The sequence below is a fragment of the Cinclus cinclus genome, chromosome 1, assembly GCF_963662255.1.
Source record: "Cinclus cinclus chromosome 1, bCinCin1.1, whole genome shotgun sequence".
Taxonomy (NCBI): domain Eukaryota; kingdom Metazoa; phylum Chordata; class Aves; order Passeriformes; family Cinclidae; genus Cinclus; species Cinclus cinclus.
Window position 1 is genome coordinate 43,837,102 of NC_085046.1, and position 288,358 is coordinate 44,125,459.

Consider the following 288,358-nt stretch of genomic DNA (forward strand, 5'->3'; position numbering starts at 1 on the left):
GATGAGAAGCAGAAGTACACTGAGACAGCTGAAAAGACGAGGTAGGGTCTAGCCCAGTGAGATATGAAAGGTCTGATCCACAAAAGGTGGCTTTGGGACAGCACCTGCTCTGCAGCCTGAGTGCACGGTGAGGAGTAACAGAGTTGATCCACTGTTTTATGCCTGTGCAGATGCCATTGAACTCCACTCTGGAACAGGAGTAGCGCACAAATGAGCTGCCAGGCTGAGATGTGCACTGCAAACAGGGTTTTATTCAGGGAGAGCTACTGAATGATGGCCACAAGTTAATTGAGGGAGAGCATGAGAGTCCTTCTCAGCCATCAAAGTCATAGAGGGCATTAAACTGGTTGGGTTAAATGTCTATAATTGTATGGAGAGAAATGAGCAATTGACAGTCAAGCAGGAAGCTCTGGACACAGTTTATTGAGTACCAGGAATGTTTCTCTGGTCCTCTTAGGGCCATACACATAATTCCTGCTCCCTTAATTTAGCAGCATGTCTCCTCACTCCCACAAACATCACGAGCATGTCTCTCCCTGGATACACAGCATCCCTTCCTTGGGTCCAGCCAGCTCCAGTGGCATTTCCTTTCTCTTCTCACAGCTGGCTCCTGATCAGATCCACTATGTGTATATGCACCCAGGGCAAGGAGTGTTTTTGCTCACAATCGCTGTGCAGATGGTGCCCAGTTGCTCTGTTTAAACACTGTGGGGAATACATGAGCACAGCCACCAGCTTTACCACAGCTGGTGCTGAGAAATCAAAGCCTTGTCTTGCGTGTTTGAGTGGGTAAAGAAGAATTTGGCACTCCCTGCAATCCTTGTCTCTCTTACTCTGTCTCATGGCAAAGCTACATCTGCTCCTTGTAGACTATTTCCTCTTCTGAGAAACTGCTTCATGATTTGGGGGGATCTGGGAGGAAGCAGTCCCTGCCCCTTCTGCTTTATTGCCCACTCATTTCACCCTAGCATGCAGAGATGGACAATGTGAGAACAAAGGCATTCAAGGGAATGGGAAGCTCCTGGATATGCCTCCTGGATACTTTATTAGGACATCTTACTACCTTCATCAAACCAAGGAGTGAAAAAGAACGCAGGGGTTTGCAATGCTTATCAGGGAAACTCTGAATTTAACTCAACCCATCCAGCCTGGTTGCATTCCATCCTACAACTGGGAAGTGTGGTTCTGCTGGGCTGATGTCAGGAGGGTGTGGTGCTAGCACCCCCATGATTAATTAATCATCGTTAATGTAATAACAGAACCTACAATTTAGGCATGCAAAGCCTGGGCTATAAAATCCCCCAGCTCTTTAGTACAGCTCAGCCTGTGCTTGCCTCTTTTGCTCTCTTGGAGGAAGGCTGCACGCTGCAGTCTGGCTGCAGAAGGCTAAGCTCCATATACCAGGGTTGGCAGGTTGTGATAGTTCTGAGTAGCTTCCCCTGAGTGGAAACAGCCTAAGGTGGCTGGGGAGGACAGATGGGGCTGAGTGGCTGCAGGACTCTGGCTTATGCAGGTATATGTATCCTGGTGTGGGCTGACCTGTCTCACGCCTGCCTCAGGATCAATGGTGTAAGACAAGAATCTAACCTGGAGACAAGCATCATTCATATCTTTGCTTGCTCTTGTCTTTGTAGAGACCAGAAAAATCCCCAAATGAGAATGTATCCAATATTGACATTAAAGCGTGCTCTGTAGCTATATAATTCTGTTGCTTCCAGAGTATTTCTTTTCTTTCCTTCTCCACATGAATTTAACATTAACTCCTTTATTTTCTCCTGCCTTGTGTCTCCTGGCTACCGTTCCAAATTGTGGTTAGCTTTAAGCACTTGCTTGGACATCCTTGACACTGAGCAAGGCTTCTCTCTTCTATCTTAACACTCCTTTTTCCTATGCCAGCAAGGTTATATACTTTCTCACATTGTCAAGTATACGATCCTCTGATCTCCTCAGCAAACATTTCTTATTGCCATCAAGACTAATGGTGCCAACAAGATGAGTTTTTTTACATTTAATTTTAGTAATCTCCCTGTTTCTCCATTCAAAGCTGCAAGCTGCCAAGCTGTGATTGGGGGTTAAAAAATGCCCTTAGTTTTATAGGCTGGCCCAGAATAACTGGGTTTGCTGAGGCTGTTCCTGTAAAAGCAAAACAACCTTCAGTGCAGAAATTAATCTGGGCTCACTGTGTAAACAGCTGTATGATGAACCTTGACTTGGAAACTTCCCCTGTGTCTCTTCTCCCTCTGGTACAATTGATTCTGCAAATGCAATGGATTCCTGTTCAGGAATTAAAACCTGAGCATCCTGATGCTGTGACATGGCTACTTGCTGGATGCAGCAGGCCTATGCTGGCCTCGGGAGAGCTCAGCCTCGAAGGAGATCAGGCTTTCTTCCTGTGGCTGAAGGAACCCAGTAACACAAGCATTCATCAGTGGCAAAGAGTGAGGTAAAATCTTGTCAATGAGTCATACTGAAAATCAATATTTCCTCTTCAGTTTAAATCATAAGGAAGATGGATGTCCAGGGTATGCTGATCTGAGCATAATCCATGCTGACACACTCCCTGCATTCCATGGGAATACATGGTGGCCTAATCCTGAGAGTATGCAAGTGGACTTCAGTGTTGGCACATTCACCTCTGTACTGGCACTCTAGGTTAAAGGACACCTCTCAGGCCCAAAGATTAACCAGGGACAGCGTGATTGGGTCCTTTGGAAGGACAACATGTAGCAGATGAAATTAAGGCTATGTTAAGGAAAATGGGGAACCTGAATGTGCCAGAACTGTGATCAGGCTGTTATTCGTTCTCCCAATAAGCTGACTGAAGTTCAAGTTGCTGGATTAAAAAAATAACTTTTTGAAGGTATTTTTTGACCAGATGCATTCTTTGAGCTATCTCTCTATGTGGCTGCCCAAGGAGAGAAACACATGAATGAGAGGGAACAGAATGGCAAAGTCATTTGAGCATAGCCTCTATGCAGACTGGCTTCTCTTGAGTAAGGAATATCCAGCCTCAGAGAATTTTGGCTATTCTTATCACTACAATGTTTAAAATGGCAATTGTCTCACCTTTTCCCATTCACGTGTTCCATTTTTCTCAACAAAATGAAAACTTCAAACAGCAATTCAGTCTTATCACTTGAATGAGGTTCAAGTGATGCATAAATAATGGATTTGTGATTTATTCTTATGCTATCACATGACTATTCAAGCTGAAATCCCTACAGAGAGAAGGTATTCTAAGAAGAAATAGCATAAACATGGCCATACCATTGAAGATCTTGTCCTTGTCCATGGACTACAGAGGAATGTGTGAGAGAACCACAGAGAATGAGCTCCAGGGGCATCAGGCTTTCTCTGCTGTAGTGCAAACACAAAGGTCAGATTTTAATACAATAGGTCTTGACATTTTCCATAGGAAAGATTCTTTTTAAGACCAGTAGAGGCAGAAATCAGGCCAAAGACATGAAGGTTTTTTTATGAAGATTTATGAAAGGGGAAAAAAGTCTAATTTATCTCCATAATTAGAGTGCAAAATAGTTGTCTGGGCTACTGCTGGGTTCTTTGCTGGTGCCCTTTATTATTTCATTCAATAAAAAGCTAACAAATAGTAAGTACATACTATATTTTCCTGGCTGGGGAAAAGAAAAAAGACAATTTCACTGGAGAAGCCAAGTTTTAATAGTCAGTAGCTCAAAAATGCACGGGAATTTTTTGCAAGGTAAAAAGAAAATATTTGCATATATTAAACACTTGCTGCAACTCAAAAAAAGTCAATCTTCTGAAAAATGTATAAAGTGTAGTGTCCCGGAAGACCATAAGGAATCTGAAATAATAAAACATAATAATAAGCAAAATAGTAAATGTAGTCACATAACAGATTTTGGAAGGTGACTGAGGTTATCACTTTCATCCATGATAGATTTGGTGCAGCATGGACAGAGAGGGGTAGATTAACCTGCACAATCAGACTCTACAAAACAAGGAACAGCATTTAGTAGATGGACCACCAAAGTAATCATACACAAAATAGTGAGGTTGTCTGAGACTCACCTTGCTGGTGCCACTGTTTCAAATGTAGTTGCTCTGATACAGATTGAGATATCACTCTCCTCGCACAGTCTATTCTCATTTCTTTGTACAAACTGATGTGATTGTCATTTGCAATGTTGAGTGTATTCTTTCCTTCCCTTGGTGTCTATAATATGTGCTACAAAGTGCCTGAATCTGATTGCATTTACTTTAAAATGCAAATCATATCCAGCATTAAGAAAAATTTGAAGCAAACAGCATGATTTTATAGCAGAATACAGGTGACTGTGTGGCTCTCAAGATTGGCTCCATAGGTAAGCAATATCTTTGGGAAGCTCTGTCCTGTGCCAAGGCCATAAAAAGGGAGCTTCAGAGGAAAAATCACCTTTGATTTCCATCCCAGCGCCTCAGAGGACCTCTTATATCCTACCCCAGGTCATTACAGACCTGGAAGGAAAGAATGAGATGTTGTGCAACATGGTAATACCAGGGCTACATTGGGCTTCAGAGCTGCATTGCAGCATCCTGATGTTGGAATTTCTATAACAAGGCCAGAATATTGTTCACTGTTTAGGATTGAGCCTCTTAGTCAAAAGGAGATCCTGTGATTCTGGAGTGGAATGCCAGTGAGGAATCAGACTTTCGTCCAAAACAATGGTATGACCTCTCCAAAAAGGATGTGTGACTCCTGTAAAATGAGAATTTGTTACTACTGAGAGCTCTTGGAAATGTTTTTAGGGATTTTTTTTCTTCCTATACATCTTAACAATTTTGTCTTTCCTGAGTTCAGCTTTTGATTGATGAACTGGTGTCAACCAGAACCTCAGTTGATTCACTATTGCTTTTTTCTTTGCATTGCTGAAACCAACCTCTCACATAACTTTTACTTGAAATCAATTTAAGTAGCCCCATATAGGAGTAGTAGTCCTGCAAAGTAAGACATAAATTATGTCATGACACATTCACACAAGGGAAGTTGGAAAGGTGTGAGTTTATTTTCTGTCTACAGGAATCACTGACTGTATTCTCTCACTACTTATTGTTACAGTACCATCTCTCATAACATATCAGGCACAGTGTAAGCAGAGATGGGAAAATTGGAGATTATGTGATTTTTATTTCTTCATCTAGTGACTTTTAAGAGACACTGACGGAGTCTGGAAAGACCAAACATGTATGTGTATCCTTACATGAGGACTCTCTTGGTTAAGATGCCATATTAGCTACAACCTATTGGGAAAAGATTTTAAAACAACTTTTAGCAGATTTCCTGAAATCTTCAGAACTTTCTTTATCAGAATGGTGGGATCTTTGGTCTAAAGTTAGTTAATGCTCCAGTGAAGATTAAGAGAATGGATTCCCCCATTAACAACAGAGCACAGTCCACCAATGTACTTACTTTGTACTTCATTTATACTTTCAGTTTTGCCTTTCCCTGAGTTCCTGAGATTTGTGATATCAGCTTCTATGAGTGTGTGCATTTGGTTCCCTATAATTTTCTCAATATTTAGGAATGAATGTTGAGGTCCTAGTGCTGACCACCAAAGCTGGTGCTCATGTCCTGCTCCTGAACTGCACTTGGTCAACAGACTGAAGGAATTTTATTATTCATGTAGCTGGTAAAATCCTGTCTTTTTCTGTCTTCCTATCAAGAATTCATCCTTATCCTCCCCATTTTCTGTTCAGAGAACCTCACCCTGCAGATAAAGCTGTGGCTGGGGCCTACAAAGATCCTGAATTTTCTCTGCTTATCCCTTTGCATTACCCTTCACTTCTCCACTGGCAAAATATCCCCTACCACCAATTAAATAACTTTGACAATGTCTTTGATAATAGAATGACTTTAAATCATTTGGTACTTCATATGAAGATGTTTTAAATTGTTTATGCATGTAGTAGAGGTAAGATTAAGTTGCATGAAAGGGCAATATAGCTGCAAGTGAAACAAATGAACCTCAGATATAAAAGCTACAGTCTTACAGCAGCACTGGCTTGATAATTTATTTTCTATTCTTTTTGAGGATTTGTTTTGTTTTTTTTTTCCAAAGGGTTACAGCTTGTGGTAGAGCTATTTGCATCAAGTACATCAACAGGGTATTAAAAGTGTAACTGAAACTATTCCTGTTAATGTCATTTAATATAAACCATCAAATAGTTTAGAAGTAATGAAGTCACATAGTGCTCATGGTGTATGCTGGGTCACTACTAATAGTTGCTGTGGAAACCTTATTCTCTCTTCTACCACAGCAGTACATAATTGTAGCAGGTTTGTTTTTTCAAGGATTACATTCCAGACCATTTCAGAGAAAAAGAAATATTAATGCCCTTCACCAAAGGTAGTTTCATTTAAAGGAGAGCAAATGTCTCACTTTTCTGTCACAGGTGTGGTAATAGGAGTGAGGCTGCATTTCAGATGACACCTCAGGACCACTCCAGCTTTGCTGTTCAAACACAAGGTGATAAAGCTACAGAACCAGGAGCGCTTGAAACAAAATGGGCTGAAATTTCCAGCAAGAGGTAGGGGCCATCTGCTCTTCCAGAAATCAAGCCATCAAGCAGTGATGACTGTAACAGCTTAATTGCCCATTGATGGAGGCCTGTTCTAAATGGGTTTGCATACAGGGAGGATTCAAACAATGCCAACTTGTTACAGGGAATGTAGTAGCACATGTGCAGCAGCTGTTACTAATCAACACATGGAAAACTCACCTGCCCAAAAAGGCTGTAGATGGCCATGCTCTTCCTAGGTGTATTTAAAGAAAAACATTGGTCTGAAATGTTATATTTATAGTCAGGGACTAATGCTTGCCCACTTGGGCCACCATCCTGTTACCCTTCCCAAGTCCTGCTGTGAGGACCACAGGCATCTTTCCTGACACAGAGAGGCTTGTCAGCAAAGAGCCAGTGCATTGGAATAATTTCTCATAAGAATAACCAAAGAAAACAACTGAAGGCTTTCAAAGTGAATGTCAAAGCGTTTTTCTAATCAAAAAGGTTGTTGGGTTAAGGTTTGGCTGCAGAGCATTCTGTTCCTGGCATTGCAGATGACCTGGGCCCAATAAGACTAGCTATTCTCTGTGCTAGATGCTATTTCAGTAAAAAATTATCTGTAAATGTTTTCATTACTTTGTTAATCATTCACAGATATCTTATATATGCTATTTACTCATCTGTCTTCATTACCCCATTGCCTAAAGTGAAGATGCCACCTAGGAGAGCAACAATAATTGGCTCTCATAGGAAAATTAACAGTTCGAGCTCTGCAATTAAAGACTGGTCTCTCCCCTTATATACTTAATTAATAGGTATGAGTATTCTAGGTTTTAAAATTCTAGTGACTGTATTTTTATATATTCACTGAGAACTTGCATAAGGAAATGAAGCTCAGTGAATAAATATTTGTCTGGAGTGACATACCCTATTGGTCTGAGAGCTGAGTTTCAGAGCTGAGCAGAGAAAGAGGACATATGTCATCTGGGCCTGGGTCTGCTGGAGGGCTGGTGTATGTCAGTTTGCATACTGGAAAGGTGGTTCTCATAGGAATTATAAAAATGAGAAATTTCTGAAGTCTAGCTGTTGTTAATTTGGGCAGAGTGGAAGGAGTTAAGGAATAAGTCTTGCAGTGCTGATGCTGGTCTTGCAGAAGAAGAGTACATCTGTGCAGTGCCTGCAGCCCTCTGCAAGGACAATGCAAGGTGAAGTGACATGGTCCTGCCAGACATGATGCCTTTAAAACAAGATGGAAAAGTAAAATGGCTGATCTGAGGTTCCAAGGCAGATATAGAAAAAAAATACTTGTGAGTATTTGGGACAATCCCTGGAGGATTTGATTTGAATAAAACCACACAGTCATTTCTGCAGCTTGTGACAGATATAATCCTTCTCCAGTATATCCCATGCTCTTTTGTGGGTAAATTAAATGAGAAGAATTTTACTCTGTGTGTGAGAAAACACCAAGTAGAAAACTGATTATAGAAAATCCAGAGAGAGGGATTAAAGCATTCATGGGGTAAGCTCTTTGAAACAAGCACAATGTATTTTCTATGCTCTTGTACAGAACAAGCCCAAAGGGTACTGAGCATAATCAAGGCATGTGAGAGGTTGTGCAAGAATATGTCAAGCAGTAACATGACTAGATGTGCCAGCATCTGACACATCAACTTTCACAGTACTTTGACTCAGTCCTCTTCTGGAATTAGGTGCTGGTAGGCAACTTTAAATTGCTTCAACTGTTGCTGCTATGCATTTGTCATTAATCTTTGGGCTTGGGAACAGAGAAACTACCTTTCTGAAAGAGTCATCATGGAAATAGCTTTTGCTTGGTAATTTTTATTTTAATGTCCATCTCTGCTAGATGTATAATGGAGAAAAGATTCTCAGAATATCTGTTACTACTGCTCCTGGGTAAACCTTACCAGTCAGTGTATCTAACTAACATGGCCTCAGAAACATTAATGAACCAACCAGCCTGTGTCATTAGCAAAGAGCTCACCTCACTGTCACCAGGTATTTTTGCTGTTCATAACATACATTTTCCCTCAGCCATGTGCTACTGATCCTGAACAGATTAATATCACAGGAGAAGGGACTTTAATGTAAGATGGCTACATAAAAGCTTTGTAAATGAGGAAGAAATTGTACCTATTTCCACCCAATTGTCCAATGGGAAGGAGAAAAAAGTGAGCAAACTTTTTTCTCTTTGAAAAGGTGAATTTTTTCTTTGACTCAGAAATGGTTAAATCCTATATCCCCAAACAATTGTTTGGAAAATTCTGCTGATCTGGTTCCATTGACCTCATTTCTATGCAGAAATTACTGTCAGGATTAGGGTTTCTTCGAAAAAAAAAATAATTCTGAAAACTACCTTTTTCAGGATGTACTAAAATATAAGACGTTAATATATTTTAATTTTGACTAATCTTCCTTAAAGGAATTCACTGGTTTTGTACTGCCTAGGATTTTTAAGGCTCTTTTCATGAGGATTTGTTACATTATTACTGTGGTTTTGTTTGTAAAATATAAACACAGAATTATATAATGCATACTCTATGCATCTGAGGATAGATTTTCTGTATAGAGTTATTATAAGGGACAGAAATGCATTTAAAACTATCACCTTCATTTATTAGCTTTAGCCAAAGGCAGTTGGGTTGATGACAACTTAGATTTTAATAATTTCAAATAATGAAACACATCAAATTATTTGAATAAGGAAAGCATTTAATAGGTCTTTTTTGTGAAAAACAACCTTCTAGAGTGTATTCTTGTAGTCTGGCTCTAGGTATCAGAGGTGTTCAGTAAAATAAAAATTTCCTGATGGTGCTACAGAATTGAAGCGGTGAACCCAAAAAAGAGCTGCAGGCATAATAGTTTTAGATGAGTTTGTTTTAAATGCAAAATTTCACAGTCATCTTTTGATTCTGGTACAAAGAAATCAAATGAAGCTGAAAGAAAATACCACTAAACACAAGAGATCAAGAGCTAAACCAACACTCTCTCCTGTTTGTTCAGTGCTTGAATCTATGAAGTTGAATCTGGCTTAATATGAGCATTTTCCTATTTAGTTGGAGACTTGTATGTTTTTTCTTATTCCTCTCCTGGGCACCACAGAACTTTTTCTCTTTTTTTTTTTTTTTTCTTTTTTTTTTTTTCTTTTTTTTTTTTTTTTTTTTAATTTATGAAGAAGAGAGCAGAGCTGAGCCATACTAAAGATTCTACCACATCCTCAGTGCCACTGCCCAGGACGTAAATGCAGCTCTAAAGAAAAGCATCATCGGACCACATCCCTCCTGCTGCTTGCTTGTCCTCAGATTGATGACTAAGAAGGAGTTATTGCATGAAAAGTGGGGCAAAGTGGAAAAAAAGTATTATATAAAAGATAAACAAAAAAACACTTCCTGAGGATGAAGGACTTGTTCGATGTGTTTCAGCCACTGCCAAAAAAAAAAAAGAAATCTGTTATTTGGGGAAATTGAAGAAGTCACCAAACCTTTTTAAGACTTTTCTTTTTACTTGTGGAAATGTAGGAGTTTAATTTTGTCCTCGCCCATACCCGTTTGGTGGCAGTCATGAGGGAAGAGCACTGAAAGGGTCTTCATTTCTTTGCGTGCAGCTTCTTCTTCAGACACCTTCAAGCTTGCATTTATGCACCCTGAAAAAATGAGGAAATCTACAGTAACATCAATACAGCAGCATCATGTTCTCTTCTGCAACTTATTCACATTCTGATTATTCCCATTCTTTCCAATAATCATGGAAATAATAATGTATCATATGTTTTTTTCTCTACCATCTCTCCTACTAATTTATGTTCCTTTTGTTGCCTTTTCATTGACCACAAAACCACCACAAAACCACAACAAAACCAAAACCCCCCACCTTTCTGTTCCCCCACTGATAATAGATCGTTTTTCTGCATTAGTTACAGTTTGTCTGCAATTGTTTTCATCCCAGTTGTAAGAATTTAGTAAGTTTGTGTCTTTTCAATGTGTTAGCTCGCCTAAATTCTGCTGCTGCCAGGTAAATACCAAAACTTCCTCAAGCCATCTCCTTTGCTAGTGTAGCTATAGAACCCTAATCCTGTCTTATCTCAGCTTTCCTTTTTCTCTTTCCACACTTAGCATTTATCAGAGCTCCTCCATACACCGTGAAGCTTGTGGGGCAGGGAGCATGGCTGGTAAAATCTCCAAAGGAAAGTTATGGCAAAGTGTAATATCAAATATTATGCCCTACACAGTAAGTACTGTTAAAATGTGCCCATTCTTTCCAGTTCTTTCTCTTCTTGCTCATTTTCTTACGGCCATGAATAACTGAACTATTTTGACTTATTTATCACAATACTCCATGATTTGCATAGACACTTTGGAAAACTATTTATGTTTATGAAGTTCTTTAAGACCCTAAGATAAAAGGCTACAATGACTTGCAAGTTATTACCATCAAATTATTGTTAACTACACTTTGCGAGAATACTCTGAGGTTTTAAGGGATCAGTTGAAAGCAAGAGAAATTTTATTACTTATCACTGTCTTCATTTGCTGCTCTGAGATACCAGTAAGCTGGAATAAATTCATAATTGGCCCCTGGGGCTAGCACAGCAGCTGGTGGCTTTTCAGCAGGTACTGTCAACATGTGCGTCTCCAATTTCCCTCATAAAATCCCTACTTTTATCAAGAAGGTTGGGACACTCAGAAAGCAAACTTCACAAAATCCTCCTGGAGTGGTCTGTGATTGTCAATGAATAATCCAGCATGACTACACATTGGCTAACATCATATATCTGCATCCCCCTGTGTGTTCTCTGAGGGAATACCAAACCAGCAAATATCTTATTTTCCCAAAATACAATTTATTTGAAGGTTCTGCAACAATTGTATGCTGTACAAAAGATGGCCAAAACTCCTGATCATATAAGCTGTGCTCCAAAAATCTTCCTATGGCAAGCAGCCCCATTCCATGGATGCTGAGGGCAGAGGGAAGTTCTTTGTAGAGTGGGACCTCCTATCCAGAACTGCTGCAGTCAGGCTAAGGCAGGATCCCACAGGTCCTGGCAGCAGCCTGCCCCGACCTCATTACACCAGTGCAGCCAGCTGGTTACACGGGCTTGGGGACAGCCTGAAGAGTCACCTGTTGGCCACTGCAGCCTTGTAGCCACAAGTTATGGCATCACCGGATTTAGTGCTGAGCATTCCAAGCAATACCAGCCTGCTTATTTCAGTCTTCATTTGGATGACTTTTCTGTATGGAAAAAGGCTGTATTGTGACAAGAGAAACTTACCTCCAAAAAACCACATTATTTTCTTGTCCTGCACCCCATTATTAACAGATCTGCCTCTCATTTTTTTACAAGATTTTTCCCATGCTGCTGCCTAATCAGCACCATATGGTTGCTGTTACTACAGATGACTTTCCTGGGTCTGACTTCTTTTTTGCTTCTCTCCAAGCTGAGGTTTTTATCACTGAAAGGTTTCATGGTCTTTAGTTTATACTAACTGCTGTGAATATACAGAAAACTGGGAATTTCAGAGCTATAGGATGTGACACAGCATGCAGTTTTCTTTCCCTGATGACTGCTCACTCCTGCCAGTATCCCTTGCACCTCTCTGTGCCCTGCTCCTCTCTGCAACTGTCAGGCACTGGGTGGGAATGTGCTTGGGCATGTGTTCTCTTGGGGTAAAATTTCCCATGCCACCACTAAGGACTTGTCTTTGGCTGGATAGTTTCTTTTCCATAGACTTCTGTTTATTCCACTTGCTTTTTTAGATACTTATTTTAATTAGTCGATGGCTGTGTCTCATGTGATTCCAGGGAAAGTGTAGCATATCTCAGTTTATCTGTCCCTTATGATTTGGCCTATAGGGGTGAAAAAGAGATTTTATGCATTTTGTGGGGTTTTTTTTTGTTTTGTTTTATTTTGTTGTGCTTTTTTTGTTTGTTTGTTTGTTTCTGTACTGTGAATGGCATCCATCAAAAATATTTGCTACAGATGCAAAGAGAAATTGATTTCTCTGCAAGTGAGACACCAAAACCTGTAGATGAGGACAAATAGGGCATCCAACAAGTAGGGTGGGGATACAGTCAAATAGAGAAGTCCAGCACAATATCCACAAGGTGATTACAGTATTTCTTCACTTCTGCAGTTCCCTTTTCTCTCTTTTAGTGGCGCTCTGTCAGTTGTTAATGGCTGTCTTAGCTGTGCCACAAATTAATACCTTCCCCGTGGAGTACTGTTGCAGTAAAAACATGTAAACGTAAACATGTAAAAATATACTGATCTACATGTAAACATGTAAAGACATATTGATTACTGTACAGGTGTGGAATGAAAGAGTCTCAAGTCCAACACTTTATCTCCAGTGGAGAAGAATGTGAAATATTACCTTAAAAGGAAAAAACTCTATGTACCTAATTGCAGAATGTTGAGGCAAGGGCAAGACATTACTCTTGAACTCAATTTTACCTTAGTAGCTTGAGTGCGAGGAGAAAGATCTCAGTTTTATCTGTTTGACCTCATGGTTGTATAATCACAAGTATTATAGAATTACTGGTATTGACTTTAAAACATTATTCTTTCAGTGTTTCAGCTGGAAGATTGGAGAGGGGTTTCTATCCAAATGTTTTTTTTTTAATTATTAAAAGTGCTCAAGTGTGCTATCAATTACTCTTCTAATACAGGCAATGTATGGCCTGTTGTTAAGTCAATCCCTGATTTGTTGCCAAGTCATGTTGCTTTTCAAAAAATGTTACTGCTGAAAATGACTGTTTCTTTTTCTTGTTTTTATTTAAAGAAGAAGTTTCTTCTGTTTGGGAAACACTGAGACATGCATTTACCTATAGATGCGTTTGAGAAATACAAAATGATGTTTGGTGCAGAGTAGTTCCTAAAGTTGTTTTTGTTTGTTTGTTTTTTGCATACACATTTAAAATGAATGTGATGTCTGCCTCACAGAGTAGCATCCATTTTACCAACACAGGCAAACGTAGGTTAGCATAGAAGAAAACGTTTCCTAAACCGGTTTTTTTGTAATACCATGAAATCTATGTAAACAAAAATACTCTCCCAGAAAATATTTTCTTTGAAAACCTGCCAAAATTTATTGAATTCATCTGTCTTGACAGAGCACTTCAGCTGAGATCAAATAAATCCATACTTTGCAGTGAACAGCTGCAGCTATTTAAAAATGAAGTTAAGTAAGCATGGGGAAAAAAAAGAACAACAAAAACGGGAGCAAAAAATGATACCAAGGGAAAAGTAATTAGCCTGATACAATACAATCTGCAGTGATTCAGGACATTAAAAAGCGCTTCCACGTTACAGCGGTGACTCACAGATGAGCTGAACGACTGACCAGGCCGCACCTTCCTTGTGACTGCCCGGTGCGCCACATCCATACGGATGGAATTCTCGCCCGTTCGCAACAACCGGCCTCTCTTTCCCTTTCCTAGACACCCGCCACGGGCAGCCCGCACCACGGCAGGGCCCAGACAGGGGCTGCCCGGCAGCACCTGTGCCTCTCCCTGCCTCGCCAGGAGGGGGCCAGCTGGGTCTGAGGTGGCGGACGGGCCGCAGGTGATACCCCTGACCGGCAGGTGTGACAGCGGCGGGCGGCACCGGGGCACACGCCAGGGTGGCGGGAGCCCGGTTCTTGGCTGTCGGGGATGCAGCTTTAGGGACGGATGCCGGGGAAACGCGGAGGTGCGCGCAACTCCCGCCCCTGCCGGGTGCACCGCCCCCTTCCCGGCCCCTTCCCGGCGATTGGCGGCAGCGCCCGGGCAGGTGCTGGTGCGCGGCGGGAGCTGCGGGCGCCGGCACCGCGGTAGCACTTGGTGGCGCGTCCGGCGGGGCGGGGAGGGCTGAAGGCGGCGGCGACAGCGACAGTAGCAGCAGCGGCAGCAGCGGCGGCAGCAGCAGCAGCAGAAGAAGAAGAAGACAGCAGCTCTCGCCTTGCGCCGGCTGGTGCGGAGCGGGACCCGGGCACCTGTGCCCAGCGGCTCCGCGCAGGTGGTGGCCGGGGCCCGGCGCGGGGCGGCCGCAGAGCCCGCCGTGCATGAGCGACGGGGCGCAGCCGCCGGCGGAGGGTCTGCCCGTGCCCCAGCCCGAGGTACTTCCCGCCCGCCTGCCATTGTGGTGCAGCCCTCGCACTTGGCCGGGGGTGAGTACGGCCGGGCCGCGCCGCGCCGGGCCGGGCTGGGCTGGGCTGGGCTGGATTGCCGCGGCAGCGCGGGGCCGGCCGGCGCCCTGGGACGGCCTGCGGCGGGGCCGAGGTGCGGGGCCGGCCGGGGGGGGGCCCTGCCGCTGGGGAGGGGTCGGGCGGGGCCGGGTGTCGGGAGCGCTGGTGGCCGAGGGGCCGCCGCCCTCCGCGGCGTTCGGGGACTCGTCCGCGACAGCGCGGCGTTAGGCTGCGCTTTAATTAGTGGACAGATATCTGAGCAGCTTCGTGGTGTTCTGCGTGGCTGTTCGAGCGCTGTCACTGCAGTGCATCATCATCATCAATACCGTTGGAGTGTTTTACTCTTGATCAACTTCCCCGGGAGCCCGGGGAGGGTTTCAGCGTGGCGCTGCCGCTGTCCCCGTTTCATGGGAGCATCCCGCCACGCGGCGCTTGTAATTTATGCCTCAGACAGAAGCAGCGTGCGTTTTCCTCGTATCAAGGTCAGTTTATCGTAACTGCTGAGGAAAATACCATATGGCCCAGACTGACTTTTCTTAGGGAATCCAATTAAATAGGAGCCTGTGTTGTGCTGGGATTTGTGTTACGTTTCAGGCAAGTGTAACAGAATTAGATTGCAAAATGCCTTATAGCGTGTGTGTCCCTCCTCAAGCGTGCTTGCGGGGACATTAACTGTAACTAGCAATCTGTTTTGACAAATTATGCTTTTTGTCTCGTACCTTACCATTTGACTATTTCCTGCATTTTTGAAAATGTGGGTAGCTGCCTTGCTATGGAGCCAGGAGTTCTTTAGAATAGGCACAGCGATGAGTTTAGCAATAAAGGCTTTTACTCATTCCTCTTGTAAGCCTTTTCTGGAAGGCTAGAGAGAGAGAATAGAGGGGTAGTTAGTCTAGTTCTCCTATTACTAGACATCTTTCTGATTTGGGTGGACCTGTCATCAAACTGGACAGGTTTTTTAGTGCCTTTTTTATGGTGATAGCTGCTCTCCATAAACTGCATTGAGACGACTGACTAAGCCCCTGCTGTTAACCATCAGACAGTAGTGTTTGCTGCTTAATTCTACCTTTAGAAAGTGAACAGAGCTGTGTAAAAAGAAGAAGATAATGTATCTTGTACTGATGCCTTATGCCCAAGCATCTAAAAAGGTACTTGGCTCTTGTGTGGCCTTTCTGGGGAGTTTGTCAGGTAACTTAGTACAATGCAGTTGAAAAATCGGGGAGTAGCATTTTCAATACCCATGAGACATTAATTGCCAGTGGTGAGAATGCACACAAGTCAATTCCACCATGGTAGCCCTCACAGGGGTAAGACATACTTAGAGCACTACACCCTGTGAAAGGATTTGCCTCTTGGATCTGCAGCCTATTCAAATGACACAGTATTGTCCTTTCAGGCAGGGTAATGATATTTTTGTCTTTATCTGAATCAGTGCTGTCTGGATCTAGAAAACTGAGTTAGGACTTTTATTTATTTTCCTGAGTTGGTTTCTTGCTTCCATGCTAACCTGATGAATACATCTGAGTGCATTAGATAGAGGCACCTGAGTGTATGAACACAGTAGAAATTCACCTTTCTTACTTCATACTTGCAGTAAACAGAACACTTGAATGGCTTGTATTTAAATAAAGAAAAAAAAAAGCCCTGAAGTATGCATGGGTGATGATGAAGGAAGGCTGTACCAAGTGTACGATTGTTCATAAATAGCCAATTGGTATGAAAATACGACTCCTTTGTATTGCTGCCAGCCTTAACGTGCCCTATTGTTATAAGACTGGAAACTGTGGTTTGGCAGTGTAAACCACCTTAACTTGCCCTTGGAAAGCTGGGCAAGTTGAAAGAGACTAGCTGAATGTAATTCCATGAAAGCCACAGGGACAGCTTTTCTCATTGAGAAAACCCGTTGAATTGTTTGAGCGGATTAATGCTGCCTTCCTGTGGAATGCTTTACTCACCTTCCTTTTGGATTCAGGTAGGTTATTTTTTCAGATAGATCCTGAGAGATAATAATGGCTTCTGGCTTACCTGTGAACCACTGACAGCCAGAGAATAGAACAGCTCCAAGTTTCTTATACTCAGAGATTTATAGCAGCTTACTTTCAAAAGAAGCTTTTGGGGCTTAAAGGATGAGGAAGATGGCTGCTATATTTTGGTAAAGCACAAAAGCACACCACACTATTCCTCAATTTACTAAAGAAACTTCACCTTTATGATAAAACCAGGCAATTTTACAGATGGGCTAAATACAGTGTAATTTGATAAGATTTCAAGCAGTGATCGAGTTTTGAGCATCTCTTTGTGAGATTGGTCAAAGATGCCTGTATCCAAAATTTGGTGAATTTACAGAAATCCAAGAGGAAAACCTCCCATAAGTGTCTGATACACCAGTAAGTTCCATCACTTATATGGTAGGCTAGTGATGTGTTTGCTATTTAACTTTCAGTTAAAACATGTTATCTTCTTTTATTTTTTATTTTTTAAAATCTTGTAGAAAAATGCCACGCTGTATTGTTTTACAACTTTGTTTACTGTAAATAAGCATTATGCTTGGCACTCTGTGTCCTGATGATAGATAAATAAAGCACACTGTATTGGAAAGCAGTTTAATGATTCACCTTAGAAGCTTTATCATAGATGAAGAGGGTATAAAAACTGCAGTGGCTTGACTGATCAAAAGCTAGTATCAGCATATTGTAATAATGAGAGATTTTTAGATCCTATCTTAGATCTTCGGGGAGTAGTAACACAATAAATTTCCAGGCCAATGTCCATTAAATTTCACCAGCACACATGTATGTATATACACATTTACACTTTTTTTAGAATGTGTTCTATTAGTCAAATGTGTAATCTAGCAAGTTTTTACTGACCAGTTAGCCCCAGAACTGGGTAAAATAAACTTTTTACTTTTTACTACCTTTTTGCTTCATTTACCTTTTGATTCATTGATCATAAAAGGAAAAACTAGTATTGATATTTGGTATTGAGATTATTTGACTTATTGCTGTCTACTGGTTGTTTTAAGACCTAAAGCAATACCACAGGAAATGAAATACACATTCTTCTAGGCAAAGTATACCTCCAAATAAAACATTACCCACTGGGGTGGAGCTGATTACTGTGGAGATTAATCTTGATGAGACACTTTCAATGACATTGTCCCCATTGGCTCATAGTAATCAATTAAGTAGTTTTCTTGTGTTTTGCTGGTGCTGACTGGCAGGCAGACAACTCTATCCTGTCCTCTTGCTAAATACCCAAGCTCAAGTTCTGTTCTCTGTAACAGAAAGAGCAAGAAGCTCTTTCTGGGCTCTTCCTTGCAAAACTTGCTGCTTACTGATGAAGAAGAATAAATGGGGCAGCCATAGTTCCTGGATTAAGTCTGTTTAGAGGGTGCTGAGGTAATTTTCGGTAGAAAGTGAAATGTAGTATCTTCTTGTGATAGCAATCTGAAGCATAGTCTCATTGAAAGGCTATTAAAGTTCATGGCATTCCCACTGTCTTTAATGAGTCTTGAAGCCAGGCAACAGCCTTAAATCTTTGGATTTTTTTAATAGCAAAGCAATCCCTTCCCCAGCACCCTCCACCTGTCTCATGCAGAATAATAGGTGGTTATGCTGTTGTAAACCAACTTTCTGTTCTTGGAGGAAGACAGTACATAATCTGTTGTTTTCTTTCTCGAGAGCAAAATATGTTTATAACTAGTGGAATAAGCTTTCTGTTCTGCTCTTGTGATGAGTTTTATCTCTTCTGAAACTAATACAAGAGCTTCTTTGCTTACTAGGCATTACTTGTGGGACAGATGATGTTTTTAATGGGGTTTTCTTCTGGCCATTTTGATCTGTATAAACAGGATTTTGTGTCCCAGGGCAGTCCAAAAAGAAAAGTGTTGGTTTGTGCCCTCAAGATTAATTGTTACAGTGTGGATGTGTAGTGTACGATTGAAGTGTGGTTGACAGGGATGCAACTAGAACTGACCTGAAATATATCAAATTTCAGAGATGTATTCTCTGTTTTTCTAACCATTGTTAATCTTGCAAGAAATCGATTCCTTTTTTTTGCCATTACAAGAACTGATCCTTTTGCCCCTCAGACATCATCCCCAGGGGTGCTTAGTGTACCTTTCTGGAAGTTATCTCAGTGCTTGCATCTAGCTGTCATAAGTGCTTTGATACTTGCTTGTCAGACCGTGACGTGGATTTAAGTTAAATCACAGTGTGTGATTTGGAGCACCATCAGGTTTCAAAAAGAGCTCTGGGGGGGGGGATTCAAAAAAGTGATGTTGTTTTTCGCTATATCAGCTGGTCTTGATGTAAAAGTCAGTGAGAAAATTGTCCATGTGTTGATCACTGCAAGCACAGAAACCGTGAATTGAGTCCCAAATGAGAAGAAAGCAGTTCACCTCTAGAGGAGGGTAAGTGATTATTCCATCTCTCACTTCTATTCTAGTATTTAGTGATGAGCTTTCATATTCCTGCTACAAGGTAGTATCACAGGTCAAAAAGAGGCAAATAATTGGAAATACTGTGGACTTGGGTTCTACACATGGTTAAGTGAAGAGCTGTAGTTAGTTCATACAGGTGGTGGGTTAACTTGATTATTCTGGTCAAATAATAAGTTCAGTGCAACTCAAAAAATGTATGTACTAGCTGGATGATTTCCTGAACCTGTAAGAAGATGAACTGGTTCTGTAGTTTAAACTAAAGGAGCTGTGACACTGCTCCAGTTTGGACCCAAATATCAGTGACTCAGCAGTCAAAACCTGACGCTAAAGTTGGCTTTTGAACTCCAGAATGTGACTAACCATGTATTATGCTTGAATATAAACATTCTTTATTTGTATAAACTTATGATCCAGAACTTCAGATTTGTGTTTATTGGTCTAGGCTCAGGTTATCTCCATGTTGTGCAGTGTCAATATAAAAAAGTCAACTGAACACTGGTCCTAAGCAGAGCCACTTCTGAGCATAGTGTGGAGTAGGTCCCAGTGTCAACAAATGAATCCATTAACTCCCTCACCTGACAGATTAACCCAGCTCCTTTGGTTTTTAGAGGCTTTCTACAGCACTGGCTCTATTTTACTCTTGTTTCATGCCACTTGACAAATGGTTATCTAAACAAACCAAAGACAACCTGCTACTGAAACCCTTTTTATAGTGCGCAGGGCATACGTTGTGTCAGCCAACTACAGCTCATCACAAAGTCTGAGTGAAATGGGACATGTGGCTTTATACATGTCACTTCATTGTTGTATAAATCTTATGATTTTTGCTTCTTCAAGGATAAATCAGGGTTAGAAGCATTTTGCAGGTGTCACAGTGAATGTGGAAGGCACAGTATTAGGAATTATTTTAGCTTTTTATTTTGTTAATTTACTTGCTAATATGTAAAATTCAGTAATTTGCAGTGGGGTTCCCTGTCAGTGGTTTGAATTGACAGTGATTTACTGTATTAAATTTGTTTTCACATTTGGCAGCACTAGAGAATACTGCCTCATTGTGGCAGCTGCTGTTGGAAGCATTTTCTTACCTCCAAAAATAGAACTTTTGTCCTTCTTCTAGTCCTGCAGGAAGATTCTCTTAGTGAAAGTTTAGTTCTTGGATAAATCTTTATTATATGTTCATGGGTGGTATTTCATTAGAGGGATGAGGGACATCAATTAGTGCAACAGATATTGTACGAAAAGAAATGCATTTTACTATGTAGGATATTGTAAGTATGTCTGTGGTATGTTTGCATATTGGTTAGATTTTATGTTATGGATGTTTTGGTAGCAGTCAAGCAATCCACGCTTAATTGTTTACTTTTGTAGTTTGCATGGATTAATCACAATATTGCTTTCAAGTTATGATGAGTTTCTTAATTTATCAAAACTCCTTTGCCTGTGTGATTGAAATGCAGAATTCAATGCAGATGCAAAATCTGTAGTGCTTCCAGAGCTGTTTGACTTTTCATAAAAGCTTCACCTTTTCACTCAGTGTTTGTTTGTTTGGTTTTTTTTTTCCATATTAAAGATGTTAATAACTCAGATGAGAAGCCTTATCACCACTTAATTCAGTAGTGATGCTTTGGCATTTTGAAGTTGAGAAACTTACCTTAGTGGACCTATTTTCTTGGTTAGATTATTGAATGTTTCCTGTAGGAGGCTCCTCTCTAGTTAAAAAGTACAAAAACTAAACCCCAAGGTATAATTTCTAACAAATAGTGACTACTGCAGTACTGGGGAAGGCATTTAACTTTGATACACATACTTGTCATGTGCCACTCCACAGTTTGTACAGTAGGGGACCTTCCGTATCATTCAGTTGCTTCAGGTCATACAGGAAAACAGGATGTTGGCATCCTAGAGCATGGGGCACAGGATTGCATCTGGGTTGTTTTTGAGTATTCTTGGTGAGGGAGACACCACCACTCATCTGGGCAACCTGTTCTATCGTGTGGTCACCTGCATGAAGAAACTCTTCCTCATGTTCAGGTGGAATTTTCTGTGCATCAGTTTTTTCCCTTTGCCTATTGTACTATTGCTTGGTACCATCGAGAGGAGCCTCGAAACATCCTCTTGGACCCCTCTACCCCTTCAGATATTTACAGGCATTGATGAGGGCTTCTCTCAGTTGTCCTCCACAAGGAGGGAGATAAATAATTGAGCCTTCCCAGACTTAATATGGCATTGATCCTGAGTTTTTCTGAGTGGGAGTACTAGGCTGATATTTATGTGTACTTGCACCGGTAAAGTAAGTGCTCACTTCTCTGCCTGCCTCTTAGAATGAGAGAGAAACACAGCAATTCTTTGAATGAACCAAGAAGTATTCACTGTTTCTTTCATCTCCCTTCAATCCCTATGGCTCATTTGAGGGCCTTTGATTGTGAAATACTAGGACTACAGGTGTCTGAGGAGAAGGTTGTGGCATGTGTAATGCAGCACAGGTGGGTGAATTTTTGCATCCTCACCCTTGAGCTCATACTGAAGGGAGAGGTAAGAGTACAAATGAGCTTTTTGTTTAGTATTCTCTTCATGCTGGCTCAAACTTAGCAAGTACAGTGTGAAGCCTGATTTTCCAGATGTGTTCTGGTCTGTGTTTTGATGCAAAGGTGGAAGAGGCGTAACTCAGCTCAGTGGCTGCTGCTCTCTGTGTTCAGGGAGTTTGAGCACTTAGAATTAAGCTCTGAGCTCCACTTTGCAGGTCAGGCATTCTAAAGGAAGCCCCTGCAGTCTTGCTTACAGATGTGCAAGTTGTTGATTGTCTTGGACTCTTTGGGATCAGTTGCATTCCCTACGTGCACATCCTGGCTTTCTTGCTGGCCTGTGATGATTTACTCTAGAGTTGGTTGGCAGTCCATTACAGTAATGAGCTGAATTTCACGCTTTAGATTGAAGGCACATGGAGAAGAGGCAAATCATCCAAGATACAATTGTGTGTCAGCACATAACTGCTCCAATTTTGTCTTTTTCTCCAAGCTGTTGTCTTTTTTTCTGGAAGAGTGATAGTCAGTCTCACACAGTCAGAATACTGTCAGACCCATCATCTTTATGTACTCTTCTATAAGATGGTTGCTACTAAACAGAGAAAATAGAGCTGAATATGATTTGCCTAAATTCAGCATAAACAATGGAAGAAGAAACTGAAGTAAAATGAGAATATACACTAATCGGAAATCTACTTGCATATGAAATATGTGAAATCAGTATATGCCAGATAACCTATGGTCTCTAGCAGCTGCAGGGACAAATTTTTGATAAGACTTTAGTTCAGTTTTCCCAGTGAGAAGGTTATTCTGGTCCATCAATTTAGCTTTTGTATCACATTTTGAATTCCCAGTGGGATTTGTATTTGTGTATAAGTTGTAGGCCTGATACATAAGTATAAAATGGTTATCAGTTGTTATACAAATTCCCTTTTTTAAAGACTTTTTTTTGAACCATCAGAGGTAGATGACAGAAATTAGGTCCTATAGTGCAATCTTTAGTATTTTCGAAATTTTTTTTCTCTTTAAATAAAATAGGTTTTGTTTTTTGTTTTTTTTTTAGAAACACTTTTTTATGCTGTGTTCTGCCTTTAGGAGAGTGCTATCCTTAGATGAGAAATGCCATTCTTTCTTGAATGGAATGTGATTTCATTAAGGTTTTTATTTCTGTGTTGTGGTTTAACCCCACAGCGCTGTACCAGCTACTAAGAAGAAAATGAACTCTATAATCTTCCAGCTGTCACCAGGACATTCTGTTATTTAATTTTCAGTACTTAAAATTACATAAAATATAGAAGCAAGAAGAGTGTGAAACTCCTGTTTATTTCCTAACTAACCTAAAATTTAAAACCATGCAGTACTAACCTTTGACCTGTAAGGTTTACAGTTTCACCAATTATGGTATGTTCCAGCAATCTTTTAGACAAATGCACATACAATGATTGTAATGATTTGCATTAATAAGGAACATTTCTCCCTGAAGGAACTGAATAAACTGAATGAGCTTCATGTTTTAAAACCTGTGGCTTTAGCTTTTTTTAAAAAAAACCTGCGTACACTCCCCAGTGAAACAAATGTAACTTTTCTCAGCAGCTTGTCAGGTATTTGCTTTGCTGCTTGCAAATCTCATAAAATTAGTCCAAGGCTGAAAGCAAAATATTTTTATTTTTCTTTTGCTGTGGTTTATAGACTGGGAAATATGTGCAGTAAAACTCAGTTAAAATAAGTGTGGGTGCAAAGAATAGCATCCTCTTTGAGATCTTTATCTTGCATCTCATTTAAAATGTGATACACCAGATACAAGTCCCATGTTAAAGTCAGGCGGGTTGTATTTAATATTTCAATCAAAGAGGTGGCCTTTTAGTTCTAATGAGTATATTTTCCCCTTTCTTGAGACGCTTGTTCATTTTGAGTATAAAGAGAATACTCAGTGTTTTTTACCCAAGCTTCTAGACATTCTTGGAGTTTAAAAAAGATTAACAAATTCATGGCCAATGCTAGTTATGCCTCATTTCAGACTTGATGATGTGCTAGCTGTAGCAGAAATTACTTTGGACAGTGATGGTTTTTACATGCTGGGTTGTGGCTAAAGTCTGTTTTGTTCAAGTGTGTTGACATAACTCAAAGCACTATTCAGACCTTATTTTTGCCATTTTATATTTGTCAAATGAAGTGTATGACATGTAATTGATATGTTAAATGTGACATTTGCATTAAAAAATTATCACAATGACCTTATGCGGGCAATGTAGCAACTTTTCTTTGGACAATTCAGTAAACAGAACTTTTTAAAATACAAGGGGTGGTTAAGGAACTCTGTTGATGACAAAGTGCTTGTTTTCCTCTTTGTCTTAGAAAGGTGACTATCTTGTGTGATTTTAAAGGGAAAAATGTTCACCAGTATGATTATACAAGTAATTTCTTGTGGCACTGAAAGAATTCTGGAAAGAATGACAAGAAAGATTGGGCAGTATTATTTGGGTCCTGACAGACTGATGAAGGAAGGAAAAATGAGATTGTTGGTGACAGAATCAAAGATATAATGACTAGTAGGTTTCTTCTTCTTGATTTTCTACCTGGAAGTTATATAAGCGGTAGAGTAGCAGAACAGGTTAAGAGTTTGATGACTCTAAAACTGAGACTATGTGGGGGAAAGGTATTGCATATGAAATATTTCAGTTGCAAATAACTGAATTGAAGGAGTTTGTTGTCTTGGTTGCTCAGATACTACATTTCATCAATGTACATCAACAGCATTTTAGAGCAAAACATACATTGTGCTGTGGAAACTGGTGAAATCTTGATTAAAAATGTGCTCATAAACAAAAAGAATGATAGGATATTCTTATTTGGAGCTCTGTTTGAGATACCCACTGTATGTACCTCCCAAGTCATCTCTTCTTCAGGCTGAGCAGCCCTAGTGCTCCCAGCATCACTGCCTATGGAAGATGCTCCAGTCCCTTAACCATCATTGTGGCCATAAGTATCTTTCTTGTTCTGGGGAAGCCCAAACTGGAGGCAGGACTCCAGATGCAGCCTAATTAGTGCCGATTGCTTTGATAAGCATAAAACTAAGAAGTCTGTGTTGTACAATATTCAGTGTGACCACTTGCATAATTAACTTTATAATGTTCTTTGTCAAGCAGAGAATCTGTCTTAAACATTAGTTGGCACTTAGCCCAAAAAATTTATTTCTTCCCCACCCTCCCAGTAATGCTAATCATCTGCTGAGACTCCAAGTCCAAACAGCTTAGCTGTCATATGGGTGAGTAGGAAATGCGCTACTTGACCTTGTTTCTTGTGTTGATGCCCTTGTCTGTGTTAAGATCATGCACTGCTTGTGGTTCTTGAAAAACATTTAATTTGCTTGTTTTTCTTTTTGCTGGGGTTTGGTTTTGTTTTTAAGGTTAAACTCGAGAAATGTTCTCAATGTAGAAGTTTTAATTAGATTTTTAAATAAACTGTAAGAAGTGTTAAGATTAGAGTATTACTCAAACAATACCCAATCCTGTCTTGTAAGCCTAGGCTTTCTTGTTACAGTGTTTTAATTTGTTGAGCAAAAGTTTTCTAGGGTGTGATACTATTCCTTGTAAGGTCTGTGAGATCTTAGATTTTGTATTCAGTTTGAAATTTACCAGAGAAGTACTCAAGAAAGCAATCATCTGAAGAGCCTCATGCAAGTTATTTTAATTGAAGCCAGAAGTTATTTTAGTCTGAGAAGCTATTTTGTGTGTTTTAAGCTAGTTTTAAGTGTAACTTGTTACATTTCCTCTAGAGGATTTACCATTGTGTATTTCCAAACTGTATAATCCGGATCTACTACAGAAAGGACATTTGAGAATTGTTTATAAATATTTATAAACTGATGTGATACTCAGAGATCAGAGGTGATTCAGTAATGTGATGAAAAAATATTTCCTGGGAAAACACATGGGGTTCCTTAGAGGTTAAAGTAATATTGGAATGCAAAGACTAAGAATACCATAGAGAACTAAACCACATGAAAGTCAAAAGTTAAAGTTGCTTGTGATTTTGAAGCGTATATACTTGAAATTAAGTCTTTGCCAACCCCAGACAAACAGAGTGGTGGGGCTGCCCACTTATTCCCAAATTTAGGGGTAAATTTCCCCCTTCTAATACACGGTCACAAATCATCACCAGCAGCTGAATCAAAGGGATGTTTTTTACTGATGGACCAGTTTGCATGTGTGAAAAATCATTACTGATTTTTACACCATTTCTAAATGGATTTTGATGAAGACCCAAAGGGAGAATTTATTATGAAAATGTTAACTGCAGTTGTTAACTTGATGCTCAAGATGCTAGGAGATCAAATGAAATTCCAGTTAGCTTCATCATCTTGTGTCTCAGAAGATTGTAATCCTAGCATGAAGGTGTCTCTACTGGCTCCAGGAATTGCTTAAAAAAGTTTTATTTTCTTTTACTGTGTATTGTATATTTTCCCCTTAAGTATATGTGTGTGAAGAAAGTTACTTGGAAAAGTCCTGCTTACTTCCCCATGTATGTGGCCTTCCTGTAGTGAAGCCCCTCCATGCTTTTAGAAACTCAGAGGCACCTTTGCACTCGAGTGCTTTGTGCAGGAAGAGCTGAGCAGGTATTCCAAAGCCTGAAGGGAAGGATGTGTCCCAGGGTACTTTGTGCTCTGTCTTTGAGCTGCAACTTATATGTTACCTCAGCAAACCCTTCTTCACATTTTCTTTTCGTTGCCAGCACTCAGTGAGGTGTGAGGTTTTGGTATACAGACTGTAGATGAAAGGACAGAAGGAAATCTTAATATTTGCTGAAAATTTAGAGAAGATTTATGCACCTGTGTGGCATTGAAGAAAAGTCTTGCCAGTTGTTCCTCTCTGTGTTTTAGCCAATCTTTAATTTTAACATATATTCTCAGTCTTGCAGGTGAGATTAATAAAGACTGCATACAGTCCTTTGTTTCTTTGGAACTTTTCTCCCACACAAATCAGGGTGGTTTTTCTTAGAAGTACATTTTTATAACCTTTATTAAATACTTATTGTCATCTTCCTTAGTAGATTCACAGTCAAGCCAGAATGTTGTGACTTTTTTTCAGCTGTGTGGTAAACATGTGTCTTGTAGGAGGGATCTTGTCATCTTGATTTCACCTAAGCTTGTATACCATCTCTTGGTTTTGGTGAAGTATTGTTTTCTTGAACACGGAGTTTATTCTACACTTCATAGATAGCTGAACCAAAACAGAAAAAATAAGCAGTGCTGTCCTGTGCTTTTCTTGTTTAAAGAATAGTAATCGGATGGTTGTAGTGAGGTAAATATTGTATTTAAAAAACCCTACCAAAATAACAAAAAAACCCAAGCAAAACCCAATCAACCACATCCCACGTAATTATCTGAGTAGCAAATGAAAAGTTTAGAAAATGAAGCTGATTTTTTTCCCCCATGCTTCTACTTGCAGTAGCACTTGGAGCACTTAATTGTATGTCGTAGCAGTTTTCCTTAGAGGTGTTTGTTTGTTTTTTTTGTTTTGTTTTGTTTTTTTGTTTTTGTTTTTTTTTAACCCAGAACCAACTTAGAGGCTTTACATAGCCTCATTCACTTACCACTCACCATGGATGAAGAGGCAATAATAGTTGCCTCTTCTATGCAGTGTAGGAACTATAGTGTGTTCATGGTTATTATATACATTGCTGGGAGCTGTTAACAGAGATGCAAAAACCATCTCATGCTTCTGAAACTGTAACACAGTGTAGAGATGGACACCTCTGTGATTGCCCAAATAATTGCATCAATCAGGTGGCACAAGTTAATACTGAGAGCTGAATTTACTAGACTCCAATTAAATGAGTAAAAGTCATGAGAAAATAAATTAGAACAAATTTCATTAGTGAAACCTAATGGACCAAGCTGTAGTTCAAACTTTATAGTACCTTCAAATCGCACATAATATTAACTACTACTTTTTTTCCTCCAAATATGGGAAATAATGATATAGTGGTGACAGCTAAATCTTTCCAGTCACTTCAGGAAATGCATTTAAAATTTATATGCTTACTTTTTAAAATGGTTCTTTAAAATAATTCCTGATTTTCTAGTTGATGGTATAAAACATTTTTGAGTATTACAGCAGAGTATGTTCTCTGTTCATACACAGTGGCAGAGCTTGCACTGCAAAATCTTAAGAAATGTCTAAACCTGATTTGACCTGTCTTAGTTAAATGTATTCCTTTTTGAAAGCAACAGCGGTCTGTCCTCAACATCTCTTATTATCTCAAATAATTTATCTTTTTCATTTAAGTGAGGGGTGATTGCTTTCAGTGCATGGAACCTGCAGAATAGTTCTGAAATGAATCCTTCCAGTTGTACGAGGGAAATTTAGATTGTATTTTAGGAGCAATTCCTTCACTGAAAGAGTTGTCAAGTATTAAAACAGATTGCCCAGGGTAGTGGTTGAGTTGCCATTTCTGGAGGTATTTAAAAGATATGCAGGTGTGGCACTTAGGGACATGGTTGAGTGATGGACTCGACCGTGCTGGGTTAATGGTTGGTCTCAGTGTAAAAGGTTTTTTCCAGCCAAAAAGATTCTACTGTTTCCTTTTCTGATGTTTATGGCAGCAACTTTCTTTTTGTGTCGGTGATCTCCACAAAGTTGTGAAAACTGAGTGCTTTCAATTTATATTTCTCTTTTATTTTCTGTTTCTGATTTCAGATACACCTTATAGTTTTTCATATCCAGAGCCCAGTGTATAATGGGTAGAAAACTGGACCTTTCTGGCTTGACTGATGAAGAAGCAGAGCATGTGCTCCAGGTGGTTCAGCGAGATTTCAGCCTTCGTAAGAAAGAAGAGGAAAGGCTTAGGTAAGGATAAAAACAGGATTTGAAATATTGGTCAATTTAATTATTACAAACTGACTTTGGAAGAAACCACAGAACACTTTTTTTTTTTTTTGTGGCGTTCTATGCAATAATAATCATTCCTGTCACAGAGGCAAGAAATAGTCAAAACCCTCCACCTGAATTCAATTACTGAGTAGTAGTAGTAGTAATTAACTTTTGCATTTAGTCTGTCCTAGATTAAACCACAGCAATGGTCTCTAAATCACCTGTGTGTATCTCCTGGGTAGAGCGTAAGAAGTGTTTGACGTAGTAAAGTGGAAGTTTATATAAAGAGAGTTTCTTCTTGCTCTAGTCAGTTCCCTTTTTTTTTATTCAGAAACTTTATCTACATGCAAACATCTGAAAGTGAAGAAGTTCAACCCACCTCTTTCTCCCAGAACAGTCAATGGGATATATTATCCATTGTATTGAGATAACGCTGCTTTCAGTAGTCTGTGATTGCAAGCAGAAATAATCCAGAAGAAAACAGATGGAACTTGTTGGCAAAGTAGCTGAGGAAGTTTGGTGTGTGACAAGGGGACTACAGATAGAGACCTGAATTGGTAGATGCAATATTTTTCTTTCTAGTTTCAACAATATTTCCTTGGATTATTATGCCAGACTTTTTTAATACCCTCTTTGAACACAATATTATTTATTATCCAGAATGCTCTGAAGTCTCTTTCTATGGCTGGAAAATGCACATTCTCTTAATGTGCTACTCATTTCTTTGTTTAGTTTGAATTTCCTGGCCAATGGACCAAAAATGTCATAGTTTGGGTTTGCCAATTTTAATATATTTACTTTTTGTTGTGGAATAGAATTAGAAGCAAAAGCAAAGCAGGCTTAAAACTTAAAAGGGGATAAAGAAAAATTTTATTAACAACACAAAGAAAATAATGAAAAATTCAGAACAGATCTTCAGACCACTCCCTTCTACCCCTTTTCACATGTTAACAAAATACAGAGACACTTGAGTCAATTCCTTACTTAAATAATCTTTTTCAGTTCACTTTAGGGAGAAGAGTTTCTTCTTGTTCAGCTATAGGGATCTTTTTCAAGGGCGGAAATAACCAGTTCTCTCCTGACTTCACTTTTTTCACAAATAGCAGTCAACTGGGAATCTGCAATCGTGAAACTCCTCCCACCTTCACAGCCTTCCCAGAGTTGTGCTTGTGGGCCATGTCAAACTCATGGGGTATTACTTTTAAGGATGAGCTGCTCAAAGGCAAGAGTTCTCTTCAGCTCTCTTCTCTCTGTTCATACTTCATTCCCAGGAACAGAAATCCCATTTTTCCCTCGGGGCAAAGGATCTTCCAAACGCTTCATACCTCACCCCACTCCCCCATGTCTTTTTCCATGGTTTAAAAGAATTTTTTTTTAGTGTAGTACAGTCCACCCCTATAACTTAGAAAAAGATTTTTCAGCCAACCTTCATGGCGTCTCCTCATTCTCCTTCCATCTAAAAACAGCTTTTTCTTCATTGACTTTGGTGTATCCTTTCTGTTCTTTTTCTTCTCACCCAAGGAAGCATGGAGAGCCTGTAAGTCTTATCTGAGCATTGGAAGAGTTAAAATTTCACGCATAAGTTGCAGGGGCTGGAGCTGTGTCAGGATCTCAGGACGCGCTGGGGGAGGAACGGACGAAAACTGCAAAGTCCATGCAGAGGAGAAATGGGTGCCAAGGCTGTGTGTCCATGGCTTTCCTCCAGTGCTGACTGCACCCAGCTCCAGCCGCAGCCCGGGGGTTCTCCCTCTGCCCTGCCCAGCACACAAAGCCCTGGGGGCTCTCCCGAACCGGGCCCGGCTGCCTCCCCCCAGGGCCGTGAGGGCGGCCGGGCGGGCTCGGCCACCCCAGGGCTGCTCCGAGCCGGGGCAGGGCAGGGTCCCCCGAGCCACGGCCACACCAGGGGAGGGTGAGGATCTTAGCAATGGGCTTTTTCTTCTTTTGGGTTATCGGGGCTCCTGGTTGGAAACGGGGCCCAGCAGCCTCCAGAGCCCACCCCTGCCTGGTCCAGGCTGCATTGGATGGGGGCCCGGGCCAGGTCGGTGTTACCTTGTGAGAGGATGGAAATGCAAGAGAGCTTTCCTCCTGTTTACTTGCTTCAAATGTGATTCACAGAGCGAACCGACTTTTCCAATTGGTTTCTCAGGCTGTCAGCAATTAAACCAGCCTCCGATTGGTCCCATCAATTCACAGAGGAAGTTCTCATGAAGGAAAACTTCTTAGTATGCCCTCCCGCCAGGTGTCTTCAATGCATAACCAGCACATCATCATGCTTCTTTTTCATTTATTATCAAACTGAAGTCAACAGAGCAGGAAGACAACAGAAATCTACAGAAAACTGGGCATATATACTATGTGCAATTGAAAGTGGGAGGAATTCTGTCTCACTCGGAACATTAGGAGCAAGAAACGGGCCTTACAACATAGGCCTAACTCAGTTTTAGCATGCTGTGCAAGCTCCTTCTTGGGTTGGAGGTGCAAGCCTGCTGCAGGGAGAAAAACTGCATGAAGATGGCACACAACATTTTTTTATTTTTGACTGTTTATTGTACCATGGCTTGTTCTGATTACTTTGGTAATTTTTCATAGCACAGCCAAAAGATTCTAGAAGCAGCTTAAGGAAGAGTGAGTGTGGGAGCTCTCCCTGGCATTTTGTACTGTGTCTAGTTGTATCTTACTGAAAGCTAGGAAGTGCTGGTACATCTTGCCTGTTCTATACAATAGATCCACAGTGGGAGGAGGAGGGGGAGGGATGAAGGGCATGCATGCAGAAAATTGACTGGAAAGCCTGGATAGATAAAATTTTGGTGTTTGTGTTTTTCCATTTTGCTACTGAAGTTTTTCATGACACCTAATTTTCACGACACTTAATTTCACAAGTAGAAAACTGGTGTGAGAAGACAGCTAAAACACTGGAAATGTAGGAGAAACACGTGGATGCAATTCCGCTTATATGTGAATATGTATATTTCAGGTATATATAACTTTTTTATTCTTGCAAAGTTATGCCTTTCACAAGTATTTAAGTATGTTAAAGTGCTGCAAATAATGAGCTGTTCTGACAAAGGAAAAGTTCTGAAATTCAGCTGATAGTTAAGATATGAATTTAAGTAATTTTAATGACACTAAAAATTGCCAGTGCAGTTCAAAGCTTACTTCTGACTTAAGAGCTATGACTTTTTTTTTTTTCTTTTTTTAAACCACGCTACTCTGGTTGGTTTTGGTTGCTTGGTTTGCGGTGTATCTTTTTGTCTTAGTATGTGATTGAAAATATATAAGAAAATTATGTGATCTTGCTATAGATTAGATTTTTCAAGCTGTACAAAATAAGATTAGAACTGCTTTGATGTTCTTGGCTATATTGAGTTTGTATTTAGAATGCTATCAACTGGCAAAGTTTACCATGCAGTTTCACTTTAGAAGTGAAACTCAGGCTTTGTAATCTTTTCTAAGATAAAAGAGCTGGCATATATATATTATATGTTAGACTTTTAGAATTTATTTTAACAAATTCAAAACCAAGCTATATCTGAAGGTACGGTTTTGCATTTCTTTTTTAATGTTTTTATTCTTGTAATTCATTTGAGGAAGCAGCATTAGACTTTAAATGGAATTGTTGAAGCATTTGCATGTGATACTTTCTTAAAACAGGGATTCTGTATAATTCTTCATATCATAGATAGTTTTATTTTTAGATGCTTTTTCCCACCAAGATTTAAGTAGCTCTTTCACATATCTCTCTCTGTACTATTCCCATTGGTAACAATTATTTCTAAAGATCAAGAAATACTTAAGAAGAATACTTAAGAATATGATAGGTTTCCACTGTATCAGGAGAGTAATGAAAGCTAAAAAACTATGAGTGGTTGATAACTTCAATTTTGCTTTTCTAGTGGCAGCTGAACAGTTAACTAGCATACTACAAGACTAAAGCTTTACTTCTAATAAATGTTTCTAAGGTAGTAAAGTAGAATGACAAATTTTTAGACTTAACATTCTAGTGTTTTTTATAATATTGCTGTTTTTACATGTTAATTTATTTTTCCATATTCTCTAAACAAAATTTCATAATGTATGGAGTAAAGCCATATTGGTGATCTGCATTTTCTGCTGCAAAGCTGTTTTGAATTTCTCTGCAGTGAGGATTTTTTGCAGTGGTTCTCTAATTTAGGTCTTTCTCAGAACTTTATCTCCTGCTGTTATCAGACAGATTGATCTTGTACATTTTTGAATAAAAATTAGTTGGCTACAACTAGTAAGATAACAATAAGATAAGCATGTATACATGTTTAGTGAGTAGAGCGATTGGTTTGTTATGCCTTACTGCTTCATATCATTTTAATTTCATTTTTTGCTATGGCTTTCAACCTGATATGTGAATAATAATATTTTCTGTTCTTTGTCATTTGTTCACCCATTATCTTTTTTTTTTTTATCATTTTGGTTTTTGGCAGAAGTGTTATGTTTTTATTTGCCCCGATGTCGCTGTAGTCACTCAGAGTCATTGTGACTAAAATTAAAACACAGACTTGCAAATGGATGGGCTGAGTTTACTGTGAATCAGTTGAAGTAGACAAATGAGGCAGATCTGGCATAACTAGGAAGGTGATTAGTTTGAGTTTTTTGGTTTGTATGCTCAGGACGACCTTATGTACACCCCTTTTGCCGCTGAAGCTCTACAGGTTGTCTCTGGGCTCCTGGGACACTAAGAATCATAGATGGCTTTTTGAGAAAGTTGACTGGACATGCTAATGATTTGTTTCCTCCTATACAGATTTCTTAATCTTGAATTTCAGACAGCATTCAGTTTTGAAATGTCAGCAGTGGAGAAGATTGGATTGTGTTGGGGGTTAAACATCTAATATTTTGCTGTGCATAACATCTTTGTCATATCTACAGTTTGGGAGGAACTGTTTCATCTTTTTTTTTTTTAATATTTACTTTTTTAAAAGAAATGACAGAGGAGATATGGTAAGAGCTTCCAAGCCCAAAATCTTGTTTATGAGGTAGGCCTTTATACATAAACAGATGTGTAGAAATGTTTGTTGTCTTTTATTTGTTGCCTGCTTATTCAGTTTTCAAGCCTGTCTAAATATGCCTCTGTTTATTTTCATCCACTGTGGGCAAAATCATGTCCCCCTTTGGTTTTGTTTTTACAGTTACTACTGAATTTTTAAACATGTGTATCCATGTGTATGTGTATCCATTTATTTTAGGTCAGGAATGCTGAGAAGTCAAGGTGTTTTAAATAAGAGAAATTAAAATGTCCCAGAAAACAATTGATGGATCATCTTATGGTGGTAGATATATATTTTATATCTATCTATATATAGATAGATATATATAGATAGATATTTATATTTTATATGTATCTGTATATCTGTATATCATTATATTTTAGCCATGTGGACAGGTTGAAAAATGTCTGTTCTGATTCTGAACTTAACATTCAGAGTGAGTGCAAAGGGAGGAATGTTAGAAGGGCAGAAGGATTCAGGCATAGAAAGGGCTGATCAGCTGTAAACAGAGCAGATGCTTTCCCTGTCAGCAGCTACTTTACCTTTAGGAGGCTGTGGTTGGAGTGACTTAAGCTGTTTTTTCTGTAATCATTGTCTGTGAAGGGTTTCCATCACCATAGTGAATGCTAGATCAGCCATTTTCATGTTGGTATTTTAGTGGCAAAACTTGCACTGGACAGGGATGAAAAATGCTTCTTTGCAGGCAGCGTGGTTCTCTTTTGTTTAAACCACTGCTGTTAAATCGCCTAAAAAATGTACTTACAAAGAAAGAGTACTGTCCTTCTGGTGCCACGGATATGTGATCGTAACACTTCAACAACTTAATATACTTACATGGGGTTTGCTGGAGCAGCACAAGGGAAGTGTTGAGAACTCACTATTGCCCACAGGCAGAAACATCACCATGGTTTGCTTGACGTTGTGTCTTTTCATAACTGGGTTGCTGAATATCAGCTTTGCTACCTTTATTTATACAGTCACATTTTCAGTAGTAGTAAAGCCAAATGCAGTGATTTGTGATCAATTTTCCAGAAGTTTTTTATTTGCAGAAAAAGATGAGATGTCTGTGTTCACAGGAGGGCCTTCTCTACTCTGGTTGTTCTAATTACTTTTTTAGCCAAAGAATGAGTGAGAGATTAGACCAGAGCCTTGGGTAGAAGATTATGAAATGGTTTAAATTGCTTTTGCCTACTTTCTTCTTTTTGCTCATTTTGCAGTATATGCTATTGTAGCATGAGCTTCTGAAGAAACAAATTCTCATACCTGACAAAACCCAGAAACCAGTTTTACACTTTCTTGTCAAACTACAGTAGATTTCAGTGTTTTTACAGTACATGACATGGGTCTTGTAGTGGATAAAATATTGAACTCCTTCCAAAGCTTGTTAATCAAAACATTGTCAGTGTGAGTCATAGCAAGCTGGCAAAATACCAGGACAGACGTTTGGGTAGCTATCTGTTGATTTTACTTATCAGTTCTTGTTCCTCCTTCCTGTGGTAGGCTTGTACCAGATACCTTAAGCCAAACAAAAACCAAGCAAAAAACCCCTCCTGTCTGTTTTCCCTCTTTTCCTTGCCTCCAAGCAAAGCTGTTTTCCTAGTGAGGAATGAACAGGAGATTAGTCTCATTGTGTCAAGCTTCAGAGTTCCAGCAGATGAACTTGTTGATCAATACCTTAATTGCCTGAAGTGATTTCATAAGGTCAGCCTTCCTGTTCTTCACTCTGATGAACAGTATGGGAGAAGCCCATTACTCTGACTTTTAAATTTTTTTTTTATTTGAGCAAGTAGTCACTGTTCTGCTTCCTGGGTTGTCCTGACAGACATGTTCTCTCCCTGTGATAAAAGGTCTTAAAGCAGTTTATACTCTGAGAGAGTTGCTCTTTGTGATTCCCATGTTAAAACAGCTGCGCACTTCTCCAGTGCAAGGTTCTGCTGAGCTGTCATGAGTTTAGCACTCATGTGTCTAAAATTATTTTTGGGTGCAAGGAATGATTCATCACAATCATAGCTGCATCTAAATACATATTTTGCTAGTACTTTCACTTATAAAACAAGATTAAAACATATAGGGCACTACAGCTCTTTCCTGGAAGTAAGGATCTATTAACAAGATTAAGAGCAAGACTTTTTTTTTTTTTTTTCCCTCCCTATGGTTTATCACCAATTTTGTTACATAATGTTCCAAAATGCAAACCTGTTTTCTAGCTCGCACATCCTGGCAGGATTAAGAGTTGTCAGTAACTGCATCTGTGTACTAGATGCTTTACACTGTTACTAGGTTGCCCTCTCTCAACATCTGTGTTTAATATTTTAGCAGCTATCCCTTAGCTGCATTCTCAGGTCAGGATAAGTCGCTTATCAAAAAACAGCTACTTGGATGAATTCTGCATGAAATTCATAGCTAATGGCTGCTTTTGCTGCAGTCAGTAAGGGTGCACTTTAAAATGCATTAACAAACTGTTACTTGCAGCTAATTTCAGGAAATATTGATCCAAGTGTGCTGCTTGGAAAGAGGTATCTCAGCAATGATGCAAGGTCTTACCTTGTGCAGTGAAGCAGCATTTTGAGTCCTTTCTGTGGTTTGGTCAAAACTCCGTTCTTTGACACCATAGGGTGCAAAGGTGATGAGTGTGTAGGTTCTTCTTACTCTGACATTGGTCCCAGCCTCACCTGTAAGTGCTGAAAGTGATTGCAGCTGACAAGACAATAGAATCTAGTTTATGCTTTACAAGAGAAAAACCAGGGCACTGGAAAGAATCTGGCCTTTGAAGCAAAGAACTTTCATCGTTTCAAGTTACGGATTTTGGCCCAATTTTTTTTCTGCCTAATGGAGGAAAAATTCCAGGGTACTTCCAAAGAGCAGCTTATGTTTAGTTGCCTCTGAAACTGGTTCTGTGCATCTTGCTTGTGCATGCTTGTGACTGTCATGGGAACCCACCATGATGTTTCTTGCTATCTGCATGGCATACAGATGCTGTGGGAGAAGCACAGATGGAGCTTCTCGACAAGTTCTTTCTGCCAAGTATTTGAATATAGGCAATGCCAGATGTGAGTTTTGGTTTTTTCATTGTGTATTTACAAATGAAGTTTCAACTGAGAGGAAATGCTGGTGAACCAAGCATCATCTCTCATGTTTATTCATGCTTAGGGAAAGGTGCAGAAAAAGTGTCTAATTTTAGGGAATATTAGTAAAACTTGTATAGAAAATGTCTCCAGCTCACATTTTTAATATTGGACAGGCCATAGGAGGTATAGCTGAAGTACATCCAACATTGAATGTGCCAAGCTTGCATAAACTGTGGCTAAGTATTTAAAGGAAGCAGCATAATGTTGCAGAGATGTTTTAAAACTTATTGTAGGCTTTTTTTGGTGTAATTTGGTCTTCACTGTGGGTTATGACTAATAGAATGATTGGCTACAATTTAGCTAAAAGGAGTGAGTGTTCCTAGTGATAATGAATAGCTATAATGTAAAATCAATATTTAATCTCCACTGTCTTGTGTATGAAGAGTCTGAGCTGTTAAACGTGACTTGTAGTAGTAATCTTCTCTTACCTGACTGGCCCTGCAGTGTCCTGTCTTTACAGTTTCATTTACCTTAAGTGCTGGTTTCTCTGTTTGCATGTTTTAGCAGTACAGTTGTGTCCTGGTTTGAAAGACAGGTGTTTGCTAAGAAAGGCAGAAGCCTCCCTTTGGACTGAAAAATGTGATCCCTCCTCCCTACAAATTATGACAATTTTGGAATTAAAGGAGCTCTCAGGGAAAGATATGGGGATAGGAATAACAGTTCTTTACTAATATATCTAACAAGGCAAACAAAAAATCCCCAACAGTTATGATATTACCCACAAAGAGAACAGTAACTCAGTCCCAGTGTTTTTTGGCTGCAGGCACCTTTTCCCTGAGCTGCAGTTCCCGGTGCTGGGGGCGGGCAGGTCCCGCAGAGCTGCAGGAGGGCTGGGGGTGATGGCAGCGCTGTCCCAGGGGGAGAGAGAGATGGAGAGAGAGCCCTCCGCTCACGGTGTCAGTCCCAGTGCTCAGCAGAGTGCTGGATGATGGCAGGTTACAGCAAGAAGGCAGCAGGGCAGGATCCAACAGCAGTGAGGATGGCTCCCGACGCTGTAATGGCAGGAATGCGGCTGAGGCAGCGATCGTCCTTCTCGTCCGATCTCTGCGGGGGAAAATGGGGCCGAACCAGAGCCTTCCGCTTCCTCTTCTGGATGTTTGGATATCGAGGGGTTTCCCTCTTCTCACCCCTTCCCCTTTGCTACCAGGGCCTAATCAACAGGTATCTTAGCATGACAATGGGGAAAATTCCACAGAGGGAAAAGGGAAAGAACCAACCCCAACAACAAATTGGTAGTACTTTCAAGTTATCGCAGAACATGTAAATAAACATAAGAAGAATGGCTGCATAATGTATTTTATTCAGGATTTATTTTTCATATTAGGGTTTAGAGAACAAGGATAGCCTGAGTGTGTTTCCGTATAATATTTAGTAACTTGTATGTAGTGCTAAGTGTTACTGTTTTGGAAAAGGTGTTGTATTTAGAATGTGGGCTGGGTTTTGGTTTTGGGGTTTATTTATGATAGAAGGGAATGATTTTACTGTAAGTTTCTATCACAATTTGCCATTGGCCAGCCCTTGTCTGCACTAATCTGGATGGATCTGACTGAAGCTGCAGGCCTTCCCATCTTCATTATACTCACCTTTAGTTCTCAAGAAAATAAAAAATGCTGCTCATCATTATAAAGTTACCTTACTATCAGTCTGAGCTATGACTTTTCATTTAGATGTGAAATTTGACTTGTAATAATTTTTTTCAGAAATATGCATTATGTAATTGTTAATGTATACTTTTAAGAAACACTGATGTCTGTGAAAGGAAGACTTCTGCTTCTGCCTACAAAGTAGTATCCATTCTTAAGTAGTATTGTAATATTTCAGAAACTGGATATTTAAGGAAATTAATATTGACTTAGATTTGCTGATGTTTTTATTTCAAGTATTGTTGGTGGATTAAAGGATAGTCTTTGCTTAGCTTACTTCAAGCATTTCCATGCTCTGTGTTCTTCACAGATGAAATTTCTCTAGTCATTTTTTTTGTGGCCAGTTTCTGTGTCCCCAGCTGGGAGTAAAACCAAGAACAGCTGTAAAAAACAGCATAGGAAGACAACAGAGTGAAAAAAGACTGCTGTGAAGTCGATTTGCCCTTGCAGCTGAGCAACTGACTATGGAGCCGTATCCCATTGTCCATACTTTTTGTTATAAAAAGGTGCATTTTGAAGACTTCCTAATACTTCCTTTCTTAAGAGAACCCAAAGCATCTTGGAATCCTTATAGCAAATATATGTTCTGTGTGTGGAAGGAGCACTCTGGGGAGGCAAGGCTGCTGTATTCAAGCAAACTGGGTGTTTTGTTCACTGTGCTGAAGCTTAAGGGAGTATGTTGTGAGATCCACCTCAGCCTATTGAATCAGCAGAGGTGAAGGTTAATAAATTGCTTTGGTGAGTTTGTATTCACTAACACCTCCTCCTGCAGGTTCTTCAGTACTCTTGTCTTGTGCAGCTTCCTACTCAAGAGGAATAAGGTGTGCTAAAGGGGACATGGTTCTTAAAAATCTGTCCTGAGTCTAGGAGCCTATCTCAGGACGTCCATGGAAAGACAGCTACTTTATAAATCACTTGTGCCAGGTTCTTCACTATTATACCTCATTCCAAAGTGAACAGTTACAAACTAGAATCTGCTTGCTTTCCAGAAATGTCACCATGTGTCGGTTAAGGGGAAGTAAATTTTTAGTGTTTATAATCATGTTCTGTGTTTATGGTGAGTTCCAAGGACTACCGGTAAACTTCTGTGAGGAGTGGAACTGACTGAGTTAAGGTGTTTGTTAGAGGTCACTGATCTCTGTTTCAAAAATGTCAAAATTTTCAGCATGAAGTTTTCTAAATGAAATTGGTGAACATTTTCAGCTAAAGGAAAGAGGTATATGCATTTGTGGGAGAATGCCACAGATGTCAAAACACTTTGTCAACACTTCCAACATGTAGCTTCAGAAATATTTTTGGAGATGCTTTTTAATTGTAACACATTGAACACTTGTTGGTTCATATTTGAAATACAATTGATTTACCTTTTTACTCCTGTGAAAATAATAATAAAAAAGGAGTAGTAGAAATTAATAAGTCAAGTTTTGCATTTCTAATATTTTAGACATACCAAAATTGTCAGTTGTATCTTAGCTGAGGGTATTACACAACTTAATATACCACAAAGTTTTGCAGGGATGGGTGGTGCCTAAGTATACAATCCTACCCTATCATAAATGCAAGACAATTATAATTTACCCTTGAGGGGTACAGTAAGGAGCTTCATGTTTGCCTAAGGGAAGGAACTAACATATGGGCAATTACTGCAGTCATACTTTTTGCTGTAATTTAACTTGGAGTAAGTTGTTAATCTACTGTTGCATTTATTTACAGTTGGTATATATTTGGCTCTGTGCCTGAGGCAAGAGCAAGTCTTTGAACTGCCCACCAGAGCTGTTTTTGATTGGAATGAATTATAACTGCTCTATATATTTACTTATGCATCTTTTCCTTTATTGCTGTAATAATTTGGTTCTCCTTCTAATTATGACTTAAAGTTCTCCTGAAAGCAGTTGAACTCAAATATACTTTTTAAGCTTCTTCTTCTATGGTACTTTCTTTACCCATTCTGCTATCCTAACTCCATATAGGAAAATAATAAATATTTCTATGAAGCTGGTTTACAACAGAATTAGTATGCTAGTGCATCACAGTAAGTCTTCATTAATGCTGTTCTTCAGTGCATTGGGAAGATGCAGACCTAATGCTGGTTTATGGCAAATTACATGTGGTTCTTGGTATAGTTTGGATTACAGTTTGGCTAGTAATTATTGGAGGATATAGACTGCAAATGATGTGGTCTTTTTACAGCACTTTTAGCCTGAAAGGATATTCTAAATTTATTTTGATTTTGTGAAGCATATTGGAAATGGAATGAGGCACAGAAGTCAGTGTTTGCATCTCAATCAAAAGAAGTCTAAATCAGGAAGCAGTTAAAAGAGATGCCTGATGGAGGTGGCAGGGATTTAATAATGTTTTTTCTGCTGCACAGAAACACTTTGAGATTTAACAAAAGAATCTTTAATATCTCTCTTGGCTACTGTGTAGCATTTGTCAGTGAGGGTGGCTGTTTAGGTGCTGGTGGCATCTCTCTCCTTTATCCCTCTTCAGTTTTCACCAGTGCATGATGGACTTTATGATTTTTCTCAGCATTGCACTAGGAGGGAGGGTACCATTTTATTGTGGTAGAAGATCTTTCATTAAAGGGCAGAAGCTCATTAGTGCTGCCAGTGTGGTTCTGTATTTTTTATAGTTCTTGAACCTGCAGAAAGTGATGAGTTATTTGCTTCTGTTTTGATTTTGTGGGGTTTTTTTTCTCCTTTACTTTCCTATTTAAGGATAAAAATAAACTTGTGTTCTTTTAGTAGGAATATTGAACATATGATGAATTTTAAAGGCTTTGTGGAACTGCATATAGGCTGTCAGTTATCCTGGAGATAATCCTGTGGTAATCCTTCCACTACATTGGTCTCATGAAAGAATGAACCTGTCTTTTCAATTGGTGTTCCTTCAGTTGATAGCAAGATGTCACCTGTGACTCTGTCTTTTGAAAACTTCATTTTATTGGATTGTGGACTAATGTGAAAATAGTCACTTGTATGGCAGGTAAGGAATATCTCTTGTTAGATAGGGGACTATATTCTAAATAATGTCACTAGTAAAAACATCTATTCCTTGCCATAAAATATTGCTTGCAGTTTCTATATACCTCATAAATATTGCCTTTGTTATTTCACTTTATATTATTACAGGTAGACAAATTTAGTGCAGAATAGGGGAATGTGAATTTGTGTTTAATGGATAGCTAATTGGTTACCTAGATAAAAAGTAATTTTATTGTAAATTAATTAAAATTACTGTGTATTTATTTTGCTTTCATATTTCATGCACCATGGTTCTTGAGAACAATTCTTCAGTGCTAACATGAAAACTAGTTAACTAGTGTGATCAGTGTGCTGACAGATTTGTTCTATGGTAAGTGGTGAATCTGTGTAAAATTGAGTTTCTTTAAGTTCAAAAAGGAGCTCTTAAACACTTGATATATCAGTTCAGGACTGGTAAATTTTCTGTGTCTCAGCAGGCAAAGTATACAGTAGCCTGAGCATTGTTTTCCCTTCTGCCACCCAGACATTTCGATTTTTTTCCCACGAGTTTAATGTTCTATTATTATTATAAAATACTAGTAATATTGACTATATACTAGTTTTCTACTAGTATGGTATATTAAAAAAATGCTAATCAGTACAACCACACTAGCAAAGTGTGCTATCAGATTGCCAGAGCAGGTGAGAAATTAGAGGAAGACAGCTTCTGAAATCAGAGGTTTATAATAAATCAAACATCTACATCCATGTTTGCTGTTAACACAGGCTAGATTTGCAGCTCTCCAAAGATGCAAACTTGCAATTTGAAAAACTAGCTTAGAACTTAGGAAGTAGCCCACTTTCAGAAAGGCTAGACAGAGACTGAGTTAACATTCATGTGTTTGGAATAGTCTTAAGCACGGATTCTTTTGGATGGTGCTTCTGTCAGCAAACTGTAAATGAGGGTTTTCCTGACTTAGATTACATCAGCTCTCTGCAGGTACCTGCTTGAAGGTGTTTTTAGTGTTTTATAGTGGGTCTCAGGAGGAATAGCCTTTAAATTCTTTACATCTGCCAAATTTTAGTTTAGTTCCAGGCTGGTATTCTTATCTTTTTGTATTCTGAATAAAAGTGAGGACAGAACACAAATATTAGTAACACAAGAGGGAATGTTTTTTCTTTCTAATCAAACAAGATATTATTCTAGGCCTTAGTAGAGTCTGTGATCACCAGAAAGTATTTTTCTGGTCGACAGTTCTCTCAAACTTCATTTGTCTTTAGTCAACTGAGGAGGCAGTACCAGGCACTCTAATGCAAATAATTTCTGCCTTCAGGTAATGTAAAAAGGTGCAGCATCCCATTAATCAACTTAGGACTCTGTTTCATAAAAGGAAGGACAGTAACTCCACCATCACAGAAATTTACTTCGTGCACTTTTCAAGAGTACTCTGCTTTGACCTGCATCTATCTGGCTAAGGTGATAGCTTTGGCACTTTTTATGATAATATAGACTGTTTTTCAAAATTTTCCCCGGTCTCATGTTTACAGTAGCTGAGTTAAGTAAGGTAGGTTTCAGATGCATATCAGCAATGACTCCTGCTAGGAATAGCAAGTGAGGCTGCTGAGATTCAGCAGTTAAGTGGTCTCCTGGGCTATTGAACAGGAAATTGGTGAAAACAGGACTCCACATTAAAATGTTCTCTTAAACAAACAGTCCTGGCCATACAACATCTACTTTGAATGAATTACAGCAGATGATAATGTTGCAAGAGGAGAATGTGATGTCATCACTTTGAGCAGAAATAATGATCATAATATATTTTCTTGGTAATGCAGGTATTTCTCCTTTATCATCAATTATTGACATTAGCATTAATTACAATTAATGTGATGAGTAAATTAGTAGTACATAATTGTAGTGTATATGAACAGGCAAGAATTGTAAAAATTGCTATGATGATTTTTTTCATTCAGTGGAAAAGTCTTCAAACAGTGGTGTTTGCTGCAGGATAGTAATCTCAGAAATTTGCAGAACATTTCAGTCATGTGTTTGAAGTCTCCACATTTAACTTGCTTAATATGGTGACGTTTTCCTTTGATTAGTTCGCTTCAGCATTTTACACTTTGTAATGATGATTTGGGTTTTACAAGATAAGGGATATTAGGAAAGAGACAGAAGAAGAAAGAATATCTTTGAAGTCACTGCTATCTGGTGAAATCTGATGTTCCCTTTCTCTTGATTTGGCTGCCTCCATTGTGGTTTATGGGTTCATCTCAGTTGGCTTTGCATGGATAAAATACTCTTCAGAACTATGGATTTCTTCACTCAAACAAATATTTCGGTTTTAGATTACATCCTCCATGCTATTTGCTGTTAAGTCAAGATCTAGTCTTTTTCTTTCTGAATAATAAAAATCAAGCCCTGAGGTAACTACAACTCCAAGGTAGGTATGTATCTAAGTCTCTACATTTTGTAGTTGCCTAATGTAGCAAAACTTGAGACCAAAACAGTTTACTGTGTAGATGCTAATGGATATTAGGTTTCATGAAGCAGTCAGAAACTGTGTGGCAGAAATAAATAAAAACACTGTATCTTTTTATATGCTGCACATCTTGAAAAAACAAACATTCTCCATAGATATCTGTGGTGAGGAAAAAGTCACTGTGTGTATCAGTGCTGATTAGATCTATTTATTGATACATATTATATGGGTCATCTCTCTTTTTGAGCTCCTCATTGGTTTCCAAGTATTCTGCTGCTTTGCAAAGCTTTAAATTGTGCTGTGTGTTCATTTTTACCTACGTGGCTTGTGAGCTACTATTTATTACCTCCTGCTGATCACACATTTATGTGCTTCCTAGAAGACCATTTTGGTTTGCTTCAATAGATAAGCAAATGTTGACAAGATTGCACATATTGCCATAGTTTTAGAGTTTGAGGTAGAAAATATATTTCCATGGCCATAATAAACCACACAGTGGTATTTATTGCAGAACCTTTGAGTTATATAATTACTCTCTCTTTTATCAGTGTCAGAAAAGGCAATGAAAATACTATATTTAAATGAAGCTCATGCATATTCCTGATGATGGATTGGATAAAAGTGGCTGTTGTTTCCTGGCAGGAGTAATTTGACAGGGTGTCCATTTTCTTCACACATTATGTGAAATCTGGTGAAATTACCTAGGAATCTGACTGGAAGGGGAGCATCATAAAGAAGGAAGTTGTGCAATGAGCAGCTGCCATTAAAAGCAGAAAATCCTGTTTCCTATGTACCAGAAGCCATATGCCATTGGCATTGGCATTGCAGTGATCCTGGCTGTTGGTTTAAAGCACTGGGGGTGTAGGAACTTTCTTCTTGTGTTGGGAAAGTCTCAACTGGCACTAGGATTTTGTCATTCTATCCTTAGTATCCTACCTCTTCCTTGGCTCATGAAGCATGTGGTAAGGGGAAAAAATTGCACTCCTCTTACTGAAGTGAGTGTCTGTGTGTGTATACACAGAGGATTTGGGATGTGGTCTGGAAACTCTTCTATGTGATGCCAGCATGGACTCACAAATCTGTCCTTCCTTGGGGAAGAGAGGAAGGCTTCACAGTGTTTGTGCAAATTGGCTGACTGTGATTTAGCAAGGTGCATCAAAGTGTAATCGTGTTTGACTTAATGGAACCCTTTAACGTACACCTAGTTCAAAAAACTTGAATGTAAAAATTCTTATTTGAAGTTCCATATTCACTGTTTCTTGGTATTCTTTTATCAAACACATTCTCTATCCCCTTGATACTAACTGCAAACTTGACTGCTGCTGCAAAAGTTGAGCTGAGTTCATTCAGTCTGATTCATTGCTGTTCTTTTAAAATCCCTGCAGCACTGGTGAGATGCAAGTATTGTTTGTGCAGCCTTTTCATCACCAGTAGGGTTGCATTACTGTGAGTAATTAGGGTTTTTTTGTAAAATATTGCACAAGAAGTAATAAAGCCATCTGTGTTTTCAATTTCGTAATGTTATGTCTTCCGGGCTTCTGAGGAATAAGAAGTTATATACTGATTTTGGTCAAACAAGTATGAATACTCACTGGGAGACAATCTGCAGTATAAAAAAATAAGACAGTTGTGTTTCAACTCAAATTAATATTTCTGGAACCATTATCTCACAAATCCACTCCTGAGTAACACTTCAAGAGTTAAAGTTTTAGACATATTCAGCTTTTTAAGACCTGTTATTTACAGTTGTCCTAATATTTTTAGTTTCTATGGGTTATATGCAAACCATTTCTGTGTCTGTTAGCTAAAATGAATAGCCTATCATATGAAAGGCTTTAGCTTTCATTACAGACCTGAATCTTCAATAGTTAGAGAACTGGGATTGTCTCTTTCATCTATCCTTTTGCAATTGTGAATTGTAAATTTGCAGCATCACTTCATTGTTAATTGTGAAGAACTAAATTGTCACATGAAAGACAATTTTAGTTGACTGCAAACATGCATAATGTGGATTATATTCATATTTGCCCTACTTCAGCTGGTTTCCATTAGCATTGGTAGATAATCTGTCATTAACTTTTGTAGCTAAAAGTGAATTGGTTATTAAAATGGTTAACTGTGAAGTAGGTTTTTAAGGTCTTTGCCTACTAATGTTTGTCTTATGCAAGAAACAACATCCATATAACATTGCAAATTGTAGTATAAATACTTCAATTTTTTTTTTTAAATTTTTATTTTTAAATTTCTGAACTCGTCACAATTATTTAGTAAGACTCTTCCAGGTGATACAACTGCATTTTCCCCTGTTTCATATTTTGGGAAAATGTAGTGTTTGTGCCTTCAGACTACTCTACATTTTTGCTAACGAATTAGATTTGTTTGTTATTTAGTTACTGAACACAACAGTGCAGTGTAGGCATTGTGTTGGAATCTGGCACTGATGCAGTTTTTCAACGTTCTGTGTAGCTGTTTTTGCTGTTAGATGTATCTATAGGGGTAGTTACCTATCTAGGGGATAATACTGTAAAAAACTTCATTGCTCATCTGAAGGGAATTTTAGATGGCTGAAGCCTGTATCTTCACCAGCAAATGACTGTTTAAAGAAGTTTATCTGCTCATAAAAAATAAATGGCTCCAAAGTCAGTAGATAGTGGCTAAAATACTGCCACTGCTTTGAAATGGGACAGGCGTTCACTTGAGTGTTCTTGAAGCCTTGCCCTAGGCCAGTTTTCCATGTTGACAGAAAGAGGAGAGGGGCTAATTTTCTGGGTCAAGAGACTTCCAGGGACAAATCAAAGCTCTGTTCACTCACTTGCATCTTCCTGTACTTCTTTCCAGCTGGTCTGGTATCATTTCATTAACTCTGAAATGAAGAGAGTGGAAGATTGTAGACTATTTAGGTAAATGATTCCCAATAACAAAGAGGTAGAAGAGCCTGCTTGTCTCTCCTCTGTCTCTACTTACTGGTAGGAGAACACTTGCAGGAGAGGGGCCTTTCTTGCATTAACTGCTACTTTCTCTGCCCTCCTTCAAAAGCTTTTCTTTTTCCCTACAGATCAGTGCATCCCTCTACAACCCCTACAAATCCTTTTGTTTCCTGGGAGGTGTGACTCATAATTGTTAAGCCCATCAGCACGGTTTTGTTCATGCCCCTTGCAAAAGGAATAAATACCTGTTTTGGGGAGTAAAGCAGAGATCAGTGCAGCAGGACTGAATCCTACTAAGTGCACTATAGTCTCAGGGGTGAAAAGGGGCATATTCCCTGATAAATCCCTGCAGGGCCTATTAGCTCCCAGGCAGTACAAACAGGACTAAATTGTTTCTGGAGTCAAACAGATTTGTTGTGTGCCTTACTATGCTCCAGCGTAGATGCAGTTCTAGAATAAAATCTGTGCCTACAAGCAAGAGCCTTGCAAAAGAGAAGCCACTGCTTTTGTGTAAATGGTGTTTCACTGTAACTGTGTGTAAGGGAGAAGATAAATCACCTCAGTATTGTCAACCCAGGTATTAAAAATACAATTAAAAATACAACCCACCTTCCAGTAAATACTTTTTCAAAGTTTTCTGGTTAAAGAAGGCAAGAGTTCCTAATTTTTCTTTTTACATCCTAAGGGTAGCATTTCCTACTCTGTGTAGGAAAACAAAACCTAAAACATATTCTGTTCCTGGGCAAAAAGAACTTTGCCTTTTAGGAGTTTTTCTGTCATCTTTCAGAAACACTTGGGGAGAATAAAAAAATACAATGTCAGTTTCTCATTTGTATGTGCCTCATCTCGTTCACCAAGAACTTGAAATGTGTTGCAGTGTTAAATAATCTATTCCTGACCTAAGAAAAGTGAGCTTGGCTCTTCTGAATGTAAACATTAAAACATGGCTATGTTTTTAAAAATGTTTATTATTGTAAGCGGTATATGCAGACTTACATTGCTTGCTTTCACATAAGTAGCTGGATGGCAGCTCATTTAAGTTGCTCATTCAGCTGGAAGAATGGACCTTTACAGTGTATCAGTGAAGTCTTTCAGTTTGGTGAACTCACCAGAACTGAAGTTGTGCAGTGATAATTGGTTCCAATATATTATCTGCCAAGTGTGTTAGGGTCACCTTTTTTTGAAATGTGAGTCATGCATCTCTGGCAGGGATAAATGCCGGATCTTTGAGAGTTATTTAAGTTCTATAAAATCTCCTGTAATCAACTTGATAGTACTTGAGGGACCATAGATGACAGAGGCATGGGTCAGAGGGAGTTCAGAAAGGTTTCTTTGTTTTGGGGAAATAAGATTAATCTGAGTTGAGTGTGCTCTTTGTTTTTCCCTCATCCCTTTGAACTGATTTTTAAATCAGACTTCTGATAGAGCCTTTTATAGTAAAAGTATTCTGGGACAGTTTTGTAGTTAGTGGAATAAAGTATTTCTCAAGACAAATGCAACCTTCACACCTCTGGCATATTAGTGCAATCGCTCTTATCTCCATGAAATGTTTCTGATTGCTGTTGCAGCAGCACTGCTTTGACCTCATCTTTCTCAGCTAATCTCACTGCAAGGTTCTTTTTAAAAAATGACACATTGATGCTGTATGTCTAATTCTTACCTGTTTCTGGTTAATTTGTGTGTACTGCCAGCCTCTCTCCCTTGCAGGCTTGCAGCTTTTCTTTCCTGGGCATTTGGACATGAGTCAAGAAACAGAAGAGGGTTGAGCTTGTCCAAGGAGCAAGGAGTGTTTCTCTCACTGTAGCTGAAGGGCAGCTCTAGTACAGAGTAAATAGTGTTTGAAGTTCATCTGAAATTAACTCTGCTATTAGCTGCTATGCTTATTACACCAATTCAGAATTGGTCTCAACTTTGCTCTGCCTCAGAGGAATGCAGGGCAAAGGAGCTAGTTTGCTTTGTGGATCTTTGATTCTGCTCTGAAACTGGCAGCCCTGTCTGGTCCTGAACCGTGCTGCTTATTGGAGGTCTCCAGTCTGGCTACTGACCCTTCATATACAGGAATTTGAAACTGGGCAGGATTGATCTAGATAGAGGAGAAGCTGATAGCCAGTTTAAGCCCCCTGGGAAATAAACCTGATCCTCATCTACTAGACTTGCAAGCTTAGCTGAGCACATACTCGACCTGAGGAAACCAACAATGTTCTGTGGGTACAAAGACTGTAGCTGGGTAGAGACCTTTACTTAGCAAGGGATTAGCTGGGTTCAGTGACCTGGGCTCCTGCCTCAGTTGTCCTGAGAGTGTGTTGGGGTTTTCTTTATCTTCTTGAATTTGAGTTAGGATTTTGGCATTTCTTGAAATAAGCTTATGTATCTGATTTAACAGGGTTTTGTTCTTGCTTTTTGTAGTATTAATAACAACCAAGGTTTAATCTCAAGGACACAAGCTCCATGGAACCATGCACCCATGGAGATTTGTCAGCTTTAATCCTGTATGTGACCTTCTCAGTAGAGCATAAGAGGACTATTGTTGCTGTCTTGGCTTGTACTCTTTACACATTGTAGCAATGGGTCCAGTGATTTAAACTTGAGTTTTTTCTTTTATTCATTAAAGAATTCTGTCAATAAGCTATCAACTCTATTTTTATTTTAATGAAGTAATATATAAACAACTATTTTTTGTTTGCATCACTACCCCCCAAATTAAGGACAAAATAATGTTGGAACAGGGGATACTTGGCAAAAAGAGAGTTTGTTAGGCCACAATAGTTTCTTTGAGGGAATGGGCGAAGGAGGACAAATAAGTTTTCCTGTGTCAGGCTGCAGTAGAGGTAGCAAAGCAAGTCAGATTTATCTTGTTGCATACAGATTTATCCCTCTGTGTGTAACTGACACACCAACATCAGTGCTAACAGCTAGAAGAGTTGGGACAAAAAAGTTGAAGTAGTATTCATATAAAGATGCAAATATTTTTTTGTGGGGTTTTGGCAGAGAGTGGGGTAGTTGTAAGACCAGCTTTGACCTGTATATCATTTTATGATGTCTGTTTTTCTTCTCACTTTAGTTTCATTCTGTTTTGCTGTTATGACTTTTTACTCATCTCATTAAAGAATTTGTGTATTTAATACTACTTTTTCACTTTTAGCCTTTCCTTCATCTTGTCTTCATACTGTCTTGTTTTCTAAATGTTAGAAATGCTAAATGATACTTAGAATCTTGTCCTCTACACTGTGTCACAGAAAATGTCTGAGATTCTAAGAGGCTGTCTCTTTTGGGGAGCATTTTATGCATAGATATTTCTGATCTGAATGAGACTTTAATCAGACTTTTCACAGGTGGAGTTGATGATTTGAACCAACTTTGTTACCTATTAATTTTGATGTTAATTTCAAAAATGGACTGGTGTGTGCCTGTAAAGAAAATACCTTCAAGCTTCATGTTATTTATGCTTCTGTTTAATATGTTATTATTTTTTCATCATGTTACTAAGAATTTAAATTAGTTGCTGGCACATACTGACAACTTCATTCTCAATTGGTTTTCAGCATTTTTTGCTCCAAAGTATTGATAAAATATTAACATTTTCAAAGGTGCCTTATCTTCCGTGTTTGCCAAACTCAGTCCTTAGCTAGTAGTGTTGAAGTGCAATGTTCTCTGGGCCAGGCATATCATGCTTAACTGATGCCTGTGAACCTCAAGCATGCACATCCTGCTTTGAGAAAAGATATATTCCAAGTGACAGGTTGTCTATATGTCATTTCTTTAAAGTCTGCTTGGGACAGGTTCACTACAAAGCTGCTGACCTCGACATGAATATATCTATAAAACTTCATTTTAGAATACAGAGTTGGAATAGCAGCTGTTGTTGAAAAATAGATGGACTTGAGATTTTGATTTTCTTCATAGTATTCCACTAAATTCCAAACCTTTTATTTTTAAAGTTTAGGAAACACTTTAAATTGTGGCAAAAACTGTCAAAAATAATTTATCGTTCTTGGTAAACTGAAGTGTGTGCTATAGTAATTCACAACAGGCATAGTTGCAGCAGTTGATTTGATGGACATTTAACCTTCTACCCATCCAGGAGAAGTATTACCTGACCTTTTTTAAATTTCAGCCTCAGTAAAGGAAGGCCACAGGAATAATGGATGCGGTTTTTCTGTGTTTCCTCAACAATTTGTTGTCAGATTGTGAAGCCTCTTATGAAGATGCAACAGCCCAATTTGTGCTATGTTCCCAGTGCAGCTGCTTTGAGTGAAGCTGCCATCCACCTCTGCACTGGCTGGGCTTAATTTCCTATTTGTCTAAAATTACAGCATCCCTGATCTCTTGCTTAAGTGATAGGAGTACCCAGGTGAAGGTCATTTGAGTACAGTGTCCTGCAGAATCCCTCTTCCCTTGTGTGCTGGACTAGCTGTGGCAATAATGCCTGTAGTACTCCCAGCACATCAGGTGTGCCTAAGGGTGACTGTAGAAGAATGTTGCCTTCTTTTTTTTTTTTTTTTTTTTTTTGGCCTTTTTTTATATGTGGTAGTTAATGGCTGTTTTTCTGAGTGAAGTGTAAGGAAGCAGACCTGTTGAGTAAAACTGTGCCCTTTTTTTCCCCCTCTTAGAAGGTAGTAATTTGGTAGTGAGTAACTATTCTTTGGTCTGTTTGATGCTGGTGTGTATTTTTCATAAAGGCTAGATTTGTTTTAATAAAGATAATTATCTTCAGATAACATAGAAAAAAATACTCATGTATTTGGTTGAGGTTCTTTGTGTTCCTGGGGCACTGGTCATGAACAATAGCTCTGATATTGTAGGTTTTTTTCTTAGTGTTAAATTAAATGGTCTAGATTTCTTTCTAATTTTATGTTTTTAACTAGACCCCTTCCATAATTAAAAATCTCTTCCATAATTAAAAATGTCTTTTGTCCTTCCTCTTTCTGTACATTGGAACACATCCAGAAAGTTAAATGCAGGCAACTTGAAGTAGCTACCAAGCTTGAGAGGCCCAAGTTTCTTTCTCAACTCCTTTTGGGACACATTTAGTTCAGGATCAATTGATCTTTTTAAACTAAGGAGTGTTGGGAGCACTTCCCTTATAAGCAAAGCTGATATCTTGGTGATAGTAAATATATATATATATTTATATATATATATGTATATAATGCTGGCCTATAGCAGTTTTATCAGCCTTCTGTTACCAGTGGCTTCTGACTATAGCATGGGAAATAAGGAGAGCTTCATACAAGAAATATGTTATTGAAGAGTCAAAAATACCCAGAAGGTCATCAAGACTGCATATCAGTTGGAGATTTCAGGAGTATCTTGAAGCTCTAGCATGAGATAGTATAATTAAGAGCTGGCTCCTAATGTAGATTTAATTCATGATACATTCTGTGTGAATTTAAAGTATTTCCAGACCCTTGTTTAATTGTGTGAGCATGACATCCTGTGGTGCTACTTTTATAGTAGAGTTCTCATTTGTTTTTAATTGGAAGTAAAGATGAATTTCAATGTCTGGAAGAATTTTATCATAATTTATTCCATGTATTAGGCTCAGTAAATGAAGTCAGGGATGCTTCTGAGTCCTGTCTCATTAAGAGACTTTCAGAGAAGTACTAAGTGTCTCTAGCTCTGTTTCTCTGTCTGAGGGCTGAAAGAATGCAGTGCCTGCACAGCAGATGAGGTGTATGACCCCACCTCAGCAAGGCGATGGCTGCTGTTATGTTACCTGTTTCAGGAAGGATGTAAAATCATAGGAGTTGCATCTAGTCTGTGGTTTTAGAAATGTTTGTTGTTTTTTTTTTTTTTCCCCAAAGTCTTGGGCATTATAATCAGAGGGCACTTGTAGAATAGCCTATCCCCTGCTTTGACTTGGATTATAGAGCCAGTGGGTTTGAGCCTAAGCAAGATGTTTTGGGTAGTCAAACCAAATGAATGATTCATTTCATGTGAGGCCTAGAACTGCTGTGGGGCTGTTCCTAAAGTTTTGATTGACTGCCTTGGGGCATCAGGGAACATGTTTTCATATATTTATTTCCAGATTTTTATTCCATCAATGATTAATAATTGATGGCTTTAAATTTCCAGTAGGGAAAAGCCAGTGATATTTAAACTGACATGCTGAAGATGGGTATTTCCGTTCAGATGCACTTTAACATGAAAATTGGTGCATTGGAATTATTGTATTAGGTGATGAATTAGAGTAGTCTATTAAAGCTTTGTCTTTGTACTGTGCTTGTCCAGCTCAGGGTCTCATTTTGGAAACAATGTGGTTCTTGCCTGGCCTTTAATCTTTGATGGATGTCTCTTCTTGTTCTCTATTTCTGCCATGGGTAGCATTTGTCCTGTGAGAATTTCAAGCTTGATTGATATTGCTTTATTAATTAACCTTGCCAGAGGCTTATTCAACCCTGTGATTTATATTTAATATCAAAGCATAGTAAGAAATTGGAAATTTTTTGCCTTATTAGTGCTGAAAGTAATTATCAAATGTAATTTCACCCATCTTAATTAAAGTATTGATCCAGTAGTAATACTTAGAATTTTGCCAATCCATATATATTGAGACATCTTCTAAAGAGTGCTTCATTAATGAGACCTACAGCTCAGCATTCAGTAAGATTATTGAGGTTTGAACACCATGTGAAATATAGAATGCAGTTTATTCTGAAAATGATAAATTGCCATGCTTCTTTCTTTCTTAGTTGATGTTCAAAAATTCATAGCATGGTTGGAAGGGATCTCTGGAAGTCCTCTTGTCCAAAACCCCTGCTGAGGATGGACTACTAAGTTTCCCAGGGCCATGTTCAGGTGTCTCTTAAATTTCTTCAAGAAAAACTCCGCAACTTCCTTGGACAACCTGTGCCAGTGCTCTCTTTATCATGGGGGTGATTGCTGTTTCATGATGTTCAGGAGTAACTTCCTGTGTTTCATTTTGTACCCATCATCTTTGATCTTGTCACTGGGAACCACTGAAAAAAGCCTAGCTCTGTCTTCTGTGTGCCCTTCTTTCAAGTATTTATGAAAAACTGATGAGATGCCCCACTGGGCTTTCTCTTTTCCAGGCTTAACAGAACCAGTTCTCCTTATAGGAGAGGTGCCATAGTCCCTAAATAGTCTTAGTGGGCCTTTGCTGTACTCCTCAGGATGTCCATCTCTCACTTGTACTGGAAGCCCAGAACTGTCTGTTTCTTATGGATATCATAAACAGCCCATTAGTTTCAAGGTTTGATGTCCACTTTTTTTTTTTCCATCAGGAGAGGGTAAAAGCAGCCAGTTCCATTAGTTTTCAGAGGGATGTCTCATATTTTGCATCTCTGGAAAGTCAGTCCCACTGACAAGATGCAGCTCTTGTTTGGGTCTGCAGGCAGGCTTACTTTTCAGGAGCCATGGTATTGGCAGGTGGTCTTTGAGGGATGATGCAACTTATGGAGTAAGTTATCACATTATGTATGAAAATGGCTGAGGAAGAAGGAGAGGTAACAGACCTCAATTTACCCCTTTTCCCTTTTACTAAGGACTTAATTTCAAAGAAAAATGTATTGTAAAGACAAAAGTCAAAATTTATGAAGTCCATGTCATAAAGTGCCTCAAGTGGAAAACTTGCTAATATCTCTGAGAACACAAGTCAGAGTAAAGCTCCTATCAAACTAAGCTGCTTAGTGCTTCTAAACTAGAACCTTCTTGTCTGCACAATTGCTTGGGGCTAGTTGTGCTGTAGAGAGCTATGAGTGTGGTTTTTATCTGGGTGAATGCTTATTGATTTTGACTTTTATTTCTAAGGATAGGTGTGCAAGAGGTCTTGTACTGGTTCATTTTGCTTTGGTATGCTGTATAGTGTTACATGAGGATTAAATCAAGGTGCAACTCGTAGGCCTTCTGTGAGCTGTTCACAGAAGCAGGACTCAGTAAGTTTGGCTTTCTGTGCTACTCTGAATGTTTCAGTAGTGATACATCCTTATTACCTTCAATTTGTGTTTTGTTCTCTACTTTTTAAAAATATTTTCTTTAAAAAGGATCAATAATAAAAAGATGGCTATAAAAGATTCCTGCAACTGCATTTTGTAAAGTGTAGGAAGAGATACACTCATGTCCTTTCCATAAAAGCTTGATCAGTAGTTCTTATAAATCCATCTGCTCCTGATCACTTCCAATGTAATGTCCTGACCCTCTGCATATGACACACATTCCTTTTCACAGCAGCCAATTGTGAAAAATGTTTACAATTCACAACATTAATATAAGTTGGATTTAGGCCTAATTAATTGCTGTTAATTATTAGATGTTTATTTATATGTTACTTTAACATTGGCAAGTCAGTTTTTACTGGCTTTTTTTTCATTTATTGACCCCCAGCTTTTTAGCTCAAGAATCTTTCTCCAACTGCATGTAATAAATATTCTCAAAATACAAATGGTCACTTACGTGATGTTGACTTGCAACAAGTCACCCTGGAATACTCATTCATGGTTCCTGGAAGACCTACTGCAAAAGCATTTCTTTCTTACTGAAAGAAAATGAAAACATATTTCTCAGGGTTGGGTTGGGTTGATTTGTTTCTTGTTGGTTTGGTTGTTTCTTGCTAACCAGCTGTGTTTCTGTATTGCAGTTACTGGTTATTTGGACCTCAGTGATTTATATTTCCTTGGCAGAAAAGAATTTATGTTCCACTGTGTGTCAGAAGAACTGTCTTTTAGGAGCTCAGTCTTTTATGATCTAAAAGAACTATTTATGCCAATAGGGTTTATGTGGCAAGACTGAGCCCTAGAGATCACTGGAGAAGTAGCATTAAGAAGGGTGAACAAGCCAGCTTTCAAATGTTATATTTGCATAAAAAATGAAAAATTAAGTAATAGCAGTATGTATGGGGTTACAGACCTTTAGTAAATAAGTAAACTTCTAGAGTGAAGAAAATCTAACATGTTTTATCTATTTAGCTAAACAACACCAAGCCTACGCATGTTTGGCATGTGTGGGGGTTTTTTCCACTCAATGACTCCAATTCTGTAATAATTTAAGAGTCATAGAGTGGTTTGGGTTGGAAAGCACCTTAAAGATCATCTAGATCCAAGCCCCCTGCCTTGGGTAGGGACATCTTTCACCAAATGGGGTTGCTCAAAGCCCCCATCCAACCTGACATCCAAGGATGGGGTATCCACAGCTTCTCTGGACAACCTGTTCCAGTGCCTCACCACCCTCACAGTAAAGAACTTCCTGAGATCTCTGTTGGTTTATTCCTCCCTTGTCCTGTCACTCCACGCCTGTATAAAAAATCCCCCTCCATTTCTCTTTTAGCCCCTTTAGGTACTGGGGAGTGCTTCAAGGTCTCCCTGAAGCCTTCTGTCCTCCAGGCTGAACTCAGCCTCTCTTTGTAGTAGAGGTTCTCCAGCCCTCTAATCATCTTTGTGGTGCTTCTTTGGACTAGCTCTCATCTAGCAGTACCCCCAAGTCCTTTTCAGCAGGGCTGCTCTTGATTCATGCTTTGCCCACCCTATATTTGAGCTTGGGATTGTCCTGACCATATGCAGGACCTTGAACTTCACGTTGAAAAAGTTTATTCTGTTATTTAGAGGTGATGACTTAGCAGACTTAGCTGTAGAGGTGGACAGCATGAAAATCTTTGGGGGCTGGGGGGGAAATAAAAGACGAAAGGTTTGAAATTTTCAGTATTTAAAGTTTTTTAATTTTTTTTGGACTAGATCTTGTGTCTTGCCTCAGACTGAGGAGCAATGGCTGTGAATATAGAAGCCTTTTATTCTTTGCAGAGCAATTTCTACAGCGGAGGTAGTGGCACTGCTGTACCCTTGTTTTACTTTTGTGTAGTGTTTTAAGTTACAGAAAGGATTTTAATTTATAAAAAGTAATAAAAGAAACAGCTAAAAGTGAAGGTGCTTGGAGTAAGGATGAATTATGTTGCAAGGTGGAGGTTCAAGTAAATGTCTCCCAATTAAGGGTAAAGTCAAAAAAGAAAAAAAAAAGGCATCAGAAAGCTGAACAAAAGATCTGTTGAAAATAAAAATGCTTCTTTCAAAAAGTGAAGGCAGTAGCCACTGGAGAAAATGGAAAATATGTAAACTCTGACACTTTAAAGACAAAATAACAAAAAAAAACCCTAAATTTCTAAGTGTGTAACAGCTCTTAATGCATAATAAGCAAGAAACAAGTTTGCCAGGAGTCAGAGAAGCTAATAATTTTTAAGATGAAAAGGAGGCAGTACAAATGGATAATGTGATTGCAGCACAGTTAATTGAAATATCTTTTTCATTGCAGTTCAATGAAAAAATAACTTTAGTCTGAAAAACTCAGGAGTATTTGCCCCATTGAAATATTAGACAGGAAATTGCAATATGTTCGCTCTTTTTCATTATGGAGAAAGATTCTTGTGAATCAAAAGCAACCATGAAAGCTTCCATGGAAGACTTTGTGGTTTCAGTATTTAAATGCAGATGGGATTAGACTTTGGTAGGTACCAAGCACTTACATGGTGAAGAAGAAAGAAAAACTTAAAAACGTTAACCTTTAATAAATCAGCTGTTGCCATTGAAGAAGGACTTGTATCTTAGGAATTGGTTCAGTACTCAGTGCACTGGACTATATAGAAAGAATCTAAAAGGATGTTGACAATAGACTAGTAAGGAGTAGAGAACAAATCAGAAAACTTGACTAGTTCAAATGCATTAATTTCTACCACATCCCCTTTTCAATATTATGCACTTCCCTAATGTTATAGTTATCTGTAAAATATGGCAGCAGTAGTAAATGAATAGCAGAGGTTGTCATGCTTGATTTGATCAAAACTATGGAATATTTTCTGTCTGAGGACTAAAACTTCTCAGAAAGAAACCGTGCTGTATGAGGATAGTTTAAATAGGTTTTCAAAACCCTGAGTGTGGTGAAGAGTGTATATATAGACTTTGTTTTCATTATTTTGCATTGGTTGTGTGAATTATAGTACATGGTTGAATAAGGAGGAAACAGTTTATTTAAAAAGAGCAAATGAATGCCAATGACTCTTCCTTTAAAAACTTTAATCTTTTTGTACTGGTAGTGTGGCCAAGATTGTCTACGGAAAAAAAAAAAAAGATTATTAGATCTGTAGAAAGAGTTAATATCCTTCATTACACCAAAAGTCACAGTCACTAAAATCAGACTAGTCTGAAAGAAGTCTTCTGTATCCAAAACATGTGTCATTCTTCTTCACCTCCCCTGCTGCACCCTGCTGCATTAGCTTCTCAAATAACCAAGTTGTGGATTAAAAGGATTAAATAAACATGTAAATTATTTTTAAACTGCATAGTTTAAACAAAGGAAAAACATTTATTTAGAACACAGATTTTCTTGCATCTGTACCTGGCTCTTCTAATGATTCCTTGTCTCTCCATGATATGTGAGCGTTGCAGATTGATGTGTTTGTGTCAAAGGCTCAATTGTTCTACTCATTTTTAATCTTTCTGGCAGCAGTTGTGCCAGTAATGCGTTTTACTGTAATCTTATTTTTACTTTTTAAGTTTGACAAAGATTTAAACTGATTATCCCCATTTCCAAATATGTGGCCTAGTTGTTGATAAAGCCTGCATGTTCTTAACATGCCCAATTTTGAAAAGCTGTACAACTTTGTACAGCGTGTACCAAATTATTAGATCCATATTTATGGCTAGCTGTAGTCTCGCAAAGGTCAGATGTCTTTTGTCAGGTATTTTTCTTGAGAAAAGCCAGTCTGTTCTGAAAGACAATCTAGTTGACATGCCTGTTAAATGGAGTCCCTTTAAATGGAGTCCCTTTAGAAAGGGAATTAAAGGAGACCTACTAGTAACAGGGACATATGTGAATCATCTAGTCTTTATACTAGATATAAAAACTGTAACTTTGTCAAATGGCAGAAGGATCTACAGTCTTTAATGTTCATGAACACCTTGTGCTTAATCCTTTTTTTTCTTGTCCCTAAGACTGAGCTAACTTTTATTTTCATTCTGCACTTCCTGAAACCTTCAATATATGGCCTGCAATCTTTCAGATTTTCAAGTCTGGAAATGATAGCATTCTCCACTGATAACTCTTTGAAAAGTATAAATGTAGCAGTGATATTTTAAGAATAATTAAAGTGGTCTTGTTTAATTAATCACTGATTTGAACAGGTAGCCTTCCAGCATGTCAAATTATTTTCATTAAACATGAGTACTGCTAAAAAAATTGCAAATGTATTTTACTTTTCCTTTTGAAAGTTAAAATCTGACATATTTACTTCCTGAGGGAAAAAATGGACCATTTTAATACTCTTGTTCATCAAGATATAAAGATGAGCAGTACATCTTGCTCATCCTAGTGTTTTGATGGCCTGTCAGATTTCAATTCACTTAATTATTTTCTACTTTTTCTGCTTGTATACATATGTTTGTTCTAGTTGTTTCTGCTATTTTGTTGGTCTTTTAGACTCCCAATGTTTTGGTTCCTTCCTCCCTTACTTTTTTCAGCTTTTTGACTTGTAATTACATGTGGCTTTCCTGGTTTTGAATTGTACTGTTCTTCTGATTTACAAGAACAGCTTCTGGCTTCTGAAATGTCATGCTTAAGCCTTTCCTTCCTCCAATTGTTGCTTACCTCACTGAGAAATAAAGAAAATCTCAACTAGGAAGTTGCTTGACCCTTTCACGCACTTGCAGATCATCATAGTTACCCATACTTGTCAGGTTGGAAAATTGCACACCATTAATTCTTAATTCCCAGAATACTTATAAAGTTATATGGCACTGACAATAGTATTTTTCTGTTTGGAAAAATGCATAGAACATAGAAGCAAATTTTTAGCTTGAGAGAAGAAATTTAAGGATTTAACTTGCTCTCTCCTTGTCCCTTAATTCTCCCTCAAGTGGGACAAACACCTCTGTGAGATGAGCACTGTAATGCTGGATGTGGACAACTACCAAGCAGACATAGTGTACCCAGAATCCTCATTTTCCTAGTGCACCATCTACAACTCACCTCACTGTTTAGTTACAAACATGCCTTAATCTAATAGAAGCCTTTATATCCTGTTAAATGTCAGGAGGAAGTTGTACTTTTACATGCCCAATCTCCAGATGAGCTCCTGTTACATGATCTTAGGGGGCAGATGGCCTGAGATGCTCTGTGGATGTAGTCATATAAACAGAAAAATGCTGTGACCAAGGTCAATATGGTTTCTAGCAGTCGCTATAAAGTAATGGCTCATTTACAAAAGCCAGGCTTATTTCAACCAAAACTTTCAATTGAGACATAAACTTTTAGTGTCTTGCTTAGTTTTGTTTGTATTTACTTTTATTTCACTGTATCTGGCTCTTACTTGGAGAGCTGAGTGTACAGTGAGACTGTTTAAAAATTCCCTGTGGTTATTACAGCTTTGAACAAATTTTTAGAGTAGGGACAGGATTAAAGTTGTTTGCAAAAATGGGGTTTTCTTTCCAGTTCCCACTGTGGGTGCATTTATTTCTTTCAGTAGTTGGTGCATTCTGGATGTCTGGGTTATGTGTGTGTACCTGTGTTACATCTCAGACACCAGGGACTGGACTGGATTCACATTTTACTGTGACAAACCCATGGAAAAGGCAGTGAGCTTGTAACATGTGAAGTGTGAGTAAGAAATGCTCTGTGCCTTTTAAATAGTGCAGAAGTTATTCTTATGAAGATATGGAAAGGGAGAGGTTGCAGCTAGCAATGGTACAGGGGGAGAAACTGGATACGTGTGTGGAGAGGGCATTCCTGTGAGCAAAGCATAAGCCTGCTGACCTGTTGGCAGCTAGAGATAGCCTGGGAGCAGTCTTGCTGGATTTTCTTGCAGAAAACTTCGTTCTGTATTGCTTCTCCTTGGTGGTTCTCTTTTGTGGCAGTAGTAACTCTTAACTAGGAGCTCCAGAGGCAGCATTTGGTTCAAAAATCTTTCTGGACATAGGGAACCATGTGTGCCACCACTCTCACAAAGTGTAATGCTAGACATCCCTATTCTAACAGTACAGCTGACAGGAAAGAGCCCTCCCCAAAGAAGAGAGAGAAGCAGTTGGTATCAGCTGGTTACCTGCACAATATTATGATCGCTTCCTGGTTATCATTTTCTTCCCCATCTTTGGGGGTCCCCCTTTGCTTTCCTGTTCTATATTCTTCTAGGAAACCACTGGAAGGGTCAGACCCCCAGTGGACCCCAACTGAAACTAGAAGTTGTATTAAGTACAAGTCAGCATCAGCATCCTCAATAAAGAGCCACTTGGATTCTGTATTTATAGGTTCTATTGATTTTTTTCTTCCAAAATAGACTCGCAGATGTTGCCATGTGGTACTTCAAAAAGACAAGAAGTAATCAGTGTACTATATTTAAACATTGCAATTATAAATAGACAAAACTGGTGTCTTTAAATGATTCATTCAATATAAATAATGGAGCAACTTTGCCTTAGTTTTTCTAAAGGAGAAGAAACAAAGTGGACTAATGCTTGACTCAAATTTTAGTTTGAAAAGACACTGTCACTAGTGAGGGAACACATTTACTCTTAATTATCCTTTATCTCAGGATCAAGATAGTTTAGCTAGACCTGGTTCATGACTTCTGATCAGTTTTAGCTGTAATTCCATAAAGCTTCAATAATTTTATGTATGTCACAAATCACTGGATATTAGTGTAGGTATGAGAGTAAAGGGCAACATTCTCTCCTGTCTCCCTGTCTCAGGAGTTTAAATGAATTTAAATAGAATAAAAAAATGAAAAGGTATTTAACACTTTTCATGTGTTTCAGTGATGCAAGGTTTGTTTGTTAGATAAATGTTTGAGTACTGAGGCCTCCGTCTATTCTTAGATGAAGTAACCAGTCAGTGACTGGGGAAAAAGAAATCTATGTAGCTTCTTTTTTTCTAAGAAGAAAGAAACCCAACAAAAGAATACAGTTAAATACAGAACTGATTTTTTTTGTTGTTGTTGTCATAATGACGCCTACTTGTTTCTGTATCATATAATTTAAAATTTGGGGTTAAAATGTTTCAGACATACTAACTAGTACTACTATAGGAAAGGGAGGGAAATTAGAGGCCTCATCTAGGTGAAGGGAGGCAGCTGGTGCTGTTGGAGTGCAGTCCTTGTTCTCTTAGGGCACCCTTCATGACAAAGGCGTGGAAGGGAAGGGCAAAGGCAAGAAAGCATTCATATCTGCAGCCAGTGCTGAGGGCAAGTGGGAAGCATGTTCCCTCCTTGACTCTGCCTGGCAAAACTTGTTGAGTTTGTGTCATCACAGGGCTGCTTAAGGCACTGGCTTCAGCATTGCCTTGAGTTGCTGACTTGCAGCAGTGTTGTGCAGAGGAAATCATGCAGGTTACCAAGATTATACTTCTTTAAGCAGAGGGCATAGAGAGGGTAGGGTTTAGTGAGGAATGAGAAATCTCTTTCAGGATTTAGCTGGTGCTGGTAGCTATGAGTCTTCTTCTTTACACTTCAGGGAGAAAAGATTCTATGACCTTCCTTTTATGTGTCACCGTAAATGCTCTCTCATGAGGTCAAGATTATCCCCAAGATCACTGAAGTATATAGGTAATGAACTTACCTCTGTTAACCAGTATTCTCCACATACTCATGGCTTCTCTTGCAACTCTTAAAAATTTATGTATATTTCCAGTCAAACAACTCTCACGCAGGTCAGGTGGTTTAGGTCTGATGTGTTTGGTTCCAGTACCCTGCTGAACTGGCCCAGCAATTAATGCACAATCTTCATCTGGTGACAGTATTTGGAGAGTGAGGTGGTGCTCTCATAGATGATAGCAAATCATCTTTGGTTCTGAGGAGATGGCATAAGTTAGAGGAGTTGAAATGATGGGAATGAAAGATAATTGCACAGAGAGGATAAGCACAAAGTGTGAAGGTGTTTTAGGCGTGTGCCCTGCAGGTTGCAAAGTATCTAGGAGTACTGTGATAACAAAATATAGACATGAATGGTAGAATAAACAATAAAAATTCCTTTTAAATTAGAGTACTTTTTTGTAAATTGTTTTAATGCTGCAGTGTGAAAAATGTTTACAAAAACAAGTAGAAAAGGAAGCTATTTCTATAGTAATTGTGGAAATTCAGAAATGGAAGAATGGGTGCTAGAATTTGCTTGGCAAATTTTTGACTGGTTTTCATTTGTTTGAAAAGTTAACAGGAAATATTTCTCCTAGGTTTACAGTAGCTAAATCATTAAGGATTTTTACTTTCTGAATGTAAATTACTTGTTTTTGTCAATGTCCTGATATTTTCCATGGTCATTGTGAAAATAAAATCTGTTTTGTTTCTTATTACTTCCTTAGCTGAGCCAGTGAATTTGGACTGCTGTTGACTCAATCTATTTTGTTCCAGCTTGTTTCTTGTTGGTGCTTTTTTGTATTGCACTTTACAGTGTGTACTGTAATGAACATTTTTTTTTATCAAGTTTGCATTTTCTACTGCATTTAGGGTCAAATGAGGCTGTGCAACGAGGCAATGTTCATTCAACAATGTCTCATTCCTAAAAGATTCCCCCATTTTGCTTTCATTTACTTTAGCTCTTTCTGCACTATTATATGCAGTTAAAAATAGCATCAAAACCATCTCCTTTAAAATCACACAAGAGTGCAGAGAAACTTCTCTGTGAACAGTGAGAGCTTGCTCTGTGTCCTCTCCACCCCCATGTGTTTTCCTATGGCTCCCAGGCAAGGAGCAGTACTGGTGGGAGCTCTCCTGGTGCTGTTGAGGTGCTGGGGTGTTCCTGCTGCCAGGCCTGTTACTGATTGCCAAGTCAGCACTGGGAATAGCTTAGCTTTCACTTTAGGCTAAACAAAACTGCTGTCCTCTCTGGTGCAGTCTAACGCTTCTGGTCACTTAATAAACTGTTAAGCAATCTTGACTTTACCTCTTAGTTAAAAAAATCTTAAAACCTGCTAACAGTCTCAACCCATGTAAAAAATATTGCTCTGAGAGAAACAGCTTGCAGTAATCTACTGAACACAGGTAGATTCAGATTTTTTTGTCCTAGATAAGAGTATTCAAATGCTCTTAGACACAACTAGTCTTGGGATTATGCTGCATCTGTTAAGGAGTGCTTCTTCAGTGCAGAGATTCCTTCAAGTTTCTTTCCATTTCATAAGTTTGTCCTTCATACCCTGTGTCTTGCCATTGATTCTGTTGGCAAAAAATTGTTGGTCTCTAAATGTTCTCTAGTTTTACTAAGATGATGATGTTTTCTACATTTTAAAATTGATTAGAAATAGACTAGTTTCTGTATTTCACCCATAGTATACAAATTTAATATGTGTGGGCATAATTAATAGGTCTAGTATATAATGTTTTTTGAACTAAAAGCAATAGCATTCTATTTCCATAGTTGCTCCTTAGACACAACAGAAGCAGTATAGTTTTTCTCTGTATTTATATGGAGAAGTGTATGATCTTGTACTACAAAGTAATGGATCATTTTTGACTGTTCCATTAAGGAGAGTAAAGGAAATTAATTAAACATGGTCTTAAATCAATCTGTTTATTCTTCAGTCCCATTTAGCTGAAAGGCTACTGTTAAAATTTTCTGTTGAAAGTAACTTTTATTAAATTTCAGTGTGTGACTATCAGGAAAAATACTTTCACTCTGAGGGGCACAGGTTGCCCAGGGATGTGTTTTGAATTTGCAAGCCACTGTAGTAAAAGCAAAGCAGAAATGGTAGGCAGCTAAATGGTGTAATACTCTAGATAAGTATAATGGAAAAGAACAAAATAAAGAAGTAGCATCCTATTGTAGTACTCTGCCATGTACTGTGGTAGTATAAAGGACAGTAACACAAAGGTATGTATACTTATGCTTAATTATGCAAAACATTTTATAATTAGGAACACTGCCTCATTAAAACTAATTGCAAAATATAGAAGTTTAGAATTCCATATACATTTGTCATAGGAATGAAACTACTGACAAATAATTAAATTGTCAGTAATAAAGCCATACAGTTAAAAAAAAACCCAAAAACCTCACTGTAATTGGGCAGGACTGTACTTTGTGACAATCAGTAAATTATGAGGAATTTTTGTTCTTTAATCACTTCAACTGAGAAAGACAGGATGCATATATCATCTGTGTTGCTGAGAGCAATAGATATCACAGAAATATGTTCAGCAGAGGAAGAGAAAAACTGAAAGGTACACTATGTGCCTTACATTTTATTGTAATGACTTTACAGACCCCTTCCTCAATAATTGTTTTCAACAGACTTTGCCATTTACAATAGTGTTCCTATGTTTAAAGAACTAAGTAATTATAATACATCGATGACAAGGATATAAATCCTTTTGGCTGAAGATTCCAAGTACACATTTATATGAGTAAGTGGCAATGACAAAGTAGTTGCCCTCTGCTGAGCAGTCTGTCTTACAGGGAATTGTTGGTCCTAGCCTCAAGCTCTGTGGAAACCTGCCCATGTAACACATGGCATGGGAATGATCAAACTTGCCAGAGGGTAAGAATTAAATGGGCATCTGGACACTTATTTATTCTCTGACTCCTACAAAGTATGTTTATTTTTGAAAATATATGGTCAGAACAGCAGTCGAACTCAGATTGCCTTTGAGTATTTTCTTTGCCTTGACTCTTTCTGAATTTGAGACATGATATGAACACAAGCTCCAAGATGTGTACATACTTCTTTAATGTAATGCAAGCATGGATTTGTTTAGTGAGATATGTTTTGGGAGAATTAACTTTTCATGTGTTTTACTTCAACTAAGTTTCTCCAGTAATGTCAACTGCAAAGCTGTCCTCTTATTATTAATAAATAAAATGTCTTGTTCATTAATGTTTATAAATTTTAAAAAAGAACAGTTATGTGGATGAAAGATGAGGTTTTTTCCCTTTTAAATATTAATGAAGAGGTTTTTTGCTTTTGCCAACCCTTTCTTATAACTGTAATTCTGTGGCCAAAATGTATTCTTGTAAATGCCTCTTACACATTTTATAATCTGATAAAAATGTCCGTTGACATGGTTGCGCTGGAAAAATTTGGGGTTAAAACTGGTTTCTAATGCTACAACTAAAATCTTTCAAAAAGAGACAAAGATTTTTAATGTTAAACTTTTTGTGACTTTCGCTTGTATTTCAAATGTTTTTGGGGTTTATTTTGTTTGTTGATTCTGTTGTTTTGCTTTGGGGGTTATTAGTCAATTTTTTTATAGTCAACTAGAAAGATTAACTAGAAAGATGTGAAGCTCCTAATACATTTTGGGTTATGTGCTTTTCTCCCTTTATTATAGGCTAACACTGTTGTCATATGGGCATTACTTGTACAAAGGTTCTCAAGCCTTCAGTTGAGAAGTCAAAGAATTATTGTGGAATCTTTTAACTGTTTCATAATTTGGTAGGTTTAGGGGTAATAATTGTGTTCATTCTTTTGCTTCCTAATTCTTCCTACACCTCACTTTTACAAACAGTTTCAGCTATCCCTCAGCTTTGTCTAGTTACCAAAGGAAACATACTTTTTAAACTCTTCTCCTACCCCAATAGCTTTTAGTTATAGTACTGAATATGTTTACTCTAAAAGTCTACTGTATTTTAAGAGTACAGTAAAATACGGATAATAGAATTTAAATAGCAGAACTACAGGGCTACTACTCAGAGTGATTTCCCCCCTCCCTGAACTAATTAAAATATCTCTTTGCCATCACAGTATTCTTCAAAACCAGAGCAGTCTTTGTTTTGAAATCTTGACAAAGTGGAGAACATCTGTCTTAATTTTCTTTTCCTAAGTGGCTGTTTCAGCACTTGCTTTGGAGGATTTCTCCTTTTCAAGTGCTGGTTTCATCTTTTCTTGTGCATCCTACAAGATCTGTTTCTTGTTCTGTGATGCTGTATATCTAATTGTAGGACCGTTGTCTTGTTACTGGCAATGTTGATCCATCTGTATGCTGGGCCTTTTTCCTTTTTGGATCAAACTCAGCCTTCACCCCATCTGAAAAAATCCAAAGCCTTTGTGGGACTCCAGCTACCTATGTGCAGCTAAAATGGGGCTCCTAAACTTTGCTTGAACTGTCTTCTGCTACCTTTTTCATTGCCACAGATGAACTCATCAGCCAGCCCATCACTTTGAACCTATAATCTGCTGGTACTTGTATGTCCTGGCCTCCAGGTTGTACCAAAAGAGCACACAGTATCGCTAGTTGAGTTGCCAAATTTAATCTTTCTTTTCTGTCTACTTTCAGAACTGTAGGCCATGCCATAATTTCTTACATCATGATTTCATCTCCATGCCTGTTGCCTCACGTGCCTAAAGCATTCAGCAGCTCTCTAGACCTGTCACTTCCTTGTGCACTTTGCTTTTTTTAGAGTTGCCCACATCAGATTCCTTGACCCTTATTTTCAACATCTTCAGCAATAGTACCTTATGTGATTAGTTTAAGGTTGATCCCTCTTATAACTCTGCAAGTTATTCCAGACTCTGTTGCTTAAAATTTCACTGTCCTGTATCAAATGTGCTTCTTTCATTCCAATGCAGCCTGGCCTACTGCTCTGAATCAGAAGTGTTGTGTGTTTCGATTTGCTTATGTTTCTAAAAGGACTTCAAATTTGCAAAACTTTTTCTTTGTTTTTGGCATTTGATGTCCAAAGTGTTAATCCTCTTATTTTGGCCATCTCCAGATGAAGTTTGCCTTGCCTTGTCTTGTTTTGTTTTTCCTTCCAATGTCTGGTCATATGTCTGGAGAGCATGTGGCAGACAGCTGAGGAATCACCTTTCTTCTCAAGGCCAGCTTGAGAGGTGCAGCTATGACTTGTCCAGTTCAGGATTGTGTTGATAGCCAGACTTATCAGTAGTGAATGCTTTGGTTTCACTGGACTATTATGAATTTATCCCTTCACTCCCAATGGGTGTCTGACTCCTGATCTCAAATAGGAATTTCCTGTTACAGGTTTCCTGTGATAAGCATAGGTCAAGATGCTGATGGTTTCTGTATTCTCTGTGTACTCTGTTCTGTCTTCTGTGCTTACTGATATAAGTCTAGAGGGCTGGTTCTTTTCATACATGGAGCTTGTCATCTGTGCTGTGGGTATGTTTTTGACTCGAACTGAATGTCTGTTTCATGACTGCTATAGTTTGGTGATTATGGCACTTACAGACCGATAAAACACTATTATCACATTGCAGTAACTGTCAGTGCAATATTATTTACATTCCTTTAAAACCTTACTATTACATTATTTTAAAAGTCAGTATATTTTTTCAGTGATTATATCCTTCCTTATAAACTGTAAATTTAGTATTCCTTTCACAGAAGCAAATGTAAAAGTGCTGGTTGGTTTTGAGGACAATCCCCCTGTGCTGTTTCTTCCTTTTTTCTTTTTTCTCTTCTGTGAGCAGCAGTTACCAGTATACTGTTGTATTGCAAATTTGAATTCACGAATGTCAGAGAGGACAGTGTATTTCAAACTCTTTGAAATTAATATAGATACCAGTATTTTAAATAATGTTGCTGATTCCAGAGGTGTTAGCAGTTATTTTGGGTTTTATCCATGCACAGTGAAAAAAAATATTTTCATCTGACTTTATGATTATTCCTGCATGAAAAAAATAACACCCCATGGCCAAATTTATATTATAAAAGACACTGAAAGCAGGGATGTACATGCTATTTTGCTGATTAAATGCATGGCAATTTTGTTGGAATTGGAGAAAAGATTAAGGGCACAAAGTTAGGCAGAAATTAAGAGTATGGAGATTGACTTTGCTTGTTGGCAACAGTGTTCCAAAATGCTGAAAGCGATGACTAGAAATTAAGTGTGTAAGGGGTTAATCTTCTAAGGAAAAGGCATGTTAAAATAAAGTAGTTAAGTGGAAATAGTTTATTTGATGAGAATACTCTGTATTGTGCACAAAAGCACAATATCCAAATGGATATGCTTTAGTATGTGGTATTTTCAAGGGAGATTTTTCAGTGATGCTCATTTGGGAATGGTATGAGGAAGAAAGATAAAATAGCTGAGACTGACAATTGTGGTCTGCTGAATTTTTATTATTTGATTTGTCAAAGCGGAGCCTAGAGTTTCCAAAATGTGCCTGTTTTAAGTCTGCTGCTGTATCTCAGTGGAATCCTTCTAGTTAAATATGATTGTTTCATTGCATTAATTAGAGTATTTTGCAATCTACAAAGACAAAATGAACCAAAATACAAATTTCCAAATATAGCTATTCCAATGAATATTAAAGACTAGTCTGTCAATTTGATTTCACCTTTTATTTGGCTTTTCAGTATGTAATTAAATGTTTTATATTTATTTTCTCACACCTGTAACATGCTGTTGCCATAAGTTGTGCTTCATTTGTCCTGATTAAAGTAGTGATATCTTTTGCTATGGCAAAGAGAACAGTGAACAAGTTGGAAAATATGTGTCTAAAGAAATTTGTTCTTTCACCCATCTGCAAACACAATTATTAAGTTAACTGAAGGAAATGTTATTATAGCAATTCACAAACTATTGTGAAAGAATCTTTAGTGCTGAGCCCAGTCATCCTAGAAGTCATGTGTATTTTGAAATCTGGACATATTCTAAAATATTCAAAATACCACCTTTAAGATATTCTGAATTAGACTGTCTAGGAATGTTATCTGAAGTCAGTCAACTGTATCTGGTGTCACTTTGGAATATTGAATGCTAGACCTCTGAAATGAAAAGATATGCACTGAAGTTATACGATGGGACTTTTGATAAACAGGCAAAAAAATCTTCTGCCCAGTGTAAGGAATGCGCTCCTACTAGTTTGCAATGTCTCTGATTTAAAGTATAATGAAATGTAAGTAATAAGCTTTTTATGTCACCACATCAAAACTGGGGTTACTTTTCAAATGTAAATACAATTTTCACTTTTACTGTATGAAGCAATCCCAAGGGGTCATGTTGACATTTTCAGAGGCAGAAAATGTGACAAGATTTATCAACAGTTTATTTCATGATTTATCAACAAGATTTATTTCACAGTTTACCTCTAGTTGAAACATTGTTTGTTGAACAGTTTAGTTTGCATAACTGCTCATTCATTTTCCTCACTATACACACAGTCCTAATGCTTGGATGCTCAACTAATTTTTGAAGTGAGGTGAAGGCTTTACTTGGGTGGTTAAGTATGAGAGACAGAAAAGAATACTACTCAGGTGTACATGTCAGCATACAGCTGGTGTGTCCTTAAATCTGTGAGTGATGATGGATGCCTTCTTTATCTCTTAAAAGACAGGAGAGGCAGCTGCTGTATTTATTCCACAATACCATTTTCTTTACCACAAAAATTACAAACTTTCAGGATGTACCTGAGGAAAAAAAGAAATTTTGATGAGATATGCATGAATGTGAAGTTTTATTCTGAAGAATGATGTATTTTAAAGCAAAGGACCTGTTAATAAGGAATAACCATGCTTATTTCATGAAACAGTTTGAAAGATGGGGTCTAGAAGATCTTATTTGGGTCTGTATGCTGTGGCTACCACAGCAGGTATGAAAGGAGTTCATGTGAAAACATTTCCACTTTTAAATGGGGAAATGTTATTGCCAAGAGACAGTCTCCTTTGAACCCTGATTGGTTTTGTTTGTTATGTTCTGCACTCTCAACCCAATCTGCTTACTTCTACTTTATTTCTTCCCCTGACTACAATTTCAGCCTTTTAAAAACATGCCAAATACATATTTTGAGCATTTAATTTTAAGAAAGATGAAGAGACATAGAAGGGACCTTTGGAAATCAGCATTTATTTCTAGGCTTAATAATTTTTATTAGGTAGATATTCAGATATATATTTATTTCTAGATCTCAGATCATTGTGGTTGCTGCTGCTGACTGTATTTGCTTGGTGTCTGTATTGCTGAAAATTAAACCTTACCCTGGTCTAATAAGCTTAGCTGAAATCTTACCTGTGTAAAGCAGGGTGATTTCAGCTGTTTTTCAGGTTGTTAGTGTGTCAATGCTTTGTGGCTTTGCTGTAGTATTGAAAACATTGTTCCTTTGTATTCAGCTTTTGCTATTCTTCTGGGACTGCTCCACCGCTGTCTTCATCCTGTGTTTGCACACTTGATTCTCTCTCTGTAAGTCTTCAGCCTTGGATTTGTCTCTTACTGAATTTCACTGAGGTTTCTCTTCAGCCAGTTTACCAACAATCTCGATTATTTTGAGTTTCTTCTGACTTTGTCATTTGGAAAAATAATCTTTTTCAACCTCATTAATTAAAAGTGAACAGCTGGCAGTGCCACTTAATCTCTTTCTGTTTTAAGGGGTGCATTGAAACCTTCCCTTTGTCTACAGTTGGCCAATCCATTCAGCATCTATATTTCTTATTGTCAAGACTGTGCAGCATGGATTAGTTCAACTTTATTTTTAATGTTTTTTTATAAATACCATCTAAATGTTTGTAAAGTTTTGTGAAGTTTTCATTAAGAGGTAAATGAGAAGCTTTTTTTGAAGGTCACTAGAAAGCTCAGAGTTCTTGCTGTAATAAAGTTTCATAAAACAGCTTTTTCTCTCAGATGCAGTTAATGGAAATTGCATAAGGGAAGCTGATTAGGTTAGATTTTGCTACAGGTTGATTGCACTTAAATAGGACATAGTAAAAGAATTAAACTGTTGCCATGATTTCTTTGTTCTGTTAGAAGTTGGGTTGCCTGCTACTGAAGTGTATTATTTATAAAACTTACTGACTAATCTACATCACCCCATTCACTCAAATGGATACAATGCTGAATTATTTAGTGAGGTAATATGGGAGACCCTCTCAACTAAAGCAATTTTGCTTCCATTTTTGTCATGCTCATGAGAACTCCTCAGTCCCTACATAAGCCTTATGTAGGTTTGCAGCAGTGGTCTCACAGAAAAGATGGAAAATCCTGTGACCAGAGATGAGGTGGAGTTCACACAGAAAACTGATGTCTGACCTTGGGGAAATCAATTTGTCCCACAACCTTTGGAGATTCTTGAGTTCCTTCCATTGATTTCCTTGAGTTGAATGTTGATGTGCCTTCAAAGGACCAAGCGTGAACCTGTGTTTTGAGTAGTTGAAGTTGCGTAGTTGAAGGCTGTGCTCAACTACTGTGCTCAAGGTGTGGGGCTCCCTGCCATTGCAGGCAGTGATTATTAGTGAGCACATCACCCTGTTTATCTGAGTGAAATCTGACCCCTGGATCATATGGGCTATGTAGTACCCTAACACCAAAGTAAGGACAAAGATGCTAACTGGTACCCAGGTGCCAAGGTCTTCTGGCTTGTTAAAAGAGATGCTGGGTTTGACTGTACCTTAGAGTTTGGTGCTTAAATTTTCTCATCAAGTTCTAGCCACTGATTTTCTTTGACTTGTATGTTTTTTGCTAAATACTGAGGTATAGCCAATGTACCTGCATGTTCTCTTCAAAATGTTTTTTCTGGGCGGAATAGTCAGATCTGTGTAATAGTAGGTTGCTTTCAGTACTACCCTGGAAAACCTTCCTTCCCTTTGTCAGTCTTCATTATGTTCATATTCCTTCCTTTTCCCATTGAGTTTTGTTGACCTCCATCATGTAAAGAATGAATGTGTGTGGATTGTGTCCTTGCATATTTTATGAAATGTGCATTTGATGCAAAGTATTTCACATTTTTTGGGAGGTCCTGCAGAGACAGCTTTCTTCTGAAACTACATTTGACTTCTGCTCTGAATTTGATCTCTATGTATTCCACTGTGAAAAATGTTGAAGACTGGGATGATTTCTTTGTAGTCTGTTGAACTCAGGTTTAGAAAATAAAGTTTTGCCTTTCTTTTTTTTTGAGATGTTTGTGTCTTGAATGGATCTTGTAGTTACTATTGGCTTTATCCAACCCCATGAAGTTGCTTTTGAAACAGGTGATTTCTTTCTATATCACCATTCTGCTAATTAGTGTGCTGGGATTACGACTATAGGAAAACACAGCAGCAGTGAACACAGATAATTTTGTTTCTGCAGCTTTTATTTGATAATGTTTTAGTTAATTATAATTTGGGGAAAGATAGCTTGCCTGCAAGCAAAATTCACTTGTCTGCATTACTTAATTAACAGTAATGATATCAGAATCTCTATATAATTAAATTATGCAACCATGTTTGTGTGTAAATCATTCTTTACAACTGACATTTTAACACTGATAGTATCAGGAAATAAGAGTGGTTTTCTGTATTTTCAGCAGCCTTCTTACTAGACTAAGGAACCTATTTCCCCCTCTTGCTGAAGGTGATAGGTGTTTGGCTAGATACCACTGTGGGTTTTAAGAAAGCTGTTGGAATCAATGTAATTCCCCAGTCTAGAAATGATGTGGTGCTGTTTTCGAATGTCAAGAGCTGGCTGCATGCTATTTTTTCAGGGACTTAGCCTCTTTCTATGGCAAGCAGCTGCTTCCCTGTCTACATTAAGTTTTCCTGTTTACTTTCAAAGCTTTGTAGTCTTTGATAACTAATAGAGTTGTCTATGTATCTCTTTCACTTTAGTGTGTATTTAATCTTCAATTGCATTAGCATCTGCATTCTTTAGTCTTTAGTCTGAGCAGCCTTTCATGCATCCCTGTGACTTTAGAATAGCCAATAGGTAAAATTGGGGGTGCAGCTCAGAAGACAAGTGTTGACTTGTCAGGTCTTGCAGAGGAGCTTTCCATAGGGCAGGTCACTACCTCTGGTGTCCAGGCCTTAGTTCAAGCTCTCAGTTTGCCTTTCCTCTGCATAATCATCCTGAAACAACAATTTCCAAGGTTCTATTTTCCACACTGTGGAACAGAATGCAAAATATGTGGCTGAGAGATGTGTTATGATAGTGATGGTGCTGTTCTTTGGACTTCAGAAGTATAAATAGTAAATTCTTTCAGTAACTGGTTGAAACAGGCCAGAAAGTACATTTTTTTCTACCTCATTAAATGTATGTGTGCACTGAGAAGTCACAGCACATCATTTGCAGAAGTAGCCTGTTTTGTCTGTCTCTGTTTCAGATCTATTTTAATGTACTGCTTTTGTTTCAAGGTCCTGAATAGTACTGCTTGTTTGTGAAACTGTGCATATTGTGTATCTTAAATTTCTAGTGTATCTAAATTTGTAGCCTCCTTATAAAAGTGTCATAAATAAGCATCCTTTAGAGACCAGGCACATTATGGATGTAAAAGCAGAAAGAGCCAAGCTTAGAATATAAAAATTTGTGATATAATGCTCGATGCTTTTATACTAAAGAAAGAAACCATAAAAAACCCACTGTAAAAACTAACTTTCCTTTGGATTTTTGATGCATAATATTTCTCCCATTATATTATCATATAATTTTTTTAACATAGCTTTCTTGATAGTGGAGTAATTGCTATTTTGCAAATTAATATTTAATGTTTTGATTTGTTCTGTGTTCCGGATTTATTTGTTAACTGTGAAACATAAAAGGGAACATAGTGGAATAAAGATTATTAAAGCTGGAAGAATTTCAGAATTGTTTCATTTTAGAACTGTGTTTAGCTGCAGATCTCTTTTTTATTTTTTTTCTTCTTTCTTTTCCTTTCTCTAAGATTAAGATGAGTAGCTGATCTTAATTTCAGACTTCTATAAGTCTGGAATGTCAGCATTGTCTGGGTCAACCCACATGTAAATGTCCAAAGTCGTCATAGTAACATTGATTTACTGGGAGAAGAATCAAAATTTTGAAGTTTTTGGAAAGGAAAATGTTATCAGGGATTTAATTTAATTGAGATCAGTTGTTACAGTGGTAATTAAAAAAAAAAAGGAGTTAGCTATCACTCTGCTGTACAGCAGCTTTTTCTGACATGCCTTGGAACCACATTGGATGGGTTATGTCCCATGAGCTTGATATAGAGGAGGAACAAGGAAATGCAAGACTTAAGGTAGGGTGGATCCACTGGGAATAAAGAGGAATGAATATTTCTTATTGTTTTGCCACATGTCCTGGTATATAGGTATATTCAGTGGGAATATGTATGTTGCATCCCCCATCTCTTCAGAGGTGTGTTGTACAGGAGAAAAAGTGAGCAAGCTAAAGAATAGGGTAAAGACAAAATGGACAGAATTTCCTAAAACAAAAAGGCATCAGGAAGTTTGGCTTTTGTAAAGGTGGTTTTGTTTCTTAAGGTTGAAAATACTTTAGATTGAAGTGCAGTGGTGAGCTCCCTGGGTGGGAGGATGGTTCAGACCTGTGGATGGTGACATCCTCCATCCTTCCTCAGCATCCTTCCTGTGAGCTATGGAGGAGGGAGTGAGCCAGGTACATTTTTGCTAAGGTCCATGTGCAGTTCTTTTCACCTTATTTCTTGTCCTCTTCTTTCTGCTCTGTGCACCTCTGTGTGATTTAGGGTGATGCAGACATGGAGCAAGCATGGAATTACTGTGGGACAGCTTTATATGTTCCTCCTCTCCTTCCCAATATTTACTCCTAAGATTCCTGTTACAGGAAAGTAGCTTTTAATTATTCCTGGGCACATAGTGTACTCGGAGCTATCTAGCATTGATATACATTATTCAGACTCTGTATAATGGCAAGCAACCAGCAATGTATGTAATCATAAGATCAAAGAGACTTGGAAAACAGCAGAAAAGAGGCTGTTTCCTCATTAAATTCAGAGATAAGGACACAGGCAGAAGTTGAAATAAATTTTTTTTCATTAGGGAAGAAAATTAATGCCTGCAGAGGATCCCAACTGTTTGCCTAATACTGCCAGGCTTTAAAGTGCTTGCAGGACTTGTGTTCTGTGCACCTGTTTCCCTCATAATGCGCCTTCCTTGGGGAAGATAATCTCTGTGAGAATGGGACAGCGTGACCCAGAAACAAGGCAGCTCTGGTCTTGGGAGAACATTGTGAGCCCTGTGACCAAGTGGTGGTGTGAGTCTTGGTAAGTTAATTCTCTTTGTTTCTCAGTGCTTTGCCTAAGCAGGCAAGACCAGTTACCAGCACAGTTATAAGTTTCTTACTGTATGTGGAGTGCCTCGTACAGGATGTTCCTCAGTGTAAAAGGACTCAGCACCAGAGAGAGCACACGCTGTGAGCTATGCAAAACACAATTTCAAACAGACTCACCTGGACAGATTGTAGTGTGACACAGTTTTGTGAATAAAAATCAACACTTTCTTATGTTTTTAATACTTTAAACTTCGATTTCATAATTTGTATCCTTTGACTAGATCCCCAAATGACAAAAGGTCATGGTGGATAACTGTAGTGGAGGGAAGCAATGGGATAATGTGCTGGTTAACTAAACAAATGTTGTAAAGAATGTGCAGTATTTTCCATGATTAAAGATTCTAATTCTGTTCTCCTAAGTAAATTTTTCAGATGTGTGTTTTTTGATTACCCAAGAGAATGGAATTGCAGTTAAGCCATATTAAAAAATACATGTTATGTACCTGATAGGCCAGCACTGTTGAATATACATAATTATATTTCCAGGTTTTTTTCCCCTGAGCTTGTAATGTCAATAACTTTTGAATTGGATGTTTCCTACTGAAAGAAACAAAACCTTTCTTAATGGCAAGTGTGGAAATAAATCTGCAGTCCTGAAACAGGCTTTTTTAACAGCTGAATTCATTCTTGTGTAATCTAGGATGTGTACATTACCTTGACTTTGTTTTTCCCTTTTCTGGGACAGCCGGCACTATTGATGGATATTTTGGAAATATGCGAAGGGGTTTTTCCCAAGTTAAGCAGATTTTATGTTACTTTAGGAAAACAGTTTAAAATAAATCACATGCAGAAATTTGGACCCAGTCATGTGCAAAAGTCCTTATTTGCTGCTTGCATTGACTATGTGGAAGTGTTGCATCCTCCAAATAAGCTCTCTCTCCACAGTTTTTAAAATTATCACAGCTCAGAGCTATGTTTTCATTCCATGCTGTGTTGTCCAAAAGCAACAAAAAAGGCGAGATCTAATCATAATCTAAACTTGAGTTTAGATTAATATAAGCATGATAACTTATTATTGAACATAATGGGAGGTCTCATTTTCTCTAAAAAGTAAATATTTTAAAATATACAGCATCCCAAATTCAGATGATCATATTTGCCTTATTAAGATGACATTTGCATGAAGTTCAACACACTTTCAGTAGTTTTCAAGCAGACTAATGACAGTGATAAGGTTTCACAGTTTTTGTGGGGCATAAAGTACTGAGTATCTAATATCGTAACTGGTATGCTAACTCCATGATCTTTTTTCCACTTCATTGGTTAGCAAAGGAGGTTAATAATTTAAGCTGCTAATTTCTATTATTCATGATGCAAAGGATGGGAGATTTCCATGAAAAATCAAAGCCGTTTTATATGTAGGTGCCAGTAAGTTGTGTTCCATCTTCAAGTGTTGAGCATTCCTCCTGGTTTATGTGTTGGTACATAGTGCACTCAAGAGGCTGAAGACCCTCAAGTGTTCAGTGAGGAAGCAAAACACCTTATTTTGGTTTCACAAAGCTCTACTGCTAAGGAAGTCAATGCAGAATCAACCTTTACATATTGATAGAACATGGTGGAGCAAAAAGGATATAAATCCTCACTAAACACAACAAAAGATCAGGAAAATTAAAATGTTACTGTCTTTACTATTTATATTTTAGAGAATTTTGCTCTCTTGCATTTGATCAAAAATAGTTTAATTTCTATGTTAAAATTTGTTCCATCTGGGTATGTGTTTGCTTTAAGGTAGTTTTAGGTTCTGTCTTGCCTCTGGTGTATTTTTTTCATCTGCATGAGATGTGACTGAGTGGGGTGTGCCTTACTCAGGAAAGTTACAGTCTGTTTTACTGTGGCCGTGGAGAACCCAAGAAATGTTTATTTATTTCCTTAATAGCCCCATTTCAAAGATGGAGACTGAGGTTAATAAGGTGATGTAGTTGAAGCCCAGGTGTATTCAGGAATGACTTCCTGAAGACGAATCTGTGATCTCCTCAACACTGTAAAAAGGAGCAGCTCCTGTGCAAGAGAGGGTCTCTTGTACGCATGTGGAAGGAGCTAACATCAGAAAAGCTGATCTAGACACACTCTGGGAGCAGGGCTAAATATCCTGCACTGAGGCAACTCAGCCTCCCTGCCCTTGTAGGTATTGCCCTGAACAGTGCCCCAGCTGGGGCCCTTTTTTGGGTCTTGCCCATTCTGGTTCTTTAAACTGGTTGCCATCTTACTTGATAATGGAGAAAAATTCTTGCCCTCATAAAAGATGATTAAATGCCTTCTACCTCTCCAAGAGACACTCCAGTATATAAATTTAAAGGGATTGTCACAAAGGTCTTGCATTTTGTTATCAAGTCAGATAAATTTCCATATCTTCATCAAGGTAGCTTAAGATTTTCGAACTCACTGAATGTGTGATTATATAAATAGAATATTTTTAAAGGTCCTTTCAATAAGGAATAGCTGAAGTTTATTTCCATAGGAGATTTCTATTTCTTGCCCAAATGTTGCCAATTTTTTACTCGTTTGCATGGAAGTGGAAAAACTCTGTTTTTCAGTCCTAAATAGCCAGACCACAAGGGTTTCAACCTATTCCGATTAAAAGAGGATACCTTTAATAGAAGTACCTTTTCTTCTTTTTTCCCCCAGAAAAAAATGATGCCAGTGTATGCTTGTGAGATATTCAATGAAAGAACACTGCAAAACTATGTCTTGGAGATTAATGAAAGCCCTAAGGCTTATTTCTATATGTTAAAATTAAAGCAGAATTTCTTGAAAATTTATTATTCTGTCTTGGTGATCGTGAGGAGACTATCCACAAAGTGGCTGTTGAAAATAAAATGAGACTTCATTTTTTCTCTCCAAACAATATGAAATGAAAGAAGCTTGGCGCTCACAGGAAGTGCTTTATATAATGAAATTTGAGAGATTGTTTGTTCCTGTATGGCAACAACAACATCCACATATTCGGGGTTCATGAAACTGTGTGTTTGTCTCATAAGGGCAAGAGCAGAGTGATCCTGTAAAGGGTTGCAAGGTCATTAGCAAGTTTAAGAGCTGCTAAAGTAATGTGTAATTTCAGAAGTAATTTTGTATATTTCTGTATCTGGATGTTATGAGTGATCTCTGCACTTGTGAGTGATTTGCTATAGCTTACACTATTTTAAAGATAATGAGAATGTCTGAATGCTCATCAAATAGGGCCATGCTGATTTTTTCTTGTGTGCGGGGGTGTTTTTTCCTTACTGGCAGTCTTACTGTGATTACTTAATAGATACTGTATTGTCAGTGATGGTGTGGAGCCTAGATTTACCACCTTGAGCTATGTACTTGTGGCATGTGGAAACAATATAAGGTTCTTCTAAAGCAACTTAAAAAAGGCCAACCAAACAACAAAAATCCCCACAATAAGTTCTAATCTCTTTTGTTATTTAAATAGCAGTGTTTTACTCTATTATATGGCATGGTATTTATTCTGTTGTATTTACATCAGTTTTCCTTTTGTAGAGAGGTAATGTGTGTAGAAATCTATCAAGTGAAAAAAATGCAGTTAATTATAATTACTGTTCTGTTTGACTCTGTTGGCAGAACAGTCTGTGTCCACAGGGTATCACATGTCCCCTCCATACAAAGTAGAACTATATGTATTGTGTAATCCTGTTCACTCTCATTGTGAACCAGGTGACTGCTGAGTGGATTCTGTGGGTTTATCTCACTCCATTCTCTTAACAGGCTGTATCAAAAGATGTATTTGATATACCTGGCCTGAAATGGTGAACATCATGTACCATGGAATTCTGGAATAAAACACAAATTTGAGTGTTTTGCAACTTACATTGAAGTTTTTATCACTTTAGGTTTCTGATAAGATTTATTTTTCCCCCAGGTTTTTCTCTTTACACAGGGTAGCTGGAATTTTATAGGTACTTGTATGTACATTCAACATATCATGCCAGTGTATGCTGCAGATTGTTTCTTTCATCAGTTTAGATGAAAGTAGAAGAGGAGTATCTTGAAATAAGAGAGATCTGGTATAGCGCTCTCATGGTGTTCACTTAAAATAGTCTAAATTTCATATAGATATTTATTTTTGGAAGCTGTACAATACAAGTAAACTCCCCTATATTGGAAAACTAGAAAACTGAATGCTGGGAAAACCTGCTAGTTACCCTACTCTGCCCTACATATATATATATATATGTACACACACACACACATAAAAAATTGAAATACTTAGCTTCAGAATTGAAGATAAATGAAGTGGGGAAATAATTTCTCTGTAACCTTTCAACATTTTTGGCTTACTTTTAACTACAACTCGTTGGAACACACCTCAAGTATTTCACTAAGTTTAGATTAGAATGAAAATGAATGAAAAAAAAATTCCCATAGTTGTGAGCTACCACATCATATTCTCATTCTTAATTAGTCCTTTCAAGTTCTCTAACTCTCCAGAGAAATTTTAGTTTATCCTGCTGAGTATTTGTAAAATTAATTTGGCCTTTATGGCTTGACCTTTTTTATTGGAATTCATTTAACCAAAGCTGTCATGGGTAATTATAGGTGCAGACTTGTAAGAAACAAAGGAAAACCTTTTCATCTTTGCCACTTTATTGTTGAATGTTTTACCTCTATCAAAAATTAAAGATACATGGGTTTGATTGACATTGTGTAGTAATTTGCTGTATGACCAGACTCAGGCAGCATTAAGACTATTAAAGCAAATTTCATCCAAACTCTGGAGATGAGAGAATGTGGGGAACAAGAATTTTAAAGAATCACAGACAGGCAGTCTTCATCCATCCAAAGGTTAAAACCTAATTCCATTTCTGTGTGATACAAGAAATTTAATGAGACTTGTGCTCTTTTGTGCAGTGTCAGACTAGGATGAAAGTAAGGATACTTCTTGGGAAGTTTCAGTGCAAGAAAAATAAGAGTAACCTGAACTCAATCAGCTACTTAAGGAAACATCTTCTAAAGTGAAGTGTAAAAAGATTGCAACTTCCTGTTGTAGATTTCCTCTATTTCTGATGCTATGCCATTCTCTATTTTAATTATGTTAAATAAGAATTTTCTGTTGCTTTATTGAGATGTTGAATGAATGAAGTAATGTAGGGTGGATGCATCTTGACTGCTGCTTTTGATTAGTTAGAATACTGCAGTTGTTCCTGAAAAACAGGATCAATTTTGGTAAATAGGAACTCCAGGCTTTGGAGAGATCTTGAGTTAATTTTCCTGACTATTTAAGATTGAAAATATCTGTGAGGACTCCATCTCTTTAAGATTGATACCATATCATTGACTTAGATTGCATTGTTTCAGTGTTATCTTATATATAACTAGCATTCATTTATACTGCAAATTTCAGTGACTGATGGGTGATCTTACTCACTTCATTAACCTGATTTCTATTTATAGGAAAGCTTTTGCATATTAAGTAGAGTACTTTTTGACCTCTTGTACAATTCTATGTCTTATGGTTTCAGCCTGGGTGAAATTGCTCCAGAGTAGTCCTATATATGTGATTTACTCAGGAACTGTTTATACTGTGTGCTTAAAAGATGATCAAATGAGTGAGTCAGTGAGGTGCATAGTACAAAATGTAAAGCACTATCTTTAGAATACATAAAAATAGGATAAAGGCTAATTTCATGGTTGGTATGGTAGAATAGCAGAAGTGATGAATTTTAGTTGAAGAAAGATTTGTTGGATTTCAAAAAAGTTTCTGTAGTTCATTTTGTAAAAAGTATGACATTAATTTTTAATAGACAGTCTCATGTCCGTGCCTGTATTCCTTTGTAAAGATTAGTCTTGTTAAGCTGATGAATGTGCATAATGTGTACACTTGAGTCAAAGAGGTTAAATTGTTCTAATTCCAACCTTACTGAATGTTTATCATGTGCTAACTAGCCCTAGCCCTTGAACAGACAATAAAGAAGTATATTAAATCTATTGTTAATTTTCCTTTCCATCGTGGCCTTTAGAACGTGGAGTAGGGGAGAAAGAGAAGATGGCATTGTAAAGTTTGTGTTTTGTTGACCTGATTGTTACACTTAGAGCAGATCCTTTCTCCAGTATTTTAACTTAATTCACTGTGTCTCCTGTGGCCTATCATGCAAACTACTAGCATACCCAGTTTCTTAGGTACAAAGCTTGTTTTAGCAGATGCTTAGTAAGGTGTGAAAGGCAGTGGCATGAACTCCTGAGAAAAGGATGAATGATCCCTAACTGTCACATGAGAAGGAAGGTCAAAGTGTATTGAATTAGAAAACATGAGCATGTGTGTTCTTCCCATGTCCTCAGTTGACTATTTCTGATGTGTGGTGAAAGTGGTAGGAGTACTTTCAGTAGGTGTACAACTCCTACAGTGTTAGCCTGAATTCTTATTGATCAGCAGCTCTGCAACACAGAGAAACCTCAATTAGACAGGTGAAATAAATGCAGTGTGCACTGAAGAATGAGTCTGAAATACCTCAGAGATCCTGCAGCCTAGCACAGTCAGGCTGACATGTACTGCGCAGATCAAATACATAAAAAGTTCTTGGAATAAGAGGGGAGATAAACAGCTGGTGTTCAGTTATGTTTAAATTGAAGTGAGGGCTCATATTGAGAAACACTGTTAAACATGGAAGGTAGTGAGATCTTGTAGAGCTTGCCTGCAAAAACTGCAAAATCTCCATTTCTAGCAGTGTTTTGGAATAAGGAAATATTCACTAGGAGCTATATAGATGTAAGTGAATCAGCCTTGGGGGGAGAAGTATGAACTAAATATTCTCATGAAGACATTTCCCTGCCCAGTTTGCCCTAATTCACCTTGTATAACCTACGGTGACTGGCTGCCCGACACACACGTCCTCAAAAAGCATAAATTTTTCTGTCTCATTGTGTCAGCTGAAATACCAAGACAGACATCTCAGCTGCCTTGATCTTTACTCAAAGCACTTATAGTCAGCTTCCCTTTAGTAGAGCAAAAGAGAGGAGGTAGGACACTGAGAAAATTAGTATTTAAAAGTTGTTTGAAATTGCATGCTTTGAATTTCAGGTAAAAATAATCTTTTAATTAAAAAAAAAAAAGTTGGGGGGGGAGGTGGGGGGAATACAGGTGAATACAAACTGCCCAAATACTGTATGACTATATTACTTGGGGAGAAAAGTGTCTAATTTTGACCTACATGTTTTTTATAACTAATATCCTTTTGTCCATCAGCCACAGGAGCTTAGAGTTTGGTTTAATGAAATACAAAGATATACGGATACTCAATGAAACATTTAATTTAGTCTCTTTTGTTTCACATTATCTTTTCAGTCTTACTACATCTGCAGCAACCAAGGCTGCAAGTAACTGCAGCCAAATCTCCCAGTAGTAAAATGTCTTGATACTGAAAATTACCTGGATGAAGTTTTAAGGTATCCAGCATCAAAAGAGGGGCAGTGTTTTCTCACCTAGCCACTGTGAGAAACAGAACCATGCCCTGATCTTTTCTTTAATCTGTGAAGTACAAGTGGTATTTCACTGTGTTGTGAAATAAGATATAAAAAGATATAAGATATAAACTGTGGTCATGTCACAATATAACTTTGCAATATCAGTGATCACTAGGCACAGACTCTGTTAGTAATGTGTGGGACTGTTCTTTCCCAGGCAATTAGTCCTTCTAGTCCATGCCAAGAGGAAATGATAGCTGTTGACAACTGGCTGTCTGCATGAACTTACAGCACTGCATCCCCCAAGTATCTACACTGTTTCACAGTATAGACTTAGTTTGACATTTCAGTATTGTTCCAAAATTAGTGCTTTATATTAAAGAAAAAAAACAACATTCTCTAATGGCCCAAATCCCCATCATGCCCACTTGTTAGAATTTAATTTCTTTAATATGTTCTAATGTATCCCCATTGCATATGTAAGGAATTGGGGAAAGCGTGCGTTTGTTTGTTTGTTTGTTTGTTTGTTTTAATCAGGAGTGATACTTCTGTTGAGGAAACCTAGAAAAGCTCAACCCTCATGGTCTAATGGACTTTATTTAGATACTGGGTTAGCCTGTACTCTGACCCTTCCTAGGGCAGCATGTCTAGAGGCAGCTGGGCTGGTCTTTTTCTCGGGAAGAAAAAGGCATGACTTTGACTCTGCTGTGAACTTCTTTTTTCCCTCTGGAATGTAATAAACTCAAGATTTTTAGTTGACGAGACATATGGAGCTATTAGGACTTGGCATCTGAACAGCTACTTTTTACAGTACAGCAAAGCTTTCATTCTTTCTTTTATTAGTAAAGTGCCAATAACAAACTAAGTTTTTTATGCACATTGTTCTTGGTGCTGAGTATGTTTCCTTTTCCCATCATGTTTTTTGTCTTCTATTTCTACATTTTTGAGAATGTTGGAATGATGCAGCTGATCATGAGAGCATGATCATCTATGGGAACAAAAGTCTTTAATGAAAGTAAATATGAAATCAGAATGTGATAGCTTGTTCTTTCCGATTAATAAATTCTGTCATAAAACCAATCTAAATTCGGTGTTAAGGTACCTATACTGGGTTGCTTTGTTGTACTGAGCAAAAGAGGACATTACAAAAAAGAGACAAAATAACATGAATTTTTAAGGTATGTTTTGTGAATCTGTCTGTGTGTTTCACTGAGTTTTAGACACAGTGTTTGCCAGGATTTTATAGTATTTCACATTTTATTCATCTAAAGAAATACAGAATTTACCTATCCTTAAGAAAGAGCACCATGAGGATTGACCTAATTTCCTCAAATTGAGATGCATGAAAACATAAGACAGCGAATATTAGTTTTAATTGCAACAAATATTTTTATTACAGTGATGCTAAGTCTTTGCCTGGGATTGCATTAATCACAGGGTTCAAAGGGCTATAAGAGGCAGGTTGTGTGAACTTTCTTTCTGGACACTGATACATCATGGCCCTGGATCTTAAGTACTTTCTAACTGTACTTTTTGAAAGGAGGACAATCCATTTGTTTACTCTGGTACAGAAAAGGTGATAGTTCATGGCTCAGGGCACATATGAAGGAAACTTGATCACACATGCAGTGCCTTGGGGATGTCTTCTGTGGAAGTCTTGGTCCCAAAAGCAAATGTCTAAAACCTGTTCTTCTTCCTTAGAGCCACGTTGTTAAATTGTTGGGGGTTTTTTTGCTGCTGGATTTGCAGTGCTTTTATTTTGCAGTGGTCTGTAAATATTAAGTGGCTTAAGTGAATGAATAACTGTAGCTTTTCTGTCATATTGAATGTGGAAATCAAAACAAGATGGAATCAGGAAAACTGCGGTTTCACTTCTGTCATATGAGCTCAGGTACAGCTGCCCAATGCTATAGCTAACTCCCGTATCTCAGCAAAGATATTGTATAGAATTTAGTGTCTGTTCACCAGTGTATTTATGAGCACTGCTTTTGGGGGAGTGTCTGTGGTGACCTGCATGTGTGGATGGTACTGGCTACTCTGTTAAAGTCAGCTTGAACTCCTCAGTGATGAACTCTTCACGCTGATGAACTTGAAGCAAGGTGTGCAGCTTCCACCTATCAACATAGTTCCCAAGTGTCTCCGTGTCCCTGAGAGAGATTAGATAATAGTGGGTAAGGGGAGGCTGCCATGGCAAGGCATAACTTAAGGCATAACAGTCCTTTTGGATGCCTGACATGAAGTCTGGCTTCAGACAACCATGTTTTCATTGGTGGGAAACGGGGAAGAATTGTAACTTCCTTGAAATGGATACATTTCCACTTAATATCCTAAAAAATAACAATAAAGATGTTATACAAGACATTTAGTATAAATTCTTCCCCATAGGAGAAGTTTTCATATTTACTGAATAAGTCTGTTTTTATGAAAAATGACAGTCTTAAACTTGCAGTTTCTGTTTTTGAAAGTTTTGACAGCAGTGTGCTGCATGTAACTGCACTTATTTGTCTGGCCAGCATCCCATGCAAAGGGCAAGACGGTTTTGCTGCTTTCTCGTAAGAGTTAGGTTTTGTTAGTGTATGCATCCTTCTAAACTGTGCTGCTACTGAAATATACTGCTATCAAGTCCTGCTACTCAGCCAAAGCTTGTAGTGCCATCTACTTGATACACTGACAGATCCTAAATTTAGGAGCTAAAGCAGGCTCCAGTCAGTGTGAGACAGAGAAGAATTGCTGGGATTAGGATCTTGCTGTGTTCATTGCTGGTTTGCATTCTGGGCTGTAAGCCTTGCATTTGATGGCTTCACATTTGGCAGGTGACATTTTTAGGAGCAGTTAACATCAGGGTGAAGAAGTGTGCCTTGCAATACAGCCTGGGGCTCTGGGGGAAGGTGGCAAGACTGTGTGAAAGAGCGTCTGTGTGCTGCTACTCTGACTTCTACTCTGTGCAGCTCTCTAACATTGTTACTCCACTGTGATCCTGTACAAGCAAATGAAACAGGATTATTTTCAAATTCCCAACACAACTTTTTCCTGTACTAAATGTATTACAGTCAGTTGACATAACTCTTCATACCAGTTGGTTCACATGAGCAGACGTTAACAAAGATTAAGCAAAAAGAAAACCACAATAACTCCACAAATACTTTTCCTTTCTGCATGAAATGTATTTTATCCATCCTAAGTCACAGTAGTTTCAAACATCTAGCTGTGGTTACAAATCTAGTGGTATTATCCCACTCAAAGATCATGAGTGTTGCCAGGACACTGCAATTGGGCAGTCTCATGATGTTTCCCAAACCGACATGGACAGACAATTTGTGCTCTGCTTTCTCCACAAGAGAGTTATAACAAAGTTTTTTGAAAGGTGCTTAAAGCCTGCTGATTGGGGTAGGAGTTGTGGTTAGACTATACTGGCTTAATTTGGAGCATAAGAAAACTGACTGTCCTATAGACCATGTAAGTAGTATCAGGGTTAATTTTGTGTATGCTAAGTTACTGGTTATTTAAAACAGGCAACTTTTAAAATAAGTTAAATAAACTTACTTTCATCTTTGAAGAGTTATGTGACTTATAAATTGTAGCTTGGACCTCAAAGATCACAAATTGTGCTTTTCTAAGTACTGTATTGCTGTGGTTGAATGTTTTTGTGATTCATGAAAGGTAAGGAAGCACAGTCTTTCTTTCTTCTTTATTGATAATTGATTTGTTTATGAAGGAGAATCTTACTCAAAAAAAGCTGACCAATGCATCAAAACAGCTGAGCTACTCTGAGACTGTAGGAAATGAACATATAAGTTTTGTCCCTTGGTTTAGTAGGGGTTGGTACAGCATTGCTCCTCATGTCAATACAGAAGATCCAAGCTTGAGCTGGCTGTCATCTCCTGTTGCTAGATACACTCTGTCTCAGACACAGGAATCTTGCATGTTCAAAAATAAGAAAAAAATCCACAACGTGTTGTACCAGGCTTTTATTTGGTCTGTGTAGTGCTTTAGTGTTTTTCAGAGAAGTTCTCACTGGGAGGCAGACAGTGGTGGTGAAAGTCGGCTATTTATGCAAGACAGCAAGACCTGCTGGGGAGCATCTTTCCCTTCCCTTCTTGTGCACTGTGTCAGTAGCTGAATGGGAGGGTCTGTGTCTCACTGGGTTTCTTATGCTTTTTCTGACTGGAATGGGGACCTTCACTTGCTAAAGGACATCTGAAGAACTTCAGAGTGGGAGTTTACGTGACTGGTTCTCTTACTCTGATGTTTTTCAGACATAGCGTTCCATTGCAAAGGGGAAAGGCACGATAAGAAATCTCTTGTAATTGCCACAGCCTGGAAATGTAGATTTTGGAAATGCTTTCTCTGCTTCAGGGACAGTAGGTGGAGCTGTTTATTACACACTTGAAACCTGCTTCTTCAAAAAAATAAGAAGCTCAGAAATGTCGTTGAGAAAGAATTTTTATTTGTACTGATGGAGTGATGTATCTCAGTGCTAGTTTGATCACCTTAGAGATATGAGATGCTAGTTCTTTAATGATCTGTCAATTTAGAAAGAAAAGTAAAGTGGTGTTTAAAAATAATGCAGCTTCTTGAATGCTGTTTTATCTGTTGAGTCTTTCTTCTGCTATTAATGCAATTTTCCATATTGATCAAATGGAGCAGTTTTATCCTGCTGTGCTGCACTTGGCTCTTCCAGTTTTGTCTTCTTTTTGTAAGATTACACAGATGTTTGTTGTTAAAATGCTTGTATTTTTAATATGATTCATTTTACGTTGGTTATGTCACAGTGGTCGAGTTGATAATTGTTGGGGGCTGGTTCTTTCCCATTTCCCTCTGTGGAATTTTCCCCATTGTCATGCTAAGATACCTGTTGACTGGGCCCTGGTGACAAGGGGGAGGGGGAGAGAAGAGGTCAGCCCCGCGAGATTCAAACATCCAGAAGAGGAAGCGGAAGGCTCTGGCTCAGCCCATTTCCCCCGCGGAGTTCGGACGAGAAGGACGATCGCCGCCTCAGTCCCATCCCTGCCATGCCAGCACCGGGAGCCATCCTCACTGCTGTCGGACCCTGCCCTGCTGCCTTCTTGCTGTAACCTGCCACCATCCAGCACTCTGCTGAGCACTGGGACCGACACCGTGAGCGGAGGGCTCTCTCTCCATCTCTCTCTCCCCCTGGGACAGCGCTGCCATCACCCCCAGCCCTCCTGCAGCTCTGCGGGACCCGCCCGCCCCCAGCACTGGGAACTGCAGCTCAGGGAAAAGGTGCCTGCAGCCAGAAAGGACTGGGACTGAGTTACTGTTCTGTTTGTGGGTAATTTCATAGCTGTTGTTGTTCTTGTTTGTCTTGTTAGATATATTAGTAAAGAACTGTTATTCCTACCCCCATATCTTTGCCTGAGAGCTCCCTTAATTTCAAAATCATAATAATTGGAAGGATCACCTTCTTTTCAGTCCAAAGGGAAGCTTCTGCTTTCCTGAGCAAACACCTGTCTTTCAAACCAGGACAATAATTTACTTTTTTGTTTTCCTCTTTTCTTTACCATTATAAAAGATTTTTTAAACATAGTCCTTTGGAGGACCAGTATTCTTCTCCATATTTCCATTTTACAAAAGAGATGTAAGTTGATTTTTCCTGCACTGAACAGAGATCCAGCACAAGTATCAGCAAAAATGACCTTTGAATACTTTCATTTGCATACAGGGGCTCAGTTTGATTTACATAAGATGGAAGAGAGTAGGCTCAGAAAGGATGGGCCTGTTTTTATTTTTCCCTTGCTTCTCAGCACTTTGAATGAGAATCAGGTAGATCCAAAGAGATAATCCTTTTACTAAGGGTGGTCCAGGAGTTTTCTTTGAGAACTCACATCACTTGCAAAGGTCTCTGACTCCTCTCTTTGTTGAGCTGCTGTGCTCCCAGATGGGCTGTTCGAGTTGTTCTACAAGAGCTTTCTCAATCCCTTGGGTGGTGAAATGAAAATGTTTGGTTTAAGGAAAGCTGACAGTGTAACTGAATTTACATTGATAGATTTATGTTACATATTTGCAAAGCTTAAAGAGCAAAGTTACTGAACCAAGCCATATAATACTTTCTAGTGGTACTCTTGAGTTTTCTTTTGCTAATGAAACCAATAAAATCGTAATTGCAGTTTCTTGTCCCAATCTGTACTTAATAATAACCTTTGAGAGAAATGAACTTCTTTCATATAATAGCCTTCTTTCCAGTGTTGGCAGGTGAGAAAATTAAAGTAAGCATATAATTTAATTTTCTGCAGCAGGTAATGTAGCAGAACATTATGGTACACAATCAAGAGCACCAGCAAAGTGTTAATTGCAGTCTTTATTTTTGTGGTGTTGCACTGGACATCAGTTAATAGGGTTTATTGGTGAAATAATCATGTTTACTGGAGAAATAATAAAAAATTAACAGCAGTATGTAATTTGAAGAACCCCTGGGTTCTCTTGCTTAGGTAACTGTATACTCAGTAAAACTATTCTTGGAAATCAGGGGGATCTGCTTTTACAGTATTACATAAGTACCAGCTGAAGTCAGGAATCTGAAACTTAAAAAAAAAATAGCAGCAAGAGCAGCTCAGCATCTCATTTTAAACCCAAATTACCTAATGACTTCCACAGTGAATTTCTTGGTAATGAAAAAATAGCACAGCATCATTTATTATTGCTATTATTCATCTTATCATCAGCTCTGGAAGACTTCAAGATGTTCCATGAATACAGGATTGTATCTTATTCCAGAAATTTGAAAGCTCTTGCGTAGGTGATGGTGTCTTTCTGTAAGCCAGTGATAGTATATTACTCATTTCTGAAATACTTCTGGCATTTTCATGGAATGTGATTATTTTCGTTTAAAAAAAAAAAAAAAAGGATTTCCTGCAGGCATATCCCCTTTGATTTTGAAAATCTGAGCAAAACATTTGGCTACATTTGTGGCAGTTCATACTTTATGAGGAAAACAAATTGAGCTGCTTTATGGAGAAAGCTCTGGAAAATGTGGTTGGAACCAAACCAATTAAGTCATGTTTGCTGAAATTGCAGAAAAGCTGGAATGATGCTTTGGAGGTGTAAGTTATCCCATTTCTATTGAATCAGATGACAGTAAGGATGCTCTTAGTGTTAACTATTTTTCTGGTCATCAAAATGGGGGAAGAGAAATAGCAGTTTATTACTGGGACTTGAAAGGAAAATGAAGATTCTTTGTGGAATGACTAGCAATTCAGTTTTGATTACTTCCTTTGGTTTTCTGTAACATGGGTGACTGAACTTGCCAGTGAATTAGTACAGGTAAAGTGCTTTTTAAGGATGGGGAAGTAATTAAGAGAAAAAACAAACAAACATACGAAAACCAACCCAACAACAAAAAAACCCCAGAATTTTATGTAGAAATATCAAGGGAAAGTTTTCTTCAGAGCTTCTGAGTGACTTTGCAATCTGAAGAGGATGAAAAAGGAGCACTACAGGAAGATAAAGTCAGTTAATGATTGCAAAAGCAAGTTTCTGCATTGGATTTTAAATTTTTTTTTTGTATTTGAAGAGTTCTCACATCAGGCTCTCACTGTGTGAGGGCTGCCTTAATTGGAAGTGTCAACAGTAAATTTTAGAATAAATCAGTAAGGAGAAATTAGTCTCCAGAACTAGATAGCAATTGTTCACATGTTCTACAGGAACTCAAAAATGAAATGGTTGAACTGTGGTATGAAAATTGTCTCCTAAATTGTTCTTGTTACCTGGAAAATTAATGTATTTGATATGTGATGCTGGTTTCTAAAAGGGGATGCAGCAATGGGTAAGCTGCACACCAGGAAGGCTGACTTCTATACACAAAGAATGATGAAGTTGGTAAAGAAAATAGTCATATTCAAACCAGGAGTACTGAGGAGGAATCCACCTACTTTTGGAGGTAGTCACTCCTTGCAGATCAAGCAGAGGGACTTGAAGGGTCTGGCAAACGTGAATTATCATGATCAAGTTGATGTACTGCACTTGGATTTAAGAGGTTTTCAGTGAGTTCACTCAGTGGAAGCTCTTGAGGAAAAGAAGCTGTTGAGCAGTAAGAGGGAATGTATTTCATGGATTGAATACTGATTTTTAAAAATTGGCCCATTGAAAAATAGGACTAAATGATCACTTTTCTTAGTGTTAGACTATTACTGTATTTCCTTTAAAAACTGTGTAAGAATAAATAATGACATTAGCAAATTCACTGAGAAAAGTTGGACATAGGCGTCTGATCTTTAGTGACTTAACAGCAAAGCAGTATGTGAGACTGTTGCTATGTTCCATTTTTTTACACACGTTTATACATATCTGTACAAACACGCTGGTGTTTCCATATGTAGTATGTTTTCTTAATTTTAAGAAAGGCAACAAACATACCTACCAAAATTAAGGCCTTCTCTTAAATATTAAATATCTTAAAATATCCAAAATATCTTAAATATTTTGGCAGGGAGAACACAATCCATCATAGAAAAAGTTTAAGATCATCTTAATGTGCACTGCTTGAAAAATTTGGGCCCAGTTTGTGATTTATGTTGTTACATTTGGGGAGGCGATTTCAACCATTTGGGAAGACTATAAAAGCATTTTTATTCTGCTTCTTTATTCAAATGTTGATAGCCATTTTTGCTTACTGAAGGTTGAAAAGATTTGTGACTGAGTCACAAATAGATATGTCAAAAATTATTTATTTAGGCCTACACAGAGCCAGAAAATGAAACTACTGTAGCTTAAAGTAAGTTCTAAAAATGGTTTTGATTGTATTTTCTTCTATAGAAGCTTAAATGTGCATGGGAAAAATATATCTCTTGTGTTTGAGAAAGATAAAATTTTCTTAGGCATGCCTGAATAATTTGAATAAAAGAATATATGATGAGGTAGTTCATGGTTCAGAAGATAACCTTGCCACCATTTGTAGCAAAACATTTTGGTGTGGTTTGGAGTTCAGCTAATTTTCTGCAGGCTGCAGTGTTTCATATATGTTTTGGTTATTCTGAACAGCATTTAAATGCCATTGTTTTGTTAACATAATGAAACACATTTTTAGCTGTTTGTTATGATACACCTTAATTAATTATATGAGAAATTATAATAGATTTGGAATCATCCTATCTTACATTTAAATTAAAGTATGTTTTCAATTTTTAATGCCATTATCTCTAGCAACAAAGAATAAATTAAAGTGCATCCATTATGTATATCTCTTACAGCACTTTTCACTTGCAGGTGTGGTGGTGCCCTAAAAGAAGTTGGGTAAATGTTGTTATCTCCATTTAGCAAATGAAGCAAGAGGATTGTATTGTTAAGGAATTGTGTGCAGTTTCAATTAATCCATTAGTGATTTTCGATACATTTAAAAAAACCATATGTCCTGATTTGAAAGACAGGTGTTTGCTAAGGGAAGCAGAAGCTTCCCTTTGGACTGAAAAAAACCCGTGATTCTTCCGATTATTATAATTTTGGAATTAAGAGAGCTCTCAGGCAAAGATATGGGGGTAGGAATAACAGTTCTTTACTAGTGTATCTAACACGACAAACAAGAACAACAACAGCTATGAAATTACCCACAAACAGAAGAGTAACTCAGTCCCAGTCCTTTCTGGCTGCAGGCACCTTTTCCCTGAGCTGCAGTTCCCGGTACTGGGGGCGGGCGGGTCCCGCAGAGCTGCAGGAGGGCTGGGGGTGGTGGCAGCGCTGTCCCAGGGGGAGAGAGAGATGGAGAGAGCCCTCCGCTCACGGTGTGGGTCCTGGTGCTCAGCAGAATGCTGGATGGTGGTAGTTCACAGCGAGAAGACAGCCGGGCAGGGTCTGATGGTGGTTTCCCGACGCTGGGATGGGACAGAGAGGCAGGAGGCGGCGATCGTCCTTCTCGTCCGAACTCCGCGGGGGAAATGGGCCGAGGCCCAGCCTTCTGCTTCCTCTTCTGGCTGTTTGAATCTCGCGGGGCTTCCCCTCTTCCCTCCCGTCCCCTCCCCCTTGTCACCAGGGCCCAGTCAACAGGTATCTTAGCATGACAATGGGGAAAATTCCACAGAGGGAAAAAGGGAGAGAACTAACCCTCAACATTATCCACCCCGAATTTTCCCCTACCATCATGCCAAATCAAATTAAAATCTTCAAATTATAGACATCCATACAGTTACAGATATAGGCACAGTATTGTAGGTAGTTCACCCTAAAACAAGGTCTCCTTGGGATATGCATCGGGTCTTTCCATCCCTTTGCATCACCCACCAGGTACAACCTGGCCCTTGAGCAAAAACCACCCCACGAATTGGATTGTCTTTGCTGGAGGCAGGGTTCACCCAAACAGTTTTTCCTAGCATACCTCTCATATGCACCACTGGAACCTTGTCCCCATCTGGTGTTCTCAAGGGCTCAGACTGGGCAGGGCCTGCTCGATTAGTGGAACCTTGGGTGTTCACTAACCATGTGGCCTTTGGTAGATTAATTTCCCAGTTCTTGAAAGTCCCCCCACCCAGTGCCTTCAAGGTGGTTTTAAGCAGCCCATTGCACCGTTCCACTTTCCCAGCAGCTGGTGCGTGATAAGGAATGTAGTACACCCACTTGATGCCGTGTTCTCTGGCCCAGGTGTTTATGAGGCTGTTCTTGAAATGAGTCCCATTGTCTGACTCAATTCTCTCAGGGGTACCATGTCTCCAAAGGACTTGTTTTTCCAGGCCCAGGATGGTGTTGTGGGCAGTGGCATGAGGCACAGGGTAGGTCTCCAACCATCCAGTGGTGGCTTCTACCATGGTCAGCACGTAGCGCTTGCCTTGGCGTGTCTGAGGCAGTGTGATGTAGTCAATCTGCCAGGCCTCCCCATACTTATATTTGGACCACCGCCCCCCATACCAGAGGGGCTTCACTCGCTTGGCTTGCTTGATGGCAGCACACGTCTCACAGTCATGGATAACCTGGGAAATACTGTCTATGGTGAGATCCACCCCTCGGTCTCGTGCCCACTTATAGGTAGCATCTCTGCCTTGGTGACCTGAGGCATTGTGGGCCCATCGAGCCAGGAACAACTCTCCCTTGTGTTGCCAGTCTAAGTCTATCTGTGACACCTCTATCCTTGCAGCCTGATCTACTTGCTCATTGTGTTGGTGCTCCTCATTAGCCCGACTCTTGGGGACATGGGCATCTACATGACGGACCTATACGGGTAGCTTCTCTACCCGACTGGCAATGTCTTTCCACTCATCAGCAGCCCAGATTGGTTTTCCCCTACGTTGCCAGTTAGCTTTTTTCCATCTTTCCAGCCAGCCCCACAGAGCATTGGCTACCATCCATGAATCAGTGTAAAGGTAAAGCTTTGGCCACTTCTCTCTTTCAGCAATGTCCAGGGCCAGCTGAACGGCTTTGAGTTCAGCAAGTTGACTTGATCCACCTTCTCCTTCAGTAGCTTGTGCAACCTGTCGTGTGGGGCTCCATACGGCTGCTTTCCACTTCCGGTTCATCCCCACGATGCGACAGGAACCGTCAGTGAAAAGAGCGTAGCGAGTTTCATCTGCTGGTAGTTGGTTGTATGGCGGGGCTTCATCAGCCCAGGTCACTTGTTCTTGCTCCTCTTCATCGGCAAGACCAAAATTTTCACCTTCTGGCTAGTTTGTAATTATTTCCAAAATCCCAGGGCGATTTGGGTTTCCGATACGGGCGTGCTGTGTGATGAGGGCAATCCACTTGCTCCATGTGGCATCGGTGGCGTGGTGGGTAGAGGGGACCTTCCCTTTAAACATCCACCCCAGCACTGGTAGTCGGGGTGCCAGGAGGAGCTGTGCTTCTGTGCCAATCACTTCTGAGGCAGCTTGAACTCCTTCATAAGCAGCCAAGATCTCCTTCTCTGTTGGGGTGTAGTTGGCTTCAGACCCTCTGTAACTTCGGCTCCAGAATCCCAGAGGTCGGCCTCGGGTCTCACCAGGTACCTTCTGCCAAAGGCTCCAGGACAAGCCCTTGTTCCCGGCTGCAGAGTAGAGCACATTCTTCACCTCTGGTACCGTCCTGACTGGGCCGAGGGCTACTGCATGAGCGATCTCCTGCTTGATCTGGGCAAAGGCTTGCTGCTGCTCAGGGCCTCAGTGGAATTCGTTCTTCTTCCGGGTGACCAGGTAGAGAGGGCTCACGATCTGGCTGTACTCAGGAATGTGCATTCTCCAAAAGCCTATGGCACCTAGGAAAGCTTGTGTTTCCTTCTTGTTGGTTGGTGGAGACATCGCGGTGATCTTATTGATGACCTCAGTGGGGATTTGGCGCCGCCCGTCTTGCCACTTTACTCCCAGGAACTGGATCTCTCGGGCAGAACCTTTGACTTTGCTCCTCTTGATGGCAAAACCGGCTCCCAGCAGAATCTGGATGATCTTTTCTCCTTTGTCAAATACTTCCATTGCCATGTTCCCCCACACAATGATGTCATCAATGTATTGCAGATGTTCTGGAGCTTCACCCTTTTCCAGTGCAGCCTGGATCAGTCCATGGCAGATGGTGGGGCTGTGTTTCCACCCGTGGGGCAGTCGGTTCCAGGTGTACTGCACGCCCCTCCAGGTGAAAGCAAACTGAGGCCTGCACTCTGCTGCCAGAGGAATGGAGAAAAATGCATTGGCAATGTCAGTGGTGGTGTACCACTTTGCTGCCTTGGACTCCAGCTCGTACTGGAGTTCCAGCATGTCCGGCACGGCAGCGCTCAGCGGTGGAGTCACTTCATTCAATGCACGATAGTCCACAGTCAATCTCCATTCTCCGTCAGACTTGCGCACAGGCCAGATGGGGCTGTTGAAGGGTGAGTGGGTTCTGCTGACCACCCCTTGGCCCTCCAGCTCACGGATCATCTTGTGGATGGGGATCACGCCATCTCGATTTGTCCTGTACTGCCTGTGGTGCACTGTTGAGGTGGCAATTGGCACTTGCTGCTCCTTCACTTTCAGGAGTCCCACTACAGATGGGTTCTCTGACAGTCCAAGCAAGGTGTTCAATTAATGTTTTCTGCCTCTACAGCAGCTATTCCAAAAACCCACCTGAGTCCCTTTGGGTCTTTGTAATAGCCATTCCTGAGGAAGTCTATGCCTAGAATACACGGTGCCTCTGGGCTAGTCACAATTGGATGCTTCTGCCACTCCTTCCCAGTCAGGCTCACCTCAGCCTCCAGCAAAGTCAATTCCTGTGATCCCCCTGTCATCCCAGCAATAGAAACAGGCTCCTCCCCCACATGTTCTGATGGTATTAGGGTGACCTGTGAACCAGTATCAACTAATGCCCTATGTTTTTGTGGCTCTGATGTGCCAGGCCATCAGATCCACACCGTCCAAAAGACCCGGTTTTCCCGTGCCTCTCCCTGGCTAGAGGCAGGGCCCCTCTAGCACTGGTTATTATTTCCTTCCTGGGCATACATGTTGGAGGTTCCCTCAAGGGGATCTGACAAATCATCCTCCCTTTTATAATACCCTGCATCTTGGTTATGGGAAGTTGAGGCTACCTTCACTTTAGTGGAGCTCTTTTGGTTAGTGTTTCCCTCCCTGAGTTGACGCACCCGCGCTGCCAGGGCAGAAGTGGGTTTCCCATCCCACCTCCTCATGTCTTCCCCATGGTCACGCAGAAAGAACCACAGGTCAGCTCGTGGGGTGTATCCTCTCTCCCTAGCTGGGGGACGTTGGGCTCTAACTCTGGGATCTGTGACTCGCACTGGTGCTGCATTGACCTTCCTCATCTCCTCCCTCACTCCTCTTATCTCCTCCTTGAACTCCTCTCTGAGTTCCCTAATCACGGCAGAGACCTGAGCCTGCATTGGGCCATTCATTATACTCTCAAAATTTCTGAGCTTATTGGCAACAGAACCCACTGTCTCGTGGTTGGTGTCAGCATTAATGGCTGCAATGAATGTGGTGTATTGAGATGGCCCCAGGTGTGCCAGATTCCACAACATCTGCTCTGTGCACTTGACCTTGTCGGGGTCATTGTCATGTTGTCCACCCCTCCCAAAGAGTACTTCCAGTATTGCTACTTCTCTCAGCTGTTGGATCCCCTCCTCAGCGGTCTTCCAGCGCATTCTATGGTGGTGCTCCTGCATTCTCTCTCTATGGACAAACATCTCTCTTACACTCATTAAAAGCCGCTCCCAGAGGGAAAGGGGGCCTGGTTCCCTTACGAATATGTGATCCACACCTGAGTCCTGGGTTAGGGGTCCCAAATTCCTTGCCTCAGTACCATCCAGCTGCACACCTGTACCCATAAGGTCCCAGACCCGCAGTAACCATGTTGTAAAAGCCTCACGGCCCCTTCGCACAACATCTTTACGCAGATTATGGAGACTCTCGTATGACAGGGACTCTGTGGCGATCTCAACCTCTGGCTCCCCTGCTGGTTGTGAGGGCCCTGCTTTCTGATCATTATTATCCAGGTGCTTTGTTTTCGCCTTAGACTTTCTAGTTTCCACGGGGGCAACTGCTGCTGGCTGTGAGTGCCCTTGCAGTTCAGCTGGAGCCTGGAGAGATGTAACATTTGTGGGTTCCACTGCTGCACCATCAGGTTCTCCCTCTTTAAGGCAGAGGGAGAGTTTCTCAAGAGTTGGGGAAAGGTACTCCTTCAGCATTTGGCCCATCTCCTTCACTAGAAACCCCACCCACTCTGGATGGTTCCTTTCTGAGGTGAGCTCTGGGGCAGAATCAGGCTCAGGGGCAACATCCTTAACCTCTGGGGCAGAATCCTTAGTCTCTGTGGCAGGGGCAGGGTCAGGCTCTGGGGCAGAGTCCTTAGTCTCTGGGGCAGAGCCAGGCTCTGGGGCAGGGCCAGGCTCTGGGGCAGGATCCCTATTCCTTGGGGGACGTATCAGGGTTGTCATCCAAGTCAATCTCCCCTCATCTCGGAATGTTAAATAGAACAGGTTTACAAGGCCTATTAGCAATGTCAGCCACTGTATGATATCATTACTGTTTAGAAGAGATTTGAACCCCTCAAAAGCTGGTGGAGCAGACCCAAAAAACTGTGTAAGGGGTTGGGACAAAATTTTCCCTGGTGTCATATCCTCACAGTATGTACCATTATTAAAGTAACCCCAAAAACATACAGTTAGAGTGTGATAGCTCCGAATCCATGTGCCCACCTTCCAGAGGAAGTTAAAAATCCATGAATTTCTCACGTTATCAGCCCACAAAAGGAACTGGATAATAGTTACAGCAGCCTGAGTTATAGGACCCATGTTCAAGTAAGGGATTGCAAATGGGAGAGATAAAGCTGTGGCCAGATGGAGCCCAAAGCACGGTAAGCTGGACAACATGATGCCACCTAACACAAAACTGAGGTAACTCAAGAACTGTTATTCCTTTTTCACCCTTTTCTCTCAATGCCCTCGGGCCCCATGTTGGGCGCCAAAATCTGTCCTGATTTGAAATACAGGTGTTTGCTCAGGAAAGCAGAAGCTTCCCTTTGGACTGAAAAGAAAACGTGATTCTTCCGATTATTATAATTTTGGAATTAAGAGAGCTCTCAGGCAAAGATATGGGGGTAGGAATAACAGTTCTTTACTAGTATATTTAACAAGACAAACAAGAACAACAACAGCTATGAAATTACCCACAAACAGAACAGTAACTCAGTCCCAGTGTTTTTTGGCTGCAGGCACCTTTTCCCTGAGCTGCAGTTCCCGGTGCTGGGGGCGGGCGGGTCCCGCAGAGCTGCAGGAGGGCTGGGGGTGATGGCAGCGCTGTCCCACGGGGAGAGAGAGCTGGAGAGAGCCCTCCACTCACGGTGTCGGTCCCGGTGATCAGTAGAGTGCTGGATGGTGGTAGTTCACAGCGAGAAGACAGCCGGGCAGGGTCTGATGGTGGTTTCCCGACGCTGGGATGGGACACCGGCGGCGATCGTCCTTCTTGTCCGAACTCCACGGGGGAAATGGGCCGAGACCCAGCCTTACGCTTCCTCTTCTGGCTGTTTGAATCTCGCGGGGCTTCCCCTCTTCCCTCCCGTCCCCTCCCCCTTGTCACCAGGGCCCAGTCAACAGGTATCTTAGCATGACAATGGGGAAAATTCCACAGAGGGAAAAAGGGAGAGAACTAACCCTCAACACCATAACCATAACATTTATAGTTTATATCAAACTTCAAGTGTCAGAGTTAAATTTTAGTCTTGAGCTTTTTTTTGCTATTTGCTCTGCCTAACATAGTATTAATTGTTTTGATTTCCAGAAAAAGTTTGGGGGAAAAGATTTTGCATTAAAACAAAAATGAAGAAAAGGTCATGATGTTATCAGGAGGTTAGAAATAAAGAAGTGTTATGGACTAGAAACTGCAACTAAAATAAGGAGTAGGAACAAACTTAATTTTCAGCTTTGGTTAGAGGCATGTGGGGCTTCATATTAAAGGGCTTTTATTCATTAACTTATTAAACAATGATTTAGAAATGAATGATAAAGTGTTCAGAAGCAACAGAAGGATTTCAGTTAGGGAAGTCAAAGGTGTCTCCAAGGATGTAGGAAACATTTTATTTCAAGCTCTGACTAGATTGGGTTTTTTGTGGTTTTGTTTTTTAATTTTTCCCCCTCTTCTTTTTTTTATTTTTTTGCCTTTTTGACCAATGTTGGGCAATGCCACCGGATAGAGGAACTTAGCCAGATGTGCTGTACTGAGTTCAAAAACTCATGGGAAATGGGTAGGAAGATGCCTCATCAAAACCCGTACCTGTGCAAGGTAGGCACTGGAGGGTGTAAAATTTACAATGGATGTGGTGGTGCTGCTGCTCTTATAATTCCACCGGCTCTTATAATTTCACCGGTGCCTTCTTGCCTAAAATAGTCATTGCTTCTGATCAGGATAGAAGCTAATAGATAATAATGAGAACTTTCATTAGCAGCTTTCTTGCCAAAGGAAACATGAGAGTTTGCCTTACAGAAGGGACCAGAAAGGACACAATGAAAGTACAGGAGATACTACATGGTATAGAGATAAGTATTCTTGTTCCTTTTGATAACACATATACCATCATCAACTTTATACTACATAAATCCAATTAATTTTGCATGGTTAGGCCAGGGAATTTATTTTTCAAATAATACTGAGGTTCAGATTTAACATGATTTTTGAACAATCTGACAAGCAACAAAATTTCATGTTGCAAGTCCTCGATACGATAGCAACTTTCATCCTTTGAAAAATAAGGCTATTTCTACTGAGAGGAGCAGGGAGGGAAGATAAAACACTTCTAACCCTAATTTTGTTCCAAAAATTCCTGCCCATGCCAAGTGTTACATGGACCGTAGTCCATCATGGAATTTACTTGCCAAGCCTAAAGTCAGTCACTGACAACTGTTAGTCACTAAACTAAAATATGGAGGGGAGGGGAAAAAGAAGAAACAAAGTATATTCTACAGGAAGGAAGCATATTCTGGGAAGAATAGACAGGGAAGGTTCCCTGATCAAAGGGAGGGAGGTTTGCATAAGCTTCAAAGTCTGTTACAGACAGCCCAGGATGCAGCCTTGATAAACTATTGTAATGCTGATTGCAGGTTTTGATTATGTGCATTTCAAACGAAAAAAAAATGGGTGAAATTTAATTCTGAATGAAGAAGCTGTTGAGATAAATTACTAGCTGTTGTTTAAACAATTAATTGAAAATATGTTTTAAATATTCAACTTTATGAGGTTATAAAGTCCCCCAAGCTTGATGTGTGTAAAAAATCCAAATTCTGAGAGCAGAAGGGAGAAAATGATATTGCTACTAAGTAACAGCAGCAAGAGCACAGTGTACAACAAGTATGCTATACATCACCTGCTTTAGACAAATGGGTTTGGGCTGGCACAGAAAAAGCATGGTTTATGCAGGAGCATATATATGTATACATATATATATATGTACACACACAGTAAATTTCAGTGCTAGGGTACCTGATATCTTTGCAATATGCCAATGAATTCTTTGGTCTCTGTCAGACAATTAACAATACCAGGTGCTCTAGAGTCAATATAAAGGAATGCACTCAGTGCTCTAATTCTCAGAAGACTGAATCAAAGCCTTAAGAGAAGCAGATGATTTTTAATTGACTCAAGTTGAGAATGTTGCTGGAAAAGATCACTGGAAATCTAAAAAGAAGATTAAATTAACAATATTGGAGAATCTGAAACTAATTTTTTTCTAAAAGACACACAAGATAGATTTTCACTTCTGCTGAAGCTAAAGGTAGCATAATCAGGTTTAAAAGTTGTGTTGGTGGAAAAAGTAACAGAGGCAGTATGTGTTTAGCAGTATTTGAGTAAATAAGCATTTTGCTTATGAATGGTGAAATTTCCAAAGGACAGTACAGTAATGATACTTTCATAGTTCCTTTTCTTTTTGGCAACGTTTGGAAATGTGAAATGCAGTGGGAATTGTTACTGCACTTAAGCCTAGTGTTAGATGAAGTAAATGTTGCTGGCCGCACATCTCCACAGTGACATTGATGCTCTCAGAGATGCATCAGTTGCCATGACTTCCTTTCTGGATGTGCCAGCACAAAGCCTCTTATGAGAATAGGTGTGTGTGTGTGTGTGTGTGTAGTTACTACTTGTAAGTATTATGGGATGGATTGCTGCATTAGCAGAAGGTAGAAAAGCAGGAGGAGCAGAGGCGAAGAGTGAAATTGTTCCTCTGTGCAGTGTTACAGCGTATGTACTGTTAGCTGATGACCTCCAAATACACGGACTGTTAAAGGGAAGAAGTAAAAGAAACTATAAAATAAATGTTAAGAATAAATTTTTGGTGCTCTAGGAAGACAATCCTAAGAAAAATGTTGAATCCTAAACAGTGTATTTTAATATGAGCACATGTCCAAGCTGGAGAAAGATATCCCCCTGTGTGGAAGAGGAATATTTTCACTGACTTGAAGGGAACTTACATAGTTTGAATTACTGACTTATATGATTGCCCTTAAGGATCCACTGTCAGTGGCTTGGTAAAATAGTACAGATCCAGATAATTGGCACTTGGATGCCAGAGACATCTTAGAAATGCCCAGCCTGCTAATTAAAATTAATGTCATTGCTCTTAACATTTTTTTTCCTTCCAAGTAGAAGATTCTGTTATGCTTGCTGTATATGATATAGTATGTAATATTAAGATACTGAAGCAGGTGAATTTTGTGTCATTCGTATTAGGTCACATACATTCATACCAAAGTGTTGTGGGTTGTGCTAAATGACTTTTATTATGTTCTTATTTTATTGAAGGTCCAAGCCCCTGTCCATCTCAGGTGTGAGAATCAGGGTTCTAATTAAATTTAGATGCCATGTTTTTATTTTTATTAGGTTGTTTTGAATTTGGGGCTTTTTTTAGTAGTGCTAACCAGGAAGTCAAAATGAGTCACTTGTAATTTGTTGAATAGAACATTAGACCTCCTTAGATTAAATATTTGCATGCTCTCAAAGAGTTTGTTTGGGATTTTGGTTATTATAATTCCATAAACGCAAATGTAACAGGCATATAATACATATTTTAAAATGTTTCTCCAATTTATGTAGCTTACTTTTTCCTTACTGCATCTCTGTTTCTTTGATCTTTTGCAAACTTGCCTTTATGTTTTCCTGATTAAATAATAAATCTGGGAATTTATACCCTCTTGTAAACAAATAGTTTATTATCAAGAAGGGTTTTGAAGAAGTTAGAGTCACTGAAGGTTTTTGAGAAGATTATTGGACAAATTTCTCAGCTACACAGAGTAGAGGGAATTTATATAATTTACTTTAGCAAAGCATTTTATTTTACTTGGGTATTTGTAGTATAAGATAAAAAAGAGTGTTAATATTGCGAGACAGTATGTTGAACATAACCCATTTGAATAGAGTTTGACAAGAGCTGATGTTGTACTAATTAGCAATAGAGAATAAAAACTCTGTTTGATCAATGTCTTTGTATCTTTAAATTTTGAGATATGGAAAGAGAGAAGAAGAGAGGAAGATACTTGATTTTTGAGAAAGGCTAATCCTTCCCTGAAAAACAAGCTCTGATAAAACACTTGTCATTCTACATCCCATAACTGAGGAACCAAAAATCTGATCTTTAACATTCTGCTTGAGTTATTTGCAGTACATGAATGGTATGATATAATAGTCACATAAATCTATACAGACAGGCTGAAAACATTCAGAATGCAATTTTGAAAAACATGTCCTGTACACAGAGTGCAGATGACCAAATCTAATAATGATATAGGGTCTTTTTATTGCTTTGCATTGCTTGGTTCGTGCTCTGGGGTTTAGCTGGGCACTGTACAGCCAAAAATCTCCGAAACTGCTGCTAGCTTTCAATGTATCACTATAATTATTTACTTATTGAATGTTATTTGAGTTTAGTCTGTTCATTTTCTAGCTATTGAATGTAACTGATGTTCATCTGTCCCATGTGAGACCTTCACTGGTATTTTTGCCAAGTTAGAGATTCAGTTTTTTACCATGCTGGGGAGCTTAAATGTATTGTAGAGCAGTTTAAGTTCTTCTTGGGCACATATTGTGATGGCACTGTTCAGAAGTGCAGTGAGCTGCAGTCAAGGGGCTCTTTATAACCTCAGTGTTTCTTACAAGGAGGAAATAGTTCATATGCTACAGCTTTCTCCATGATTGATTATGTGTGTTACAGTCTGTGCATACTTTGCCTATATAGCAGAAAGAGAAATCCTTTGCTTTAATTTCTTGCTGATTTTAAAAAATGCTTTTTATAAATCAGCTGCTCTTCTCAAGTCTGCTTCTGTTTTTTGAAGTAAGGCCTTGCTTTGATTTATAAACTATTGATTGTACTCAGAGCTTTTCTTTTATCTGCTTTTGTAGTTACACAGATATAACCAGCATACAGAATTCCTCTAAAACTTTTTGTTTGTTTGTTTTTAGTTTTTGGGTTGTTTGTTTTTTTTTTCTCAGAGGGAGACTCCCTGATTATAAGTATTGGTGTGTTCCGATTAGTGTTTCATAGCTCTCAAAAATGTAATGTATAATTAGCCTTTTGCTTTAGAAATTTTTCTCAGTAAAAATAAGCACCTGTCAATCAAGTTTTTAGAAGATTTTTGTGTTTTGTTTTAAGTTCTAAAATATTGCCTTTTTTATGTGTGGATTACACATACTGCCTCAGTAACTGCAATTTGCACCCTTAGCCTACAATGATGGTTTAAAACCATCTTGAAATATTTAGGAACAAAGTAGAGAACTGTGTAAAAAATCATATAGCCTTGTGTGTGAAGAAAACCATCATCTTACTGTCTCAGTATTTGCCTATATTTTTCTTACTCTTAACTGAATATAAGTGGCTGCTGACAAGTAACTCATGATTACATGCTTCTTCCACCCCTGCTTGTGGGGAGAGAACTACTTGTCTTTTTGTTCTTGTGGTCCACCTTTGACCTTCTATGACATATTTTCTGAATTTAACTTGCACCTTTACCAGGGTGTTTGTACTTTAAACAGAAAAAAACATAAAAGTATAAAAGCTGTAAAAAGTGTGGCATGGGATAGAAGTGAGCAAACAAACAGAAAATAAATGGTGATTGCTTTGCTTTGCTTTCTGTGGAAGGGAAAGGAATGGGAAAGCACCTCCATGGTTAGGAAGTATTTCTAGAAAACATAGTTATGCCTTTTCTAAGCAGTAAAGTCTTGGTTACATATGAATTTTAGAGCCATTTTGAAGGAGATCTCCACTTGCATTTCTCTTATCCTCTAAGCATCAAGTTGGTCACTCCGTAGTCTTTTCACGTATTTGCAGCTAGTCGTATAAAACGAAACTGAGCACTTAATTTCTTAAAAAGAAATATTTATTTTGCCACCACCAGAATTTTTAATTGATAATTGCACAATTGTGTAACTTTAAATTACATTGTTCTGGCTCCTACTGGAGGATCTCTTCCACTTACAAATTTAAATGCATTTTGATATTTGTTATAAATAAAGCAGTATTTTAGTTACAGAGATGGTCCCTTGTGATGACTTAATCAAGTCATGCAAGTTTTGAAGTCCTGAATTTATGGAGTTCTAGGTATTTTTAAAGGCTAGTGTTTCATAGTCACTCTTTTTTTCTTCAAGAATAAATGTTGGATTTTGAAAACAAAATGTCACTTTAAAAGCAGTAATTCTCCTTTTGATGTATTTAAATCACTGACAGTCACAAATCAGAAGCAGATTTGGTCTGTAATTCAGGTGGTGGTGCATCAGTGCAGAATAGGGCTTTAGGATGGGACTATCTGCTGACAGTTCTCTGCCCACAGACTGTCACTCCAGCTGCTCAGTCCAGAAGGTAAATGCAAGCTACATGTACCTATGAGGAAGGCAGCTTGGTAGAGCTTTGATTTCATTTGAAAGCATGGCAAGGGAAGGACGAATTAGTTGAAGCACAGACATGTGCTAGGCAGCAGTAAACTCTGAGAAAAAGTTTGTTTTCCTGAGAGAATCCTTAGGTCACTCTGTACCCATATTCTGCTGCTCAATAAAAAATTATAGTCTGACCATCCTCTGGTAGTTTTCTGGCCATAGCTGCAAAGGTGTAGCTTTTGTCTCCATGTTCTGTTACCCTGTCTGCCTTCTTGGACCACAGCATTGATGAAATTCCTAGAGTGACACCACTGTGAACCAATGAAGTGCTGTGGAGAATTAAATGAGTTATGTTTAAAGGTATTTCAAACTAACTGGTGCAATATAGAGTCCCATTTGGAATGTTTTATAAAGCTAAATTTTTAGTATACCAATCCAGAATATGTCTTGAAATTAAGTGGATGTATGATACATTGAATTTCTAATGTTATTTCAAGGAAATTTTCAAAAGCCCATGCAGAAGTCTTCTGGCCCAGTGATTTCTTCTAAAATAAAAATAATTCCTAATCAGAAGATACAGTTTTAGAGCAAGCCTGAACTTATTACAGCATGGTTTAGAGGCTGGTTTTGGTGTGCTCAAGCTAGATTTCTTCTGGAAGTAACTAAGTCAATGTTTCTGAACCAGTGAATCCCACATTCTGTCAGGTTCAGACTGTGTGCAGTGTGGGAATGTTTGGTCCAGGGGATCATACTGTCTTTTCTGAAGCAGAGCTGTGGGTCTATATGCTGTGTAGCTGAAGTCCTTCAGCCTTGTTCTAGTTCAGGCTACTGGTGTTCAGTTCATCTAGTTCAGGCTACTGGTGTGCTCTTAGTGCAAGCAGATGTCACAAATTCAGACATAGCCAGAGCATCTGCACCAAGTGTGCAAACCAAGTCTGGGGTCTGACTGTGCCATAAACTCACCACAGGGAAGGTGTCTTCTTCCATCTGCTGCTTCTGAAGAGAGGAAATGCTCAAGGGAGAGAAGAGAGGCATCAGATATCTGAACTGTACTGTCCACAGAAGAACTCAACAATAGTACTTGAAACTCTTTTGTTAAAAAAGAGTCATAACGAAATAACATTTTTAAAATTCAAAACACATTATTTTAAAAGTGGTGAAGAGCCATTCTGCCTTTTTCAAATATGCATCACCTAATCTGAATCCTAATTGTGAATTAGGTGAATTTCCATTTTTCAAAAGCTTTTTTGTTATTTCAGTTGTTTTGCCACTCACCAAAAACATCCCACCAAAGTACTTTGTTGTACTTCAGATGGATAGACAGCTGATTAGGAAGATCAAACAGCAAGAACAGGCTGAGAAGAGGAATGAAAATGGCATCTTTAAGGAGTTCCTCTTTGTCCATTTCCATCTGGGAGAGTTCACTGACCTTAGCTTTCTGTGTCTGGGGTGAGGCATACTATCAAGGGCTAAGGAAAATTTACTGGGATTCATAGAGCTGTAGGAGCATCTGCACAAGAGGACTTTAATTTTATCCCTTAATATGCTATTTGTCTAGTAACCTGGCTTTCCTCTTCTTTAGTTAAATTGTCTTGGTAAAGGACAATCCATACTACTGTGATCCATGGCGATGGGATATGGAGAGTAATAGTGAGAAGGAGAGTAAGGGTGAGAATCCTGTTCTTGACTTGCAAGGGATATTGAATAATGAAGTTTGGCTATAAGTGTATGTATGCAGAGTATGCACATGCAGAATAAAAGTAAATAGCAGCACTTCTAGTCAAAGCTACAGAATAAAGATGGTAATTTTCTAAATTCTGAACTATTAGGGGGTTTTGTTTGTTTTTGTGGTTGCTTACTGATCTCCTTTCAATCCATTACTGTATATTCTTTTATATGTTAAAATATCATATGTTGTTAAATTTTCAGAAACGTTCCCATAATGAAAATCTTCTTGATAAAGTTAAGAACATCAACTTAAGATAGCCAAAGTATTATAAAAATGTTAATTGAAGATTGTGTCTTTGTCAAATACAGGTGTTACTATAGGAGTAGTATATAACAGTATTTTTTAAAGGACTACATGAAATATGTGTGTTTGAATGAGGAGATGTAGGTGCTGTCTATATTTCTTGGCCCTTTGCAGATATTTGTCTGTTTTGTAAGAAACAATATGACACTGCATTCAGGAGGTATTAATATTGTTGATATGAAATGGACCAGGGTTACACATAAGGTTAAATATAAAATAGATTCTGTGACAATAGATTCTTTTGTCTGCCAAAATACCTTTATTATATACAGTACAGTACAGGTGTGGTGATTTTAAGCTTCTGAGTCTTTAAAACAAACAAACAAAATTTACATGGAAATTTCAAACAATTTCTGTTGTTAAGAAAATAATTCTTAATATGCTTAAATCTGCAAAAATATCAAGCTGCTATTTTTTGACACATGCTGACTGGAATTTCAGGGCTTGCAGTCTTAAATCTACTTGCATTGCAGTCTGTGTGAAATATCAAAGAACTGCATTAACTATGTGTTAGGAGAATCTGCAGTAAGAAGAGGAGCTGGACTAAGGAAGTGGACTTTAGGAACTATATACATGCAGGCTTACTGAAAGTAGTGTTGAGTGCTGCAGTTGCAAGGAATTTACTCTGAGACCAAGTTAATGGGAACATTGTGGTGTGCACTTAGGATTTCACAGGAGTCTCACCTGAAACAAGTCAATGGATGGCCTAGAGCATTTGGTAATGCCTTCTACTCTCTTCTTGTGCCATATTAGTGCTCTGCTCTGCTTTTGCAGAAAGTGGCAAAATACTCAATTGATGTTGGTGTGGGAGGATATGTGCTGATTTGTCAGTGTTGCATCCTCCGTGGAGGACTTTTCCAGTGTTCCCGTCCCACCTGGGTTCTGGAGTGGCAGTGGTTGGGGATGGGCAAAGCCAGTTTCATGCAGCAGAAGGCCCTTGAGTATGCAGCATCACTCATCCTGTCTGTATACAAACCAGGATGAACATCTTTGCTCTGATCTTTCTAACAACACGCTCACAATCTTCTGGCGCTGACTTGTCAGGCTGTGAGACCCGGCTCCTTAGTGAGCTCTGCTTGTTTGCTCTGCTGCCTGCTCTTGTTTATTCTGCTGCGAGATCTGTGGGGAAGGGCCAAGTAACAACAGCAATTCTAGAACAAATCTTTCTAGGCCTGCATTGCTGGAAGTCCAGCCAGGACGAATGACTCATGGTGAATACTTCAGGGATTTTCAGAGCCAGTGTCTGTTACTCTTGCAGTACCCTAGGCCAAACTATGAATTGTGTTTAATGAGGTCAAGACAGATGGCACAGTGTAAGGAGCACTGAGAAAATTGTTTAATCTAGGAGGACTGTTTCTATTATTAAAGGAAGTTTTGCGAGTTAATATGGGCATAAAATTAGATTCTGAAGAAAGGTAGACTTACAGATGCCAGTAGTGTAGACTTACAGATGCCACTAGTGATGCAAGGAAGGTGTTGCATGTAACTATGATGGAAGAGTGTGTAAATTTAAAGAAAAATATTTTCACTAAATATTTTTGGGGTTTTTTAATTGAAACATGCTTTATTCCTGGGAATGCTTGTCTGTATTTATAATTCTCTAGGAATGAACCTGTACTGAAAGTCAGAAGCTGATAGGAAAAAGGTCTCCAGGGAGAGGTACCAGACAGGCAGTGAGAAACACACTTCAGGGAGAGCCAAATTACACTTATTGAGAGGATATGAGATAAAGGGAAATGTCGCAAATATTTGTGTAACTAAAAATCACTATCAGATGTGGGAAAGGAAAAAACTGGAAAGCCATACATGAAAGGTAGTAAAGCAAATGATGTTTTGCTAGGTTGTTGGCAAGTTTGATAGGGTAGTACAACATAAAGTATTATGTGTTTGTAATCCAAGAGGAAAGTGCCCCAAAATGCTGTTGTAAATAATAATTTAGGCTTACCATTTTGTAGTCACATTGTACGGCTGTGGCACATACTGGTGAAATTATAAAAAAATCACTCAGATTGTAGTGGTAGTGGTTCGATATGGATTAAATAAGGAAAAAAGGGGAAAACTTTCCAACTTATCATCCCTTGCAGTTGATGTCCCGTATGAATACACACCTTTTCATGATTCTGAGTCAAACTCAGGATTTAACAAGAAGGTCCTATGGGATTTGCAGCAAAAATGCTTATCCCTGATAGTGACATTATTTCACCTCAGACAACCTTACCTTACTACAGACTGAGCTGTAACTGAGATAGGAGAGCAGATGAGAAAGAAGAGTGAGGGGGGAAATGCATGTCAAAACCCAGCTTTATTTTCATATGACCCATGTGGCAGTAAAACAATGAGAGGGCAAAGCAGTCTGTACTCATGGTGCTGTCTTAAAAAAGATAATTTCAGCTTTCATGTGGAGCTTTCCAGTGTCGCCAGAGTTCCCCAGAATATCTTTATAGTTCAAAACCTGCTTCACCCTTGCTGCTTTGTTTGCCCACAGAAGATTTCAAGACATCTCAGTTAAATGTGTTGCAGTCTGTGCTCCTGTGATATCCAACATGACATGAGAAAATGGGGTTAAATGCAACGTCCCTTGACAATTTATGGGTTTATGAAATGAGACGGAATTTAAAATAATGCCAGCATAGTATTTATTTAATTTATCTACACTCTGACATGTCAGTCAGTTCCAGCTGATGAGAAACACTGACTGACAGTGCTTGTGCTAGCAAAAGAAAAGGCAACTTCCCCTAATAGCCATTAGCACAGTGTCTATAAAGTAATACAGCAACAGTCACTCATTTTGTGAAATAGCGTTGCCTCAGCATGAAATTGTTAACAGATTAGGATAGAACCTGATATGACAAACTAGGTACTGGTCTGGGGCAAGTGCACCACAAGTTGTCTGGGTGCTGACTAGCTTGCTTTCTAGTGCCTGATCTGTGTTTTTTGGCAAGGATAAGTGTTGAATATGTTGTCATTTTTCTGACTCTATTAGCAGTTTAATTGGTTCAACTGTGATTAGCACAAAACTTCCACAAATTAGTCTTCACAACATTTATTTCATGTATTTAATAAGAAATATGAAGGTTTCAATGCAATTTTTTTCCCAAATGTTTGCAAATCAAAAAAAAATAAACAAAACAAACAAAAAAAAATTAAACCCCATCAAGTGTGTTTCCACTGTGATGGATTTCTTTATTTTTAGAAAGAGATTGGCTCCAGATCAGAGAATAGCATATATGCAGTATTGTCACTGTTTGGTCCTGCTTCTAAAGAGAGAAGGAAATAAAAATATAAAAAGTGAGATTTGATAGGAATACACATAGTTACTATAGAAATTTTATTTTATAGAAATTAAAAGCTGAAGAGGAGAAAAAATCCTAAAAAGATGCTGGTAAGATCTTAAGTAAAAGAACACAACCACAGTTGGAGTAATTGAACTGTGAAGTATTAATCCTCCTGAATTTTGTACAAGTGACTTGCTCACAACTATTTATGAGTTGCTTAGTACTCGACTCCCCCTGTCTCCCCCTGAAAACTTTGTGTTTTGCTTTTTTGCTTTAGGTTGTTTTTGATGTTGGTTCTGTCACACCCCTCTCCTCCCCTCCATTTATGGTACACTTCCTGCTGTCTAATCCTCCTGAAAAATATCAGGTACTGCTGCTGGACTGATATCTCTCTGAATAGATTAAAGTGATGTGTGTTCCTCCAAGGCTCCCCAAATGCAAGTGGTGCGTTTGCATGTGTGCTAAGCATGGCTTTTTGATTGTAACATCAATGTGTAGAGCACTATTTCATGTGCTAAGTGTTAAATATAGCACAAGGCCACAATGGTGATAATGTTGAAAAGAACTTAGGAAAAAAGGCCTTGATTATAAAATAATTACCTTGGCATTTGCTATAGTACTATCCTGTGCTCCACTTTTTCAGAGAGCAATTAGAGTTTCACTAGGAGAAATTCAGCAAAGACTTGAAAAAAACAAAAGGGGTGGTGGTGCAGTGCTGTCTGGAAGTTGTGTTAGGTGGCTGTCTTGATGGAGAAGAATAAACTATTTTAGAAGAGGCAGCAAAAAGAAATTACCACTGAACCCTTAAAGAGTAAACAGTGATGGAGGCATATGCCTGCTGAGAGAATTTGGTTCTTACTGTGTGCTGCAGGTGGAAAAGGTGTGTGACCCTGTCAGCATAGAACTTCACCCCTGTTTGCACTATGCCACTGTTTGAGACACAAGAAACATGGAAGGGATAAAACACCGAGCAGCTCTCCTTGGCAATTTTGGCTTGTTCTCTCAGATCCCAGCCCAGGGAGTCAGGCTTATAAAATTTCCATTGGGTGTTTTTCCTAAATTTAGCAGCATTTTCCTAACCTGGTTGGTCCATTTCTGAAGGTTTGGGAGGTTAGGTGAAGAAAAGAGGAAGTAAGGACTGAGGTCCAATTTGTAGTTATCACAATCTAGGACCTTAAACATCAAGTTGAAAACATGTGAATGGGAGAGACATTTCAGTCATGTTCAGCCTGTGACTCCTTCTCATTGTACTAGTAATCAAGGAGTAAGATTAGATTCTATAGACAGTAAGAACAGTCATGTTCTCCACAGATTAAAAGATCTTTACCCAGCTCTGGCATCTGGTGCACATCTGGCAGGTTTAAGGAGGGTGGAGATGGGAATACTGTGTACACTTTAGACACTTAATATGAAAAGTCCTTTGTCCTCCAGCATTGTAGTTTAGAGGGTATTGGTAAAACCTGTATTTTTAGGTGATCTTTGTAGCCCAAGGAAGCTCCTAACCCAATACACTAAGTCTGGATCGACTGTGGGAGTGGAAAAATATGAGGTGCAGTGGTAAAAGTAGTCTCTCTGAAATGCTGGAAATGGGTACCTCAGAATTTGTTAATCTGCTATATGTTCATCTAGAATATGCAGAAATCCAGATTCTGTGCTTAACAAAAGGCCTCAATAGCTTGTTATGCATAGGTGAGTATTAAGGATGCCTGAACAGAAAAGTGAAGGCATCCTCTTCTGTGGAGGGAAACATCATTTGAGCAGTTGTCAAACTAAGATTGAAACCAGTTTTAAGACAAATCAGTGATCTTCATGTACTGTTCTGAATCCACTCTGGGAAGTCAGACAAGTGCAAACAAGTGCAGAGAAGAGAGACAACCCATTACCCAGCTGAGCAGAACACTGTTTTCCTAAGAAAAACACTTTGTAGTGTGTGCTGTGCCTTCATTAGTCTTTGAAGTAAAAAAAGCTCTGATGCCAATGGATAAAGTGTGGCTTATTCTATGAAATAGGTGTAATTTGAATTAAGAGGACAGGAAACAGAAGAAACAGAAACCCTCATCTGTGCTACTGAAAGAGAAAGTTTCTACCTCTCTTTGATACCTTGTAAAAGCGCTGCTCCTCTGTTCATCAGGAGGGAGTGAGGTGAATTTAGGAATATTGTCCTTCCATTTTCCTCTTTGCCTGTGCAGACAACTGGAATAGATTTAGCCTCTACTCTACTGGGGAAGATAAAAGGTGTTTAAACAGTAGGAAAAATTGTATTTATCCATTACTTAAGGAGCCAACAGAGTAAATGGGAACCAGTCCAGCTGGACTTTGCCTTTAAACTGCCAGGTTTAAACTCCTGAAATGGAGACAGGTGTGAGACAGAGGAAAATGGTACACCCCAATAACTGGGTTGAGAGAAGCCTTTAGAGAAGATCACAGAGCTGCATTTTGGGGAGCCTGACAGACCGACTTGCTTATACAGACTCTGTCTTGGAGCTCAACCCACCTATCAGGTTCACCACGAATTGTTCTCTTTGTTATATGAAAAACAGGAGGGGATTTTTTTAACTTTGTGTTGAAATACAATTGCCTGTTTTATGGACTCCTTTCCATTGCTGCACTCAGAGGCTTAGAGTTCAGTCACCCTAAACTTACATGTTTAGTAATGAGTTTTTTAACCTATTTCTGAAACTCATCATAGTCTTCTTTCCAGTTTTTTTTTTTTTAACTTCACAGTATTGTCTTATTCTGACAAGTTGTCAACGTGTACGTTACTGTTTGCTTTGCAGTTTGAGGTGTAAGCTCCACCTGGCCCACCTCTTGAGTATTTAATCACAGTAATGCCTCTTGGTGGAAAGCACACACACAAAAAAAGGTAACTTTTAGAAATGCTTTTCTCAAAAAAGCTTGTATTTCTGTGTTCAGGAGGTGCCATATACCAATTATTTTAAAGAAATTTATTAGAGAAGCAGGCACTGTTCGGGCAAGCATTGAAGAATTATGTTTAAACCTTCCAGACACTGAGAAGAAATAAACCATACCAATGGAAGCTATTTAATTTATGTTATAAAAAGGTCACAAAAACATAGTGAGTAGTGAGGGGAAGACATCTATTCACCCTCAGAATATAATAGTAAAACCCACATCCAAACAGTGTGATGGAAAGTGTTCCTAATCTGTGGGAATTACATGCCAGGAGTCTAACACCCAAAATATTGACTGAAATTGATTCGATATTTTCTTATGCAAACTGTGTAAATTCATAGATAAAAGCCTCTAGAAAATTCTAACATGTATCTGCATATTTTTGAATTTATTTGTAACTTGGAACTCATAAAGTGTTCTTTGACGGAATTGGTTTTGGTGATAGACATATTGGATATCTATCGAGTATTCTTTGCTTCTTTTGGACTTGTAAGCAATTGGTGAAATGCAGCCACTCGAGAAGGAAAATGAAACCCAATCGGAGATTCATTCACACAGGAGGAGTTCTTTTCTCCACAGGTGCTTATTACTATGTTACACATAACCATAATAGCTGCTCTCCATCAGTTGTGACTTCTGAATAAATTCTGTCATTTTTGTTCCCACTGTTCTATGCTTACCCAAACAAGCACATTTTTTACACCATTGTATTTTGTTGCTTGTTTTATTTGTACACATATTCTTTGTATCCATCTCAGAGTACATTACCTTCCCTCCTTGGGGAAGTAAGCACTCACGAGTGCACATTAAGAGAGGGAGAGGCATTCTCCCTCTATTCTCTGTGCCATCCCCCTCAGCTGTGTTTTGTTGGAGGTAGTAGTGTTGCATGGGGAGGAAGGGGCAGTGTTTGCAGTGATTGGGTGGTTCTACCTTCTCTTTAGAAATAGCTCCTGCACCAGTGGCTGTTGTCTTTTTGGAAGCAAGTTTCACTTCGTGAGGCAATCAGCTGTTGTTGGCTGCTGCCCTTTCCTTAGAACATTCTTGCAATCTTCTTGCATCAAGTGATTTGAATGCCTTGAAAGTAAAGCCTGAGATTTTCAAATTTGTGATGCCTTGAGGTTCAGCTTGCACCTCTTGAATTTCAGTGTATCAACATTGATGTCCACCTTAATCATCCCACTCATGATCATTCAGCTGGAGTTACATCTAAGTAAGGTTTTCTCGGTATTGCTTAGAGTAAACCAGCTCCCACTTTTCACTTCAGGTAATTTTCTTCAAACCAGGCAGATTGAGTAGCCCACCAGTTATGCAGCACTTCACTTTCATATGAAACCCATGTTTTGCTTCCAAGGAAAGAGTGTGGAGAGGAGCCTTTTGGCCTCAAATGAAAAGTCCAGTTGACAATCCCTTTTGCTATTTGACTCCTTATAGAATAGCCTTTGGCAGGCAGTGGATGAGAACCTTAATTTGCTACAGCTGTCAGAGAGATGTGCATTGCTTTCTTTTCTGTTCTGCCTGATTTCCTGTGGAAATGAGGTTTTTTTTCTGTCATGCTACCTCTCTGACAAGCTGTCCAACCCTATCCTATTTACTTTTTAATCCATTGGCCAATTTTAGTCCTATTTAGCACTGAGGCAGATGCCTTAATGATGCTGAGTTCTACCACTGTAATGAATACTGGCAGCCAGATAGAGGAGAGAGATGTAATTAATGCCTATTCTGATGAAAAGATTTCAGTGTGTGCTCAGCTTTATCTAGGTATCAGGCTTTATTAGCTCTCTTGTGAATAAAACTGCCTAGTTCTGTATTGTAAGCATGATTGTAGCACTTTAATTGGTGGATTTGCCTATGTGGTTTATCTTGCTATCATGCCTCAGAGCCCTAATGAGGGTTCAAAATGCCACTGAGCATGACAGTGTTGAGTGTGTGGGCTGATACTACCAAGCATCAGTGTTACTGATGCTGGGAGACAGTAGAACTTCATAAGGACATAAATCTCTTCTTTCATCATTTCTCCTGACCCAGACTCTTTAGCTGTTCTTGTTTTATGGGAAGCCCAGCATCTGCTTCCTGGGGTCTCCCTCCTGGAGCAAAGATTGCAGCATACTGGGCTTTCCATGCCAGAAATCATCCTTGAATCATACAACCCTCACTTTCACCAGCTTTTTTCCTGGGACCTGGAGTTCCTGCCTGACCTTCTGTGCAGAAACAGTGCTGTGTCTTGCCCCATTGCTGCAGAGCAGCATGCCTGCTGTGGGTGGAGGAGTGACATGGAGGCAGTTCACTTCCTCTCATTCCATTAGAAAGATTGTCCATGTAGTACCATGGTAGGAGGGAGTAATGGAGAATAAGACAAACCAGTCTAGCCATCTCATTGACTCTCTGGAATAGTTCCGTTTGTTTACCCAAGGAAGCCAGTTTGACTTGCATAATTCAGACATTCCTTCTCTTGCATGATAATCTCTTACCTTTTGCATCTTGCACCTTTTGTACAAATGTGGCAGAACAAGCATGTTTCACCATCTGCACAGGAAAAAATCATAAAGATTATTTACTTTAAAGTGCAAAGAGTATCTGCTTGAACACCTAGTCTAATTTAGTCAAACCCTTGTACAGGGTGTGAGCAGCAGAAACGCACGTTTTAAAAATTTTAGTTTATTAAAAGGCATGTATTGGGAATAGGCGTAAATATGTTGTATTTGCAAGTTCAAAAATTTATAGGGTTTAGATCACTGCTTTACTTGTCTTTTAGATTTGAGTTTTAGAATTGACCTGTCAGATTTTCATAAAACAGGCTGGTTTTGTTTTCAGTTATGAATCTGAGGCAGAAGTGGCAAATAAGGTGATATATAGCCCAGTAATGTGATTTTTTTTAAATTCCAGGCTTATTTCACAATGATGTTCATAGATGATCTTGGCTGAGTTCCTGAATAACTATGCAATAAGTGTATTCTTTTTTTCCTGTAGCAAGATATTTAAACATTAATTTAAGAGTAAGTCAGCATGTCATGAATAAGTATTCTTGCAGCTTTGTCTGTTTTGTTTAGACTTTTGTGTTACTCTTACCTTATAAATTGTTTTTATCAGCAATTGGAAATAATAAGGTACTTACCACTAATTCTGAGGAATAGAGAGAATGAATATAAGTATGTGCTTGCTGTGTTAAAAGCTTTTATTTTACTTGTTTTTCATTGATTCTTGTTTTTTCTTCTCGTAGACTATGTCCATGTAGTTGTACATGTCAGAAAATGATGAGTTTGCAGGCTTGTCTGCCTTCACAACTCTTCCTTCTGCATGCTTTTTTATTACTCCTATCGTGGAATATATTGCCCAATTTCTAAACATCAAAAGCACTGTAAAATGGGAGATAGCAATTTACTTAATACCATGCATACACAATTTATTTCAGGTTTTTATAATAAATGAGCTCTTCTGCCGGAATACAGGAAGTTTTATGCAGAGTTCCTGCAAATACTTTCACAGTTGGCAGTCATCTTAATACTAGTAGAGCAACCAAATCTCTCTGGAATGAAGGATATCATTAATGTTGCTTGACAAATTTGAGCTATTATGAATAATATATGGTATATGACCCTATGGGTCTGAACCAAATAAACTTTTTTTTTTCAAAACTATTGGTAAGAAGGATTTTTTTTATTACTGTGTGCCAAGCTTTTGACTTCCATGAACTGATTTTTGGTTTGTAAAGGGTTCTGAGAACAGCCCTAAATTTTCACATGACTTCTATGGCTTGGCACAGCTGGAGTGCCTGGAGCAGCCACCTGGCTTTCTTTAGGGTTGTCTCTCTGGAAAGAGAGTAGGAAAGAGAGTAACTTACTGATTAAGTTTTGCTCTGGTGTGTGACTCAAGGAGAGTTTAAGTGGGTTGGCCATGGGTGGCTAAGGGAACACAGAAATTTTTGCTTTCCAATTCTAAATTTAGAATATGCATTTCTCACAGTTATTTCACATCTGCGAAAGTTACTTGAAGAGTATGAATATGTGGAAAGAGGGTAAAGATTTCTGATTGAAATGTTGGGTTTTTTTTTGTTTTGTTTTGTTTTTTTCATTCCAGTGAAATGAAGCAGAAGTTGGATGAAGAGGGTAACAAGTGCAGCATCCTTTCCAAGCAGCAGAAGTTCAATGAGCACTGCTGCATTCGCTGCTGCTCTCCTTTCACATTTCTTATCAACAGCAAGCGACAGTGCCAGGACTGCAAGTACAACATCTGCAAGAGCTGCAGCACTTACCAAAAGAAGGAGAAGGCTTGGATTTGCAGTGTCTGTCAGCAAGCAAGGTAAAGGCCTATTGTTCAACAACTTGTGCAAAGCAGCTGTGGCCTGATAGGAGCTTTTCCTTGCATTTTTCAATAGTTAACTCTGGTGGGATAGGATGTGAAGGACCTGTTTATGTAGAGGTTGATTTATTCCTGATGTGCCTGGTTTTTGTAGAGGTTAATTTGTTCTGAGAGTGTTTGGTTACCTGTTGCATTTTCGAGGCTTGTTTAGCTGGACTGATGTATCAGTAAGCAGTAACTGGGCAGCTTGTGCAGGACTGGGATGTCCTGGGACACCTGTGTTGTTAATGGTACCTGGGCACAGATGGTGGTAAGGTAGTTAATAGTCTGGCAGCTAATCCCACTGATGGGTCAGGAATGGAAGGAAGAATATTTGTGAATAGATCATCCAGCTGTGACTGTGTTTTAGAGTGCTTTTCTAAATGCTAGCTTTTTCTAAATGCTTGAGCTTACTTTGGCAAGTGGTCAAAGAAAATAGTGCTGCAACCTGTTATAATTCATAACATCTGCTAAGAATATGCTGCTGAGCTTCTATTTGCAGAGGGTATCAGGGACTTACTGTCTCACCCTTCTGAGGATAACAGAGCCCCAACATTTGAAGATGGCACCAGAAAAACAAAGCAAAACACTTAATAGTGACAGAGGGGCCATTCCTTAGATGGTGACTGTGATAGCCCTAGTCTCCAAACTCCAAAAGCAGCCATAGCTGTAGTGACATAGCCCTGTAACTCAGACAAGAAGGGTGAATGAAGTAACTCAATTCCTTATGGTTTAATTTTGACTACTGATAACTAAAGCAGCTGAGCATTTGTGACAAAGATTATTATTAAGGCTGTTTATTCTTCATCTTTCTCTTTAGTGGAGAACACAGGATGAAGACAAGAGATAAGTCCCTTTGCAATGCTTTATGATACTCCTGTGCACACCAAAGCTGTACTATTCCTTCTTGCTTCCCATTAAAACACACTTGAAATCACAGAATCACCAGGTTGGAAGACGTGATTCAAGATCAAGTCCATCCCATATCCTAACACCTCAACTAAACCATGGCACCGAGTACCATTTCCAGTCTTTTTAAAAATACATCCAGGGACAGTGACTCTACCACTTCCCCAGGCAAAAAACTCCAGTACTTCATCACTCTTTCTGTAAAATCTTTTTCCTAATACCAAAGCTATATCTCCCTTGGTGCAGCTTGAGTCTGTGTGCTCTGGTTCTGTCAGTTGCTGCCTGGTGAGAGAGACCAACCCCCATCTGACTACAAACACCTTTCAGGAAGTTGTAGAGAGTGATAAGGTCATCCCTGAGTCTCCTTTTCTCCAGGTTAAACAATCCCAGCTCCCTCAGTCATTCCTCATAGGGCTTGTGTTCCAAGCCCCTCACCAGCCTTGTTGCCCTTCTCTGGACATGCTCAAGCATCTCAACGTCCTTCCTAAACTGAGGGTCCAGAGCTGGACACAGCACTCAAGGTGTGACCTCACCAGTGCCGAGTACAGCGGAAGAACGACCTCTGTAATCCTTTTGGCCACACTATTCCTGATACAAGGCCAGGATGCCATAAGCTTTCCTACAGGATCTGTGAATTAAGTGTGTGCCCTTTGTCACAGGTCCTTAAAATCATAGGGAACCCAGATAGAAAATGCCAATTTCCAAACGTCAGTCTTTGAAGCTGAAAGGTGATTGTGTTCTTTGGGGTACCTGATCCTTCTCTGCTTTTTATTCTGGAAAACCTACAGAAACTCCCTTTTCCCTGGTGAGGAGGTAGAGGAATGACAGGAGGATCTTTTCCAGGAACACAGAGAGCTGTGGAGCCAGTGCTTGTTTCTGCCTTAGTCATTCAACCATTTCATATTACACCTCTTTCTTCCATTTATCCTGCGTTCACCCATATGGGCAGCAGCACAGCAGCCAGGTTTGTGGATGCTGATGAACTGCACTTAAAGTACCTTTTGCTGACTTCACAGAAAATGTCTCTGTAGAATTTGATTTCAGAAGAAAAATCTGTAGCTATATTATAAAAATGCTATTTCTGACCCTTGAAGTCAGGGCTTTGCCCACAGTGCTGTGCAGCCCACAGAGTCACCCACCTGTAACTTAGTTATAAACATTTTCTTTATTTATGAGACCTGAGACACATTTTGAGTTATTTTTCAGTGAATAAATTAACTACCACTGCTGGTGATCATTTTATGTTCCAGTTTATTGGACTGTGCTACTTACAAATCCCTGCCGGTAGATCAGGGACTAGTATTCCTCAGAGGCTGCTGGTTTTTTATTTGGGGGGGGGGGGGGCCTTTTTTTGTCTTCGGGGGGGTGGGGTGTAACTTTTTGGGGTTTAACTCTTGGTAAGTCTTTCTTTCAGGGAAATGCACAACAGTGTGTTGTGAGTTCCTGTCATCTTCTCAGTGATTTATTCCTCAGGTGGACTGTGTTCTCTTGCCTCTCCCCGGCTCCTCTGCTTCTATCTTTTATTTTTAGGTTTGATAAGTCAGCACAGGTAGTAGAGGAGGTTCTTGGTTTAGCTGTTATTTGCCTGCACATCTTACTGCACAATAGAAAGTGAGCTCTAGTGGGCTAGAAATATCTGAAGACTGTGTTCTACACTCAGGAAAAGCTGACATGTTGAGTTAGTTTTTCAAGGCTTGACCCCACTGGAGATACCTGTTTGATTTTCATCTTCCAAGGCAGACATCTACATTAGCATTGAGCAGAGAGCAAAAATTCAGGTCACCATTTGAAACATAGAACATTTGTAGAAAATAGGTCAAAGAAGTTAGTGTCTGCTTCTTCCAAAAACAGAAAACTCATCAACAAGCCTGTGAAAACTTTGGTGTTTGAATTCCTTTAAGGCTCATCTCCTGTTGCTCTGAATCTTTTGAAAGTTAGAAATTTGGCTTGGTGTGGAATCTCATGCTCAAAAATGTCTTTACAGCAATGTATGAAATAATCTTGTAAAGAACAGGAGAACCTCCATTCAGTTTCCCAATTTTGCAGATTTAGCACACACATTCTGCAAATGCTTTTTGATTTAGATTTCTCTCTGAATACTATTAATAATGTTCTTGGGAGTTTCACCTCTCAGGTGTATTGTCTTAGTCTGTAAGTACTCTTTGATAAAATTACATAATACTAATTTCAAGTTTTTGATTTCTGTGTAGTGCAGTTCCAATTTTTGGAAGCCTAGTACAATGAATGTCTCCTTATTAGGCACCTGTCAGACAATGTATTTAGGCAGCTTGCTGAGGTCTATACTTTTAAAGTCCTCTTGGCTAAGTAGATTCCAGGCACAGTTTCTTTGCCCTCTGAATTAATGCTTTTGATGCCTGAGACAGAGGTTCTTTGCTTATTTAGTAGAAATAAGGCATGCTTTCCACATGTCTGAGACCACTTTTCCATTATCTAAGGATCTGTATCCTAGAATACCCTGCTTGTGATACTCTGCTTTACAGTTTAACACATGTATTAATAAAAATAATTTCAAGAAAAGAAACAGCAACAAAAACCCCAAAAACAAACAAAAAACAAACCAACCAACCAAACAACAACAACAAAAAAGCCCCCCAAAACCACAATTCATTAAAATGCATATTTCTGCAGGTTTTCTGAGCTAATCACATTTTACTTCTGGCCTGATTAGTATGAGTACCTAGAGTCAAAGATAAAACAAGGTGTACAAACATCTGGCTGTCCACCTCAGCTTTTCATGACTGTCATGCATGAATTCCCCTGTGTTCTTGGTTCTTTTCTTCTGGTCTCACCATCTGTATGCTAAAAGATTTCTGTCTCTGTTGTGAGTGGGAGCATGGGCATCTAATCCTTTCATGCCTTCACATCCATCTGTCCTGTGATTTTCTCACTTGTTCACAAAACCCTTGTTCAGGTGGTGAGAGTTCATCACTTAGTGCACTCCTGTTTTGCTTTCTTGAGCCAGGCCATGGGTAAGATGGTCTGCAGGAAGTCATTGTTCTGCTTTATAAGAGCTACTTTGTGGTGGTGGGCCTTTGCTAGTAACAGTGATTAAGACAGAGACCCAGTCACTGGTCCTTTTCTTCTTTATGTCATTAACTAGTGAAAAGCAGTCATGCTGCCCATACTCAGGCTTCTAGCAGTCAAAGCAGTGTTTTGGGTGGCTCAGACTGGTTCTCAAAAATTGTCACACGGGTTGCTTGCAGCATAGATTTATTTGAACACTTAAGAGAACTGCTCCTTTTTTGTTTTAACGTTGGTTTCCTTACACCCAATTTAATTGCTGCTTTTAAAAATAAAAGTCTTTTCTAGAACTTGAAAGTTAGTTAGAGTAATTAGATATGCATTAAAGTGTTTTTAATGCACATCAGAGAGATATTTGAGAAAATACATTAAGGCCTAGTTTACCTGCAGTACCCAATACATTTGTTCTGCAACTGGCACATATTGGAATTAACATTAATGTAAAAATGGAGCAATGCTCTTGATAAAATGAAAATTGCAGGAGAAAATAAAAGTCTAGAGTCACTTGGCAATCAGAACACTCTTCAAATAGAAAGGAGCTTTGCCAGCCTCAGGAAAATATTTCCTGAAAATATTTCCTTTGTATTTCATATGGAGGTCTCTGTAAGACAATGAAATGTGTTTTAATGTCAGCAGAACAAAGCATGTATTTGTGGAAACATAGAGTTGAAGTTAGCCTGCTGAAAGGATACATCTCTTCTTCTTAGCTGATACAAGTTTTAGTTTAAAACACTTTACAGTCTCTACAAGGAAAAAGAGGGGGTAAGCACCAAAATTTGGCAAAACCTTGGTATGGTACTTGAGGAAAAGTAATATGTCTGGTTAATAACTGAACTTCATACTTTTTTGTTTGTAACAAAAACAGTTTCAGGACTTAGTTGTGGAAAACTAATGAAGATATAATGCTGCTTAGCAATTTTGTTTTTGCCATTCAAACAGGCTCAACCATCTGGTAAAAGGAAGCTGAAATATATTTTAGGTAGTCTGCCTCAGCCATAGCTTGGAGCTTTGTGTACAGTTTTGTGACAGTTTCTATTTCTGCTGTTTGAGATCCCTGTCTGACATTAGTGAGAACTTTTACAGAACTTGGAAGCTGTGACATTGTCAAGTAAATGCCAAGAAAGGTGTTTTTCCTTCCAAGATCATAGAATTTTATAGTAACGTTCACTTGCTCTGTGGCATAGCACAGAAGATAAAGTCTTAGTTCTATCATGTGCTTGTTGTCTTCATTTGACCCTTATGGGTCTTGTTCTGATTTTTTGAAAGTCCTCTGAATGATCCCATTCATATTGTACTTAAGGGATTTACTAATTTTAAATAAATTGCTGTGAAAATTATTTTTCTCAGCTGCATATACTTGTAGAAATTCATGCAATTCCTTCCAAAAATGTGTGCTGCTGTATTCAAATATTTTTCTTCCTCCTTGCACTTCTCTCTGTTTAGTATCCTGTTGCTTGACCTCCTTGTCCTTACCATGCTTTAGCATCACAGTGGTTCATAGACATCATATCCTTTTGCTCACTGTACCTATGAAGAACAAGGACAAGAGCTTTGATTTTGCACAGGAGCCAAGAACAGTCTTTGGTTTATTCAGTTGTTCCCTAACTGGAGGAGGAGAGAGAGAAATGTGCAAACGGGTTGCTTTGACAGGTTGATCTCTGCTGGTTTTTTTTTTTGCTATACTGATCTGTCTTAATTATTTTGAAGTATGCACTGTGAAGAATTTCATTTCTGCTAGACAGAATAAAGCTGAACTTGCGTAATGTACAGCAGACTGCAATGCTGCACTTAGCTTTAAGAAAAGTATCTAAAAATGGGATTGAATAGGAAAGACAGGTCTATTAAAACAGCTAAATACAAGTGCTGATTAGGCGATCTTTTCTAGCTTTTAGTAGCCTTGGAAGTGAATGTGTGCCTGAGTGCCTGGAGTGTTTTAGAAATCAGTGTTTTAGAAACTCTGGATTCCAGTTTTAGCTGTCAAGTGACCTTGGGGAAACTACCATGTGTCACGTTTCCCCCTGTGCAGAATGGATTTGATGACCCTGAGCACTTGGAGGTTAGTGGTTAGAAAGTTAAATGCTCTGGTTGTAAAGTGCTAAGTATTATTAATGTGCTGTTATTAGAGGAGTTTTGCTGCAGTCAGCATGGCTAATCCTTTGTGGTTTTCAGTTGCACAGAAAGGTAAGTGCTTGGATTCTTCTAGGGAATGAATGAGGGTAAAATTTTGCAGCTTTATGTTCAATGTTAATATATAAATGCTTGCCTGTGTTTGGCTTCACCTACCTTCAGTAAGTCAGGGTAAGAAAGGATATTAAACATTTATCCTATCAGTAATAAATATTGTAACTTTAATAAATTTATTATATACAAATTCTAACAATATATTTAATACATTTATAATAAATAAAATAAATACATAAATATTGGGACTGCTAACCTGGGAGGATCTGGGTATGACAGGATGTAACACAGTTTTTCCACATAGTAAGCAGCATACAAATTATAGGTTGACCTTACTTAGCCTTTCAGTTTTGCAAAAGCTGAGGGACTCTTAGTGAGGGTGACAAATTAAAAGCTAATTAAAAATGCACAAGATTTTTTAAGTATGGGCACTTAATGTCACATGGGAACATCATGCCTTACAGCAGCTGAGATAGAAAATATTAAACATCAAGCACAATTTATGGAAGAATTTGCCTTGCATCAGTTCTTCAACTGGAACTTCATGTGCTGTTCATCATAAAATGTATGTAATAAAGCAAAAAGCCATGCTATGGTTAACTATGCTACTCTAGAAGTAGCACTAGGAAGAGCAGAGTGCCCTTTCACACAGACCTACCACGGAACATTTTTGAATTATCAGTAATGAAGGATTGCTACCTGGTTTGATGTGTGTTTGTTTCAGCATTTGGTGAATCTTCATGCTTTCTTCTGCTGTATCTGTGCAACCACCAGTATTTAAGGAAGTACAATTTGCTGTGGTTAGCAAAGGGGTTGTTTTTCTTGGTGAGAAAATTGGAAATCTTCTGGACTTTTAGTCACTGGCAGTGAATGGAAGTAAATGTGTCCTTCCTCTAGCTAGAACAGTTTGCAGTATTACCCTCTTAAAACATTCTTGTGTTACAAAAGAAGTTAAAGTGAGAATTTATCATTTTTATAAAAGATTGACCACATCAATAAATGTCACTCCATGTTCTTATTGTTTAGGCCTACCTTTCGCATGAAATAGATACTGAAGCACTTACTGCTTAAGATGTCTCCAATAAGAATCAATGAGATCCTACATTCACATATTCCATCCTGCTTCTGCAACTAGAGGGAAAAGGAAGGTGGAAAAAGCAATTGCCCCGTGTCTGATGAAGACGAGGTTTTCCAAACTTGTGTGCTGCATTAAGTATTTGGGTTTCTTGTACTTTTTTTGTAGTAGCATATCTTCTCTGCATCTAGATTTTTGTGAAGTCTTCTTTCAGATAAGCACTGAATGAATCTGGTTAGAGAGTTAATTACTCTTCTTATATCTTCCACTCTCTCAGCTTTCAAAATATGACCCTAAATTTGTGGATCATGAAAAAAATTGTAATGGTTACCTGTTACCTGTTCAGGAAGTGTGTTTCATGCACTTTCCTTTCTAACATCCCACCTGTGTCTTTTGCTAGAGCTGTCCAGGCAGACATCTTCTCCATTTTAGGCCAGAAACTAAGACAGCTCATTTATTTATCTTGTTTTCACAAACAGGATCATGTTAACATAGTGGAAAAGCCATCTCTGACCTAAAGCTATCTTTGAGTTTCCACCTCCATTCATTTCAAGCTGTTTTACTCATTTTTAAAATTTATTTTTGTAGAAGCAGCTTCAAAAAATGAGGATTGAATTTTGACATAGTGCCTAAATAAAAATTGCCTGAAACCAGAACACTTTTGCTTGCAGAAGCTGTGAACTCCTTGGAAGTGCTGTTTGATCATAGCAAAAGAAAGCTTTTGTTTTCAGATTAGTATTGGATTTATAGTGCGCACGGGATTTACTGTGATAAATTGTTTTCATCAGAAAGGTGCTGCAGTAAAAATGAAAATTCTTCACAGTAATTGGAAAATAATGAGGGCCAACATAAAAATAATCATACCAAATATGCCTTCCATTCTCCTTATACCCTCATCCCCCACCAAAATATTTGAAACTTTTGTGCATTTCTGGGAATCAGCATGATGTGGCTTTACAGTTTGACTTTTGTCTCTGGATGTTAGAAGCCAACAGGGAGTTGCTAACATTCTTTCGAAGGAGTTTTGTTAGTCCCTTTTCTCGAGGCTGTTCTGTGACAGAGCGCCTTCCTGAATTAATGCTCTTGCTGTGGGAAGGAATCTTTGTAAGGTAATGAGGTGGGTGTGGCTGCTGGATTTGCTCTGATTCTTTTGATTTGAAATTTAATATGCTCTAAAGTCTGTTGTTGTAACTTGGCAAGTCAAGTCTCTCAGCAATATGTGGGAGTCAGATGCCCATACTGCTTCATTTTTGTTTCATCTCTGTTTCTGTCCATTGATGTGAAGACTGGAGGGATGCTTCTCCAGCCACCTGACTGAAAAAGACTTCCTTCTCCTTTCATTAAGGTCCCAAGAGATAATTAGTATTAAATGAAAGTCTGTTAATCTAATTAGGAAATACTGTTTCCCGTCATCTGTCACACTCTGAGGTTGTATGTGAGATTATTAGCGTAATGGAGACATCATGGTTCACATTGTTCTCAATTTGCTGATGACAGATTTGCTTTGTCTTCATGGTTTTTCCTGGCCATCTATATAGGAGCTTGTAGAATAGTGCTGAGAGTATGGAAACCTGAATGAATGCTTGTGAGATAAAGGAAACCTGTATAAAGAATGGTAGAAAGTGCATCAGGAGTCACAGTCGTAATCTTGTCTCTAATGTGTTTATAAGGGTTTCATAACCTAGGGAATTTCTTGAGCTCTCTGTATCTAAGGTAGTTGCAACTCTCAAAAGCACTTTCAAATTCTGGCAAGATAAAAAGTGAATTAATATCTGTTAGCAGCAAGGAAAAAAATTATGGTGACTTGTCCCAATCCTGCAAACTAACCATTAGCCAGGCCTGTCTGTGGTGGCAGAGCATATGCTTTTGGAAATTGTCCTACTGGGAAAGACTGAGAAGTGTGAATGTACCTCCACTGTGAGCTACATTTTGAAGGACCCTGCCTTCTGTGCTTCAGAAATTCTTAGCCATTCATTTTGGGAGGGTGGAGTAGTTCTCTTACATGTTCTAAAAAACGCCACATTATAACTGGTGCCTTTCAGTCTCTGGCATTATAACCAATCACAAAATGCCTTCTTGTGTTTTGTATCTAGGATCCAAGGGCTATTGGATGTAAGGGAATTTAAGGCTAATATGCTGGAATGTGTCTGCACCAACATTGCTCCCTGAAACTCTGCTGAGTATGGACCACTCACACAGAAAACATACTTAACTAGTGTCTCTGTTAGTCCTGAGTCTAGTGTGGCAATAGTGGTTATTTTTCTCATTATGTAAATGATAATTGGAGATTGAATATTCTTGAGAGACACCAGCTTTCAAAGTAATCTTACTTAGGGTTTGCGTAGAGAGGGTTGGTTTTGAGATGTATGAAAGCATACTTTACTGAGTCCATTCTGTGCGGTACATTTAAATACTGTATTTTCTACTTCTAAAGTGTTGGGGTTGCTACCAAAGTAGGTGGTTCTGGCAAGACAAACAGCAACAGAGTGAAAGGAGATTGACAGGAAAAGTATAAGGAGGAGGGTGAGGGAAATAGTACAGTTGTAGTTTGAAAAATTAATCAAGTAATTGTAATTCCCAACTGGCAATTAAACAGCACATATCTGCATAAAGGATTAGTAACACTAGAGGATAATGCTCAGGATCCTGAACAGCACTTCCAGTATATAATTTGCAAATGGTTTGATGGATACCTGCCTCAAACACTCCATAAGCTACCACATTTCAGTGCTTAATATAATTAACAAACACAGACTTCCAGCTTTACAGGTGGCTGGCTATGACTTTACAACATGTTGCATTAATATACTTAAGGAAAAGAAAGGACAGCTAGCTGGAAAAATTACACTGTTTATTCCTCCTCAGGTGTCAGGGTTCTGTGCTACCTGCCAGGGCTGTAGGGGCTGGGGCTCTAGCGAGCTCCTCTGGTGATAAGAGTGGTCCAAGGTGAAACAGAGCAAATGATTCACAGCAGGTTCTGCAGGGCTTGCAAAGGCAGCAGGTGATAGCCTGAGAAAAATGCAGAGGTAAATTCAAAACAATCACTTTTGTGATACCTTTCTTTTTAGTGACAGCTCATTTTGATAGGATTAATGGATGCCAAATAAGCTTCCCAGGTGATCAGCATGGACTAGCTACAGTAACAGCATCTAGAGTAATCAGGATGTGAAAAACATTGAGCAGGGAGTCTCGGGACAAAAGCCCTCTTTGACCTCAGTCAGCCAGTCCTTAAGCCTTGTGGGCTTTATTTAAATCTGCTGACTTTCAAAGGGATATCGAGACTGTGCCAAATGAGCATATTTGTCACCTCTGGAAGGTTTGCTCCAAGTTTGGCAGTGTTCTTCCCCACAGCTGCCATTGCTCAGATGCACCAGCTACTGATATTAGAGCATCATGTGAGGAAATTACTGCCTCGAAATTCAGAAGGTTGGCTTTCCTTCACATGATCTCTGTCTAAGGTCAGCTGTGTTAAACTTTGCATGCCTGTCTTGATTTGAAAGGACAGGTATTTACTAAGAAAGGCAGAAGCCTCCCTTTGAAATGAAGAGTGTGATCCCTCCTCCCTACAAATTATAATTTTGGAATTAAAGGAGCTCTCAGGGAAAGATATGAGGATAGGAATAACAGTTCTTTACTAATATACCTAACAAGGCAAACAAAAAAACCCCAACGGTTATGAAATTACCCACAAACAGAACAGTAACTCAGTCCCAGTGTTTTTTGGCTGCAGGTACCTTTTCCCTGAGCTGCAGTTCCCGGTGCTGGGGGTGGGCGGGTCCCGCAGAGCTGCAGGAGGGCTGGGGGTGATGGCAGCGCTGTCCCAGGGGAGAGAGAGATGGAGAGAGAGCCCTCCGCTCACGGTGTGGGTCCTGGTGCTCAGCAGAGTGCTGGATGGTGGCAGGTTACAGTGAGAAGGGAACAGGGCAGGGTCCGACAGCAGTGAGGATGGCTCCTGGCACTGGGATGGCAGGGAGGCTGGCTTCGGTGATCGTCCTTCTCGTCCGAACTCCACAGGGGAAAATGGGGCGAGCCAGAGCCTTCCATTTCCTCTTCTGGATGTTTGGATATCGAGGGGTTTCCCTCTTCTCTCCCCTCCCCCTTGCTGTCAGGGCCCAGTCAACAGGTATCTTAGCATGACAATGGGGAAAATTCCACAGAGGGAAAAGGGAAAAGACCAACCCGCAGGAATGCCCCAGGTCCTTTTTGGTTAAATATAATAGATGATGATGGTAATTCCTTTATGTTTAAGAGTAGAGCTTCTTGGGAAAGCACCTTCTCTAAATTTAGCTCAAATCTCAGGCACAGAACAGCTGATGGGTGCTACCAGAATATACATACAGATCAGCACCACTTCTGAACTCTTTTATTTTATAAAACAGTGTGTGGTTTAGCCTTTTCATGAGCTTTGTTAGCTCCTGTCATACAAAGATTCTGCTTCCCTCAATTCACATGTAGCACTCCAGTTATTAAAGGGCACATTGAAAAGCTGCCACTGCGGCATTGCTTAAGCTGAAAAAGTTGTCAGAATTACTTTGTAAAATAAAAAGTGAATGTTTGCCTTCTCATTGTTGAAGCCAGGCAATGACTTCTGAATTGTGTTGAGTCTCATGAGCTGTCTGATATCTGCACAATTTTCATTTAGGTTATGAAGACATCACTGTGGCTTTCAAAATTATTTGGACACTGCCATTTTCCTGGATGGTTGCTGATGTTGATTCTGTGCATTTCAAATGTCTCTGAATGGTTTTTAAAGGGCAGAAGAACTTCAATTCAAAATATAACTTTGATGTGTAGTTAAAGGTAGAAAATTAATATACAGATTTTGCTGTGGAGGTAGAGTGCTTCCTCCATGTCTCTCTGTATATTATATCACAGATATAGATGAGGACTTTTAGATTTTTTTATAGTACATGAAGGGAGGAAGTATTTTTATTACTCTGTAGGTGACAGAATTCAGGTGAGGAAGTAGAAAGTGGACCTGGATTCTGCTTACTGCTCAGAAAGTGCTCACCATCTGGTACTGAGAAGGTCACTCTGGCTTTCCCTTTTTTGGTCCATTATAAGAGAAATGCAATCTCTACCTTGATAAAGCTCATGTGAACTTTATAGACACACACACACACACACATATATATAAAATTTTTTACTTGCTGTCATATAGACCTGAATTGTTTAAATAAAAGCCATAAATGTGGCAGGCTCCATATGGGAAATCAGGGTTTTGGAAGGCTCCAGGCTCTGATAAACTCACTGTGTCTTGAATGAGGAACAACAGATATACCATCCACTTAACTAGGTTAGACATTTAAAAACTTTTTTCCATCTGCATCCTCTGTAAGGTTCAGTCCAGAGCCTCATCCTATCTATCAGAAGGAGAGCATCTCCAGTCTACTTTTTTCTATTATCCTTGTTGTGTGTGTCTGTGTGCTCTGTGCCTTATTTTGGCCAGAGTTTGAAAAAGGGCTTTCCATGGCAGAAGAGCATGTTAACTTTGTTTTACCCACAACGTAGGTCCATGTTCAGAAAGGCATAAAGATGGCTCAGATTTTCCTGCCTTGTGTGCTGTAACATGGGAAAACAGTGGAATGGTGGGGACATGGGTTTCTACCTTAAGATAAAAAAAAAAAACAAAAAACCCACACTGTAGACTTTTAAAAGTTGGTTTATACTGCAGTGGTGTGTTTTTCAATGGTCAAGGTGGTGCAATTGTACCTGAGAGACACACATGTAGGAAAAGCAGCCTTTCCTGTCCAAATGATTGTCAAGTCAATATTGAAGAGAGTTCACTGGTAAATTCCTTAGTGGAGAACATAGCAGATGGGAAATCTTGATCAGAAAAAAAAAAAAAAAAAAAAAAAAAAACATAAAAATGAAGCCTTGCGTTTAGCGAAGGGAAACACCTCCTCCATAGTAGCTGTCTTTAGCTGCTAGATTTCATGGGTTTAATATTTTTTTTAATAGTGAAGCAAAAATCTAAAAAGTGTGCTTCTTCTGGTTACCACATTGACATTATCATGCATTCTAATTAACAGACTGTTTCAGGCTTGTGTCCAGGGCTGGATGATTTGGTTGAAATAGGACAGCTGATGCAATAAACTCTAAAAATTGTCCTACATTGAGATTATTCACAAGTAGCCTAGTCCGTTGTGATGGGATTTCTTAAATCATAGCAAATCCTGTTCATGAAATCAAATATGGGTGTACTTATGCAAGTGGCAGCTCCTCCTGTCCTTTCTGGGAAGACCAGCAGATGAAGTTTACAAAGATGCACCTGGATACCCAGGCCAAGATTGAGAGCTTAATATAAGTGTGACTTTGGATTCTGTATGTTATTTCCTTTTTGCAGGGCTTTTAGATATAATGATCTAACTTATTTCCTACATGTTTCATCCTGCATGTTTCAACTAACTTCCATTGTTATAACATGTATAATAGAAAATCAGCATGTAACAAAGCATGATTCTTGCCGTTTATTAGTAAGGTCTGGATCATTCTGCAGATGTGCTTTGTGTAGCGAGGAGGCTGTTTTTAAGCATTACTGATGGAACCTCCCAGATTATTTATTTACATTTGGCAAGAAAAAAAACCCTCAAACACTATGTGATGAGAAAGAATTAGCTTAATCAGAGAATGCTTTTAACTGGGACTATGTATTAGCCTGAATTTCCTTATTAGTGGGCAATTTCTATTAAGGCAAGCCAGAAAGCATAACTGCCTTACCATGCTTTTGTGATGGCTTTCTTGTGCTAAAAATGTCTTTTGCCTTTGGTAGCAAAGATTCTGGCAAATCTAAAGAGATCTGGGGTGGGGAACCAGGTGCTAAGTATCTTTTTTGCTTCTCTGTGATGAGACTTTTTCTAATTCTGTCAGAACAGCAACATATTGGTTGTTTGGCTCTTTTCCCTATTTGACATATATGTAATACAAGCAGAAAATCTTTTTTCCTCACTTGCTTTCACTTGTGCACCATCTTCCTAGAGGAGGTAAAATCTTCCGTGGTACCAAAACCCACATAACAAATCTTCAGAGCCCCTGCACTGGCACAGTGCTGTTTTCAGAGCACGGAGGCTTGCTCCTTTCAGGCACAGGTCTCACAGGTTTGCCCTGCTTTTAATTCTAGCTGAATAATTGTCTCCAGATGCTTCTATAGATTCATCTCAATCTGAACAATGCCCTCAGAATAAATTCAGCATTTATGGCCTCTGAGAGTCTGCAGAAAGTAAAATGCTTGTACTGTTATCATTCGGATTTATTAGATAGTTGCATTTATGCCTAATAATTAAAAATATGCAGCATCAGGGGATATTGCCACGGGTCTGAAATAAATTAATTCAAACTGACATCAAGATTTAAATGAGCTTGGCTTTTTCTTATGACAGGGAGCTGTACCATCTCACTTTTTTTTCTCTGAACAAATTTCTAACTTAGTCTAGATTTGCAATAGAATTTTTTTGTAATAACATAATAAGCTTCTTCCATGAGGTGAGTTGCATAGCTTTCTACTTTTCAAAAAGAATTGAAATTTTTGGTTATTTTCCTTCAGTTACTCCTGCTTTCATAAGTTTGCAGTGAAAGATCACAAAATATTTAGTGCCTTTTAAGTGGTTTGCACAAAACCTCTGCAAGATATTGTCTGAGGTTCTGTGTTTCCTTTGATGCCAAAGATTTAGTTCTGTGTAAAAGTACCATGTCTAAACAGCTTTTCTGTGTATTTATAAGCTCTTTGGCCTCATTACAAGAAGGACATGAGAAATGTTAATTTAAGGTATTTAAAAATCCACAGTGGTGTTGTCAGAGGGAGGAAAAACCACCCTGAAACCAAACTTGCCTTTCAGAGTCAGTGTGCATATATCTAGTGGGATCATGTGGTCCTGGTTTAGCTTATATAAATAAATATGAACTATAAATAAATATTCACTAACATAATCTGTGAAATTTACTTGATGTTATTATGTCAATACTGTTTATGTTTCCATAATTGAAGTCAAAATGAATTAAATATTTGAAGCAGAGCTCCACAAAAGGGGAACTTCACAAGAAGTATCCTTCATATTGCTGCTAAGATTAACAAATACATCTAGGGGGTTGAAGTAAATATTCTGCAAATTTTATAAGTATCTTGGTTAATTTGAATTTAATCTAATTTTCAAATAATTTCTCTCCATAATACAGCATAATGACAGCACAGGACAAACTATTCATACTTCCCATTTCACTGAATCACTGAAGCCTTTTGTTATGTATGGGGAATTTTCTCTTACAACATGGTTTTTCTGCCATTCCCTATAATGAAAGTTTCTTTTTCAAAAGGGAATTAAGACAATGTTTCACTGACAGAAACTCTTAAAATCCCTTTGCTGTCTCAGAATTACTTCCCCTATACTCTTCTGTTCAGCAGGACAGTCTTTTAAAATGCACATTACTCACTGATCTCTTAAAGAGAATAGATCTCAATGCATTCTGGGGCAGACAGCAGTTTTGAGCTGTCCCTGCTCTGTTCAGTATCAGCATATTCGCAATCTGAAGTGAACTGCAACTTTCGTTTTGCCACAGTACAGTATGAGTGGGAATGAAAAATATTCTTGAAAATCTTAAACCTGGGACTGTGAGCCTTATAGGACTGCAGGTTATGATGATGGGTACTGCTTTTAGCTGTTTCTTTAATTCTGCTTTGCAGTTACATACCTTAATGTAGCTGGATCTATTTGACCTTTTAGTTTCATAGGTTTGAAACACCAGACACAAACTTGCAGATTTTTATTGTTTCTTTGACTTAAGTTTACTTCTTGACTGCAATGCTAGATTGAAATAGGCTTAAAATTTAAACCCAAATGTTGAAATTATAGAACAGGTTAAAAAAGTCTAGATTTTTTTGAGACAATTTAGGCAGTTCATTTCCCAGTAAAAATACTAGGAATTTCATCTTGTAAATAATAGGTCAGGTACTGAGAAAACTCAGAGCAAATGAACAGACAAGTGAATGAATTAAAAGAAAAATGTAATGTACTCTGCAGAGAAATTCCTCTCTTTATGATTCCGTGCTTACACCAGATACCTGCTATTTAAAACTTGAGCCATTTTCCCAGAGACCTTCTATTTGTCATTGGTCTCTGATTATATTTCCTTGGTATAATTTCACTTTTCTGTTTTCCCATTCTCTAGGTTTACCTTGAAATACAAGAGCTGGTTATTTTTGAGAAAAGATAGAGTTCTGGTCAATCTTGGTGCTTCTGGTTACTTTTACCAACATTATATTTTATCAGCTAATACAATAAATTTACTCTTTGCATCAGTAGTGATCTAGTTGTCTTTCTTTGCTTTTAATGTTTCTTAAAACATTTTTAACATTCTGTAGAATCTTGAGGCCTGCAAAAAGAAAATCACTGGGATCAATTGAAGATAATCTAATGCTCTAAGTATCTTGGTGACATAAAGGTGTTTAAAGACCTTTTTAAGCTGCAGTGGTGAGCACATGAGAGATATGTCTTGCAATGATTAAGCAAGAAGACTGTGAAGGGATAACTCAAACATATGCATTATAAATTCTTTTCAGTTTTGAGATTTCTCACTGATTTGCCCACAGGACATCTGACTTATTGTGGTCCCACTGCAGAAAAGAAAAAAGGACTATCTAGAGGTTAAAGCTGTTATTTGTTTTATTTGTTTCAGAAGCTGAGAGTAATGTGGTCAATAAGCCAAAAATTGCCCTGGAGGCACACCTTACCTTTCTTTGCAGTAATGTTCACACCTTCTGTAGATCTCTTGCAAAGAAAAGAACAAACTAAAGTAAGTCTTCCTCATGTGATATTAGCCTGAGACCTATGTGCATCTTTAGCAATGTGTGCCTATTTCTGCAAACCTTCCAGGTCTTTGGCACTCGAGCAGCAGGTGGTTGTAACCCTTTGGGAGGCAGGCTGAGAGTAAAATTCGATACTTTGTCAAGTTGTTTCTTAGAGATCTGTCAACAGCAGATGACTCAGGCTCTGCTCCTGCCTTCGCAAGAGTGTGTGCTTTAGTGAGCATTTATTTTTATATAGAGTGTGTTGGCAAAGTCACACCATGCTGCAAAGTCTCTGTAAACTTCGCTGCGGTTTCTCAAAATCACATAGTTTTGCCAAGGCTTCTTTTTTTTGTTTTCATGGAGCGAAAATGCACAAACTTTCTGCTGTCTTTCAGAAGTTGTCCTCCAACACATGCAACAGCAAAGCATCTCAAGGAAAAAAATCAGAAGATTATGGCTTCTAGAAGATTTAAGGTTATATGTAAAAAGTGTGGTTGTAGCCTCATCCTTAGAAATTGCAGTACAACATTGATTTCTTTTTTCAAAATGTTTAATGTAAGGCAAACTCACAGCACAACACAATTCAAAGAATTGAAGTTTATCAAAGTAATGAAGATCTGATGGAGATGTTGGGTAATCTTAATAGTGTAACAATTACAAATCAGTTTGCAGTATACTTCAGACCTTACTTGCCCACCTCCTGACAACCTGTAATTAACTAACTTGGTAGGGACACACTTCCTACCACTGATGAGTATTTCCCTTTCTTACTGTGTGTTTTCATTGGTGATGCCAATAAATCTTTTTCTGATTATTGTACACCTTTTGTGCTTAGAAACCAATAGCATTTCAAGATATCTTTCTCTACACTTAAGTAGATGATTTCAGCAAGGGAGCCACCATATAAGGGTGTCACACAACCTTGGAGCCATACCACTTTCTGTTCTAATTCTGCCTGTTTTTGCAATATGTTTTCGTTTACTGGAAAAGCATTAAGACAGTAGCAGGTGGTGGCGTACAGCAGAAAGCAAGAGTCTTGTTTCCATTTCAAGCACGGTTTTTTCCTGACTTCTGTTGTCATAGTGGGGATCAGGGATTTATTTGGAGTTGTAAGATGTGCTCTGTGAGGCAATAAAACTCAATCCACTCATTTAGCTGCAGCCTAATTAGGATCTTGGGGTACATTGCTGTAGTGGAGCCATCCATGTGCTGTGGTTAAGAATATTCATCAAGGCTTTGATAAATCAGATTGTTTTGCATATTGTTCATAGGTTGTTCTGCATATTGCCAGATTTCAGGGTTTTCTGGGCAGAAATTATCTCCTTGTACTTATTTTCTCTGTTTTCAGGCATGGTAGGGCCTTAATATGGAAGGACTTGCTGCAGAAATTCTGTGTGATATTGAATAATAAATTCTAGGGCTGTTTTCCTTCAGGAAGGTGGCTTGATTTCCTCCTCACAGCTTGCTGTGGAAATTTCCTTTTAAGCCTGAAAATAAAATTATAACCTTAATTAACACAGAGCTGGGAGTTGTTTCATCATGGATTATTTGATCATGTGAATGTGGCTTCTCTTTTCATTGCAAGCCAGGCTGAACTCAAGATCCTTTTACTGCTCTTGATGATCAATTAAGTGTTAACCATGAAAGGGAAAATTTAACAGTGGGAGAGATTTGCCTTTTCTGAATTTAAAGGTGACATTGGAAACACTAGACCATATTGAAATTTTACTGTGAAATCTTAATCCATATTTATCCTCTCTTGGTGGCAGATTGGGTTTGTGCCTAGAGTAACTGAGCTTTTCTTTTGCTAGAAACTAGATTTGCAACAGAGTGCTGCACATCCAGAAGTCCTGAGGAACTTTGTTTTGCCATAACCAAGTATGCCCATTCCTGTACTAGTTCTTCTAATAAACTAGCTGCAGTAGTCTGATTTGTAGTGTGAGAAACACAAAATTTAGTTTGGAATTGTTTTTTGTGATAAGGTTCTTTCTTTATTTGGTTATGCAACAGTATTGACTTGAAAGTGCACATTTTAACTATTTGTAAAGTTAAATCCAAAGTAAAATCCATGTGTGACTTAAGAACATGGTGGACTTGGAGCATACAGAAGTGAAACTACAATTTCAGTTTCCTTACTTTACTATTGATCTATGTTATGAAATTAATCTCTTTTGGGAAACCTCTTTTTTTTTTTTTTACCTTTGCCATCTTACTAGGGTTTTTAATATTTTGGGGTTATTTTTTTCTCCAGGAAATTGCACAACATAAATTTCCCAACCCTACTTTTTTTTTCACTCTAATTTGACAGTGTTATGTTTTGAAGTGTTTCCATGCTGTGCAGATTACAAGAGGAAGTTGCCATACCACAGGTCTTAGTGGCTGACTTACTGAATCTTAAGACTAGTTGCTGTACCAACATTGTCATCATAGTACAGAAGGCAATATTTTAGCTTGTAAGATGCATTATTGTCCTGGTTTGAAGGACAGGTGTTTGCCAAGGAAAGCAGAAGCTTCCCCTTGGACTGAAAGAAAATGTGATTCTTCCGATTATTATAATTTTGGAATTAAGAGAGCTCTCAGGCAAAGATATGGGGGTAGGAATAACAGTTCTTTACTAGTATATTTAGCAAGACAAACAAGAACAACAACAGCTATGAAATTACCCACAAACAGAACAGTAACTCAGTCCCAGTGTTTTTTGGCTGCAGGCACCTTTTCCCTGAGCTGCAGTTCCCGGTGCTGGGGGCGGGCGGGTCCCGCAGAGCTGCAGGAGGGCTGGGGGTGATGGCAGCGCTGTCCCACGGGGAGAGAGAGATGGAGAGAGCCCTCTGCTCACGGTGTCGGTCCTGATGCTCAGCAGAATGCTGGATGGTGGTAGTTCACAGCGAGAAGACAGCCGGGCAGGGTCCGATGGTGGTTTCCCGACGCTGGGATGGCAGGGATGGGACACAGGCGGCGATCGTCCTTCTCGTCCGAACTCCGCGGGGGAAATGGGCCGAGGCCCAGCCTTCCGCTTCCTCTTCTGGCTGTTTGAATCTCTCGGGGCTTCCCTCTTCCCTCCCGTCCCCTCCCCCTTGTCACCAGGGCCCAGTCAACAGGTATCTTAGCATGACAATGGGGAAAATTCCACAGAGGGGAAAAAAAAAAAGAAAGAACTAACCCTCAACAATTATAAATCTAGAATTACTGATTTCTCAATCAAGACTGCCTAGGAATAGTGTATTTTTTACTCTTCAGAAAGATAGTTTTCTTATTCTTTTTTTGCCAAAGGAGACCCAAGCACTAAATATATAATATGCATTTAATAGTATGCTGAAATCTGTCACCTTATATTTTAAGAAAGTCAGAGTGTTTTAACATTGGTAAATTAAGTATTTAGATACTTTTCTTCCTTCACTTAAAGAATTCGGACATGTCAGTGTCTGAATGTGAGTCTGCACCTTTCTTGTATTAATAGTAGACTGCAATATCTTCATAAATTTAATTCATTCGTGTTTTGCAAATTTCTCTGATTTTTGTGCCAGACATGATTATTTCTGTAAGGTAGTTTCCTCTACTTTCTATAATGAAGTCAGTTACATACTTCCCTTCAATTTATTTTCTGCATTTTCACTTTTAGTGGGAATGAGGAGGTAAATGAGTGCAGTTCATGTGCCAAAAGGTGGGAAGGTGTGGAATATGCACAGTAGCTGTCACAAGGACAAAAGATATAAAGGTGAATTGCAACAACTTATAAAGGAATTAATTACTTGTCACATTTAAGTCTTAAGACTGAAATTAAATTCTTGTATTTGATGCAATCTGTCGTTGGCAGAAGGTGAGAAAGCGCATCAAGAAGGAATCAGGACATACTTGCTTGTGCTTTCACCTGCTGTGCTTGCAAGCAGGTGATTTAAATTGCAGTTGTGGTCATTGCAAGCAAACTGTGCTGTTTATGTACTGAAGCACCAGCAAATCACAGAGTCATTGAAGTTGGAAGCAACCTCTTGGGATCATTTGTCTAGCCCCACTTTTCAAGCTAGAGTAGGTTTTCCCTGAACATAGCCAGCCAAGCTTTTAATATCCTTGTGGAGAATCCATGATCTCTCTGAGCAGCCTGTTCTACTGTTCCACCACCCTCAAACAGCAGTGTTTTCCTGGGATTAGATATAATAGTTGTATTTTCAGTTGCTTATATTGTCTCCTGCCTTATCACTGGACATTATTGAGTAGAGCCTGGTTCCCTCTTTTTAATTTTCTCCTATCAAGTGTTTATGCACATTTGTAAGATCCTTCCACTAGTCTTTTCTCCCTTATAAAGAGTCTGTGGTCTCCCAGCCTCTCTTCATCTTCCCATAGATGGTCCAGTCCCTTAATCATCTTTGTGGTCTTGCCCTGGACTTCTCCAGTAAGTTCTTGTCGTTTTTGTACTGGGGAACCCAGAACTGGACTCCAGATGCATCCACATTAGTGCTGAGTAGAGAGGAAGGATCACTTTCCTCGGTCTGATGAAAATTCTTATCCAAATGCAGCCCAGCAGCACACTGTTATATTTTTTATTTCTTTTCCCCTACAATAGTGTGTTCCAGACTCACAGTCAGCTTCTTTTCTAGCTGGATCCCCAAGCTTCTTCTAGGCAAACCTGCTTTTCAGCCATTCAGCTCTCAGACTTTACTGGTGTTTTCTGCTTTTCCATCAAGCCAGTCATCTCATTGAGGAAGGCAATGAGGTTGGTGAGAGGTATGATTTCTTCTTTGTAATTCCATGCTGACTTCTCCCTTTTGTCTTTGATGTGTTAGGAAATGCTTTTCAGGAGAATTTTCTCCATCACCTTTCCAAGGACTGAGGTGAGGCTGACCAGCCTGTAGTTCCCTGAATCCTCCTTCTTGTACTTCTTCAAGACCAGAAAAACATTTTCTGCCTTCCAGTTCAGGGTATGAAGGCTGAGTATATAGTACCAAGGAGGTGTTCTGTTTAAAAACAGAAAGAATTCTGTGTGATTTTGTTCTGGAATTAATGTAATAAAATATTGATGCATTTTAGAAAAGTTGTTGGAATGCAGGTAATTGAATTTCTGTTCCATGAGGACAGCATGTGTGGCTGTTCCTCCTTCTGAGTCCCCCAAATACTATGGCATATGCTTGTTAGGGTTATCTGAAAAATTGCTTCAGGTACACATTGGTGGAAGTCTTGTTTTGTGTTTGTGATGTCTGAAGTGACACTGGTGCAGCCCTTTAAAAATGTAGATGTAAGTCTTTTGGAAGACTTTACCGCATTTAAAGCGGCATTTATGGGGGGTGAGAACTTGAGCTTTAGAAGTACAAGTGCCCTGGAGGTTGGAGTGGTGTCCAGAGCAGCCAGGATCTTGATCAGTGGTCAGCAGTAGTTCATGTGCAGTGCCACATTCTGCACAGAATTTACCCTGCCAGTTTGAAAGCTACTGCAGACACCCGTACAGTCTTTTGCAGGATCAGATCCTTTCTCAGCTGCTAATGGTGTCTGCCTTCAGAGGCATTCTTGAGCTGGACTTCTTGTCCAGGGTTTGCTCTGGTAAAGGCACTGATGTTTATAGAGCCTTCAGAACTGCAGTAACCCTTGTGTCTCCTGGCAGAGGAGTAGCTGGTAGTCAGGGTATGCTTTCCAGTCCCTGTGTCTGGGGCCCTTGCTTTCTTCTCTTAGCAAAAGTTCTCCATGGTGTTGCTCCTAAAGTGCTTGTGTGGCCTCAATTACAGCAGTTCAGTACAGTGACATTATTGTCATGCTTTATTTTTAAAAATGACAGCAGCAAAACAGAAATACCAATTCAATGTCACATTTGCCATAGGACAGTCAGTCTAGTGGAGAGAACAATGGCCTTGACAATCAAGGGGTCAGCCTCTGTTTTTGTTTGCTTGCTGACTGGCTGCATGGCCTTGGGAAAATTGCTTTCACCTCTCTGTGCTTCTGCTTTCCCTCTGATTCCCTGCCTGTCTTTTTCATTTTGGTGATTAGCTCCCCTAGGCAAGGAATGCCTCTTTTTTGTACAGTTCCCTGTGTTTTGTTGGAGGCCTTGGGTTCTCCAGCCCTGTAACACTAGGGATTCATATAAATATTACCACTTATCTCTAATATACAGTTCCAAGGAGCCTAATTTTCACAAAGGGATGGATGTTCCTGGCCCTTGTGTTAATAGTGTACAACAGGGAGCTATAATGACAAAAAACTTCTCTTCTTGATGTGTCAGAACTATCACATCTCCAGAGCGTACATCAGGACTTATGCAAGTGTTGTTCCTGCTGATGCTGGTGTCACTCACACACGAGTGTGACATGTCCTGTGCTTGTGTAGGTGGCCCAAGTGTGAGATGTGCTTAGTCAGCACATGGTCTGTAAACCAGCTGGCCCTCCATATCTGCAAGGCATTCTCATGATCAGGCCTTGAGCCACGTAGCAAGTTTTGGAATAGTTGATTCCCTGTGTGATCTGTCTATATTGCTGTTTGGAGTCTGGAGTAGCCAAAAATCTTACACACGGTTAGAGATCCAGATCTACAGGAACTAAGAGAGACAACGGTCAGTACTGTCCTCACTCAGGGCTGTTTGGAGCCATGCAGTACTGTGCTTGGGTGTAGAAGCAGACCCAATGTTAAGGATACCCACTGTTAACTGGTTGCTATAAAGGTAAGCAGCTAATGATTTCCCTAATCCCGACTAGTTAGAGCCATTCAGCCTTGAGGCAGTGCTCTTCCTTTGAAAGATTTTTCAGCAAGTGTGTTTGCCTTTTCTCACAGCTGTCACCAGAGCAGGCACTGACTGTTGTGCTGACATTTGTGTGCCAGTCCCCTCAGAAGCCCCTTTCCCATCCAGAAGTGTTGCAGCCAGGCTCTGTCGTACACTACTGTGACACTCACAGTCTCACATTACTTGCTGTTCCTTCCTCATAAGTTGTCAGTAGTTTGTGTTTAGTGACAGCATGGTGCCATTAGGGCGTTTCTCCTTCATGTGGTATGTGATGTTGCTGGCAGTCATGATTTTATCATGGATCCTGTGATTCCCCTTAAAGATTCGGTTCCTACAGTAATGGAAACTCGGGCTTCTTTCTTAAAAATAGTTGTGATGCTCAGCTCTTTGGAGCAGAAAATATGATTCTAAAATGCTAGAATATTGAAGCAATAAGTAAAAACACATCAGTTTGTTCTATTTCTTATACTCTGAGTTTCTAAAAGGTCAGAATTGACAAAACTAATTGCATAATGTTGGGAAGAAATTATAACCTGCTGCCACCCACTGTCCATGCCATTTTAGTGGTACTGAACACCCACCTCCCAAAGTGGAGGATACGCTGCCATGATGAATCCATATCTCATCTCTTGTCGTGGCAACAATACAGGCTGGGATGTGTTCATCTTCCAAAGCATAATATGACGGTGATGATTTCACCAAATACATGTTCAAAATGGACAAGTATTATAATAAGATGTGTCAGTGTGTTTTTAATTTGCATAGGAATTAGCATAAATAAACCACATGGGGATGAAAATTCTCCCTGAAACTTGACTTAGTATTACTGGATTACAAAATATAGTCATTACTATATCATTGTGAATCTAATAATAAAAAAACCATTACCATTGCTTTTTTAAAACATCTAGTTGCAACTAATATTGTTGTTTTAAATCTATGGGTGAGGGAAAATGGGGGTGGTATCCCTTAGGGTCAAAAAGTCAGCATGGACAAGAGACTGTAGTAATTTAATGGAGTTCCCTTAAAAAGTCTGCTGTTAGCAATAATACCTATGAAGGCAAACATTTTGACTCCTGTTGTTTAATACAAAAGGTGCATATGTAGTCAGGCTGCCTTTGAGATCACATGTGGAAGATGCCTAGGGTCCAACCCCAGAGCTGGAGGAAAGTGCCTGAACTATACACTGTACATCAGCTCTGCCCCTGAAGCTGCCCGGGAGCTGCAGCAGGGGATGCCAGACAAATAACCCTCATGCTCAGCCTGAGGCTTAGCAGGTCTTTGACACTCCACTTACATGATGGCTGGATGAGCCTTGAACACAGCTGATAAAAATCTGATTGTCTGGCACATATGCTGTGTAGGTTTGCTGGCTATTTGTACACGCAGAGTAATTTTTCATCTCTGCGGTCACTTTCAGTAATGGGCTGTAAACAGGACTGTCTAAGAGTCTGCAAGGGTTAATGTCTTAGTTGTTTGTTCATTATCAGAGGGGAGAAAATGCTAAAGAATACATTGGGGGAAATGGTATCTGTAAATTCTAGCTAAATTTAAAATGTCTTGAATCTTGAGGAGGGGTAGTAGCAAGACTGATTTTGCAATTAAATTTCTGGCCGAAGATATTATTTCACACCATATTGCTGTTTGTCTCAAAATGTACATCTTGTTACAGGAGCTGTAACAGGGAGGTGTTGATATTGCTATGGGAAATGTAATATTTTGCATTCCCTAACATTGGTTATTTTAGCCAGCTCCCTGTGTTAGATCTTATACAGTATCTCAGAGCCGTAAAATCGTTGGTGTGCCTATCCTTGTGTGGGACCTCTGTGAAAGAGGGACATACAGCATGCCTTAGCTGAAGAGAGAAGCAGCTTTCTGAGCCTTTTCTTCCCTTGCTTTCCCTGACACCCCCTCCTTCACTTATACTGGCACTGGAGAAATTCTCTTGTTATTCCACTGCAGGCTGTTCCGCTGCGCGCGAGCTGCGTGTGCTGGGGAGAGGAGCACTGCTGAGAGGAGCTGCACACACTGCGCCTTCCCTCCAGCAGAATCCTTCTGTCCACCTGCAGCATAAGAGTTCAGCTGGGAGGGCTGGGAATGGGGGGATTTCTATTCCCCCCACCCTCAGCCTTCCTTCTGAAAACCTTACAGTTCTTCACTTAGTAATGAGGAGTAGATGTGCTATGAATAAAATATTAGTGCAAAGTGGGGAATATACTTTAGGGGTGTTTATCCGGAAAGGAATATGAAACAAAGCAGGAATAGAGCACAGTTACTACTTCAGGTAAATCTGTTTATTGGTTTATCTTTTTACCATTTCTAATGATAATACCCATATCTTTGTCATGCATGATAGTACAGTGAGATGACTTCATTCCTGGTGTTGTGCATCACTGTCCTTGCAATGCAGTTCTTTCAGTTCATAATAGTAATGTGTGATTTAATCATAGGATGGGGAGTACCTTACAATATTGAATGCTGAGATACAGTGAACATGACAAAAATTTTTAGCTTTGGTTTTCTGAACTTGTGACAAATGTATCTCTGCACGATATTTATATGGACTATGTAGGGGGAGTGTTGATTTTCTTGAAAATGCTTTGATTTGTCTTTACATTTATAATGACCTTAAATAATGTTTTGAAATAGCTTATTCTGCAAATGCAGACTTTAAAAATTAAATCTGGCAGCAGAGAGGCTTACATGAATAAAATAATTTTACTTCTTAAATTTGTGAATAAGTATAAATGTTTAGTCCATGTTTATTGGCACTGCTAAAATCCCAAGCAATGCAGTGCTGTGTGGTTGCCTAAGGAAATGGACACAACCATGGCCAGAGTTACCTTGGACATAGAGATGTGCTGAGAGCTCACTGATGCAAAGTAAAATGCTTACTGCTTTAATGATGTTTTGATGATCAACAGTGCTCTCTGTAACTGATGTAGGATGTTTCCTTCAGCATTGTATCTATTTTTTGTATTGACAGTGTTTTGACAAACATTCTGTAGTGTTCCTGCATGTGTTCTCTCTTAATGCATTTCAACTGTTTTCCAGGAAGCAGCATTAACATTAAATACTGTTTTCTCCTGCTGAAGTCATAACACAGGTTTTACAAGCATCAACGTGAAGTCTTGCCAGATGCATTACAGCATCTGTGTTGTGATGCTGGAGAAGTGGTGTGTTATCCCACAAATGTAAGGGGAACCACCACTTCTGAAATCAGCAGAAGCTGAAACATTACACTGCATATACTTAAGCACAGGTAATGGGAGGATAATTCTCCCTTCTGTCTTCTGTCTTGGCAGCTGCAGCAGCTTTAAAATCTTGGATGTTTATTTTTACTGTAGGATGGACAGAAAAAAAAAACACAAACAAAAAACAAGTTAGGCATATTCAAGTAATTGATTGTTTTGGGTCATTGTGAAACATTCCTGTTCTTCTATAAACACAGCTTTAAAAGATGCAATGTCTCTCTTGCAATTTTATAATCAATTTAAACAGAGGCAGGGCATGCCATTAGAAACTGTACCTTGGGCTTGTTGCTGCTGAGTTGTTCCCATCTCTGCTGCCTATGCTATATTGATGATCTTTGTACTGATCATAGATAATAGGACTGTGAATAACTGATAGTTATTCATAATTATGGACGCAACAGACGCCATAGCTCTGGCTGTCGATAGGAAAGGTAGCTGCAAAGTTATTAGAGACACTCTAGCCTGAGGATCCCAGTTTTCATAATAATACAAACTTCCATGACGTTTCCTCCCTTGATATCCAGTCTGGAAAAACAGCTTTGTTCTGACTCTGTCCTTTGCCTGGAGGCCAATGAGAAATTTTGGCCATCCCTGCCAATGCTTCTGCAATTAAAAGAGAAGGCCCTTCTAATGGAAAATTATACCTGAGTTGTTAGAGTGTGCAGTAGGAGGGGAAGGCTGAAGGAAAGACCAAGAAACCAGCTGTGCCTTTATATGCCCAGGTTAGCAGTAGGAGGACTTCTCTGAAAGGATGTGAGGTCCACTTACTTGTCCATATGAATTTTTGGCTGCTGGGTAGGAGCCACGGGCGAGGTGTGGCAGTTTGGAACAACCTGCCAGTCAGGAACTCCTGCCTTGCCCTCCTCCCCAGGTTTTTAGTAAAATAATACTTAGCACACCCACCAGAGGATTGCTCTACTTCTGTGGCTCCACACTGTATGTGGTTGGATATTTCGTCTCTGTCAAACGAGAAACTAAACACAAGGATGTGGCAGCGAGTGCCACTAAAAATATCGTCTTTGTTGAACCTTTACCAAGAGTTGTGCCGGTGCAGGGCAACATGTGCACCAGATTTGAGGTGATTTCATTTGCATGCATTGACATACTTTTTTAATATCTGAGTTGTCAGGGGAATGTTCGATGCAGTACAGAACAAAAGGGTTGCACAGTGCTGTGGGGAGGAAGCAAAGATGATCCAGTGTAGTAGGGAAAACCAAGGGACCAGATTTAGTTACTGGTGTATTACGAGCCTGGATTCACCCTGGAAATGCCTGGGAAATGTCTGCAGTGATGCAAGGTGCTGGCAGGTGTCTTTGGAGCTGAGTTTGTGCATATGCTAAGCACTTCTTTCTACCTACTCCTCTCTTCCCCTCTCACTGAGTGACTTTATGAAGCCTGTCCTTGGCATACAGTCATGTGGGAAGTGTAACAGCCCCATGGTCAGTAGTCAGGTCAGTCAGGTTTCTCCTGCTGTGCCATTCACCACCATCTTTTGATGGGTGGTTGGACCTGGCCTCTGTTTTATATGAAAGTATATAAAGCTTTCCTTGCTGAGTCTTCACTCTTTTGGGAAGCATTGAAAGTCATGGCAGGCTTCTGGCTATAACTTCTGAAGAAGGCCAGTGAGGAGAGAAAGAGTACAGGGTCTTCAGTTCCAAGTGCTGACATTTCCCTGTGCAGTGTAACTGGACTTCTGGCCCTGCTCCTGCCCTGGCTTCAATAGGAAAAAAAAGGAAAGATTGTGACTATGTACTGGTTGCTCTCACAAGTTATTTGTTCCCCAGTAGCAACCTCTGTTATCTAGTGATCATAATAATTCTTGGGCAGTTAAAAAACTGAAAGTGGGTTTGTGGTTTATGCATGAACTTAGGCAAAAAATCATTTGAATCTAAAGAAAGACTGTCTGCTTGGGAATCATAAAATCGACACAAAGTTACCCCATCCTAAACTTGTATTTCAAATAAAATTTCTAGTATACAAAATCTTTGAATACTGGTAAAATAGCAAATGAGAGAGGTGCTTTTTAAAAATATATTGATCTGAGAATGATGATTGAGCGTAATCGGGAAAGAAATACCTGAAATATTTTGGGATTTTCTTATGCTCAACACCCATTCAGGAATGCACTGAACAACCAACTGTCTCAACAGCAACAGTCGTAGAGGGCCACATCTCATCATATCCATTTGTAAACTGATTATATAATGTTTATACAATGTCAAAAACTGTGTATATAATGTTTATATAATGGCAAACTGAAGGTACATTTTCTTTTCTGCTTCTAGTGCGGTTCTCTAGTGTGTCTCTGATAAGATGTATTTCACTATATGCAAAGAAGATAAAAGTTGTAAGAATGATTGTGTATGGTAGAAGATGCTTATTGTCAATTCATACAAACAGCAGAGTATTTTATGTATGGTCTTTGAGAAAAATGCAAGTCATGCTTGCTTTTATGACTTAATGTATACACGCATATATGTAAAATTTGAGTGAGACAAAGAGAAGCAGGTATTCTGATGATGTAAAGAAAACTCATCCAGCTGGCTAGATTTGAAATCTTATGTCAAATATTATATCCATTTACCAGTAGTTGACAAGACAAAAACCTGTTAGTTAATTTCGTTTATAAGAGCTGGATAATAAATTTAAATAAAGAGAGAATAAGCACTTTTCCAGCATTCACTGAAGAATGATGCCAAGAATACAATTAGTTTTGTTACATTGCTCCAGTTAATTTTATGAATGATGCAGAGCACAAAGGTCTCTTATGCACAGAGCTGAGGTGTATTATAACTTACTGATTAGTCACAAATCCATTTCCATATACCTTGATGTGTTGCTAGACTGTGTCATCCTTAGAGGAGCTAATCATAAACAAACAGCCAAAATAATTTCAGTCATTTTGTTAGTTGCTCCTGAGATGAGGCTGATCACAGCCCGAAATGCTGCATTGTATCAAACATTAATGGCCTCGTTTTACACCCTTACAGTCCATGTCAAAGCCACCAGCACATTCAGAAGTGCAGGGGTTTGCTACTGGCACCATGAAGTGCCTGTTGAGGGCTGTATTACAGCTGCAACACATGGATGAAACAGGTAGATGAGAAGATAAAAATGCACAAAATAGTCACATGATAATGGAAAATCATTTTGTAGTCTCAGTGACCCAGCTGACATTTCCCTCACTTTGACAGAATAACTAGGCTGAATATATTTAGACACTGTGTTTCTAGTCACTCCAATCCCTCTGAAGAGCTTTCTTTTGGTAAATTGAGGGATAGTGAATTTATTTGTTAATTTTTTTCCAGCCATTTTTGAGGTGAGCAGGAAATAACAATGGGCTGCTAATTTCCTTAGACTTTGAAATAATGCATTCTGTAAGAATTAATGGTTTTTATCACAATCATAGCTCAGAAGTCTCTGTTGCTATACAAGGCTCCTGAGCAGGAAACAAGTACCAGATAATTACATGTCATCAGTGTTCAAGTATTAAGAAAAATAAGGATCCCTTACAGCAAAAAAGGAAAATATATTGGTTCACTAAGGCAGGGATAAAAAATATCTGGAATACAAACTACTGTATTAATCATCAGTCTTGAGTTTTTCCAGTGTTCTTCTACCATGAAATATATGTAAAGCAGTAGCAGTTCTCTTCCAAGGAAAAATTATCTGTCTTTCCAATTATAAATATTTGTGCATATTCAGTTCAAGTTTTAAATTAAAGAACTAAGATTATTATCACAGTTCAAATAAGACATAAAAAGTATTAAGAAGGCACTTTACTGAGCTGCTAATTGGCTGCTAAACAGAGTCTGTTAATTTTGTGACTGTGAAATTTTGCTTACATCCCTTTTAGCCCCCTGTGTCTTGTTTTTCCCTTTTATAAAAGTGGGTAACAGTATTCCCCACCATTGTAATGTAAGTTGGGCTTCCCCAGAAGGTATCATTACTCAGAATTAGAGGTAATGCTGCCTCTTTATTCCAGTTACTGGAACACATAATTCAATCTGCTTTCATGACACAAGCTTCATCAAACTCATTATATTGACCCAAACTTATTCCTGCTGTGGTTCTGGTGTGTAATACCCAAAGTGTCAAATGTTACTACTTCATCCTGCTTTAAATGCAACCTGCCAGTTTTACCCTCTTTCCCCTACTTCCAGTTCATTAACACAGAAATTTTGCCTTTAAAGTTGTAAGTATTGTTTCAATAAGAACAAAACAAAACAAACAAAAAACCCAAAAACAACAACAACAACAAAAAAGAAAATTTTAAAAAAAGCCAAAAAAACCCCACCTAACTTAGTTTTATTAGATTTATCTTTTTGATGAGTGCAGCTACATATAATTACAATTATTGAATTCTCCAACCCCCCCCTTTGGCCTACAAAATATTAAATATGCTCCTGATATACTGTTAGTGTCTCAGAAGAGGTAAAACAGCCTTGAAATCTGTAATTTGCTAATTGTCTACAATTTGACTAAATGCAAAGTTTCCCCTTGAGACGTAGATAGCTGTTATTATTGTAGCGCACATATTTGATCAATGTGCCAACTCTGCAGAAAACAAACAAAAAAATTTCCTCCTTTTTTAAGCTGACTTAATCCAGCAGCTAAACTCTTGGCTGTGGTACTCAGATCACACCCTGCCCTGGGGCCAGTGCACACTATTGGGCCTCAGCAGAGGATCAGCGTTTTTATGTTTCATAGCCTAATCCAAAAATCTTCCATTCCCTTCCTATGCTGGAGATGTAAAAGGTTTCAAGCCATATCTTGTCAAGTGGTTTTTGCCTTTTGACACCTTGACACGTGGCACCTTGCTCCTTCCTTGCTGGTGTTACGAGCTAGTTGTGAAACACCTCAGGTTCTAGACCATGGGCTGACTGAAGTCCAGGTCTATCAGGCAAGCATTATCTGTGCAGCTCCTTTTCTGAACTTCTAGCTGCAGCTCATGCTTCGTACCAAAAAAAATTCTTCCATATGCTACTTGTGTTTTTCATCAAAAACCTCTTCAGTCTGACATGTTTTTTTTAAGATATGTTTCACAGATAATCTTAGTGAATTTGTCTGTAGCTTTTTTCAACCCCCTTCTTCTGTCACGTATAACTCTCCTTTTTAGTAAGTCTCATTATCCCTCAGTTCAAGGTAAGAGCTGGTCCACTTCTCATTGCCTCTTTCTGTAGGTCTGTTGCAACTTATATTGCTTAAGACACATAGATAAGATCTCTTTGGTTTCTAAATATGTTTCTGGTCTATATATCAAGTGTATGTATGAAGGTATTATTTGTGTGCATGTTACGCATGCTTTATTTATTAGTTTACTTTTTTTTGGTTGTTGATTCTTGTTTGGTTTCTGTTTGCTTGTTTCTTTTTTTGGGGGGGAGGGGGACTTAATTTTTACACATTTAATTCACAGGTTGATGATCTCTATGAGCAATTTAAAATTATTTCTTTCAGTGTGTCATCTTTCCTTTGGTAGCCATAAAGCTCAGTTCCCATCACACTGCCCAATTTATTTATTTCTGATCAGTCATTCTAAAGAATATGGTCTGCTCTGGCCAACACTTGAAAGGAGATGCTCAGGTTATATGACAGGACAAGTGACTCGTGTTTCTCAGTGCTGCTGTCACCAAGTTACCCTGGGGGTGACAAAAAGCTTCCAGTTGCCTCCTAAATGGTTAATTCATGAGCAGCTGCTGCTACTGACTATCCTTAGAGTCCCATCGAGTTTGTAATAAGGTCACTTGCCTAAAGTGATCCTAATTGTGTTTGTGCAGGCTATTGGGCTATTTGAAAAGTGGTATGATCTTGTAATGGAAGCAAAATGAGCTAGAAAAACATTTGTCTCTATGAAATAGTTGTGTCCGAGTCCTCCTAAAGTTGTACTTTAGATTCTGTACAGGGTAATGCAAAATCACCAAACTTTTCACACAAAAAGAAAGTATGTGATTCTACTTGGTCCTAAGAAAAGGTTAAAATAATAGTCTTAAATAGAATTTACAAGCAGGGTTTGGATTTCAGCAGGAAGGCTGCAGCAATTAACATCTACTAGTCTGCTATGAAGCCAGGCTGGGTTGTCTCTGGCAGCCAAATGCAGCAAATGTGAACAGTCAGTGACTACTGGGAAGGCCTTTGTTTCCCTGAAAGGAACACAAGGAAATTTTTGTGACAGTATTTGATCGTAACATATAGTTTGTTTATCTTCTGCTAAAACTTAAATAAATAAATAAATAAATAACATTTTGAAAGGCTAAATGCATTTCTTCAACTACAAAGTTAAAAGCAACGTGAGAGGCTGTACTTGGAAATGATGTTGCTACTTCATCTACCTCCAAAACACATTTATGAAAACAACTGAAAAATTATATACATTTTATGAAGAAGAAATCACAGTTGTGTTTTTCAAGTTAAAACCTAACTGCAGAAAACTGGACAACAAAGAGAACTGTCAGAACACAAGGAGGTTTAGAAAGGCATTGCCCCTCATAAACAATTTTATTTTAAATCTTTGCTTCTCACTTTTCTGACAGCATGGGAGTAACATGGTAACAGTAGAGCATCAGAAGAAATGGTAGGAGTGGAAAAGTTCAGAATGAAAAAATCTGGAACAAATGGAGAAACTCCAAAGCACTGGTTTGAAGGTTGTTGCTACATTGCCTTTGTCAGCATATACTTTTCCATAGGGTTTCACATTATTAATGCTTGTAGGCATTTCAAGTCCAAATACGAGCTCATCATATGGAGAGAGATGAGTGAGTGTGGTCTGAAGGGATCTAGGATGTGGTTTATGGATTCACAGTCTTTTATTAAGTTTAAGAACCAATAGCACAGTTCTGATAAGGGAAATAATCTATTACATTTGTTGGTATTCTTCAGTGATTTTCTGTAGTACTGGGGCAGCATGGTGTGATTTCAGTGCTCTTCCCTGGTGATAGCTCAGGAGTGGAAAGTTGGGGGTTTGGTGTTTCGGTGGGATTTTTTTTTATCACTTTGTTAAAAGGAAGTGATTTTAAGAATTCCTTTAGCAAGTTTGCAATTTTGTTGGATGCTTGCAGAGGCCAATAAACTCTACAGCATAAATCAGACAGGGAAGAGTTGGTAACTGACAAAAGAGATTTATCTTCTGTGAAACAATTTATGAGCACATTTACTTTCTGGAATCATAGGTTAATACACTTTAAATATGCCCTAGAATAAATCTTGCTAAAGAGACACAAAGGCAATTGAGGAATGAAGGAAATGTGAAGTGGAGCAGACACAGCTTAAAGCTAGTCCTGCCCTTTTGCATCAGGAACCTTGCTTCAAATTCACTCAAGTTATGTGAAGTTTTGAAATGCTCTTGAACAGATCCTTGAGGTGTTTGGCAGTGCTGCTACACAGAGTGCAGGTAATTCGGGAGAAATCCTGACCTGCTACGTGACACTTCTGAGTTCAGGAGGCACATTTGTAACTCCTGAGCACATCCAGTGTGGGAAGCCTGTAACACATTCATTGGCTTTAAAACATGCCTGGGAATTGGTATTTTCCTCCCCTGTTTCCATAATGATCCAACTTGATCCACAGAGTTTCAGTAGCTTAGTAACTTTACCAGACTGGAAACATTACAGCAGTAAGACAGAGCTGAGGCAAATTCTATAGCAAACAAGTGGGTTCAGGGGGAAAGCTGAGGCTGAGATTTTCAAACTACTAATCATATTAGCTACAAAAGGAAATCCCAGTAAGAAGATTTAAAGAGAAGTGGGAACAAACAAAGATTTTGTTTCAAATATTTGTGTGGCCTCTGTAGCACAGTATTTCATAACCTTTTATGTAATTAATGTAAGAATAAAGGGGTATAGTTGTTGTTATTGTTTTAATAAGCCCCAGTTAAAAGAAAGGGCATGGTCTAGAAACTTAATCTGCTGCATCAGTCTGTAATCCTGTGGGTGTTTTTTTGGGAGGGAGGAGTATTACTGGTTTTAATATCACATTGGGGACGGACACTAAGATTTGCAGCTTGTAAGCAAACATGATTCTGTCATTAGGGCAGAGTTATTTTTAACGTTCTTATTCTAATGCTTCTAAGGAGCTTGGCATACTTTTGCTTTTTCTGTATCATTCAAGCTGCTGCTGTAGCATTGGCTCTACTTTGGCTGTCATAATTTCTTGATGAAAAGAGAAGTAACACCTCTTTTGAGGAAGAGTTGCTTAGAAAACTGATATGTCCTCTCTTTAGATTTGTTAAATAAATTAATCACATATGTTTTATGAAAATCAATCTCTATCAAAAACCATAATGCCAGATCAGAACAACATTTTGGTAAATAGTCTGTTGGATCTTAGGTTTCCTTTCTGTTACCTGGAGTCAAATGAAGAGATTACAAATGTGTAAATTACAGGAGGTGTTCAGCTAGACAAAATAGAATTAATAAAGTTGGCTTTTAGCAATGACCAAAAGGTCCCTAATGGCTGAAAGTGCTCATGAACTTTATCAAAGAAGTTACCTTTTTGAGAAAAGATTAAGGCATTGATTTATTGCTGGCTCATATTAGAAAATACCAGATTTACCAGTATTTTATTAGTGTAACATCCAGTTCAGTGGAATTCTTTGTATTCAAGGCATGATTCTTCCTGGGGTTGTCCCACAAAGTTTGTGAAAAATCAGCTAGGAGAATGTGTGTGCTTAAAATCCTCCCTTACTTCCTGACTTCTGATGGAGAATCAAGGTCAGTGAAAATAGCACCATCCGTTCCTGAAGAGGTTTTTATTCAGAAGCAAGGTAGGGGCCTCAGGTTTTATGTATGCCAGTGACTCATGTTGCTGCTGCTTCACAGGGCTTGATCTATTCCATGCTGGAAGATGGTACCATTGCCCCTTTGCTCACTGGATCATCTTTTAATCTGAACTGTTTACCTTTTGTTCACTGTCTCTTGTTATTCAACGTATTTGTCACTTCTCTCTAAAGTATTTTGAAGGAACTTGGTTTTGTCATATATGAGAAATGCAGGTCAGGTGGACTGACAGCAGACGTGCATTGAAATCCTGAGAGTTTGTGGTGATTTACTCCAGTGATATGATTAGTGACTGCCCATTTCACTTTTGTGCCCCATGCAAAAGAGATTTTAACTACTTCTGAACCACTCCTCCCTGTGCTTAGCACTTTTTTCCATCTGTGAAATGGTGGTAAGACTTGGACATTCACACAGAAAGCTTTTGAGTCTGCAGATCAAAAAGTACTGCAAAAGCCTTGGATTTTGTCAATGTTGGTGTTCTCTTGGTATACAAATTGAATGATATTCTGGCATGGTAGCACCTAAATCCTGGTGAAGGAGCCTAGGACTTCATCCCATTTAATTGCTCGAGTATTAGGAGGAATAACAGCAATTCAGGCTTGTGTAGTTACCTTGGGGTCTCTGAAAAGTTCTGCCAGGGTTTCAGTTGACATTCGTGCCAGCCCATGTCTGGCCAATAGAGGGAGATGCTCCTTTAGTGTCAAGCAATTCATGTGTGAATATGAAGATCTGGGCTTCCAGACAGCCTTAGTCATGCAGAAAATTTCTCTGATACTCTAGGGGAATAAGCAGTACCACTGGAACAGTAAGCCCCATTTCATAAGCCTTTAGAAATCAATTTGTTTCAATTTCACTGGGGGTGAAGAAGTGCAAAAAAAAAAATCACCTGAGTCTGTTTTGCTTTCTTTACCAGATGCTTCATGTCACTTTTTATCTCTGGCTCAGCCTGTCTCTGGAATATTCCTCTAAATTGTATTGCAGGTAGCAAAATAGGACTTGTCAACAGTCCTCAGTTAATTTACTTCTTGCATCATTGGGGGGCACAAGTTATATGAATGGCCTCATGCAACAGTGTCTGTACTTTAGTAATCCCTATTATTCACTTGACACTCTAAATCATTTGATAAAAACTCTACCTAAGTAATTTGTAGTGGATTTGCTTGTCTGTCCATCCCTTCCCCTGTTCCACCAGCAGTAATGCAGAACTGGTGAATGACTTGACCAATCTTCTGTAGAGGCAACACAGTGTGTACGAGCCAGAGAGTCACATGCTGGTACAAGCTTCTCCGATTAATCCCTTTGTTAGCATCTGCTGGGACACGTTTTTTGGCAAGTGCCAGATACTTGGGTAATAGGTGGAGGAAGGAGTAATGGAAGGAGTGTGGATTTCCTTCTTCCTGTATCATAATGACCTTCAGTGCTGCTGCAGTTGATGATGTGTTGTTCTGTTTGGTGCAGATGCATGGATACAAGCAATGGATCTGTGCCCCTTTCAGCTTCATCACCGCACACTTCACTTATAAATAAGCAGCATGAGGAAGAATGTACTTGTGCCTGTTAACACACAGGTCAATAAACTGAGATGGGGATTTCCTTTTTTACACATCATTGTTTGAGGACACTAATTTAAATATTTTCTTTCCTTTTAACACCTCTATCCCTTTAGTATTTCTGTAAGATTTAAATGTAAGTCCTAAATGACCAGACTGTTTGGGATTGCTTGTGTTGATGCTGCTAAAGGACACTGTGTCTTTTGGAGGCTGGAAGAAAAGCATGCAGTTGATTTATCTGATGCTTTACCTAGAAATTAGGCAATGTACCTATTCTGTACTCTACAGTGCTCAGTGTAGGAGCATTTGTAACCTGGTATCTCTCCATTCTCATGACTTTATGAAAACTCAGGTTCCTGGAGAATTCAGCTTCTGCCTGAAGTCCTGTAGTGCAAAATTTATCTCTGCTCTGTGTGTGCATTCATATTCTTTATTTCTCTAGAAAGGCCACAGACAACAATACCAATGTTAAAGTACTACAGCTGAAAGCTTGCTGGCCAAGGTGGGCCACCAGATTTTATATCTGAAACAACACACTTGCTTAAGTTATGCTCTCTCGGTAGACAGCAGGAGCAAAGTAAAAAGGAAGAATCTGTTGTCACTGCATGGTACTCCAGGTCTGGAGAGTGTTACGGGACAGAAAGTATCTGCTGGAGTTCTTTAGGTTTTTTTCCTGGTGGACCTGCTTGTGTTTTGCCCTGGTTTGGGACAGCTGATCCATCAGAAGCATTGGGGGTGTCTGAGCACCCATGATCCTGGGCTTCCAGGGGCTGTGCATCAATGGTGTTTAGTAGGTGAGTTTTCCTGAAGTCAGAGATGCCACTGATTCTGCAGGCCCTGGACTAGTTGGCTTCTCACAGTGAAGAGCCCTGGTACACAGGCAGCAGCTCTGTCTGTGTTGGGCTGAGTTGGTAACTGAAGTTCTCAAAGGAACTCAGGTCTAATGGCAGTAAAAAGAAAGGGAACAAGTCTGAAGTGACAGTGGAGGAGAAGTGGTACACCTGAGACCAAGGGAGAACAAGCAACATCACTTTGGGACAAAAGCAACTTGGTTTGAAACAGAAATGTTAGCATCAAACACCAGTATGTGTTTTGTCTATCTTATTCCTAAGGTGAAAAACAGTGTTACTGCTAGTGATGATTAGTAAATGGGCATGCTGTGATAAGTGATAAAAAATTCATTAGATCTTGTACTGAAAGCTAAGGATAGCCACCACTCTTATTTCTGGGTTACTGATGCTGCTACAGAGTGCTAGTAGCCTTGTACCTCCATTGCAGGTCCAAGTGCCTTTCTAAATCATTGCTGCCACCTAACATAGGTTTCAACATGTTTTCTTGAGAATGTCCCTCCCTGAGATTTGCATTATTTGCAGCTCCAGGAATTTGTGATTTGGTGGTCACTTTTCCATTCTTCTGCAAGACCTTTATGTGCATTATTACTTATCGAAGGGTCCTGTAAATGTTTTTAGTGAATTTTACACCTATGGCAGTGTCTTCTCACAGCCACTGAGGCAGAGGAATATATGCAGTTTCAGGAATGAAGTTCTGATCATAATGACACCAAGATAAATATTAAATAGTGTTGATGCTAACAGAGACGTTGATGTAGAATAAAGGGGATAAGCCTATCTGTAGTTTTTTTTATTGGAATATTTTTTCATTCTGAGATTTTATGGTACTTTCTAATGAAGAAATATATCTGAAATGTGTCATTTTGGACATAATCCTGAGTGTTCTAGAAACCAGCTATATCCAGCTATATCTATTTCAAACAGCCAAGCTTTGGGAATAATGAGACATGAACAACTTGGTACTAGAATTTTAATTTTAATCTGTAGGACTGTAAAGATATGATTTCTATTCTACAGAAATCTTGTAGGTTTATTTCCAAATGTCTCTTCTCCTACATAAGAGATTTACCCATTGTAAGAAGGATTTTCAGAACAAATGCTTTGAAATTTTTCTTCATTTGAGCAATCATCCTTACTCCAAATTCAGTATTTCCTTTTTACCTACATACAAGTTCTGTAAACTAGCATAGTCTTAAATTCTGATTGCAATTAAAATGCAGTAAGTGGAACCAAAAAAAAAAGACTACTTATTGTTGTCTATTATACTCCTCTTGCAAAATTTTAGTTAATCCTTCATCTTTCCCTATATCTGATATGAAATTAGCTTGCAAAAGCATTCTAGGCTCACTCAAATATGAAAGATGAGGGTGTGTGCAATCATGTGGTCATGTTTCTTAATCCTAAAATATGTGTTAGAAATAAACTCCTTTAATATTGTCTGCTTCATGTCTTTTGTGTCTGGGGAAGAGGACTGTCTGTAACACAGAACATTTCTTGTTTTCCATACTGTATGTTTATGACTCATTAACCTTCATTGGGTCTGCATATATAAACAAGAATCACAGTTTTTATCTTTGAAATCCAGCCACTATACCTTTGGTTTATCTATTCATGACTATTGAAACCACAAGTGCCTGACAAACTAAAGAAGTGAGTCAGCTGACAATTTAGAAATTAATTTCAGAAGCTGCTGCTACAAATCTCTTCCTATCAAATATCATGAAATAGTAATAGTCCCAGTACTACTCTGAACTGCCTGGCTGAACTTTGACAGAAAGCATGGAAATGACATTTAATGAACTGAGGCAATCATTAACCCATCTGTCTCTGTGGTACTCCTCTCTGACCTTTTGTTTTACCAAATAGATGTGCACATTGTTTCCCATGGTAGTTCTCTTTCTGCAAGTATTCATGGCGAATGCATGTGTAACAAGCTTGTCAAAGACACTAATTCCGTGTCACCTTCTGAAATACACAAAACTGCAGGTTGTATAATATTTTGAACATATTAATGTGCAGATTCAAGTTAGTGTGCTGTACCAAGTGTAGTCAATCCACCTTTCTCTCAAAAGAGTGAGAAAGAAACTTTTGGTGGCATTTTATCCTTTCAGCTTGGACTACACTTACATAAAATCTCTTTGGCTCTTTGCTACTTGCAGTAGAATTTTTTGTCCTGCATTTCTCAAGACCACTACCAACATACTGGTATTGGGGGCATTTTGTTCCAGCAGGCCAGTTAGCTAGTCAGATGTGGGTGGTGTGTGGCCAGTTTCCTTGGCCACTCCCAGCTAACTCTCATGCCAGCACACCAAGTGTCACCAGCAAGCTGCTGATGATTGCCCAAGAGCTTAAGTCTTAGATGAAAAGATTTAAGTTATCCTAAAGTGAAGAAAAGTTTTATAGTTGGATAATCTGCATTTTTAAATTTTCTTTGATTTTTAATAAGTAAGGAGAGTATCAGTAAATGCAAAGCAAGAGCCAGAAAAATTGGCAGACACAGAAGAATAATCTGTTGAAGCCAAGATGGGAGGCGGCATTTAATTATAGTAGGGTTTGCTAGGCTTCGGGTGTTAGGTGGCTAAAGTGTTGATGAGACTTTGGCAAAGTGGGTGTAATGCACAGAAGTAAGCCTTCGAACAGGCATTTTGTTTTGAGGGAGGATTAGGGATTTTTGGACACCCTTTCCTGAGCTAGACTGCAAAAGAATTAGAACAAAGGGAGAGAGGGAATCGAGCACAGGTGAACCCAACCCCCTTTGCTCACCATTCTGACACTTCACCTTCAGAATCTGTATTAGACTTTTAACACAACACTACCCATCACTTACACCATGTTAGTCCTGCTGTGAGGGCTGAAAATAGGACAAAGGCATCATGGTGAATCAGGAGTTCAAGGGAATCCCAAGATGTGCAGAAGGTAATGCAGATCTTTCAAAACAGGTTTCTTCACCCCTTGAATAAAACTCCTCGACCTTGTTTGCATATGGAATCCGTATTCTTTGTCATCTGTCAAAAACAGCAAAGGTTTTTACATAGTATCAGAGCTTTGAGAACAGGCATATAGAGGCATGCAAAATTTTCTCAAGACTCAGATTGTTTGTGGCACTCACTTTGTTTACTCCTTGAGGGAATGAATGCTTGTTATATTCCCATCTTTTACAATAGCTCTGATACATTACAATAGCTTGTTGCGACACTGACAAATAGTGAAAATTTACAGCTTTTATGATTTGCCCTAAATCTTTTAGAATAGGGATGCACAACACGCACATGCTTGTTGGAGTTGCATCTATTACTCTTACCTGTGTTGATGCTCCAATACTGCTTTGTGCTCCCTCTCTTCTACCCAGCTCAAGACCACAGCTCCTGCTGTGTTGGTAAACCTGGCAGGCTAGCAACCTCAGCGAGGGCTGTTGCACATGTTGGACTGGAGTGTAGGTTTGACAGCCAAAATAGGCAGACTACCTGTTCAGATAGACTACCTGATCACTGCCTATCTGCTGTACACCAGCCACTGCCAGTCACCTGCTGGACCACCTGCCAGACATGCCAAAAATCTGTGAGCTCGCCCAAGGTGTGCAGCTACCAGTGGATGTGCTAGCCAGCCCCTGGATGAAGTGCTGTTGCTTGCCAGCAAGGCTGCAGTGCAAAGAGAGTTATGAGGAGAGGATGAAGAGAAAGTTTAGAAGAGAGAAAACCTCTGTATGCAGTAATTAAATGTCCTCTTTACTTGCTCAAGGTTTGTGAGTGTTCTGTATCGAATCCTACTGTGATCATGCAAATTTTAATGTTTTGATGTAATGGTTGGACTCAATGATCTTAGAGGTTTTTTCCAACTTCAGCAATTCTATGATTCTGTGAAATATGCCCCTTGGAAACTCTCTTCCTAAAACAGATACTAATATATTAGCAGACAATATTCAGGGCTAACTGTCCTGAGTTAGTTTCAAAATCAAGCATAATGTTTCACTAGGAAGATACAATATTTTCAAAATACAAATTTAAAATATTCCTATAAAAATTATGATTTAACTTCTTATTACTTGTGCATTCTTTGTGTTTTTTAATGTGCTCATCAATGCCATATAAGCACTCTAGCCTCTATCTGTGACATTTTAATGGCAGTTCTTACCACAGCCATTGCAAATTTTTTGGCTCACTCTCCTTTTCAGCTGTTTAAGATATATTTGCTTTTGTTGAGAAAGAAATTATGGAAGATTGCTTCAGCACTGATGGGTGTCTTACAGCCACCTGTGCTACTTCAGGTTCTCTGTACTCAGACAGCAACAAAAGCTGTGATAGCAGCTGTCTTCATCAAAAACAAAAAATGTGAGTTTTTAAAAGTAGAGAAAAGGCAGTGGTGGAAGCAGGGAGGGTTCCTTTTATATTTTTGCTTCTGTCAGAGTATTTTGGCATTAGACATTGAAGAAGAAATGTTGCAGGGCATTGGGGAAGGTCTAAATGGCAGTATTGATTGTGGTTAAGTTGGTCAGAAACTCTTTTGGGATGAATGTTCCTACCAAAGTGCTTCATCCATCCTTTTTAGGTGCATTGATTTGTACTTCTGATTGCCATCCCATACCCCCTTCATCTGTAATGGGAGTAGAAGTTGCAAAATGCTCTTCAAAATACACCTGAAGGAAGGCTAAGATGAAAACTTGCTTTTGCATTCTCTTGTATGAGGCATCTGCTACCTGTGATACATAAAGAGGGGAGGAGCCTGCTTTTCTTCAATGGCTCTCTAGCCACAGGTCACAAAGAGAAGTGGTACCCAGGTGTTGCACCTGAGACTCAGAGGAAACAGGAGCCCTCCATAGAGCCATGAGAGATTGTGGAGCTGGCTGCTGCTCCTGCTTCGTCAGGTGCTGCATGAGCTCATGCAGGGCTTTGGGGAAGCCTCAGGAGAGTCATAGCTGCCAGCTGGAAGTTCATTCATTAAAGCAATGGCCAGCTGAGGATATTATGTGAGGTCCACTACTTCTTCCCCTTCAGCCAAAACAGCCCATTTGCAGGCAGCACGAGTCCCTGCACATGGATGAAGAGAGGTGATGAACTATTCGTTTTCTGGCTGTGACAAAAATTATTTTCTCTTAAATAGGAGAAATTTGGCATAAGGCCACAAAAGACCTGGTTTTGGAGGAAAGATTAGGAACAATGTATAGCAAACCCCAGAAAAGATTCCATCTGCTGGAACTTGGTGTCTAAATATCCCTGAAAGAAGCTTGGGTACAACAGAGAAAAAAAAAACAACAAATCCAGACAGATGTGCCTCTTGTCTTTTCCTTGCTTAATCATAACAGTCGCAAGTCTTTGAGGTGTTGCAGTGTGTCCAAAGAAGGGCAACAGAGCTAGGGAAGGATCCAGAGCACAAGTCTTATGAAGAGAGACTGAGGGAGATGGGGTTGCTTACCCTGGAGAAAAGAAGGCTGAGGGGAAACTTTATCCCTCTCTAGGACTCCCTGAAAGGAGGTTGCCCAGGGAGGGGCGTTAATCACCATCCCTGAAGGTATTTAAGATGGAGCATTAGAGGATATGGTTTAGTGATGGACTTGGCAGTGTTAGGTTAACAGTTTGACTCAATGATCTTAGAGGTGTTTTCCAATGTAAACAATGCTGTTCTCTTCTGTGGAACTACTTATATCTGGTTTTAAAGAAACAGCTAGATGCAACCTATGTACAGCTACATTAAAAAATAATAATGAAAGAGTGTGTGTCTCACTATAGTAATTGTGAGCTCTAATTTTTTATTTCTCTTTTCTTGTTACTCTATTCCCAAATTGCTAATTAGAGTCAACAAATTGGCTGTAGGATACAACAAGACATCATGTAGTCTGCCAAAAACAGTGGCTGGCATTCATACAAATTGGGTGATGATGTGTTTGACGATTTTATGTTGGAAAAAATCTTTCCATATTCTCTTCATCCTCCCTGTCCTCCTACTGAAGTGACTCAATTTCAAAGGCAGCCACATATTGCTCCTTTGTTGTCAGACGTTTGGTTAACAGAAATTAAATCCCCTGTGAAAAACTTTGGTCTTCTACGAATTAAGTTTCCTCCTTGCACTAAATATCCACTAAGTGCAGGCCCTGAGTGATGGGCAACTTGAACATAACCTAGCTGCAATGTTGTAATAATGGCTGCAGTAGTTTGGCTTGCCAACTCTTGAATGAGTCTTCTGTAGCTGCAGAGTAGTTTGTGTAGAGCTGCTGCAGTCCTGTGGTGCGGCACAACATATGTGCGTGTGTTGTGTTGTGTTGTGTTGTGTTGTGTTGTGTTGTCTTGTCTTGTCTTGTCTTGTCTTGTCTTGTCTTGTCTTGTGTTGTCTTGTGCTGTGTGTCTGTGTGCTCCCTCCCTGTGTCTCACAGCTCACATATGGGTGTCTGGAAAGGGCTGTTTAGAGTGGAGCTGGATATTCCAATTATTTTCTGTACTGAATGGTCTGAAAATGACAGTGTCAGTACCATCACTTGGTTTTTTGTGGGGATTTGCTATCCTCATATCCCCTTCTATTGGCCGATGACTTACAGTGGCTGATTTGTTCTGAATTCACATGGTAATACAGAGGTTAAAGCAGAGTCCTGATATTAATTTTTCAAGTATATTTTTACTGGCAGAGTGGCAGATGCATTCAGATATTAATGATACACAAAAATTTCTGCAAGTATTATATTCTAACAGGATCAAAGACTTTTATGAAAGCTTTTCCTCAAAGTAACATGCTTCAGGTGGATTGAGCGGTGACATTGGATCCAAGGGTAGTATCAGGAGAGAAGACAATTCCCTTTTCTTCTGCAATCTCCTACTTTATGGAGCTTTCAATTAGCCTAGGGTTCAGTAATTTTCGATAAGCCCAAACTTGGAGTGATGGTCTTGTTTATAAAAAGGGAATATAAGTAAAAGCATTCTACTAGGCTGACCTGCTACTCTGGTGTCTTGGGAAATTAAGCCTTTTTGATTGTACTAACCAAAAATATTTCTCGAATATGTTTCCCCATTGATAATTGTTGTATTGAGGAATTATGTCTTTTCTGAGTGAGGCAGTATGAGAAACCTTACAGAAGCCTGTAGGTGTGGGCATGGAGCTTTTTCTGTGTCATCCCAAATCCTCTGAGAATAAAGGCGATGTTTGGGCCACAGGGCACACAGGCTTGCATGAAGGGATTTTATGGCAGGAATTTGCTGGGATACATGGTGTGTGTTTGTGGGTCCTTGACTGTAAAATAGGAATGTCTTACTGCTCTGATACATTTTGGAGCACAGCAGTGAAGCTGTTGGAACAGAAGCAGTGCTAAGTAGGCTTTATGAAGATGATCACTTCTCAAGATTTGCATCTGCCATCATATATTCAGCTATTAATAATTCTTGACATGTATCTTAACAAAACAATCTGCAAAATTCTTGGCTACAGGCTGTTTCCAAGTTCAGATATGCTGCATGTCTAGTGGGTTTGGAAGAGGATTGCATGCATTGTCATACTACTTTATTCGACCCTTTGATCTCACTCACAGTTCTTCATGCTTAAGATTTTGAGAGTGTTGGTTTCCTTTTTTCTTCAGCACAAGCATCTAATCTAAAATATCTAACAAATATTATTAATCTATCTATTGAACAAATTGCAGATATTAAATTGGAGCTTTAAGACAAATGTTTATTGGCTCAGAATTGGAGAGGGGTCAACTCAAGTGGAAAAAACAAGCCTTAGAGTCAAGATGTCTGAATTCCTTTCTCAAGACTGATTTCCAAAGTAACTGGAAGCTAGTATTTTGGTGCCTCCGTGAGTTTAAGGGATATTTGGCCCTTTCTTTTATTTACTACTTGAGATTTTAGTTAGCTGCCTTTTGAAGATCTTAATTGCTTTAAAATAATGGCACTATTGTCAATGAGGTAATAAGTTTCAAATAACTGTGGTATGCTGTATATTATTGATTGTAAAGAGTAGTAAAAAAACATACAAAATGCCACATAAAAATGACATTTTCTGGAAAATCTTGCTATGCTTAACAAGTAATCCCATTGTTGCACCTTGCAGAGTATATTTGTTGTTATTATCTCAGATTGTGTTATTTAATAGTATTGAGATGGATTAGATGTATAATACCCAAGTATTTTAAAGCAACACTACTGACCTGTAATTATTCAAGGTATGATTCATTCTAGGAGTCAAATGTCCGCATAGATCCTTTTTATTTTTTTCCTTAATATGCTGAAAGTATTTTTGATACTTTATATTAATACAGACTCTTACTTTTGGGGACTGGTGGAGAAAAATGACTTTTTTTTTTGCCACCTTGAACCTCTAAGTCAGCAGGTGTTTTCTGATTTTTGTGTTTTCCCTCCTTCCCTGGTGTTTGTACTCCTGAAGTCTGTATTTCTTTTCAAAAATGAACTTATGAAAGAAATGAGAAAGAATATTGTTTAATGGAAGTTCATCATATAAGGTCAACACCCTTGAGTAGTCTGTATTTATTTGTTTGTTTCATATCTAGAAGAGATAATTTCTTTTATCTTTTCACTTTCCTTTACACAGCTACCAGACTTAGTGTATACATCTGACTCCATATAGATTAATCTGTCATCTTAAAGACTAATCTGTTCTGTGTCTCAATTACATGATTTTTTAATGCTATTCTGTATCCAAAATAATTTAAACTTGTTTTTGTTGAAAATATATGTGGCCAATCCATAAAAAGCATCCCTTAAAAATGATAATTTAATTCTTTTTCTCATGGGTATTTGTGTAATGGAAACTACTTTGGCCCCTGCACTGTCTTTCTAACAGGGCAAATGCAAAATTGCACCCTCTGTGGGATAAAATTTAAGCATTGTGTATACTGGACATTTCATGTCCCTGGTTTTGCTGGTCTGGTGAGTTCTTGTAGTCTGACCTCCTAAAAGAAGGTTAGTGTGTTAATGAACCAACACATACACTGAGAACATTCTTAATGTTATGCCTTCTGCCTGCCTGCCCTCGTACTCTGCAAATTTGTCTTCAGTTATTCAAGCAATCATTTATCCTACCTTGTGGATAATCCTATCCACATTGTCCTATGGAAAGGAAGAAGAATGGAGAAAAAAGAATGACAAGAAAAAGGGACGGGAGCAGCATGAATCATCCACGGTAACTCACAAAAGTTCCGTGTATGTGCAGAGAGAAGGAAGATTTTCATGTTTTTAAGGCATCTAGCTTAGCTGTAGAGGATAGATAGACATGCACTCCTCTCTGTCTCCAACCCACTGGGGCTCAGCAGCCATTTGGCAGCCTGTATCATAAGCCATATTAGCAGCTGATAGTTTAGACTACAACCAGCCTGCTCAGTGAGTGATCCTAGTAGTTATGATTACTTCCCCAAAAAAGTGCTGTCAAGTTTCTCTTCTCTATGAGAGGAGTTCTGCTTGAGAACTAGCCTAAATTCTGTCTCCTTTGAAGAGAGGTGAGACTAAATGATGTCTCAGAAATGAGAAATTGCTTCTGTTGGTGCCATCTCTCCCTGTGGTTAGCACACACAGGAGGAATGCCCAAGATACCTCCTGTTATTGCAGTGGGACCTCCTCTGCCACCACCAGGTGAAACTACACGAGTGTCTCTATGCAGCAATTCTGCATTAAATCCCTTTATTCACTATGGGCTTAAGCAGCGTGTTTGGAAAAATGTTGGAAAGAACTTGATTTCCTTATTCTTCAGAATGACCTCTGTGGGTTTACCTTAATCGAGCATGAAAACCTGTGGTAGTGATACCTTTTGCAGTTAAAGCAGGAAGAGACATGTAGGCCAAGTAGCGTAAGTCCTTTATCTACCAGATGTTAATGGGAGTTTGATGGGAATTCAGAAATTCTTGGTGTGCATTTATTCTGTGAGTAAAGCAGGCAGCTTCTCAGCTGAGCCCTGTGGATGTAGCTGAGGAGGGCTTTGATGTTTGCACTCCATTCACTGCCAGCAGCTGAAGGCCAGCGCCAAGGGACTCAAAGCCACACTGCACGCTGGCATCAGCATGTGCATGACCAGGGTAGCTTTGCAGCTCCTCTTTTTTCCATCCCTCCTGTTCATACACTGATTCTTCTAGTTCCTCCCATCTTTTTTGGTTGATCCAACTTGCTGATATCACGCACACATCCATTTTATCACAACTGGGTGGCCCTATGAGGATACCCCCTGCCTTGTGCAGATGAGAATAAGCTTGCTTTGGAGAAGGCAGGACTGCATGGCTTTGAAGATTTCTGCTGTTAGGCAAGTGAATCCTCTGGACAGCTGATCAGTTTTACCCAGAAGCAGGAAGAGTTTTGAGATACAGCTGTATTTCTCTGACAGTCTGGCTAATCTATGCTTGGCTTTTTATTACTCTGATAGGAGCATTTATGAAAACAGAGATTTGGGGTTGTAGGGGTTTGTTGTTTTTTTTTTTTATTTATTTTTCATTATTCAAATAACTGAAAATCCGTATGAAAAGTACATTTTTATGTGTGTCCAGATGTAGAGCCCCTGTTAGTGAGGCCAGCTGGGATTAAAGTCTCATTTGTATAATTTATAAAGGTTTTGGAATTTTTCCTACAGTTTTCAGCCATAAGCTGGAATTTAGATTTTGTCAGGCTGCTAGACAGCTTGCTCAATAAAGCTTCTATCTAAAAATATTTTCTGTACAACCCAGAAAACATCACCATTTTAAATGCAGTGACTGTGGAGTTGGTTTGAAAAAAAAACCGAAATTATTAGAAAATAAAGAAAACCCCAACAGTCATAGCCTGTGTGTTTTAAAGGCTTCATCAGTGAACTCCATGCATAAGTAGCACAACAGATAGAAAAGCAGAAATGCAGTGGTAAGTAACTTAGGAGGCACATACAGGATGCTCATGTGCACACAGCAGTAGAGTATGCTTTTACAGCATCAGATGCTCTCTGATGTGTTGGTCTTGGTCCATTTGGGAAGAGCTGCTGAGGTGTAGCAACTGACTGAGCCCACCTCCTGGGGCTGGCTGGCTGTTCTACTTGTAGCCCATTCTTCACTGTAATTCAAGGAAATCTTGCTTGAACTGCTGGATAAACACCCGAACCTTACTCTCCGGGGAATGCAACATCACTCCATTTAATTCTTCCTCCTACCACAATGGGTGGGTGGGTAGTGAGGAAATACTTTCCTAACACCTCCCAGCTAGGGTCCTGCAAGGGAGGATTTGGAGGTGTCATGCTCCTCCTGGATAACACAGCAGTGCCTCCAATGTGTTCATTAAGCTATTCTGTGGCTTGTGTAGCTGTAAAGCTATGAGTATGTTGTCTCACAAAGGGATGGTGGAATCACTGTGTGTGCACAGCTCCTGGAAAAAGCAGTGTAGCCTACTCCAGCGGAAGTTGGGCTTGTTGGGTGAGGTAACCAGTACAAAGGATAGGAACTGAAATTTCATCTCTTCGCACCCCAGTGAAGTATTTTTTAATTATTTTTCACTTTTTTTCCTTCTTTCATTCCTTAATAATCTTGCAATGAGCCCAGCTTTCTCTTTGATTTTGCATGATGATGAATCTTCTCATCTTCGCTGGCATTACACAGCTGTTTGTTCACAGCTTCCTCCAAATATAAGAACAGAAACAGACCTTCAAGCAGAGGATTGTTGTCTTTTTGGTGTTCTTGAGCTCTATATTAAAAGCGCTACGTATTTTTCTAATCAGGATTACAGAATTAATTTGCATGGTTTATCCTCTAGTATTTTTTTCTGATGGAGCAGAGTTTGTATCTCTTTTGTGAAAATTGTTATGCTTCATCGACCTTACTTTTGTTCTTCTACAGCTGTTTTTCAAGGATCTTTGGATTAAAAATGAAGTTTACAGAAAGAAAAGCCTTCACTTAGGTAATTTGAGTAACTAATCAAAGTGCCTTTATGCTCTGTAGTTTCATTTGGTATCTGCTGTGGTTATAGAAAATATTTCTCATGTGGGTGAATGGTTTATTTATTCGTAGCTATTTATATTCTGTTGTATTTTGACTATAAATAACTTTTGTTTCAGTAACGTGAATGCAAAGTTCAATGAGCAAATGTTCCTGAGGGCATTTTTATGTTGCTCTCTGCATTCAGAAGTTTATTTACATAAGGTTTCCATATAAATTTTCCTTCACTTCAGTGGGTAGGTGCAAAGGATAAATTTGTAGTAATAGCACAGCAGGAAACAACTGTCTCTCCCATTGAGAATTTATGAGTATCTGTTGCTGTTGTTAGTTCTTAAGAAAAGCAGCAGGATGCATTCATTTTGAGGTAATGTCAGTGTGGATTTTTGGGTTTTTTTGTGTGTCTTCTTTCAGAAATCTGAAAAAAAAATTAGCTGGTGCATTGTAGCAAGTACAAACAAATATGACAGGGACAGCCAATATATGTATGTTCAGTGTAGCTGTAATAACTTGTTTTGATTCATGTTTATTTGCTTTTGCTTTAGCATGTTGTGTGCCTGGAAGTGTCATAAATTTACTAATCATCCAGTATTGATTAATTCTTATGATTTTCCTAGAAAAGTATGTGGTACCAGATGGCCAGCATATAAAATTCCTTTCCTTTGAAAAATACTGCGATATTGAAAATGTATTTTATTGCAAATTAAGATGGGAAAAAACAGAAACAAAACAAAAATTTTACATGAAATGAAATTTCTGGGTGAAATTACTTAAGGGGGAAGATTTTTTCCAGAGGTAATATTTTTTATCTTTATGGTTCTTGCGTAATGAAATAAATTCATGGATCATGTACAAATGTCAGGAATGCATCCTGGAAAAAGCACTTTAAAAGAAATATGTGGAATGTTTCATTTGTGCAGTATTTGGGTGTTCCACCTTTTACAGAGGGATTTGGACTTGTTTCCATTCAGTTTCAAATATTCAGTGGTTACTTAATTTACATCTTAGTTGAGAGGTAGTATTAATGGGCTGTGTAAACGTCTGTGTTTTAATGAAAGGCTTAAGAGGCACTTGGCAGTATGGTGAGGAAGAAATTTCCAGGCATTGAATGAAACATACCATATATTTGTAGAAGGGCTGAGAAAAGAAGGGGGCAAGTTCTCTCTTTCCATTTACACCTCTGGTGATGAGGACTACAGACCGGTTTTGGTCATTGATTGATCTACAGTAGCTGCAGTGACATCTGGGGATTACTGCACACCAGCCCAGAAGTGAAGGGGAAGAGTCAAATGAAGAGAACTGGGCTTTTTGTGCAGGTGGAGTTGATAGTGTTACAGATATGACCATAAAGTTTTTTGTGAAGGACAGGCTTCATGGTTCTCTTATGTGACAGAGTTTTTTGCTGATCAGTAACAAGGTGTAACAACTGAAGCCAGAAAGAGACACTTTAAACCTCATTTATGAAAGTGTCATCCATGTAATTATCAGTTTAAAGAACAGGTGGATTGAAAATAGCCTTCACTTAGTTTGACCAGCTCTTTCTTTCTAAAGAATTGGCAGTTCCTGTGGTGCAAGCCAGCAACACTTTGAGGGATGTGTGTATGCTCACGGCACTGTGTAGCCCAGATTCAGGATCAGTGAGGCATATCTGGTGTTCTCAGTGTGGGATGTCATCCACTGGGACTGCACTGTGCAGAGTCACATCCCCACAGTTATATTTGCCTTTCATGAAATAGTGCAGTTATGGCCTCAATTACCCGTTCTGGGTCTGTGTTTAAATAGCCATACATGTTTTCGTACTCATCCCAGGGAAAGAAACAGTGGGAATGATTAGATGACTGGAAAACGTGATCTGGGATGAAACAGGATTTGTTAGTCTTTTAAAAAAATTTTAGAAAGTAAAAAGGAAAGGAGGAAACAGCTCATCAAACCTGTCTTGTTTAAATAGAAACAAGGAAGATTCAGCTTAAATGTTAAGAAAACCTTTCAACGTTAGGATAGGAAAACATTGGTGGATGGCTGGGGATCTCTGCAGCATCAGCAGTCATTAAGAACAGGTTGCCTGAATATCTGCTGGGAGTGATAGAGGTACAGCTCATAATGTTTGGGAGCAAGGGGAACACCAATGTGATCCCATTTATTTTATGGCACAGGGCTCTGCCGGAGCTGCTTGAAAGCAGTAACTTGTACTGCAGGCTTTCTGCAAGCTCCCCTGCAATGCAGCCTTTTGAACTTTACAGTTCATAAGTCAGCTCTGAATAAATAAATATCAGTTAACTGAGGCTCACTTTACAAGGCAAAATGAGGAAAGAACATTCACTAATGACTGTAAGACATGGCAAACATCCTTATAAGCATGTTGTTATGGCAAAATTTTATTAGTTTGTGCTGAGCTAATGCCAAGAGCTGTATTGCGTGTAGCCTCTTATATCTTTTACTGCTGGTAAATGACTGAAGAGAGGTCCTGCCCCTTCTTAGGTCACTGCTTTAACTGCTGTTAACTCCACAATCATGTTGTCACCCCTGGAGTTTATAGTCAGCTAAATTACAGTGAAGCACTGGGTTTGAAAACCCTCTTCTTTTTTAAAAAATTACTTTAATAACTGCTGCAATATCTGTATTTCACTTGGGTTACCCTAAAACAGAACACGCTTTCTGTGACCAGCAGGTCATGTTAATATGTCAAATACACATTTATTTGTGAGCCAGGGAATCCTGACCTACAGCCTCACAGGGAAAATGCAGGGCAAAAAAAAGCTCAGCTAAATGCTGACAGGTTCTACTCTTGTGTCTGTTTTCCTACGAGAGGAAAGACTAGCACAAAGATTAAAAATATCAATCTTTCTCCCTTTTTCTTTCATTTAATAAAACATGGGCTAAGCCTGTGATTTTCTTAAAAGAGGATCTCTGTATCTTCTCCACTCTAGTTTTCAAAAAGGCTGTTAGAGGCACATGCTTGACTCCTGATTTTTTACATACTGATTACTGTCCAATAATTAAATGATGTGTTTAAGGATCAGCAATCTCATGGTTTATTTTTACATAGATTAGATTAAATCAGATCAGTCTACCACTGGGCATATGATTCAAAAACCTGTGGTACAGAGAAATGTCTGTCAATGGAGAAAGTGTTTTTACTGGATTTTGCATATGACATATTTAAGATATTTCTCCCTTTTTAGTGAGTTTTGAAATGTTACCCAGTAGAGAGAAGTGATTCTACACAAACTTTAACTGATTTTGAAACCAGCACACATCACTTGCTGGTTTTCCTCAGCTATTCCATAATGCCTGTATTTTCACTAAAGCTTTTTTCCCAGTTTTGTATGCTGGTGTTACACAGCTTTGCTGCAGCATCTCATGTCAGGGTGTGTATGGGGCATCCAGAGAATTAGAAATTAGATGTTAAAGTGAAGAAAGGTGAAGCATCCCTATATGGCAAGTAGCTGCAGACTCTGATTGTCAGAGGACTTTGAGTGGGCCAGAAGTATGCCTAGATTCAGGTGAAGTATAGCCAAATTTATGGAATATAAGTCAATCCATATGTGTCTTTTGAAGCTTTGTTTGTTGCAATGTCAAGCACAGAATCCTGAACTGACTGCTGATGATTGTGCTGAAGGCAGAGTCTCTGCTTACATGGAACTTTCCTGTCATCTCTTCCATGTCATTTCCAATGGCCAGACACAGAGTACAAGGCTAGGTGGGCCTTTTGTTTGAGCTAGTATGACTCATTATCTTATTTTTATGAACCAGCAATCATTTACTATGGCCTGCTTCATAGCACAGAAATGATTCCTGCACTTTGGCACATGCTGCTGTGAGCAGTCCTTGTCATATCCCTTTAGAAAGGCACTGAGACTTGGTTTAAAGGGCCAGGGTGGTAGAGGTTTTAGTACTTCCCTCAATAACCAGCATTAGGGGAACTTGTTACAAGGCGTTTTCTTCCTGGCATTCATAAAGTATGTGTAGGTTTTCTGTGTAAGACCTACTGTTTCCTTCATCCAACTTCTTGACTGCTGATTTCAAAAGTAAAGGAGACAGTAGCCAAATTTGAGGGTTGCAGTACTGCTGTCCTTTGTAAACAAACAAATCTTTGTTTCCTCTCTGACAACCTTAATTTGTTATTTCTTGTGTGTTGCTCCATGTTGAAATTTAAAAACCCAAACTGGAGCAGCGAACTTCTCAGTTAACGATTAGGATGTGCTTTTTAAGGAAATGCTCTATGTAGTACTGTCCTGTTGGTTAAGCTCTATGAATAAATAACCTACTGTAGCCTGCAGTACAGTTACTGAGCCAGGTTCATGTCTGCTGCACACTGTGAGGGACATGGACAGTTGTTTTGTTCCACTTGTGAGAAAGACAGATGATGTTTTCAGTGGAGTAGACAGTTTTCATTATGGGGTAGATTCTTTGACTCAATAGAGTCTCCCCTCTGCTGTTACATGGATTTTGCTGACTGCAGAGCAGTGAGTTCATTGTGCCCTGCTGTTGCCTTTCCTGTGACACACCTACATGGCTCAGGGTGCTGTGCTTTGACCTGTCACAGTGTAATCTGTGTGCAGCCCTCTGCTGTGGATAATTGGAGGAAGACATTTTCGGGAACAGCACTTCTTGAGAGATGGGTGACCTACAGAATGCCATCAAGAAGAAAATAAATTGGATTTCAATTTAAGGCTTGGGAAAGAAGTGTTACAAAGAGTTAACAATGGTCTGCTGGGGCAAATGATTAAGAGTTGGTTTTCCTGTGTGAATAACTGCCTTTCATAAGCAGGGGATAGATGCAAAACAATCAGGGAAGTGCCCTCTTGAAATAACATGAGCTTGGCCAAAGTTCCTGTTCAGTGCTTCAGGGTGCTGAACTTTCTCAATATATATGGGTTTTTAAGTCTGACTTTTAGAGAACTGAGCACTGGTAGGATATTCATGTGTGTAGTGGTTTTGTGTTATAATGATTCATCCTGAGGGGAATGAAGGTGAACCTGGAAGTAGGTTTGATTTCCCTGAAACTGAAAGGAACTGAAAACCTTTAATACAACAATTTGTAATGAGCAGTGCATTATGAGCTCTAAAGCATCAGCCCAAAAGAAGAAGCAAATATTGCTATTGGCAGAGAAACAATAGTTCAGGATGTTGAGTTTGAAGCAATTTTACTACAAAACTGGTAAATAAGAAGTGACAGGTTAAATCTTAATTGTTTCTTTGGGCACCAGGCTGAGGCCACTTCGGGAAAATGGAAACAAAGGAAATGGAAACAAAGGCCTTGAGCTACCTATTGTGTGTGAGTCAGTACGGGGAGAGAGCCCGTGGGAGGTGGGGGCCCTGTCATGGCTTAGTCTGTATTAGCTGGAGTTTCCCAACCACTGATGCATGACATGGCACTAATGCAGCCAGAGGGAGATGGATGTGCAGCTCCCCAGGAGAGGCTGAGGCTTCAAGGATGTCAGTCCCACAGCTGCAGTCACCCATCTGTGGGGGAGCATCAGGGTTAAAGGCAGGAATGTTTAACTGCAGCATGGCTCTGTCTCCAGCTCAGGATCTTGCTAAGCAGGTCTGCTCTGGGGAAGTCATGTCCACTGGTGTCCCAGCTCTGACACAGCTCAATAAAGCTCAGCAGTCTTCTCCTGGTTCCCACCCCCTCCATCACTTTGCTCCTGGCTGAGTCTCCAGGCAGTTCAGTGAGCCCAGGGAATGCTTTCAGAGAGTGAAAACTAAACACTGATCTTGGTCTTCCACTGACAATTTGCATTTCTAATATTTCTTAAGTTTGATGTGGTCATGTTGTGCTTTGGAGCATCCCCATAGAGCAGCAGTTCTGTCCTGTGCATTGCCTGTATTTCAGAGATGCATTTGATTGGCCTTTTAAATTCTCTTAATTTTAAAAAATTGTCACATCCGCAAAAGTAAAAAGGTCCAAGAATTGTAAAGCAGCTCCATTGCTAAGTGAAACTGATCACTTGCTGAGTGCAGATCTTGAGTGACCTGGGGCTGGATGTTGTAGTAGGTTATGGGCGCAGTAGGAGATAGGCACAGGTAGGCATTTGAGGGACTAGAGGGACTAGAATAGTTTATTTGCCTTAGTGTTGGCACAAAACTGTGGAAGATTTCTTAACACAGGTATGAAAAGCTGAAAAATGAGGCTTCATTATCCAGTGAAAGTCAGTAGCAAGGAAAATGGAAGTGATTATGTGTTCACCCTGACAAATTATGTAAGCGTTTGTAAGATTTCAGAAAGCACCTCCTGACTTAGAGAAACTACTAAGCAACTAGTTTGTCTTGTGGGGGGGATACTTCTCACAAAGTTAATGGGAAAATGAAAAAAATGGAAAAATGTTGTTATGAAACACTTCTTCATAGTCCATCTTGTATTAGGCATAGAGATTAAGGTCATACATACTAATATGGTATTACCTTTTAGAGAAAAGTTCTTGCAGAAGCTTCATATTGCCTTTAGACCAAATAAAACCTCTCAACTTTTTAGAAGAAAAAAGAATTAAAGTGGTAAATCACTAAAGAATTTTCTATGTTCTGAATACTGTGTGAGTTATGTCTTTCATGTGATTGTCTTCTGGTCATCTCTAATAATGAGGGAGGTGGTTCATGTCACCCCTTCCCAATACAGCTGGTGTACCTTTTTTCCTGAAGGAAATGTTAGACCTTTACTATTTGGCTGCTTCAGCTGAGAAGTGTACTGAAAATAAATTGTAAAGATTTTAATGGGTTTATCCCTTCTCATGGTGCTGCTTGATTAAGACAAACATATTGTGACACTAAAAAGAGGATAGGGGCTTTGTAATACTTATTCAAGTTTTAATGCTAAATCAAAAGCATCATCCTGGCTTTCACACTTTTTAGTAAGAGAGATTTTAAAATCACAGTATTGTCCTCTGCCAAAAGCATATCAAAATGCAACTCAAATCTGTGGCAATATTATATAACATAAATAATGTCCTTAGTGTTTAAAGCTCTTTTTCAATTGAGACATAACAGTCTTTGCTGCACAGAAAGAGCAAGAAATGACTCCAGCCAGTCCTGCTTCTTTAAATGTGGACAAATAATATCCTTTAAATATGAACTTCTATTTCACAGAGAGAACTTGCACGCTTTCTGTTAAAGCTAATAAGGGAAGTGTTTCATTCAAACAATTTAATGCTAGCACTGTCATAGTCTTTCATTATCCTGGAATCATGGACCACTTTTGCAGAAAACAGCTTTAAAATATAGGTCAGCATTAAAGGATTTTGAAATTAGGTGAAAATGCTCTTATTTCTCTTTTGAGTGAGTCCTTTATTTTAGTATGTGTAAGAGAAGTTCTCCTCCAAATCCTTTCTCCGTAGGAGGAATCAGCAGGGACATTGTGACTTATTTGAAAGTTAAGAAGCTGAAAAGCTTTAGAGGAAGCATTGTAATCTGTTATAAAACATGTTCAGGACCTAGGCATAGATTTGGAGTGCTGGTAGCTCTCCAGCTCATAGGATGGAAGCATGAGATTATGAGATTACTCACAAAGTGTTAATCCTGCAGACACCAGGAAACCTTAAAAAGGAGAAATAAAGAAGTCCTTGTGTTTACACCAGATTAACTAGTACAAAGAGGCAAGTATCTCCTTTCACGGTTGCATTGAGATGTATAATCTCTATCCTTTTGACTCTTTCGAAGTTCACATACAGAAAATGTTATCCTTACAAATAAAGTACCTGTCTTAGTTGCAAAGCATTCTCACCTCATCAAGAAACCAGTGCTGTTAGCTTTCTGCTTTTATATAGAAAGTATTGATCAAACCCAGAAAAACATGGTGACACAGGGAAAAAGATGAGGAAGCAAGCTTGCAATGAATTACATCTTTTGTTTTCCCAAGATGCCAGGTCAGCATTCATAACTGGCTATCTTAACTCACACAGAACATTGAAATATAGGTGACTCACTCTTTTTTTATCTTATCTGAATATTAAGAACTGGGTTTACTTGGCTTCCAAGATGACAAGTTTAGCATTTTGAGCTAGTGCAGCTGAGGTTACTTGGTAAATATTCTGAGGGAGTTAGTGAGGATTTTCAAAGCCCTAAAACAATCTTTTTGAGGACTCCCAATGCTGTGAGTCCCCTAGTGGTGATGGTGCTGCAGTACTATTTTGTGGACAGCATGGAGAACCCTGTGTTTACTGAGCAGAAAAGCATCCTTTCTGGTCAATACCTCCTGCTAAGCCAGTTCCAACCCAGTCATGCAGTTTCATTCTTCATAATGATTATGACTCTGTGCTATTGACTGAAATCTTACCCTATCCGATTCTATAGAAACTCAGTGGACAAAGTGGAGGAAATTCAGCAAACAGAAGACATAGTATTCTGATGCAGTTTACATGAAAGCAAGTGTTTCCTGCCAACAAAGAAGGCAGGTTCCCAAAATGCCAAAGAATTGCAGGTTTGGGAGAGAAATTTCTCTCTGTCAATATTCATCGCTGTGCCAGCAGCAAAGCTCTGGTCAATGGATCAGGTCTTGGACAAGCATCATCACAGATCTCTTGGTAGCAACATTATGGGAATTCAGAAACCCTGAACTTCACATACAGACCAAGGCATCCCTCCCATTGTTTGTGCTCTGGACACTTGTGTTTCATCAGAGTCATCTGTGCACCACATATAAAGATGTTTTCCAAAAAAAAAAATGGAAGAGGATTTTTGCCCTTGTCACATGTTAGCGATATTTGTAGAATGGTGAATATTTGAACTAATCAGTCTCCTAGGAACCATAGTTATGCTTGGAATACAACTGTGTAAATAGATATTAAAGGGCTAATATTCTTACATTATCTGTAAACATCTCTCCTGCGTTTACTTGCTGAGATAGAATGCAGAAAAAAATAAAATTCTATTCCATTATGAGCTTTTTCTTCAGTTGACTTCTGTAGAGTAGCTAATGTAACTTCAGGGGTTCACAGTTGGAATATGATTGGTTTCATTGATTTTTATTTTTAATTTCCCATTGCTGGTGTTTGCTATCGAGCACTTTCTGGTGATGACATTCAAGTGGACTATATAATGATGTTCTGCTTTTCATTAAGTGGGTGTTCCTTTTTGTCAGTATACTGAAACTTAAATAGTTTGGTTTCAGACTGGAAACACCTAGGTGAATCCCCAGGCTCAGCATGTTTGTTACTGAGTATCTCCTGAGGTTTGGTGCTGAGTAAGAACTCCATTTCTAGTCTGTCAGTAGGTGACAAAAAAAATTGTGCATTGTCTCTTGCCTTGCGCTTTCCAAAGTCCAGGGTCCCTGAAGAAAAATTTAAAGGTGACAGAGGGACTGTTAATTTTGTCTTGTTTTTCACACATGGCCCTGGGTTTAAAAAATTGAGTTAAATAATCTAAATATGTTGAAGGTTGAAGTCTGACATTAGCCTTTGGTTCTCCTAAATCTGCTGTTAAGAGTAAATCAGCTTCAATTTATAGGTAGAACCGTAGGATTCGTCCCCCTTCCCCCCCCCCATCCTCAGTAGGAAACGTTGAGGTCTGCAGTCACCTGAGGTTGGTTTTGCCTGGGAGTATGGCAAGGAACAGGTGAAACAAGTTGTCACATGCCACACTAGAAAGAATACAGAGTTTGCTAGTATCTCATGGCTATATAAAGTATCTGAGCTCTGGGGACAAATCTGTTAAGATGAATTACTGTTGTCAGGGATATGCTTCCTGTGGGAAGTGAGAAAGCAAACTGTGGCTCATTCTGCTTTGAGGTCCTCTGTTAGGCTTTGTCTACTCTATTGTTTTCCCCAGATAAAAGGAGTAATGTATTTTTATGTAAATGGAGGGTTTTTTTGGCACATTGATGTGCTTGTGTTCTTACATTATCTGTAAATCTGTGTAAATAAAGGCTGTTTTTAAGCCCTGTGCTGTTTCAAGGCTTGTTTGTATTTTTTAGAGGTTGTAGCTGAGCATTATAATGGAAGACCACCCCATCTGATAGTAACAAAACTAAATAAACACTTGGGTAATATGAAGAAGATACTTATGGCTTAACCTGTTGAGCTTTTTCTTGCCTTAGTATACCAGACATTTGCAAAGTACAAACAATAAAGAAGTATTCAGAAACAAATAGGTTTGTGATCTGAGGCCTAAAAGTTTTTTTCCCCACATTTATTTGTTGTAGAATAATTCCAAATATGTAGTTTATTTTTCTGCTTTAGGCTCCTAAGGACCCAGTCTCTGGATTGGTACTATAATAATGTCAAAAGCCGCTTTAAGTGTTTCGGAAGTGCCAAGGTCCTGAAGAATTTGTACAGGAAGCATAGACTGGAGAGTGGACTTTGTCCTGATGCGATAGGTAAGAACAGCTGTGTTGATTTCTTATAAGATTTCCTTTTATCTACTTTAACACAGAAGCTGAGATAATGGAAATTCTGAGATAATTTCAAGAGAGTTTTTTTAATGCAATTTTCTTGTTTGTGAAAGAAATACCTCAGTGGAGAGAGAAAAGGATGAAGTGTCTAGAAAGCTGTTTAAAAATTCAAACTGTGTTTAATCTTAATTATGTCACTGATAGAGAAGAACTATCTTTAAAGTAAATTGCAGTTTGTATTCTAGCTTGTGTCTCCAAATTTATCACAGTTCTGATAGTCAAAGAATGAGAAAATAATTTTGCATTCAACATTTGACATAGGCATATTTCTGTGGTGTTCAAAGCAAAATTTGATTAACATGAGATATATTCAGTATCCAAATTGACCAAAACTGACATTTCCTTACTTAGAGTTTTGCATGCTTAATGATCTGAAACTGGCCACATTTTATTTTTTGTATCAGTGTTTGTAAATAGGTAAAAGATACTGATGAAGTCCTGGCATCAGCCTTTTCAGCAAAGACACAATTCACCCCTAACTATGTTGTTCTAATGCCACACCACATAAGAATAGTGATTGGAGTCAGAAAATGGGTTTGAAGAAGTGGAGCTTGGTGTCATACTGGTAGCTAAAGCAAATTACTTAGAACACAACTAGCTGAATATTTGACATTTCACTGGATTTATTGGACCAGATAATTTACTCTTGTAATTCTTTCAAAATTTGGACAGACTGCAATTTTTCTGTAGTCCTTACTTTGTCTTTTTCTGAAAATATATAGGATGCTAAGTAGATTCTAGTTCTGAATGAAAATTTTAGGTGTTTCTTACTAAAACTGGCATAAAAGCTTCTAGAGAGAAGCGAGCCATTTACTAAATTGTGATTTAGTAGTGTTTTGACTTTTTGGGTATCAAATTAATATTTCATGAGAAGATTCCTTATCAACTGAGAACAAATATATATGAGGACAAGCAAATCTTGTTTAATTTAGGGCAGAAGTGGGACAGTGGAAGTAAAAACTGTGGCCAGGCATGTTTCCGAACTTTTATATGATGTATTAACTTTTTTTAACTGTAGTCTCAGTGAATGGGTGGTTGAATGGAAGTGTGAAGGATGCAATGATGAGTTGCAGTGGCATGCACTCTCAGTGTGAGACCTTTCTAAGGAAGGCCTCTGAGTCTAAATGTCATTGCTAACTTTCTTCTGCTATCCCTGTGACTGTTAGGTAAAGAACTTTTGTTCCCTTTGAAGATAAATACTGGTATAAGTGTCTGGGTTTTTCTTTATTTATACAGCATTGCCCTTTAAAATGTAGAATCCATTTCTACCCCAAATGTCATAGTAAAGTCAAATTCCTTGTACTTAACTTCTGCCATGTAAGTTTTATGCCTAGTAGCTTCTTCATCTCTTTTTTACTATGGTAATAGTTTTTCCCATTGAAAATGAATAAGAAGCCTTTGATATAAGAGCAATCATGTTTTGTAGAGAAGGTGCTGCAGTCATGATTTATCCAACAGCCAGGAGGAATTTTCCAGTTATCCCTCATTGTGTGCAGTGCCACCATACCTTGGGTGAATATTCTGATATAATGATGTCTCTGTTGTTAATGGGTACTTCTTATAGTAACACATGATTCTGTCTTCCTTTTTAGCAGAAGAAAGCTTGTATGAAGGAAGCTTTGAGAATGAAGGAAGCATTTGTGGCAGTGACTCTACCTTCTACCAACAGACAGAAGGTATGCTGCTAAAGTCTCATTTGATTAAAAAGCAGTCCTTACACTTTTAATTACTGGATAAGTAGTTTAGAGTGCTGATAAGTCTTGTCCACAGATCCAACAGTATTTTGGCTGAACCATTCAGCAAGACACTAAAAGTCTTTTGTGCACTGTGCTGGGACATCTTGCTTCAGCATTACACCTACTACATGCCTATTCTAGTGTGATTTTCTTAATGTTCAGTTTTTCTTATTTCCTTCCCTATGCCCGTGTATTTTTTTTCATTCTCTTTCTTAAATTTTATTGCTCCTGCTTATAGGAACTTCACAAATTTTCTTTCAATTATTTCCTCCAAGCTATTTTGCTTCTGTCTAAAATAAGCAACATAAAAAATACCATATGTTATTGTATCTAAGATTTACATTTAAGCAGAAACTTAGAGATTGTAACAAATTTCTCAGTCTTAAGGTTTTTATTTTACTGTGCATATTTATGGATTGAGGAAGTAACTTCTTCATGAACAATTTAAGATTTGGATATGTGTCCAAAATATGAGTCTTAATTTTGGAGCTCATTATGCAAAATGTGTGTATATGAAGAACATGGTGGTTTTATCTTATTCTTCATCTAGGACACAGCATGATGGATACCCTTGCTGTCGCCTTACGTGTTGCAGAAGAAGCAGTGGAAGAAGCTATTTCTAAGGCAGAGACCTACAGTGACAGCCTGGTAACACTTCAAAAAAAAACAAAACAGGACATTCATGTTTCTTTTAATTTGGGTAGTGCTACAAACCAAGTAGATGCAAACAAAAACATGATGAAGTAGTGACTACCTCATTATATACTGAAAGAGCTGGGCATGGGTTTTGTGATCTGGTATCCAAGATGGACATTGCATTTCAGAAGGTGACATGCACTTTAAGTGCCTGTAATTTCTTCCCACAGTGCCAGTAGGGCATATTACCCATTTCCCAAACTGTACATTTTCTGTGGGAAGGCTGTTTTTATGTGATTTTAGCAAATACAGATATCCATTTTCATGCAGGACAAGCAGAATGAAGCTTGCTACTTGCAGGAGCACAAAGAGGACCTCATAGAAGAGCTGGCCACAACCATTGTGCAGAAGGTATGGCATGCTTTTTCCCCCTTATGTTTAATAATCAAAACACAGTGTTTTTGAGCTCAAACACTGCTAACAGCAAAAAGGATGACTCCAACACAGAAAGTAAAGTAAATGAATTATGACAGTGTAGGCTTCCTCAGCTATGTCTGACAGAGATCAGTTTAAAAGTAAGATCAATCCAGTGCCTAACCTGATATCTTACATGTTCAGAGCTGAGAGGTACCACTCCCTGAGGTTTGTGATGTTCTTTCTTTGAAGGGAAGGTCCTTGCTTGTTGGAATTTTACATCTGTATTTCACTTCCCCATAGGCACAAAGTTTTCTATTGTCAAGAGGTATAGCTCTTAACCATATACATCACTCTACAAAAGATAAAGTTTGCCTGTGTAAAGAAGTATGACTTCTGATCATACCCTCTACTGAACCCTGCATCTGCAACGTATTAAAAGAAAACATCAGTCATTAACACAGAATTCTCTTAATGATGCTGTGAGAGAGACTCTCAAAAAATCACAGAACCCTTTGCATGTCAGAATTCTGTGGCTTTTTATGTAAAGCTCATTCTTCTCCCTGCAAAGCTCATGGTTTGACAGAATGGAAGTGGATGGCTAGCGGGAAAAAAAATAGCGCTTGATTTTGCCTGGATAGTTTGGAGTAAGGCAAGATGAGTGTGAACAGAGCACTGTTAAGGTACTGTGGTCGGTAAAGTAACCACTGTGCTAAGTTAGTCTCCTTCCATGTGAATTAAGCTAGATGCCACATCTTTGTATTGGCTGTGGCATTTAACAGTGTATGGATCACACACAAGAAGAGGAACATGTTGTTTATAAGGCTATCAAGAAAAACCAGGAGAGCAGCATCTCACTGGAAAATAACCTGCCTTCTTTTTTAATGGTGATGTTAGACTATCAAGTAAGTCTGTTTATCAGGTCTTTCATAATCCAGAGCCTCTCTCAGCCAAGCTTGAATTGCTACTGTTTTTGTCAAGAGCTGCCTAACAAGATCTTTTGTACCATAGAATAATGTTCTTTAGGTATTTTATATTTGAGTTGTGGAAATGAAGTGTAGCAGGATATGTCAGTGTAGGGAGACATGAGCTCTCTCTGTCTTAAAATGGCATCGATTTTCAAAAATAAAAATAGTATCTAGAGACCTTAGACCTCATTGTTCTCACTAGAATGTGTCTGCATGACATGGCAGCCTTTGAAATTCCCCTCATATCTAGTATTTTATATTTCTTGGCAAAAAGTCTTGTCTAAGAAAATACTTGATACTTAGATGCTGCTAAAGTGTTACTGTAGCAACAGGTTCTATGTTTATGCAATTCACCTCTGGTATTCCTACAGGCACTGTTATATATTGCACCACTGCTTGCAAGTGGTAGGACTTCAAGATGAGAAGTAATTGCATGAGCTGGAGCTAGAGCAAAGGGAAAGCCAAATGCTTTTCCTGGGGAGCTTGCCTTGACACAGGGTTCATCTAAGACTTCTCCATATGGCTCAGACAGTATTTCCCAAGCAGCATTTTACTGTCCCCTCCCACCCCGTTTCTCCCCTACCCTGCAGATTATAAAGAAGCAGAAAAGCAAACCTGAGCAGGCCGAGGCTGACTTGGAATGGCAGCCGCCGTCACGGAGCAGCGGCCTGGCATCCGGTGCTGTCTCGGACCAGAGCATGCTGACCTTCCCAGGGAGCCGCAGGGGCTCCTACACCTTGTGGGTGAGTGGCACAGCACAGCTATCCATGTTCTCTGGTGCACAACACCAGAAGAGTGCAGTCAAGGATAAGTATACTTGCTGCCTGGAATGGTACAATAATTAGTAGCAGAGAACAATAATTAATTCTGTCTGGACAAGCTGTCACTCAGCTGCATGCTTTCCTAACATCCCATGGGCCATGGAGGTACATCACAGACACTGTTCTTTTGGTGACTGTGTTGGGGAAGACAAAGTTTGTGATATGAGCAGTCTTACTGCTTGATTTGAATGCTGACAGAACTCAATGCCTCACTGTTTGTTCCTCAGAACAGTTCTTCTGCTCACTTAACTTTTTTTGTAGGTCTTCACTGAGTGTTATGTTTTCTTTTGTATAAAGTTAGGTTTCTGTAATGTTTCTTTTTCTCCTTAGCCATCCTACAGAAAATAGCCACCACCAGCAGCAAAAAAGAAAACTCAGTTGCAGAGCACCATTTATATCTTACCAAAGAGCATTTCCTCCTTCTACTTATTTCTCAGCACAATGTCTTTATCTGCTGATATAAAGCTGAAGAAAATCTGACAAGCTGCATTAGTAACAGTTTTAAAAGAGCAGCAAGTAAAAAGAAGTGAAAATAAGCGGTAGGCTTGGACAAGCACTTTGACAATCAGAGAGAGAAGACAGTGACAGCTGAGTTAGTTCCAGTGCATTCTGACACTGTGGTTTAAGCTGCTGTTCCCAAGTGTCCTGCTACTGTTCCAGTAACCACCTCTCCCCTGCTAAGCAGAGCCATAAGAACTGAATGTGGGCTATGTCCTATTTCCCAGCTAAGTTTGCTCACTTACACTCCCAGTGAGAACAGATTTATGCCAGAATATTGACTGTGGGCCAGAGTTGCTGAGATAAAGACTCCCATTCTAGTTTTCTGCTTATTTGCAAAATGAAGGGGTGCTTGTAAGCTTGTAATGTGGCACTGTTAATAGGTGATCCAAAGTTATGGTGAGCGTGTTTTAAGTGCTTTGCTCTGTCACTTCCAAGCAAGTTGTCTGTGGAATGTAAAAGCCAGGAGAGAGAGTAAGTTTTGTATCTGACTCAAATGAGTTTTCTTTCTGAAGTTTAAGGACAGGACTTAAGAAAAATATGCTGTTCAAATCTTCAGTCATTATACTAGAAGCCTGTTCTGCATTTGGAGAGTTAACCTTGAACTCAACACATTTTGAAATTCTCTTCTGAAGTAACAATTTAGTCCTGATTTTTTTGCCAGAGGGAGGATTATTGGTGTGAGTAATAGTAGACATTGAGAAAAACACTGGAGAAGCAGAAATGTCTCACTAAGGTGCAAACAACTTCAAAACCTATGTAGCCATCAATCAGTACTAGCTATCCAGATGTGCACAGTATATTATAAGGACAGTCTACCTCTGTACAGGGTCTTTTGCCACATTTTTCACCATTTGTTCAAATAGTCTTCCTACAATGCTTTAAGGAACACAAATGAATTTGGCCATCTGCTGTGAGTTGTTTTATCTCTTCCATAAATTTAGATTCTGCCTTTTGCTTTGCTACGGTTGTGTTATCGTATTCTTTTCTCCTTTGAAGTCTGTATATGTTTATTTTTGCTTTGCTCTGCATAGAGGAGAATTTTATTAGTATGACCAGACACCCTTGTAAAGGAAGTGTAGCACCAGTCATTGCCGTAGCTAAGATAGTTGCACTTATGTTAGGCTGTTAGCACAATTAATGTCACAGAACATGGGCCTGCTGGAAAGTCTACTGAAAGGCAATTTGTGCAGACCAAATGTAGAGCACTTACAGCCTGCTTGATTCTCATCAAAAGTATTGAAACAACTCAAATTCCTTTTCCTGAGCTTGATTTCCATTCCACTTTGTTTTCATCCAGCAAGAAATGGAAAGGATGCATCTGTCAGTAGATTTGCAGGACTAAACCACATCTCTTTCTCTTCTGCATAACATGTGAGAAAGTTATCTTTTCTGCCAAAAATATTGCAATATTTTTTCTTTCCTTGTCCTGGTTTGAAAGACAGGTGTTTGCTAAGGAAAGCAGAAGCCTCCCTTTGAACTGAAAAATGTGATCCCTCCTCCCTACAAATTATGATAATTTTGGAATTAAAGGAGCTCTCAGGGAAAGATATGGGGATAGGAATAACAGTTCTTTACTAATATATCTAACAAGGCAAACAAAAAATCCCCAACAGTTATGATATTACCCACAAAGAGAACAGTAACTCAGTCCCAGTGTTTTTTGGCTGCAGGCACCTTTTCCCTGAGCTGCAGTTCCCGGTGCTGGGGGCGGGCAGGTCCCACAGAGCTGCAGGAGGGCTGGGGGTGATGGCAGCGCTGTCCCAGGGGGAGAGAGAGATGGAGAGAGAGCTCTCCGCTCACGGTGTGGGTCCTGGTGCTCAGCAGAGTACTGGATGGTGGCAGGTTACAGCGAGAAGGCAGCAGGGCAGGGTCCGACAGCAGTGAGGATGGCTCCCGGTGCTGGGATGGCAGGGATGGGGCAGAGGCAGCGATCGTCCTTCTCATCCGAACTCCGCGGGGAAAATGGGGCCGAGCCAGAGCCTTCCGCTTCCTCTTCTGGCTGTTTGGATATCGAGGGGTTTCCCTCTTCTCTCCCCTCCCCCTTGCCGTCAGGGCCCAGTCAACAGGTATCTTAGCATGACAATGGGGAAAATTCCACAGAGGGAAAAGGGAAAGAACCAACCCCAACATTCCTAAACAAAACCTAGCTTCCACAGAAGCTGGCAGAGAGGTCTTATGCCCAATCCAGGCAAAGCTCCTTACTGCCTCCCGGGAACTCTTGAGTCCAAGTCTGTAACAGCAAATCTTCTTGGATTCCACTACAATAAGTGAAGTTTTCTTACTTCCTAACTGATGACATTATGTTGACAAATAAAACCCCAAACTCTTGATTTGTGCATATACATCCTAACATTGATCTGTATGTGATGGCTTAGTTCAGGCAAAGATCTGCCTGTAATGATAAAAACCTAATATTAGTACACGCTACAGCTAACAAGGAATCTGCTGCAATGGATTTATTAGCACAGGTGTTCCTAGTGTAACCAAGGTTTTTGTAGACAGACATGGTACGCACAACAATTCAAAGGGAAGGAAGAAGAAAAACAATTGGTCAATGTTTTTTCTATCAAAGCTATCCAAGGAGACTATTACTGTGTTGGAGTTACATATGTGAACCTGTTTCCCAATAAAGGTTATTTACCTAGAACTTCCCTGTTCAAGTATTTCTTTGGTACCAGGCTAACAAATTAGCAGAGGAAGGATAGATTAAATAAAAGGAAAGAATAAACATGATTAACAGAAAGACAGGCATGTAGGGGAAAGGAAGGTAAGGATAGCAAATCCTAAGGCAGTCAGAACTTCATAATTTAAAACTGAAAATTTATCTTAGAAGAAATATTTTTTGTCTCCTGTGCAGAAGATAATATGTGTGCTTTTGTTAGCACAGTGAAACTAATAATATATAACACAGGACAATTGCATGCCGTAACACTGGCCTTTAGAAACCCATGTTTATTTTTGCATTGGTTTTTATTACCATAGTCACTTCTTACAGAGTTAGGAGGTGCTGTAATAATGCCAGATATCACCTTGTGGTTTCACCTGCCAAGCAATTTTTCTTTTTATCACAGCTCATCCATATCAGCCAGAAACTTCCAGTGGTCTCTGGAAGCCCTGCATTACCTCTCTGCTCATCCAAAACCAAGTGCTTTGAAAAAGTAATTGAATAAGTTAAAGTTCCTCACTTCCCCCCTCCAAACTATACTACTGATTGTTTAACTGCAGTACCAGAGTGTGCTAGTAGCTGCAGACATTGTCTTCTCCTTTTTTTCCCTTTTTCCCTCTTAGATTTCTTTGAGATCCCTCGCCCAGGCTAAAAATAGTGAAACAGGGCTGAATATTTTATTTCCTCATCTCATAAAAAGAGATGGATGGCACCATCTGTTTCTCATTACCAATAAGCGAAGTCTGTGCAGTGTTGGGATAGGAGGAGTGCAGAGCAATGGGTGGGTGACTCTCTGCTCTCTCAGTCCAGTTCGCTCGCCATACATCACTGCCAGCCACAGAGCAAACAACCAGTTGGCAAATTGTATCCCATTTAAACATTGATGGAGTGAAGGCACCCTGGTGTGTTTTAAGTGCTGTATTAGTGGTCTTTATTTTACATTATAAAGTGGTCTTTATTTTACAGCATAAAGAATGCATATATAAACAGAAACTCATCCATAATTTATAGTACATAAAACAGCTAGGAATATAGGGAAAAGGAGGATTTCATTAAATACACATTATGATGCACCTCAGGGAATGCAGAAATATGCTGGTTAAGTTAATTATAAGGTCCACAGTGTACTGACAGTTGTTTACTTTTTCTTCCTTTTTTTTTCTCAATTTGATTTGTTTTAAAGAGAAAGAAGGTTCCTTCTCTTGTTTTGACAAGAAAGACAAGACAAGCTTGAGGTCTAGCACTGCTTTGGAAATCCCTGGAGATTTTGCAGATGCTCTGTACCTTTTTTAGATTTGTCTCAAACAAAAATGCTTGAAGAAAACCTTGTTTAGGAGGAATCCTGTTCAGCAGTCATGCAGCTCAGTGGAAGAGTGATTTCAGATGAGGGGGGCATAGCACTGTAGGTACCAGCTGACATCAGTTCGTACTTGTCAATGACTGCATCAGAAACATCATGTTCATATCTAATAAATAAATGTGTCATGTCAGAAGGAAGATGAAGCTTTTAACTTTATACAGGGGCTGGCATCAGAAGGTTGCATAGTGTGTATTGCTGGGACCTACTTCCAGTGAGGCAGGTGTGCATTCATCCAGAAGCCCATCAGCTGGATCCCAGTGGGTAATTTGCTGTATTCTTTCCTTCAAAAAGGCCAATTGCAGCACCATCTTCTTTGCACAGAATGGGAAAGAACAGTGCATTTTGAGATGGAGCAGCACTCGGTGTTCTAAAAATAATGCGTGTTTTTTCATTAATATTTACTATTTGAAGATCCAACTTTCTCTAAATACTTTCCAGGTAACAGATAATACTGGCATCTGCTGACTCCACAGGTGACACAGTAATATTGTAATCTCACTGCAAATACTATTTGGATTTCAGATTAAGAACGCTCTAGCCATGGTAATCTGGTTGATTTCCCTCCTTCCACTGCTGCAGAAGGATAAGATGCAAGTAGTCTTGTGATTCTGACTCAGCAATTAGTGCCAGATTTTAAGGCTCAATTCTTTTTTAAGGCTAAATAATCAGTTCAAGGCTAAACATGACAGCATTGTCCTTTTAAAGTAGTTTGTGTAATCTGAGTTTGTAATTCTTGATATGGATCTCTAGCATAAGATTACTGATTTTTGGTTTCACAGTACTATCCATGCACTTGACAAACTTCCAAGACTAATTTTGGATGCTAGATACATGATCAAGCCCATGCAGGCCTACATTAAGCTGCATTGCACTAACTGTCAGCAAACCAAGAAAGGTTTTAAGGTATGAAAGGGAGTAGGAGAAAGGATGAAGAAGGGTGGTCGTTGTATGATTTTTTTTCCAAACAATTAGTTCATATGTTGTTCCCTCAGCTTTATTTTGTTTTAAAGATGCTATGGTAATAATTCCTTAATTCCAGGGTTTCGCAGAATTTTCAGGTCTAACTTAAAACCTATGATGCTCAGGGCTAGGCTGCCTGATAAATCTTACTTTATTTTTAGATTAAATCAGGGTGTGTATTGCCAGAGGAAGAAGTAAATAAACACAGAACACTTAAGGCTTCTTTCCTCTGGTGTTTGAGTAGGAGACACAGTGATTCTCTCTGAAGAGTGAGTGCTGTGCCAAGCACAGCTTTGTAGGTGAGGGTCAGAACAGGACATGAAAGGTTGCTCAGGAAGCTGAGACACCTAGAGATGGATAAAAAAAAGAATAGCTCTGTTTAGTGAAGTGTATTCACTAGGGAAAAAATGGTGTGTTTATGTGTAAGGCTGCAGTTAGACCTGAAGTGTGAGTGCCAACTCACCTCCTTCTCCTATCCTCTTATACACAAGCACTTTTCCAGAGAGGTGTGCTAGTAGCAAGGCAAAATCCTCCCATCCTACACCAGAACCAGAGACCTGGCTTTTGATGTTCCTCTTTCTCTTCTGCAAGTAAAATGGTAATACTGTCACCACAGGATACTAACTGAGCTCTCAGTGTCTTCAAACTGGGAAGTGTCTTTCCTGTTTGTTCTTAGTTTCATTTGTTTAGATTTTTTCAGGACATGTCATACAACATTCAAAGTGTGGGAGGAGGGAAAAAGAATGGGCTCTAGGTGAACATGTGAGGAGCAGTAATGGCTAAATGCATAAGGGTACCTTGTAAAGGCACTGTATGGATTACAGTTCAGTTGGTATATCTAGCCTTTGTTCCAAACTTCAATAGACTTGTTCACATAAATCCATTACATGTGCTCCTAGCACTTTCCTAAATTGTTAACCCTGTAAGTACAATAAAAGGATGTTTATACTCATATTCTGGGATCAATATGAAATATCCATTATTGCCAGCTTACACCTTCCTTGCAAACAATGCAGTAGCACTTTCGCATGTGGGGCCAGCTTTTTTTTCCTTTTTTAAAACTATAAGTAATGGTGTAGAGCTACTGGCATGCCCACCAGCAATGGGTTTGTCTCTCTTGTCTCTTTCCCTTAATACCCTCCTCTCCATCAATCAAGGTCAGCTAATCCAAACTGAACCAAAATAAACGTGCACCCAAATGTGGCTCTACATATTACTACACAGCTGTGCAATTCATCCTGCTGACAGACCCATTCCTGATTAGGTAATCATTATTTTTGTAGTCTTTTTAAGGGAACAGTGCTTTTAAGTGAATCAGATGTCTGAGGCCAGTAGAAGGATGGAAAAAATCCATTGCACCCAGGAAACGTTTGTCACTAGTGAACAAAAAGCTGGCTTGGGCAGACCCTAGAAAGACATATGTTCTAAGGCTTTTGCAGGAGAGGGACCAGTCATATTTGCTTTCTCCCAGCCTGCTGTTCAAGGATTTGCCCTGATGACTGGGATATCCACAAGGAGTGGTTAGGAAGGAATTTTCTTTCAATTGAGTGTGAAAATCTGCCTGTTCTTGCCCTTTTTCAGAAGGTTGTTAACAGATCCTTTGCCATACACAAGATTAACCAAGGAACAGATGCTCAAAACCCTGGTATTTCACTCCCACTGCTAGATGTCTGGACTGCATACATTTGAGCAGAGCAAAAATCACTTCCAGGATAAATAGGCTGTGGCAGAGTGGCACCATTTGCAAGCTCATACTGTCTCCTTCCTGGTGCGGGAGTTTTCTTACCAAAGGATGCATAAGCTGTTAATGCCTAGGGATTGCTGCTGTATTTGCTACCAGACCTGCTGGTTCTGTCTGTGCATTGATTATATTCACAGAGCACAGCTGAGAAGGAGATTTGCTGCACCACTGGCAGGCATAGCTGCAGAATTTGCAAGGGAGGAGAGGGGATCAGTAAGGTTGCATTTCAATCATCTGAGTTTATGTGTCAGTTCTAGGTTGTTTCCCTGAATAAACAAGGTAGTCCACAAAACCCAACTTAGCACTGAGGTCAGAGCTTGCCCAGCACAGGATTCTGCTTCCTAAATCCAGAGGTACCTGCCCTCAGCATGGGTGTTGAGGTCCCTGTGCCTGCAAGGGCTCCTACTGCGGTGACCCTGCAGCTGCCCTGTGGCACCCAGGGCTCCTGGGAGAGTCCTTGATCTATTCCAAGTATTTACCGAATGTATTACTGTTTCACTGGTTATACCAGACTGAAGCATAATGTTAGGGTGGAAACAAGGTGAAATAGGAGGGAAGTGGGGGGAAAAAATGCGTGATCCAGTTGTAAAGTCCCATCAGATGCTTTTGGGACCTATTTTGAATTACCATTTTGGCTTTTCTTTAGGAGAAAGAGGAATTCTTTTTCATCTTCTGGTGAAAACCCATACTTTTTCATATTTTATTGCAAAGTCTTCATTCTGTCTCTAAACAATATGCATACATATAAGGCAGTTATTCAAGGTAAAGAATCTATAGATTATCAACATCAGACTCAATATTCTTTATAGTGGTTTATAAAGTTTGGTTTTGGTTACTTGTTTTGCTTTTATTTATATGGTGTTTAGAAGATTGAGCTTGTAAGTTGTTACTGATAGAAAATGGAATATTTCTATTTCTTAAGTAGAAATTTGGATTACTTTTTATTCACTCCTTCCTTCTTTAATCTTCAGAAACCACTTTGTCTTCTTTATTATTTTTTTTAATTGAAGGCCATCAATTAATTAGATGATTCCTTTTCGTTCTAGTTCAGTGAAAAATGAAGGCTCAGTTCTCTCCATCCAGATGTTATAAACTATGCAACAGAAATGCCTGAAGAGGGATTTTAAAAAAGGATAATAATGTGTCTGCAATTGAAACAAACATGTCACAGGAGGTGCCACTAGGCAGGATTTGTTGGGGAAATCATCTAGCTCAAGTGTCTGGAAATGCCTGTCAGTTCCCCAACTGTGTTTTGTGAGCTGTGCTGCACTGCCCAGCACTCCAGCATACAGCACCTGCCTCTGTGAGGTGTGTGCAGAGCAGAGCAAATTATCAGCGGGGCTGCAGTGCCATCTGCTGATGCAGCAATTTACTGCAGAAAATAGCAGGGTCCGACTGCAAACTTACAGGGCAGCCTTGCCATTCATAACACATAAATACATCTAAAACAGCACTTGGCAAATGAGTTTGAGTTTTTGTTTGCTAAGGAAATAGAACTTCTGGCTAGGAAATACACCAAGATTGTTTAGCACCTTTCCTGACATCTCACATCTTTGTAAATCAAAACCAAAGTTCCTACGTTCCTACCTTCTTTTGAAAATTGTATTTATGTTCCTGCAATATTTTTTTTATATACATTTGTTTCGTCTGACCTGAGATCTTGTTGCAGTCCAAGCATGTAAGCAGTTCCTAAAGCTTAAGGGATATGGTTCCTTCATTTAGTCGGTAAAAACACCTTGTTCCAAAGCAAACAGATCCAAGAACCTATCAGGGTAGCCAGCCTTACCTCCAGTACTTCTGTGCATCCTTTCACAGAGAAGCCCCTTGGAGCATCAGCCCCCAGGCAGGCTTCTCCAGCTTCTTCCCTTATTTTTCAGTGTTTTGCTTCCCATACAAATGTCCCCAAGAGAAAAAAGTCCCCTATGGATTTACAGATGGGCTGTTACCACTGTGAAGAAGAGAGGCACTGATGCAGCACAGTAATGTGTGTTTCTGCTGCCTGCACAGGTCAGTGCAGCAGTGAAATCAGCCCACAGGCTAGCTGGATGTAGAATGTAGCCCATGCTGCAGCTATAGGGCTGTGGAGTTAGTGGTGCTGGCTGAGTTTTTTAAGTCAATGCAAATGTGCCAGTCAAGATTAGGGATTTTGCTGTGTTGCCTCACACTAAATAACTGACTTTCTAGTTTGCTCTTTAATTACAAAAAACAACAAAAGGAGGTCTTGAGGTAATTTGCAATTCAGATAGAGTCATGAGTCAGGCTTCTAATTGATTGGAGATAAACTTGTAGACAAACATTTGCTTTTGTGCTTTGAAAAATACAGTCAATTTAGACTGGTTTGTTCTCATGCTAGGATGTGCTTCTGTCCTGTTCCTACACCAGGCTTTGCTATTGACGCTCCTTCTTTTTTTTTTGTCATTAACAGTGCTAGCAGTGATTTGAACTGCTCAGGGATGAATGTTTATGCTTTCTTTCCACTCCTGCTTGTCTGTCTCTCTATCCCTACCTAAAACTAACTTTCAGAACAAGAAATAACCTAATCCTCTACTTTTGTGTATTTTTCTGAATTGAATCTTATCAGAACATTGGTACTTTTTGATCATTTCAATCTCTCCAGAAACAAGAACTACAGAGAACTGAAAATGTAGTAGTGAAGAGTGGAAGTTCAATAGTGTCTTCCTTTCTCAGGATCGAAATGTACTGGTGCAGCCAAGCTATTTTATCATGGCATTACTTTTCTCTCCTTGAGCCTTCTGTGACATTGAACCATCCTTAGTAAGAAGAGGTGGTTCTTCCAGCAGAGCAGTACAAGGCAGATTTTATTTAACATTCACATAAAGCATAGAAAAATAACGAGGATGGCCTCAAGCCAAGCTTTAGAGGCACCAAAAGCTTTACCCCTGGTATTTCAGCTGGATTTATTGGAAAAAATTCTTAGCAGTAGTTCCTGCCTCATACCAATTTCCTGCTCCGCAGAGACCTTGCAGAAACTGTGAAGAGCAGTTTCCCTCTGATCTGACCCAAAAGTTTTATCACACAATTAAACAAAAAACCAGCTTTTTGCTAGATAAGCTTGTTTGGTTGAGCTTATTTCAGATCCTGGGCTAGTACATCACATGGGACTGCATCCACTTTCTTTCCTGTGCTTCCTTGTTTTTTAGCTCCTTTCATCCTTCAGGCTGTTTATCTTCTCCTTTTTAAATCCTTCAAGATGTTGTGTATCTCCCAGTCCTTCTGAAAGCTTTATCTGCCCTATAGTGTGGATGCACCTGAGCTGGCTTTAAATTGTTCAGGCACTGCTGGGCACAGCTTTGCTGCCAAAGCATCAGCCTGGGGGCAGGAGTGCCCAGCTCCTTCAGGAGGGCTCACAGCCCATGCCAAGTTCTGCCTTTCAGGGTTAAGCTGCTGGCAGGTCTTAGGTGAGTTGAGAGCAGAAGCAGACACTGCCATCACTTCAGTAGCATCGCTTTACTATGATGTTTATGCAATGGTGAGTGGGCACACAAGAAGCTGCCATTTAAACAAAACAGGAAAGCTGTCAAATGTATGGCTAGCTCTCATTATCAGAGTCCCAGTTATTGTTTTACAGACTACTTAAGTTCTTCCTGGTATTCTTAAAGATCCAGTTCTTTGAGTAATAATGGAAAATAGATACTACTGATTGAATTGTAGGCTAGTCCTTCTTCTGGGTCTTCAGTATTTCTTATCTCTTATGGTTGCTATATGAACGTGGAAAAAGAATGTGCCCTGAGGGAATATTCATGGACAGCCACAACAACTTGCTGCTTCCAGTATATAACAACTTTAACACAAAGACTTCAAAAGATATGGCAGACACCTAATTTATTGAAAGCATGGCACGCTTGGTAGTTCTAGCTTTACAATGAAGTGAAGTGAACTACAGCACAGTTAAAACTCAGCACAGTTTAGGTGGCAAATTTTGTGGCAGAATTGTTTATATTGTCCATGTATCCTACCAAGATTAAATCAAAGTTCATGAGCAAATTTCCTATAGTGAAATAATTTATGTACCTGTATGCATTGCATTAAATTCTTTTATTTTATTACTTTTTCAGGGTTAAGAAGGATTCAGATGATCTTGATCAGTGAAAGATCAAAGTTTGGAACTAAACTACACACTTGAATATGACTGACTTGTCAAAGTGATGCACCTGAAAGATTCCCTATAGTAAAATTGCTTCGACCTTGTTGTGAATGGTTTAGATCACTAAATTTAGAAGGAAATACTCCAATGCATTATATTAGGACCTGTGTCTCTGTATGGACAAGATTAACAAAATTGTGAAGTCGCAGTTATAGAAGATATTTTATTCTAGTGCAATAATTCTGGCTTTTCTTAATGAATTCAGAAGCCAAACTAAACCCTTGTGCTTAATTGTGTTTCTTTTTACTGCTGAACCAAGGATACAGGAAGATTTGCAGTTAATTAAATCTTCTGGCATGGTACATGGGTCCCACAGAGGAACATTTCAGATGAGAGGAGGTGCAGCCAGAAAGTGGTATAAGTGTGCCTTTCTAGCCAGCAGGACTCTGAGCAATGCTTATGCTGTCCTGGGAATTGAAGGGACTTGAAAATAGCTGAAAGTCAAGTTCTCCTTTACCTTACCTGCACCAGTGCAAAGCAAACCTCTGATACAGGCAAAGCCTGGCTCTTTTGAGAGTATCAGATTTATTTAATTATTTGTAATTTGAACATCACTAAAAATGCACAAAGATTGGAGAGTGCCAACTTGGTCTGTGCAAAGCAGCTGAGCCACTTGTAAACCTGTCATATACAGACTTCTCCTGACTCTGCTGGGTAGGCAACTTGACTCAAACTCTGAAAGCCTTGTTTCTAGAACTGCATATGTGATTTGATATGCAAGTGTAACTTCTACTGAAATCAGCAGGACACTGACAGCACTCAAAGCTTTTTAAAACAGGCCGAATTTAAAGTTGTCTTCTGTAACTGACTGACTTCTCTGTGCCTAGGTCAAAGCTAAAATGTCTAATCTGCTTATGTGGAACCAAGGGCAAGTTCCTTCACTTCAGTAGCAGTCAGGCTGATTAACAATCAAAACAGTATTTTACCTTATTATGCCTTGAAATGTGACCCTCCTAGAACTAAACAGATGTACAATTGTAGGCTATATTGAATTCATTAGTAAGATGGCATAAAACTGCTCAGCATATTGGGTGTTATGTATGTATGTCCTAGCAAACAGAATTCTGCCTTAAAATCAGTTGAGTTGCATATCTGTTTCTGGGGAACAGGCTGTTTGTTTGCTTTTTCTTTAGTTTTTAACTTCTGCAAATTGTTAACACCAGATGGCCTGTTGAGCCAACAATAGATCGTCATGTCTCATTACAATGGGATCCTTTCTGGCTAACTTGAGTCAAAGCAGTTCAGTATCAGTCCTCACCAAGCATATTCCCAACAACTTCACTTCTATTATTTCTCTCTATCTGGTCCATGGTAGTATAAACAATTTCCTGCCTCTTTGCATAGCATCAGAAATGCACATAAATAAGCAATCTAATGAATTCTGAATTCTTTTGAATGCATTAAATCCCATTTGTGATGTTAGCACATCCCACACTTCCATGGGTAACTGAATACTAATTATGGTAAAGAGTTGGATAATTGACTACTTTTAATTTTAAATTGCACTCTTTGATTTTTAATCCCACAGAGGTCTCAGTCTGCATTCTCCCTGGTTAGTGAAGATATGGCCAGTAAAGGACAAGACCCTGCATCATCTGTGACTGAGGCTCTTCAGAGGAAGCAAAAGGGACAGTCCAGGAAGCAGAAGGAACACAAGCTCTCTGCTTTACCCAGCTGGAAGAGTGTAGACAGGCTAAATGAAACAAGTAAATATTTCTAGTACGAATAAGATTCTTTTTTTGGTTCTCACTCACATGTGGAATAAATACAATTTAAAGCAAGGACCTTCTTGAGGGCATTTCTTCTGACCTCTCTGCTTTCAGAGGTCAGATATAAAATGCATATTTGATGTTGCTGTGTCACAATTTCATCGGGCTATGTCATTGCTTATCTTAACTTCCTTTAAAAGAAAAAATCATTCAAAATTTGTGTCTTTGTGAAATTGATTTTGGACTGTTACAAAATTTAGATAACTAGTTTGGATACATTTCAGGGCTTCTAAAGACACAAGAGCTCAAGGGCCTTTGTCATTGGTAATTTGTCTTCCAGTTGAAGGAGTTTGCAGCCCATTGTATCCCTTCCATGGCACAGGGTAACTGTTCACAAAGTTACATGGTGAGCCACTCATTAAAATAATTCACATTTAGAATTCCTCCTTACAACTTGATTTTCAACTCTGATGAATTCACAAATGTAGTGTTCTGTGCAGCCCTACTCACTGGTGCTTCCAGACTAGTTTGAGGAAGCTGTAGGAGTAGGAACTTAACAGACCAGCAGCTTCCCTGGATCTGGCCTCTGTCATCATGCATTAGGTATGGATGTAAGTATGGATGGTGAGCAGCTTTCTGAGTCAGCTCCATTCCTGAGTCAGCACCCTGGATAGAATGCAATTCCCTGCTTACTTCTAGGTGACATAAAGACAGATTGTAACTGAAGAAGATACCAATGTATATAAGTATGTGAAGGGAGAGTGTCATAGGATGGACCCAGGCTCTGCCCAGTGGTGCCAAGCAATAGGACAGGAGATAACAGGCAGAAACTGATGCACAGGAAGTTCTGCCTGGATATGAGAAAGAACTTCTTCACTATGCAGGTGACCAAGCGCTGGAACAGGTTGCCCAGAGATGCTGTGGAGTCCCCTTCACTGAAGATATTCAAGAACCTGGATGCAATCCTGTGCCATGTGCAGGTTGGTTGGACCAGCTGACCCATTGTGGTCCCTTTCCAACCTAATCCTTTCTGTGCTTCTGCAGTTGTGGCTCCTGCTCTTGGGGTGGTCCTGTTTCCATTGTCTCTCTTGTTCTGGCTGAAGCATTTGTGAGGCCACAAGAGTGTAGCATCAGGCAACTCCCTCACCATAAAAGTTGGTTAGTTTTTACCCCTACAGCTGCACAAGGGGAAGAGCTGAACTCATTGCAGCAGCATTCCCTGGCTCCAAGTGTTGTCATCCCATGGCAGAATCTGCTTGTTCTTGCTTCTTCTCTTGTAGCAGCTGTAGGACCCATCTGACCCCCATAGCACGTTGGTTCATGAAGCTGTACAAGCAGAAAACTTCTCTTCTGTGGGGTGAGTTCTCTGGTGCTGTAACTCCCACTGCTGCCTCACGAGGCGCTGGCAAGTAGTAGTTAAAGTGTGTGTTTGGGTTTGGTGAGGACCAGGGACCAGGGCTGCCCATCTGTTCAATTTGTTTATCTGTAATGCCAGTTTGACAACTTTGGAGACTGAAATTTAGACAATTTCAATACTTCTCCTCCGCCTTGAAAGAAATTAATATTAAAGTAGTACTAAAATCTGATTTAACCAAGTATGCATTACTCTGTGAATTTCTTAATCAACCCACTGTTAGAAGTGTTTTTCTTCTGTGCATTTTAGTGGAAGGCCTATTTTCAGTAAAGCAGTTAATTTGGTGCTTAAATTTAAGAACCCACTTGAATCCCATTGCATTCAACCATTGAGCAATTTAGTATTTAACAACTGCTTAACCATAGCAGAATGAGAGATTGACCCAGTTTCTTTTTGGGTGCTCTATGCAGAGGATTTGTTCTGCTTCTTTCAACTAAAATACACATTTGTGATGAAATTGTGGTGCCTATTGAGCTAATAGTAAATAGCTGATTGTGCTAATATCTGTAAATATGGTCTCACCTATTCAGTAATAAGCAGCTTTGTATTATAGTACTGAAAACAAGAGAAATCTCATCCATGTGTTGAGATATGTCTGATGTGATAACATCAGTGGGCTTTTTAGTCATGTAGCCAAAAGTAGTGCACAATTCATTTTGGTTACAGTTCGTATTGGTTTAAATGATGACTGAAGAGCCAAATAATGATACTGTCTTTTTTTTCCCCTTTATCAATATTCTTACAATGAAACTTCTTAAATCTTTTTTTCCTATTCACATGGATGAATTCTAGCTTATGCCCAAAGAATTGTGTGAAAAAAACATTGTTTCAAGTAAGTGACTTTGTTTTGAAAAATCAGGAAGGGAGCACTTGACATTGTAGAATAAAACTGGGATAAAACTGAGTCAGCTTTCTGAATATTGAATTCTCAGTGACTTTCTATTGTTTGTCCTCTAAGATGTAATCAGCTACTATCCTGTCCATTCTTCAGTTAACTGAGATTGGTTGATTGATTCTCACGTGGTGTTGTTAAATAGAATAAGGGAATATGGTTTGGGGGAAAAAAATGTTTGTGGCTCCCCATTACATTTGTGTAATGTGGTGCAGATGAATTCAGTTCCTGTTGGAGATTTATGTCCTGCAGAGCTGTTGGCTTTGTTTGAGGGAATGATGTTTTAAGGTAGGCTGTCTCAAGAGACCCCTATACTTAGATTAGTGAATATAGTTGAGAAAAGTGAACTAGCAGAAGTTTATGCTTGATAGCTTGTTTGGATTTTTTTCCTCCAAAATCAGGGGTTACAATAAAGAATTGTTAGTTTTCCTTATACACCCGACTTCAGTTATATCCATGGTTGGTCACTGCTACAAGAAAACTAGTATTGTTTTGATTCCCTTTTAAGTAGGAGTAATAATTGTATTTTCTCAAGTTCTCTGAATTGACTTAAAACTGAGGGAGTGAAAACAAGCCAAAAGGATTCAAATGAGGAAGAAATGCAAAATTTGCCTTAAAACTCTCATAGCTCCTAAGTTTAATTATCATTTGTTTTTCTGTGGGAGAGTTTTGGTGGTAGTAGTGCACCTAAGACACTTTTTTTTAACTCAGCACAGCTTATTACTACATATTGATGTTTTTTATGAACAATTGCAGGGAAAAAGTAATCTTCTTTTCATCCTTGTATCTGTAACAATCTAATGCAAAATGCCTAATTATATTCTATAACAGACCCAGGTATTACTGTGTCCTTTTGAAAATAGTGATGTTCTGCTTACATTTTGAGAAAACTAATGTTTTATATTAAGTATTTTTATAGGTTTTCTGAAAATAACAAATTTGAATCGAGGGGAGGAATCCTTAAAAATCCTCTGGAAAGTTCATTCAGTAGGCTGGATTATTGCGTAAATCCATAGCATCATGTTTCTCAAGTGCTGAAGAAGGCAGAGTCGTCACACATCCATATTTCCCATGAGGGGAATTTTCAATTTAGATTGGGAATTAAATCTAAATTTAGAATAAATGCTATTCTCATAGTTGTGAGTTAAAGAGCACTTTCTGACCATATTTGTGACATTTTTTAGTTTTAATGTTGGAGTTGTAAAACATAGTCTAAAAATGTGGAAGGATACAAGAGCAGCAATGCCTGTGTCACACAGAAGGCTCATTTGATATTTAGTCTGGAGTACAACAACAGCAGCCATAAGCAAGAGTCTAGGAGAGGTTAGGACAAAGCAAGTATTTTTCATACTGCCTCTAACTAGGCTCTGAACCTCTAGAACGTTCATTTTAATTATAACTCAGCTAGAATTGGTTTTCTGTATTTAGTAAATTTTAGTGGATTTCTCCTCCATGTTCATAGCCATCTCTGTTTTATCACAGATAATTTCAAGCATCCAGAACAACCTTAGGCAAGAAGCTCCATAGGTCTGGTATTCATTGCATCCCACTTCTTGCTTTTGTGTGTTTAGAACCTTGATTTCTCTAGCTTCACTTCATACCCTCTAGTAGTTAGGTTGGAAGAGATTCCCCCATCTCTTTTAGGGTGTAATCTCTCTAGTCTTCTGTCCTCCAGATGGCAGAGCTCTGGCTTACATAATCATTCCTTGAATGGACACCATTTCAGAACCTTTGTTGCTCTTCTCTAATTCTTTTTCCATCTTTTCTTTTCAATGTGGGGGACCAGAATTGCACACAGAATCAAAGACATTTGCAAAACTCAAGATGTGTACATGCCTGTGTACTTATGTTCCACCAGTCTTTCCTAATTATTCTTTTAGAAAGAAACTTTAGTCCAAATACTCTCCCATTTTAGTCATCACCATGACTGAAAGTGGTGGCTTTAGAGTAGGACAGCTTGGCTCTCAGCATGGGAGAGTTCATGTGGCAGCAGCACTTGCATTTGTTTGTTAGTTTTGTTAAAACTTTCGATCAGTGGCAAGTAAAAGCAGCCTTTCAGAGTGTGTGACCACATTTGTTTCCCTTTCACAGGTCCGCCTTCTGTTTTCCAAAGCACTGATGGAAACTGGGTGGCTTTGCAGAATGTCACTCTGCCTCGTCCTCGAATGCTCGCCAAACCAAAGAGTCAGGTGTTCAAAGCTTTGGAGAACGAGTCCAGCATTGTGTCTGCCTATGATGAGATGGGCTCGGACAGTGAGGATGACTATGACTGGAACGTGGCCTTGAACAAGCTGCGGCGGAGACCTCGACAATTGCCAGACGACTTCTGTTACTCCAATTCCCAGTATGGCACTGAGTGGGTCTATGGCAATGATCAATACCAGGCAGTGACCTCCCCCTCCTCTGGGTTATACACCAACACTGAGACACTGTTCTCTGATTCGGAAACATCTTCAGTAAACTCTTCCCAGGAAGCTAAAGGACCTAGCAAACTTCTCTGGTTGCAAAGCAGAACTCAAAGTGATATGCCCAGAATGGAAAAGAAGCACTTCCATGGAGAACTAGATGTAAATTTCAATCCACAGGCAACTAGCTTGGAGTATTCAGACAGCAGTGAGACTGAGGAAGTCCATTATGATTTAGAAAAGAGATCAAGAAGGTGGAAGAAGAACAAAGCCATCTCTGAAGACTTATGTGAAGAAAAGAATCAGGCAAAAACCAACAAGATGAATTTAAGTCAGGTAATTGTGTTTGAGCTTACCAAATGCATTTTTAAGAAGAGCTGGTCAAAACTAATTAAGCTATGCTGGCAATATCATGTGAATCATGAGTAGGAGGTGGAGTGTTATTGCAAGCTTTATGTTCCTCATGTTTCCCAAATAAGAAGAAAAAGCAGGGTGTTAGACAGGCTTTACATTTTTCTCAAATAGGCCACTTTCACCCAATTGAAGACATTGTTAATGTTGTAAAATACAGTGCTCTTAAGAAAAAAACCCTCAAGATTTGTCAACAGCTAAGAGACGTTAATTAATCACTTGTTTTATTGTGCTGGGTGGGTTTTTTTGACTTCTGTTTTCTTGGTATAAGAAATAACTCATATGTCTGAGAACCTGCTCTACAGTGTCTGCAATTATTCTGGTAAGGATTAAAGTTAATGAGCAGCAGAAATTCAAAAAGGGCTTTTTGTGAAATCCAGTCCAAGTGATGTCTGTTTTTAATTGGTCACCTTAAGATGAGTTCTGATGTGTTAGGGTGAGTGTTTCCAAACTACTTCCATTTAAACAATTTGTCAATTCATTAAGCAAACAAACAAAACCCAATCAAGCAAGCAAAACCCCCAAACTGTAATACCTCAAACTTGGAAAACTGTTCATACTTCTTGAAGATAGCAAACACTTCTTTTAAATTATAGGTGTTGGATAACCAGAAAGCCAAGAAGTCTACTCTGTTTGGAGTTTGTCCAGACCTGGGACTAATGTTAAGGGATCCATTTGTCCCCCAGAATTTTGTTAGCAATTCAAGCATGCAGGAGAATATTGACCCCTTGTCCAGCTCCATTTCCCACATCCTACCCCTCTTAAATACTGAAGCTGCATCATTGCTGCAGCAGAGTAATAATAGGCCTGAAGCAACAAGCTGGGGGCTGTCTTCTCCCTGTGCCTCTGATTATGGGCAGCCTGTTCAGTCTTAAAGCTAACTGACCAAATTTAGGATGCCTGGAACAGTTTTTATTTCCTGGTGCTACTAGCCTTTATTTCATAAATAAAAACATCAGTACAGTTGGTTGTAAGTTAATATTAGCATTCTAGGATTTCAGCAGGGCTTTCATGCTGGATGTCATTAATTCTGGACCTATTCTATCTGCTTTTAGGACAGAGTGTGGGTATTTGGGGTGTTCTATACCTATTAATTTATACTCATGTCCTCATATATTTAAAATCAACAGTTGTTGAAGGGGAGTATGATGTATTGTAATGTGATCTGATAACACATCAGTGGCCATCGTTGACTTCTTAGAACATCAGGCAGAATTACAAGGCTTTACAGGGACTGCACAAGGACCGTATCTTGTACACAGACTTTTTTATTTAGCTTTCTGGCTTTGTGTATTTGTGCATGATCTCTGTGTATCTGTATTCATATTGTGGCTTCCTAGTCTCAGTAGACAATATGCAGAGCATGGAAGATCAGAGCTCATAGTGAGGGTCCTGGAGACATTATAGAATCATACAATCATTTAGATTGGAAACACTTTTCAGATCAAGTCCAGCTGTTAACCCAGCACAGTAGGGTCTATCACTAAACATTGTCTCTAAGTGCTATGACTACACATCTTTTAAATACCTACAGGGGTGGTGAATCAACCAAGTTCCCTGGGCAGCCTGTTCCAGTGCAGTCTCCTTTCTGCAGAGAAATTTTTCATAATATCCAATCTAAGCCTCCCCCATGCTCATCCAGGTGAGGTCAGAAAGGGAGGGTATTTTCCAAACATCCATGATGGCATCCTTTAGCAACTTAGTGTGAGCTTCAAAGTGCAAGCTGGTGTGGAAAATTATTCTTCTTTCCAAGTCTTTTGTGAGTTGCTTTGTCTCTTGTAACCTGCCTGTTTTGCTGAAAGTGCAAGATTCAGGATTCTCACCCACTCTCCCCTTCATTTTACCCTTAAGGGCTAAAAAAGGCTGTTCCTGCTCCCCTGCTCCCTCAGCCTCAATGGGGCAAGCAGAGGCACACTGCCTCCAGATCATGCCACTGTTTTCAAAGCAGTGAAATTCTCACTAGGAAGTTCATTATGGGTGGGTTTGAGTGTGTTAGTTTGTGTTTAGACACACACGCACGCAGAGGTGGCTGATTTGACAGCTGGTGCTCACATCTGTAGAACTTTTACTCCAGCCTCTGGCAAACAAGCACTGCTGGCAGCAGGAATGGACTTATTACCAGTTTAAAGCAAGGATGTTGCATGGCTGAAAAGTTCTAGGAAGCAAGTAGAATTGTCATGTGTGTAAGGAACCTGATTTAACGTATGAACATGAATTAGCCAGGCATCATTTACATTGCTCAGGAAAATTAGATAAAAGGGATGTCAGAGTTTCATGTATTCCCTAGAATAATGTATTGATAAAATTATTTAGGCTGCAGCAGGGAGAGCCCTATATATAAACAGTTCTACGGAATTATAGTGTAAGTGTGTGAAGAACTGCAGACAGCATAGACTTAAGAAAAACTGACTGCAGGGTCTTAAACCAGGCATAGCTTTTCACGTAAGATTATGCAGAGTTTGCAGAGACCATACAAACTCTTCTAAACTCTTGTTCAACCAAGATACTAGACACTGAATAACTGATTATATGTCAATTGCAGTTAAGAAACACACTTTTTCAGTACTTTACTGCATTGAAATATAATTTTATTTTACTGCATTGTAATAATAATATGATAATTTGTTAACCATTATGTTTTCATCAGCATTGTAGAACAGGATTTCAGTTCATCAGTCTAAAAATTGGGGTTTCATTTTTAATTTTCAAATAGTGAATGTTGCTTTCTTGTTTTCTACTCTCCAAGTTTCTGGGTGAGCTGAAGACAAGGCCTTTTCCTTCTTTGCTCTGAGTCTAGATAGTTGTAAGCAGTAGTGTTCTGGGAAAACTGCAGTCAGTTCATAACTCATAACTGAATTTCAATTTAAAACCAGGTACTTTTTAATCAGGATCCAGTTCCTAGGTTAGGATAATGCTGTGGCATGTTTTTTAATATATTTTAGACACAACAGTGGAATGCCAACTTCGTGACTGAGAGAGAATTTTTTGTTTAAAGTCTTCAGTGACTTAGAAGGGGAGACCTGAGAAGAGATACCAAGATGTGCTGTATCTGTGGAATTTTTTGCTTAATGATAAGTAAAAGAACAAACTCCTTTACTGAGCTGTCTGTAGAGATGCCATAAACACAGTCATGAAACAAGATATGAAAACTGTCCTGATAAAACCAAGGTCCTGCTATAAATAATATCTGATTCCTTATGTACCACAAAAGACTTATATTTCTATGGGAAATGAACTGGAAAGTGCAACCTTGCTTTTAATGATTATTTTACAAATGGTTACTTTTTACAAAAAATGGATACTCGAGCCACCAATCATTATCTGCTTTTATTAATAATAATTGTAATAATAGTGGATATTATTAATAATAATAATATTGATGTACTGGCTTTCATTTTATTTTTGCAAGAAGGGTATAATTGTTGCTTAATGTAGCTGAAGTTCTTATGTTTCTGATGCAAAGTGGAGGGGCTTAATTGCTTCAAGTGAAAGAAGTGCCCTCATTATGAGTTTTCTTCTTTGATCAGGAGACCCCACCTGTTAATTACAGCCCTCCTGCCCTGCAGCCAGGTAAGGGGTGAGCACTGTCAGACTGCCTGTTCCCACGGGATGGCGCTTGGGATGTATTCTTTGAAAACAGCTCCCTGAAATCACTCTGGCACTTGTGAAACTGCTTGCAAACCTCACAGTCTGTGTACTCTCCTAAAAATTTTCGTTTCAAGTTTTTGGTTTCCTATATGAAGAGAACTTTCTCTCAGGAATTTAGAGTTTAACATGGATTTTGTTCTGTAGCATCTTTTTTTTTGCATTTTGTTTCTGTCCAGTCTGATTACATTGAGTTATCAGCGATTTGTGTGCAAGGATTTGGACACTATTTATGAGTAAAAGTGTATTTCTTGTTTTCATTGTCTCCTAAAAGATTTATGATTTCATAGAAGGAATTGATTTTCTTTTAGTGAAACTGGGTTCATGGCTTCACAAAAACTCAGTTTTCAGATAAAATTGCAGCCCTTTATTCTTGTTTGCAGTTACTAGCATTATATATTGCTGATAGATGCAAATGGGAATTTACAAAATGATTTCTGTAATGACACAAAAATGTCATTAAACTTACAAGAAAAAGTGAAAACATGAACAATAAAGAATACCTAAATTTAATGCAGCATCTATTAAATAATAATAGTAGTACCTTTCAATTTATTTATTTTACTGTTTTCGTGGCTGCTAATGCATTTTTTAACTTGTCAACCCATGAAAGAGGTATAATCTCCTCTGAAATATTTTGCTGCCACTAGAAAGGCCCAACACACGAGTCAAGCAGCCTGCTATTAGCAGAAACCACAAAGTACAGCAGTGTGAGGCACCATTATCTCTGCACGTCCACAAGAATGTACAGCTCTAGCCAATATAGATAATCCACCCACTCATTTAAAGTAGGTTGGGAAGATAGAAAAGGGATAATAGACATACTGAGCTCAGCTGTGATACGGTCAATACTCTCAAGATGAGTCCTCCCTCAAGAAATCATGTGTATTCAAAACACAGATTTAGCTGATGTGGAATGAGACCCTGGGATTGCCAAGGCATCTCATGACTTTCATCTGTGCTGGACTTAGCAAAAAGATCTTTTAGTTGCTGCCATGTGTGATCCTAAGAAGGCTAGTATTTCTTCAGGATTGAGAGTTGTCCTATTGCTGTTGTCGATACAGATTCTTTAGGTTAGCCAGTGGTGCTTTCCATGGGTGTATATGTGCATTGTTATTCCAATAAAGCTGCTAAGAAGTTAAAGCTGAACAGACCTATTTAAGAAGCCCCCAGAGGACTCATGCATGTCCTGCTGCACAGTGAAGTCTGTCAGTACAGCAGTGAGGAGGAAATGTGGGAAAATCCACCACTCTGGACTGCTAGCCTCCCTCACTACTCCACTAGATTTTATATACGTATCTGTAAGCTCATTTAAACAGGAATACCAAATTCATGTCTTTACAAGCTTGATCTGCTCAAATGTCTGCATAGAATGAGATTTTCTCCTTTTCCTTGAACACTTGACCTCAAGGTAAACCGTGCTCAATCTTCATCAACACTGCTAGAGTAAGCCCACACCTCTAGTGCAGAGCTGTAATCCTAAATCAGGTGTTTTGGTAGATGAGAGCAAATTTTATGGAGGTACCAATTAAATAAATTGAGGTAATTCAAATAAAGAGGGGTTCCAGTAATTAGCTTAGACTAGATACCTAGCTGTAAATAGCTCAGATTTAATGAGCTGTATCTTCACTAAACTGTATTCTCATAAAATACAAGTGCACAATTTAGCTGTGCTTTCTATCCTGTATATCCCATAAATTATGATTGTTTCTTTCCTGGGTACAAATTGATGGACTGATTGATTCAGCAACTGGTTTCAGGGGTTTTTTTTATAGCAGTTTAGTGATTTATGAGTATTGCTCATTGGCAGATTGTTGGTTGGGGTGCAATACTTATATTTGTAATGAGTCATGGAGTAATGTGCAAGAAATGTCTGAAGAAAACTTCTCTTGCAATTTCAGAAAACATCATTGTGATAGAGATTTTTAATTTATGAGGAGAAATACACCAGTCTTTTGCATGTATATAAGAACATGTCATATTATAAAACTGCAGTGAAAACACAATGGTTTGAAATCTTGTTTTTGATCATTGAAGAGCTTTTTAGCAGAAAAAGCTTTTTACTCTGCAAAAGCTGATTGTTTAGGAAAAGAGTTTCAGCATAAACCTGTGGTTCCTTTTATTGTATTTCTCAAATTTCTATTGTTTCTTCAAATCCTGATTTTCTAAAAGGGCCTTCTGCATCCTGAAGGTGAACTGTAAAGGAATAATTTAGTTCTGCAATTGATTGAATTGCAAATAACTGCAGACAAAAATTGTCCAGAACACTGAAAGTGCTGAACATTCCAGTAGAGTTTACTGTATGTAAGATGAGAACTGACATTATGAACCCTGTGTGTTAATCCATTAAAAGCAGTTTGGTGGGTAGGGTTTGTGAGGCAGTGGGCAGAATTAACATTTCCTGTGAGAGCTGGAGGTAATTGGCTCATCCCTGAACAGTGCTGCTACAGCTGCTCCTGTTTATGTATTTCCAAATGAATGGAAGAGAGAACGCAGATTTTAGTCTCTCCAGCAGTGTCCAATCTTGTCACAGTATGAGAACTTTAGGCAGATAGGAGTAATTTCATCTCTGAGAATTTCTTCAAATCATCCTCCTGGACCTGATGAGATGTGCCTACCACTCTGGTCCCAGGGCTGATTTCTTTATAGCCTCCTGCTGGATAGTTTTGCACAATTATGCTCCATTTCAAAATATCTGTCACTTTTAAACTCACCTAACACCATCCTATTTCATAGACATGGCTGAAGCACCAAACAAGCTAATAATTCAAAAACTTTCTCTCAGCAGTCAGCAGGGAGAGAACATTTCCAGAAGGCAGGAAATGGTATAGGTGGAACAGGTTGCTCTGGGAGGTGCCTGTCTCTCTCCAGGGACTGTAGTGGAAATCAGGGCAAATTTGGTCCTAATCAGGCAGCACAGATCCAGAAAATTAATTGATACATAGCTGGAGATTAGTTTTTAGAACAACTATGAGATACTTTTTTCAGCAAGGGCTGACAAAACTATCCCCATTTCCAGCTTATTAAATGCTGGACAGGCACTCATAAAAAAGATTTTGCTTTTCTTCTCTTCAGCTTCCAAAGGAACTTGTGGCTGAGTCTGTAGCACTGACCCTTTAAGTGTTTCCCAGCTTTTAGGATCCAAGACTCAGAACAGAAGGTGCTCCTGAAGACTGAACTTGTTCCAAGGAGGTTGGCATTTGGAAAAAAAATAATCTCTAGAGGATCTACGTATGCAGATAATCACTGTGAAAGCTAGCAATCTTAAGCAACATCATGTAACAAAAGAGAAGTTTTTCAAAATTTGTTTCCAGCAGTCTTTAAGAAGAGCATGGATAATGCTTGAGACCGAGCAGTCAGGGAATTCAAGCACAGCTTTCAGCCTAAAGCTGAACACAACTTCAAGGTTATTTCATTCCCAGACCGCACCTTTATCTGTGCTATGCCTGCATGGAGTGGCAGTGCTGGGAATAGGAAATATAGGCATGTTTTATCAGTTGCACACAGATACATAGTGATATTGATAGTTCCTTTTTAGATAACATGAGAATAAGCAGGAATGATGAATACAATCCAGCAAGTGTTGGTTTACTGGTATTCGTTTTTTATCAGAACACTTAGTGTGCTTTCTTTCTAGTTTCCCTGCAGAGTGTCATACCTATAGTTTTCTAGAAAGATTTCTGTGCCTATACAAGAATTATATGGGTTTTTTTTCTAATGTCTTTGTAGGATTTTGACGATTTATCAGAAACAGATATAAGCAATGAGGATCAGCATCATGTCAAGCCTGAATTTACAGAGGATGAGCTTAAATCCAGGTTATTTCAGCTTGCTGCTAAAATGAGTGACAAGGAAACATCATCTGGTGAAGAGCAAGAGTCAGAACCTGGAGCAGACCTGGAAAACCAGAAGGAGAGTTTGTCCTCAGAGGAAAATGACAGAAGTATTCAGGAAGAGTTAAAGAAGGTAAGTGGTAAAGGACTGGGAATAATACTGTAGGAGTTATAGTCCAAAAAGAGAAGATTATGGCTAGAAAACTTAACTCGGTCACTTAAAAAAACCTCTTAGGTCCTTTATGCTGGTCTGAGCCTGAACCTCTTGTGCAGATAAAAGTTCAGTTAAGGTGTGTTTTCCTCTCTGTGAGGAGCAACCAGCCTACAGCATCAATTACAAGCAGGGAACTTAGCTTGTGCAACAAAACTGTTGACTGAGTAATATTAATGGAATTATATCAATTTATACTGACTGAAAATCGACTTCCACTTCTTTATTTACAAACCTATCCAGTTTTTCTTTTTTTTTTTTTTTGTCCTTGCTAACCAGACAGTTTAAGTGTTTTTTTTCCACTCTTTTAGTTTCTCCTCTCTTTGTAGTATCATCTAGTTCATGCTGATGGCATAGATTCTTCTTTTCATCTCTATCAAAATCTTTAATGTTTCTGTAAAGCTTTCCAACCCTGTTACCCTGTCAGCTAATAGACTTCTAAGAGTAGTAACATTTTCTAATAAAACTGAAATTTGGTGTCAGTTCTGATAGTGCCTGAGATCCTTCATTTGTGCCAGCTCACCCTTACAATGAGACACCAGATTTCAGTCTAACTCACAGGATTTACCAAATCATCTCTTCCCTTTCTACCTCTGAATTTCTCTTCAGATCATGTGGCGTGCTTGAATTTGGTGCTATAGGAGCCCAATGCTGCCCCTCGCCAGTCAAGCACTCTTATTCCTTAGATTCACTTAGGCTTTTTCTCGTCTGCTGCATATCTTGACTTGCCTTTTGGGGTATTGTGTGCACAGCAGCTCAGCTTTGACAAGGGATGTGGACAGCTCTCTAAAGGAAATCTGTTTGTCATAATTTGAAAGGTGTTTTGTTCAAATTATATAAAGAACTAATACACTGGGAGGTGAAATCAGGATTGAGTTATCCAGGTAGACTCTAGAGATGCTGTCCAAGTATGCAGGAATGGTGTCACAAAAGCCAGTGCGCATCTGGAGTTGAATCTGTCAAGAGACACAAAGGGGAAAAAAAGTCTTCTACTGGTCCATCAGAAGCAGAAGGCAGATGAGGGTGGACTGGGCTCACTACTGCAGTGATCTGGTGGCACAGAACATGGAAAAGGTTGTTACACATTGTTTTCACCTCAGTTTACAGGTAAGATTTTCCCTCAAGAATTCCAGGCCCCTGAGACCTATGGAGACTTATCCTTGGTAGAGGAGGATCAGGCTACCAATGATTTCAAAATCTGGGATGTGTACATGTGCATGGTATCTGATAGGGATGCACTTCTAAGACCTGAGTGAACTGGCTCATGTCATTGTGAGGTTCATCTTTGAAAGATCATGGAAATCTGAGATATTCAGAGCTATTAATATTGTTTATTTTGGCTTTAACAAGACTTTTAGCAGTCAAATGCAAAGGCAAATGCAAGTCCTGCACCTGGGAAATTATTAGCTTATGCACCTCTATTGGTGAGGCCATTTCTGGAGTGCTGTGTCCTGTTTTGGGCTCCCCAGTATAAGGTGCACATGGACACACTGAAATGGGTCCTGTAAAAGGCCACCAATGTGATTGAAAAACAGGGGCATCTGTCATGAGGAGAGGCTGAGAGAGCTGCCATTGTCTATCCAAGAGAAGAAGAGAAGGCTTGGGAGAATCTCTTCAATGTGTTTCAAAGGGGAGAGCGGGGAGTGTTTGTTGTAGGAAATAAAGTGGAAATTTAACTCCTTCCACTGACAGGAATGGGAGCAGTGGGCACAAACTGAAATACAAAAAAACCCATCCAAATGAAGAGCTTTTTCACTGTGATGGTGTATAAATTCTGTGATAGGTTTCCCAGAAATATTATAGAGTCTGTGTCCTTGGATATAATCAAAACCTGACTGGACATGGCCCTGGGCATGTGCTTTGAGTAGAAGAGTTGGACTAGGTGATCCCCTTACATTCCAAATGTAAGGAGCATGTGACTCTCTGATTCTGAGTTATTTAGCCATGGACTACACAGGAGTCCATGTAAGTACCAGTAAGCACCTTTGTTGTCACGTGTGAAAATACCTCCACGATGCACACACAATCTTTGCAAAGAAATCACATAAAGGCTTTATTGTCAGAGCTTGTTAGCAGCATTTAATTTGTTTTTATTTGGTTTGCAAGGACAAAACAGCAATATCATATTATTCAACAGCATACATGGGCTAGCTGGGTTATAACATGATGCAAATCAAATCCAGAATTAAAGGCTGCAGAGAGGACTTTCTGAAATGCTTCTGTATAGAGAACTGAGCACAGAAAATTGTGAATGTATGTTTTTGGTGCACTTATTCATCTGCATGCATCTACAAAGTAATATTGGTTGGTTTTTTTCTCTCCTAATTTTGTTATTTCTTTAAAATATATATGTCAGTTATTTAAAATAAGGCAAAGACTATTATCTTTCTCCTCAATAAAATTTTCTTAAGTTTTAAAAAAGAAGGGCTTACTATGATCAGCAAAAAAGGAATGCTTGGAGTTCCTAATCCTTTATTTGATTTGGATAAAAAAGTTCTCTTCATTAACGGTCCTAGTATATACTCTTTTTGTCTATAATAAAAAACCCAGAATATTCCAGTACTCTTCATGGTCTGGAATTCAGCAGAATTGGCAGGGGAAACTTCTCCAGGTGTAGGGAAACAAGCAGAGTGTTTTCATTCTTATTCTTGGCAGTTGTCCTTAAAGGTACTTTAAAATGTTCTGATGTGCCTTCTCTCTGGAAAGTTGGCTGGCCAACATCTTACAAGGAAATACTGAAGATGGCAGTGTATAATACCAACTGGGGCTGTGGCAGTCCAAAATACAGACATACCTAAACTCATAAAAGATGCAATAACTTTAGGATGAGTAGATGTCATGTGAAAGGCATAGAAAACCTATTTTCAGGCAACTAGAAATTTTAGATGTCTTCAAAGCCAGAAGTCCCAATATGCTATCTCTTTAAAAAGCCTGATTGTTGGAGAATGCACTTGTAGGGATTTACAGACCTTTCAGGCTAGCACTTGCCATTATTGGTCAGAGACAGCCTCCTGACCTGGGCATCTGGTTTCAAATTAAATATACAGAAACATTAGTTCTGCACCATTAAAATGAGGGCTAGAGTGCCTATATTCTGCTTTTTGTTCCTGAACTTAAATACTGTACTTTAGTCATCTTGCTTATGTCTTAGCCATGCTACTTGTCTTTGTTATTCTTCTGTTCTCATAAGCTTATTCTGGAACACTTCAGCAACTTTAAATCACTGGGAATTTTTAGTTCTGACCATAGAATAAGACTTTAAAGTGTGTATTGTTTGTGAATCACTGGAAATTAAGTACCTGATGCTTATCTGACCTTCACCTGTCTGCACCTTTAAAAACCTGGACTTCTGTTTTAATGGAAACTGGGAATCTCATGTAATCACACATTGAGCTGATGCTTTAAAACGTGTATTTAGTATTATGATCTGAAGTGGTGGTTTAATGGAGAGTTAGCTGAAGTTGTGTGGCATTTATGGATTCTGAGTTTTCATTGCAAATTGAGCTTTTGAGTTGTATGACTGCCTTTAAGATGGAAATTTGAATATGACAACCTTTGAGTTAATTATTTAGTTCATCTGGGAAACCTGAGGATTTAGGTTGGTATTAATTAACACTAGTTAATTTGCAGACTTAAATCTTCTTAGATTTTCAGCAGCTTCTTTTTCATTATCCCTCAGTTTGTGATTACCTAAAATGGTCTTGTGGAGATTCACAGCTCTCATTTTAAAACAAACATAATCCTGCAGCATTTGTTTTTTATGGATAATATTTTGTGCTTCTTAGGCTACAGAAGTAGTTAGTGGTCTTTCTGGGATATGCAGAGCCCTGAAAAGTCCATTCGTCTTAGTTGTGCAGTGAAAGGCCATAGTTTTCACCAAAAGCCTTGCTTAGGGTAGAGCTGGCCTTCAGCCCCTCTAAACTTCAGGTGTGAGAAAACCAAAATTCAAATTGTGCAACTGTTGTCTTAGTAGAACATCTTGTACTAGCACAATGATTTACACAATTCTTTCTGTCTTGCTTTCTTTTTTTGTTTTGTTTTTTATGTTTTTAATTGGTTAGTTTTTGCTTTACTTCCCCCAAACCCTAAACAAATGCCTAAAGAAAACAGCAACATGTAATTTCCCTTTGAAGTATCTTAATGGTACTGATCCTGAGAGTGGCAAGCATGATAAATGGGATGTATTTAGTTTGTACTTTCCTCCATCCATTCTCCTTCTCTTTTAATGCTTTCATGAAGATAAATTGACTGGGTCTTTATTTCATTGTATATGCCAGAATTACATTCTAGTAGGCAATTTTGGCAGGCTGCATTTTGAATGCAGTCTTATCCTTGTGACCACTTTATCAGAAACTATAGAGATTATGTTAAACAACAGATTACCTCCTGCCATGTTTTCAAATTGCCTACATAGAATAAAAATTGAAATAGTTGTCAAAACCTTATTTGAGTGTTTTTTCTTTTTTTTCTCCTTCTACTTAGTACTGCAACTTGCCTAAGATATACCAATAAGCAAGCAAGTTAAACTTCCATAGTAACATGGAGTTTCTCTCATCTTTGCATTAGCTTGATGTAATGTGCTGTGTGCTTAAGGAATTTCTTTAAATCCCTTTATGCATTTACTTCTGCTCAGAGAATCCTACTACCAAGGTTTAGTAACTTTGTTTAAATCCCACTGTTGTCTGTTGAGATTACTATGTGGCACAATAGCTCTTTTCTGAATGACAACCTCTAAGTGAGTTTGTTAAGTAGCACAGCTGGATCCTGTTTCCTAAATGAAAGCTCCCGAATCTTGACAATATGAATAACAGCATAAATAATATTTTAATTAAATATTTATGCTTCCATTCTCTGAAAACATTTTATTCTTCTTAGGTTTTATAAAGCTGTATTTTGGGGAAGATATCAACTATGAGTAACATTTTCATGTTGGTTTTTGCCAGAGGCCTATTTCCTTTGTTTCAAGAGATTGCATCTTACTTTTTTCACCAGGTAGCACTGTTCAACTACAGGTATAATGAGATTGACACTTGTTAGAAAATCTGCCTTGCCTCTCTCTGTTTAGCAGGAAGAATATCCAGCAGCTGTGCACGTGGATGCATGTTACTGCAGAAGTGAGAGCCAGCTCCCTGGTGTGTATGCTGGTGGCTGTGCTCAGGGCTGCCCTTGGAAGGGGTGGCCAGGGCTCAGCAGAGGAAGTCAGGCAAGCGTGGGGCTCACTGGACTCAGTCAGTGGAGAGACATCAGCCCACAGCCTTGGTGGAGCTGGAGAATGGCATTGGACATGCACATGCCAGTGAATCCCTCCTGTGTACCACAGACTTGTTGAAGCATCACAGCAGGGATGTCTGGATGCTGAAACAGCAGTTCTGTAATTCTGAGAATGAGCGTGTGTCTCCTGGTGGCTGGACTTCTTTAGGCATTTGTGCTGGTGCAGGCACTGTCCTCACAGAAGATGATGTCATAGTTTTTGTGATCATTATCTTGCAACTGCCTGAATTCCTGGGTATTTTGGCTGGTGTTTTGTCCTGGGTGTGTTTGGCAGGCTTGGTTCAGGCAGGGGTTTATAGGAAACTGCCATCTAGCTTCATATGCCTAAAAGCTTTAGAAGTGTCTGAGTAAAAGTTTCTAAAGGAGAACCACGTAGATCAATTTGGCCAGAAAACACAGCAGCATAAGTACAGTAGCTTTATTACATTACTGCTACTATGGTAGCAATGCTGAACAGTGTAGTACAGTGATACCTTCCTGGGTAAACAGCTTGGAAGGTATTTGTGTGTCTGTTGTTACACGTGTTTGTGTGCAAGATTCACAGACTAATTCCTGTCATGGAACGGACAATGGATCATTGCTTTTAAGATTATGTCAGTTATCTGGGCAGTCTCCCAAAGTCCAGGATTGAAAAGTGAATGTGGGCAGGATTGTAAAAAGTGATCTTTAAGGTTTATGAACTGCAAATAGTCTATGCACAGGATTTCGAATGACAGCAGAGAAAAAAAAGATTTTGGTTAGGGAAGGGGAAAAGATGTGTGAGACAATAATCTTCACACTGGGCTAATGGATCCAAAGTTTTAAGTTCTTAATTTAACAAAGCAGTCAATTATATGTTCAGCTTTAAACTGAGGTTAAAGTGGTTTGCTGGACAGAATTCCCATTCCCAGAATTCCCATCTCCTATGTACTTGCTATTAATCAGTCTTTAGTATAAAATTTCAAGCTGATCTTAAGTTTATTTTGCCAAAATTTGAGTCTTCGTTTTCAAGCATCAAGACCATAAACATTTATTTTTTGAAGTTTTCAAAGTGAGCAGTGATGTTTGTGTACCTCCAGTTCTGACACTTTCTGGGCTCAATACAGTTGCATAAATAAGGATGTAGATAGAACATCTGAGATATCTTAGAGTGCCCCACAGGGCCTTAATCTGCTAGTTCAGAGGAAACATGAATCTCCCAGGTCCATGTCATATCCAACAGTGCTGTTTCAAAATCCTCATGCACTTCAAGCAGTTTCAAATTGCACTTTGTCTACCTGTGTTTAAGCAACTGAATCAAAGCCTTGTTGGATCTACTGGTGAAGGGCAGAAGAGGTGACACTTCAGCTGCCTTCACATGGGGAATGCAGCATCTTTGTAAAGCAGCTTTTTTTCTCACAGTCTCAGTTTTGACACCTGTGTGCGTGCACACCCAAGCCGGCTCTGTCCAGTGTGCATGCAAGGGGAATCTCCTTCAGTTCTCTCCTTGCCAAAGATTTATTTGCTTAGGGAGAAAATGTCGAAGCCATTCTACAGATACAATTGCAGACAAACAGTGAACATTAGTGTAAGCTGCTTGAACAAAATGGTGGGAAAATAGACTATTTTCTACTACTATTTTGTCTTCTTTTGTAAGCTGCCCTGAGACTTGGCAGTGAAAACTGAGTTCTTTCAGATCTAGATGGAAGAGTTTCAAGGAAATGCTGCTCCTCAGCTGGAAGATACTTCTGTCACAGCACAGCCATCGGGGCAACTGTGGTTTTGTCATTACTTCAAGGCAAAACCAGTCAGTTCAATTTAAACAGGCCTAAGGAAATTAGGGAGATTACTGTAAACCTACTGTCTGTTCACTGGAGACTTGTACTATGAAGGGTTTTACTTGTTTGTTTTGGAACAGTGAGGCCAGGAGAGGGACAGCAGCAAACAGTAGGAAGTGATTTGGCCTAAGACAGCTTAACTTAGCCCAGGTGTTTCCTGCATGGGCATCTGACTAATAAGTGAGTATAAGGGCATAAGTGAGGTACAGACTCTTTGGTATCTGCTGTCCAAATTGCTGCCATGTACATTCCAAAAGTGAAGATAGCTGGCTATTATTCTTCTTAACACCACTGCAAAAGTATTTTTCCATACCTAGTGACACTTCTTGTGATGGTGGAAAAATAGTATTTTCCCTCTCTTTCATTTTATAAACAATTGTGTGTGATTTGCAATATCTGTATCAATGAGGTCTGTTAGTCTAAATCTCGCAAACAAAATTAAATTAGGCATTGCTTTATTTTAAATATTTTAGTAATGAATGTAAAATCTGAAGTTTATGCTATTTAAATTGTGGTAGTTTCTTTATCCTTGCTGTTTCTCCTGTAAGCTTCCCTGTAAGTCTGAACCTATATAGTTGTTAACCTCTGTAGCTGTTAATATAACTTTTCTGCCTTTTTATTTAATTGCTTTCCCACTGTCTAGGAAAAACAAAAGGCTTTTGATCTTCATTTAAAGCTGCAGTTTTTATCCACTGTATTGCAGCAGGTGAGAAAGTTTTGTTTTGTTTGTGTCTTCTTACATCTCTGATATAGTAAGAGATGCCTTAACGTGATATTGAGGGTTTCCACATTTCCCAATCAATATTCTCAAATTGAAAATGTTTTCCTGGAAATATCAGGCCTGAAAGACCATACCTTTTGGCCACAATCAATAATCACTGCAGAAAATTATTTTAAAATCACAGTTAACATGTGGAGCAGACTGGCTCCTTTGTTTGGCCTTGTGATGAAAATTTGGTTTTATTGGTAAAGAACAGAAGACAAAGATAAGGTGTATGAACTTTCTATTCTCATATATACAGCTGTATTAAGAAATTTGGAAGGAAGTTTTCTGACCATAGTGGTCTTCAAAAATCTTTCTAACTTCTCAATTTAAAAAATAATCAAAACCCTTAATTCATTGTAGATTTTGTACAGTAAGTAGATATTTTCTCACTTTGCTGCTAGTGACTGTTCCTATCATTCTTTTAGGTGGAAAGAGGCTTCATACTCTGTGCTATTTGAAACTCAGCTTATGAGGATCACATATTAAAAATATTTTCGTTGTATTCCCTGAGCAAATATATGCTTGCCTTATATTTTAAAATACCTGCTATTTTTAGTATGTCATACATCATTCTCTCAGTTATAAAATAAGAATCATATTTTTTGTGTTAGAAGTTGATGCTTAATTTAGCAAGACAATTCTCCTATCAATTTTTTCTTTTTTCCTTGCTCTTATTTCTATTAGTTTTAATCATCTTATTGTTATCTTGATTTTATTTAGTAAAAACATCAGTGGTGACATTAGAGAAGAAATGGTTTGCCATTTGTGTAATGTCATCAGTCTGTGTCCATTGTAGATCAGAACCCTGTGTGAATTTTAAGATGTAAATATTTCAATTTCCAGCTTAGCCTATAATATTTCACCTCCTGGAAAAATCACTTCCTTTCTCATGATTATAGGTGATTCATCTCTAGAAATAAGGCATTAAAAGTTAATAGGCATAACATCTGTAACTATACTAGGACAGTGAATTGAATTAGTAAAATGTAATATTCAGAATTACATAGCACAGTCAAAAAGAGTGATTTATTTCTCCGTGTTATACTTTGGAGAGTACCAGTAGAATAATAGCTCTCAGCCTGTAAGATAATTTAGTTTTCTTCTTCTAATGGAATGCCCGTAAACAAAGATATTGATGTTAAAGGTCAAGGCAGGAAGTCTTAAAACTTGAACTAAAGAGTAATTCCTTGATATCACAGAAGTATCATATGGTATACTTGTCTGCCATGAAAAATTTAGCCATGAAAAAAACAGCCAGGAAAAATTTAAGCTTCCCCCCCCCCCAGTTTTTGTGGTAATGAGTAGTTAGGGCTCACTTTTGGGCCAAAGACCTTTTGAAGGTCAGGGCTGATGACTGCCACAGATAGTTAGGCTTAGACGGCTCTTCCCACACTGTGACTTGTGTCCCTGATTTTACTGGCCTGTGAAGGACTTCTGTTGGGCTTTTCAGGGCCTTCTCAAAACTGTACTATGAACTCCCATAAGGTGGGGAGATGGGTGAGACAGGTTTGGGGTTTGCTTTTGTTTTCACCCAGCTTGGATTCGGTCAGGTTACTTTGAAAGGATGAGTTAATCAGTGTAAAGTAAAACTTATCTTCTCCCCAGGTCCCCTTAGCTCCCTACATAAAAAGAGGGATATTGACTGTGACTCAGTGCTTGATATAACACCTTGACACTGGAGCTAAAAATGCTTGCATCACAAGTCATCAAGGATGTGGTCAATACTGCCAGGACTGATAGTGATGGAAAGGTGTTCTTGCTCTACTTCTTGATCTAGCTGTTCATGTCACTGTTCTCTGCTGAATTTCATGTCACCCCTTCCCATATTCTTTAAAAGAGCCTAATGGTGACATCGTAGTGGCAGGAAAAAAGAAAATGCTAATGGCTAAGTACAATGGGCAGAAAAACATAGTGCTAGTGATAGAGAACTTAAGTATTTTAAGAGCATCAAAAATGAAAGCCATAATGTTCATGCAAAGGAAAGGATGTGGAAATGTCATAGGCTGCTGAGATGCATACAAACACTTAAAGCTCACCTGCTGTTAGCGGTTTGGGTACTTAATATTGTTTCAGTTTTATCCTCCTGTTTTCCTTCTATTATTTGTGCAAGAATGCAAATAAAGCACCTTCCAGTGTAGCATGTTTGAGTTAAACATGTGGATATTCTCAACATCAACAGGGGAAGGAAAGAGAGACAGCAGAAAGAAAAGGAAGTGGCTAACAGTTTATCTTTAGACCACTGAAACATAATCTTCTCAAAACAGGAGTACTTTCCATCTGAAAAAACAGAAATAACAGTAAAGAAGTTTTACAAGTTATTTTTTATATTCAGGGTAAAAACATATGTATGTATGCTTGCATATACACACATTTGTAGCATTTCATTGGTTTTACGACTCAACCACAAAGAACTCAGAGAAATCAAGCATGTTCTTTTGACTGTGTCCTTAATATGTTGGTAACCATGGATATTAATTATCTTAAAAAGGATAAATGTGTGTTTTCCGTATTCCACTAGATGCTTAGTCTCAAATTCAGTTTAAAAAAATTCTTAACTGGTGAAACATTCATACTTGATCTCCTGCATGGATTTGGTTTGGGAGTGGTGGTGTTAATTCAGAAGTAGGGTAGCACAATTGAAATTTAAATGCATTCCAGAGTCTCAAGAAGAATGGTTGTACTTAGTTTTCCTGTACTGGGTATTTGTACCAGAGATTGCTTTCTATATCTACCACATCCATATTAGTTCTCTGACTTGCTTGACAAGACATATCTTGGGTCATGGCATGACAGTTGTCTCTGAGTCACTTAGAGGTGTAAACAATGACCTTTCCTGCAAGGGCAAGTTAAATTAGATAACCAAGAGGTGTTTGGAGCAATTTGAAATCCACCTACCAGGATGATCTTGATGTGTGTATGTCTGTGGATTTCGGGTGATTTGTATATGATCTTGTAAATCCTAAGTTTGACATGGGTGGTCAGGGAAGGGAGATGTTTTTGAAGCACTAAAATCCTGTGACACATTTTCTTTTTTTAATATTATTTTTTTTTATTTCTTTTGGGTTTTTCCCATTACAAATATTAAATAATTATATCTGGAGTACAATATTTGCAAACTGACCATTTTGGAACATGAGCTGCTTTAGCAGCATTTCAGAGTTGCTCAAAAGGAGGATAAAACATACAGAAAATCATTATCTGAGTATCCAGTTTTTACAAACCACATTTCTGCACCTGTGGAGGTTTAAACTGGACATTAGGAAGCATTTCTTCATTTTGAGGTGCTCAAACACTGGCTTCCTAGAGAGGTGGTCAATGCCCAACCCTGTCAGTGTTTAACAGGCTTTTGGAAGATATCCTTAACTTTGTGCTTTATCTTTTGGTCACCCATGAACTACTCAGGTAACTGGACTAGGTGATCACTCATCATCTTCCAAATGAAAAGAATATTCCATTCCATTCCAATTTAACTTCCTTGCCCCTGTCCATTACCTCTTGAGAAGTCAGGGTAATTTTCACTCAAAATCTTTTTCACACAGATTTCTATCATGGACCTGGAAAACAGAAAAAATATTTTATAGTGATTGGTCTGCAAAAAATGCCAATATGGATTCTCATATTGTGATATAAAAATAGCTTTTTAATTTAATTTAATCTTTTTTGAAATTCATCATTAACTACAAAGGACAATAAAAAATAAGAAATAATGAACACTAAAGGGAGGCTACAGTTCTTGAAATGGAGAACATACATCAGTGAATATGATGAAGAATATGTAGTGTCTGGCATTCATCCTTTTTTTCACTACTTGCAGAATATAAGAACTAGGTACTTGTGGAAGTAAATAATAAAAGAAAGTAGCATTGATTTCTCTGTTCTTCCCTATAAAATTATTGATCTTTTTTTAACCTAATTGGCACTTGTGAAAATAAATGGAAAAAACAGAAGGCTACTCAGGGGTTCAAGTATTTGTTCTCAGTAAGAGAGTCCCAGGCCTGCTTGTTTGGGGCTGTGTTGGCTGTCCTAACAAGCTAAAGATTGAATTCTGAAGCATACTGTATTTGCTTTGTTCTTCTCTTTAATCTCTCATTCTAATTATTTCTTCTAATTCAGATGAGTAATAGTGCTAAAGATGCCTTAATGTATTGATACACAACAATTGAGTAAGTACTGCTAAAAATGTAGCTTTTCAGTAAAAGTCTTATCTAGCATAAGAATAGACAGCTGATTAAAGAAAAGAGATAATGAAAGAGATAAAGAACGTTCCAGTTTAGCCCATCAGAAATTGTGGTAATCAAAAGATCAATCCCATATCCTGCCCATAGAAATTTTTAATCAGTTACACTCTCCTGTACCATAGAATTTACTGTATAGAATCCAAAGACTATCCACATCCTCAGCACTGATCCGCAGATACTTTGCAGTACAGATGAGCCCCTAGTTCACATGCATAAGTATTTGAGGAATTAATTAAATTTGGTTTTAATTTTCCCACACTTTCTTTTAGGCAATGCAACACTAAAGGTATTGCACATAAATGCAGTTACAGTATTATTATTGGCTTCAACAAGCTTTGGTTCAGTCTCCAAGCTGTCTAGTTTGGAAGTTTAGTTGGTGCTTGAAGGTATATCAGGTGAAATTTTATTCCTTCATCAGAGAAGTTGTCCTGAAGCTTAAAGTTATGTGAGAATCATAAGAATCAGGACAGTTAGGTAAAAATTACAAGTAAGGAACACTGATAAAAAGAGTTTCAGTTGTTTTTAAAAAGTCAGTAAAACTGTGTGTTTTGCCTTGGTATCTAATTTATTCCATATTTTAAAGATAGGTAAATTGAAAATTTAAAAAAAAAGTATATAAGTGTTTGCACACTTATAGCTCAGTCTTTGTTTATTTGGGGTGATCACTGAATTCATAGTAAGCATTTTAGAAAACTGCTATCCTTACAGGGCTGCTGAAGATTCCTTCCCCATGTTTGCCTCTGCAATTAAATGGCTCCTGTGGATACAGACATAGATGATTGCACATCTCTTTGCTAGTATCCAAAAAGGAACGTTGTGTTTTAAAGCTTCTTTAAAACACTTTTGCAGAACCAGCTTTATGTAGCTCACTTAGAGTTTAAAGCTGGATATTTGTGTGCTCCTTTGGGATGAGATTTGGACCATCCCTCCAGTAGAATTTTGTTGCAGAAGAATTGCATGTGTATGTTACTTTGCATGCTGCAGCAGTGTGGGTATGTGAGAAAGGGAAGGAGCAAAAGGTAAATAAATTCCAACTCCATTACATGGTTATTATGTCTGCAGCAGAGCCATAGATATGGTTTTAGCATGGCTAAAACTGTGGCTAGTGGAAGGTGATTTATATCTTACCCCTCTGTGCTAATTTAATGCTGTTGTTTTCTCTGTCTGTTCTTGTAACAAAATAGAAGTACTCTGCTGTCTCACTCTGCAACATATCTACAGAAGTCCTGAAAGTCATCAATGCCACTGAAGAACTAATAGCAGAATCCACCGATCCCTGCGATTTCCCAGATGACATTCAAGACAGAGGAAGAGGAACCCTCCCACTGGGCACAGATCCTGTCAGACTCGATGAGCAGCTCACCACACTGGAAGAAAATGTAAGAAGATGAATCATTATGTGAAACAGTCACATTGTGCGAGTGAGTGAGGGCACCTGTTTGTGTGCACCATCTCGAAAGGGAAAGCACATGGACAGCATCAGTGGATGATCAAAATTAATTTGGGATTTTTAAACAAACACACAAATAGAAAAAGAAATTTCAGCAATGCTTAACTGTGTCAGTGGGTTTCTTTTATTTGTACTTTAAAATATTGAGGGGAGGAGTTGGATGCTTTGGGGTTTACAACTAAATTTAGAAATTCTATCTCAAAAGCTCACTTATGCCCTCCACACCTCTATGGCAACGTGGCTATGCCACTCCTGGCTAAAACCACACATCTCCCAGTCTCAGCACAACCTCATCACTCCAAGTCCCCAGTTGCACAAAGAAGTGGAGAAGCTCTTCCTCCCCGGCTACATCCCCAGCACACCATGCTGAGCACCCAGGCAGCTGGAGCTGCCTCCTGCACCGTTAGAAAGAGCAGGCTAGATAATCTGAATTAAACAAACATTTGCTTGGCCACATCCAAATCATACATCCTTTTGCATGAATACCTGTCATCTGCAGGGGAAAGTACAATGCCAAATCATAGAAGGAAGTCACAACTCATTGGAAATTTTTGTGAATCCACTTAATGGAATTGGTACACTTTTAATTTTCAATTTTCTCTTCTTCTCCCATGTAAGTGATTACATTTCAGTGTTCTTTCCCCTCATTAGGATCTCCTAAAGATCTCATAAGAATCTGCACTGTCCCATTATATCATCTGATCAATTTAAGAAAACAAATTCTGGGGTTTTTTAGCCAGAGAAAATGTTCAGGCAGAATCTCCTCTTAGATGATAAAATCAGTTTCCTCCACAGAAACACATTTCCACAGCAGCCCCAGGCTAAGAACTGAGTGGGAGATACTCTATGGCACTAAAAGCCAGTCCTGGCACTGGACTCTCTCTCATGAAATAGTAAAGTATCCTAAAGGTCCAAACACTGCACAATTCATCAGGTAGGAGAGTGAATACGGAACAAAAATCCAAGTCCAGGCTGGACCACATCTTCAGAAGTACTAAGCAATTCTGCAGGACAGAGAGCAATTTGGGGAAATCTGCTCACACATTTTGTTTCTGTGGAGAACTGTGTTGTAAACTATCTAAGGTGCATGGTTTTTTCCCCAGTTGCACTTGGATAATCCCTGCAATGTGGAGCTTTCGCATCTGTGGTGCTATACCTCTAATCACTCATTTGGGCCAAGCATTTCTCACTGAGCAGACAGTGGGAACAGAAGCAGAGCATTTCTTGCTTTGACTTCGCCCTCGCTGCACATCTCTGGTTTAGCTTTTCCCAGTTCCCTGCAGAATTCACAAGATATCCAGCTCAGCCTTGCTGTATCCCCACAGAATATCTTTCTCTGTACCACACAGGAAGGACATGAAGTAGGTGGCAAAAACTTCACAGTTGAAGAATTCACCATTACACTCTGTGGTAAAGAGCCTTTAGAAATTCAGGAAACCATAACTTTTCCCATTACAGCGGGGGCCATATCTACATGAACCACATCCTCTTTGCAGCAACTTCTGCAAGAGAATCTAGGTGTTTATAAGCACTTAGTTAATTTTTGCTCTCTCTAGCCTTTTGAGGACTGTGCATGCAACAGTGTGGAGAATGTAGGGCCATCTGTACCAGCAAAAGGTGGGGGTTTTGTGAAAAGTTGTACATATCTAAATAATGGTAAAATAAGTCTCCACAATCTAAATGTGAATGTATGAATAAGAGCATTGTCTAGGGAAGATGTGCAAGGACACTATTGCTGTTTGGAAGTGTAACAATTGTCCAGGTAAAGAGAACGTTCTTTATAAAAATATTTTCTTTTCAACTGGAAAATGTTCATTAACATTTCACAAATGTAGGGGCTGATTGAGTTATGGAAACACTGATGACCTTTCTTTCCCACATTTTTCTATCAGCTCCATTTTCTTTAGATTTTTTTCCCTCTGAAAAGGACATCTTACTGTGCAGTGATTTTTGCCACAGCACTTAAATGTATCTTTTATTTTTTCTAAAGATGCTGCTATTCAAAATGTTCTATTTCTTCTTTCTCTAAGCTTTTAGATGTGACAGGGAAATCTAAAAAAATCACCTTTTAATCTGAACCATCAGTGGTATGTCATACTTAAAAGATACATCTTTTAAATGAATGGTAAGAGTAATTAAACCCCACAAAACAGGAGCATTTCTATTTAAGTCATGTTAACTTTATGGGCCACCTGACTCCCCAGGTACTTCAGCGAAGATGGTACATCAGATCGCATATTTTTTTGGGGGGGGGTATGATTTTCAAAGATTTCATGCCTGCAGTTAGAAACTCTTCTTATGAAATGCAATTTGTACAGATGTAGTGATTTTGTTTCTTAGCAAAGTCACATGCATGAAAAAAACCTATCTACAGCTGACACAAAGAAAAAAGAAAACTACTTAAAGCAATTAAGAAACAATAATGAAATGGAAAAATAATAAAAAATAAACAAATTTCAGTCCAGTCATTCTTCACCATTTTGATCCATAAAGTCACAGCATTGCCATAAATTATTTGATTTTCTCTTATGTCAAAGGACTGAATGATCCAGGAATTTTGGGCAGATATAATGACTGGAATGGAAGATGTATGAAATGAAGATATTGGCTCAAGGATCTGCTTCAGATCCTGTTTGCTTTCCCCTTGAACCCTGAAGTCAGCCACTCCGTGTTTAATTCATGTTGGGTTTGTAACAATATTGTATTTACTGCTATTGCAGTGGGGAAAATCAGAATATAAATTTCATTTTCACTGTGCTGTCACCAGCCTCATGCAAACAAGTCTCTGGTCTAAGGAGTAAATGGGCAAAAAGTGCAGTATTTTCATGTGGTTCTGCACAAATTTAAGCACAGATGTCAAAAACTAATGCTTGAAAATTACCCTTTTCTATAAACCAGTGACCTCCATGTATCTTAGAAGGTTTGTGAAATAAAAGAAACAATAAAATACAGTCTATCGCTAATTACTGCTTTGAGGGTCTGAATGTAGTATAGATACCAGACGTGGGCCAAAATAGTAAGAGTTGTTCATTTTTAGAGAAGATCTCTGAATTATAAAGTCAGTAATTCTCTCCTACGTGGCCCAAATAAGCCTGTTGATCCTCCACAGATTTCACTCAAAGGCCCAGGAGGTGGGAGGGTTTTGCCTGCTGTGTATTTGGGTGAGAGCAGGATGGGATGGACAATTGTTACACATATAAGCACATTTACTCTGTAGGAAGTTAATAGGTATTTGCTGCTGAACAGTTGCTTATGCAGTTTTTACTGCCAGAAGGCATCAAGTGGGTTTAAAGAATCACAGCCTTATATGAGGCGTGATCTGTTGACTTCCCTTTGTAGACTTAGGGTGTTATGCAATTGAACACCAATAATAAAAAAGCAAACTTTTCAACTTTTTTCTTTGCTTATCAGTCTGGAACAAATCTGGTTTGGAATACCATTGTAGCACCTATAAAATCTAACACAACCACCTTGTTGATCCCTTCTCTTTGTGGATGTGTGTTTTTCAGATTATTTCCCCATGACTTTCCTCTGCCAGGTAAATCTCCCTGTGGTGGGCTAGCAAGCAGGGAAGCTTGCAGGTATGATGGAAAATGCAGTCTGCTCAAACCTGCATGCCCACAAACCATGAACAACTGACGCCTGTCCCCACCTTGGCCCTGCAGGTATATCTGACAGCCAGCACAGTGTATGGGCTGGAGGGGCAGCTGACCAACCTGGAAGACGCCGCACGCAAGATCAACAGTGTTACTGAGGAATCCGAGCTGGCTGATCTGGAGGATCAGGTGGCCACAGCAGCTGCCCAGGTCCACCATGCAGAGCTTCAGGTGAGGACAGCAGCTCTTCCCCATCTGCAGGTTTCACACTGCCTTACCTAACATCCACCTCACCATACACACCTTGAATATTCTTTTGTACTGCAATAGTCTGATGATCTAAGGATGCTGACTGCATTACACAAGTTGAGCAGAGCATAACAGAGCTGTATAACTCAGCCCACTCAGATGTACTGTATCTCTTTGTTTCTTCCCTCAGCTTGGTTTCGGACGTGGCAATGCAGCAGCCTCTTACTGCAGTACTAATGCTGGATTGCTCCTAGCTGCCAGGCAGCTCCCATGCTACTCTCTGTGCCATGTGTGTGGCCCCAGTCAGACAGCAAATAGAGTCTGAGGCAGTTTATCTAATCAGCAACTTGTCAATCACTTTCCAAAAGATACCACTCTTGGCAGCCTTCTACCAGCAAAGGCCAACAGCAGCCAGAGGCTGAGCCAAGGGCAGAGCCTAGGACTTGCATGCCTGCCATGGGATTTAGGTGCTACGCAGCACACATCCCAGTCAAAGGCAAGAAATCTTGTGCACTGTGATCTAGCACCACTCTAGCAGGGCTCCAGAAAGTCCAGGGCTCAGAACACATTGTGATCTGGTGCTAAAAGCTGAACAAGATAATGCTGCCAGACCTCAAGGGCCTGACATTGCTTGCAGCTCACTGCCCAGTCTGTACTCAGCAAGATGCCCTAACCTGACTGTGTCAGGATTTAATGGGAAGTACCTGGTGATTTTACTCAGTGGAAGCATGCTTAACTAAGGACTGAGCAAAGATCTGAGAGCCTGACATGTCTCTGATGTCAGAAGTGCATTGCTGCACTACTTGACAAACTGGCAGTGGTGTTTTCTTGGCTTTGGTCATTATTTTAGGGTAAATCTGTTAATGGGGCTGAGAGGGAGGAGGAGAGAGGCCTAAGCTATGCAAGAAGACCAATGGAAGATCTTTTGCAGAGTGAAGCAAACTGTGGCTTCTGGTGTCATGAATCAGCTGTTGAGTTGTATGTCTGACTTCCCTGAATCTTCTTTCTCCTTTGTCAACACTTGTCTCCACTACTCTCAATATCAGACTACTTTCCCCTGGCAATTTGTTATCCATTTGTTTTGGTTGTTTTTATAAAGTGTGTGCCTGCGTTTATGTATGCTTGTGTTTAATATGTATATGCATTTGAACTATAAATACTTAAGATCAAATGTTTAGATTTTGTGACATGTACTTTGCATGTGTATGAAATTAATTTTGAGTTAGAAAACATGTCCCACGAAGTTATTCTTTGAATATAGCCTTTTAAAAACACAGCTCAAATGAATTTGGGATTATGCAGTTAAGGGTAATTGGGAGATAGTAGATGCAGGTTTTTCTCTCCTCCTTTCTTTTTTCCCTCAAAAGGAGTAAAATGCTTCTTCTTTGGAGTCATGAGGTAGGTTGGATTGTTCTTTTACTCCATCTTTACTAACAAATTAAGGCCCTTTTAATATCAGGATTAAATAATGCAGGAAAGTGTCAGAATTGCTGAAGAAGTTAGCCATCTGTTTATATTTTCTTATTAAAGAGGATTTTTCTGGGGGAGGGTTATATTTCAGCAGTGGCATCCACAGTAATTTTAAAACTTCTTTTCCCCCCTCCCCATCTGTCTGTCTCTCTCTTTTATTTTCTTTGAAGATTTCAGATATTGAGAGCAGAATATCAGCTCTCACTGTTGCAGGCTTGAACGTGGCTCCCTGTGTTCGCCTGACAAGGAAACGGGATCAAAAGCAAACAAACCAGGTGCCAGAACATTATGTAGTATTCAAAAATACATTGGGGAAATCTTGCCTTTTTCTCTATAATGGAGTTGATTAATGCATATGTGTTGTTTACAGATGCATACAATAGACACATCAAGACAGCAGAGGAGAAAACTTCCAGCTCCACCAATAAAAGGTGCGCCTAAAGTGTTATGTAAATGAGAGAGAGAGACTCTCTTTGTAAGATTCAGTATAATGTACAGGTTAGCAAAGTAGGGAAAAGTTTAAGTTATGAAATGAACAGAGAAAGCCTAATAGACTGTCCCATCCTCCTCATTTTCCATGTACTTGCATTGTGTAAAATACCTCTTTGTCACATTTAAAAGCATCACCACTTTCTCTTCAGTGAAAGTTGTGACAGTGACAAGTAAACAAGAGCGGAGGCAGAAGGCTGGAAAAAGCAAATGAGGAATGCTGAATACTTGCCCTGCAAGAGAGGTGCTGCTGCTGCAGCGTGGCTGGGCACCACACAGCGTGGCTGCCACCCTTCACAAACCACCACTTCCTTAAAGTCTATATTTGCTGATTTCAGTCTGTATGAAATGGCTCAGCAATGCTCCTGTTATGTCAAAGAATGGCTGTGAAATGTCTTTATAAAATCAAGTGGATTTTTTCTTTCATGGTTTTTTTTTTTGGTGGATTTTTGGGTTTGTTTAAGTCTGTAGCGCATTATCTCTGAAAATTCTAGGGCTTGGTTCACTGCACTATTCTTTTGTAATTCCACTGATTGACATGGCCTCAGACTTTAATTTATTTGGAGTATCACACCCTGCTATTTTTAATTTAAATTAAATCCAGATTTCCACATACATCTTAGGGAAAGCTCTATCTCTCTAGAAGCTTTGACTCTTCAGAAGTATTTTTATATCTGCTTCAATCTCTTATGTGAAAAATCTCCCCTTTCGTATTTTTCCCAGGTGAAAAAATAGATGGCTCTCCAGTTACCACTGTCAGAACATTTAACAGAAACTTCATGCTTCAAGGATCTCTAACACAAAGAACTAAAGAAAGGAAAAGCACTGCCAAGGACTTAATGGTAAACAAATGTTTTTAAAACTCTGTTAAAAGCAGTCAAATAGGGAGATAACAGTATCTGTTTAGGCAACTGTATTTCAGCATCTTCAGAAATCTTCTCTTTATAGTTTGATGGAAAAAATAATGGACTGCTGAGGCAACTCTTGAGCAAATATGACCAGTGTCTTGGAAGATGTCTGACTTTATACCATAGAATATCAGCTCCTGAATGTCAGCTTGTGATAGTGTAGCCTGGCTGCCATGTCTCCAGAAATGTGCTACCCATATTTTTTAAAGAATAAATAAATTAGTCATCCCCTGCATTTCAGACTTCTGAAGCAGACCCCCACAGAACCAGCTGTGCCTTGTAACTTGGCAGGTGAGAGTCACCTTGAATTTCACTAACTGTTGAGAAATGGTCAAATGTTGCAGCTGGTACTGGGGGTCAGTCTGACTCTGGCTGCCACAGATGTCCTGGATAGCAAGGTCTAACAAGGAACAGCATGTCCAGGAGTTTCGGGCAGTCTCAGCCACAGGTTACCAATGCAAGCAAGGCCTGGGCTTCAGGTGGTCAGCCCTTTTAGTGATTTCAGCTCTTAGTGATTTCAGCTTGTAGTGATTTCAGCTCAGCTCACAAGGTATCCCAGCCAACTCAGGGACAAGTGATGGGAGAGCTGTGTGGCAGTTCCACAGAATCCTTCATTGGCAGGTTCTGTGAAGGGGGTCCAATGACAGCTTCATTCCACTGAACTGGGCAGAAGCAGGGGTTTTTATAGGAAAGGTATGGCTTGACAGAAGGGGCAATTATTTAGGGCTGAGGAAATATGACTAACAGTCTTACAAGGAGATAAAATGGGGTCCCAAGGTGGAAAAAGGGTCTCTTAGCCCAGTCACTATGTCTAAACAATTCTTACCTAGGCAATAGCTTACGGAGGGCTCTGCTCCCTCCACAGTCAAAGGTTGTCTAAATGGAATTTAAGGGGTAGACAGGTCACACATTTGTTCTGCAGGGTTTGAACAAAGAAGCTTCACTCACGACACCCAGGACAGCTGTCAGTCATTTCTTCTACAGCAGCCATAGAGGCATAAGAGAAAAAACTGACTGTTTCAAAGCAGTCTGCTACAGGATATGTGGGAAATAAGTGGGGAGATGAGAAGGGAAAGGACTCGGCTGTGTTTTTCAGCAGTTTTGTTTAGTCCTTCACTCATGTTTTTATCTTTCATGTCTTTCTCTGTTCTAGGAACCTGCTATAGGATCTGCTGTGATGTACTAAACCTACACTTCCCTACTGCCAATAACACACTGCCTAAGGCTGTACACTAGAGTGCCTTTTCTTAACAGCCATTGTGTATGTCCAGCTGAAAATGGACCCTCAAGAACCCACAGAGCCTCAGTTATAGGGCTTCATTTGGATACCTCACTGAGAAAGCTGTCCAAGTCTTCAGCATTGTGGTCTGCTACAGGAAACTCTGCCTTAAAGTTCTCAGAGGACTCTAGACAGGATGCTGTGTCTCAAAAGCAAGGCTCCACGTTCTAAGATGCACTTTTTCTCCCTATCGATTGTATTAAAGTATGTCGTCTTTAAACTGCAGTATGTTTTTGTACACTCAATCAGTCATAATTACAGGCAATTAATCTGCCAAAGCAAACCTGTAATCCATATTTGCTGGCCTCTTACTATTCATGTGGGAATCTGTCTCGTTGAGCAATAAGAACAACTCTGTGCAGTGTGTGCTACTTTTCAGCTGCGTGGAGGGAGAGGAGAATCTGTGTACCTTGCTCTGCTCCCAGGGAGTCAGTGGAAGTCTTGGGAAGGTTGATGAGAGGAGGAAGACTTCTCTGTTCTCTGAGAGTACATCTCTCAGATTGAATGTTCCAGCTCCAGAGCTAGGGATATTACTCTAGGCAGCACAGGTGTCATGCTGAACCATGAACTGATGCCCACACATGTGGATCAGAGGTCTGCTGAGTTACAATCCCAGTGTCTGGAAACGTCTGAACACTGTAAAAGAAACCAACACTTTCATATGTCTTGTTCTTGGCAGCACTGTCCACTTGGTGGTGGCCAACCATGCTGTAGTTCAGAATAAATTCTGTCCAAACTTTTTAGATTGGAAAAAGGATGTGAAAGCATTGCAGATGAGATCTCTGCTGATTGACTGGTGGTTGTGGGGTGGCTGCAGCTCACAAGAGATTCCTTTCTGATGTTCATTGGTGTTTCTGAGAAGGAGGCAAAAGTGGCCCAGACATCAGTTCCTATATTAGTCTGGAGCCACCAGAGAGTAGCTGGGCCCTGTTGCTAGTGCCACATGCACCCCACTACTACTGGACACACTGAATTGGACTCTGAATAGTGATATTCCTTCTTTCATTTCTTGAGACCCTTAACAGCTGAGTCAAACTAGAAGGCCCTTTGGCAGATGCCCAGGAGGGAGAATGTGCTTACAGGGTGTCCCTCTCACCCTTTTTTGGGAGCACATTGCCAATTTGTGGTATTTTTTTGCTCCGAAGAATACAAAGAAGGTAGTCAGAGGAGGTGATAAGCCAGTGAATCCCTTACCTTCCACACCAGTTGCAGAGCAGGTACCCAAGTGCTGATGGGGTTGATGTGAAATGTGCTATGAAGGAAGGCATGGGCTGGCACATTCTCCTCAGCATTAAGGAGTGGTGAGCTCTCTCAAGAGCTGTGGGCATCAGGAAGGCAGACAGTTCCTTCTTTACCTGGGCTCTCAGTGAGCACCTCTGAGCAGAGTGCCACATGTTACCTGCCAGGCAGCAGGAAAACAATTCCCTGGGACACCAGGCTGTGAAACATCTGTGATTGGGCAAATACAAGCAAAACTGGGCAAATTTCCTGACTAGGCTGGATTTAGGGGGGTGAATGGGGAAGACAAGGAATGGCTGGATGGGTTGATTGGAAAAACAGTGCCAGTTGCAAATCTGCCATCCACATTTGACATATAGCTTGTCAGTACTCTGATGTCCAGCTGCATGTGAGGAACCCTTGGAATGAATACAACCATCTTCCCACTTAAAATACACGAATGTCACTCCATCCCTTCAAGGAATATCCATCTGCCCAAGATCTGGCCCAATGTGTTTATTCTGGGTGAAATTAGGCCTTCTTTTACTCTCACACAATACTAATTCTCTGAAATTGGTTTGCACAGATGTGAGGGAAGAATTTGGCCCACTCTGTTTAATATATAAATATATATATAAAACAAATAGATTTTATTTATATATGCAATCCAGTAAAAGAGATTAAACAGAGTAGGATGCCTAGTAATTTTTTTATTATTCAATCTCCTCCTCCATTGACTGTTCTTGTGTATGTATTCAATACATTCCCAGGTTCTGGTTTATGCAGGTATGCGTGTTATGAAATGTCATTAATGGTGGTTGGTCTGCATATTCGTCTAATAAATAATAACTAATATTGTGTATGTAATATCAATACATAAATGACTAATTTTAATAGAATAACTCTTTGGCTTTTGTTCTGTTAGTGTGATTTAAACAAGCCAACGAAGTTTGGAGTAGGTTGTTTTCCTTAAGAGGCATGAAAAGCAACTATTATCGTGTTACAATGTTAAAATATTCAGTCTTCTTTGACAGACAAATGTGTACTGTGTAAGCATTGCAAAAAAAAAAAATTAAAAAATCCTATCTGCTCTAAGGCATTTGAATTTTTACAAATGTTTATTGTGCCAAATACGTGCAAAGATATAATTTACTGTTTTAAAAAAAATCATAAAAGCATATGTTATAGCACACGAAGAATTATTTTGTCATCAGGTGATTTCAATCTTTAGTGTTAATATTTCTATTTAGATTAATTTTTATAAATGAAAATATTTTAATGGGTAAAATGACGACTATATGACCTATTTGATTAAGTCTGAGTGAATATTAAGCTTGCTTTGTTGTTGTTATCTGCATACTCACCAAGAATTATTGTCAAGAGAAATTATAAAAGAGTAAAAGCGATTTATGAAAAGAATGCCTTTTCAATGACTTGATTCATAAAGAAAACCAAAAAGCTCTTCTCTGTTGTTTGGATTTATGTGCACTTTGGCCCAGAATCATGCAGAACCCACAGCCACACACATGACACTGTCACAGCCAGGACATGGGCATCTCCACGGGGTGCCAGGGTTTGCCGAGGGCAAGGGTGCACTCTTGGTTCACACCTCCTCTTCCTCCTCCTCCTCCTCTAGGACTGATGTGGGAGGAATCATGTTAGGAACATCTGCTGATGAGTCTTCTGAAAACCACGGAGTCTGTTGGGTGAAATACCATCTCAAGCACAGTTTCTCAGGTGGAATTTATTGATCTGTCTGGGATTGCTACAAAAACTGAGCAAGAACCCTGCTGATAATCTTGGTCTTACACTTCCAAAGTTCCTTGCAATGAATGCAGATCAAAGTATTTATCAACATATCTTCTCCACCATGAAAGCATTCAGTAAAAATTAGTGTGTTTTAAGTACCACTTTGGGTCAGCAGCTTTGTTGTATTATAAATGGAAGTAACTCCCTTGTTATAATAAAACCTCATCCCTTGCTCACAGGCCATTTGCAAAAGGAGAAAGAAGGGTTAAAATGTCTGCAATGGTTAATTCAACCATTATTCAATTTTAGTAGTAATTCTCACAAAGCACAACTGGAAGTGGAAGTCCATTCAACTTTGGCCTTTGCAGAATGATTCATGGCCTGGATTTAACCATCATTTATTACCTAAATTGTAAACTATCTTTTTTGGATATAAGCCATAGATTAAACTGCATTATTCTTGCTAATAATTATTAATCAAGATGAAACACATTGTAAGTAACACTTTTTATAAAAGTAATACAACAAAGTTATAGTAACATAAGTAAATAGGGATATTGATCTGCATCTCCAGGCTTATTGATGTGGACTAATGGAATAGATAGTACATGGCTTGTGATCCTCAAAGAGTGACTTTATCTTGGTCAGACAATGTACTTGGAAATAATGACATTGTTTTAAAGGGAATCAGCCCTTGCTCCTTCTGGATTATGGTGAGTGATTACATGCAGTAGGCACAAAACTACTTCAAGGAGTTCGATTAGCCTTTTTTTTTTTTCTTCAGCAGGGAGAAAATACTTATCTCCAATAGGAGATCCTCTTTTTCATTAATATATCTCTCCAGCAGTACAGGAAGAATTATGAAGGCCAGTGGGTACTTCAGGGAGATATTCTTAAGAGTGGATGCTAACAATCTCTATAAAAGCTACACACAGAGAACCGGGATTTCATGTCATTAATGCATGTACATTAAAAATGGGTAAGAGCCTTTTTTCTTTCTTCCAACTATTGCTTTTTATTTTTACATATCAACAGCCATTGACTTTGAAATGTGACAGGAAGGTTTCATGATACATTTAACACTGCAGAGTTTCAATCCCAGCCCAAAAGCAGTGTGGCTTTTAGATAAACCTAACAGTGACCCCAGTGAACAGGATCAGGAGATTGATGAGGATGCACAATGAAGAAACATTTTTATAAGCAGTGGTGGCACTCAGTGCTGGTGTCCATGCATTGTCTTTTACCTGCACCCTGAACATGTTTCTTTTTGAAGGTACTGGCATAAGGAGCAGAAAGAAGAGCAGTGTGGGTTTGCTAGGCAAAAGCAGAACTGTTGGTCTGAGGTGCAGGGGAGGGCACATTTCAAAGCACAGAGGTTGGGTCACCACCTTGGGGGACAGAGATCACCAGTCATTGTCCTCTGTGTCCAATGATTTTTGTTCCCACAAAGCATTCAAGATGAAATCCAGGTGTCTGCTCACAGGCTTCAGGCTGCTGTGGCTGCTTCTCAGCTGCCTCTTCCCAAAGCGACCGATGGGGCGAACACCACGACCTACATACCAAAAAGGGTCGATCTCAGGACCTGAAATTCAAAGTATTCAGTGAGGACGTACCACTGTACTTGGTGGCAGTGTTTCCTGAACATCTTGAGGATGTTAGACAGCTCACTTGGGGCCCAGAAGGAAAGAAAAAGGCCACAGCCAGACACAGCTTACACAACCTTTGAGGGTTACTTTCCATGTGTAGAGACCAAAGGAAGAGGATTCAGTTACAAAATTAATTTTCATCCATCTGGGCTGCAACCTGTATTTCTAACATGAGCCAGAGGGCCCCTCCAAATTTTCTGCAGTAGGTACCAGGTACACTATTTCTACAGGCTAACAAATCCACTGGATTGTAGAGGGGGTTCCTACATGAGAGGTAAACATGAAAAGTTAATTCTTGTTCACTTAGGAAGTTGTTTTCATGGATGACTATTTTTGCTTTCTTTTAAAGCTCTGACACACGACTTATTTTTGTGGTCTAGTGCAGTTTTGGGGCAGGTGTGCAGAGGGTTATAGTTGTATTAAACGACTATAATATTAAGAAGATTATTTTAAAAGTATTAGAGACTATATATTAAAAGATATAGCAGCAGGGAAATTCTAAAACATGCTGGAGATGATGCCACCCTAAGGAAATCCCAAATCCCAGAGACAGACAGCTTTCAGGAACAGGAATAAATTACAATTTAAGTGCATTTTATATCATCCCTGTCACATTAAAGTCTCAGTCAAGGCAGGAGGATATTCCGCTGTGCATTTTGATGCTTGAACAGAGGAAAAATTCCCCTTGCCTTTAAATTTCTCAATAAATACCTCTCTTAAGTCTTTCAGCACAGTGTTTAATGGCCTTCCTACTCAACAAAATCAAAGGAACTTTCACCTGTGTACCTAAAACCTGAGGTTCCCAACATCTCTATTCTCTTTAACAGGGAGAAGTGTGGCACTGAGCCCACACATCTTACTCTCCACAACCCCTTTCTCCCACTCCACCTACTATTATCAGTCTATGATCCCTGGGGGAAAAGGAGATTTCTCAGTGATTTTCTCAGAAATCTTTTGGATTGTGTATCTGAAGTTTAAACTTCAGATACATTATATCATCCCTAACCTGGATACTCTCGGTTCTTCACAGCATCTCTTCAACCACTTGTACTTGGACTTTCCAAAAACTCATGGTCCCAGACAGAACTGAAAATGCCTGTAAAGTGAACCTAACTTAATCTTCTGGGATAGTGTTTCTTTTTATTACATAGAAGTAGCTGTGTAGGTCTGCAGAACACACCTGAAAATTTGGTGCTTAAATATTTGATGTATACCACTTCACATTTTCTTGCCTGTCCTTTGCACATTAGCGTCTTCTCTGGTACTTATCAAAAATAATGCTATTTGCCTTGGCTAATTAAGGGCTGTGAAAAGGACATGAGGATTTGTATATGCACTGACAAGTGCAAATGGAAGCACAGGGCCTCACACCAAGGTGAGCCTGACAGCCTAGACCTGATCCCTCATTGCAGCAGAGAGTGTGGGGTCACCATGTCAGGTGAGACTCATACTTACTTCTGTTGTCTATCTGATGTTTAAATGGCCTGCTCTGTCCCGACGCAAAGTTGAGCGACACCAAGAGCATCAGGACATAGACAGTGACTAGCTTTAAGTGGGTTGGTGACCACTGGGCACGTGGTGTCCAGGAGATTGGATGCCACATGACGGAGCAGTGGTGGAAAGGCTGTAAGGAGAAGAGTGAACATGGGAAACATGTATGAGTTAAAGCTGTCAAGGTGAAGGAACATGTCAACTTTAACAGTATGTTCCCATCCATCAGAGCCATTTCATGGCTCTGAGTTCTGTAGAACACTCATGCTGGGGATGTCCTGGGCATTTCTGTTCAAAGCCAAAGGCTATGAAATGGGCCATCTACTGAGGTAAACACTGGAGAGTTTTTCTCTCCAGTAGTGAAAGCATTCACAGGATGCTCAAGTCCTGACCCTGAGTTCACTGCCAATTTTATAGGGCTCTTTGTATGACCAACAACACTCTCTGTATGGGCATTGGCCAACAAAGTGTTTTTCAGCCGCTTTTCCTTGCTTGTAAAATGTGTCTAACATTTGTGTTTTACACATTCTTTTTACAACTAAATGCATTTCAGTATAAATAGTGATGTTCCTCTTGTGCCATCACACCCCTTTTTTGTCAGTGGGCAAAATTACAATTTCCAGTTACAGTTTCCATTGGTAGATGTCCCAGTCCTGTAAACACACCCAGATGCAACAGAATGAGAAATCCCTCCTAGTATCCATAGGACGGGATGGGAAGAACAGAAGGTGCTGAGCTGGGAAAACTGCATCCAGGAAGGGAAGGTAGCCAGGCCCTGGTTACCACTGTCTCTGGCATTTTGTACAAGCTTCCTCATGACAGCTCTCCCAGCTGTCACAACAGGACAGTCTGTCCTGTGACATGCCTCTACATTTGACATCCTGGAGCCTCTGCCTATAGAGGAGGGGCCTATTTGTTTAAGCATCATGTAAGTGACGTAGATATACAGGCACAGAGGCTGTAGGAAAACCTTTCAGCAATACCTACACAGCAGCTTTTCTTTGTGTAAAGGTGGAATTTTTCCCCAGCTGCTGCCAAAATCTTAGCCTACTTTTAGTACAGGCAGAGCAGGAATGAAAAGCTTTGATGCAAGATGTTCCCAATCACACCAAACAGTCAACACAGCAAAAACACATTAAGAACTTGGTTGTGTCTTTCACTAAAATGCAGTCAAAAGCTCCTACACCCCTAGTATTCAGTGAAGGTTTCTCAAGGGCTTTTTCTCACTTTGACAGTTGTTTACCAGGCAACTTAGAGAAAAGTGATTTTAACTCATTATTTCAGAACTGCAAATTAACTTTTTCTAGCTTGAATATCTCATGACAATCTCATGACAATCAGGATTCAATTATCTTAGCATGTAGAATTCACCCACGTGGGGTGAATTCTGCTTTCAGTTTCAGCTGGAGTACCTCTTATGTTGCTCCATTTTTAGCAAAACCTTAGGTTCAGTGAGACAAAAAGAAAGTGTTTTGAGGCATCTCTGTGTTGCGTTTACAGGGCTGCTGGCAGATTTTCCACGTTACTTGCTCCCTGGTTTTGTGTCTTGGTTTGGGTTTTTTTTTTTTGGAACCAAGTTACAGAAAGAAGAGCTTGCCTTGAGTTCATTGTTGATGAAAGACAAAAATACAGGGAAAAGCTTTTGGCACACACTTTTTCCTAAGCACTACTGTGCTTTGGTCCCCACCATCTGGTCCTGTGCCACTGCAGCCACTTTCTACAGCACTGGTATGTACTGAATTTTTGTTCATACCCTTCTCCTGGCTAGGGTTTCCATGAAGCACATCACTCCCACTGCTCCTCAGTAAGTAATATGCCACCCGAAATAATCAGGGTGCTCAGCATCTCTAATCCTCCCTAATTTTTCCTACACCTAATTGTCCCATCACTGTTTATATGGGAAGAAACAGAGGCTGAAGTACTGCCACAAACTTGACCCTGAGCACTTCTGACACCCAGCTCCATCTTGTCCTTTAGCAAAAAGCCTGGTTACCTATGCACAGTCCTTTCCAGAGTCGTGTGGCTGAGATGGTCTCTGGTCTCCTCAGGTCCAGACCTGCAGCTTGCTTACAAAAAGAAAATTGAAAAATAATAAGACCTCACACAGTCAAGCTGTGTGCCTCCCTCTTCAGCTATTAAATAATCATAAAGATTTTAAAACTGACTAGTTGCAACAAAACTTGACACGATTAAAGTCAGGAATAATTTTGCTCCTGGAGGTCAGCAAAATTCAGTGCCATAGTCATGTGATCAACTTGACACTTCTGTTTGGTGCCCAAGCAGTGTCTTTTCAATTTTGGTTGAGCAACGTCTGTGACAGATATGTGCAGATCTGGCAACTTTCACTGGCATGAGAGGGGAAAATTAAAGCCACAAAGCTGCCGTGAAGCAGCAGTATCACAGCTTGCCATGGGTCTGTTTCACAAGGAGTAGGAGACCAGTCTGGCTCTCCCTCTGGACACACAGGGGCTCTGCTGCAGATCCATCAGCTACACCCCTACCACGGTTGTTCTTAGAAGACAAGGGGCTGTTAACTCTTTACACCCTAAACCAGCATCTTTCTTGAGATCACCGACTGTGTACACCCCCTCCGATGCAAATGTGAAAAGTTTTCCCGTTCGAAAGCAGCGCTGGAAGCACCCCCGAGAGATGAGACCCGGGTGGGCGCAGGCCCGAGACCAGGCTGGTTCCAGGGCCGAGCGGCCGGAGCGGGGCAGAGCGGTGCCGCGGAATCCTGCCCGCGCTCTCCCTGCAGGGCACAGCGCTGCCCGCGGGGTCAGCCACCCTGCCGCGGCACGGGCTGCTTCGCTAACAAAAACTGGGCAAAAGTTACTGAGCACAGGGCACAGCTGTGTATGTTAAACTAGGTAAGCTAAAGCCCAAAAATAAAATAAAAAATCATTCAGCAAGAAAGAGCCTGGACAAGCAAGCGCTGAAGCAGAGGAAGGCACTCACCTGTGCGCACCAAAGCTGCTTCTCGGATAGTCGCTGCTCCAAGCAGAAGCAGGACAACTGATGGGGGCATGTGCCTTTTATACTGGAGGGAAGTGGACTTGAAGCAGGGAGGGGGAGTCAAGAGGTGGGTCAGCGGACGTCAGCAGTACTGGTGAACAGGATTTAAATTTACAAAAGGAGGGGTAGGGGAGCGGAGGCTCTATTAGAAAGCCATTGATCAGGGCAGGGAACAGGAATTGAGGGCGGCGCCAGGGGATTTGAGGGGGGGGGGGGGGGTCATGGCAGGACACATGACTGTGGCCCCCAGGTCCAGCAGGAAGAGAGCAGAGGGAAGGGGGATGCTGCCATGTCCCTGTGGGCCGGGGACGTGGGTCACAGACAGACGGAAGCAGCTACGTCTTCTGCAAAGGAGTGCCAAACTCTCTGTGCTGCCCAGACGAGAAGCTCTGTCTGAAGTGCATGTCTGCAGGGGGAAACACTCATGGTTGAGGGTGACCTGTGGGGAGAAAGAGCCGATGGAGAGTGGGGAGCTATCAGAGCCAGCCAGATGAACAGTCAGTACACACACTCCGTCCCCAGCCCTTGTTCCTCTTGCTGTTGTCCTATCTTTGCTTTTTACTTAGGATCTTACTTGATAGCAGCTCATGTTTTATTCATCCCCAACCCACAGCTGGGATCAACCCACTCGTGTAAGTCACCCTGCAACACAGCACACAAGTAGCTGATGAAATAAGCAATGATTCAGTGCTTAAGCAGGCCCTTACCAGTTTTGTGGCAGAGAAAATTTCATGTGCATGAGGCCAACATCTCGAAAAATACTGTGTTTCCACGATAGGTGTCTCTTCTGAGTAGCTATTTTTAACTCTGTCTCTTGACTAATATGTCACCATAGCCTTGCTGTTAGGGATCTTGCTGCTCTGGAAGCTAAGACCTTGTTTCCTCTGGAGGTTTGCAGGGCAGAGCAGCTGAACTGGCAAGTGCTTCATTCCTTGGGCACCATCGTGCAGAGGCTGAGATGTGAAGCTTTACTGGGCTGGCTGGGAGCCACAGGCCCTCTCTTCACAGACCCATGTTCATGCTCTGCTCCTGGTGAGATACCTAAAGGAACAGTTTTAATGCTGCGCTTTGAAAGGAGGCTCTGAGATCTGACCCCATCCATAAACTGAGACTGCCTAAGAAATGCTGCAATCCCACTAGGACAAAGATGAAATTCAATAGCAAATATATTTTTTTCTATAAAGACACTTCAAGTTGGGAAAATCTCAAAGCACAAATAATGCTATTTCACTGTAGGCATCTCTCAAAAGAAATGAAATTATTTTCTTTGCTATGGGCAACATATTTCTATGAGGAAGCATGGTGAAATGTTGCCTGGCCCCGCTTTTACTCACCATCTAAGCATCAAGTACCACTGGGAGAGTATGATCATTAATTGCAGGGATTTTTCATTCTGTATAATAGTTTGATTTATGGGTACATGTATGAACAAAAATTGTAAAGAAGCCTGAGAAATACTCCTCCATTCTCCATTTTCCACCCAACACCAGCTAAAAGAAGTGTCTTCCTCATCCAAGTTTTCAAGAGTTTACTCAGACTACTCAGGATCACAACTTCAAAATATGAAGAGCACTTCAAGTCCATGGTAGCACAAAAGGTCTTCCTACAGCTATCACAATCAATAATAGATATACATGCTTTTCTCAGAAACCTCCTTTTAGTGTGTTCCCTTTGAACCTTGCAAACACTCCCTACCTAAAAATCAATCGGCATCCAAGAACCAGGCAGTGGCTGTGCTTCTGCTGGGCTAATTTTGTGTGCATGTGTGCAGAGGATATCTTCTTAGTAAGTAAAACTCTTCATGGCTTCTCATTGTAGAGCTTTTCCCTTGCTGCTTTTCACATTTATTTTGATCAGAAAATATGAATATCCTTTCATGATCTCTAGTGGGCAATTGCTGGAGTAAAGGTTTCTTTTCTCCATGATATACAGGACCCCTTCTTGCTTTGTTGTTTTGCTAGTGATCCTGTCACCTTAAAATAGAAGCAAAATGGGATGTTTTTCATCCCATTTACTTTTTCTGGTCTTGCTGACACTGCAATATGAGCCTTTTCATAGCACAGATAATTTTCATCGATTGTCACTTACATGGAAGTTAATACATAAAACAAAATTGTGCAATGTGTTCATGTTAAGAATGTCTGTTTATTGGTAAAGGCTGCTTGCAAAATAATACACCATACAAAAATAAAAGAAACCCCAACCACACACACAAAAAATAATTATTAGGAGAGCCAGCATTTAAAATGCTCTAATATGATCATCTATCTTCATTCTGGCCCAAAGTTGCTCTAGTGCAGTATCTTGGTTTTGACAGTGGACAACTAAGGACATTTATGGAAAAGTCTAGAAACAGGGTAGCATATTTTCACATTCTCCACTATATTCTTCACAGAGACCCCCAAGCCCCATGGTCCAGAGACTTCCCAAACCAAATGTTTCTTTGTGGTAGGTAGCCCTTGATGGGTTTCTTTCACTGTTGTTTCCTGAACCCATATAAATTCTCAGCATCCACAAAATTGTGTGCCAGGGACTTCACAGCTCTTTCTCTGCTACAAGAAGGATCACGGCTCTACATCTGTTCTGGACTCACTTACTTGCCAGTTTCAAGAGCTTTCAGTTTCTTTTTCATTCAAATATTTTCAATTTCAATCATTCTGACTTCATGAAAGACTACTGTTAAATGTTCTCAGCAATGAAGAGTAATAAATTATGTGACAGTCTATTTAAATGAGCCTCATCAGGCATTTCTCTTACCAAAGTAAATTCTACTCCATTTTCATTCACTGGACATCATCATTTCTATCCACCAGACCACAACTGAACCACCACAGCACTATGTGCAGTGCCCACAAGCTTCCACAGAAATCATCATGGCTTCCCAGGGTCTTTTCACTCAGCTGTGATTTTATTTTGTTACCACATCTATAGCAGGGCTCATGCTTTGGCTGAGAAAAGCAAGTCAGCTCATGCAGCACAGCAATGTGAAAGCCCTCAGACGTGGGAGGAACTAGGAAAGAGCTGTTAGAGGAACCAGGGTTGTAAAAGACCACATCGGAAAGATCATCTAGAGGATAGCTTGGTCTGCAGTGAAGGTGCAGAGGTTTTTGTGTTGAAACTTCCCTTTTTTTCCTGTTTCTGCAGGAGGGGCTGGGCACATGCTGTCTTCTGCCACAGAAGATCCTTGAGAAGAACTCAAGTCTGCCTCACACACAATTAAAGACTCCTGCACATAAAATTCCTGAGTAAGCTACAAACAGGAATAGGGCTGAGCTAGCTGCTAGCTGGAGTGTCTCAGTGTCTCAGTGGGAAGGCTGACCAGGGATCCACCAGGATGCAGCTACATCAAAAGGCAGTAGTAGATACACAGCTATGAAGGGCAGTGAGGAGGAAAGCAACTTCCCAAGGTAAGGAGAGGTCAGGCTTCTGGGCAGGAAATGCTGAAGGGGATGAATGGAGATGATAGGAAGGTATTGCCTGGAGGCTGGAGTAACCCAAGAGAACAAGGCCCAGTGAGCCTGATGCAAAGAAATATTCTTCAACAAGATAGTATCAGACCAGAGGCCAACAGTGAGCTACAGTTTTGATAACAAATCCTCCCATATAGTTTTCACAAAGAACTAATCCAAATCTTTGTTTTTTCTCTAATTCTTTTGTTGCTCAGCACCTTCCACATACAGAAGGTGGAAAACCACAAAAGCAAAGACATTTGATGCAGTTGGATGGAGAAACAGAAACTGTTTTCTCTCACAGCCCACCACTCTAATTGTTTCACATACCAGTCTGGGAAAAGTTTGCAAATGCCTTGAACTACTGCCTGACCTACAAATCTGCCCAGCCTTCTGTAGTGGGGTAGAGGTCCAGTTGCACTAAATGAGTTTGGAGGCATTGTGAAAATTTGTATTCAGAACCTATTCAGAAAACCATGTCAGTTCACTCAACTAGATGAATAACATCTAACATTTACCTTTACAAATAAACTCTACAAACATTCTCTACTAATATTCAGGTTTAGAGAAAAGCCAGGACTGGCTTTATTTTTGGAACTTTTTTTTAAATTATTTTTAATTTGAGAAAGAGGACCATCTAGTGGTTAACGCCGAAATTATCATCTTGTTTGTAATCATTATTGAGCAGGGAATGAACCCCCCCATGTTTCAAATGGAAGGAAGCATGTGTATCTTGAAATCTGACCATGTACACAAGGTCAGCCAAACTACATATAAATCTGTCTTTCTCGAGTTAGGCTGGATATACAGGTGTTTATCATCAGCACAATTTCCAGTTAGCCCAGTTTCCCAGGTAGCACATGTTTATTGGGACAACTTGTTAGCAGCTGGGCAACTCAAGCATAGGCTACAGCTCAGGACTTCAACCACTCTGCACAAGCCCTTCCTTAGCACACTGTGGAGGCTTTGCACCAGAGCTGGAGCTTGGATGGAAAATTACAAGTCAGGCTTGGCATGGTTACAGCCACCTTCAAAACTATTCTGTTGATGGAAGAGGGAGGATTTCTTCTGGCACTTTTTGCTATTCTTCTTCCCTGACAGAAAGCTACTGGGAGCCTTCTGCACAGAGATTTGGGATGTGCAGATTCCAAATGGAGCTGGATATTGTAGGTAGAGTAATGTAGTGACAGCAGGGAAGATTAAAGTTCAAGAAAAAGAATCAAGGTTGGAAATATTTTTGCATATCTCTCAGGGATGTAGCACTTTGACTTTATTTTCCGAATGCCAATATTAGGCCAGCATATGCCAGCTTCTGATGCTGGAGCGGAGCAGAATTCGTGTATAGAGTAGTTGCACTGCTGGCACGCAGGATGGAAATTAGTGCTGCTACATGCCATTTGCATGTTTCATTCACAGTCACTTTGTCAGGCAAGTTAAAGTGCTCTTTGAACACCATGTGCTTCAAGCAGTAATTTGGTCTCCTGGCTATTGCAGAGGGGACAGGTCAGCATAAAAGTCTGACATTTTCTGTTAAGACAGGCTGCAAGGCCAGGTACGAGAGTTGTGCCTACTGGAGAAAGCCCTAATTAAATTAAATTTTGACTTTGTAAAAGCTCCTAAGATATAATACTAAAAATATTGGTGTGCTGCACCTGAAAATAATAGTAGTATATATTAGAACTTTGTCTGTAGGAAGTGAAAAATGATGTTGTTCATTCTGGTTATTACCAAGGGGCAGGTGCAGACAAGGGTGCCTTTTACATGCACACAACCAAAGACATATGTCATACAAGAGTCCTAAACTAAAGCACAGGTTTAGCCCTACTGCGTAGTTAAGTTTTTTTTCCCAATGCAAGGCTTTCTTGTACCATTTCCAGTCCATTTCCCCAACACAGGAATTCTCTGGAAGAACCAAGTTTTTTCCAGTGGTCTGGATTACTCATTGCTGCCAAAATGCATCTCAAGTGCTTCACCCAGTGAAGCTGAGGTTCTGCACTAGGGAGACATTTTTTTTTGCAAAAGTGTGCTTTATGGCTTCAGTATGTCATATTTATCATCTGTATGGCAGTGAGCCCCTGGTTTTAATCCCTGAGGCTTATTCAGTCATAAATAACCTGTAATGATTCACATACAGCTTGACAGATGAACTGAAATAGAGTAAAAGGCAAGCAAGGGGATCTCTAATTGCTATTCATAACTGGGTCTTGCAACTATTACATTTAAATGGCTTGAAGCTGCAATCAAGTTAGAGATTATGTTCTTTTCTGGCACTGTAGTTGGCAAGTTATACATTAGTCATGGAAAGACAAGAGTCTCATTCCCAAAATATTGCTTAAACCCTGATGTCTAATATTAGTGAATGAGATGTACTCCTCCCTCAGCTCTAGGATGGTCAGGTTTTGAAATTAAACAGGTTTTGAAATCTGAAATTTAACAGTTTTCAAAATCTGAAATTTAACAATTAAGCAACAACACCTCTTACCTTCACTTAGGTTTTAAACCTATTTTAATTGCTTCTACTTCTTTTGGTTGCTGCAGGTCCATGTCTGCTTTGCCCACCTTTCTTCAGTCTGGTGTGACTCGAAACCCCTCACAATCAGGACTTTCACAGGTCTATTGCCACAAGTGACTGCTCAAAGGCAATAGGAAGGAATAAGTCAGGTCAAAGGACCTCAGGACAACTGTCCTCTTGAGGGGCAATAGCAGGATTAGCACATCTACAGCAGGATGCCTCCTGCCTCTGTGCACAGACACCAAAGTTTGGTGCAATGTGTTGGCACAGACAGGATTTGTGTTGGACCTTAGTGACGGATGTGACATTGAGACCTGCAGCTCCCTCTGAGTAGGATAGCTCTTTGCTGTAGGGAGAGCTCTTTGCATTGACACAGCCCCACAGAGGCCCTGCCAATTCACATGGACATTGTGGAAGGCTGCCAAGACAACAATGAGGGTGCTGGCCACCACCTTTATTTTGCTGCACAGTGCACGCCAAGCTGTGCAGTTGGGGGTTGTTTCCATTTCCTCTGCAGTTGCCAGAACTATTGTTGCTTCAATTTAAGGAAAACAAAGTCACATCTTCTTAGCTTATAAAAGGAGCTTTTGCTTCCCAGACACTCAATCTCATTTGTCTGTAAACTGTAGGATAAATTCCACTGATGCCCCCGTGCAGTGAGAATTAGAAGTGTAAAACTATTTTAAATGCATGAAGATTCAGAGTAAGCAGAAGAACTGGCATACTCAGCTAAACCTGCAGACTCATACTTGGGGTTTGTGTCTGAATATTCACCGTTCCTCTCATCCATTGCCAGCTTTGTCCTCCTCAGTTGTCTCAGCACAACTGTTGCAGGATTATGCAAGTGGAGTGGATCTGAGGCTTTCACCTTTATGTTTTAACTCAAATCAGTTTGCTGATTTGGCTCATCCCAGTGCCCCACTAACAGTACTGATACAGCCAAGGTAACAAAAAGCAGTGACTGGGAGAACAAAAAGGTTGATGGACCTACTTTGCCACTGGGAAAAAGGATGATGACGGGAGAGCAAAAGATACAACAAAATCTTGCAGAGAGACATAGGATTAGCAAAAATATATCAGAACCAGAAATTATCAACATTAGTAGTAAAATAAGTTTTCTGAGAGAGGTGCTATTGATATTCTGGGGTTAGATCCCTGAAGATGGGTGTCCTGAGCTTCTTCAGCCTTCCCAGAAGGTTTCTCAGTATTTAGCTCTGCATCCTCAATCCACAGACATTGTCCAAATTGTGGCCTCAAGCTTTTGCCCTATCCTCTCATTACTGCCCCAAGAGCACCTTTTGCAGCTGTTTGGGAATGAGTAAAACAACTCCTCTGTACAGCCCATGGTGCAGTGAAAGGTTTAATCAATTATGGTAGCAAAGGGTAAGCAGAGGTTTTGTACCATGGCCAATGGCCTTGCTTTCCTCATGGCAGAAAGAAAAACTTCCTTGTGAAGTGTCAGGACTAGAAACTTTCTTAGACCATTGCACACTGGCATTCATAAAACTACTGCAGTGCTGATCAGACCTTGGATCACAGAAAACAAATAGCCCATTGACATAAGAGGATTGAAGTTTAGCATAAAAGCCAAAACTGGAAAAAAAATAGAAGAAAAATATAGGTTTTGCCACTTCTGCCAGTGGAATTAGCTTATTGTACATCTGCAAAGCTATTAATCACCTTATAAGGACCAGCAAGCTTTGCATCACCTTCACACCATTTTAAAGGCAAACTTTTTGCATTACAGCCCCTACACTGCTGATATCCTCCCAAAACAGGGATGGACAGTGAGCAGCTGTCACACAGAAGTCCTGTAAGGCCACATGCCAGCCATACATGGTGGCCCCTAGTGATTGGGAAACAGCAACTGCATCCACCTGAAAGGATGCAAAGTTCTCAGAATCAAGGTTAAGGTTGGACTGGACTGTCAAGATCACCTGGTCAAACCCCCCTGCCAAGGCATTCTGACCTGAAGCAGATGACACAGGAAAACGTCCACGTGGGTTTGGAATGTCTCCAGGGGTAGAGACTCCATGACTACCCTGGGCAGCCTGTTCCAGTGCTCTGCCTCCCTCAATGTAAAGAAGTGCTTCCTCATGCTGAGGTAGAACTTCTTGTGTCTCCAAGTCATGCCCAAAGTGGAGACACAGGCAGTTTGTGGGGTGCTGACTGCCTCCCTCACCACATTCAGCATTTAAAGCAGCATTTTGTCCAGGGAGAGGGGCCTGAGGGAGTGGGGTTTCCAACGTATCTTAATGGGGAAGGGGGAAGCGCTCTCCCAATTTCAGATCAGCTGGAAAATTACCCAAGCCAAAGGAATGTGAATAAGGAAGGACCTCCATGGGGGTCACCCTTGCTGGGGCATAGCAGTCCCTGAGGGCCAGCAGCACGGAGAACAAGGGGCTCCAGCAACATGCCAGCAGTGCTGTTGGGGATCCACTGAGAACACTGATTGTTCTTGACTGTTACAAGAAAGAACACTGCGTGCTGGAGCAGGTCCAGAGAAGAGCAATGAAGCTGGTGAAAGGTTTTGCACACATGCCATATGAGGAGCAGCTGAGGGAGCTGGGGGTGTTTAGCCTGGAAAGAGGAGGCAGGTTCAGGGGTGACCTCATCACTCTCTACAGCTGCCTGAAAGGAGGTTGTAGCCAGGTGGGGGTCAGTCTTTTCTCCCAGGGAACCAGCACCAGGACAAGAGGATGTAGCCTCAGCCTGCAGCAGGGGAGGTTCAGGTTGGACATCAGGAAGAATTGCTTCACAGAAATGGTGTGGAATAGGCTGCCCAGGGAAGTGGTGGGGTCACCATCTGGAGGTGGCACTCGGTGACACGGTCTGGCTGACGTGCTGATGCTCGGTCACAGGTTGGACTCGATGACCTCAGAGGTCTTTTCCAAACTCACTGACTCCGCCGTTGTGTGCAGCGGGTTGCTGAGGGCCCGTCACGTGCGGGACGCCATTTTGTGCGGAGCGCGGCGGGCGGCGCCCGTTGGCGGTGCGGTGGGGCGGTGCGGACAAGGGGCGGGGGGGTCCCTCCTATCTCCCTCCACGTTTTATTTCCCTTTGCGCTTCCTCCTTTTCTTACTCCTTCCTTTCGCTCTCGTCCTCCGTCTCGTGTTCTCTCTCTGCGTCCCTCTGCTTTTGTTACCCCTCCCCTCGCTCCCTCCCGCTCCCCGCCCCCGCGTGCCACTGCGGAGCCGGAGACGTGACCCGAGCGGACTCGCTTCCCTCAGCTCCAGCCTCTCGCCGCAGAGTCGCATGTCCTCGATCCAGAACCTCCAATCCTTCGGTAAGAGCCGCCGGCACCCCGCCACCTCCGCAGCCACCCCCTCGGCAAACCCACCCATCGCCCCCGGCCCCGCTGTCCTGCCTCCGCCTTCCCGAGGGCCGCGGACCCCCGCCCCCGCGGTGACATTGAGCGGTGTCGCCGCCGCGGTGTTCTTGCGGCAGCGCCGGCGGCTTGTCCTCGTCCTTCCGCGTCGCCGGCCTCGGGACGTGCTCGGTGTGTGCGGCGAGGAGACCTCGGGCGGGAGGTTCAGCCCCTCGCTGCTCCCGTAGGAGGTGCTGCCATGTTCTCAGCTCTGACACCCCGTGTCAGGGCTCGTATCCTGTGCTGAGGAAATAATTTCATCAGTTACGGTTGGTTTGATGCCGCGTCTTATGCTCAGCAATGTTCCAAAACGCTGTACAAACCCTGCAAAGGTTATTGTTTCTACAGAGTGAGCTACGCAGACAGCAGATGATTTCTCTCTATCAGCAGGGAAGTTTAACCGTGCCGGGCCAGCGTTCTCCTCCTGCCTTATCTATAAGCAGCAGAAGTGAGCAAGTTTGCACTTTATACAATAGTGTCAGGCATTTTGTCACAGTTTTGACTCTGATCTTCTGCACTTACAAGCCATGTGAGAGGGTTACGTTCAGTCATGATTTGGGAGCTCACCCTGTGCTTAAGGAAGGTGCCGCCGAGAGGATTTGTTTGAAGGGATCCAGTGTTGTCACCTACAGTGCTGGCTTATTTCCAGCCTAGAGCCCTAAACTCTGCCAAGATATCTTGGTTTATCTGCAGCCTAGAGTCCTAAGCTTTCCCAAGTGATCCACAGGTCCTCTTTCACTTTTTCTTTGACTAAGATTTTCTGTTAGTGTTTGAGGCACAAGCTGTGGGAGACAGTAAAATTCAGCATGATTTAACAAATTCCATTGTAGAAGTTGAGCTAGTAAAGGTTTCCAGTGCTGTACTTGTTTCCTGTGGTGCTTGAATCTTCATTATGCTTTCAGTGCCTTTAATGCTCATGTCATTCTTGTTTTTATAAGGATCTGTCAGTCTGCAGCTGCACTACTTCTTTTTGTGTTTCCACTGAAGTTTTGCTCATTTGAGGCATTTCTTGCTAGTGAATGGCAAAACTTTACCAGTGCTTTTAGGTCTGAGTTTTGAGTGGAAGTTTGGGAAATTGTAGCTTGCATGGCTATTGAACCTCCATGAGCTCTTAAATATCATTCTGATTAGATCAAAATATTGCTTGTGATTATTCTTAAAAAGTAATAAAGTACTTCATGCTTCAAGGTTTATTTGGAGCTACTGATTAGAAGACTTGTAGAGCTGTAAAATTTCTTGATTGTTAATATGTTTTTGTGAATATGTTTTGGTTTTGAGTGTTATAGTTTTGTTTTTCTATACACAAAAGTATAGTGTATAAGAAGTGTTAACCCAGCAGCCCCCTTCTTTCTAAACGCTTTTCTGCTTTATCTGTGCTAGATAAATGCTAAGCTTGGAAGAGTTTGAGAAATTACCTTTCTTTAGTCTAAGCCTAAATTCATCTTGTTACATTTATTGACTAAACCTGATGGAGGAGTTCTGGTTTACAGGCGGCCTCTGACCTCTGTTAAGAGTATATCTCTCTTTTATGTCTGTTAGTAGCCAAGAGTTACATCCATGCCATAACCTGCTGGTAGTGTGGTAGTTACCACAGTCTAAGACTTCTGTTCTGGGCCTGTCAGAAAGTGTCTGTTCTAGAGCTTTTCTATTTCTCTGTTCTTATCTGTTGATCTGATACGAGATACAGTTGCTTTATTTCACTTTTAATGTAGGCAGCTGTCTAAAACTTGTGTGCATTTGATGTTCTCTCAGAACCAAGTTTTCAGGTTCAAGATTTACAGTTTACAAGAAACAATGGAGTAAACTGATACTGTAGCAGAAAATCATACGTACCTGGGAAGGCGTGGAAGAAACGGTGCAGTGCTTGGTAACTGAGAGGGGTGTCCTGAGTGCATAGTGTATTGACACTGAATACAGCTGTAGAAAAAGCACTTTGGTTTCACAGTGAGTTTTAAATAGGGATTAAAGATCAAGATGATACCCTGAATATAATAATAACAACTTCTTTTTGTGAAGTGAGAATCTTCCTCCTTAGTTTTGAACTTGGGTGTTTTCCTTTGTGGGAATTACATAAATCTTTTTCGTCCTGCAGACCCCTTTGCTGATGCAACAAAGGGCGACGACTTACTCCCAGCAGGGACTGAAGATTACATTCATATAAGGATCCAGCAACGAAACGGAAGAAAGACACTAACAACTGTTCAGGGCATTGCAGATGATTATGACAAGAAGAAACTTGTGAAAGCTTTCAAAAAGGTAAAGTTGCTGATTTGATTTGATAATGATTATATATTATATATAAAACTTTTAATACTAAAGAACAAAATATTTGTCACTTCATTGTTTCCAGTGCACACCACTTTCATATTTGAGTCCTTTCCCTTAGTGTACAGTGACACTAATTTTGCTAAGAAATTAAACATTTCTTCTTAAAAAGAAGTAAATAAAATATATTGAGAATGTTTCTTTAAAATTTCAGAGATATATGGCTTTCTTGATGTGAAGAATAAAATCAATTTAATGTAGAGCTGTTTTTTATTCCTGCCTCTAATACAGCTGGGTTGTTGCTCAAAATAGAGGCCTTTAGTTTTGCCAGGATAAAAATACTTATTTTAAAATAGTGTGGAGTTGAAAGGCTGTATCTTATGACTTTGTTTTTTATTCTTGCAATGGCTGTTGACCATTTCTTTCTGCAAAGTAGCTAATCTTGTCATTGCCTGAATTTACCATCAGCAGTTTAGTTTGTGTATGTATGTATCAGCAGATATATTCCATTTTCTCTCAAAGCTGGTAAAATTGATTTAACCTTTGCCTGGCTTGACATCAAAATAGTAAGCAGCTTCTGAGATGATTTTCTTCTGAAAAGACTGACTAAGCAAAATCATGATGTACATCTGATGTTTTATAATATGGATGTTTCTCTCTTAGAAATTTGCTTGTAATGGTACTGTGATTGAGCATCCTGAATACGGTGAAGTTATCCAGCTGCAAGGTGACCAGAGGAAGAACATTTGCCAGTTCCTCTTGGAGGTGAGGGGACTGCAGATAAAGATCTAAACCTCTCTGGAAGCAGTAGGATGACAGGTGGTGCTGATGCTAATTAACCAGCTAAAGATGGCCACTGTAGTTCTTCTTTATTTTCAGCCAGAAACTAAAATGACACTTGCAGAATGAGAGTAAGCTTCTGGTAAGAATCAAAGCTCTCTAGAATACCTTTGCACTGTTACAACGCATCATTTATTCTCTGGCAGTGGAGCTTGAGCTCTAGGCTTGTAAAATCAAGTGTTCAATGCAAACCATAGTTGTGAGACTGAAAACACTACAGAGGAAAGAAGCTTACTCTGATGCAAATGGTGATGCAGAGTTGTTACACTGTCAAAGAATAAATCCTAGGACTACAGAAAAAATCAGATGTCTGATAAGATTTTCTTTTTGTACAGTTAATTCTTCTACTTGGCCCAGAAACATTCTGTAAACTAGAAAAATGTTTCAGAGAGTGTATACACTGCATAGCAGTTTGTTTAATCAAAGTGTAAGATTGTGGTAACTTGATATTACTGTAATAGCCTAAATATGTAAGTTTTACTAAAATATGTTGTTTCTCTCCTTTAGATTGGCATTGTCAAGGAAGAACAACTGAAAGTTCATGGTTTCTAACATACCTGTACTCTTAAGAAGAAATACCTACAGTATTGGTCTTACCTATCATGGCTTTTCTGTGGAAAATTAATGTTTGCAGTGAATGGACTTCCCTGTTACCTGAACATTTACAATTTGATTTGCATGACTGCATGAAACAGGTGGTGTGTAGACTAGAAACACATAAGAAAACTTCAGTAAGATGGTAATGAAGACCCTTGTGAACTTTAACACATTTCCAATGGAAATGTATTAGTGGTGATTGTTCAGTTTAGCACTCTCCACCTGATTTAAATGTGTGAGTTTTCTTCAAATAGTGTGTGTTGTTGTTTAAAAATAAAAGTTTATTCATATAATTTCTGGGATATTTGAAATGCTTTAGCCTAAATTTTAAACTAGCACTGCAGCCTTGCTGAAGAATGGCTGAAGTGTTTTGTGGCAAGTGTAGCTCACTGCTGATTGAAGAAATTGGAAAATCTACATGATTAAGTACTAGCTGATTAATCAGTAGATTAGCTTGATGTGATCTTGCTCTGTAGCTGTAAGACTAGAGCTTTACAGCCAGTAGTGTGGGTGTATCTTAGTAGCAGCATAATAAGACATCAGTTGTTTGCTGCGTAAGTAGCTGGATCTTCTCTAAAATTTATTGCAGTGACTATGAGGCATTAGTTTGAAGCAAAGTAGGGGTAAAGCAAGCTCAGCTCCTCAAGGCAGAACATTTAGGCAAGTCCCAGATTTGAAGGAAGTGGATGGGATATTGTATCTCCTCTGTCACTGAGTAAGGGGAAAAGACATTGTATTGGCTTCTGCCATGACTGTGCATTGAAAATTGGCAAGCAGAGTGCTTGACGGAGTTGGTAGTGTTAGCTGCAGGAGCAGGAAAGGGAACAGGATCTACACTAACCTTTACCCTGTTATGAAAAGTTTTCCTAGGATTGATGGTTCACACAGAGGGTTTTGTAATCCTATTTGGGTGTTACTAAAAAAAGCTGATTTGGTTTACCTTTCTACAAGGCAATTATTTCAGCATTACTGAAGGTTACAGTAGGTTTGTTCCACTGTGCTTTTAAGCTAGTTTTAGTTAGCTGTAGGCATTTGCTATTCTGCTTGTAGGATATGTCTCGTGAAGAATGAGATTAATTCATTTGTTGAAACAAGCGGATGTTGTCTTCCTGTTGAGGTAGACATGGAAATTTTTTCTGGAAGAATTCAGAACATGCTAAGCTGCAAAACCATGACAATAGTGGGAAGTGTTTAAAAAACTTCATGAGATATCATGAATTCTCTGGAAAGAAAGAGACATTTCTTTACTGCTAAGATTTACTAATAACTTAGCCAGAAAAAAAAAAAGATGGAATTGAGAAAATAATTGTTTATAATAAGGCAAAATTGTATTATTTAATATCACCTGTCCTTTATTTCTGATTCATATTTGCCTTTCTAGACAGAAATGGTTCAATTTTAACTCATTTGAACTGGTTTTTTTTTTTTTTTTTTTTTTTTTTTTTTTTAGATTTTTGAGTTCAGAAATGAACCCTTAAGGCACTAGCAACAATTAGGGGAGCCTTATATGATGATTTCTTTCTCGATCTGGTCTAGACAATTCCACTTGTAAAAATCCAGTCTCTCAATCTCCACAAATCCTGCCTGGTGTTACAGATCTTAACTCTTCCAGAGAAAGGATGCTTCCGAAGATTGTATACTGTTAAGGTGCAATACGTTCAGGAGGAGGAAATGCCTTATGCAAAGTGCAAAATGCCCACATACCAAATGGAAATCCAAAAATAAATCTTATGCAAGTCTTGCAGATGAGCAGAATAAAGTAATTCTACTGCAAATTTACCTAGTCCTGCTTCTTAAATCCTAAAGAAATCAGTCTTTTGGGGGTATATAGCAGTCAGTGGCTTTCATTTTATCACATGCCCGAAAAACTGATGTTCTCATTTATAGCTTGTTCTCCTGCCCAAGAGGAGAACCAAGCAGTATCTTCTATTTTGCTGGTATTATACAAGTACTTCTAGTGGGCTTTGAATTGAAGATTAACAAATGACTAGCAGGTCTTGTGTTACTGAGTCAGTCTTCATTTCAGATGGCATTCCATTAACTTTTACTACCTAAGCTTGAGTCATTTTTCCATAGTCATTCTGCTTGGAATAAATAAGAAAAATCTTTGGTTTTCTTCCTCCTCATTTAAAAATCTAATAGGAGGATTCTGTCCACTTGGTTGGAGATGCTTGGGTTTTGACCTTTGAAGGGCAAAAATTATAAGGAGATGGAATAAGACACAGCACATTTGAAGTTTTAAAGAGGTGAGATTTGTTGTGGCAACAAACCATTTGATCTTTCTAGAAGAAAAGCAAAAATTTTTAGTCCATGACTGTTTTAAACTAAAGCAGTGTTTCTAAGATTGCACTTAGCCTTGTTGCAAGCCCAGACTTCTTTGTATGTTCTAGGCGAAAGGCTTCAACAATATGATGTTCTGTCATCTTATTCTGAAGCTTCTTTGTCAACACTAAATGTGCTTGGAATACATATCTATGTTTTAAAAATGCTGAAAATGAAGGCTTTGGAAAAGAACTGTTTTAAGTGCTGCCACATAAATCTGTTTTCAGAATGAAGGCTGGTTTCAATATTTTTATCTATTCTAAAATAGGTTAAAAAATGTTGAAGGATGTGGCCCATAATTGTCAACACACTAAAAAGGAGCTTATAATAGAAAACTCTTTTGAAGTCCACTAGTAGGACCTGAGGCTGGCCAAGCTCAGACTGCAAACAATGGTGGTTTTTTTGTTGGAATGTTGCGAAGTCTGTGTCCTTCAGACCTACCAATCAAGGTTGCCACCTTAGTGATACTTGGGCTTAATCTCAAGGTGTTATTAGACATAGAAATTTGTTTTGAATTCACAGCCTTGTGCATAGTTTTATCAGGCTGTTCTAGCTGACTCTGAGCTGATACCTTGCAGTAAGATGTTGTGTAAATAAATTTACTAACTTGTCTGTTCTGAATCTACATCTACTTAATGCAGCTATGAGCAATGGAACCCTTGCTTGCCAAATGCTGTTGCCAGTTCTTGTTTGTAGAATACGAGGTTTAGTAATTTAAGTCTCTAAGATGCCTATTTCCTCTTACTGTATGAGCTCTCAGGCCCTTGACTGTCACCTGTGGTCTGCTAAATCTGACTCTGTGTCTCAGAGATGAGCATGAGGAGCACAACTATGGGCAGATAATTCTTGAGTGGAGTAACCTCTGAAGAGGAATGCCTGGGCTGTGTGTCCATGTTATTCATTGCTTCAGTGAAGCAATCAATAGCAAGCTTTGCTAGAACCTTTATTCCTGAACCCCATTTTTTGTGCAGCCTAAATGAATAACATTTTGTTTTGGAGAGCTTCTTTGGAGGGGGGAAGGAGGGAACTGAAAAAAAAAAAACAAAAAAACAAACAAAAAAACCTGTATTAGGAAGTATGTTTATATCTGAAGTTGGTTTTCAGTAACTTAGATTCTTGGACTGCAAGACCTCTGTAACATTGTTTTTCTCTATATCTTTAAAAGTCCTAGTTAAAGGTCCTTGAAAGTTTGATATTTAAGATTCTAAATACATCTAAAGCCATTATAAAACTCTAAAATGAGAAGTCATTGAAGTTTAAGTTTCAAATATTTGAAATAACAATTAGGCAGAACTCCTCATTTTTTCCTATGCTGCCATCCTGCTTATAGTTGGTATGTAGTTACTCTGAAAATGTGTGTGTTATTTACAGTCAGGCAGTAATCAGATATCCCTGCTGTAATGCATCTTTCTTTGTAGGTTTTTAAAGTTTTGTCTGATGTGCTGCACTCTTGCAGGCTGTATTACTCTAATTTTGCGGTATAGGACAGATGTACCTCGAGTCAGCAATTAATTCCTTAATCCTTCTGCAAGGCTCTAGTGTACAGGATCCATGTGTTACATCTTTAAGTGGCTCAGTAGTTCCTCATACTGTGTGAAAATGTATACAAGATCAATATTTAGCCTGTTAAAGCAGGGGGGAGACTTTTTTTACAGCTCACTCTGGGACACAATAGGAGTTACTGTCCCTTGTATCTGTTCAGTGTTGATCAGTGCCACTGAGCATTCCTCTAAATAATGTGCTGCTGCCACTGGGGAGATGGAAATGGACTTAAAGGGTTGTGTGTGTTTAAGTGCTATGACTTTCTTCATCCATACTCAGTCAGGAATCTGTCCTCCGTGCATGGCAACATGAAGGTTGTTTTCCAGTTGCCAGATCAAAAGCTCATGAGATCATTAAGGAAAAAATGGCATGGTTGTTTCATGTCTCCTGTATAGATGTTTCATGCCTACTGTTTCCCATTTAGATTAAAAATACAAAAATAATCTCAGAAGAGGATTTGTACTTGGCTTGCCTTTTTTAAAGTTTGCTACATGCCTGTCATTAATCTCTTAATGAACAAGTCTTAACCTGTATTGAAATATTGCTACAGAGCTGAGATGACAATCTTTTCAAATAAAGTGTGTCAGTGTTATTTAATGAATGCTTTTCTAAAACAAATGTAATTTTATGCTGTTGTTAAGGATGATTGGAGTTTTTTTTGTGGAAGATAAAAGTAACATAATTTAATAGAGATGTGTGTGATCCTCTTGTAAAATCATCTTTGATTTCATACAGAAATGTTATATTTCCTCCCTTAAATTTATATCATAATCTGTATTAACCAACTTTAAAATACTATGACTTGTCCTGGAATATTGTGGCTCTAAAACAAGATGATTGGCTTGTATTGGCTTGAGGTCTAAAACTTTGGGTAGAAGAGGATCATCTAATTTCTTGGATAAGTAAAATGCACAGTATTTTAGGATAAAGCCAGAAATGTGCTCAAGTTTGGTTTCAGTTCTTTTAGAATATCTTGCATCTGTGAAAATGTGACAGCACATTTCTGAAAAGAATTTGGGGCCTGATTAAAAGGACTTGTGTATACAATATATGGGTTTTGTTTATTTTAGTCTCTTTATTAACGGCCCATCTTTGCTGTGATTAAAAAAAAAAAAACCCAAATCAGAAAACCCACACCATACATGATCCGGGCTCAGCTCTCCAAGTTCTCAATAACTGAATTCAGCAGCTGGGGTTCCAAGTGGGATGGTCGTGCTCCTCACTGAGAGGATTTAGCTCTCAGCTGTGTTTGCGGTCCCTCTCACCATCAGACAGGGGCACAGCTCTGTTCCTACAGGTCACTCAGACAAGCCTGGGCTGTCACAAGACAGCTGACCGCAGGGGAGGGCTGGTACTAGCACTGTGTAAATGGTTCTCCCACCCAGCAAATTACATAAATGCATTGATGTGTAATTGAACAATAATTCTGGGGTAAGAAGGGTTAAAATGATCTGTTGCCAAGGATCCTGCTGGAAAGATCTATTGAAGGGTAGCCCCTGTCATAGAGGAAGCAGCCTTTAACTACTCTCTACCAGAGAAATTTCTGTGATGGGATGGCTCCTGGCTACACCCCAGTGAACAGATTGAATATTGGTGTGAGCACACCTGTACACAGTAACACCAGAGAAAGATGGCCTTGCAAATTGATACTTCTCACTATCTGACACTGTGTCTGTGACTTACACCTGTAACTCAGAGTGCACATCTGGAGATGAATTTCAAGGTGCAGAACAAAAACACTGTCCAGATTCCTTTAGTAAATAGTAACCCATAAATTAATCCACACATTATTTAAAATTAATTATGTGAGAATTCAGTATGAATTCCTTAGACGCAATATTGAGCAAAGAGTATTTTCTGTGCTTAAATGCCTTTCCTTTCAGTAAGGTTGTTGCAGTGACATGGAGAAACTTTCTGATTGTCCAGTAGTGGTCTTCATGAAAAATATTGTGGACTTCATTCTGTTTGAAAATAGTTGTACCTGGAGTCTTACGTGTCACTGCCATTTGTGATAAGCTGTTTATAGGGACACTGAGGGGAGGGACATCTCTTGGGGTCCTCAAATTGTTTCATTTGTTCTGGTAGTAGAATTAAGGTCCAATACTGTTTTAAATCACCCTGCAACTAGTTCATCCTTTGGTAACTCTATGGAAGATAAAAATCCATTCTGGAGAGGTTGAGGAAAGGAGGTGTTTGCATCCTGCTTCCATGCAGAGCAATGCAGAGGCCTTCAGGCTGCTGCCACCTGAAGCCAAGCCTGAACTGTGGCAGCATCTGCTGCCTTGTGTTTACACACAGGTGTAAAACACACCTGTGCCATTTCCAAGTCTTGGCTGCTTCTCCCAGTGATTCAGACTGATACACAGCTGAGTCTCTGGCCGCAAATTCAAAGTACCAGAGCACTCTGGTCATAGGATGTGGCCTGGCCACAGAAATGAACATTGTTGTGTCCCACTAGAAATTTAATTATTTTCTAACTTCAGGGCAGTACCCTCTGCAGAGGGAAAACTGTCATTTGTTGACTGTGGACGTTACAGAAATAAAAACACAAATCATCAAGCCAACCATTCACCTAAATCATAGGAGGTGATCTTTAGTCTCCTATTAGGTTCTAGGATTGTAGTGGTTAGGGGGGGTCCATGGAGGTCTGTAACTCCGACCTGGAATCCTGCAACCTTCCCAGAGAGAGAGTCCCACAAGGGACAGCCTTCTAAGGGCGTCTTCTGGCAGGTCTCCTAGCCACTGGATAAACCTCAGCAAGCTGCAGCCTGTGGCCACAGGTGATCAGCTCTCAGTGGTTTCAGATCTGCTTGCAAGGCTATCCCAGGCTGACTCAGGGACAGAGACACAGAAGTGTCCTATGGCAAATTCCACAGTTGTTGCCTTTATCATCCAGCAGCTCTGTGAAGTTGCCAGGGATGACACCCCCTCTCTGAATAGGGCAGAGGCTGGGGTATTTAAGGGGGTAAGAAAGGGTGGTACCAAAGGGGGAAAGACCAATCGGTTATAAAAGATTAACATGGGTACTAAGGCATGGTGGGATAACTGAAGCTTTTGGGATGGCTCAACATGATAAGGGAGGATGTGCCCACCTAAGGGGCATTTCTCCAGGAGGATTGTGGTAAGTTAATCACGACCCATTAAAGGGACATCCCTCCAGGATAGGGCTGTGGGCAGAGCTGTGGCAGGCCCATCCACCTCCACATAATATTTTCTAAGCTGTCTCAATTTGATTTCAGGCTACTACTATTCACATTGTCTATTTTCAGGAGGAAGGCCTTAGGAGTGCTTTAAAGGAAAGCTTAGCTTAAACAGTTGAGTATAAAGAGACAATGTAAGGATCTTCCAAGTTAATGAGTTAGTTGTTATGTTTCTGCAATGAGGCCTTTAAAATTGATGCTTGTCTTATATTCCCCTAAAAGGCATTTCCGGTCCAGAAGAGTTCCTGCTGCATTTCTTTCAGTTCCCTAAATTAATCCTGAAGCAGTGCTTTCTCCCAAGTCTCCATGTGGAAACTTTTGGAGAGCCTATTGCAACTGGTGGTGCTCTGATGGGCACCAGGAAAGTGCAAGTTGCCTGTGACTGCCCCAGGACAAGCCACTAGCTCTGGCTGCTGAGCAGCACTGCTGTTGGATAGAAGCAACAGCCATGGCAAAACCAGAAACAAAAGGATTGGTGCTTTCTCTAGTGGTTTAGTGATCTGTGAAAGTGGCTGCTGGGAGCAAAGGAATGGGTTTTTTTCTAGCTATTTTGCATACACTTATCAAAAGAAATCACCCTGGATTTAATAGCATTTGATAGACCATACTGTCATGATTGTGTCTTGCAGTGCTGATACTGGCAAAGCATCCATTGACTTTTATTTTTCAAAATTTTACTTGACCTCTATTTTAGAGCTGATTTTTTTTTTTGTTCACTGAATTTGGGCCATAGGTGGCATAGCTTAAGTTCTTGGAAAACCAACAGCTTGCCTCTGTCCTCACTCTCTCCACACAGTTTTGTCCATATGAGCATATTTAAATATTTTGGTTTTGGACATGCAGGCCTCTGATACATGTATAAGCACTTCTCTTGATGTCTTCTTATGATAATATGTTCTACCTTTCTTTCTGCCATCAAAGAGATATATTTTTTAGGTCCTGCAAAGGTGCAGACATTAATTGGCACAGAATTCTTTTTTTTTTTTGTTGGGCTGTGAATGCTTAGGAAGTCTAGATTTACAGGGAAAACCCAGAGCAGATGTATATTGTATAGTCACACAAAGCTTGTTTTGAAGGAGTCACCTTATAAAATTTCTGCATCTTTCATGTGATGTATTATGCAGGCACATAGTGGGTTTCTGTCTAATCCTGCTTGGCTGTCCCTGGTTATGCTCTGGAGGAAGCCTGCCTGTGCTCCATAAAGAAATGAAAGCACAGTGGGAAGACTTGCTGCTACTTCTGCTTTGATCCTGCAAGGATAAGCTTTTGAACACTATGAAGGCTAATTGCAAGCGTCCAGCTTGCAATTTCTAGTCTCTATCCCTAGATGTCACTGGAACACAGCATATGCTGAAAATCGTGACAGTGAATCCAGGAGAAATGGCTGTAGAGTTTAGATAGGGGAATATGGAAGTCAAGATTTGGTAAAATTCACAGGTGGTTGCAGGCATGACCTGTGTGCAACTGTTCCCCAAATTACCTCTGCCTGAGAGGTAGAGGATCCAAAAATCTGTTCTTAGATCTATCCCTTCCATACAGTGGCTGCACATCATGGATGACTCCTAGTTCAGTGCAGGAGTACCACAGAGCCCTATGCAAGAGGTATGAGGAAGAGTCCCAGTGCACCACTTCAGATAGAAGAAAGGAATCTACTGGGAGAAGCAGGAAATAACAGCTGTGGTTTCGTAACAGGTGAAAGTCAGCTCATGCCAAAGTGTCCCAAGAAAGAGACAGACCTGCCTTAGTGCATCTCCAGTTTCCACCACCTAGTGCTGCCTCTCCTCAGATAGCAAGCCAGTGCTGGGGGGTGAATCACCAGTGAATTATCTGCTTCTGGGGCTTAAACAGTCACTCCTTCTCCACTTAGTTCTCTGCAGGCTGAGAGAAGGGATGGTCTTGGGTCTGGTGGAATGAGGTGGAGAAGAGCTCCGTGCTTGTATGCATGGAGGCAATGAGTGTGATGGTGTGCCAGGCCCAGCTGTCTACAGGAAAGAGTTGTGACAATCCAGCCACTCAAAGCCATTCAAAAACATGGCAGGATTCAACGGAAGAGCCTTTAGGGGTCAGAAGTTTGTACATGATGGTCCTCTCCAGTGCTAATCCAGGCTGGCTGGTCCCATAAGGGTGTTTGGGTGGATCTGGGTACGGACAACGTCTGGGTACCTGCTCCCTTCTCACAGCTGTAAGAGTTTGAAGCCGTTCAGTAGAGATGGGCTCCTCAAATGCTCTCAGCCATTTGAATTTCAGTGGAAATTTTTACTTGAAAGGAGGCTGAAACCAGTTTTTAACATCTACAGGATCAAAACTATAACTGACTTTTATTAAAGCTCTTACAGAAGAGGAAAATGCTCTGATTTGGTGAATAGTCCTAAGACTTTTGCTAAAACCATATGATCTTTAAGGAAGTAAATTACTTCCTGAGCTGAAATTGTACAGTGAAGTGTATCCAGCCCTTGATTCAAATGTTGTTATGAGTCAGAAGAAGACTTTCTCTTGACCTTAGCAGGATTCAGGTAGATAAAGGGAGCTTTGTAAAATTGAACCTTCATTTTGTACTTTAACCTTTTTTATTATTCTTATCATTATTAGGAGTGAAGAATCAGCTACAGTACAATATCTTACAAGATTATGTGATTGGAAAATATGCTGTGCCCACGAGGCCAGAATTTCTGAAACTCTGGAGCCAGTTATATACGATTTGAGTTACTTGCATCAAGTGAGAATCTGGTTCATGGGCATGTGATTGCAGTCAATGCCAAGACACAGCTCCAGAGAAATGTGTTGGTAATTGGAATCTATTTCCTTAAAATAATGTATATGTCTTTCTGATTAAAGCAGGGATGTGTTCCCTGTCTTTGCAGAGGTGTACAGGAGCATAAACCAGGCTCAGTGATGGAAGGAAACAAATTGGCCTTTCACTAGCACCTGCCAGAGTAATTTGGTTGGTTCCATCCCCACAGAACTGAGGGTACATTCCATAAAAGTAATGTCCTACCACGCAGCTGGAAGGGCTCCTTCCCGCCCAAGGCCCTGCCAGATCTCATCATTGAGATCCTCAAGCTGCAAATAGCACTCATAAATAACTCGAGTCCAGCAGCCTCCCTGCTGCCATCCTTGCAGCTGTATTACAGAACAAGCTCTAACCCAAAATGGAGCCTAACATCTTCAACTCACACGTGGAAGGACTTGCTGATACTCTGTGGGGAATCTTCCATATAAATAAATAAATACCTAAATAAACATATATAGCATTTTCTGCAATATAAGAAGGTACTGAATTATTCTGTTTTTTTCCTGGTATTGTGATATACTGCTTCTGCTAACTACAGCTGTGTGGAAAGTTATAGCTGCTGATGGAAATATTAGTCCTGTGGTAAGGTGACTTGTTGAGATGCCTTATTGCCTCTTTCTTTTGAAGCTTGTAGAGTGGGCCAGGTCATTCTGCATTGTCACTCTTAAATCTGGCTGTATCCTACTGCATGCTGAGATCCCATGGACACTTAGTTCTGTGGGATAATGATAGCTGCTGCAGCCAGCAGGCAGCACCTCATTGTTCCTCACTGGGCATGAACCTCATTGGGCAGGCATAGTGATCTCTCTAATACAAAGTGCTAAAACCCAGGACTTGAAAAAAGGAGAACAAAGCAGCCAACAGCAGAAAACTGGCACTGAGCTCACACCTCTGAGAGAGATACTGGTCCCAGCTGCATTCAACTGTGTCTTGAGGAATAGTGGTCATTTCAGGTGAGTGGCTTCACAGTAGTATTTAACCTTCACATAAATTGATTTAAGTATGTCATGTGTTGTTATAGTTTGGGTTTGCAAATTTTAAATATATTTACTTTTTGTTGTGAAATAGAATTAGGAGTAAAAGTAAAGCAGGCTTAAAACTTAACAGGGGATAAAGAAAAACTTTATTAATAACACAAAGAAAAATAATAATAAATTCAGAGCAGATCTTCAGACCACTTTCTTCTTCCTCTTTTTCATATCTTAACAACATACAGAGACACTTCAGTCAATTCCTTACTTAGGGAGGTTTGTTTTTTTTCAAGCTATAAGGATCTTTTCCAAAAGAGGAAATAACCAATTCTCTCCTGACTCCACTTTTCCATGAATAACAGCCGCCCAGGACCTGCCATCATGAAACTCCTCCCACTTTCACAGTCTTCCTAAAGCTGTGCCTGTGGGCCATAGTAAAAAGTGGTGGGGTATTACTTTTAAGGATGAGCTACTTAAAGGCAAAAGTTCTCTTTAGCACACTTCTCTCTGTTCATACTTCATTCTCAGGAACAGAAATCCCCCTTTTTCCCTCGGGGAAAAGGATTTTCCAAACACTTTATACTTCACCCCCCACCCCACCCTTCTCCCCGGCAATGTCTTTTTTTTTTCTCTATGGTTTAAAGGATTTTTTTTGTGTAGTACAGTCCACCCCTATAACTTACAAAAAGGTTTTTCAGCCAATCTTCATGGCATCTCCTCATTCTCCTTCCATCTAGAAACTTAGCTTTTGCTTCACTGACTTCGGTGTATCCCTTCTGTTCTTCTCCCTATCACCCAAGGAAGGATGGAGAGCCTGTAAGTCTTATCTGAGCATTGGAAAAAATTAAACTTTCACACAGAAGTTGCAGGGGTTGGGCCAGGCCATGCTGGAGCTGTATCAGGATCTCAGGCTGCCCAGGCCAGGCTGGAGGGGCCGGACGAAAACTGCAAAGTCAGTGCAGAGGAGAAATGGGTGCCAAGGCTCTGTCTCCATGGCTTTCCTCCGGCGCTGCCCGCCCCCAGCTCCAGCCGCAGCCCGGGGGTTCTCCCTCTGCCCTGCCCAGCACACAAAGCCCTGGGGGCTCTCCCGAACCGGGCCCGGCTGCCTCCCCCCAGGGCCGTGAGGGCGGCTGGGCGGGCTCGGCCACCCCAGGGCTGCTCCGAGCCGGGGCAGGGCAGGGCAGGGCCCCCCGAGCCACGGCCACACCAGGGGAGGGTGAGGATCTTAGCAATGGGCTTTTTCTTCTTTTGGGTTATCGGGGCTCCTGGTTGGAAACGGGGCCCAGCAACCTCCACAGCCCACCCCTGCCTGGTCCAGGCTGCATTGGATGGGGGCCCGGGCCAGGTCGGTGTTACCTTGTGAGAGGCTGGAAATGCAAGAGAGCTTTCCTCCTGTTTACTTGCTTCAAATGTGATTCACAGAGCGAACCGACTTTTCCAATTGGTTTCTCAGGCTGTCAGCAATTAAACCAGCCTCCGATTGGTCCCATCAATTCACAGAGGAAGTTCCTATGGATAGAAACTTCCTAGTATCCCTTCCCCTCAGGTGCTTCAAGGTAAAACCAGCACACGTGTGACAGAGATTTAAGAGTTAGATGGTTTTACACAATCCATGGTCATCCAGTCCACATACCTAACTGTATAGGCATGGCAGGCTAACTCAGACGTGCAAATGTAACCGAGTGATCTGCAGCCAAGGCTCCTCTTACTTGTCCAGAGCTCAGATGAAGCCTAAAGGGCTTTTCTAATTTTCTGTATGAAAACGCATGAAGAGAAAGCTTTAGGTTTTGCTGTTCTTCACAAAGATGTACATGTGAGGAAGAGTCTGGCTGAGCTTCAGAGAGAAAAGGGTGGTCTATCAACAATGCCAGGAAACAGGCTATGATCTGAGGAAGATCTATTAATGATCATACAATTGAAATTAAACTATGAGTTGCTTCTATTAAGGATAAACATGCTAGTTACAATACTAGGAGCTGCCCTCAGACCAGAAGCCCAGAAGCATGGTAGTAGACACTACAAGTAGTCACTACACTATTGTGTGACATTACAAGATAGTGCCTGCTCCTCTCTAAATTACTTGAACAGTCAGCATTGTCTGTGGGTGTAGGAACAGAATATCAGATCTTATTTGGGAAAAAGAGATGTTCCCTAGGAAGAAAGGACATCAAGAGCATATTCATACATATTCATTACAAGATACAGAATCCCAAGCCAAATAGCCTGCAGGTCAGATAGATTAGAGTATAATCCTTAACAATTTCATTCCTCGTCTAGATTAAAACTGTAAATATAACTTGTGCATTGCAACGCCTGCAAGCAACAACTCCTCATAAAATTTAGAGACCAAGCCCATCAGTCTAGATATCAGAAAACCATTTGGAATTACATTTAAATAGATTGGTTTGGGACAGCTTAATTGAAATACTGCCCTTTTATATGTTGTGTGGGTTCAGTGTCAGTTACTTTATCAGTATAAACATTTTGTGTAAGCTTCCTCTCTCCTTGCTAAAGACAGAAAGCTATTTTAATGCTTCCTATAAGAGGTGAGCTTAGTCATGCATTGGAAGTGTGGATCTCTTATCTGCTGGGTAAGATCTGGCTGGTTTCAACTTCGTTAACAGAGAGACCAAAGAGACCAGCTGTAACCTGGGCTCTGCAGCTCTGCTGAGATCAGGAGCTACATGATGAAACCCAGCCTGTGGGTGACTTTGAGACCAGTAGACCTGGTGAACAGGTATCCTGAAAAGAAGTCTGTCTTTAGGAGAAGCTATAATGCTGGAAAACATAGATATCAGGCTCTTTTGGAGTCTATCCACTGAATTCCAGAAGACGCCATCCATAAGTCATTTTACACTAATTTCTTTTCAATCCAAAACAGAGAGCAAAGGTTTCAGGTTTGGATTCACAGCTGGGAACAGAGATCTAAATCAATGTTATTTCTGTCCCCAAATTGGCAGTCATACAACAAATTTGTCAAATGAGGAAAAGGTAGCAGCAAAGCTCTCTGCTTGCAACTGAAGAACTGGATTGATTTGTATTGCATAATAGAGGGGGTTTTTTGAGGATTTGTGGCATTGCTTGTAATTAAATGCTGATGATTGAGACCCAGTTGGAAACTGATTCTTTGATCAGCTCTTTTGTAAGAAAAGAAATTAGGTCTGTCTGTTGTTTGGACGAAAAATCGAGATTTCATGGGGCTGGTTACTGTTCTGGAGGCATGAAATGGAGTTCTGCTGGAGGTTAGATCTGAAAGTCATAAATTGTTCATATTTTTGAGAAAACACCTTTTACAAGTAAAACTGGATACATTTGATAAGCCAGATAGGCAGGGCCTAGAGTGATTTTAAAGGCACCTTTGCATTGTATTGAATGTCCAAGATTTCACTCTTTTCTTTGCCAGCAGGAAGTATCCCTCCCCAGCATGTTGCCAATGTCCTCTCTTCTTACCAAAAACAGCAGTTATTGGGGATTTTTCCTTCTGAAATGCAGTGTTCATCTGGTCACCTTTTTCAGCTGCTCTGGCTCCTTACTGTCTTCTTCAAACCTTGATCCTGTGCCTCCAGCCCCTTTTCAGCAGGAAAGGCAGAGTGCAAAAGTGACTTCCTGATAGTTCCTCGGTGCTGTGCCAAGATTTGAAATTCAGACTTATGGATTCAGGAAAAGGGATGGCCCCACGTGTCTGCAGACCTTTCCTAAGGAATCATGGAGTTGGGAAAAAAGGTGCAGGGTTGACATTTTAATATTACTGGAGGGAGAGCACCAAGCAAGGTGATGGAAGAGGTGGGAAGGAAGAGGCTGGTCAGCTCTGTCCATTATGCGAATTCTGGATGCAAAAGGAATGCTTGCTGAATCAGTTAGTGCACCCCTCTTCAGCATTAACAAAATACTTCATTCTAGACAAATCCAGTCTCTCTGACCACTGCCACCAAAGAAACCAAATAACTGAAATAATCTTCCAGAGTATGAAATTTCCTTGGAATAAACTGTTTAATATGTATTTCTGCTCTTAGTTAGTTGTAAACTGCTTTTCCCAGAGGTAATTGAAGACCTATTAGTAGTTTAGCAATAATGTTTAATGAACTGAGAAATTATCTGCTTGTAGCAGGAGTAGTAACTCTCTGCATATTAACCTCATGAGCTGGTTAGTGAAAAAGGAAAATATGTTATGGCATGGACTTGCAGCTTTCAGTCTTCAGCTCCTGGGATGAAATCACTCCTACTATAGCCAAACCAGGCTTTCAGAGAAATACTGCCTGTGTCTATCAGGTTAAAAACAAAACCAGGTTCCTTCTCAGTGGGTTCTCTGTCTGAGCATTAAAGCATTACTCTGAGAATGCTCTGAAAGAAAACTCCTGAGGATGCCCAGCCGTAGAAGTGACTGCATACCTGAGATTTTAGCTTCATTGTTGAAAATTGTATGTTTAATCACAGGGAAAACAAGAGCTTGTGAAGTAACTCACCCCTTAAAAGCAAAATCCTGGAGGACACCAGAGGCATTTTACCACAGGATAAACTAGCATTGACTGAAGCTGATGAAGATACCATACTGGGGTTATTTGCAGGTAAAAACCATAGTTCCTTGTCACTACTGCTGTGCCACAAAGAGAATAATATCAGGCATTGGTGAGTGTAAAAGTTTACACCCCCAGATGATATTTGATTTACTGGCTAATGGGGGATATTGCAGAAGGGGTGGACACAAGTGGAGTGTTCCTTGATATTAATGCTGCTGGTGCAGTATGTGGTTAACAGGGGTTATGTACTGGGAGAGGTTGATATAATTTTCAGCTCCCCTCCTGAAATGTAGCTCTTGGAAAAATGTGAGTGAACAATTGCTTTAGAAAAGCAAAATCTCTACAAAGAACCTGGCATGACAATGGGGACCTCCAGATGTTTTCTCTCCAGCATTAAATAGAGCTTTTTCTCATACTTTGGCTTGGGCTGAAAAGCTGGCAGTTTTCATTTCAATGCCCAGAGAATGAACCTTCATTGCAGGTTCATTAGTACAAAAGAGAGAAAAGATTAAATCTGGAAGGGGAACTGAATGACCTAGTTCTAGGCCTTCACAATGAAAACCCTTGGTCTTTTATCTGCACAATAGGCAGACTTTTCTACAACATACTAAATAAAATAGTTGGTCTGGCAAGAGGGAAGGAAAATGATGGTAGAAAAATGGCCATTAGAAGTATGGTCTTCAGCTCCACCAATAAACCCGACAGTAAATATCCAGTCAATGTGCCTGCAAGGAGTGTCATCTGAAAACCTTAGCTTTGAACTGAAATCCAAATTCCGTTTTAGAGTGATGGCTCTGGCAAAAACACACATTAAAAAACTATTTTAGATTCACTTGGGCCCTAAATATTAATTTCTATAAACAGTGTTGGCTGTGGTAGTGGTCTGTTGCCACATTTGTTCAGTCTAATATTCACACCAATGTTTAGTGCTGCTTCCTTTTGATGTAGCTTAATTTCTGTAGCCTGGTGTTCTATCAGTTATAGCTATGTAAAATTAGACTGCAATTTACTTATAACACAATTAGCAGTTCTGGTCAATTAGAATGCAGTTAAGTGCTGTGCAGATCTGATATGGTAGAAGGCAATGCTGAAATAAAAAAATTGGAATCTCAAGTGAAAGGACACCGCTGTGCCTTCCAGGCAGTTTGAATTCAGCATATATAAGATATAGACATAAGCCTTCCCTGCTGTTTGCCAGGATGTGGGTACCTGAGTCCATTTCTCCCTTTTGCCAAAGACCAAGGATTTGTGGTCCACTGTCTTTCATGCCTGTACCAGTGTCATTCCAAATCTGGCTGGTGAGAGGAGGCTAGGATCACTCCTTAATGTTGTCCCATGGATTGTGCAACCCACAAGCCATCGAGGAATAGGTACCTCACAGCCATGGCAATACCCCTCAAATTTCTCCTGCAGGACCTTTGGTATGAGACCTCCTCCAGGGCCTGGGAAAGTGCAACAGAATTAGTTTGCTGCTACCAGCTGGACTCCCAAAACAGTCACTCACACCCACTCAACTGAGCCTCTCCCAGCCCCTCTCCTAAGTGCCATGGCAAGTGTCAGCTGCTGGATCCAGAAAGTCTTAGAAATGACTGCCGGCCCCAGTGTCTGAGCAAACACAGTTGGTATTTTAAAGTGCCCTTTTGCCTCTGCAGCACTAGCCAGCAGTCACAGGGGACACTGGCTCTTGTGGGACCCTCAGGTGATGCTGAGATAAGGAAGTTCCTGCAATAGGGCAGGGAACTGGCAATGAACTAGGACTCCCACTGTAGGCAAGCAGGTTCGGGAGAATCCATACTCATATGGAATTAATCTAATACACTGTACCAGCAGGAGGTTATGCAGCCTGGGCAGACATTAGATGGCACTAAAAACTGTACTTTTCAGGGACTCATTCAAGCAGAAATAGGATTAAGACCTGTCACTGCTTGCATGTCACCAGGAATCACCCTGTACAACTGAAAATTATAAGCACAACCTAAAGGCCAATTACCTAACACACCTTCACAGACTATTTGTTCAAATTTGTTTTCATTAGGCCTCTGTTAAAACTATCTGGAAGAACTGTGGAAGTATTTTCAAGTGCTCTCTGACCATTGGTGGTAATTGCTGCAGATGCATGGTGTATCTTGTGAATGTCCTCAGACTTTGCATGGCGGGGCTCCTGGTGCAGGCACCTCTGGAACTTTAGGGGTTTTGAAATGTCCCTGTGGCACTGGATAAAAGAGATGCTTATTAAATTGCTCTCACAGTTGTGAATCATGATTGTACCTGGTTCAGAGACATTATTGTAGAGCCCACTGATTGAAGCTTAACTGAGAGTTTGAAAATAGAAATACTCAACCAAGAGGAGAGTATATTCATTGCACACTTTGCCGTGTAAGTGGGGAAGGCTCTCTGAGCAGATAAAACAAATCTTTTATTATCATATAAGCCATTTGTTCGCTTAGCCACATCAGAACTAACAAAACCAAATGTTGTAAATCACATTTTAATTGTAGTGCTGGTAAGCTTCATGGTAGCTCTTAGGATTTGGTTTGTTTGGTCTATTTTAAGTCAAAACAGCTTGTAAAGGTGATCAAGTATAGGAGCTTTTGATTCTTTTGTTCACCTGGTTTTGCTTTTAAGTAAGTGGTTTACTCCTTCTGCTTGAATGAATGAATGAATTCTTGAATGAACGTAAATTCTTTGCCCAAGAACCTGACAGAGTGCATTTGAAAGATAGAGTTGACAATGTTTTACTCTGCCTAGCCAATGTAATCTACTCTCCCAAGTGCCTGATGAGAGTCTCAAGGCAGGCTAATTTAAGGATTGTTGTTGGGGATAGAATGTTTAAAGGCACCTCATACAACTGAATTATTTTTGCTCTCACAAGCATCCCCTGGAAGATGGATTACACTGCTCTTTGTTTACGAAGGGGTTGCATACTGGTTTTGTGCATTTGTTCATCTATGGCAGCTTGCTTTCTGTAATTCTTCAGCATGAGCTTCAACCTGTCTGCCCATGTTTAGGAGAGCATTTGCTGGTAAACAGCGCAAGTGGAAGAGGCAGTGGAACACTGAGGTGCTGCTGTTTTCTAGCAGGGTAATCCCTCAAAGTTTGTTACCAGTGTGTTCATGATCTGTTTGGGCTGAGAAAAACCTTTAGCTTTCTGCCCCTTAGTGAATTAGATGGAAATGAGAGAACTCTCAATCTCTGCAATTCACACCCTTAAGTCTTTCCAAAAACTCTGAGCCTGGCATTTCAGGAGAGGCTGCTGAGACAATGCAGTCATGGAAACTCACTTTTATCCCATCTGAGGTGTCCTGTAGTGGGTAGCCAGAGCAACGAGATGTGACACAGGTGGTGCAATATCCCATGGGAAACACAGGTGGGTGACAGGAAAAAGGGATTGCAGGCTCTACCACCCTGTGCTGTGGAGTTCTAGAGGCCTCTGTGAAAATTGTCTGCTTGAACCTTATTTCAGTGAGGGTCATGATGAGGTTTGTGTGAGTCTACATGTTTATGAGGCACTTAATCACTGTCAGTAATCACTCAACATTATATATACAGATATAAAGTGTTGGCTCTCATGTTGGAGAGCTCTAAAATGAACATATGTGTCTGCTAATTTTATGCAGACAAGCAGACTTTTAGCTCATATGAAATCTCTTAGGAGAAATCCTTAAACTTAACATACTCTTTTCTGTCACTGAGCTGATGGTCAGTTTAAGTTGTTTGTGATGTGCTATTTTTTCCCTCAAGAATGCATTTAAAGCGTCTTTAAGTAGAAATTAGTTTTCTGTGTTAATAGTTTCAAGCAGCAGTTTCAACTACACATCTTTTCTCATCCAGACCCATCGCTGTACAGTAGAGAGCTGCATCATATCCTTATGTACTGCAGCAGGCCAGCTGGATAAGCAAGTGCATCTATGGGAATGAAGTAAGCACTAAATTTTAATGTTACCAAAAGATGTAAGAACAGCAGGAAGCAAAAATGACAATGTGTTATCATAGCTGTCCTGGCATTGTTTTGCACAATTAGTATTACTTTTATCAATGCTTTGGGTGTCCCTTTCCTGCTAATGGGACCCTTCTGATAATAGCTGCACACCAGGGGCAATGTAAACAGAGAATAAGAGCTAGTTCCTGGTCTGAAGGTAGGAAAAGGAGGGGTTCAGAGAAAGGCACACAACTTACAGGCAGAAGGTTGTGAAATGAGCCTCAAATAACTGAACTACTTAGGATGAAGGGCTCACACTGAGGTCTCTTTGGCTTGCTCCAGTGTTTTCCTTTGAAGTCCACATTATCATGTCTGGCATATAAAAATACATGCACACAGCAGGAAGACTGAAGAGGCCTTCCCTCTGTGAGTTGCATTTAGACAAATCCCTTGTTTGGCTGTGCACAGTAACTACTCAGTACATTTTGATAAAGGTAGTTGTAAGTGGCTGTTTCCCAGGGGTTACAACAGAACATGAATTTAGGTTGCCACATTGATTCATTACCAGCTTCCAGTAAGATAATATATGAAATGAACATGAAAATCAATAAGACAAGCAAAATGAAATAGCTTGAGATAAGCAGGGGGATACAGAAGAAATCAATGCCATTTGGCTACTGTGATGGTGAAGCAGAGTCCATAGGAGATTATAATAAATTCCTCAGTCAAATATTTCAAATACTGATCTGTAACATCACCTGGGACAATAACTGTAACAGGGATTGGCATTGGTATATTCATGATTGCAATGAAATTCTCCAGATAATCTGTGAGCTTTTCCTCCTACGAACTATCACTGCAATTTGATGGCTGTGCCAGGCTGTGTTTTCCAGGATAACCTTTATATGTTTGGTATAGGGAGATTTATTGATAGGAGATCAAATATTAACCTGCATTTCATGACCTGGAAAAAATATGCCACATTACAACTAAAGACATTGACTCCTACCTGATTGCTGATTGTGAATATGCACAGATACATAAATAAATAAATAGATAATACAAAGTTCTCTGCTAGAAAGTTATTATTAATTTCATTCAGGCCGCTTGCTCATACTTTTTGGAAAAAGTATGTATTGTGCATAGGAAAACAGCCTAAATGTTTCCCCACTTTCTCCACTTTTTTTTTTTTTGCATATTTTCTTATTTTTTTAAGTAGGCAGCTTGGCACTGTGAGAGTGAAGGCTTTTATTTTTTTTTTCCCACCTAGGACCATGTCATACAGTACATTATCAACATCTGATTTTAAATGCATAATGCAGATTGTATTTTTCACAGTATTTCTCCACTGACCATGGGGTCTCTCGTTCAACATTTTTGGGTAATACCACTGAATAGTGGTTATTAGCTTCTGTTTTCATTTTGAAAGCTCTCTTTAAACACTCTTTGGACAAATTAGACATAATCAGAGCATAGTTGAGCTTAGCTTAACTATGTATAGGCAAAGGTGTTGTATTACCATTAAAAAAAGCATTTTTTCAGGAGGCGACAGAGGCAGCAAAGGTCTATTCTACAGCACAATGAAAGAGCCTGGCTGCTAAAACCAGAGTGACCTTTCTACCAGCTGCCCAGGATGTCTGCAGCTGTGAGGCTGAGATGGTTTACTAATACTGTAAAGAAGATGGAGACATTTGCCTTTTTGCAGGCATTTGCTACTGAAGAGGAATTCCTGGGAATATCATCATTTTCTGCATTCGTCCACCACTAATTCTCAAGGCTTTTTTTCGTTAGCTCTTTACAGTTTCTCAAATAGAAGTCAACTTTCATTTCTTCTGGCTTTTTACTCCTCCTCTTCCTCCTCATCATCATCATCACCATCATTATCATCAATCCTTTGAAATATGTCAGCTACTCCAACCTTGGGTTTAACAGCTGTAACTAATAAAATGTCCTAAGACCCTAGGGGTTATCTTACCATGGCCTTGCAGCAGCAGAAAAACTAAATTCATAATGTGTATTGTTTTCTTCTCCTGACATCTTCAGCCAGACAGTTTACACCTGATTTATTTCTAATACCAATTGCTGTTAGTGTTTTTTCTCTTCCACTGGGATATAGCTGACATTTTCCCCCTGAAAATGGATTAACATATATTTTTCTACACTGAGCAGTATTTTAGCACCTAGATGTAACACTGCTATAAAAGCCCCCCTCTGTGTTGCCTTTGCTCCAATCATCAGAGAAAAAAAGTACTTGTTTGTGCTAAGGTTCCCATCTGGAGATGGGAAATTCTTCAATTTCTCCAAATTCTCTTTGAAGTTTCACTATTAAAACTGAGGAGAATCCTGCCTTGGCTGGTGACTTTGTAGTAAAGGCTGAGGTTGCCTTTTCTTAAGTTTATAATGTGAAGTGATAGAAGATAAAATCACTTGTCTTTGTGTAAATTTCTTGTGTTGCTTTTATTCTTTATTTACTTAACTATTTGCATGCTTGTGACTCGTTTAATTTCTTAGGGGAAAAGAAACATCCTGACAATACTGACTTGCTTCTTTTCTGGGGCAGGTTTGCTAAGCTTCTCTGCATTCCCAGCTTATGTCTTGGGGGACTCTAAATATAAGAATTAATCTGGTGATGTGACCCAGCTCAAAATGCCAAATTGGAATTTTCACCCTTAAATGTACAGCTATCTGGGATGATGCTTCCAAATGCAATATCTGTTTTCAGACAAATACACAAAAGAATTTCCCAGCTAAACTTTGCTTTTCAATAAGGAGAGAATAACTTTTTGCAGAATACACCTTATGAAAACTTTGCGCTACATAATAACCTTTGTGAATAATTGGATTGTACTTTAAACAACTTTTTCAATTAAATTTTTCTAGGAGATTAGTTTTCATTTATAAGGCATCAGTGAAGGTATTTGTGAGGAATTCACTACAGTTACAGATTTGGCACCTTATTCATTTGTGTTAGAATGCTTTTTCTTTGTGTCCAATGTTATCTAAAGTATTTTAAAATATTGACATGAAATTGTCTTCCTGTAGTCATAGAGAGAGTAAAACTGCCCTTTTTTACACAGATACAAAAATAATAATTTATCTAAGCAAGAGTAAAGCACCAGCCATTCCAAATAGCTCTTTTAAATTGATAATCCTTCTTCCATTGCCCAAATAATGTAATTCCTCAGATTTTCATTAATATAAACACAGCTGCATTCCCATGTTACCGCATTCATTTCAGCTGCATTACTCTGATGTGATGCAACCCAATGACAGGACAGCACTTGCACTGTGAGACATGAGGAAAAAATGGGAGCATTTCCATCAGCAAATGCACTAATTTAGCAGCAGACATGAAATGTGGCATTTACAGGAAATATTAAACAGACCTCTTCTTTGGAGAAGGTGCATCCTTGTATATGTGTCCTAACTAAACTTATCTCCGGTGAATTATCTCTGTACAAATTACATTTGTAATTCTACCTATTCTAGATTTAGTATGAGAAGATCATATGAAAGCCAGTTAATCTTATCTCTTTTCTCTTTCTTTGGAAATGTATAGTCCTGGTGTGTTTTAGGCAATTGTCTGAAAGTGAGACAACTGAAAATTTCGTCTGTCTGTTCTTCTGGTAGCACCAGAAGCCACCTATCTGTGACTTACTATATGCGGTCTCCCATCTCATGCTGGCAGTTTTCAGGAAGGGAACCAAATTATAAACAAGCTTTTATTTCTATCACAGAAAAAGAAGACATCACTCCCATCCTGCTCCTCCTTCACCTCTGCATCATGCACTGGAAATTAAGAGGATGGCAGGAGTGAGTCAGTGTTCCCAACTCTGCAGAAGTCAGTCTTTCCAGAATATCTTTTGAGTGTAACCCTTCTGTTAATTACTGTCAGGAAATAATACATATTTGCCTTAAAATAAATCATCTCTCAACCTATCCCCACACACACATATGGTCTGCAGTCTCCTACATCTTGCTGGGGTTTACAATTCTGCAAGGAGAGCTGTGACAGAGCAGAGCCAAAACCCTCAGAGCTTTTAGTCCAATCAGCATGAGAGATAGAGGTAGAAATGGAAGCAGGAGCATCCAAAGTCTAATGTGCCCATGAAGGTCAGAAAAGTGTTTGTTAGTGGCTTTCTTGCTTGCCAGAAATGACCTGATAAGATTATGACTCTGCAGTGAGTTTCTTGAGTATCTTGACAGAATGGTTTCTTGTTTTGATTGAGGAGCCTTAATCCAGAATCACACAGACAGGATTTTACAGGGTAGAACAGAAGCTCCTGTAAGTCAGACAGAGGCCATGACTGAAAGTTGATTTGCTTTTATTCTCTTTCCAGAGATGTAGTGCTTTCACTTTTCAGAAGCATACATTAGTTCTTTAATTTAATTTCAAATAGCACAGAGAAGTGATTTCTTTGAGGCTTCTCTGCAGAGCAGAAGAGGCATCTCTAATCAAAATTAGAACTGTGAATCGTGATTTTTTTTCTTCCTCTGACTCAGGTACAATATATTTTAGGCTTTCAGCTCCTATGGCCTGTACTACTCTTCCTGTACTTGCAAGCTTTCCCATGGTGTGAACACCTCATGCTTAGGGTGGGCAGCACTTCATGGCCATCCATCAGTACCATGGGAGGAGACAAGTGTGCCCTTAAAAAAAAATACTAGTTTTGGGCTAAAGGAAATTTCCAGCTGCAGGACAAATGGGCCTCACTTTGTTACCTGTGATGGAGCCAGGCTGTTTCACACCAGTAAAGAAATTAGGAACCAAGGACAAAGCAGCCTTAGGAAAAGAAATGTGGGAGGCAATCACTCTTGTTTTGCCAGTAACACAGTCAGGTTTAGAGCTCTGTTTATGTGGAGGCACACTGCTCTTACCAGCTTAACTGGAAATTAGAAGACTCCATATTCTATTATATCAGATCTACACAATGTTTGCTACTCCTTGGGGAGGATCTTCCTCACACAAAACTCCTACTGCCTTTTCAGACACCTCTGTGTGTTTTCTGGGATGTCCTAGGCAACCACAAAGCTCCAGCACTTGAGCATCCATAAGTTTCTCATAATTTCATTAAACATTCATTACATCTTCAATGTGCACTTTCTACAGATTTTTGTCCTACTCTGTGCTTCATTTCATAGTAATAAGGCTTTTAAAATAGTCTATTTAGGAACCTTTTTGTTGCCTTTTGTTTTCTTCCAGAAGAGGGAAGGAAGGCAGGGCAGAAAATAAAGGCAGATATTTACACGAGCCATTTAGCAGGAATGCTTGGTGTAACCTTATCAGTAAAAATGGTGAGAAATAAGGAGGAAGATAGGGAAGGTACTGTTGAAACATATTTTGGATGTGGTGTTAACTGTGGTGTAAAAACTGTTGTCTTGTGCTGTGATGAAAGCAAGAGGATGTTTATCCTTCAGCTGAGCCCCCCATCTTGTTCATCCCACTCGCCACCCTGCGCTGGGGAGGCAAAGACTTGGCAGCAAGTACCCCGGTCCTGGGTTTGCCTTGCTGCTCACCAGTTGTGCATGCCCATATTGCTTCAGAGGGAAATTAAAGCAGCTCCCTCCTGGGGGATGAGATCCTGTGTCCCCTCAGGCTCACTTTCCCGTAGTGTTTAGCAGCTTTGCCAGCTGTGCAGATTTTGTGGCGCCATACCATCAGCACTGAGAAGCAGAGCACAAAGTAAACCACAGAGAGCAGGTTAGACAACTTTTGACACACGATTCTTGTCCATATAATGATTCCTGTTTGGAAAATGAAGTTCTGCATGTACCTTGAATACGCACTGTGTTAAGACACCTCTGATGAGGTGTAGTTTTGTGGCTCCTACAGCAGAGTGATGTGCAGGCCACTTTGCTCTTTCCAGGAAACCTCAGCCAGCGAGGAGGTGGAGCAGGCCAGAATTCCCTCTGGCCAGCCCAAGGGTAACCCTTATGCATCAGGTCCACTTAAGCAAGTTTGAGCAGCCTGTGGCACCTCTTCTGGCCTTTTGTGATGGTCAGAGTTCAAAACCTGCATGCAGGCAAGTATGTAAAGACAACAACCCCTCCTAAGAAGATCTAGAAAAGAAATACTGTTCGGAAAAGAAATAAAAGTATGTTATATAAAAAATGGCATTGTTCTTGATTTTTCCTTCTCTTTGTGAAATTGTCTCTTATTTTCCAAAGAGGAAATACAGTCCTTAAATTAGATCTCACGGGGATGCTGGCTCCAGAATTGTGAAAATTAATACACAAACAATTAAATTTGAAAACAAAAAAATCCCAACAATGAATCAAGAAAGAAGTCACTGACATTAAAACCAGAGTTATGCAAATTAAGTCCTAAACTCTCAGCCAAATTTAGGAAATTTTTGATCTTTAATTCACTTCACTCTGCCATCAGAATCTTTCTTTCCTATTTTCCCCCAGGATAGAAGTCCATCATTAAATAATGGATGCATAAAACCCTCTTTTTATTTTTTTCTCTAAATAAAACTCCTTATAGGAAATACTGGAGAGGAGCAAAAATTAAGAATAAAAAGAAACTACAGTGATGGTAAATGACAAACAAAACCAGGGCTTGAAGAATTAATTTCATTCACTGAATTACGCTGATCTTATTTGCAAGGTCGTTATATGCATCTTAGTTTTAGACTTCTGGAGAGTCCTACGCATAGAGAAAGGAGTAAAATACAGTCTTCATTTGATGTGAAGTACACTGAGTTTTGATTTACTTGTTTTTTTGTAAACAGGTGGACTCTTGCAGTACTACCCTGCAGAATCAATAAAGCTATCACTGTGCCATTACCAAACAAACCCTCTGAAGCCACACCATCCATGGGAAAGTGGAGTCATGAGGCCTTCAGGTAACTTAGCAAAATTTGTTATATGAAATCCACCACCCACCACCACATCAAGGGAGAATTGCAACTTTTCAGGGTAGCTGGTGGGCTATGGAATTTGTACTTTGGCTTTAATAATGTGGTGTCCTCTTATTAATCTACCCAAAACACTTCAAGTGATCAGTATACATGTTACAGCCTGGACCGTGCTGCTCAGTACTGGGATTGCCCTGCTCTGAGCAGGCCTTCATGACTCCCAGGCAAGGTGTCCATTTCTCCCTGGGGATGGGACTTAGTGTCAGACTGATTGTTATTTTAAAAAGTCATGGCCCATAGATATGTTCACAGTTATCTAAAAAATATATCCACAGCTGTTAGTATAGCTAGCTAGTTAAAAGCATAGAAAGGCAAAGTCAAGTAGGAATAGATTAGAAAAAACTTCTTCAATAATCTTGGCTCAGTTTGTCATAGATATGAGTTATGACACAACAAGATCTTTGGCGTGACATGTAATGGGCTCAGCACCTTTTGTTTTGCAGCCAGTTGATTTCCAGGGAGGTGGTGCTGGAGAAAGGGAACTGCTGTCTCTTTGGTAATAATGGACTATTCAGAGCAGAGTTATAGCTGTTCATTTTAACTCCAGGAAGTTCTCTATACATTTCAGCAGCTCAGCTGTAATAAGAAGTGGTAACTGATAGAGAATTAAAGGCTGTATCATTAAAAAATTACTTGTCCTTATCACTATAGATTATTAGATTACTGAAGATAAGGAGGCTGTCCAATAAGATTCTTTTACTCCTCCAGATTATTCTTGACAGCTCCTGCAATGAAAATGTCAAGATAGCTGTGTTGAATGCCCTTGAACTAACAAGGCACATTATCGTGTTTGCAAATTGTTGCCAAATTGCTCTCATCAAAGGGGTATTTTATTTCACTGATTGTTCCCCTCACAGTAATACAGAACAAAGACTCCAGAGATGGATGTCCTTGTGCAGTGGCAATTTTGTCATGTTGTCAAATCCCACTAATCTTCTTTTGGGTCATCTGTGCTTCTAAAATACCTGCAGTATTACTTGCATTTCTGTATTCTTATGTATTATACTTGTCAAATACATATTATCTATGCAAGCTATAAACCTTGCAAGTGGCATTAGAATTACAGGCCCTTTGTAAGGGGAATGAAGTTTCTATTGTCATTCATTATACAGAGATTAATTAAAGAACTGCTGAAAGAAATGGTTTAAGAGCCTCTTCAAAGTAATTAAATACAAGTAGTCCTGCATTAGCAACAGACTGAATCTGGTAGACCAGAACAATATCTGTGGAGTTTTGGGTTTGGTTTTTTTAACATTTCTAAGCACTGCATAAATAACAAATATTGCCGATTAATAACATTTTCACAGTCTGTATTATGAGACAGACAGATAGATAGATACATAACAAAAATTATATTCATATGTAGATTGCATAGAAATTTCACAAAAAATATTTGTAGATAGTAGTCACACATATTACTTAAAGCCCTACTTTGGCATCTGAGATTTGTATGAACATCCAAAAATATCCATGATCCCCGAGATCAGGAAAAGGACATGCTCTTCCTCTTCCATTTTACTTTATTTTTTTGTAGGAAGAATAAAATTGGGAATGTAGAATACAAATAAAAAAATAAAAATTCTTTCTTTTCCTTTTCATATTTCATAATCTGTAAATTGATCTCACTTTTTTTTATGTCTTTGTAAATGCAAAACTGGTCTCCACAGCAGAAAGGTTGTTTACAATGTGTCATCTCATCAGCCTTTAGCAAGGAACAAATTCAAAGTAAGCATTATAATGCTGGTAACTGTAACAGGAAGAAGCACAACATGCTTTTTTATCTACAGCAAAGTGGAAGGGGTGCTGGTGCTCAGAGACACAGACTACAGCAGAAAAAATACACTATTTGAAGTGCCCTGCTCAGAAACTTCCTTTAAGAAACTAAAACTTTACTTTTCCTAGGTGATCTGACCTTTGGAAGGCAGGTGAAACTTTCTTCAGAGATGATGTTTACATCAGCAGGGGATAGGAGGATTGAGCTCCCTTTCGTCATCCTTCTTTCCTGTGTGCAAGGTAGCTTTAGAGGCTCCTCTTAAGAAACTCAAGTTTTAAATTGCCTTCCTGTGCCAAATTTTAGATTGAAGAAAGCAGATGCATAATTTCACCAGTGAAGGCTTGTATGTGGGGCCCTAATGATACAACAAATGTGTGAAGAACCTGTGGAGATCTAGGAAAAAAAAATACAAAAATGTATGTGGACCATAAATTCATAAAAAATAATTTCTTCATTCATTCCTATTTACTTTCTTATTCTGAAAGTCCTGGGCCTGGAGAAGAAGCAGCATAGCTTCTGCAGTATTCCAATATATACCTATTTTTCACTGAAATTTATGTTCCATATTTGCCATACAATGCCTGAGAAAAAATGTAAATGGTGATTATCAGAGCCAGCATATAATCAGAAGCAATTTTATTCAGGCAAAAATCAAGGACAGTGGTTGTACTCTCTTACCCCATCTGGTGTGCATCTGCATCAAGGAGATGCTTGACTACTTGGATTTCACAGCTCTTTACACCTCCATGGTGGCAGGAACCCACAGCCAGTTCTGATTCATAGAACACAACCAAAACAGTAAGAAGAAGCTGCACTGGCCTTTTTTTTTTTTTTTCCTCTAGGAGCTCAGCATTTCAAGTGACACAATTCAGTTAGGTTAGTGGGGAACTTGGGATCAGCCCTTTCCACATTGTACATTGTGTTCCAGTATATTGATAGTTATGGGTGCCTTCTCTTCCCCTGTTATAGATCTGCAGAGATTCAGCACAGAGAAAATTGAAAGGTACAAGCAGCACTCTTTGCTGGCACTGTCAGAAATGTTGGGGACTTTTATTAACCTTATATCAGTCCTAATGAATGCAAACCTTGAAATAAATAGTAATACAAATTTCAGAATATCAGCTTGATGTATGGGGTCTCTGATAAGTAGTCTCTTTAGAAACCCTGCCATTCACTTCCTGAATAAGTGCTACTTTACAGCACTTTCAAGAGCTGGCTTTTATAAGCCATTTCTTATCATTATCCACTTATATTTTTCCTGTACTTGAAGCACCAAAGAAGCCACTCATTCTGTAGTCCCTGCATCCACTCTGCCAGCATCCCAGCAGCACACAGCATGCATATGTATATTAGCCAAGTGGAAAATTCCACTGAATGGGAGCTTTCATTGTACTCTTTCAGGCTTATACCAGTTTCTGTAAGACAAGGGAGTGGAGGTATTCACTTTTAATGCAGCAGTTTGCCAAGAGCATTCATCATTCAGTGACTCCTGCTCTCCTTCCATATTCTGTGGGAAAGCCACATGTGAAGATGGGCAGGACTCCTATTTGATGCATGCTCATGTGTAGGAGTTCGGACTCCTGGTTTGCTCCCTGACACCTACTGTCCAAGGTCTGATTTACTTCCTCTCTCAGTTACAACTCTAAGAGATTACTCCCCACCCTCCTTAGCCTACTTATCATTTCCTTCCTGCCAGTAACAATTTATATGATCTTACCCTAATTCCCAGGAGTCACTGCAAGCCACCAAACACTGGCAGATAAAAATGTGCTGTTCGGATGAAAGGGAGCAGCTCAGACTTAGCAAATGACCAAGGAAGGGATGCACTATGGCAGCGATGGAAATGCAGAGCAGGTATCAGTCAGGAAGAATAGGCACCATGTCCTACTGGCCCAGCCACGGGGAGGTTGAGAACACTCATGGATGCAGGTCTGTGCTTGCTGTCCCCACAGAGCTGACAATGGTTTTGATTTTAAGGACTTGAGGAAGTGTCGTATCTGAGGAGGAAAAAAAAGCAGCAAGTGAATCCTGTAAGGGGAACATTAGGGTTGCTGAGAGGTCTACATGCAAATATCTGGAAACACAGACATTATATTACTCTGCAGAACTGTGGTGGGATCCTTCTGAGCATGTGCACAGCAATGTGAGCTTGAATGTTCTCTTTGCCAGTGATTGCTCTGCAGCATTCCTGTCCTACATAAGCAGCTGCTTTAATACTGGACCCAGACTGAAGAATAAGAGGAAGGGATTGCAAGTGCATAAAATACACTACTCAATAAACATAGCAGTGCCTATTAAAAGCTTCTTCATTCCCCTTCTTGTAGTACAGATCCACGTATGTGCCTCTAAAACCAATTAACAGTAGAAAGAACTACCAACAGCATGAAGATAAGCTGCTTAAAAATCCTGCTGTTAAAGAGACACAGGCTGGATGCAGCTCTGTGCTGTGATTACACAGAAGTACACAAGATGATGCCTGACTTAGCTGATGGGTGGCTGCAACTGAACACAATCCCTATAGGAAATAACTGCACTCAGCCAATGCCATTCCATGCCCCAGTCAATGCAGATGGTAGCAGTGAGACAAGCAAGTGCCATGACAAGCAGAGAGCCTGCATATTAATAGCTATGCAGTAATAACAGCTTTAGATTCAATCTAGCATGTGCCAATCCAATCTGTCATTATCTTGAACTCTTTGAGCCCCACACTTGACACCAAGAAGGGCTGCTGTGTTTTAACCCAAACTGGCAGCTAAATACCACACCCCTGCTAGGGTGGGGGTGGGAATCAGAAGAGTAAAAGTGAGAAAACTTTTAGGTTGAATTAAAGTCAGTTTAACAGGTCAAGTAATAGCTGCACACACAAACACAGTAGAACAAGAAATTCATTCACCACTTCCCATGGCAAGCAGGTGTTCAGCCAGCTCCAAGAAAGCAGGGCTCCAACACAAGTAAGGGTTACTTGGGTAGACAAAAGTCATCACTCCAAACCTGACCCTTTCTTTCTTCTACTCCCACTTTTTATGCTTAGCATGATACCACATGGCATCAAAAAGCCTCCTCATTTTTCGTGAACATGAGAAAGAAGTGTGATGCTACAGTACTGGCAACAGAGAAAAATCTAGAAGAACATGATTAAACTGATGTAACAAAAACACACAAACAAAAAACTCAAACACCAATGAATCTGTAGTAAATGGGAATCAGGGAAGTAATGAAGCTGCCACTCTTATTTATGAAAATTATCATAATTTCTGGGTATTATTATTATTTTCATTACAAGGCTGTACTTTATGTACAGCAGTTGAAGGTTTTCCTGATTGCATGAAGCCTGCATGATCTGTGATACAGATCTGTGTGCCAAATTAACGCCATTCCTATGTCTCATGTTATCAGCCTGTAGCTCAGCCTAACTTTGGTGAAAATCACATTTTTAATGTACCAGTGGAAGAAAAGGTATTTGTCCTTCAGTCTGGCCTTCTCACTGAGCTCTTACATAACCACAAGTGAAAGCAATGCTCTCTGCCAATTTTCTGATATGGTCTCACTATATATTCCTGGCTCAAAATAATACTGTGTGACCCATATCATCACCCCCAATAGCAGCAGCATTTCCAGCTAGGTTTGACACTCAGCTACAAAGTATCTCTTTTTCCCCATCCTTTTTCAATGATGTGAAAACGGAATCTGGATTAATCAAATCCTGCTGCTCACCACCTGCAGCACTTGGAATTTCCAGCTTTCAAGGCTACAGCGGCAACAGGAAAGGCTCATGAGGGCAATACAATGTAACAATACAATTGCTTCAAACCAAGGGTACAAATGCTGGCCACATAATCACAGGAACAGGGAAGCTACTGCTTCGAAAATGAACTCAAGGCTAAATACTATCCCCTTGTAATTACTTATGAAATTACTAACCAGGAACAGATGTGGGACATCAAGACTAAATGCTCAGAAATGTAGCTATTTCTGCTGGGTCCAATTTACAGGAAAGCATATATAGAGTACATATTACCGGTGCCACCTGCTACTCAGACCTGACCATTGACAGAGCTAAAGGGGCAAGCTAGGAGTGAAACCAGCCCAACAACTCTAAATCGTTCTCCTTTTCTTTAATGTTTAGGGTACATGTTGGTTGTAGCTATAATGGAGCCTTTCACTTTGCTCTAATCCACTGGAAGGGAAGAAGGATACATAAAAAGTATTAGGAGAGCAAGTGGAAGAAGTAAGCCCATTCTACACAAGCTTCTAAGTGAACAAAAATGTTTTTAACAAAAATCAGGTGAAATTTAAAGTCTTAAAAGTTTCCAATGAACTTAAAACCCAAAGAAAATTACAGTACAGAGAAACAGATAAAATTTTCAATTTTTCAAATTTCAAGTTCTAGACACTTTTTGAAGCACCCTGCTTTTCAAGATGAAAACTTTTTGCTTTGGAAAACAGCATTTTTTACATTTTAGCAATGATGTAGTGAAACATACAAGGGTGTTGAATGTCATTTGGTTTTAAAGATTTAATAGGAAATTTATTTCAGTTGATGCATCCTTATAGTAGGTTTTGGCTGCTGCAGATTGGCCCTTCCAAATAAAATATAATAAAAACTTTTCTCAGCTCCACATAAAATATCAAAATAGAATTCATCACAAGTGCCTAGTTTTAAGAGGAAGTGACATTAAACTGGGTTTTGTATAACTCTTCTGAAACACCTACATTTGTTTAGATAACACCTGGAAATTTGATTTCAGGTAAGTGATGGGAATTCTGAACTCCAGAGAAGCATACTGGTGGTGCCTACTGCTGCACCCAGTAACAAAACTTGACTGTTTCTGGTTTCTAAATGACAGGTTATTCAGTACTGAGAGGGATTCTAACAAGTTTCTCAACTGATGGGATGTCTGGAGAATGAGCTTTGTTTCTGCTATGACTAATCTGAAGGGAAATTTCCCTTCAGCTCCAAATGCTGTGCCTCTGTTCTTCCCAGCCACTTACCTAGTGAGGATGAACTCCCTCAACTATATGTTTTTTCAATCAGGTAGACAGTATTATAAAAATATGTCTTTATTCCCCAAAATCTTGAACGCTGGAGAAATTAGCTTTTGCCTCTTAGGAAAAAAACTTCCTCTTTCTCACTTCTCTCTTTCCTTCTGTTGCCCTTTCTCTTTTTATATGGTGTAATATAAGCTTTCCCTCATTGCATCCACACACAAAAGAGATGGGAATCTATTGCACAGCTCTAGGCTAATTTACACTAGTTAAAATTCTAGCACTGCTAAATGATAAAACCCCTCCTTAAATTTAACAACAAACACATCCTTAAGACTTAAAAATGAAATTATATTTGGCATTGAATAAATATATTTCTTCTGACAGTCAACTAACAGGAAGCAGCGAGAGATCACAAGATTTTATCTCAGTCAATGCAAAATGTAATAAAAAGTCTGAGCTGATGTTTTCCTTCAGCACATGCACACAGACACACACTTGAGCTCACGCACAGACACCGGGATTCGCTTTTCGTAACAGGAGGACCTCACTCACATGAGACGTGTGCAGGGAAGCTCTACAGACTTGCAGTTCCAGGGCCAACATATTTCTGCATGCACGTGCCTCACAGCATTTTCAAAGATTTATTACTCTCATCCAAGTAGAAAAAGAATATTACACACTTGATATCTGTGATACGTGGTGTCACCTGTTACAACAAGTGCATTTCAAACTGGGATTACAGACGCAACCGTCTCCTCTAGGGTCTAATGTTCTCATCCACAGCATTAAAAAATGTATCAAAGTCCTACGTATGCAATCTATTATAAATAATTCTTTCCCTGCAGGTTATTTAACTCAGAACTGCCCTCTGCAATTAGTGGTCAAAGATGAAAAAGTAGGAAGTGATCTATTTAAGAGTGTTGCATTTGAAGAAGATACACTCTCATGGATGATTGAGTCCCATAACACTTTTGATTTAGTAGCCATGAAGTCACACATAGAAAATTATATATGCATAAGCAAATTATATGTGTGTATAAATCACGGTTGTCCTACATCAAGTAATTTACAGGAAATTAAGTCTTGCTAAATATTTACATGATTATGGAAAGACTCATGTTTTAAAAATTAATAAGTAAACAATTTTCACAGTGACAGCATGACTAACTTTTACACACAGCTATTGCTGCTGTGGGATTCAATACCTAAATGCCATTTCCTTCACGGTGTGCTCTAACTGCGGGAAATATCTCATTTGGATACAAGAGAACAATTACTTCCTAGATGCCAGTACATGAGCAAGGCATCATCAACTAAGATTCAAAAAAGGTCCTTTTCAACAATTTTTTAAGGCTCCAAGACCAACAAAATAGCTCTACCTGAGAATTTAAGGATCAATCTTGCATTCTGCATTTTCACATGGGATAGCTTTAGTTTGTTTTTAAACGTCATAGCTATTCCAAAGACTATTTTTTCAGGAATTGTTTAGATTATATTTTCCAGCAAGGTCTGATAGGGTTTAGACAGTTGTATTTGACATCTTCAATTAGCTGGAACTGTTTTCATGGTGATCCATCTCTCCTTTAAATTAGTTATTGAAAAGGCCTGACAGATGATTTGTGGTCTGGTTAATAAGAGGAAACCCTTAGCACCATACTTCAAGAGCTGTAGGTCTTAGTCCCCACCAGGAGCAGAAAGAAGGAAATCTTCCAAATTCTGCAACAAGAAGCAGAAATGCTCTGGCACTGGGACACTCAGACATTCAGGTGCAGCCTATGGCCATTTCAGCTGTATGAGCCAGCTGGCAAAATCATGGTAATACAAGATACAAAATTCGAACTACATGATCAAAATTCCCCACTACTGCTGTAGGTTTGCAAGTCATGATGAAAGGAGAATTTTTAAACCTATGTGGCACAGAGAGACTTCAGCAACATTTTGGGAAAGAACCAAACAACAGCAATGTCAGAAATGGGGTAAATAAAGAAGGGAATGTCTGTGCCTACTTCGACTGACCTAAACAATTGCCCCTTGATATATAACTCCATTTCTAATATGTATCCAGGGCAACAACTATGGCCCTTACAGGCTCTATGCTTTTAAGGAAGCCTTTCTAAATGTACTCTTTTGATCACAGCTCTCACATAGGTTCTTCAAAGTAAGTCTACAGCAGATGAAGGTAGGTGAGAGCAGGGAAGACCCATTCAAACAGGCTCAGCTCACACAGGGGGTCCAAGTGCTGCCACACCTGTGTTGGGAATCATCCAGAAACTCTAGGCACCAGCAAATGACACCATGACTGCTGCCAGCACAAACATGGTTCTGGTCATGCCACCAGCAGCCTTCACTCCTGGGTTCCCTCCAGCCAGGCATTAGCTGCCATCTGCCTCTGAGCAAGACCCAGATATTGCCACCAACTTTGCTATGTTTGGAAAGAAGGAGGCTCTCCTGTGCTTTCCCCAAAAGTGGGAATATGAGTTTAGAGGGGTAGTGAGGTGAAGGAAGGTAAATTTGTTGATATGCAGTCCTTGCTTTGCTTTATTGAGCTTAGAAAACAAGCCCACCACTACCCAGTAGAGTGCCTGCATAAATTCAACTCTTGACAATGCAGCAATGCTGCTGTACCACAGCTTCCAACAAGTTGCAGCAGAAATGGAATTTTCTCAGAGAGACTCATAATTTAGGTTTTATAGCCCTGATAAATGCAGATACTCAAAAGTGCTGTGGCAGCATTCAGACTCCAGTGCAAGGTAAAAATCTGGAACAGAGATCCCTATCACTGTTTCTATATCCCAGCAATGCAGAAATGTCTTTTTCATGTGAATTTTTCTGTACACTGGTGAATGCATTTTTACAACATTTTTTTTCAAAAATTGTGAAAATAGCTGAGCATTTGAGGAAGAGGGAATTTATCTCTATGTCATTGCCAGTGAAAGGAGGATGGGTTTCTTGATTAACAGCCATCCTGATTGGCAAAACAAGAATGGACACAACCTACTCTCTCCACAGTACAAGAGGTCATTATGGAACCCCTGGGTGTCCTGGAGGACATTCACCATTCTGCTCCATATATCACACTGGATTGTTCTCTTATCTCAAAC

General features: G+C 39.5%; 3 protein-coding genes across 6 annotated transcripts; 2 read left to right on the top strand and 1 right to left on the bottom strand.

Moving 5' to 3' along the window:
* The first annotated feature begins 28,403 nt into the window (after window positions 1–28,403).
* MYRIP (myosin VIIA and Rab interacting protein) lies at window positions 28,404–230,461 on the top strand. 4 transcript variants are annotated; one of them, XM_062496893.1, is made up of 19 exons: window positions 28,404–28,513; window positions 117,543–117,764; window positions 177,956–178,092; window positions 179,760–179,843; window positions 180,454–180,551; window positions 180,870–180,950; window positions 182,512–182,664; window positions 195,663–195,840; window positions 196,728–196,823; window positions 200,241–200,890; window positions 208,340–208,576; window positions 209,755–209,832; window positions 216,365–216,427; window positions 221,910–222,104; window positions 225,841–226,002; window positions 227,661–227,765; window positions 227,861–227,921; window positions 228,703–228,821; window positions 230,041–230,461. In XM_062496893.1, the coding sequence occupies exons 1-19, from the start codon at window positions 28,404–28,406 to the stop codon at window positions 230,071–230,073; spliced, it is 2,862 nt and encodes a 953-aa protein (XP_062352877.1). In that variant the 3' UTR covers window positions 230,074–230,461. The 4 variants fall into 4 exon arrangements, with proteins under 4 accessions (XP_062352877.1, XP_062352885.1, XP_062352893.1 ...); XM_062496901.1 differs by lacking the exon at window positions 209,755–209,832; XM_062496909.1 differs by lacking the exons at window positions 196,728–196,823; window positions 209,755–209,832.
* Window positions 230,462–234,536: 4,075 nt separating this feature from the next.
* PRLH (prolactin releasing hormone) lies at window positions 234,537–236,400 on the bottom strand. The gene is made up of 2 exons (XM_062505155.1): window positions 236,235–236,400; window positions 234,537–234,715 (listed from the first exon to the last, which is right to left on the bottom strand). Exons 1-2 carry the CDS (start codon window positions 236,380–236,382, stop codon window positions 234,537–234,539), a joined length of 327 nt encoding a protein of 108 aa, XP_062361139.1. The 5' UTR covers window positions 236,383–236,400.
* Window positions 236,401–248,245: 11,845 nt separating this feature from the next.
* Window positions 248,246–257,227, top strand: EIF1B (eukaryotic translation initiation factor 1B). Its single transcript, XM_062509572.1, has 4 exons — window positions 248,246–248,529; window positions 250,703–250,866; window positions 251,539–251,640; window positions 252,223–257,227. The coding sequence occupies exons 1-4, from the start codon at window positions 248,499–248,501 to the stop codon at window positions 252,265–252,267; spliced, it is 342 nt and encodes a 113-aa protein (XP_062365556.1). The 5' UTR covers window positions 248,246–248,498; the 3' UTR covers window positions 252,268–257,227.
* The last annotated feature ends 31,131 nt before the right edge of the window (window positions 257,228–288,358 follow it).

What these genes read in the sequence shown, in the direction of transcription:
- EIF1B (XM_062509572.1), top strand. Translation starts at nt 248,499, where the DNA reads ATGTCCTCGATCCAGAACCTCCAATCCTTCG. An exon ending in TTGTGAAAGCTTTCAAAAAG is followed by an intron (nt 250,867 to 251,538) that starts GTAAAGTTGCTG and finishes TTTCTCTCTTAG; the next exon opens with AAATTTGCTTGTAATGGTAC. An exon ending in TTTGCCAGTTCCTCTTGGAG is followed by an intron (nt 251,641 to 252,222) that starts GTGAGGGGACTG and finishes TCTCTCCTTTAG; the next exon opens with ATTGGCATTGTCAAGGAAGA.
- MYRIP (XM_062496893.1), top strand. Translation starts at nt 28,404, where the DNA reads ATGGGTAGAAAACTGGACCTTTCTGGCTTGACTGATGAAGAAGCAGAG. An exon ending in AGTGTCTGTCAGCAAGCAAG is followed by an intron (nt 117,765 to 177,955) that starts GTAAAGGCCTAT and finishes TTTCTGCTTTAG; the next exon opens with GCTCCTAAGGACCCAGTCTC. An exon ending in CCTTGGTAGAGGAGGATCAG is followed by an intron (nt 209,833 to 216,364) that starts GCTACCAATGAT and finishes CCCACTGTCTAG; the next exon opens with GAAAAACAAAAGGCTTTTGA.
- PRLH (XM_062505155.1), bottom strand. Translation starts at nt 236,382, where the DNA reads ATGTGGCATCCAATCTCCTGGACACCACGTGCCCAGTGGTCACCAACC. An exon ending in ACATCAGATAGACAACAGAA is followed by an intron (nt 234,716 to 236,234) that starts GTAAGTATGAGT and finishes TTTGAATTTCAG; the next exon opens with GTCCTGAGATCGACCCTTTT.